Source organism: Diplotaxodon limnothrissa, linkage group LG10 (genome assembly GCF_057381915.1).
Source record: "Diplotaxodon limnothrissa isolate DT_005_m linkage group LG10, D_limnothrissa_male_GT1.1, whole genome shotgun sequence".
Taxonomy (NCBI): domain Eukaryota; kingdom Metazoa; phylum Chordata; class Actinopteri; order Cichliformes; family Cichlidae; genus Diplotaxodon; species Diplotaxodon limnothrissa.
Window position 1 is genome coordinate 21,806,684 of NC_140605.1, and position 238,217 is coordinate 22,044,900.

The 238,217-nt window shown below is 40.6% G+C and overlaps 10 protein-coding genes and 1 non-coding gene across 22 annotated transcripts; 8 read left to right on the forward strand and 3 right to left on the reverse strand.

The window, feature by feature from the left end:
• Positions 1 to 20,235: 20,235 nt before the first annotated feature.
• On the reverse strand, positions 20,236 to 29,166 carry adrb2b (adrenoceptor beta 2, surface b). 2 transcript variants are annotated; one of them, XM_085363923.1, is made up of 4 exons: positions 28,930 to 29,166; positions 25,797 to 25,870; positions 25,396 to 25,687; positions 20,236 to 23,177 (listed from the first exon to the last, which is right to left on the reverse strand). In XM_085363923.1, exons 2-4 carry the CDS (start codon positions 25,825 to 25,827, stop codon positions 22,142 to 22,144), a joined length of 1,359 nt encoding a protein of 452 aa, XP_085220049.1. In that variant the 5' UTR covers positions 25,828 to 25,870; positions 28,930 to 29,166; the 3' UTR covers positions 20,236 to 22,141. The 2 variants fall into 2 exon arrangements, with proteins under 2 accessions (XP_085220049.1, XP_085220048.1); XM_085363922.1 differs by having other exon boundaries at positions 25,797 to 25,953.
• A 17,547-nt stretch (positions 29,167 to 46,713) lies between these two features.
• LOC146624437 (actin-binding LIM protein 3-like) lies at positions 46,714 to 100,505 on the forward strand. 2 transcript variants are annotated; one of them, XM_085363925.1, is made up of 22 exons: positions 46,714 to 46,732; positions 52,625 to 52,789; positions 65,011 to 65,194; positions 66,645 to 66,757; positions 67,655 to 67,781; positions 68,116 to 68,209; positions 68,597 to 68,684; positions 75,224 to 75,282; positions 77,005 to 77,085; positions 77,899 to 77,928; positions 78,562 to 78,673; positions 78,901 to 79,002; positions 84,425 to 84,475; positions 89,446 to 89,583; positions 89,735 to 89,799; positions 90,104 to 90,245; positions 93,853 to 93,882; positions 96,937 to 96,995; positions 97,740 to 97,806; positions 97,938 to 97,945; positions 99,398 to 99,478; positions 100,392 to 100,505. In XM_085363925.1, the coding sequence occupies exons 1-22, from the start codon at positions 46,714 to 46,716 to the stop codon at positions 100,503 to 100,505; spliced, it is 1,929 nt and encodes a 642-aa protein (XP_085220051.1). The 2 variants fall into 2 exon arrangements, with proteins under 2 accessions (XP_085220051.1, XP_085220050.1); XM_085363924.1 differs by lacking the exons at positions 99,398 to 99,478; positions 100,392 to 100,505 and adding an exon at positions 77,621 to 77,782 and having other exon boundaries at positions 52,622 to 52,789; positions 97,938 to 97,963.
• A 4,057-nt stretch (positions 100,506 to 104,562) lies between these two features.
• LOC146624438 (actin filament-associated protein 1-like 1) lies at positions 104,563 to 121,192 on the forward strand. The gene is made up of 19 exons (XM_085363926.1): positions 104,563 to 104,702; positions 111,846 to 111,974; positions 113,535 to 113,615; positions 113,742 to 113,827; positions 113,912 to 114,023; positions 114,137 to 114,226; positions 114,346 to 114,557; positions 114,796 to 114,975; positions 115,072 to 115,164; positions 115,718 to 115,820; positions 117,326 to 117,481; positions 118,063 to 118,277; positions 118,485 to 118,630; positions 118,747 to 118,825; positions 119,259 to 119,367; positions 119,473 to 119,640; positions 119,728 to 119,894; positions 120,539 to 120,664; positions 120,741 to 121,192. The coding sequence occupies exons 1-19, from the start codon at positions 104,681 to 104,683 to the stop codon at positions 120,765 to 120,767; spliced, it is 2,301 nt and encodes a 766-aa protein (XP_085220052.1). The 5' UTR covers positions 104,563 to 104,680; the 3' UTR covers positions 120,768 to 121,192.
• A 4,386-nt stretch (positions 121,193 to 125,578) lies between these two features.
• Positions 125,579 to 132,438, reverse strand: fgf13b (fibroblast growth factor 13b). Its single transcript, XM_085363927.1, has 5 exons — positions 132,237 to 132,438; positions 131,599 to 131,709; positions 129,639 to 129,742; positions 128,122 to 128,320; positions 125,579 to 125,718 (listed from the first exon to the last, which is right to left on the reverse strand). The coding sequence occupies exons 1-5, from the start codon at positions 132,436 to 132,438 to the stop codon at positions 125,579 to 125,581; spliced, it is 756 nt and encodes a 251-aa protein (XP_085220053.1).
• Positions 132,439 to 148,703: 16,265 nt separating this feature from the next.
• Positions 148,704 to 154,396, forward strand: f9b (coagulation factor IXb). Its single transcript, XM_085363928.1, has 8 exons — positions 148,704 to 148,836; positions 149,674 to 149,840; positions 150,059 to 150,083; positions 150,175 to 150,288; positions 150,388 to 150,519; positions 151,925 to 152,286; positions 152,707 to 152,851; positions 153,117 to 154,396. Exons 1-8 carry the CDS (start codon positions 148,749 to 148,751, stop codon positions 153,674 to 153,676), a joined length of 1,593 nt encoding a protein of 530 aa, XP_085220054.1. The 5' UTR covers positions 148,704 to 148,748; the 3' UTR covers positions 153,677 to 154,396.
• A 2,257-nt stretch (positions 154,397 to 156,653) lies between these two features.
• Positions 156,654 to 173,135, reverse strand: mcf2b (MCF.2 cell line derived transforming sequence b). Its single transcript, XM_085363930.1, has 26 exons — positions 173,085 to 173,135; positions 171,295 to 171,429; positions 171,049 to 171,165; positions 170,167 to 170,316; positions 169,918 to 170,042; positions 169,673 to 169,787; positions 169,464 to 169,583; positions 167,741 to 167,932; positions 167,153 to 167,344; positions 166,893 to 167,073; positions 166,494 to 166,582; positions 166,083 to 166,183; positions 165,848 to 165,914; positions 165,276 to 165,391; positions 165,098 to 165,167; positions 164,921 to 165,013; positions 164,523 to 164,615; positions 162,961 to 163,086; positions 162,512 to 162,727; positions 162,336 to 162,428; positions 162,168 to 162,243; positions 161,892 to 161,934; positions 158,321 to 158,493; positions 157,625 to 157,743; positions 156,830 to 156,942; positions 156,654 to 156,735 (listed from the first exon to the last, which is right to left on the reverse strand). Exons 1-26 carry the CDS (start codon positions 173,133 to 173,135, stop codon positions 156,654 to 156,656), a joined length of 3,048 nt encoding a protein of 1,015 aa, XP_085220056.1.
• A 7,392-nt stretch (positions 173,136 to 180,527) lies between these two features.
• Positions 180,528 to 184,461, forward strand: arr3a (arrestin 3a, retinal (X-arrestin)). The gene is made up of 15 exons (XM_085363444.1): positions 180,528 to 180,533; positions 180,979 to 181,059; positions 181,165 to 181,225; positions 181,321 to 181,365; positions 181,468 to 181,658; positions 181,953 to 182,012; positions 182,100 to 182,176; positions 182,286 to 182,421; positions 182,508 to 182,592; positions 182,683 to 182,755; positions 182,858 to 182,995; positions 183,167 to 183,250; positions 183,345 to 183,368; positions 183,459 to 183,508; positions 184,454 to 184,461. Exons 1-15 carry the CDS (start codon positions 180,528 to 180,530, stop codon positions 184,459 to 184,461), a joined length of 1,119 nt encoding a protein of 372 aa, XP_085219570.1.
• A 2,636-nt stretch (positions 184,462 to 187,097) lies between these two features.
• Positions 187,098 to 192,412, forward strand: znrd2 (zinc ribbon domain containing 2). Its single transcript, XM_085363931.1, has 4 exons — positions 187,098 to 187,141; positions 187,576 to 187,727; positions 190,358 to 190,442; positions 190,969 to 192,412. Exons 1-4 carry the CDS (start codon positions 187,126 to 187,128, stop codon positions 191,403 to 191,405), a joined length of 690 nt encoding a protein of 229 aa, XP_085220057.1. The 5' UTR covers positions 187,098 to 187,125; the 3' UTR covers positions 191,406 to 192,412.
• Positions 192,413 to 196,362: 3,950 nt separating this feature from the next.
• ehbp1l1b (EH domain binding protein 1-like 1b) lies at positions 196,363 to 226,435 on the forward strand. 10 transcript variants are annotated; one of them, XM_085364606.1, is made up of 31 exons: positions 196,363 to 197,274; positions 201,055 to 201,112; positions 201,192 to 201,287; positions 203,103 to 203,156; positions 203,338 to 203,516; positions 203,725 to 203,843; positions 203,963 to 204,052; positions 206,140 to 206,892; positions 208,820 to 208,885; positions 208,980 to 209,117; positions 209,239 to 209,484; positions 209,625 to 209,829; positions 210,901 to 211,242; positions 211,388 to 212,938; positions 214,032 to 214,304; positions 214,462 to 214,980; positions 215,295 to 215,399; positions 216,694 to 217,869; positions 218,985 to 219,839; positions 220,651 to 220,858; positions 220,968 to 221,116; positions 221,241 to 221,289; positions 221,649 to 221,973; positions 222,927 to 222,997; positions 223,163 to 223,211; positions 223,318 to 223,370; positions 223,728 to 223,848; positions 224,799 to 224,898; positions 224,989 to 225,062; positions 225,199 to 225,313; positions 225,481 to 226,435. In XM_085364606.1, exons 1-31 carry the CDS (start codon positions 197,171 to 197,173, stop codon positions 225,566 to 225,568), a joined length of 8,331 nt encoding a protein of 2,776 aa, XP_085220732.1. In that variant the 5' UTR covers positions 196,363 to 197,170; the 3' UTR covers positions 225,569 to 226,435. The 10 variants fall into 10 exon arrangements, with proteins under 10 accessions (XP_085220732.1, XP_085220725.1, XP_085220723.1 ...); XM_085364599.1 differs by lacking the exon at positions 214,032 to 214,304 and having other exon boundaries at positions 216,694 to 217,544; positions 217,647 to 217,869; XM_085364597.1 differs by lacking the exon at positions 214,032 to 214,304.
• A 1,395-nt stretch (positions 226,436 to 227,830) lies between these two features.
• On the forward strand, positions 227,831 to 227,902 carry trnae-cuc (transfer RNA glutamic acid (anticodon CUC)). Its single transcript has one exon. It is a non-coding gene; the product is annotated as a tRNA-Glu (tRNA).
• Positions 227,903 to 228,317: 415 nt separating this feature from the next.
• Positions 228,318 to 231,534, forward strand: LOC146624446 (CAAX prenyl protease 2-like). The gene is made up of 8 exons (XM_085363932.1): positions 228,318 to 228,427; positions 228,500 to 228,602; positions 229,613 to 229,696; positions 230,262 to 230,340; positions 230,430 to 230,597; positions 230,934 to 231,005; positions 231,152 to 231,214; positions 231,314 to 231,534. Exons 1-8 carry the CDS (start codon positions 228,318 to 228,320, stop codon positions 231,532 to 231,534), a joined length of 900 nt encoding a protein of 299 aa, XP_085220058.1.
• The last annotated feature ends 6,683 nt before the right edge of the window (positions 231,535 to 238,217 follow it).

The window sequence follows — 238,217 nt, forward strand, 5'->3', positions numbered from 1 at the left end:
ATAAACACAGGGATAAGCTCTCTTGTGTGAGGGACCAAGCAGCCAAAGCAAAGAGGACACAGGCAAAAAAAATATCTTCAAAAAGGGTTTTCTTTATTTTAACCCTCAAAAAGTCCAAAATTAACAAAATTCAAAACCATACTTAGCAGGCCCATAAAACAGGTCAACTAAATATAACTCTACAAAAAGTAATTTCCAGAAACTTAAACAAAACAAAGTGAGACACAACTTAACTCACAAACTGACCTAATTAAAAAGACACATGAGGGTAGCTTTTATAATGATTTGGCCAAACCATTTGAACACAATAGGGGGGAAAACAAAAACACACACTAATATTAACTAAGCACAGAATAACCTAACTAAACCTAAAACACCCCTGCTCCTGGTAAGCCCATGGTTGGTCCTGCTGAGCAGGCATTTTGTCCCCAGAGTCCTCAGCCACACCTTTTGCCCAGACAGGAAACAGCCACCGCCCAAACCCAGGTAACTCAAAGAAAGAGAAACATAATTAATATAACAAAACATTTTAGAAAAACCATACAATGCTACTATGTGCGCGCCTCATAATACCAGTGTTAGGTTTAACCAAATGATTAATGAATTATATTAATGAAGAATACTGCAAAGCAAAATAATAGTGAAAAATGGACTAATTTACCCCTGTGTGGCTGCTGCCATCACACTTGATATACGCCTTAATGCTTTTTACATTGCAGTACATGTGTGTATATTTGAAGTTCAGCAGAAATATCGTTACATAACCTCTCTATTACAGTGTGTGATTTAGTATAGAGCATTTAAAGAACTCATCAGTAAATGACAAACTTAAGCTGCTATAAATTGCTATGCATTTTAACCCTTTTTTCCACAGCACTTGCTTCCACAGCCAAAGACTGATCATGCCGATCTGCCTAAAGAGCAAGACTGTTACTTTGACACGCCAATTATTTAAAAAAAAAAATTGAGGACCGTGAAGTAGATAAACTTGAGCATTTTTCCAAACAGCTGCAGATGCTAGTGTTAACAGCCCGAGAGGCAGCAGAGGCTAAAAGGCTGTAGAGGATCAATCTTGTTTTGCAGGGCTAGTTTGTCTATTCACAGTCATAAATAAATGCTTTCTTCAGTCATCTGTCTGTGTAAGGGCTCAGCATTTACAACCATTCATCCACATGACCAAGAGAGATGTTATCATGCTCAGCAGAGCTTCAGGCGCTAACAGCAAGGAAATGAAAAGAAGGCTTGTACACAGCACTGTGCACAAGTTTTACGCACGTGAAGAAATACGGTTTAGGTGAAGACAATTTTTAAAAAATTACAGGAAAGGATTTTTTTTTTTTTAGTGTTCTTTGTACAGAGTACAATAAACAGAAAGAACATGAGAAAACAAAGATACACTTGATTGCAGTCAAGGGCCACTGCTCTGCATGCTTGTTCTTGTTTTTTCATACGAGTTGCTTACATATAGACGCTTTCTGGTCAGACTCTACACAAGCGGCAGATTTGTGCATCAGGATCCGAAACCGGTTTCTGCCACAAAGTCTGACCAGCTGCTGGAAGATTTCCCGAAAGGGTGGTAAATCTGGTGTACTGTTCACCCTCTGCAGAAAGCTCTCACAGTCAACCATCAGACGTTTCTACAGCGCATCAGGAAGCACCTGCTTGTGTCTTCGAGAGAACGTAATGTCTTTTGTGTATTTTACCGATGATAATATGTTTTATCTGGAACTCTAATGCAATCAGACCAGTTGCAGGTTTCTTTGTAATAATACAAAATATAATATACAATTTGGACACTCTAAGTTCTTATTGTTTATACGTCGATGCACAATAGTGAATCCGCATGCAATATCCCGCCCAGTATAATATCCATCTTATAAGATTTGTGCAACAATTTATGAAACTGAAATTTTTCATTTAGCATATCTGGTATGTATTATATATGTATTTAATTACAAAACCTTACCAGATATACATCAGGGTCTCAGGTAGTGGGTGTGCTCTTGGGAAAGACACTGAATCTCATACTGCTAGGGCTGAATGAGGAAAACCACCGCATCATAACCAGTTAAAAAACAACAACTTCATAAAGATTTACATTCACATCATTTACAAAACTGATAATGATGTGAACAATTCTCTGAAAATTCTTTGCATTCTTTCAGTCCATTGTCATTGTAAAGAAAGCCTGTGGCTGGGCTCCTAGGCGTGGTATGTAAGGCCATGGGTAAAGTAAGAACAACTGACAATTATTCAGATTTGCTCTGGCTTCGATTAAATGAATAGTTCTGAAAAAAGTCTTACTTTAAATGACGTACAGCATCTTAGTTTAAAATCTGTGATATTTAAAACAAAACCATTTTTCTCTGCATTGTTCACACATTTGCAAAGTCAAGCAGCGGTCTGGATTAGCGGTTTGGTTCTGGCCCACAGCTTTATGTTTTCCACATAACTTTCAATTAGAATGTTCTTTTTAACTTCTTCAGTACACTACAACCTTTTCCTTTAACTTGTTTATTCTCATCTCCTCAAGCATCCTCTGTAATAATGGAAAACTCCAGCAGGCTTTGGCAGAGCTTAAAGGGCTAATTAGCAACAATGAAATAAACCAGCACAGTCTGGTGTTTGACAAGAGTGGGATTAAGAAGACATTTTCCCAGCTGGTAGCGCCGTACAAAAACTCATGCCCTTTCGGTCCAGTGACTATGATGCAACACATCACATCTCCCCTGTGCCTTTTTATATCTTTTTTTTTTTTTTGTTTTTTTTGGCCTGTCCCATTTGGCTCTTTTGCCCTCAGAATTGTTGTCTAAAGGCAAAGAAAGATGCCCAACGGATTTACTTTACCAAACTGACCATCCCAGCCTTGCCGTAATGGTCCATTTGATTCACCTTTTATTGTTTATTTTATTTTCACTTACTGAATACGGGACAGACTAGACTGGGGGAAAGAAGGGGAGAAAGAAAGAGGGAAAGAGAAACAGCTGAGAAGAGGGACGGGGGAGAAGGGCAAAAGACAAAAACCAACAGAACGGGCAGAGAAAAAAAAAAATGCATATATCAATCACCTGGATCACCTGCTGAGAAAGAAAAAAGAAAGCAAGCAGAAGAGAACAAGAGTAATAGAATAAACAACATCACAATGATATATGGGAATATGACAGTAAATACTAAATGTTAAACATTATTGTGCAGCACATAAGATCAACAGAACACAGTGTGCTTTGAGGTAGGAGCCAAAAAGGGTGTAGTTTGTGGGTGTGATCACCCGTGTGTACACCTGTGAGCATGGACGCGCTTGTTTTTTGTTTTTTAAAAGGTTCCTTCATGTAATAATCTGCTAGAGGGTGTGGGGGGGCCACAGCCCCGTCCTCCAGGGCACGAAGCAGGTGTGGAGGAGATCAAAACTCCAGACATCCAGAGGCCCCCAGAACACAAGAGACCAAGGAAGACCAACAGAGGGGCAGCTGCGCCACTGTCCCGGAAAGAGCTGAGGAGAGTCCCAGATGAGGGCTCACTCAGCAGCCGCGGAGCAGAAGCCAGGGGGAGTTGCAGTGACGCGCCCGTGAGCTCCGCCGGCAGCCAGCTGCGCCTGAGTGACCGAGCCCCAGGCCGAGAGGCCGGGGGCACCCCACCTCCGAAGTGGCCCGAGCGAGCCCCAGGCTCCAGGCCCCGATAAGCGGCCGCCAAGGAGTGAGCCGGTGTGTACCTGGACGCCCATCCCCGGACACAAAGAACCACCAACGCACCGATGTCTGAGGGGGTCCGCCACTGGCAGGGGAAGTGGTGGTAGGGGGAGATAGGCCTCCAAACCTTGGAGGGCCTGAGATGTCCCCAGAGAGGTGGCGCCTGACACCCAACCTGACATATAGACACAGACATACAGGCACACACAGATACAAACATCCATTCCCACCCTCATGCTCTCATATGCACTTACTCCACACTCAACCAACGTGGAGACAGACATAAAGAGACGTTGTACACACGATCACACTCCCCAAGCGTACTCTACAAACCGGGTCTAGGTGCCCCCGCCCCTGGAGGGGGGAACTGCACCCAGACCCAGGTGGTGTTTCCCTTTTCCCTGCGGTGGGGGGAGGCAGACCGCCCCGACTCCGCAGCAGCAGGAAGGCTCCACACTCCAGACCGCAGTCGGACGGCCAACTCCTCCTCCTAGCCCCCCTGCTCCAGCAGGTCGCAGAGAATGGGGGTGAGAGAAGACTCCAAACCTCCCTCCACCCGCTCATTGTAGTGTTGATGCATGTGTGTTTTAAGGTGCATTTAAAACCCAGGAGGGCATGGAGCTACCTGCCAGAGAGCAGCAGGTAAGCGCATGGTCCCTCCTGCTAGCCCTCAATGTCTATGTGTATTTAAAATTGAGAGGTGGGCAACGATGCCAGGGGTGGGGTGTACACCCTGATGGTACTTTGGACTCCGTGTATCGTGCCCACCCCCAAGATCCTATATGTATGTGTAATGAGAGTGTGAGTAATGTGAATGTCTAAGTTGTGGGATAAAATTGAGGCAGAGGCAGCCAGAAGGGGACAGAGGGGGGGGGGTAGCCTCCTCTGCACCCTGGTGACATACCCCTACTCCAAGGCCCTGCATGTGTGGGTGGTTGTGGTGGAGCGGGAAGAGGGAGGCAGCTGGAGATGGGGAGGGAAGGAAGGGAGGGGCAAGTGACCCCTCCCTGGGGCCAGCTCCCCCGCTGACCTCAGTAGGCACCCCCACACTCCGCGACCCGCCAGGGAAAGGGGGCCCAGGCCCATCCAGACCGGGGCCCAGTGCAGCAGCGCCGCCCGGCCCCACAGAGCCCGGGACAGTCCACCCAACCCCACCACAGAGAAAACTGCACCCACCCCACCATCCACTCATCTTCCAGACTACATCAGAATCAGAATTCAGAATCAGAATGGGGTTTATTGCCAAATGTTGAGCAGGTTTACAACATTAGGAAATTGCTGCGGTGCTTCAGTGCAAACATGCTGTCATAAATAGCACTTAAATAGACATGGAAAAAAATAAAAGTAGGGATAAGAATTAAAAGTGCTACGTGGAAAGATATGTGCATGAGATATACATGAGATATATACATGAGAATAAGAATTAAGAGTGCTACGTTGAAAGATATATACATGAGTGCAGGTGGTGATCAGTGCCAAACATAGAATGATGCAGTGACACAGCGTAGGGTCATGTGTTAGTGGCGGGTACAGTCATATGGTTATTGTTCATGTGTCCAACAGCAGAGGGGAAGAAACTGTTCTTATGGCGAGAGGTTCTGGTGCGAATGGACCGGAGCCTCCTGCCTGAGGGGAGCAGGTCAAACAGACTGTGTCCAGGGTGAGAAGGGTCAGCTGAGATCCGAGCTGCACGCCCCAGTGTCCTGGAGGTGTACAGGTCCTGCAAAGATGGGAGTCTGCAGCCAATCACCTTCTCAGCAGAGCGCACAACACGCTGCAGTCTCTGTTTGTCCCTGATAGTGGCTCCAGCGTACCACACGGTGATGGAGGAGGTGAGGATGGACTCGATGATTGCAGTGTAGAACTGCATCATCGTCCGTGTTGGCAGGTTGAATTTCTTCAGCTGCCTCAGGAAGTACATCCTCTGCTGGGCTTTCTTGATGACGGAGGTGATGGTGGGCTCCCACTTCAGGTCCTGGGTGATGGTGGTACCCAGGAAGCGGAATGAGTCCACAGAGGTGATGGGGGTGTCAGTCAGGATGATGGGGGGGAGTGGGGCTGTGTGCTTCCTGAAGTCCACAATAATCTCCACTGTCTTCTGGGCATTCAGCACCAGGTTGTTGTGGCTGCACCAGGACACCAGACGTTCAACCTCCCTCCTGTAGGCAGACTCGTCCCCGTCCGAGATGAGCCCAATAACGGTGGTGTCATCTGCAAACTTGATTAGCTTGACAGACTGGTGGGTGGAGGTGCAGCAGTTGGTGTACAGGGAGAAGAGCAGAGGAGAAAGAACACAGCCCTGAGGGGAGCCGGTGCTGATGGTCCGGGAGTCCGAGACATTCTTTCCCAGCCTCACATGCTGCTTCCTGTCCGTCAGGAAGTCAGTGATCCACCGGCAGATGGGATCAGGCACATTCATCTGGGAAAGCTTGTCTCGGAGATGGTCTGGTCATAAGACAATAAACACCCAGGCTGAGATCTTCCTCCACCTCTCCTGTATCTCCCCCTCCTGCAGAGGGAGCTCCTGAGGAGAGGAAAGCTCCTGCAAGATGTGACAATCTCCCCCACCAGTTGAAGAGCCCCCCAGGTGGCTCGATGCACCGGCGGCACCCTGCTCCAGGGCTGGGCCCCCATGCACCCACCCGCCCACAACCCCGGCAACACACCAACCAGGACCCAAGCCCCCGAGGCCCGGTCCGGGTCCCAGCCCAGAGACGGAGCGCCCCCAGAACCTCACGCCCATCCCGGACCCACCCAGGGGCAGCCAGGCTGCCAGGTCAGTAACCCACGTCCGTCAGCACAGACCCTCCCCTAGCCCCGCTGCACGCAGCCGCGAGGAAACAGTCACCTGAGAGCCAACAGAGCCCCTAACCGGACATGACCGCTACCCCCAAGGTTGAGCCCCCCAAGGAAGATGCCTCCGGGGAACCCCCCGACGCCCTAAGCCTGTCCCTACCCCCACACCAATCACAACAGTGAAGACGGGACCAAACTATGACCCCCCACCCCCACTAGGTGATGGAGCTGATCAAAGGAGCCCAGAGCAATTCTACATCTCTTCTTGTACATTGCCATAAAGTGTGTCACAGCTGGTTTGTCTCCAGGCAACATGGAAATGTGATCACAAAGTGAGCTGCAGACACCTTCGTGTCTTGTTTGCGTTATGCAATAGCAGTTCAAGTCAAATTAGGTTTTTGTGTCAGACTTTTCTCCTAATGTATCCTGACATGATTGGATAATAAAAGTCACAATGAAGCGAGAGGAGAGATGTCAGCTTCAAAAAGCTGTCCTGAATTAAAGTGGCTGCATCTGTTTTCTCTGTCAGCTTGGCTAAGAAGGTGTTGAGCTGAAAGTCTAATCCTAATCTAATTAAATCTAATAGGGCCTGATGTAATCCATTTATGTGCGCTGATTGGATTTCTTAGGATGGTGATTGGAGACCTTTGAGTTGTATGCACTAGTGGTTTGTATTTATGAAACACAAGTAGCAGTTTGATGGTTATTATTTAGATTGCTCTTATGACTGAGGAACTCTTATTTCTACATCAAAGAAAGCCTTCCTTCAGAACAGATTTCAGCGTGACATGAATTTGAAATGAGAGACGCACACTGGAACCAAAGCTTGCCAAACGGCCGACAGCGGGACAATAGGGAAATATTTAACTTCCCGTGCTGCTCTGGAACGTCACCATGGATGCACACAAATGTTCATTTAAGGTAGCGGGGTATAAATATGCACACACACAGAAAGACTGCACGCAAACATGAATGTGGAAAAATACATACATGGACTCACACGTACACAAATGCAGCCAATTGCCAAGACCAATCAGCTGGTGTGACACCATATGTTGCAGTGTTGGCAGCAAATATTCATTTGAAGGACTACAAACCAGTTAGAAGCTATAAACGCAGTCAGGAAATTCCTGCACTAAGGAAAGACACATGCAGTCACTGAAATCTGAGTTCGGTGCTCGAATGTAGGGTGGAGGGAATGAATGCACACACTGCACTTGTGCTCTTGTCTGTTCAAAAATGTACGACAAAAAATTTAAAAAGAAATCTTATGACAGTATTTTAATTTCATATATAATATTAAGCTAAAAAACTGGCACCAGACTTTAAATCTGGCTAGTCCTGAGCTGAGCTGGTGGAGCTGAAGGCTCGCCTCAGGAGCACATAGATCATGGGTCATGTAATGTAAATCTATACAGTGGGAATTTATGTTAAGCTGAAGACTGTGTGACTTTCAGCTCCCAGAATATCACCAGGGCCCCAAAGACCACCTGCAAGTTAAGTCAGGCTCCGCTAAGCTTGATGTTGTGTGTAGTAGAGGAGGATGGATCGATCCACCCGCCTCTATCGATATTACTCTAAGTTCAGTATGTACCCCACTATATCTGTTATTATGTTTTTTTTGTTTGTTTTTTTTTGGGGGGGGGCATGCATGCATTTCATTAATGGGCTACAGCACATTTAAGGTTGACCCAAAGTACTTTAGAGCGAGACACATTTAGATCCAGGTCTCCAAAAAAAACCCAGTTTCAAAATACATGAAGTGTGTTTTGGTGTTTTAGCTGATTATTATGGAAAGAAAAAAAAACAGTAGTCATTAAAATGTGAAGAAGTGGAGTCATGCTGGTGAAAGATGATCCTGGGGATCGAAACATCCCTGCTTATAACCAGTACTTGTGACAACAGCATGTGTTTGCTTTGTTTTTAAAATGGAGGTTTGTACGTGCAGAGATGCTGGTTTATTATCTTCTCATTCCCTGTTCTCTTTTCTGAGGAAAGACTCCACTTTATCGGCAGATGGTATCACTTAATATCGTTTTAGCTGTCCAGTTGATATTGGTCCACTTATGGTCACTAAACAATGAGGCTCTCCTGCCTTCTGGTGTAGTCTACATTATCTTGCTGGAAGCAGGGAAATAAACTATCCGGTTTGTTTCTCTGTCATAGCACCATCAGGGGCCCTGTTGTGTTTGGGCCACACAGTGTGCCCAAACACAGTCCTCAGAGGCAACAAAGTTTATTGTTATGGACCATCTGATAGTATGAGGATCGGCTGGCAATTGCAGTGGTTCATAGTTTGCTTTTTCACAACTCGAAGAGGTACCAGGTACTTGAAGATCAAGTAACATATACCCCCTTTTTCACAGATGGAGTGCCAGTATTGGTGTGTTGCCAGTTATGCTTCAGTCTTTTTAAGAACCAGCCACTAGGTGCTAGGTACTGAAAGATGGGGTAATTTCAGTGTGAAGTAATTCATGGCAGACAGAATCTTCCGGCTATGTCTGTGCGTCATTGGTGCACTGACATAACCGGAGGTGATTACCCCTCCCATAGCAACCAGCCGAGTGGTTTCAACATTAGGGCCAGCAGTCTTGTGGTTCGGTGCTGGTGCCAGCTTTTCAAGGAGCTAAAAAGACCAAACAAACAACCAAAGAAACAAACAGAAATGTGTGTGCCTGTCATCTTAAAGATACCCTGCAGTATTTACAGGGGGCCTGCTTCTGAAACCAGATGTAACATCTTCTTGACAGTCACAAAATTATGTTGGAGCAAAATAAAGAACTCCTTATTCACAAACCAAAGATGCCACGGTTATGTTTGGTTGTTTGTTAGTTTATTCTCATACATAAATAACACTTTCCATGAACCAGTTCCTCTGAGTCACAGGGCTCTTAAAAAAACAAAATACTAAAGTCATTCAGTGATGTTCAAAGGTCTTGAGCCATTCTTCATTTATTCAAATTTTGCCAGAGCCAGACTTTGTTGTAATTTTTTACACTGGTCCAGACTTTCTGAACGTCTTTTAAAGTCTTTGTTTTTGGTGATTGGCTGGTTCTTCACTCATTTTCATTCCAGTTTTTTTTTGTTTTTTTGTTTGGTATGCCCCTTAGCACGGACCAATTCAATTATCACCAAATCACACCTCAGGTGTTTTAGAATGTAAAGACCAGTGTTGGTCAAGCTACTTGAAAATAGTAATTAATTACTAATTACTGATTACTTCTCCAAGAAAGTAATCCTATTACTTTACTGATTACTTATTTTCAAAGGTAATTAGTTACTTTATTATTTAGTTACTTTAGAAAAACATGATACACAACCCGAATATGTTATAAATCTATAGACCTTTCAGCCCAAATCTCATTTTTTCTGCATAATTCATAAAAAAAAACTATCTACAGCAGATGAACAGCATCTGGCCCTTTAGTTCCATCCATTTGCTGTTCACTGTATCCCCATCAGAAATTATTTTGGGAAAACAGTTTCATCAGGGAAACAGAGAAAAGGCAAGAACCTTACAGAGAGATGAATCTAAATTTGAAATTCTTTGGTTCAAATCATGATCAGTGTGTATGTAGAACACTGGGATTTGTGATTGTGTCATAATTGATGGAACTATGAACACAGAAAAGATGTTGATTCACCATGCAATACCATATGGAAAGTGTTTGATTGGTAATTGCTTCATTTTTCAGCAATACAATGATTCCAAAGATGCTGCATGTGCATTAAAAGCATACACAGATAGGAAAAACAAAGTGGAACACTATCAGCCATGGACGGGCCTCCCCAGAGCACGGACTGCAACGTTACTGAAGCAGTGTGAGATCATCTTCACAGAAAAGTACTGCATATGTATACAGAATAGAGGCCAAGTTGTCTTAGAAAATATAACCATGTAAATTTAGTCTGTGTAAGATTTTCAGCATTTTAACCTATTTAGTTAACCAACCACTGAGTGTGTTGCCATGATACTGCATTGTATCTCTTGCCTTCCCTTTATTTCCTCAGTTCAGGGAGGACACTCGTGTCGAGTGACTCTCAGATGCCTCCACCCGAGGTCTGAAGGACAGGCAAACATTATGTAATGTCACTGTACAAACAGCACTCTACTGTAAAAGAGCATTTACCTGCATCACACATACACAGATACGCACGGATTACACAGATTCAGTCAGGCATCTATCCACATGTTCCTTTAAAAACAGTAAATAGGTGAAATGTCACCTAAAACCCTCAAATCTTGCTATACTTAGTTTCAGTAAATTTCCCCTGTAGTGCTCATCACATGAGCCCAAACTTTATATGACTGTGTCCCATTTCTGGCTCTCTCCCCTTATGACTACCCACCATTAAAAAAATACATTAAAAAAAGAAAAAATTTGATAGTCTTATGTTTCAGCTAAAGATATTTTGCAGGTTATAGATATTTAAGAGGATCAGTTCACCTTTGCACGTAGGCCTGCAGCACAGCCTTTGTGGATCAGACCAGATTTAAAGAATCGTGGGCGTTTGTACACGTGTGACACAAACAGACAGATAGACACACAGACAGCCCGTCTGTCTGTTCTCACAGTCCTGCTTTTTCTTTTTTTGGCAGGAGATGTTGGGTCGGTATCAGCTCAGGCAGCAAAACAAGCTCACCATCTATAAACTCTCTGTGATCATAAGATACACTTGGCACATCTCTCTGTGTAACACACACTCTCAGGACATTGTGTATCTGTGCATGCATACTCGGAATATTCTGCATAGCCAGGCTGTGCTAATGTGCAGTTGCATGTCTGTTTGTACATTACATGAGAGAGCCTGCGTGCAGGCATATGCATATGCCTGCATACTGGGGTTTCACTGTGTTAGTGCCCGTTTGTGCCTCATTTGCAAGCACTATCATTGCATCTGAGAGATACAGGGTGTTTGTGTGTGCAGGTAATTGCAAACCCGTACCTTAGCCTGTCAGCTATTAGGAAATGTCTGAGACACAGCCCAGGGTGGGCCTCTGGAGCAAGAATAAACTGCTTCTGTCCAACAACATGCGTACATCACTGTGTGTGCATCTGCTAGCCTAACCAAAGTAGTGCATCGTTTCTGTTTGTGGGTGAGTGATCACACAGGACACATGTGACTGCCTTTTTTTCAGTTGTGTTATAAAAGTTTAGATCTTGTAACAGGGGTAATACGCAGACACACCTAGACAAAGTTTTCACAAGGAAGTGAAAGCAGATATTCACATGTAGAGAAAGGAAGTGCACAGGATGTAAAACATTTAAATTATGTCTCCTACCACTGACTCTTTTCTCAGTTTCACAATTCAAAGAATTATATATGACACCAAAACCTTAAAAAAGGCCAAAGGTCAGCAGTCGTAAACAGAAGCACAGAGAGGAAGAGGTGGAGATAATAAAACAGTGTTTAATATGGAATTAGCTATATATATATATATATATATATATATATATATATATATATATATATATATATATATATATATATATATATATATATATATATTAGGGGTGCAACGATACACAAAATTCACGGTTCGGTTCGGTTCGATACTTTGGTGTCACGGTTCGATATTTTTTCGATACAAAAAAATGTTCATGCCTTTTTAATTTGTCATTTATTAAAATTATAAATATATATTTTAACTCAAAAGTACAGTTTTTAAATTTAACCCTAACCCTTGTGCGCGTTTTTTATTTTGACAGCGAATCCGCACCTGCGGACCACTTATGTGCACCCCTGGTTATTTAGCTCGTCATATTGCAGCCACAGAAATTCTTTTGTCCATGAAACCATAAAGCTGCACTTTCTTTTTGCCTTATAGTCTCATTTGTCATAACTTCTCCGTTTTGTGGTAAGCTTTTCTTTGGCTGTCACTTCTTCACCCCGACCTGTCTTATTTGGCTCAGCAGAACTAAAATATATATACTGCTACTTTTACACACGGACTCACATAAGCTCAGCGATTCTCTGCGCGATCAACCTCTCACATGTTTAAGCTTGCTGCGGGAGATTTCACTTGTCATGTTTGCATAGTAAGCTAACGATTAATAAGACGATGTCAGAGGAATTGGTGCACAAATTATCATCACTCACAGATCAGTGCTGTCATTGCAAAGTGAAAGCAAAAAAACAAGCGCAAATTCAAACGCGATTTCAATATGTCACATATTGACAGTGGCTCACCGATGCCAATGACATAATTACCCAGCTACATTTCTGAAAGAATGCAAAAGCATTGACATATATTTTTCCTACAATAGCCCGACGGGCAGGGTAGAGAGATTTTTGTAGCCCGACTGGAAAGATCGCTAGCTCCGGGACGTCGGGCTAGCGATTTTGCAAGCCCTGTATCTGATTGAGGAATCACTCATCTTTGGAAAAGAGAGTTTATTACAGAGAAATGTCTCTTTCCAAAATAAAAGCTATACTATCTGCTTCTTCTGGGCTATATTCTCAGCAGCATAAGGAGAATCATGTGCTAACAGCTGTCTAAATGACTCGGCTAAAGTTAGTAGCATGCTTGTTGTTTTTGTCTTTGCACTAGGATGATGTCGGCGTAAATGTGCAGTCATATTCGTTGTGTTCCCACTAGTGCTTTCAGGTTAATCTCGTTGAAATGACCTTAACGCCACAACACGGCTAATCTCCGTTAACGAGCTACCGCCGATCGCCCCGTGCATGGGGCTAGACGGCCAACACGTTAACGAGCTAACTGCGCTAACACACTAGTTAATTAAGCATTGCATGGCACATCCAACATACTGTTTTACTTTAGTCCATGACTCGCTTACCTTCAGGGTCATACGTCACATGAAAACCAAAATAATTCCAAACGCCAGATCTGAATGAGGGTGGGGGAGGTCCATCTTGCAAGGAGAGCTTAACTTCTGTCTTGCTAGCTTGCCCTGCGCTCTTCCTCCTGACTATGCTGTCTGTGTTGAGCGCTCAGTGGATCTGCGCTCGACAGTGCAGCCTAGGCGGAGTAGTCGAACGCAGATTCACTGAGCGCTCAACACAGACAGCATCTTCAGAAGGAAAGTTGATAAAATAAATTACAAATGTTGTATTGTTCGATACATATGCGAACCGAACCGAAAGCACTGTATCGAACGGTTCAATATCGATACGAATATCGTTGCACCCCTAATATATATATATTAGGGGTGCAACGATACATATGCGAACCGAACCGAAAGCACTGTATCGAACGGTTCAATATCGATACGAATATCGTTGCACCCCTAATATATATATATTAGGGGTGCAACGATATTCGTATCGATATTGAACCGTTCGATACAGTGCTTTCGGTTCGGTTCGCATATGTATCGAACAATACAACATTTGTAATTTATTTTATCAACTTTCCTTCTGACGATGCTGTCTGTGTTGAGCGCTCAGTGAATCTGCGTTCGACTACTCCGCCTAGGCTGCACTGTCGAGCGCAGATCCACTGAGCGCTCAACACAGACAGCATAGTCAGAAGGAAGAGCGCAGGGCAAGCTAGCAAGACAGAAGTTAAGCTCTCCTTGCAAGATGGACCTCCCCCACCCTCATTCAGATCTGGCGTTTGGAATTATTTTGGTTTTCATGTGACGTATGACCCTGAAGGTAAGCTCATGGACTAAAGTAAAACAGTATGTTGGATGTGCCATGCAATGCTCAATTACATGGGTGGGAGCTAGCGTGTTAGCGCAGTTAGCTCGTTAACGTGTTGGCCGTCTAGCCCCACGCACGGGGCGATCGGCGGTAGCTCGTTAACGGAGATTTGCCGTGTTGTGGCGTTAAGGTTATTTCAACGAGATTAACCTGAAAGCACTAGTGGGAACACAACGAATATGACTGCACATTTACGCCGACATCATCCTAGTGCAAAGACAAAAACAACAAGCATGCTACTAACTTTAGCCGAGTCATTTAGACAGCTGTTAGCACATGATTCTCCTTATGGGGACCTGATATGTTTAATATGCTGCTGAGAATATAGCCCAGAAGAAGCGGATAGTATAGCTTTTATTTTGGAAAGAGACATTTCTCTGTAATAAACTCTCTTTTCCAAAGATGAGTGATTCCTCAATCAGATACAGAGCTCGCAATATCGCTAGCCCGACGTCCTGGGGATAGCGATTTTTTTCAGTCGGGCTACCAAAATCTATCTCTTCCCTGCCCGTAGGGCTATTGTAGGAAGGAAAAATATATGTCAATGCTTTTGCATTCTTTCGGAAATGTAGCTGGGTAATTATGTCATTGGCATCGGTGAGCCACTGTCAATATGTGACATATTGAAATCGCGTTTGAATTTGCGCTTGTTTTTTTGCTTTCACTTTGCAATCGTGCGAACTGTGTATAGAGAGCGACAGTACTGATCTGTGAGTGATGATAATTTGTGCACCAATTCCTCTGACATCGTCTTATTAATCGTTAGCTTACTATGCAAACATGACAAGTGAAATCTCCCGCAGCAATCTTAAACATGTGAGAGGTTGATCGCGCAGAGAATCGCTGAGCTTATGTGAGTGCGTGTGTAAAAGCAGCAGGATTTATATTTTAGTTCTGCTGAGCCAAATAAGACAGGTCAGGGTGAAGAAGTGACAGCCAAAGAAAAGCTTACCACAAAACGGAGAAGTTATGACAAATCAGACTATAAGGCAAAAAGAAAGTGCAGCTTTATGGTTTCATGGACAAAAGAATTTCTGTGGCTGCAATATGACGAGCTAAATAACCAGGGCTGCACATAAGTCCGCAGGTGCGCATTCGCTGTCAAAATAAAAAACACGCACAAGGGTTAGGGTTAAATTTAAAAACTGTACTTTTGAGTTAAAATATATATTTATAATTTTAATAAATGACAAATTAAAAAGGCATGAACATTTTTTTGTATCGAAAAAACATCGAACCGTGACACCAAAGTATCGAACCGAACCGTGAATTTTGTATATCGTTGCACCCCTAATATATATATACACTATTCACAATGATCCGCTGTCCAAATCTGTCACATCAGTCCTGACGAAATCTAATTTCAACATTAGAACATCACCACTAAAATTCAGTTTTAAGTTAAATCAGTCTTCAAAGCAAATGTGCTTTACCACATTATTTTCTCAAAGATAAATCAGCGCAGTGTGATATGAGTTGATTTGTGTGGTTTTCCCCACCCAAAACCTTCCAATTGAATTTAAATCATTTCATAAACAGACGCAACAAGAAATTAGATGATTGTGGTGCATTAAACGCAGCTCTACTAAAAGTCTGAGCTATACGAATCAACACCGATTATTAATTTAATAATTTTGGTACATAAACTAAGTGTTAGGTATGGCTCAGCTGAATAAAAATTGTGTGTTTAGTCATAACTGTTATTAAGTGAATATTAAATACAGCTGGAGACAGTATGAAAATAGTCATTTCTACACCACCTGCCATATCAATGCAATTTATATATATAGTAGAAGCAATAAAAGTTTGATTACCAGGCGATTAAATCGGATGTTATTTCTGCTGAGATGTTTGACTACCTGCTAACCCCACAGCTAACCCAGATGATGCAGACAGCATGCAGCTCTAATATAGTCCAGTCTGAACAATCTTTATAAATCAAGAAGCATTTGAAGCAAGAAGCTGTCTTATTATAACACTCTTTTAAGAAAAGTAATCACCTTACCCTAACTCACTCTAAACATTCAGAATGAGCAGTGTGAAAGGAAGATAGCCTCAAAGATATTTACCATCAGCTGACAGTGACCAGTTTTGGGGGTATTTGCAAAATTTTCTTTAATAAAAGCAACAGTACAACACTATGACAATGCTCCACTACAATTTAAAATCCTGAACACAATTCATTAAAATGTGTGAGCATTATTTGGCTTTTTTATAAAGTAAAATATCAAAATTAAAAGTAACTATTCTACAGTAACTATTCTAATAGTGCACATGCATAACTGTGCTGCATTTTCAAGAGCAGGCGTGAGCCATGTCATGAAGACATTATGCTGAGAAAGAGCTCTAAAGAGGTGGAGAGCGTTGCTGGAGAAGTACAGAGAAGGTCAGGAGGAATGCACTGAGTCTTTGTGCCTTTAGAAAAAGTATATCATAGAGTGGCAAAAGAGGAACTGTGGTACTGCATGAGAAAGTCAGAAGTGGCAGAGAAGTATATGAGGGTGGTGCAGGACGGCAGTGAGACAATGTCGGGAGGCAGTGAGGGTAGAATCAAATCAGGGATTGGCTTCTTGTTTGCTAAAGATGTTTGATAGATATAAAGATGAAATCAGGTATCGGTCTCTATAACTATGATGTTTGCAGATGGCATTCTGATCTGTAGTGAGATCAGGGAGCAAGTGGAAGAGACCCTGAATAGGTGGAGTTATGACCTGGAGAGAAGACGAGTGAAGGTCAGTACAAGCGAGACAGAATAATGTGTGTCAATGAAAGACAGAGGTGTAGCAGTGGAGATACAAGGAGCAAGGCCAACCATCCAACCCAATGGTGCACAAGAGATGCGAAGAAGACAGTGGAGATGGGTGGAGTGTGTGAAGACTAGTGTCATGGGTGATATGTAACAGAAGGATAGCAGCAAGAATAAAAGGCAAGGTTCCCAAGATAGTAGTGGGAACTGCTATGAAGTTTGAAAACAGTGACACTGAGAAAAAGACAGGAGGCAGAGCTGATGTTAAAGATGGCAGAATTTAGCTCTGGACAAGATCAGAAGTGAGTACATCAGAGGGAGACAAATTTAGGGAGGAAAGGCTGAGATGGTTTGGACATATGCACAGGGGGGTTGTGGACAAGGGATGATGAATAGCAGGCAGAAGGAAAAGAAAGTGTTGCATTTTGCTGCTGTAGAACTCTTTTGAAATAATATATTAGATTTGTTCTCTTATGTGCTGATCTGGAAGTGCTCGATAGAGCTTTCACATCAAACCCACCATGGTAAGAGTTGATAGTCGTCCCTCATCTCTTTTCTGTGAAAGAAGGTGAGCGCTAAGCATTATTAAAAGTTACTTCACACAACACAATAACAACAATTACCTGTTGAGATAATAAAAGTTTAAGCGGAAGTTGGCTAAAAATAAGCAAAGGAATAGTTGACCTGGTTTTGCTAGCTGTTAGCATAGTTAGCTAACAGACATGCTTGTATTTATGCAGCTGGAGTTTGTAACTCCAGTCTCCTGCAGCAGGGTTTTATGTGAGCAGGCGCAATCTGTCAAGAGCTGCTCCTAGCATCTTGGAAATAAAACTTCAATGGTCTTTATCTGAATAATTATATTGGCTCGACCAATGCTACAAATACACAAATGACAGGTAGGAACAAAAGAAATTTCATTTTCCCTCTTAGACGTCAGTGTTCCATCAAAATTATTTTAAGTTTTTATTTTAAAAATAAAAATCATTTGAAACTGTTGCTTTACAGATTAACCTTATTTTATGAAATAGAAAGTACTTATATGTTGGTACCATACTGTATATACTATATGCTGTATATAAACAACTAACATGCTGTTTATTCCTCAAAGTAAAGTTAATGAATTGATGACTGGAATTTGGATTTTTTCCAGCAGTGGAAACTTGTCTGGTAGCCAAAATAAGTCTGTTGATGTTTCATTTGTGATGTCATGTACACAGTGCTTGAGACTTGGGTCTGGACTTGGAGGAGCTTGAAGATATAGTCCTCCATACTGGATGTTATACTGGTTGTAAGTAAACATGTACTCCCTGACTGCTTGGCAGTGGCTTGTGGAGGTTGCTAGCTGTCATTGGGTTAAATTTGTTGCACTGTCATGCCTCCAAAATGCCAGAAAAGCATTTTGGGGTTAGTGAGGCAAGCGTGGTGGCCTGTTAGTGACCAAAGAAAGCACAAGGAGGTTTTAGCTAAAGCACCATCTAGAGCAGCAACGTACACCAACCACTTGCCAACCAGTCTGGGAATGCACATTTTCCCCTTGCAACTGGTGACTGTATCACATCCAAGATGGCCGACAACTCTTGAAAAATATGCATATGCTGTCATGAGAGAAACCTCTGTTGGATATCGAGACTCCGACTTGCCTCGTTTTGTGAAATGCAGTTCTAGATAGATGGTGATGACAAAAAGCTTGGTGTAATACTTCACACTGGGACTTAACAAACAGATGGCTACACTCATGTTTTACGTGCCGACTGTGGTGGCTGTGTGCAAAAACATACATAAACATAAGGCACTCCTACCCACACATATAGAGCTCAGTTGCATAGTATCTAAGGTAATCATGACACCAACAGTATCGTTAACATTTTGGACACGCACCAAAAAAAGGATGCCTCCACACGCTAATCTTCCAATACCTAAATTGGAAATGGGTCAAACTTCACAAACACACTTGGACACATCCACAGTTTGTTTTCATGTGTGAGGGTAAAGAAGTGTGTATGAGTGCTTTGAGGCAGCAAAGCTGATTGTATTTCCTCTCCAGCAGCTGATACTGTAGCTGCTGTGACCAGCTGCAGCTGTCACTATGTGTCACATGCACCCACACACACATGCACTCACGCCAAACTCACAGCACACAACCCACCCCACCTGCACGTAACCTTTAACTTGAATGCATACGTGACAGCGGAGTCTTCATGAATAACCTGGATGACTGAATAAGCACAAAAAGCTCCTGTCTCAGGGGTTAGTTTAAAAGGATAAAGGTGCAGCACAGTGAAAATCACATTTCTTCAATGTCATTTTACTGGACAGCCTGAGAGGATTTGGAGGAAGCATTTTCCTTAAATATTCCACAGTTGTGGAAATTTCTTGTATAATATTTTAGACATGCTTGGTCAACAGCATGTAACTGAGTTGTATTTTCCACTGGCTACTTGAAAAGCATCATTGTTTCAGTGAGTGCTAAGGCTAAGACAAAGCTAGGAAGGACCGGATTAGCAGTGTTTTATTTATTTTATCTAAGGAATAAATACAGTGACATTAAAATACACCCAGATTTCCCCGTAACCTGTAACTGAGAAAATAACTGCATGCTAACGGCACATCATCATATATATATATATATATATATATATATATATATATATATATATATATATATATATATATATATTTTTTTTTTTTTTTTCTTTCTTTGTTTCTTTCTTACTTACTGTAGCCTCATGTTTTGGTGCTTTATTGTAGGGTCCATATGTATCAACTGGATAAAATTCATGATCTCCTCTTTCCCATGTCACTGACAAAAAAGTTCCTTTAAAAAACAGAAAATGAGGAGCAATTTTCAGTCAGTACGTTGTTTGTTTTTTTGTTTAAGTTTCTGTATGTGGTTAAAAAGTGCGATTTCAAAAGTACAGAGAAAACTTTTTATAAAATTTTACACTAAAACTCTTTTTTATGGTGTAATGTAAGATTTATCAAGTCCGTTTCAGTAAGTTCAGTTATCATCAAAAGGCACACTTCAGTTATTCTACCTGTTTTATTTCCCATAACTTAATGAACTTGAACCCCAATGCAAAAAACAACACCCACCTGAAAGGTAATCCAAATTTCAACAGTACATTAAGAAGATTCTGTGGATGTTTCGAGCTTTACATTGCAAAAAATACTCATTTTCACATACTGTAAACATACTGTACACTGAGACAGATACATGTAGGTGATATTTACAGTAACTGACATTGTTCAAGAGTATTTAAAAAAAAATCACATATCAAATAATTATTTGTGCACATAAAAGATGAACAAGAGAGATCATTTTCAGTCTGACTTGCTCTGCTTCGTATTTGGACAAATTTATTATCATCACTTTGAATTTAGGAAATGGCGAAAGAAAGACTAATCCAAACAAATTTTTTGTTTCTGCAAAGCTTCTGCTGAGAGCGATGTATAAAGTAAGCACTTAAAATATGTGTAACCTGATTGGTATGTTTTTACAGGGAGTGTAACAGACAATGTTATTGAACCAGATCCAACTACATAAAAAAAGATCTCCCAGCTCTTGTGACAGAGTGCACCGTTCGTACTTATAACAGAGCAAAAGCAGACAGGATAAAAGGAAAGCGTGGGTTCATGGTGTTGTTGGTGGAGGGACAAAGTGGGGGATATAGTTTAAGGGAATACGTGATGAAAGGAAGCCAACACATGGGGAGGACACTCATGACAGTCACAAGTTTGGGTCTCACATGTTTATCTGATACACAGTTATACACCACCAAATAACTACAGACCAATTGTGAGTTTTGTTAGAAGGAATGAAGAAAACAGGCAAACTGCGAGCCTTAAAATATACTCCCCGTTTCAAATAAAACCTTGGGCCACTGGGCAAACATGTAGTTTTTTTTATCTCAGTCCTGTTGGGTTCTGGTTCATGGAGAGTTTATCTTGATATTGTACATAAACTTTGGTTTCTGAGAAAAAAAAGTTTATTTTAACTGCAAATATTATTTAAATTTCACATTTAATCCTTTGTGGAACAATGTAAGAAACCACCGTTTTTGACTTAAAAGGCTCCATTACTGTGGCAGCTTTTCAAGACAGGTAGTCCTCATCTGGTATTTTGATGGTATTTTGCAAGAACACATTATGTTCTGTCAAAACACTTTTACTTATTCTAAAATTCATTTTTACCCTTCAGCTGTATAAACCTGATTGAGTATTATCGTAACCCTGGCAAGTGGGCGGGCAAGGTAGACACTCAAGTTTGTGATGGAGATAACTTGAGAACGAGGCGACGCAGGATATTCAAATTGATAAAAATCTCGAACGAGTCAGAATCTCAGAGACCTTGACCTCAAGGTCAGAAGTTTTCAGGAAATCTTGTGAATGAGATAACAAGGCAATGTAGGATTTTGACATTGATTCTAAAATAAATATTAGCTTTGGGAGGTGTAGAAGTACATCTACTGATGCGAATCTTATTCATCCCACCTGATAACTCAGGGGCTGTTAATGATCAACAGTAGTTGAAAGTCTTTAATGTTCTGACTCTGTCCTCTTTCTGCTCAACATTCTCAAATGTTACTGCACCTACAGAGCATTCAGTGCTCTCCAGTACATTCTAATGCTGCTGTGCTGCACTCTTATTATGAGGACAATGATCTTTTTGACAATGTGCAGTGATTTGAAGCAGCAACCTCGCCGACGGCTCACTCCTCTTCTGTTTTTAAGCAACAGGTAATCTCATGACTTTAGTTGAGGAGCATTTTGGAATGAAGTAGCATGCATGATATTTTAGTACTCTTAAAACATGTTTTATTTGGTACCAATATCATCCCTGTAGTAATTCCAATTTCAGGAAGTTGATAATGTTTGATGTCACTTTGTGAGTTTTTTTCAAGGCGCTGCTTTGCAAACTTTTCCTGTGTTTAAAGCTCGTGAACCAAAAAACTGCCCTTTTTTCGTTAAATAAGCTACAGCATGATGCCTTCATGATCGAGACAAACTTCATACCTGTTTGAAAGGAGACACTGCTGAATATAGTTTGCCCATGTAGCTAGCTGCCTTCTTGATTCACGCCATTATGAGGAAAAATCGGACCCTGGATCATAAATAAAAACGTTGACAACGTGGCCTTATAAAAGACCAAAAGGTTGAGTTACTCAACTCTCAAACACAAACATTATTAACTTCAACAAATCGGTGCTTACTGCACACACAATGGGAATCCTAATGCTCTAATTGGTCAAGCTATTGAACTCAGACTGTCCTTACAGCTCCAGGTGGCAGAACGGTTTGCCTGCCCGTTGGTCAAGGATCCTGGAGCTACATCTAAAACTTGCTCAGAGCAAGAAGATGGAGGAGCCAGATTCAGTGAGCTGCCTTGAATTGAACTCTCCACACTGCCCCTCCATCTAGAATGCTGAATGTCAAGCTCTGTAACATCAGTAAGAGCTGAGTTCCCATTCAGCCTTTGTGGGGGATAACCGCTGTTCTCGCTGCATAGTCCCAATAGTCTCCTTATGCTCCACTGTCTTCCCTTACTCCTCAAATGGAGTATCTCCTGGAAGGCGTGCCTGAAATCGGGGCTGCGACAGTAGATGAGAGGATTGAAGGCTGAGTTGGAATATCCAAGCCAATTGAGGAGTCTAAAGGGTACCTCAATGTTTTTCAGGCTGAGTATGTTTCTGAGGATGTTGAGGATGAAGAATGGTAGCCAACACAGTGTGAAAGTTCCCATGATGATACCCAGAGTTTTTACAGCTTTATGCTCTTTAAGAGAAAACCTAAGACGCTTTGTGGCCGAATGTTTTCCGTCCCCTTTGTCTGTCCTCAATCTGCTCTCTTTCCCCTTTTCTTCTTTACCAGTGTCCATACTTGGGTTCTGCATATTTAGACTATCGTCTCCTGCTTCTTCTCCCACCTCAGTTCCTGTCCTGCTTTGATTTAATGCAGGGCTATCATCAGGATAAGCAAACTGTGAAGCGCAATGCAAGTTATACATATGTCTTTCCCTTCCTCGGATCTTCTCCAGCTGTTTCTGAGCCTCCTGGAACACGCGGGTGTACAGGAAAATCATCACCACCAGTGGCAGGTAGAATGATACAATTGAAGAAGTCACTGCATATGCCGTGTTCGTGTTGAACTCACAGCAGTTTTCATCTTTCAAACATAAGAGAGCTATGTGATCATGTGACACCGACATCTTCAGATGTATGGGTAGGAAGGAGATGAGGGAGGCCACCACCCAAACTGCGAGCACCACTGCAACAGCTCGACCCCTGGTTATCAGCAGGAGACAAAAGAGTGTGCAGAGAAGTGAAGAATGTTGCAAACAGTAGACGTGAGTGACAACACAGAGATATTTTCTTAGTTAAATATTATGTTGGTTGTCCAAAAATGTAAAAGAGCTCTAAAAGCAACATAATAGCCATGACTACATTCTAAATTAACTACAGCTAAGCCCAGGATCTAGCTCAGGCAGGTAACATGAGCTGCACTGCGTCATGCAGAGATAACATGCCTCATTCTTCTCATTCTCCCCATGTCATATGCCAAATACACTCTTTTTCAGTTTGGTGGTCTACTTAAGCTTCCTTTTAAATTTTATATGTAACGTATTTGTGGGTAATTATGAGTTTGGGGTCTGGTTAATTATATTCTGCTAAATATGTCCTTCTGATTCATTCAGATTTAAAATGGCTAATCACTAAGATAATGGCTTTTCTTCTTTACTGTTACCTACATTATACATGTATTAATTTGATGAATTTGAGTCAGATATAATAATGGTAAAAAAAGAAAAAAGAAGTACAGCATCTATAATTTCTAAGGTTTTACATATCAGGATTTATTTTTTTAAACACTGTCTAGTCTTTATCATCATGTCTTATAACGAGGTAACTATAACTTGAGATGAACAACAACACATGACATGTTGCACTGTGTCATTATTTCTGCAATAAAAACAAAGCTAATATGTGGAAGCAGTGTGTAAAAAAAACATGAATTATTCGCTTGCACAACAACCTTGAGCAGCAATGACTTGAAATAGTCTTTCTCTGTGTGTCTTTATCAGTCTCTCACATCATTGTGGGGGAATTATGACTCATTCTTCTTTACAGAGGTGTTTCCGTTCATCAGTGTGAGCAGGTTTTCATTTACTCAAAGCTCTCTTAAGGTCACACAGAATTTCAATCAGCTGGAAGTCTGGACAGTAACTGGATCTGACTGAGTTAGAACATCTTTTCTTTTTGAGTCATTGAAGATTGCCTGCTGTGCTTGTGATCATTGTCGTGTTGCATGATCGAATTTGACCTAAAATACTTTTGGTACACAGAGTTCATGATCGACTCACTGACTCCAAGGCGCAAAAAGTGGGCTTGAGATTTTGCACGAGGTGCTTGTGTTAATATGCTGTGTTTGGCTTTCACCAAATGTGGCGCTGCACAATATAGCCAAAAATCTCCACTTTGGTTTCATGTGTCCAAAGGACTTTGTTCCAGAAGTCTTGTGGTTTGTTCAAAAGCAACTTTGCAAACCGAAGCTGTGCTGCTATGCTCTTTTTCAAGAGAAGAGGCTTTCTCCTGGCAACTCGGCCAAAACAAGCCATGCTTGTTAAGTCTTTTTTTAATTGTACCATCACGAACTTCAACATTTAACATGCTAACTGAGGCCTGCAGAGTCTGAGATGTAGCTCTTGGGTATTTTGCAGTTTCTTTGAGCACTGCACGGTCCAACAGGAGGAATTTGCTGAGAAGTCATTGGAAGATTAGCAGCTGTCTCGAATGTTTTTCACTCGTGAATCCTTTTTCTCAGTTTAGAATGATGGATTTCAAATTGTTTAAAAATGGCCTTATAACCCCGTCCATAAAATCACTGCTGATGTTTTTTCTTCTTCGCATTGTGTTAACACACACCTGAATGTTCCTGACCAGCAAACTGCCAAAACATCTGCTTTTATTGAGGCGATTACACATTTATTGAAGTGCATTTGATTAGCAGCACCTGGCTGCTACCTACCCTGTTAATCCCAACGGAAGCAGTAAGGAAGTATTCAGTTTTTCACACACTGCTTCTGCGATCAGGCATTAATTTTGTATAATAAACAGTCACACAGTGTAATATGTCCAATGTATTGTTGTTCATTGAAAGTTTTATTTAACTAATTTTAAGACCTGCTAACGATTATTTTAATGTTACTATATCCATATTTTACCACGACTGTATTTGAGAATCAGAATATCTTCATTGTCATTGTAACAAATACAATAAAATCAAGTCTCATATTTTCCAGTATGTTGCAACTCTGGTTGTACCGCAACACGTGTCAACAGTGTTTGCCTTTAACAGGAGACAGAAAGCACCTGATGTGACATCACTGGTTGGGTTTAACAAAGTGTGCAACATCTTTGAAAGTTTGAAAATGTAGCGATATTTGCAGTAGCAGCTTGATCTAACCTCATACTACATACTAGTCAAGCTCCATCTCTTTTGTACCTGGTGAGCAGTGTTGGGTAGCGGAGCGGCGAGGTGATGGCAAGGTAGCGGTCCAGTGCGATCACACAAAGCGTTTCGATGCTGGCAGTCACGCACAGCACATCGGTCGCTGTCCAGAAATCACACATGAAATTTCCGAACTGCCAGACTCCCCGCAGGATGGAGATAGAGCCAAAGGGGACCACAACCACACCCATGATGAGGTCAGCAACAGCCAGTGAGGCAATGAAAAGATTGGTGACAGTCTGGAGCCGCTTAAACCGCAGGATGGCGGTAATCACCAACACGTTTCCTGTGTAGAAGAAAGCAAACTGTGTTCGAAACTATGAACTGGATCAATTGTAAAAGCGCATTTCAAATAAAAGCCGTCATCTGATTGAACCGAAAGAGTCACAGCTTACCGAAAACTATAGCCAGGACCAGAATGGCCATAGCAACACCAAGCAGCACGAGTTCTGCATCACTGTACTCTGGTCTAGAAGAATTGAAGACCTGGGTGAAGTTACTGTGCTGTGAATGGTTAGTCTGTGCTAACACAGTACTCACACCTCCCATGATCTACAGTGAAAACACACAAAAACACAGCTTTGGTCACGAAAGATAAAGACACATAAACTGATTGTTTTGCATGCATGATCAATTTAGTAGGGAAGACGTTTAAAAGGTATACAAGAGATTGGACAGCTTGTATTTGTTCCTTGGTATGCCTCTGTGTTTGTCATGCTTTTAGCAGTTTGTGCAGCAGCTTATGGGATTTGTATGTTTTTTTTGGTGTAGCCTCAGTCCACAGGATCAGCATTTGGCTGCAACTAGTCCACACACACTTCCTAGTGGGGTGTTATCTGCTCGGGCTCCGATGCTTTTTGAATAAGATTACATGTGACCCTTTGATCTGTTTGGCCTTCTTTAACAAATAAGGGTATTCCTTTTTTTTTTACACCATTAATGCCATTAAAACAAAAAAGCAAATGCCAGTGCTGGTAAAAGCAAGAGGATGGCTCCTGCAACACATGTAAATGAAGACACTAAATGCCCTTGTTATATAATAGTGCTTACATAAGTAAATGCACAGACAGATGATTGTGCTCCTAAAGTGCCATTAACACACACAGGAGTATATTTAAGCTGTTTGTATTCCAACAGATCATTCTTTCTGCCAGGATGATCAAAGAATGAAAAGATATCAAACTTTGAGCAGTATTTGATGAAAAATAGCTTTCACAGAAGTCTGTGGATGAGAGCTAGCCTGCTTTTTATCTTATCGAAACATACATACTGTGTATATGTGTTCACAGAGGAAGTTATATGTTCCTCTATATTGTCATGATTTAAACATATCCTCCCCAGTGACAACATACGTCCTGTGATATAATGTCATGTATCAGCATCCAACATGTAGATTATTAGTTTTCTTTTTTTTTTTAAACTGATAATGAATACTGCAGTGACAGAAAACAGGAGAAAAGTGAGCAGCAAACTTTTACAGGAAGTAAATGTCCTTGTCCAAACCACTAGGCCATCAGGACTTCCTCTACACACTAATCTTAGTGCCATGGTACAGAGTGTACACTTTCGATTCAGGGTGTTACTAAGCACAAATAACTGATGCTGAGGAAGAGCAAGGCTTGTGAAATACTATATAGGCTCCAGGAGCCCGTATACTGGTGTTTGCAAAGGAGCAGTGCATGGCAGAGCAACAACAGGCAGCTTAAATAAATAATCCCCACATTGCTCTGATGGTGATATAGATATATTCCAGTGATACATTAAAAAATACATAACAGTACAGTTTTGGCATCAGTTGCATTTATTCCTCAATGTTATTTCTAGTCATGTTCCAGCATAAATAGTAATAATAAAAACAAGACTGAATATAAATGCTCTTCCACAGCAGGCATCTAACTGACAGCAGACATATGGCGATCCTTGTTTGCGCTTCTGATGTAGATCCCTGTCGGGGGATGGTCATCCTGTCTGGACAGTCCATGAGTAGTAGACAGATACTAAATGTCTGCTACTTATGGACTATTTGCCCTTCACAGGTGGCATTTGACTTATTTTTGCTTTTCTCCAATATGTGCAATTAAGAGAAGAACACATCTATGTCTTAATGCTAATCGTAAGGCTGTTTGGCCAACTGGATCTTCTGTGTGCATTTGCACTTAGATGCATGTGAATGTTGCCTTTATTCCAATGCAGTCCAAACACTCACAACATATGTTAATTGGCAGCAGTAAAGAGGTGCATTGATTCACGAGTGTTTACCCAGTTCTCCCAGGGTCAATGAGCAAAGTGTTGAATTTTGGGATGCTTTTTAAATGTCGGGCGATTGTTGTTTTTATGACAGTCATCCTGTAAGTGGCATAATCGTCTAAACATGAAAGTTAAACGGTGTCATTACTTTGCAAGTGCGAGGCACCGCACATTAATTTGGAGAGCAGGTATGCTGTCAATCATGCCGTCTGCGTCCACAGCAGCGTGTTTGTGCGAACATTCGTCATTGCTTGGAAAACGTCCCTAAGTCAGCACATTAACATTTTAGTAAATACGAACTAAAAGTGCAGAGAAAATGATGGATCTGCTGGAAAGGTAAGTGCAGACTCCTTTTAAAAATAGCATTTTCCTTAATTGTGCTTTGAAATGAGTTCTGTTAGACAATAATGTGTGTGATTGTGCACTACACACACAAAAATCAGACTTTCATGATTCATTTATGTTTACATGATGTGACAGTCGCTGTTGTTTTTCTCACAACACCAGTCACTTACCCTGTTACTCTTTGCCTTAATGACCCCTGCACTACCCCTGCAGAGGGGATCAGTACTGCAGGAGGTGGTTGCACACATTAATACCAAGTCAAACTTGGAAAACTGACTCCAATCGCCTCCCTAAGCAAAACTGTTTAAACAGCTGAGACCGAATCAATCACAAAAGATTTACTGAGATGTAAAAGTCCCAATATTTAGGCTGAGGGAGCATGGCGATAGTAAGTACACTGAGCACTTAACACACAAAAGCTCTTGCACAAATATAAGCATGAAGCTGCAAGTGTGTGGAAAATACACAGAGAGAGAGAACACCCAGCTTTTGCTGTCATCGGTAAAATAAAGAGATGGCGGTAGAGCAAACTGTGAAAATGACACATGCTTTACTAGGAAAAGATAAACAAGTTTCTGTCCTGATACCATAATAACAGGAAGAAAAGGAAGAAAATCAATGATATCTGTAGCTTTTGTCAGACAATTTAAACGATTATATGATAGGTAATCTTCAAATCTCCTGTGATGTCAGAGTTAGGTGCACATGTTTTAAACAATCTCATCGTCAAATAGTCTTGTAAAACTAGAAAAACTTGAAGATTCTTTATCTGCACTGATCCCTTAGCATTTACTTTAAATCTATATTAATTTCACTGCTTTGATAAGTCCAAATAAATCACAGAGAGTGGTGCTTCCACCCGTGACAAATAGGTTGCCTGCAAGATTGGCACTTTGTAAAACAGACTTTTATTTTCAGGTGTTCTTTAATTGTTACCTCCAGACTTTGTCCTCTTCTTCAGTCCAGTGATTTCATACTCCAGAAGCTTTTAAATCCACCACACAAAGATTCATAATAAAGTGTCTGCCAGCAGCTTCTTCTTCATTTTTTGCTGAGTTGTTAATTTCAGGAGTTAGTGTGCGACTGACATGCACAGACAAACACACACGCGCGTGCTCTGTCTCGCGCCCTGTTTCTGTTCCCACACATGTATAAACACTTTCAGGTCTCAAGCACACTTGCCCCTTTGAAGCAGCTGAGTCTGTCAGCCTTTTTATAAGCAAGCCACGATGACATCACAGCAGGATAGTAGCCTATCAGAGGACAAGGAATGGCTTTTGCTATATATCATATGTCTGCAGTGCACTGACAGCCGGACAGCACCCAGTGCTCTCTGGGAAACCTTAGGGTTTTAACATTTATTTATTCAGGGCAGCTTTTCTGAGCTTCTTTTCAGCACCACCCTCCTCACATTCTCACATAGGAGGTGCCAAACAAAACCACAGACTTCTGTATTTGGCTGCTGTTTAGCTGTACTTCTGCACCACAGCAGTGCAAAACATAACAGCAACACTATTCAAACTGAATATGGCATTATACTGTATTCCCATAACCTGCGCATTCAGTATCAGTATGAGGATATAATAAGAATCACTTTGCATGCTCAGACAGAAAGTCAAGGCTAAACATCCATTCACCAGTCTCTTGTTGCATTAAACCTTAAATTAGATTGTTTCTTTGTTCCAAACTGCAGGGCTGATTTTAATATTTATAATTTTATATTAAAATGTTTAATACAATGTGGACTACATGAAGTCTCATTAAGACAAACTTAGAGGCAGTGGATGAGGGAAACAAAGTGTTTTATTATGTAATTTTGAATTTTCTAAAAGACATCAATTCATGAGTTATTTCCTTGATTTCTCTACCACTACACAGTCCTGTGAAAAACTAAGTGCACATCTTGATTCAGTAGCTGGTAGAATGACTTTATCCATCTTTCACATGCTTGTGGGGGACTTTTGGCACACTCTTCATTGCAGTGTTGGTTCAGTTCATTGAGCTTTCGTTTACACCACAAGGTCCCCAGATGATGTGGCTGCAAAATATCATTATCTCTCCACCACCATTGTTCGAGGTGCAGAAATACTGGGTTTGGTTTTGCCAAATGGGGTGCTGTGAAATATAGCCAAAGATCTTCGCTTTGGTAGGAGCTAAGGACACTTTAACCATGCTGCTATGTTCTTTTTAGAGACAGGTGGCTTTCTCCTGGCTGCCCTTCCAATGAATCCAGGTTTGTTACATCTTTTTCTAATTGTGTTTTAACTTTTAACATGCTTCCTGAGGCCTGTGAGGTTTGGAATGTAGCGCTCGTTTTGTTGTTGTTGTTTTTATTTCCCTGAACATTGCATGGTCCCAGCCAATTCACCTTGAGGGGATGTACAGTATGTAGGGATGGCAGTTGTGTGTTACCACACACTGAACGCTCCAGACCATCAAACTGCCAAAATCTCAGTGTTTATAGAGGTGCTCACACTTGTTGATGATCAATGAATCAAAGAGATTTCATTAGCAGCACTTGGCTGCCACTTACCAACTTAATTCATAAGGAAGCACTGAGGGTGTACTTACTTTTTCACTGTGCTGCATGAACTGTATTCATAATGAAAATGACCCACAATAGAACATGAACTTTGCTGCTTCACATTTGTGCATCAGTGTTCCTCATTTCACTGATCCATCACAGCACAGACAAGTCACCACTGGTCACATATAAACAAAACACTGCGATTACTCTTTTGCCCAAAAAAAATTTTTTTTTTAAGCGTTCAAGGTAAGTCTCCATAAGTGTACAAAGCTGTTAATGTGATCTGTGATCTCTAGTAATCATAAATACAGTGTACATACAAAATAAAAAACCAACCCAGTGCTCAAGATCGTGAATGCCTCTGATGCAACCAGTGGTAGTGTCAGTAATCATACCCAACCAAATGTTAGGCCACTAAAATGTTTTGGAAAGAGGCTACCTCGTAGAGAGCCACCCAACTGAGTTATGACATTAAGTCAAATCCTGCACCTTCCATCATGCCACCTTGTGTGCTTACTACGTTAAGACTCTTAATGTGTTCCAGTTGAAGTTGGAAGTCAGAACTGATCATTCAAAATTTTCCTCTGCATGAATTGCTCTACCTTGCCGAGAAGCAATCAAAAACCAATTTTTTCTTGCTTATCTGACTTTACCACTGGAACACCCTCAACTTAGCAGTGACGTCACTGCCAAGTTCCGACATCTGACTTCCGAGGTAAACGGATCTGGTGGCATCTGGCATTAACCAAAATGGGTAGAATGAACTCCACTGAAGCTGCAAATGCAGGTCTTCTGTCTTCCCTGAACCTTATATCTCAAGGAGGTGATGCGTGCAACAGGAAGCACCTAAAGGTTCCCACACACCACAGAATGTACCCAGCAAGGCTTTCATGTAGAGAATTTCTCATACTTGATCACCACAAGCCGTCATTTTATATGCTCATGATGACCTACATGTCGTGAACAATAGACTCCCACATGCGCGGCGCATTGAAACCACTCAGATGTGAACCAGTTAGATAAAGATGCTTCAGCAGGCTGATTGAGCATCAGCGTCTCAAAATTGCAAAGTGGCTTATCTCTGTCTGATAATATATATACATATTGCTTCTCCAAAGCAATTATATCATCTAAAAATATACACCACTGATGGGTTATGTTTTGTTATGTTATTAGGGCAATACTTTTTTTGTCAGCCCATTCAGACTTTTAGCTGTATATGAAAAGCAAGAAACACGCTGCAGTGAGAGCATCACACGAGCACTCGCTTCTTCCCTTTTTTATGGCCTCTTTTGGAGCATGTCTGTCAGAGAGCCCAGAGCAACATCCTCTTGTCCAAACGTACTGGTAGAAGATAAAGCTGAACATTTGAGCAGCATGATTGAAATTCAGGATCTTAGTCAGTTATGCTCCGACCACCCTACGGTCTGTACTGCAGAAGACAACAATCATCCCGAGCGTGCAAATGAAAGCTCTCATAAAGCTGAGCCTGCACTCAGTTCACTGAGGAAACCACAGCTGGCACCAGTGTTCGTCTGACATACACATAAAAAGTCTAATATTTCTATTGTTATGTTTGTGTTTTCTGCTCTTTAATGTTTCCTCTTTTGGGAAAAGAGACATAGAACAGAGAGTATGGCCACTTCCTCTTGTCACATTCCTCTTGGCGCCTCTTCCATCTGCGTCCTATCTTTTCCTCTATCTCTTCACACGTTCTCTCCTCGTCACACTTTCAAAAAGTATCCATCCAGAGCTGCTCCCTCATTCACGTCACTCTTTTGTTGTTACTTTTTGTCAGTTTCTTCTTTCATCTGTCCTCAGCAATACATCATGTTTGGACACTTGAGCTCACCAGTTCTTTCAACCAAAGTCCCATTTAATGAAAGAACGTTAGGACACAGTACATTGACATTTTTAAAAGAAAGTCTTATGTTGCTGAGTGTTGCCAGTAAACTTGATTGTAAAATGTTTAAATTAATGCGGTAACCATGTGCCATCACTCTAATGATATTTTTAGCTGCAATGTTTTTATTTCTTGCCAAATACTTCCAGCAGTTCCTCATTGTGTTAATATAATATATGATACAGTGATGTCTGGTTATGTGTTTTTGCGTTACTTTCTGTTATCTGTGCAATTATCCGTTTGGTAATATATAGAGTGCGCATTGCCTTTCCAACATTTCACACTATTGAAAACACACGAGTCCTTTTGGAGGGGTTTCTAAAATGTCGCTGCACCAGTTGATTCTTTGTCTGCTTGTCAAAGTGACTGAAATTCTGTCCTCACAAGCACTTAAATTAGATTTTATTTGAACAAATTATAACAGCAATCGACTGATGAGGAGCAAATCTTTGTAAGGAAACTGGAGAAAATGTTTTTGTAGCGGTGGGCAGTGGGGTTAACGCTGCTTGTCGGTTTTAGAAGTAGCTTCTTGGTACAGTCTTTTTTTCTGTGGGGTTTGCTTGTTCTGCCTGTGGTTGCATGGGTTTCTTATCAAGGCTAATAGGTTAACCGTTAATGATAAATTGACTGCAGTTGTGAATTTGGGAGTATGCTGTTGTCTGTCTCTCTGTTCCCCCTGGCAACCTGTGCAGCTGTGATCTGTATGCTCGCCGGCTATCAGATGTTGGATAAACAGTTAAGAAAATGGATGACTTCTGTTGTGATTTGATAAATAAACATGTCTCTTTTATTGATTTTCTTCTTCTAATGTTTTCTATTACTTTCTGCCGAAACAAATATCCATCATCACTGAGAAGTTTCATCAGAAATTTACATGAAGTCAATCTGTACTGAGTTCACTCCCCAAGTTCTGGGAACAATTATATTGTCGCTGTCGCTGAATCTGACCTGCAGACGGTTGTTTTCTGAATTACAGCAAATATTTTCCAGAACCTCAGTGACCAGATACACGAGTTGTAGCTTGAACTACAGTTACTGCAGGAAAATATCTCACACATACTGTGCGCAAATATGCATGTGTTTCAGTCTATTACAAGAGTAATTAAGTGAAGTTGAAACACATTTTCAACCTCTTCTGGATTTCTGGTATGGCCCCTTTGTTTTTCTAAGAAATGCTTGCTCTGAACAGTATATCCTGTACATAATGTTCACTGGTATTACTGAAACCATGCTGCTACCACATCCTACCACATGTTCAATTTTTGACAATGTCATGCGCCGCGGCGCGCGTGCACAAAAGGATCCAAACGCAGACTCAAGCACTAGCAGAAAAGGACACTTTATTATAATAACAAAAAGCGACCCGGGAAAACCAAAGGAGCAAAACGAGGAACTAAAAAACCCGGGGAAACAATGATGCGAGGAAGCCGGAATCGGGACCGTGGGAGGCTTCAACAGAAAGGGGAGAAGATTACTAGGGAGCCGAGAAGCGGAGGAAACACATCAAAACTGAGTTAGACCAGTTGGCTTATGATTAGAGCGGGACCGTAGGAGCTGGAGAGGGACGTCTGTGAGAGGGAAATCCGTGGAGGTAGTGGTTGGGCCAGATGATGCACCGGGTGATCCAATTGAGCAGGAGGACAGGCAGGTGGCAAACGCTGAACGCCGGATCGAAACCTAGACACAAGTAGGCAGATTTAACACAGCTCCAACAAGATAGTAATGCAACGCTTTCGCGGGAGTCTAGTTACCACAGAGAGGTGATTAACGGACTGGCGTGGAGCATCCGTCAGCGCCGGGTTAAGTAGCTCTTCAGGTATTCACCCCGATGGAGAGCAGGTGTGCCGGTGATGGCCCAGCCTGGGGGTGTGGCTACCCGCGCATCACACACAGGACCACGGACCATGACAGACAATGTATTTTTGTCATGATCCTGGGTCCTTTTGACCCAGCGTTTTGTGTTTTCTCTTCGCGATTTTGGTTCTGTTCTTCCTCTGGTTAGTGTTTACTCTGTTCTGCCCGTGTGTTCCTGTATCTAGTCCGCGTTTCTTAGTTTGTGTCCTTCATGTGTAAGTTCCTGTTTTATTGTGAAGGTCTGTGTCTTATGTGAGTGTTTTCAGTTTGCCTCCCTAGTCTCGTCATGTTAATTACTCCCAGCTGTGTCCCCACCTGTATGTAATCCCCCTGTGTTCTCTGAGTGTATTTAAGTTGTGTCTTCTGTCATAGTAGTTGCTGGTTCGTCTGTGTTGTTTCCCCTCGGTCTCCCTGTATGTATTTCCCCGGACCTCCCTGCACCGTCATTCCTGGTTTGTGTTGTTAGTTTACCCAGTTTCGGTTTCATGTTCACACCCTGTTGCTGTTTGTACCCACTGCTGTAATAAACACTCACCTGCACCAGAGCTGCCGCCTTTTGGATCCTCACTACAAATCCACACGGCTTGCCCCGCAAACCGTGACAATTTTCCTGTATCAGTATTTGACATAAACTGCAATAATGGCAGTGGTTTCCTTTTTTCTTCATTAAAACTGGACAATAGATGATTTGAAAATGCTGAAGATTATTCTATTTCTGCTTCAGATGGTAGAGCCAGAATTTGATGTAAGCAACATGAAAGTATGGCCCCATCCTGCATTGTATCAACAGTTCAATCTGCTGCTGCTGGTGCAGTGGTGTGGGGGATTTTTTCTTGTCACACTTTGAGCCGCTTAGTATCAAATGAGCATCATTTAAATACCGCAGCCTGCCTGAGTACTGTTGCTGACTATGCCCAACCCTTCTTTGACTGCAGCGTGTCCATGTTCTAATGGCTACAGGATAGAGCATCGCAAAGTTTAGTTTATTTCAAACCTGTTTCATGAACCTGGTAAAAAGTTCACTGCACTCAAATGGCTTCAACAGCCACCAGATCTCAATCCAATAGCATGTGAGATTTGCATCAAGGAAGTGCAGCCAACAAATCTGCAGCAACTGTGTGACACTGTCATGTCAATATAGACATTGCTTAAAGTGACAGCTCATTGCTAAATTTCATTTTTGTATTTTTCCTCCGGCCTGTTGCTGCTCTTTATCCATCTAGATTTCCAATTACTTTCCCAGATTTTGAGATATTAGCTGTAGTGTACCCACCCTTTCTCACTACAGTGGAACAGGATAGCAGTCTGTTGCTCAACCACCAAAAATTACACCTGAAAAAGTCTGAAGCAATCTCTCTTTCCGGAAAAAGACCTGAGGCTTTTCTCATTTCTCTTTTTTATTCCTTCTTGTGTCCTCTCTCCTCCTGCTAGTGACCCAGAAATCTATCACAGTACCATGGCTTCAGTGTATTAAAGAGGGACGGCACACAATATGCAAAATAAAGTGTAAAGAGGACCTTCAAAGGACCTTTTATTCATTTGTTGCTTCAGTTGTTCAGTTACCCTTCATTGTTTGAGTACCTGTGTACATTTAAAAACAGTGATAGTCGCATTGTACTATGTTGTGAATTGAATGTAAAGTAGCCCTAATTATATAACATCTTCTGACCTCTATAATGCCTGAGATCTATGGCTGCAGTAGGGTTTAAAAAAAGGTGCAGCTGGCCAAAAGTCATGTTTTATTCACAATGCTTCAAAATGAGGCTCCAAAGTGAGAATTACTTGTTTTTTTTAATGACTCCTCCCTTCTCCTATCTCTTCCTCACCAACTCTGCAGTGGTGGAAGGAATTAGGATGTGAGGAGAGGAGTCAAGGACAGGAACTGCATGTGTGCAATCCAGGAAAAAGCGAAAGAGTGCCGGTGAATGGAAAAACCCACAGAGACTTGTTGTGAGAAATGTCATGAAAGCTCTATTTTCTTTTTTACAGAACTACACCCAGAAACCACAACACACAGAAGACTGAGCTGCTCTGACTGCCACATGGGACTTCAGTTAGACTACCTTTCAATACCTCAGCCGGGCTGATATGTGCATTGAAACACATAAAAACAAACATCCCCTCTACTTTGCTGGACCTGCTGTGCTGACAGATGATTGACGTAATCCCTGAAGCTAGGTTAGAGTTAAACAAGTTGGTAAGAAAAACACAGGGTCACAAACACAGAATGCATTTAAATGAGAAAATGGCCATCTCTTCATTTGCTTTTTGAGCTATCACACAAGTTTCATACATACACATATATGCAGGGGTCCATGTACAGTACCACCTGTATGTGTGTTCAAAAAAGGTGGCTCTTTCTGTGCTGACAGGTATCCAGAACAGGAACGAAGCACACGAGCAGAAAGAAAAACAGTCTTTCTGCCCGTCAGCACTTTTGTTTTCCTCCCCTCATCCATCCTCTCATCAGGTTGCTGTTGTTCTTTCTCTTCCTTTCTTTTTTCCATCACTCACCTTCTCTCATTTTGTCCGCTCTTTCACTCTTTCTGCCCGGCCTCATCACTCTCTCCACTTTCCCTAGCCTCATCTGCCTTTTCACTCATAACTCTTTAGCTTCTTCTTTTCTCCCCCGTGTGTGTCTCTGCCATTCATCTTTCATCTCTCCTCAATTTCACCCCCTCCGGGTACTTTCTTCCCACTTGTGTCATTTGTCTTCCATTTTCAAGCACCATTTGCAAACAGTTGTCAGCAGTTTAATCTCTTCGGGACGGCCGGATGCATCAAGTGTTTCCACATTTCAACAGATTTGTAAGGGACGACCTCACACGCGGTTTACTTGATACTGTGGACTTTTTTTTTTGTGAATTTAAAAAAACACCTTAACCTATAGACAGTGTAGCCATGCTTATATCCATTTCGTTTCCAAATCATTTATCATGTTCGTTTTCTGTGGAAAGTGCAAAAATAGGTGCAGCAATTTACCGAAACATGTGCAACAATTCTAATGAGACAGAAAGTCAATATTTGATATGACCACCTTTATTCCAACTCTCGTCTGCAACCTTTCTTGGCATTCCTGGCACTCTTCGGGAATTGTTCTCCGGGCTCCTTGAAGGACACTCAAAGCTCTTCTTTGGACGCTGGCTGCCTTTTGTTTTGTTCTCTGTCAAGATGATCTCTCACTGCTTCAATAGTGTTGAGATCTGGGCTCTGATTAGGCCAATCCATGAGTAATGGTGTTCCACTGTGCCGTTTTTTTTGTCCAGGTATGCTTTTACTTCACTGGCAGTATGTTTGGAATCATTGTCATGATGAAATATTGCCAGCCAGACACTTTCCAGATGGTATTCCATGTTGGATTAAAGTCTGATCATACTTTTCTATGTTAATAATTCCATGAATTTTGACAAGATCCCCAACAACACTGGCTGAAATGCATTGCCAGACCATAACAGAGCCTCCAGAATGTTTTACAAATGGCTGTAGACACTCACCGTTGTATCTCTATCCTAACCAGCCATCTTTCTTTTCCCTATTTCCTGAAGACATGAATTTCAGCTGCTGTAGATATCTACTTGTAGATAGCTTGTAGGCCTGCCACTTCTTTTATCTTTGCACATCATACGGAGATATGCAAAGGTTTTGGCTAATAGCTTTTTGAGAATCAACTTGTTGGTATATAAATCCTATTTTGTGTTATCTGTAACTGTTATCTTTGGCATTTTTCTTAACTGTTTTTCACCTAAAGAACTGGTCAGAAATGTTGTGTTTTTGTGACAGGCTAAATATAGAGACTAAATATACAATTTAAAATTGGTTCTTTGCCAAGTGTTATCTTATATATGACACAACAGAAAATGAGTTAAAAACAACCCTTAATGAAACATTTTGAAAGCCCTTCAGAAAACTTTTTTTTTTCTATTTCCAGAAAGTCTGGCTCTTTGGAAGCAAAAGGTGAAGAAATGATGGCTGACTCAAGACTTTTGCACATGCTTTAGTTAAGACTAAAATGCAAGCATGCAACAGTTTTTTTCTTTTCTAGTCAGACTACTTGTCATAGTGCATGTTAGCGTTTTACATGTCGTTTACAACAAATCATCACATTGGAGAAGCTGGGTGTGAGGAATGTTTGGTACTTTTGCTCGTCAGAGGAAATCTTCATCGGTTTTCATGTTTCAGCGTGATTTAAAACTGGTTGTATCTCTAAGCTCCACGGGTTCTGTGCGAATGAACACATTTTAACTGCTGTTTGTCACTTCCCGAGTTTCACCTTCCTCTTTGGCGCACAGCAGGCAAAGACACATTACTTGCTGCACTCGCCTGCTATGCCTCCGTAGACCAAAGGCTGAGAGAATTCCTATCTGTCCAAACACAGCTGCTAGAACGACTAAGGATAAAAACCAAAGCTGTGAAAAACTGGCTCGGCATCCAGGTTTGAACAATGTGTGAAAAGAAAGTGGCAGTCAGCCAAGGGCGATGGTTCTACTCCACTACCAGAGAAAATTTCAGTACCACAAGCTTTTCAAGAAGCTGTGAGAAATACAGCTGTTTCTGAGCCAAATTATTCACTGCATTTTAATCTGCACATTGTAGACTAGCATAACACAAACAAGCAGTTATGATGGAACTCATGAAAAAGACACTCATTGAAAGCCACGAGGTAAGACAAAAGACAGCTGCAGGGGATGTCTGCATGATATATAATTAGCATCACCTTTTGATTTTTCAGGCATATTTTAATCCCGTATATCTATAAATCTGAAGCTTTTAGGGCGTTTGTTGTAACTCTTGATCTCTGGATTATGATTTATGTAACAAATCCTTCAATAAAGAACAGAATCCTGACCCACAGAGTCCACTTACGACCCTTTAATGAAGGAAGCAGAGGCGGATCACTTATTATACTGAAACACACAATAGCCTTGACCTCACCTTCAACTTGTTTCATTTCCTGACTGATGAACTCACAAGTAAACACATATGTACCAAGGCCTTGTTCCTTGAAGTCAAGATCATAATTTTTGTCTTCATATGGGAAGAAAGTCTCCACAGTGTGACTTTATGTACAGACTTGTGTCTCCTTTCTGCTATAAATAGACACACAGAATACCCAGTCTTTGTGAAGACAACTTTATGGGTTAAAGGTAAAAGTAGTTGCAAAACCAAAAACTGCGGAAGAGTGCAAAGAGTGCACAGTCTCACTTTTCTGTGTGTGTTCCTGTAAATAAAGGTTTTGAAGCAATTGCACAGAATTATTCTCAAACAGTTTTAAGGGTTTTTTACACAGCAAAATGGACAGTGAAAAGAAAAACCTTGTTAAGGCTGCAAGTCTGCAATTCTGACTTCAAAGAGGCCTGTTGCTCAACCATCATCCACCCGTGTGTTCGCTTATCCATTACACGGGTGATTTGGCTGATTTTGTCTATGTCAGTGGGTTAAACGTTTTATTTCATCCTCACTGATCTCATCGGGAAGCTATTTTGAGCAAGAACGCTCGAAACACCCACTGTATGCTATACGTTGAACAGAAATAGCACAAGGTCACATCTAAACACAGCAAAGCATTCAGCAGATAAAGACCCTCACAATTCCTTCTGTTGGTAGAGACCAAAAACAGAGCAAAAAGAATTTACTGTCATAAATTATTTATAACTGACAGATGAGGTCATAAGCAATTTTACAATGAATACAATATCAATATTGTGTTTGCAGTTTGTTTCTATTTGTTTCTACTATTATTATTTAATGAAGTTACCATTATTATTTACTAATAGTATTATATTACTAATTGCCTTATCATGTTTAGAACTGTGCAAGTAAATGAAACAGTAGTAAGGGTAAATGTTACTGTTACTGCAGCTGTTTATAGGTAGGTGTTATGTCATATTTCCTTCAAAGCCAGTTACTTCCTGTCCAGGAGGATATGGTGACTTGTTGCTAAGGCACAACACGATCTTGGTACTTCTGTCTGTCTCTTATTTGCTCCATCCTGTAAGCTTCTATACTGTGCAGGGGAAGTGGTGGAACTGCTTGCAATAAAACAGCAGCGCCCTCTTTATGACACTGTCAATCCTGCTGATTTTCTGTTGTCTAACTGTGTGTAACACAAAATGTGGTGCAGAAACAACACGAATGATATCGCTCAGAGATTTGAATCTGAAAGCCCATTTCCAAAAAAGTGTCAAATGTAAATGAAAACAATGCAACAGAATCCAAATCTCATAGACCCACATTTATTCAGAGTAGAAAATAGAAAACATATCAAATGTTTAAGCCAAGAAAATGCACCAAAAAATAAGCACATGGTTGGATGGCACCGACACGTTAGGACATTGCCCTTGTTTACCACTGTGTAGCGTCCCCTCTTCTTTTAAAAACAGTCTGTAAACATCTGGGAACTGAAGAGACCAGCTGTTGGACTTGCGGGAGAGAAATTTCCCATTCTTGTCTGATATAAGTTGCAGTTGCTCAACAGTTCTGGATTTTCTTTGTTTTATTTTTAATTCCATGACGTCCTAACACGTTCTACTCTTCTACTATAAGCCCTGCTGCTGTATATGCAGTGTACTGTCTAGCATTGTCATGTTGAAATACAGAAGGCATTCACTGAAAAAGAGGTAAGCCTGTGATCCTTCTGTTGGTAGATGGGAGCATTTGTTGTACTAAAACCAACGGTGCCTTTCCAGATGCACAAATTGTCAATTTCATAGGCACTAATGCACCCCATACCATCAGAGATGCAATTTTTCAACTGAGCGCTGATAACAGCACTTGTCCATTTCTGCTTTAGTCCAGAGGATATAGTGAAATTTCAATTTATCTGACCACAGCCTGTCCGAGGTACCACAAGGAGAAAGGCGGGGTACACCCTGGACAGGTCTGCAGCCTGATGCAGGAAAAGACATAGAGACAAACTCACATTCACAATAATTGTATGTCTGTGGGAGGTATTGGAAAGCATGGCTGTGGGAGCACACGCAGAGAACTAAACAAACTCAGAAAGGCCTCTGACCAGAGGTGGAGTCGAACTCTGGACTTGCTTACTTTAAGACAACAGTGCCAACACCAGTACTAACATTTATGTAACGATCTATGTTTACACATATAATGGTCAGTATGCTGTTTCTTCCTTCTTGATATACAATATTCCTATGCATGTACATAAATCCTGTTGTTCAGATGATCTTACTGTTTTAGCTTCCTCTCAGCGTGTCTGCTCTGACCAAAAACAGTGTAATTTCATCTTTTACAAACAACAGATGCGTCCTCTTTTGGAACATAATACATCAGCTAACTGTAGAAAATCAATGAACTAGACAAACATGCACGGTGCACTTGCCTAACTGTGTACTTCAGTTCTTCCCAACTGCTTTTAAACGGACAGACTGACTTAACAATGGGTCATTAATCACATCTGAGAGTCGCCGGAGACACACAAACTGCATGCATGACATATTGTTTTTTTGACCTTGGCGGACTCACGATTGAAGGCATGAGCAGACACTCAAAGCTTTGACCTTTTGATTCTGAGTGCAGCCGCTGCAGACACGGCAGCGATCTCCCAGGAGGATTCAAACCTCTGCTGCTGCTAGGGTTGCCAACTTCCTGAAAAATAAATAAGGGACACCTCGTGGCCAGGGCCAGGCGACCCAGTTGTCTTCACCCTTCCCAGTGTGGTGAATTTTCTAGCTCTTTTTTTTAACCATTTGACTTGAAGTTGATTTAAGTAGATATGTTCTACTTAAATCCTATTCTATTCTTTGTGATATGAACACATGTGAAACAAATGATCATTTAGCCATTTTTTTGTAGCTCAAAATGACAACATTAACACAGTAAAACAGGTCTCTTTCTTAAACAGAAGCCTGTCATGCTTAACTTTTGAGAATATAAGTAAATCTTTCTTTAAAAGAACTCTGTCCTGCTTAACTTAAAATAATAGAAAACAATAGAAAGAAAAATATTCTTCTAACAGTGCACATTTAGTGCATTTAGTACAATTGGCTTCAGTTGAGGTATTATTTCAGCTTTTCTAATGCTAATCAGCTGCTCCTGTTTGTAAACCCGCCTGTTCCCATGATTACGCATCATAACTCATCATCATTATTCATCTATGTATTACTTTTATGTATTAGTCATCTATTTGTTGTAATCATCTATTCTTGCAGTTGTTTCTTACACAAAATAAGTTATATTATCACACTTCTGGCCACATAGCGCTGATATTCACTGCACATGCCCATATTAACTTTTTCCAGCCAGGTGTTTTCCTTTTCCCATTCTTCCCTTTCTCTGAGGGGAACAAACATTGCTGCTCTAATGCTGGGCTCACACTGTGCGGTTTTAGGCCCATTTTGAGACTATTTTTGAGTCGTGCGACCGTTTTGGTGATCGGACCGTTTTTTGGCCTTCGTCGTGCGTCGTGTAGTATACGTGGGGTAACGAGAAGCGATTAACACCTCGAGCAGCTCCCGATCATCAATCGCTCGTGAGCCGCTCACACTGCTCGCGCGCAAACACGTAAACGTCGGTGAAAAAGACGGAGCAGCACGGCTGTGCAGCGTGTGATCTGGACACAAGCGATGGAGGCACAACTTGTAGAACTTTGAAAAGCTCATCCGAGCCTTTTCGATGTGGCCTCACAAAATTATCACGACCACAACAACCGTGAAAATAGTTGGATTTACATCGCTGCTCAATCACAGCTGCCTGATCAATGTTTTTCATTAGCAATTTAGCAAAGTTGATGGTGGTGGTGCGTGTCTGTGTGAGTGAAAGACAGAGAGCGACAGATTTTCTGCTATAACCTTCATTTTATGGAGGCACAGTGTGCGCACTCAGGTCGCATCAGAGCATCGGGCCGTATAGTGTGAGACCTGCATCGTGACCTACCAACTTCTAACCCCTGCGAGTCAATCGTGCAGTTTGAGCAGGAGCTGAATAACGTGACTGAAAAAAAAAATCGCACACTGTTTGCCCAGCATAAAGCTGGGCAAACAGTGTGCGATAAGTGTGCTGTCAGCTCATTGGTCACAAAGCAGGAGAGGGGCTGGGAATTATGTTTTCAAACAAAGTGTTAATTCCATTAAAAGTTATAGACTACTTTTGAGTCTCACTGTATTACGGGACAAAGTGCGTCCCTTATTAGCTCAATACGGGACGTGTACTTTTGTTTCTAAATACGGGACAATTCCGTATTTTAAGGGACGGTTGGCAACCCTAGCTGCTGCTAATGTCTTAAAACTGATCAAAAACTAAACACACACCTCAGCCAGGTTTAATATACTGAGGATTGTTAGATTTTGAGCTTAGGCGTTCCCCGACTTTATTTTTACTTCATCTTTGCAGTAGAGGTTAGATGAGTTTCAGCATTTGCAGGAAATATCCTGTGCATTGTTTCTCAATTACAGGGAAGTGAGCCAGGACAGACTGAGAGTTAACACTATAAACATGTTTTGGTTGGAGGGCTGCTGCCTGCAGGAGAGAACAATCACATGCCAAAGTCTTCAAAAGAAATATATATATAGAACACCTGTTTGGCAATTCAAAGAGTAGTAGAATAAGATAAGATAAGATAAGATAAGATAAGATAACCTTTATTAGTCCCACACGTGGGAAATTTGTTTTGTCACAGCAGGAAGTGGACAGTGCAAAAGTTATGAGGCAAAAATTAGAATACAATAAGAATAAATACAGTACACAGCTGTACAGAATAGAATAAAATAATATACTATATACAGTAGAATAAAATAAAAATAAATATACAATAAGATAAAAATAGAATACAAATACAAATACTATATACAACTGAGTAAAAATACAACGATGACAGAAAGGATTATTGCACTTAGTATTATTGCATATGTATGGATGTGTGTGCTTGATCAGTTAAAGTCTTTATTATGGAGTCTGACAGCAGTGGGGAGGAAAGACCTGCGAAATCTCTCCGTCCCACACCGTGGGTGCCGCAGTCTCCCACTGAAGGAGCTGCTCAGTGCTGTCACAGTCTGCTGCATGGGGTGGGAGATGTTGTCCATCAGGGATGACAGCTTAGCCGCCGTTCTGCTGTCACTCACCACCTCCACTGGGTCCAGAGGGCATCCTAGAACAGAGCTGGCCCTTCGGATCACCCTGTTCAGTCTCTTCCTGTCCCCAGCAGAGATGCTGCCGCCCCAGCAGACCACGCCATAAAAGATAGCAGAAGCCACAACAGAGTCATAGAATTTCTTCAGGAGTGGGCCCTCCACTCCAAACGACCTGAGTCTCCGCAGCAGGTACAGCCTGCTCTGCCCTTTCCTGTAGAGGGCGTCTGAGTTATGAGTCCAGTCCAGTCTATTGTTCAGATGAACACCAAGGTACCTGTAGCTGTCCACAGCCTCAATGTCCATACCTTGGATGTTCAGTGGTTGCAGTGGAGAATGCTTGTGCCTGCGGAAGTCTACCACCAGTTCCTTGGTTTTACTGGCGTTGATCTGGAGGTAGTTCAGCTGGCACCAGTCCACAAAGTCTTGGGTCAGACCTCTGTACTCCTTGTCGTCCCCATCAGTGATGAGGCCGACTATTGCAGAGTCATCAGAGAACTTCTGCAGGAAGCACTGGGTGGAATTGTGGGAGAAGTCTGCAGTGTAGATGGTGAAGAGGAACGGAGCCAGAACCGTTCCCTGTGGGGCCCCCGTACTGCAGACGACCCTGTCCGACACACAGCCCTGAGTCCTCACATACTGTGGTCGGTCGGTGAGGTAGTCCAGGATCCATATACCAAATAAATCCAAATATTCCTGTGATTTTGTTCAGCGGCATCAAAAATATACCCAGTTCTTCTTCTATGGACAATAATAAATGCATTCCAGCTATGTTCACTTTTTCTTCTCTCTTTTTGTCACATCTTACTTTAATATTATCCAAACTTATAGACTTTACTAATAGTGCAGTGCTTTTTATCTAGACATACACTGCCACCTCTTGGTGTTTCTCTATATCTACAGATAATATTTTCTTTGGTCTGTCCTGTCAATTTTTTAGCTATTTATTTAGCTATACATTAATAGAATTATGTATTCATGGAATAATTCAATTCAATTTAATTCTGTTTTATTAATATTGCATCAATTTACAACAACAGTTGCCTCAAGGCACTTTATACTGCAAGGTAAAGACACTACAATATTATAAAAAATCTCCCAACAATCATACAGCCCGCCCAGCCCCTTTTAACACAGGAAGAAATATCTTGCAGAACCAGGCTCAGAACTGTACTTGAACACAAGTAAGAAAAATATAGGCAGCCCAGCCTCCTCATAGCTGTACTTATCAAATAGGTGCATCTGTGGTATAAATGTGAAAATCCTAGGTGATTTTCAGAAAAGTTGAACTCTGACCTTGACCTTGAGGTCAAGATTCCTCTCCTCTGGGATTTTTAGTAAATGCACGTATGGTGTACATTTCAAAATCCTACGTTGCCTCGTTCTCAGGTAATGGCACTCACAAACTTGGGTGTCCAAGTTTAGCTCATATACCCGACATAAGCGACTGTAAACCAGTAACGACAGCTACTTCACTACGTGTGGGAATTTACACTTAATAGTTGGAATCAAAGTCATAAACTATTAATAGTTCATATTTTTTTCGTTTTAATCCTTGGTACGCGGATCTTCAGAAATAATTTGTTCGTCAGAATCACTTATCCGCTACAAAATTAATCTAATTTAAATACGCATGACTAGAATTTCCACTCTTTACACCCCCTGTGGAGCTAAAAATGAGGTACAAATTTAAAATAAGTGTAAAAAAAAAGATGCACATTTGTTGACTGGAATATAAAAGAGCAAAGGCGAAGAAACACCGAAGCAAAGCTGATAGAAATTTTCACAAAAATATAGGCACGACTATTGACTATTTTTGACGCACTTTGGAATTCGGACGCTGTTCGGCGCTCTCTCATCGCGAGAAAAGCCCCGGCCTTGCCCGGCCAAAGATGCTCCGGCATCTCCAGAATCTGCGAACACCCCCAGAAACTCAGCATCCAGCATTTCAGCCCTGACGCCGGAGCGCACCGGTTTACAGGCGACCTCAGAGGCGCTGCTGTGACAGAACAGTTTGCAATGGACACGTCTGCACCGGAACCGAGGACCACTGAGGTTTGTGAGGTGGAGGAGGCAGAAGAAGCTGTAAGCTTGAGGAGAAGTAGTAAATCGTCAGTTTCCATTTAATTCCTGCCTTTACGCAGGGTGGAGAGGCAGCGCGATCCGCCGCCTGACAGTAATCCTCTGCCCGGGAGGAGCAGGGAAAGCCCTTTCAAGGCTGAGGCAGAGTGAGGGAGGGAGAGTTTTAAGTCGGACGGGGAACGAGAGAGTTGTCATATTCGGAGCTTTTGCCCTGCCACTCGAGGTTTAACGGGGCGACTCTCATTCAAGCTTCTGGGAATTAACTTCGCACCATGAGCGGACCGACGGACGGTAAGCAGTGTGCGCGAATCTGCCTGATTAATACCACAGTGTCCTGAGAGGGCTTAGCTTGAAGTAGACATAAACAGCCTCTCGCCAAGGTTATTGATCACTGGCTCACTTATTGACAGGCTGTTAACTAGCTTTTTTTTGGCTGTGGCATTTTGAAACAGAGCATGATATTGGTTATAGATCGGTGACGGGATTCATCAATGTTTTCCTCAATGTCATTGCGTGTTGCCAGATCTGAGGACTGTCAGCAGTATGAACTGACTCATGAGGGACTCCAACAGTAGAGAAATTTCCAAAGTCATATCACCCAGCAGGCTGTTTCCTTTTATTGACCCAATATTTAAAATCACTACTCGAACATTTACTTTTTGAGGCAGATTTTATTGTTATTATTCTTATTCTATTATTCTTTGTGTGTGTGTGTGTGTGTGTGTGTGTGTGTGTGTGTGTGTGTGTGTGTGTGTGAAAGAGAGAAATCATTTTTGTAGTCAATACAAGTAAGACGGTTAGAAGACTTTGTGATGGCTTGTCAGATGTATTGTCAGATGTATTTTGGAGAGAAGGAGCCTGCTGTTCTTTGATAGCTGGAAGACAAAAGAGCTCATCTGTAGTTGACACTGTGCTGGGTGCACATATTAAAATGCATCAGTGACTCAACATAGCACCAAATAAAAGCAGGTTTTTTTTATCAATGTGAAACCACCTAATCCCAGAATTGTATCTCTGAAGGAACATAGAACAAAGTGGATCTGCTGCTTCTATACAGTGCTTTCCAGTAAGAGCTACCAAGCAGCTGCCTTCTCCTCCTAGCAGCCATTCAATTTTATACCTCCCACCACAGGGAATAGTTAACCTTATAAGGGCTTTGGTGGTGCTACACTTGTACAAGTAGTACCATGTCAGTATAGTTGAGGCCACCCCCAGCTGAGTGACTGTAACCCCCACAAACTCTGCCACAGAAAAGAAGAGGATTATCTGTTTGCTGGCTGATTTGGTTCAGAGCTTTATTGGTATATTCATGCTTTTTACCAATGAAGTCACAGGTCAGAGTAAACATGAGATGCTTTCAAACAGAGCAGAATAACTGGGGTGACTTATGAAGTCACGAGATAAATCCGATGGATCCCCAGACTGTTAAATGATTCATGCTTTAGATGTTTTTTATATTTTTTGCATGCTTTGTGTGAATCACTGGATATCTCAACTCTACTGCAACTCAACTATTCAAATAATTTAACTTGGTCAATCAGTGGTTTCCAGTCGTTCGTTGGGACCCATCATGAAGTCTCAATTATACAAACGTAAAAATTTCAGTGGCTTTACTTATGAGTTACTGCATATTAGGCATCATTTGTGCCATTTCATTTTCAAGGGGTCACTAATGCACTCCTCAAAAATAATAAAGGGAACTCTTGATCATCACAATATAACATGAAATCAGATAAACTTCATAAATCTGACCAGTCAGAAAGCATTTCACCTGCTTTAGTGCAGCTGAACGCGACAACAGGTGCACTGTTGTGGTCTCTTTTTATCCTTCCTGACCTCCTTTCCGTACTTCGGCTTCTTGCTGGTGTCCTTGTCAATTCTTTTAGCACCAGATGATGTCTGCTGCTCATTGAGATTGCACATGTAGTCCAGCTCCAGCACGTATTCATACGTGGTTTTACGAGAAGGTTTGCTGTGTCTCTCAGCACAGTCTCCAGAGTGACTGGGCGAAATGAGGAGTACTGAACGCAGCTGTGGTTTGAATAAGAACAGGAGGCCTGGCATTGCCAGAGCCCTACTAAATGACCTCTAGCGAGCAATTCATGTGCATGTTTCTGACCTAACTATTACAAACAGACTCCATGAGCATTGCATGAGATGCTGATGTTCTCTAATGGGATCTGTGCTCACAATCAAGCACAATGCAGCTCAGTTGGCATTCACCAAGGATATCCAGATGTCTGTGAAGAGAACAGCACCTCTAGTGGACCTGCCAGTTCTGGTCTTCTCTGGCAAATGCCAAGTGAGAGAGAGATTGGAAATTCTAGTTACTTTTAATAATTTATCAGCATCATACATCCGTGATAACAATAACACTCACCAGCCATTACACAAAGTACACCTGCCTGTTACTGGGTTGCACCGCTTTTGCCTTCAGGATTGACTTACTTTTTCATGGTATAGATTCAACAAGGTGCACGAAACATCCCTCAGACATTTTGGTCCATGTGGATTTCATGGCATCACACAGTTGTTGCAGATTTTTTGGCTGCACATCCACGATGTAAATCTCCTGTTTTACTACATAAGTTACTCTGTTGGATTTTGATCTGGGACTTGCGGAGGCCATTTAGACTCATTGTGACATTCCAGAAACCAGTTTGAGATGATTTGAGTTTTGAAGATGAGCACACTGAGGTCACAAAAAACATCCACATGGTCAGCAGCAATATTCAGGTTGGCTGTGGCGTTTAAATGATGCTGAGGTGGTACTAAGGGGTCCGAGAAAAGGCCCCACACACACCATAACGCCACCACCACCTGAATTGTGATGTAAAGATGTTTACATCACATTCTGACCCTGCCATCCAAATGCTGCAGCAGAAATCGGGCTCATTACCAGGAAAACATTTTCCAGTTTTATTATTGTCAATTTTGGTGTGAACTGTAGCCTTAGTTTCCTTTTCTTAGCTTACAGGAGCTGCACCTGGTGTGGTCTTCTGCTGCTGTAGCCCATCAGCTTCAAGGTTTGAGGTGCTGTGCGTTTTAAGACTATCCTCTGCATACTTTAGCTGTAACGAAAGGTTATTTCATCTACTGTTGCCTTCCTATCAGCTTGAAGGAATGTGGCAATTCTCCTCTGACCTCTGACATCAATAAGGCATTTTCTCCCAGAGAGCTGCCACTCATGGATATTTTATCTTTAAAATGCCAGTAGATCAGCAGCTTGTGAAAAACTCAGACCAGACTGGCACAACAACCATGCTGAATTCAGAGTCACTTAAATCACCTTTTTTCTTCTTTCTGATGCTCAGTTTGAGCTTCAGCAGGTTGCATTAAGGGGTACACAGGGTACCTAATGAGGTGACTCTGACTGTATATATAAATGACACAGCGATTCTCTCATCTGTAACTGGAAAGAAAATGTATTTTTTTCACTGCACTCTGGTGTTAGTGTCAGTATTATCATTATTATTAAATAGTAATAATGTCATGTGATGTTAATTTCCTTTAACTAGCTCCTTCATTTCCTTTCCTCCAATGGGAGCCTCTTATTTTTCATCACAAATCTGCAAATTCCTGAACGTTTTAGTCAAGGTAATATGTTAGGAAGACCGCCCTTTTTGAATAAAAACAGATATTTTTGATTATTGTATTGGTCATGTATTGCTTAAAGAAGCAAATGTTATACAGAGCAGTTATTTGTTGTGTGGACAGAACTTTTCCTAGCTCCATTATCAAGAAAGCAGTACCCATGCTACACACACACACACACTGCATATACAGTACACGCACACAGCACGAGTTCAAATTCCAAAATTTAGATCACTTAAACCTGCTAATAACACACACACACACACACACACACACACACACACACACACACACGCACAGTAACACATTTAATTTCTCAGCCACACACAGGTGGCTCAAATCTTTCTATGTCTGTTGTTCCAGTTCTTGTGCTGCCATCTGGCTACAAAACCAATGCCAGCTTCTGTGATACACACACACACACACACACACACACACACACACACACACACACACACACACACACACACACACACACACACACAAATGTGTGTGTACTTGATGATACAATTTGTTAGGAAGCATTTTTGTCCCAGTTTTACCTTTTCTTTATCATGAAAACATTTTTAGATTCACAACCCTCTCTTTCCATGTCTCTCCTGCTGTCACCAGCTTAACCTGCCAGCGTGGTGTTTGCTGTGATTGCATAATACTCTGAGACACAGCAGCATTAACTGTAATGTAATTGAATTGAGCAGAATACAGTAGAATTGTTGCTCAGAGTGCTGTACGGTCTGTTGAGCGCAATTTACTTTTATGGCAAAACAAAATTTAATGAGTCAGGCAGTGAATTTTAATCCTTTCACTGCTCTTTTCCTGTGCTGTCCTTTCATCACACAGATGTGGTACATGGACATGTGTGTCTGGGAGAAGTTAAAGAAAGGCCTTTTTCATTAAAATGGATTTGACTAGTTTCATAAGGATGACAGAGGTGTAATCTCACAAAGACCCCAGAGTGCACTGTTCTCTCTCCAGCAGTGTGTGTATCTTTGCTATTCTGCATGTATGTTGAGATTTGACATCATTCAGAGCTTTATTGACATATGCAAAAAGATTAAGTCAGAAAATGCAATGCAATGGTTTGCTGCCATCCAGGATTAGAAATGGAAAAAGTAAATATATAGGAAAGGGAAGGTAGTCAGGACTGAGGGAGATTGCACTACCTGAAGGCAACATTGTAGACATAGAGGACAGAACTTGGAATCCCACAGGCAAATGGGAAACATGAAGAGCTCGCTAGAAAAGCTGCAACCACCAAATACCTGCAGAGACTAAGACAAATCCTGTGGAGTCAGTCGAATGGGAAGAACAACCATCAACACCTACGCCCTGCTGCCCGTTAGATATCCTGTTGGGATAATCAGCTGATCAAAGGAGGAGATTGAAACCACTGATCAAGGCAAGAAAGCTGCTTTCCATGCATGGAAGTCCAGCACCCTGAGACTGTATGCTAAGTGGAAGGAAGTAGTTGGAGGACTAGTGATTGTCAGAACCACTATTATCAGGAAGATGACCACGACTGACCACTTGCTTAGTCAATACCACAGGCAGCAGAAATCTGAGAAAGAAGAGGAACCATCATGGAAGGACAGGTCCTTGCATGGCATGGACCACCTTTACATAGAAGAAGTGGCTGATATTGGGAAATCCTACCAGTAGCTAGATTGAAAGACAGCACAGAGGCATTAATCATGGCAGCAGAGGAACAAGCTCTGAGCACAAGATCCATAGAGGCTGCGGTCTACTACACCAGTCAAGACTCCGGGTACAGGCTGTGTAAAGATGCCCCTGAGACAATCCAGCACATAACAGCGGGTGCAAGATGCTAGCAGGCAGGGCATACATGAAACGCCATAACCAAGTGGCCGGCATAGTATAGAGGAACATCTGTGCTGAGTATAACCTGGAAGTCCCGAGGTCAAAATGTGAGACCCCCCCTCCAGGATGATTGAGAATGACTGAGCTAAGATGCTGCGGGACTTCCAGATAAACTGGTGATGGCTAACCATTGATAATGGACATGGACATAGTAATGGTGGACAGACAGAAGAAGACAGATGATAGATGTTGTCTATGTGCCTTGCAATAATAATGGTTGTAAGTCAGGCTAATCTCCCTTGCAGACTAAGAGGCTTCTGAAGACATTGGGTACAAAGTCAATCTCTTCATGTTTTGTGAACATTCAATCAAGTGTGTACGCTGGTGTGTCTGTTCTATTACTGTAAATGTTTTTATTCATGTTTTCTGACTTACTGATCCAACAGGATTGGTTGCCATAGTGTTTGTGCACCATTTAACAAGAGTGTCATCTGAAGGCCACACTGACGTTTTTTTTTTTTGAGCGGTTGATGTTGGAAAGTAATTGTTGCCTTGTAGAACTGATTGCTTTCATCTTAACTCATGAGGCAAAACTGAGAAACTGTTTTCAAATTCATTAAGATTCATTGTTTTGCCATCCCTGTAACAACATGCTTGGCTGAAAAAGGCGTTTAAAACCTTGTCATTTTGAGGCTGTGGAGCAACTGGCTCAAAAAGATAACAAGTAACATGCTTTTTCATCCTTGCCTCTCTTCTTTTCTCTGCCAGCAGTTCAGTACCAGTCGAGCCTCTATGGAGGAAACAGCAGCAGCAGCTCTCCCGTCTCCAGCCGTGGAAATTCACCCATCGTGTGTGAGCGCTGTGGGGAGGTTTGTCGTGGGGAGGTGGTGCGTGTGAAGAACACACACTTTCACGTTAACTGCTTCACTTGCAAAGGTAAAAGAAAAAAAACTAATAAACCCACACACAAACATGCTTTATGTATGTATTTATTTTTTTGTTTTTTACATTACACACACATAAAAAAAACTCATTAAGTGTGCACCACAGTTATATCTGCTTCCGTACTCCACTCTTAGCCTTACATACAAAGGTTTAAATTCATTTGTTTTTCAGTCTTGGTCTAATGCATTTCATCCGCATCAATTTACATAGTTAAATATTAAATAATTACTCAGACAAGAAGGAACCAAGGCAGTTGAATAATTGCTAGCTTCTTCTTGCTCACTGAAATGGAGGCTGAACCACAACTTCACCGGGAACAGCCAGAAAAAATTAGAGACACCGATTTGGAAAATAGTTCTGTCTCCAGAGACAAAAATTATGTTGATGTAGGAAATATCATTTAGCACAGTGGAAAGATCGTTGGTCATTTAAACATATAAGGCATTGTACTTCTGTCCAGATTTTCCGGCCACATAACATGCATAATATCATATTTTAAATCACCCAGATGCACATGTAAAGAAAACCAGTATGCATAATTGTTCAAGGTCTGTTAAATAACTTTCCTCCTTTTTTCATGTTGTTCCAATTCTGGATACTCACGAAAAACCTGGTTAATTGGTCAGAAAATGAGACTGAAATATGTACAACTGTGTTTTTAGACAGACTGAGGTCCTGTGTAGAAAGTTATTTAAAAGACTGCAATGTTTTGAAGTCATTTAACATATATTTATAATAGAAAATGCCCCCAGTAAAAAAAAAAAAAAAAACAAACTAAAAGAAAACAATAGGTGACTTGATACTAAGAAATGCGTTTTTGTTTTTTATTTTATTGTCCTCTTATAGAATTTGATTCTTGCAAAATGTTTCAGAAAAAAATGGTCTAATGATAACGTCTACAAATGAACAAGGTTAATTAGTCACCTGACTGAGCATTCCTGAGAGTTCAGTCTCTCGGGGATGCTCGAAAAAGCACCAAAGTAAGAAAAAAAAGACAGAATGACTGATTGAATGACTGTGATCTTCAGGCCCTCAGGAGACACTTAAATAAACAGTTTGTAGCTGCAGCCATTAATGGAAAACTCCACCATGCAAAGAATCACATATCAACAAGTTCCAGAAGTGCCGATTTAAGGAGCGCTGCATCAATGCCATGCATAAAGTAAAATAAATAAAGGATTTCTAATTTACCCTAGCGGAAAATTAAATTATATCGATGTTAAGGAAGCGACTTTTTTGGAAAATATGCTTACCACACTTGCTTGCAGAGATAAAGCTTAGCTTTGCCTATTAGTTTCGCATAGCACAAAGACACAGTCTGGGTGAAACAGGTAGCATGGGTATGAATATTGCTGTTCTCCAAAAGAAAAACTGACCCTCTTGCAACTAAGGTTAGCAGTAAGGTAGTAACACATAGGCAAAAAATTGTATAAAGTGAGCAAATCTCCAAAAATAAATCCTAGCTGTAAGCAGTGGATGCAGGTGTAAAGAAGCAGAGGAAAGATTTAATCATTTAGATTTAGTGTGAGGCCCTGTTTTTAGAAACACAGCTATACGCTGTTTTAAAAACATGTTTATGCATGACAGTGTGCATTTGTGCATGTAGTTGTGCGTGCAAACCCGGAACTATATATGTCACTTGATGTCTCTGCATGGTTGAGCTCCACCAGCGAGCAGGTGGGACAGAAGGCACTAACACAGCTTTGCAGTCAGCAGCTAGCTTAGCAGTGCAGTCAGCAGGTTTTCAGCCCCTAGTCAGACTCCAACCAGCTAACCTCCTTTCACGGGCCGGGACCTACACAGTCCCAAAGCATACTGCAAGACAACACAGTTTTCTCTGTTTGATCTGACAGAAGCATCGCATCAATGCACTCAGTCACAAAGCACAGAAGAAGAGGATTTTCTATTTTTTTTTTCTTTTCTTTCATGGAACACCATGTTTTATCTCACGCACCATTACTTACAGATGCAGATCTTAAAATAGCCTGAGGTGAAATGACTCTTTTGGTTGTTTGGATGAATAATTGATTATCTGCTCGATTGAAGCACTCACTCCTCCTGACGGGACATAAGCCAGATGTACTGACAGAAGTGTCCCGTTTGATATTAAAGTTCATATTATTATGGACAATTGATCTTGCAGAGTAAGCTTAATGACTTTTAGCTAATGGCACAGTCCATTAGTACTTCATCAGCAGAGGAGACGTCAGCTGATGGAGCAGACAAGAATCAAAACGTCAGCTTTTAGTACACAGATGTCTGGTTTTTCCACTCTTCTGCTTGTTATCTTCTTCTTGCTTCTGCTCTCCCGTGCTGTCGCTCTCTCGTCCCACCTTCTTTGTTTTTTAGATGTGAATGTCAGTGAGTTACAATGCATCTTTGGTAAACAGCTTGCCTGTTAACGTGACTATTCAGGAAAGAACAGGGGTATTTTTAGGGAACAAAGACATTAGAGTGAGACGGATGAGGCAGCTACACTCTATTTTAGAGTGACTCCAATTGTTTTTTAATGTGTTGTGAAGTGACTAGTGGTGATGGTGGTATGCAATGAAATCAAGATCTTGGGCCTTTTTAATGACATATAAATTAAACGTATTGAAAACCTGGAACTATTTAATGACAGTTAATTATAAGTTTTCATTGAGTCAGAGAATAGAAATCTAGATCAGACTGGCAGTATAAGAAGTCTGTGATGTGATGCATGAAGAAAAGACCGTGCACGGTTTTTCTGACACTTTTAGTCGTGAAAATATTAACCAGTTTGTTTTATTGAAATGTCTCAACAAGTATTCAGTCAATTTTTGTGTAATTTGGTGACTTAGCAGCAATAACATCAAGGTATATTTTTTCTAGGACTTTATCAGTCTCTTACATGGTTGTGGAAGAATTTTGGACCACTTTTTCTACAAAGTTATTTTAGTTCATCGAGGCTTACAGGCATTCATTTATGTACAGCTCTCTTCAAGTCCCACCACAGGATATCATTTACCAACACCCAATTATTTTCTTTTTCTGTTGTAGATTTGCTACTGTGCTTGAGATCATTCTCATTTTGTATGGCCCAGTTTGGACCACGCTTTAGCTGTTGGACAGATGTCCTCATATTTGACTCTAGAATACTTTGGTACATGGTCGACTCAGTGACTGCAGGGTGTCCAGGTACGGTGGCTGTAAAACAAGCCCTACATCCTTATTCATCCACCGCCATGCTTAACAGTTAGTATGAGGTGTTTGTGCTGATATACTGTGTTCTCTGTGCATTATGGGCAAACATCTCCACGTTGGTCTCATTTGTCCAGTGGCCACTGGATGCAACTTAACCTAAGCTGTGCTGCCATGTTCTTTTTAGAGAGAAGAGGCTTCCTTCTGGTAACCCTTCCAAAAAAGACATAATTTCTCAGTTTTTTCTGATTGTACTATCATAAAATGTACCATTTGGTATGCTAACTGAGACCTGTAGAGTCTGTAGCTCTTGGGTTTTTTCAGTTTTTCTAGCCATTGCACGGTCTGATCTTGGCATAAATTTGATGGAAACTCCACTCCTGGGAACACCAGGGCACTGTGTTAACACACCTGAATGCTACAGAACAGCAAACATCTGCTGTTATAGAGAGAGTCGTACCTGCTATGATCAGTTAATGAAGTGCATTTCATTAGCCGCACCTTCTGCTACTTACCCCCTTAATTCCTATGGAAGCAGTAAAGATGTACTTTTTTAGAGGACTGGTCAGAGCGTTGTATGTAACACTCTGTCCAGTATTTAACCTATTTTTATAAAATTAAGCTCACTACCGTGCAGAAGTAACTTCATCCCATGTGCAATTTAGAGCTGAAAGTTGTACCAAAAAAATGGCCTTGTACACATTCTAATATACTTGTCATCAATGTGAATTTTCATAAAGCAGATAAAAAAATGTGGCTGCACATAATGATTTCTCTGAAAATCTCTCATACAGCATTTCATTTAAAATCTGACTGACAAATGTTGACTATTCACAACCTCAGCGTCAAACAATACTGCCAAAATCCATGCTGTAGCACATAATTCTGCCTTTGTACAGTTAGACCACAGACTGATTAGACTCGTGCTTTTCCCTTTTCCCCTCATCAGTTTCTCTTTGATCCTTCTGTCCCGATCACACACTCATGCAAATCCAGACGCGCTACAGAAAAGGAAATCCATCTTAAATTGATGATGCTAATAGATGAGGGAAGACAGTGACGGGATGGCAGATGTGTGCTGGATGGACAGATCAATAGCCTCATTGATACCTCCCTAGAGTCCCCCCCGCATCTTTCTCTACATCCTCATCCCTTCACTTTGCTGTCTGCTTTCCTTTCTCCTCACATATGATGCTCTTTCTCTATTCAGCTTCCTCTAATCTCTCCCTCGACTCCCATCTTGCCCTTCTTCGTCTTCCTCTGTCTTGTCTGAGCCTTGTGTCTGAAATAATCCTCTCTCCTCGACATCTCTGCTTTTTCAGGCAAGAAAACTTCCCCATCTACATCATCTAAAACCTTCCAGCATCTCTTTTCTGGTAAATCTATTCGAACACTGGCAATAAGGAAAAGTGCTCGGAATTTTCCTTTGTATTGAAACAAGACAAGACAAGGCTTGTAATGTCTTCCCTCAAAGGCGGTGAAATATCGGCACGCACTAATTTATTTTGATAGATCATCCAGCTGCAGGTGCTTTGCCTTCTCAAATGAATTTAAAACAGACTCCTATGATTCTAGTGAAGCTTGCTGCCAAGGCTGACCCACTTTAAGATAAAACAAGTTTGTGTTTCACAAGTGAAACATACCAGGAGCAAGAGTCTGTGTATTTTATCACCATTAGTGTGTGCTCAGCCATACACAGTCATGGATGGCCTGGCTCTTTCTTCAGAACAGACTTCAAGGGCAAACTGTAAAGCATTAATCGCTGTATCAGCTCTGCTTTGCAGCACTTTTTTGTGGTTTTGAATGAACATTTGCTGACGTCCATGTGTGTTTCCATACATGCTTGTATTCTGTGTTTGTACGTGTAACTGAAAGCCAAATCACAAAGATGAGACAGTCCACACCACACCTCCAGGAGTTCCTTTTGTTTTGCATCTTCATTATATCTGTTATTATTAAATCTTATTCATTTTTCTTCTTTGAATCTTTCCTTCATTCACTCAATGCTTTACTTCAGGCTTCAAATAAAGAAATCATTACTTGCAGTCTTTCTGCCAATATCGCGTGTTTGTGGATAAATGCATTCACACCTGAAGCACTTCAGTCTAATAGGCTTTAAATCACTATTAACAGCTGTAAAAAGAAAAAGTACTTGGATACTTGAGTGCCTCTGACAAAGTGCAGCTGAACCTGTCACTTAAAGGGAGAATAAATAGAAGGCTGGGGAACAATTAAATCGATGAAGCAGGGCGTGAAAAAAGGGAATACAGTTTACAAAGCAAATTTATTTAATGGTTGATATTTAATTTATTTATCTGTGCTTTGGGAATAGTTTTTATTGTTTTCTTGAATAGCCCAGTCTCACGGCAGTTTTTGAAACAATCATAAAAAATACATTTTTTCATGTTTATGGGCACAAAGCAGGTAGGTGTGACCACCGCAATCAGGAAAACAAGTTTTGAAAGACGTGTCGTATTTTAACCCAAGCCGTGAAACTTTTTAAGCCTAAACACTTTTAACTGACAGTACTTTTAATGCCTAACCTTAACCAAGATACATATTGATAATGAAAAAACTGTGATATGTATGTAAGGTTAAGATGACTTACACCTCCAGCACCCCTCCTCCAACCTCCAAATTTTTTTCCTCAACTTTCCATAAGTACATATTCAATTCAATTCAATTCAATTCAATTCAATTCAATTTTATTTATATAGCGCCAAATCACAACATAAGTCGCCTCAAGGCGCTTCATAGATACAGAGAAAAACCCAACAATCATATGACCCCCTGTGAGCAAGCACTTTGGCAACAGTGGGAAGGAAAAACTCCCTTTTAACAGGAAGTAACCTCCGGCAGAACCAGGCTCAGGGAGGGGCGGTCATCTGCCGCGACCGGTTGGGGTGAGAGAAGGAAGACAGGATAAAAGACATGCTGTGGAAGAGAGACAGAGGTTAATAACAGATATGATTCAATGCAGAGAGGTCTGTTAATACATAGTGAGTGAGAAAGGTGACTGGAAAGGAAAAACTCAATGCATCATGGGAATCCCCCGGCAGCCTATGTCTATTGCAGCATAACTAAGGGAGGATTCAGGGTCACCTGGTCCAGCCCTAACTATATGCTTTAGCAAAAAGGAAAGTTTTAAGCCTAATCTTGAAAGTAGAGATAGTTTCTGTCTCCTGAATCCAAACTGGAAGCTGGTTCGTACATATCAGAGTGGACTCATGGAAAATCATGTCCTGGGCCTTAGGAGTTGTGTTGAAGATAAATAGATTACTTCTTGATATTTATAGACTGTTCTGCAGGCCTTGTGATTACAGGACAATTTTATAACCTCAATAGTGCCTTAATTTCATTGCTTTGCAAATCACAAATTAGGGTTATTAGTGAGACTTTGTTAGAGAAATTAGATTTCTATTGATTGTTATTTATGTCAAGTGAGAAGTCGTGCAAGTTAAAGTGGTTTCAAAAACTGCTCTCTACACATGGATTGAACTGCAGATGAATGAGCTAATTAAACAGAATTTATTCAAACCCCTCTCACTTCACTTGCTTTTCTTATTAAGAAACCAAAGTAATTAGTTAATGTGAAATATATTCATCTGTACCCATTTAAGCTTCTTGTTATTAAACTACTTGATTTCCTGTTTAATTAAAGGAATAAAAGACAAATGTGAGGCAACTTTGAAAAAGCAGGCATGATGCAGACTGAGATCCCCAGTTTTGCACAAAATATAATATAAAAGCAACTTTTACACAGCTGAATAAACGTCAAGCAGATAACTGGTTATCAGAAATGTGAGATGCTGGAGAATATACTCCGGTGTCCTGTTATATTTTAGATAGCAAGGAGTTTATTAAACTTCACTGAAACAATCTGCAAATTTCATTTAAATTCAATAAACTATCATCTTGTCTTTATTTTCAGTTAGCGCATACCTTAAACACTTCAAGCTGTAAGCTAATGATAGTTATATAAGAGCAGATGCTGCTGGTGCAATAAGCTGTAAGTTTTACGTCCAATGGATGCACGATCTGATTAGTTGACTAATCGCAAAAATAATCGGTGACTAGTCGACTATCAAAATAATCGTTTGTGGCTTACACTGCATATAGGACTCTCTGATATGTCAGGTTTTATTTAGCTCCTGGAGGAACTGGTTAATGCTGATTCAACACACAGAGCAGTCTAAATATTAAAAAAACAAAACAAAACAAAAAAACCCTCCTTCAGTTTGGGACAGCAGGTGAGGGTCACGGAGTGTCAGGGGTAAGGTCACATTGTCCTAAGGTCTTGTTTGACAGGGTATGGATAGAAGTGCCTGACAAGTCTCTGACCTATATGAACATTAAGGCTCAGTCAGCAAGTTCAAGTAGCAGTGGGAAGATTTGCTCCAACTGTCCATGAAAGAGTAAAATGTCATGTGACAGAGGGAGAATAATGGATGGTAGCAGGCCGGCACATGCTCATTTATATTCTGGGAGTTCACTGCTGTGACATTTTCGTCTTCTATTATAATTACACTGTAAATGTGTCAAATGAATTTTTTAGTTCAATGGAATTATTTGTGGTCAGGCATGCCCTTGTATTTTAAAAGACTACATATAGGGATGGGCCTTTTGTGGCAGTATCTGCGTACATTTTAAAGAAATGACTGCAAAGGAAAAAAAAAGTTTTTATAAGATATGGTGAGCTACTGGATGATGTATCAGCCCTCCTTCCAGGTCTTGGGTCCTACTGTGTTCATTAAAGCCGTTGTCTTTTTAACGTGCTTTAATGCTTTGTATCTTCTTTTATGTGATGCAAACAAGCCCCTAAAAATAATCAGTGGTCAATGTCAGGCTCTCTGGCTTTTTATTAGCACTAGCATGCTAATAAAATGTGCAGCACTATGTGCAGCAGGTCTTTTAGCCCAGTTTTAAAAACTTTACAATGTAACTGTAGCCCAACGGCTCATGGTTCACCAGACTCAAAATATTTGAATGCTTCAGAAAACAATCATTTAAAGCTAACTAATATTTGAATGGGCACATGAAGCCTAGTCTGTTAAACTTTCCTAAAAGTCCTCTTCACATGGATTGGACCTGAAGTGGGTTTATATCAGTTTCACAAAAAAATAGCAAAGCATTGTGTAAAGATATGCCAGCAGCTGATATGTGCATAACATGCAAATATTAAACTGGATAAGCGTATTTACTATCTTAGTTTAGTTTGTTACTAAGCTAACAATTGCTAGTTATCACTGAACACAAAGCTGACACTATAACGATAAGTTTGTGTTTTAGTCATAAACCAAAGCAGTGGCTGAATGTGAGTATCATCAAAGGAGAATTGGTTAAATACCAGGTTCAAATAGTTCGACAATAAATACCTGTACAATACTCTACAATCACGCCTCGCCGGCTTAAAAGTCTGGATTTTGAGTTAAGGTTGTTGTTTTGTTGAGCTGGCAGCGGGAGAGATGCAGCTGTGCGTGTCCAGCAACCGTCATTAGTGAAATACAAATGATCAAAATGCCACTAGGTCTGTCGTGGATATTGTTGAAATGATATTTCAGTCTGGACCAGCAGTGGGATTACACCTACCTACTAACTGACTGCTTTTGCCATCCCAAGTAAGATAAAACTAATAAAAAGGTTTAAATATGTTTAAATTCACCAGTGAAAATTAAAATGACATAAATATTTGTTGAATGCTCTCTGGTGATCTTGATTATTTGAAAAATAAATATGAAAGGATATCAGCCTGTATAAAATTCATGCATTGATTTTTGTCAGCGAGAACAGCTTTTGGAAACTGGCCTACGATTTGAAATCCAAAAATAACAGAGAGGCCTCTGGAGAGGCCAAGTCTTAACAGCTCCCACTCTTCCCTGTTTCCTCTATATCTTAATAGCTTTCCATTGAGACAGTGATGAATGTGTGAACGTTATCTGCATGGTGAGAAATGATGGGATGTGTATTTGAGGCTGGTTGTGTGGCTGGCAGAGTTGGACCCAAACGCAGGACTGGGGAACACAAAGGAGAAAACTAAAAAGTGGCTTTATTAACTAAAACAAAGTACAAAACAACATGAGGAAAATCAAACTTTCAACTTAACTGGGAAAACGTGCTGCAGAAGACACAACCATGATGGATGATGTAAAAGAGAGCAAAGGGAGATTCAGACAATATAGATGCACCAGGTAATGAGGGAAATGGGAAACACCAGGGAACACAGCTGAACACAATCACAGTAACGAGACAAGGGGTGCCAAAACCAAACACAACACACAGGAGACGAGGGATCATTAAAATAAAAAAAGAAGTAATAAACACTAATGCCAGGACTAAGACGCCAACTTGACACAGTGACTGGAGATAAACAAACATGGCGACATGACTGACTGGGGAGACACAAAGGGAACATAAAAGATGATAACTAAAGATTACATAACCTAATGAGGAACAGAGACTGGAAACAAAAGGAAACCAACATAAAAAAAAATAAACCTCGAACCACAATAATCGATATTAAAACTCAGAGGCACCAGGAATATAGAACATGAACAAAGGACTCAAACACAAAACTCATTTTAACCTAGAATGAACCTAAAGACCTACAGAAGCGCAGAACTATAATACAAAAATGATCAAAAATGAGAAAAATCCCAAAACATCCTAAAATCTCAAAACCATGACAGGTTGACTTGCTTGGCTTGACAATATTTACCTTTTATATGTCACATAAAAATGGCCTTTTGTTTTGACATGCAGTATGTGAGTACAATGAGTTCGAGAATGAGTGCTTCAGTAACTGTAACTCTTCCTCTGTGAACTGCTTTAGTCTCAGCCCGACTGATAAAGGTCAGGCTGGCATTTCAAAGTTGTACAACAGCCGCTTTGCCAGAGGAGAAAAGAACCACCCACCCCCACCCAAAGAACGCTTAATACAGTATTGTTATCTTTTTTCCTACACTACAAAAGTTTACTTCAGAATCTTCAGGCTAAATAATAAGTAACGAAATACTTAGTACATAAGACAGACTGTTAGCCTTCACTGTGAAGAGTTACAAAAAAGTCTATCACAGTGTGAGCTTTGTGCTTTAATTCGGGTCAGAGAGAAATTAGAACCTTACTGTAAAAGTCATCAGTTTAAATGCAGCAGTCAGTGTGTTGTCTTTACTTTGGGATCCTATTTGTCAGACACTTCATTTAAAATATTGTCATTTATTTCTAAAGCACTGAATGAATAAGGATTGAATAAACTTCTCATAGTTCTCTGTAGTGTTTACTATTATTCCACTCTTTTTTATGGTCAGCAGTCCACAAATGATTATTGGCATTATTGTAATAAAATGTATATTGAACAGCAATACCATATAAATCTAACTTTTAAGGTGTTATAAGGTAATTGTAAAGCGAGTTGGATCCTTTTCAAAACCCTTTAAATATATTTAAATGAAAATTCCTGAGTTTGGCTGCAGGCTCATATTGTTACTTAATGTTGCTTTACCATATTTATGATGTCTTCAGCTTTCCTATACAGTTCTATACATCTCTCTCACTCCTTCTCTCTATCTGTCTGAGCCTCTTAACACACTGGCTCAGATTAGATCCACTCACTCTGTTGGGTTTAGAGCCATTAGCTTAATTAGAGACTAGACGTTCAATTCACTGTCCGATATCTTGATCCGTTGGCTGCCTTTCAGTCGTCTAACCTAAAGTACGTAAAGGTTTCATCATACTGCCTCTGTGGATAATGCAGCGTATCCTGGGCAAGTCCGTTACAAATTATCTGTCAGTGACAGACGTGCAGAGGTGAAAGCATAGCAGTAATTTGATTCTTTTTAGATACTTTCATGGGAAAATATCTTTACACTGGTTCCACTACGTAAGAATTTTTGGTTAATATAAGCCATTGGCTGACACATATTGTAATAAATACTATAAAGCACAACTGATGGCAGATGAGGGACTCAGCTCCCTCCAGCTGGAGCAAATAGCTGTTCAGTTCCTTTTAAAACACCTGATCAACCAGCTGAGCAGAGGCCGCCTAACCTTCACACACAGTCGGACTAGAAGCAGTCACTTGGCTGAAGGACTTTGTATTAGCTAAATGAAAGCCGTAGATCATACTGCCAGTATATCTCGCAAACACTGTGTCTATCTGTGTGCCCTTTTTTTTTTGCTGGATATGCACTTATCACACAGCTCTGCCTCCACATAAATGTATTTAAAGTTGTGATTTGTAATTGGACACATGCAGATAGAGACAAAATTCCATATATAGTATATAAAACACAACACGTGCAAGCTAAAAGCAATACAAATTAGGATCAGGGTTCTGTAGATGCTGTACCATCTGTTGCAGGACTTCTTGTTCTTCTTGTCCCTGAAGATAGTTCTGTGTGTTTCCTACTCAGTGTTTGGAGTCGCTGTTCTCCATGCACAATGTGAGGCCAGTCAGAAGCCTCCCTAATGGTATTACATAATCAGTGAGACTCCAAACATTTGAAGTGGCTGAAACTTTATTGCACCTTCATTTGGATGGACAAGCATAACATACTGTATGAGTTAAGACACGATGGTCGCTGGTCTAATCCCTAAAAGCAGATTAGAGTATTAACCCTTCTGAGCTCAGAAAGGACAACAGCTCGTACTGTACTAATCTACACCCACAAACAGTACACGCGCGCGCACACACACACACACACACACACACACACACACACACACACACACACACACACGCACGCACTCACACAGAATATTAATTGTGACTTTAAATCAGCCGGTGAAACCTTTATGTGGATAAGTGGATTAATACTGTTGATTGTGTCAAAGAAGGCTGTCAATTAAAGTTTCTTAATTACTTCAGCAGCTTGTGGAACATCATACATACTGATCACATACATATTTGACCAACTCGACACCCTGTTCTTTTATTGGTCATGACAGTTTGCCCTCAATAACATGACTACCATGAGCAACCTTGCCACATTGTAACTATACATCCTTTTTTTTGCTTCTGTTTATGAGAAATGAAGTTCTGTGTCTCTGTTTAGTGTGCGGCTGTGACTTGGTGCATGCGGGTTTCTTCCACCATTCTGGTGAGTACATCTGTACAAAGGACTACCAGCGGCTCTATGGGACCCAGTGTGACAGCTGTAACCAGTACATCACCGGAGAGGTGGTGTCTGCCCTGGGGAGAACGTACCACCCAGACTGCTTTGTCTGCAGCATCTGCAAGTAAAGAATGAGTGTTTCTTCATGTAGACCTAAATGTTGGCAGGCAGATAGTCAAACAGACAGACAGATTGAGTCAGGCAGTCAAAGTAATAAAAAGTTATTTGGACTCGCATTCATCTTGTAAATCTATACTTGGTAGTAGTCTGTCTGAGATCAGTAATAAATTCAGACGAAGGGATCAGACAAAAAAAAAAGAAAGAATAAAATCCAGTTTAATAATCACAGTGGGGATTGAAGACCGGTCAGGACAGGTTGTCTGATGACTTACTCGAGTGGCAAGGTTCAGTGTTCTGGTGCTCCTGGTGTCAGCAGATTTATGGATCATGACATAAAAGTATTATTTAACCAGGGGGATTATCTTACTCTAACCTTAAAGAAGTGCTGTGATTCCATAAGTACAACTTAAACATGACGATCAACAAGTAGATATTGTGAGCAAAATGAACTACGCAGAAAATTAACAGACTTACTCTGCGTGAATGTTTTCTGTCATAACACAGAGATGCAAACCTTTCAAAAAAAAAAAAAGATTGATTAAAAACATAATTGCAAGATGTTTGTGTTGAAATTCTGCTCCACATAAAAATGATCCCTGGCCTGAGTGTAGTGGTTTACATGTTTGCTTGCCAAGTGAAAAGATGCTGCTTCATTTCCAGCCGGAGGCACAGATCCCCTTTGGGGTTGTGTCATGAAGGGCATCTGGTGTAAAGCTCAGCCAAATTAAACCTGCAGAGCCGCCTGCTGTGGTGACCCCTTGTGGCAAGGCAGCATTTTTTTAAAAGTAAGACATCGTAGTTGTTTCTCACACGACTTTAGAAGAGGCCTGCTTAGATTACTGTGTACGAGTAAGCTGTGTGTTAAAATGTTCTTGGTTTCTTAAGAACAGCTCCTGTGTCTGCCTCACGGGCTCTGTGCTCGCCTCTGCTTTTACCCTGAAATATTATCCCATACCTCACTGGGTATGAAGCGTTATTCATTTTAACTGTTACGCACTGAGAATCTGACAAAGATTTCCAGAGCTGAGCGCAACATTTAATCCTCGCAACTTTGACATCAGCCTGGAGATCTCGTTTTATTCTTTGCTACATTCAAACTGCAGAAATACTCCTCTGACACTGCCGATGGTAGTTTTTGACAGTATTTATGTTATTAAAAATGTCCCAGTGTAAAAAAGAATTTGCTAAATGTTCGTTTTCAATGCTGGGAAAGTTTTCATGTATAATGTAAGGGTAGCAGAAATAATGGCAAATATTGTGTGAAACTTCTGCTAAAGAAACTTGGAATTACCTGCACCAATACTACTTACGTACATCGATACTGTTCAACTTGGGAGTACAAGCAAATTGGAATTTCGTGTGTTTTCTGATTGGGTAAACTGTGAATTATCTATCACCCTATCTGCATTCTGCATGGCATTACTGAAATGGTTTTTTTATGCGTGCTTTCCCAGAAGCCCATTTCCAATTGGAGACAGAGTGACCTTCTGTGGGAAAAAGTGTGTGTGTCAGCAGTGTTCACTTTCTCTGAACAGCGACAAGCCCGTCAAGGTCCACGGACCAAGCTGTAAGAAACAAACACGCACACACACACAAATGAAAATATACGCTCACTGATGTGTACAACACCATACACAGCAACAACATATCTCACATTTTCTTCACTAGACAAAGGATAAGCCAACACACATTATCCAGTTCTTCAAAAGCTGTGCAGGTATTACTTTGTAATAATTATTTTTCTATGAATATTTCAAGGAAATGCATGGTGTTTTAAATAGAATATACTCAACTCAAAGGTTCATTTACTAGCCTGTAGAATATGCAAAATGTCATGTTTGATACTCCAACAAATTAAAGAAATGGAAGAAATAAATATGTGTCCAGCTTTGAGTATTTAAGTTTGTGTGTGTAACTAAATCCCATCAAGTCCCATTCATCAAACCTAACACAAGCAGAAGAAGATTCAGAAGAAGAAGAAGATTTTTTAAAAAAGCTATTAGCTATGGTTTTTCCCTGCCTAATGATATTTAACTGACTCATATCTTTGTGATTCATCCAGCATGTAAGACTGTTTGTTCCCCTACAAATGAACACCTAGAGTTGCACAGTCCACCTGCTGAACGTTGCAAAAACACAGCATCTTTGTAGGTGTGTAGCTGCAGGGAGATACTTCCAAACACACCCACAAACACAGAAGGTGGCCTGCTGCTTCAGGTAGTCCTGGTAGCTCCATCTGGCAGAGACAGTGTGACTGTCACGACAGGAGAGAGGGATGAGGAAGAGAGGAGGAGGAGGTAGAGAAGTGATGAGAGGTTGGCAGAGCAGAAAGGCAAGGACATAAAAGGGGAGTGATAAATGCATAAATGCTCAAAGTGTTCCTGCCTGTTCCTATCGTACATGTGTGCGTTCTCATTACCGCGCTTCCTGCTTTTCCTCTCCCCTCTCCTCCCCTCCCCTCCAGACTGTGCCGGCTGTGGTGAGGAGATCAAACAGGGTCAGTCTCTGCTGGCTTTGGAGAGACAGTGGCACGTCAGTTGTTTTAAATGCCGAACATGCGGCTGCGCCCTCACTGGAGAGTACATCAGCAAGTAGGTGGCTTGATCCTTCCTATCTCAAGTCAGTCATAGGTGTGCTTGGGCAAATATCAAACGTTTCTTCAAGCAATCCACATCAAAAGCCACTGCACAGAATCTGCCTCCTGTATCCAGACTTTTAATTCTGAAACTACCGTACTAGAAAATTGCACGTTTAAAACATTTGTCATCAAGTTGTGGAAAGGTTGAGGTTTTTTACTCATTTTTCTACTATTTACTATCAAAATTAAATTGAAATGTTGCACTTGCTTTGTAAATCTTTACAGGATGAATAGTTGTGGAGTAAACTGTGAGCTTTTTGTCTTTCTCACTGTTTCTCACTGTTCAGAGATGGGATACCTTACTGTGAGACTGACTACCACAGTCAGTTTGGGATCAGGTGTGAGAGCTGTAACAGGTACATAAGTGGCAAAGTACTTGAGGTGAGTGCATTTTTCTGTTGTGTATGTGTGCTTTTGGGAATATGCGTGCATGCTTAAAGACAGCTGGGAACGACAGTGGGAATGTGCGTGTTCTGTGCTTGTCAGTGTGAGCTGGTCTATAAAAAGCTGCAAAAAAATGCAGCTGTCCCTCTTTAAATGAAGTGCTGACTGATGACGAAGCAGCTTTGGAAACCCGACAAAGCAACACTTCCCCATCTCCTTCACACTATTCATCTTTTTTTTCCCTGTTTCTTATCATGCCTCTCCTCCTTCTTCACTCTGCATTGTTTTTCTGTTTCTTATCACCACTCTGTTCCCGTTTTCTCATCTGTACCATTTGCTTTTGCCATTTTGTGTCTGATTTTCCTTTCCTTTCCTTTCCTGCAGGCTGGAGGAAAACATTACCACCCCAGCTGTGCGAGATGTGCCCGCTGTCACATGATGTTCCTAGAAGGAGAAGAAATGTACCTGACAGGTAATCAGGATATTGTGTGTTAACTAGCAAAATAAGTTTCCCTTGTATGAAGTGGAAGAAAATTCCACTATCAACCTGAACTTGGATAAAACAAAGCTTAACATTTAATAATAATTATAACTTCTGAATATAAAAGTCTGAATATATTTGTTAGGAAATCAATTTAGTCTGAATTTATGTCTCCATAGTCACAAATGTGCTTCTGCATTTGTACAGTTAACAGGCATAAAAATAGACTTCTAGCTTCAATTGAATTAGTACCCTGCAAGTATCCAGATGGCCTCTGTGTGATTCTGCATCTGTGGAAGTGTGTGTGTGTGTGTGTGTGTGTGTGTGTGTGTGTGTGTGTGTGTGTGTGTGTGTGTGTTGGTATTACTAATGTTGTGGGGACATTAACATGTTTACTCATATTTTGAGGACAAGCTTCCCTTATGGCAAATACTTATAATAATTTAATGACTTCTAGGTAAGTGTATATGTATGTGTATGTTTACACCTGTGGTGGACACAGACATAAGACTAAGATTTAGATCTTGGTACTTGGCTAAAATGTCCTCAGTTCCAACTAATGTACCATGCGTCATTTCCTGAAACCTCTGCAAAGGACTGCATGAGAAGGATTTGGGGGTTTATGTCTGAGTGTGTGTGTATGTGTATATATTAAAAAAAGACCAGGAATGTCAGTGAAAAATACCTTGACCTAATAAAAGATTGCGGTAACAGCCATTATATAGGTTATTGATCTCAAGTATAACACTTGTGGTAAATACACAGAAACCCACACATCCCCCTCCTCTGTCACACAGAGAGGTTGGAGTCAATTACCTGTCAGCCTTCACCTCCTCCACTGTTTCCATTACTCTCAGCTGTCACTGACAGAATTATCCTAAATGATGTTACCATCACCAGGTTTTAAATTGAATCATCCAGGAAATGTTGTTTTATAAATCAGATAACAATGACTAAAGTTAATGAGTTCAATCATGGAGATACATGAAGATAAAGAAAACTCTTGTTGTGTATATATATATGATGAATTTAGTTTGAGTCCCACATATTCAAAGAGCATGCAGCATTTATATCATACTGCTAAGTATGAATTAAAATTGGCAGATTTCTTATACCTGACAGGTGTGTTCATTTGTCATAGAACAAAGAGTTTTTATACAGTCTGACAGAGAACAGCAGGAAGATTTCCTGAAGCGTTATTTATGGTAATTGGGTTGAATCAGTCAGAGGGATAAGGAGCTCTGCTTCCTTAGTAGTGTGGAGTGGAGGGAGTTGTGATGGGTTGTCCATAATGGAGAGCATTTTGTTCAGTGACGTCCTGTCCCTCACTGACTCAAACGGCTCCAAACTCTGGCCAGTGATGGTTCCAGCCTTGTGAATCAATTTGTTAATCCTACTCGCATCTCTGGTGCTGATGCTGCCCTGCCTAGCAGACAACAGCAAAGAAGAAAAACAAATAACAAACAGGGAGTGAAACATTATAAAAAAAAAATCAAAAATACAGAAAATATGTACAAAAACTTAACAAATAACAAACTAAGTGTACTGAAAGGCATACTATGAAGAACATATGGGAAAAACATGGGTGCACTGCACACAGAAAGAACTGAGGTTAAACAGAGGCTAAATACACAAGTGGAACCTAATTGGTGAAAACAATTAGGAAAAAGCAGCAAATCACAGCAGTGAGTAAAGACAAGAAGCAAACCAACTGGACACATGAGAAAGGAGACTGCTGAATAAAACAGGAAGTGACCAAAGGAGCACACACAGACCCGGAGTGGGTGGCTGGAACACACACCAAGAAAATACAAGATGAAAACAGATATTATAAAATAGTGCAAGTGATAAAAAATTTAAAAAAAAAAGTAGGACAGGACAAGAAAAAAAATTGTGAACACTTGGCTTAATGGAGGGAAATTTAAATTTAATATTAAGTTGCTGTACCGTAACATGTGGCCGACAGGCACAGTGTCAGAGTTGCCACACAGGGTGGCACCTCCTGTTTCAGCTCATTGTCATTCTGCTGCTCTACCTCTCAAAGCCACCAGTAAAACTAAGCATTTGCATATAGTACTTGAAGACCACATATGTGAGCTTTTTAATCTATACCTGTAAGCGTGTACATTATATTCTTTATAGATGTGTTTGAGACTAATATGTGTGTCTGTGTGCTGAGCTCCTGTAAACTGCCCCAAGGTTACATTCACTCCTTTTGATTACTTTAGACATGTAGGAGGCCCGAGCAATCACCCACGTGAGGCACACTCAATTACGACACACACACGTACACCCACTCGTACATGCACACACAAACTCGAAATCCATCTCATGACACATGTCTAGAATAAGAAGTGGTTTGTGTGTGCAAGTGCATACAAAAACTGGTTTGTGTGGTGGTAGGGATTAGGAATGGGAATTAATGAGAATTTAGAGATTCCAATTCCATTATTTGATCCCTTATCGATTCTCTTATTGATTGTCATGAGGTTCTCATTGGCTCAGTTTCAAGAGTCACCATCATTGCTAAGCAGCAGTAAAGAAAATACATTCATGCAAATTAATTGCATGCTGTGGGTCAAATGTTTGCTGAGGTATTTGCCCTCTTTGCTTTGATCAGTGTTGGAGTCGTCACTCAAAAAAGTCATTATTACACATATTACACGGGACATTCTTCTTTCAAGTAATGTGGTACATTACTTGATTACTCCCAGGAAAAAGTAATTTGTGATCCTACTCGTTATATTAATTTCATAACAATATGTAAAAATATAAAAACCCCACACACACAAACACAAATTCCCAGTGAGAACACAGATCTCTAAGATCTTTCTCTTAGTAGAATCCAAAGCTAGCTGCAACAAAGCAAAGATGAAAACCAGCACAAAAAAGCAATCGCCTTCCGCTTTAGAAACGTGAACAGATAGAAACGGAGGCTGCAGCCTGTTTGCTCCTCTGCTTGTTACCTGTTGAAGTTCAGGGTCTGGCTGCTGAGGTCGGTATTGACTGAGCTTTCACTCTGGGTTCTTGGCTAGCTTAGCATTAGCATGCTCTCTCGGTGGATGCTTGCAAAGAACCAAAGTTATGTTAGCAGCATAAAGCAGTTGTTTCTGTCCAGGATTTTCCACTTTGCCATTTATCTCGTCCTTTTGTGCAATAAAAAGTTCATATCCACGCTCTAGACTGCGTCACTATTTTCCTCCTCTTACACGTGAACTGAAATCAGCTGATTGTAATTAGAGTTCAAGAACTGTTTTATGAACTAAAAATGGATGCTAGCATCTTCAAAACGGTTAAAGGATTGAATTGCTGTTATGGTTTTCCTTTCCCTTCATTCTCAACAACATTCTCAACAAAAACTTGGATTTAATGTTAGTTAATTTCCTTTCTTTAAAAATTAGCAGCAGACCATGGTGTTTTTGTTTTTTTGTGTTTCGTTTAAATGGCGAATTACATTTTCCCTTCAGGTTTGGGGCCGCTGCTTAAAAGACGTCTTTTAATTCATTTTATCATCATTACATAAATATAATGGTGGTAAAAGAAAGCACATCTTTTAGAAGCGGTACTGTAACCGGAAGGTCGCCGGTTCGATCCCCGAGCTCTCTGTCCTGGTCGTTGTGTCCTTGGACAAGACACTTTACCCTACCGCCTACTGGTGTTGGCCAGAGGGGCCGATGGCGCGCTATGGCAGCCTCGCTTCTGTCAGTCTGCCCCAGGGAAGCTGTGGCTACAACTGTAGCTTGCCTCCACCAGTGTGTGAATGTGAGAGTGAATGAATAGTGGTATTGTAAAGCGCTTTGGGTGCCTTGAAAAGCGCTGTATAAATCCAATCCATTATTATTATTACAGCCAATCAATGCTCAGTGATCACAGCTGAGTGATAAGCGATGCCAAAGAGAATCATTTTTGTTTGGCAGAATCAGTTTTTGTTTGAATGAAATGTTCCTTTCCAAGTAGAAACTGATGATTAACCACATATATTTACTCTTTACTCGGCGTAGTCTCAGTTTCAAAAGACATACAGTATGCACTTCATGTGCTCAGTGTGTACACACTTTGTATTGGCAGCATGGCTCAGCAATAAGGAAAATTTTCTGAATATTTAAATATCTTTTTATAGACTACACTTAGAATTTCAAATGGTACAAATATATAAATGTTATTACTACTTCCCTGGGTTTCACACTGGTTGCCTTCGCCTCATATTTTTGAATAGAGTTAAGATCAGATGGCCAGTTTGTTCCACTGATTACCCTTATTTTGCATAAAGTCTGTACAAAGACAGCAGAGCCTTCATTCCTACATCCCACATCTGCATGTAAGAAAACCCCCCCCCCCCAAATATCTCAGGTTACTTTATAATGGCACTATTGTTAAAAGAAAAAATAAATAGGCATGCAGCTAGTTTTCTCAGAGTTTATTTTGCACTGTGTTTGAGACTGAATTCTTTTTCACTGCACAATTTAAATTCTCCTCATCCTGTAGAAAAAGGATTTCAAGTCCAAGGCCACACATCTGTTCGACAGCAGAGTTAAAGACCGTGGGTGGGACGGGGGTGCACTGAATCACCACGCATGGTTCCTGTCTACACTATTGATTTTGTGTGGGTGTTTGTGTGAGAGCGGTGTGTGTACTTATTGGGCGTGCATAGCCTCCTGCTTTGTGTGTGCGTGTGTGTGTGCGTGTGTGTGTGTGTGTATGTGTGTTGCAGATTTATGGTGTTGATGGTGGTTGTATATTAGAGTCATGATCAACTAACTGAGTTCTTTTTGCTGGCCTGCACCGCCCCAGGGCTCAAGAAAAATGATACATAGGCAACGTGTGTGTGTACACATGCATTTATTTGTGTGTGTGTGTGTGTGTGTGTGTGCGCGCGCGTGCGTGCATGTGCGTGTGTGCACACGTGTGCTCAGGGTGGATATATTACTGTCATTATCAGATCTACATGGATATAACATCCTGACATTAGTGGTCGATTGTTATAAGAGCTACGAGATCTCATTCATTGCCTCTTTCCTCTCTTGCGCTGTAGTTCACCCTGCTCTTCTTTGTTTACTGTTGCTCATTCTTCTCTCTTTTCCCCTTAATTACTTCACTTCTTTTTCATTCACAAAATTCTTTTGCCATAACTGTTAAAGCACAATTATGCCAACACAGTCAAAAAAATATAAACAACAACACGATTATAATGTCGCATCCTGGAATATTTGATGTAATATTTTTGCGCTTTAACACTTGTTTTACTTTCTCTTTTCTGTTTAAAAAGGATGGTACAATCATGCCGGCTTCCTTAATGGAACAATTTTGAAACGTACTTAGTTTTTTTTTTTAGTCTACAATGTAATATAAGCAATGAGAAGTATTCACAGAAGCACAGCATGAAAACATGATAGCAAAACTAAAGAAAAAGTACTGAATGTATTTTTTATAATCAAGTACAGCGATAGAAGTTTCCGTATGGTTGATGATAAATCAGCTGGCTAAATCATTGCTATAGAATACAAGAAGACCCAAGTTTAAGCAAAGTAAGGCTTCTACTTCAATATTAATAACTTTGTGGACATTATTAGAAACATACAACATGCAGTTCAGCATTATTCACTTGTTCATTCGTTCCATTCTTGTTATTTGTGCAGTACTGTTTATTGTGTCTTATTTGCTAATATCTGTTGCATTTTAGGCAAAACCACAACAAGGAGGTAGAGAGGCAGGTTGCAAATAGTAACTTTATTGACCATAAAGTTGTTAACAAAACACAATGCAGAGCGTTAGCAGCAAATTCCAAGTCTAAGTCGTTTTATAAAAGCTGAAAGAAGACACAGGATAAAAGCTTGATAAAATGACAGACTGAGAAGTCATACATGCTAAAGACCCACCAGGTGGAAATGGCTAGTATAAGGTTCATATAGACTAAATTAGACAATAAGGATAGTGGGAAATGAGCAAAGGCAGGAAATAGAGCTACATGAGGGACAGGCCTTCAAAATAAAATAGGGAGTCACTAAAAGATGACATGGCAAAAACAACAAAATTTGGGGATCACGTGTCTTAAATTGTTTTCACACATTCAGAATGTCACTAAACATTAATGACAGGTGAAGATGATGACATGAATAAGAGTTGGCCAAACTAAAAAGATGAGTTACTGTGAGAAAAACATCTGTTTAATTATGGTTGGGATATTTCAGTTTAGACAAAGGAGTGGACAGAATTTTTATTTTTCCCTCTTGATATTTATCTGTGTAGGAAACTACAAGAGCTACATCCTCTCTTATCAGTTTAGATAAACTGCCTCCACACACACACACACACACACACACACACACACATACACACAGTGTCTCGTGTGTGTGTGTGTGTGTGTGTGTGTGTGTGTGTGTGTGTGTGTGTGTGTGTGTGCCTTTGATTGATGTTGATGCACTTGAGAAAAGCTGATCTGCTCTTCATAGGATCCCATAAAACTGTATGGCTGCTGCCCACACGCAATAAACAAAGTAAACTGAGATAAAATCGCATGTGTGTATGTGCAGGTTCAGAGGTTTGGCACCCCATGTGTAAAGAAGCAGCTCGGCTGGAGAGGAAACTGAGGGTGAGTGTTACTCAAAATACCTGGAAGCCCCTGCTCTTCCTCTCTGTTTCTGTTTTTGTCCTCTCAGTGGTTCTCTCTTTCATGCTGTGTCTGAAATGTCTCACTGTTGTTTTAAAAGCAGGTATGTCGCTCTTAGCATTGTAAGAAATGTGCTCAAATCTGCCCTCAGCGAATTTAGTTTTATATATAAAAATTTGGATAAATAGACTTTATTTTGCTGTTCATTTATAAAAGATTTCATTGTAATATATAGTTCGTCACCAGATTGTTCATACTATTGTTGTAGCTTTATTTAACAGAAATTGTCCAAACACAGCATAAAGTCTTATTGTATTTTTTCAAAGCATTTCATCGAAAGTAGAGCTGCAGACCTGCACTTTGACAGCTCTTGCCAGAGCCTGGTGTTATCATGAACATGCAAATAATAATCATCACACCGTGGCAGAAAAGGAAGTTGTAACTTTACAAAACACATACACACACCTACACACACCTACACACACACACACACACACACCTACACACACACACACACACACACACACACACACACACAGGGAATATGAATGTTAAAAGCAGGAAATTAACATTTGTTGTCAAATGATTGCTCAGCTCAACCGGGAAGTGAACACGTCAAGAAAAAAAGTGAGATTCAGCTATTCCAGCACATAGAGGAACATTTACAAGAACACTTACATGATTAAGAGTTGGCTTAATAATGCTGTCACAGTAAAAACATAACAGGTACAGAAGTGTTAGTTTGCAGCTATAATATTCAGTACAAAGTGGTTCTCTATCCTGAAAGATTAATACTGAAGAAAAAGTCAGGTATCCGCCTTTTTAAGTCTTTGTATGAAGTCAAACAGATTTGATATCTATAATATTACACAGTTCTGGCTGTGAGCAGAGAAGCTCCATCCACTTGCTTTATATTACAAACAAAAAAGCAGCATTAACAAAACACACTTTTTTAAGTGAGAGGCTAGATAAAGTATTTTAGTTTACTTATTTATTTTTAATTTGGTCTATATTGACATTTAATATCACACGGTTGATGCATGATTTTGCAGCTGCACCTGCATGCTGTGAATCTCCTGTTCTACCACATCTATTGGATGTTGATCTGGTGACTGTGGAGGCCATCTGGACTCATTGTAATGTTCCAGAAACCCTTTTTGGGGTGGTTTTAGCTTGGTGTGACTTGGTGCGTTAACTTACAGCTATTAGAAGATGAGCACACTGAGGCTTGATGCTGAGTAGTAAGGATGGAGTCCAGAGTGTGTCCCATAGACCATCATACCACCATCATTATACCACTTTAAGTGTTGATACAAGGCAGGATGGATCCAGGCTTTCATGTTGTTTACACCAAATTCTCACCCTGCCGTTCAAATGTTTGAGCAGAATTCAAGGCTTATTACCAGGTGACCGTTTTCCAATTGTCTGCCGCCCAGTTTTGGTGAGCCGATGTAAATTATAGCCTCAGTTTCCTGTGGTACTGGAGGTACTGGTGGTACTGGGTAACCAACTCAAGGTTTGAGGTGATGTGCTTTCAGAGATGATCTTCTGGATACCTTGGCTGTAACGAGTGATTATTTGAGTTACTGCTCCAGGTTCACTTTTTTGAGTAATGCATTAAATTAAAGTACTTTTCTGCGCTCACTGTTGTATTTAAGCTAACTTTATTCACCTTCTTGCTCTCACTGACATTTGTCCCACCAGCTGAGACGTACCTCCGAGACAGCATCCATTTCTCCTCCAGGCTCCTCTCCTCTCCTTGGCTCTCCTCACCGGCTCATCTGTGTGAGTAACCGTCACCATGGCTACGTCACATCTGTCACTCAAACATAACCAGCATAGACAGAAGCACAAAAGAGACCCTTAAAGCTCAGGCGGTCTGTGCTATCAGTCTCTCAGCAGACTTCTTGTCTGTCTGTTGCCGCTCCCTGCCTTACTGTATGCCTACTAAAAGCAAATTGCCAGACTACTAAAGCCTTAATATGCCTTTTATAATAAGCAGGCTTTTATCTTAAGCCCTTTAGTTTCCTATCCAGAGTTATTGTCTTACAGTGCACACTTTTTAGCTCTATCTTAGATCGTTTAATGTCATGTTTAAATTTTTACTGGCCCATCAAAGATTTCAGTTTAACCTGCTCACCTGAATGTTTACCATTGCCTCATTTCCCTTCCTGTATGCTACCATATGTGTGATTTTCTATGCAAGAATTTGGGTGCCTCTTCTGTTGGTGATCGAGATTGGCTGTTTACAGCCAGTCTTCTACTTATGGTTTGGTCTTCATTTAATGTGTATCCCTGTCTACCTGTCTCTCTCTAACAGGCTAAGGGTGATGGGGATGTTTTGGAATATAAGCAGGTGGCAGCACTTCCCAGGGTTAAAGCCATATATGACATTCAGCGGCCCGACATTATTCCTTATCAGGCCGACCATGCACAGACCCACCTCTCAGATGACACTTTGGAGAGATGCAACCGTAGGCAGGTAGTCACACACACACAAACTCACTATTTGAATTTCTTCCGGTAAAAATAAATTGACCATAAGGTATTAAGAATAATGAACAGTAACAAATATCTTTTATTTCTCCTCATATCCAGTCATTGGGCTCCTTATCACCATACTCTCATGTAAGTACTCCCCCACCTCTTTGTGTAATGGTTGAGAAGGTAATCCTTACTCTAAAGTATTAAATACAAAAAGAAAATAGATGTAACCGGTTTTAATTTTAGAACTCAAAACAGTACAGTTGAGTGATATCAAACACCGGCAACATTTGAATACAAAAAGACATAGTTTGATATTTTGGGACATAATTTTGTACCCTTGAGATATACCATCTTAATTAGTAAACTTTAGAAGTGCTGGTAGGTGGATTTTGTTCCCATCAGGCTGCATGCTTCCTCTGATTCCAGTCTACATGCTACGCTAACCTAACCACTTTCATATTTAATGCGCATCTATTTATATGCTAATATTATTGTTTCAGTCTTGGCATGAAGGAAAGTAACCATCCAAGTATTTCTTTAATTTGTGCCATCATTGTAACGGCACCGTGATAGTCTTCACTGTCTGTGTTTAGACTACATCTGCACATGTTTGTGCACTAGGACTGCTAGCAGCATACACACCATGTAGGTTAATAAACTGCTGTCAGCATGATTAAAACTGTGTTGTGGAAGTAACCTTGTGGTCTACTTTACTGCCTTTAGTAAATTAAAGCACATTACTCAGACAGCCTCTAAAGCAGCCTTTCCTTTCAGGATCTCTTGGATGGCATGGAGTTAAGAACAAGACGTTCCTCCAGCTCCCCCTATACCGACTCACCTGCACACAGTCGTCACGGAGGCTCCCCACTGCATTATTATGTCCCTGGTAATACTCCCACTCAAGCAAAGACACACACACACACACACGCACACACAGAGAAAAATAGCTGGATAGAAAGTCTTTGTGTGGGTGCAACTCACATTTGCATGCACATGTAATCCATCGGGTTATTTGTCAGTGTATCTTTCAATACCCTGTCTGTCTTACTGTTTGTGGATGTGGGTCATTGATGCTTTGGTTTCTCTCATTGTGATTGGCTGGGCTGAGTGCAGGCAGTGAAAGTGGCAGGAGTTCTCCTTATTATAGTCAGCCAGAGCCCAGGTGTGCTACACCCACCAACACCTTCCAAGGCCCCAAGCATTTCCATGTGCCAGGTAGGCCGTTACTGTGTATGTAGCCCTGACCCTAACCTGTTAACTAACCAAAACTTCACCACGTCAGACCAAAACTAATCCACAGTTCACTGATGGACCTCATTTGTTATTACTATATATCAGCTATAGCAGCTGTTCTCCTGCATTCATGCACACAGGTTTTAATTGGATTAAAATAATAATTTGATATTTTGTTGTCATTTTTGAAATAAAAAAATCCTTTATAGTCATGGCAAAAAAGTACACTGTCTCAAGTCTAAGGTTTTACATATGAGGACATAATAAAAAACAAGGTGGTCCTGAGCAGGTGTTAGAATGAGGTAAATACAACCTCAGATGGACAACAAGCAACTAACTAACAACAGCTGAGCCAAAATGTAGAAGCTGTGTGTGAAAGAGAAAATACGGTCCATGATTCAGTCGCTTGTAGAATCACCGTTAGTAAATTGAAGTAAACATTTTCTATACAACATTATTCATCTCTCACATCATTGTAGAGGAATTTCTGCTCACTCTGCTTGACAGCGTTGCCTCAGTTCATTGAAGTTTGTGGGCATTCGTTCATGGACAGCTCTTTGAAAGTCCCACCACAGCATTTTATTCAGGTTGAGGTCTGGACTTTGTCTTGGCCAAAGCAACCTAGATTCTTTTCTTTTTCAACCATCCTCTCATATATTTTCTGCTGTGCTCGTTTATTGTCCTGGTGCATGACCAAATTTCTCTCAAGCGTTAGCTGTCAGAGGAGTTCAAGGTTCCCAGGTCCAGTGGCTGCAAAACAAACCCAAATCATCACCCCTCTACCACTGTGCTTGACAGTTGGTATGCTGTATTTGATTTTTACCAAACATGGTGCATTATGTGCACTATAGCCAAATACCCACAGTTTAGTCTCATCTGTCCAAAAGCCATTGTTCCAAAGGTATTGAGGGTTTTCCAGATTCACCTTTGCAAACCTGAGCCATGGTATAATATTAATATTTAGAAATAATCAGCTTTTTCCTGGCACTTCTGTTATCTTTTTTGCCATTGTGTTAATACATCTGAATGCTCTAGACCGTGGGTGTCAAACATAAGGCCTGGGGCCAGAATCGGCCCAGGAAAGACTCCAATCCGGTCCACTGGACGGCTTTGAATCTCCTCCTTTGTGAAGGAGGGGATTGCTTTTGGACTTTTAACTGTATTTTCATAACTTTTAAAGTTTTTCCTCTCAATAAATATCTCCTACATTTCCATTAGTACTACAACAAGTAGTTAAGTAATTGATAATAAAACACAGAAAATGTACTGTTTTTTCCACTATCTACTATCAAAATTGAGCTACAAGACCTTTTCTGTAATTTTATATATTTATTGATTTGTGGTGACAGATTTCAGGGGATCCATGGGTGAGGGGGCGGGTGGGCGACATCGACGCCCAAGTTTGTGAATATGATAAGTGACATAGAAGTTTCAGATAGGTGTATAGCTGTATCTAGGAGGCTGAGGGGGTAGCACTATTTTTGTTTTTGTTAATGTTCTTTTTTTTTTTTTTTTTTGTTATAATGTCGTGATAGTAAAAACCTTAAAATTCAGGATTTACTTTCTTTTTACCATGACTGTAACTAAAGAGTAAATTTGAATATTGAGTAATTATTGTGATGGAAGAACAGTCTTCTTGCTGGTTCCAATTTATCTACCCCCCTAAAAAATGAGTCACAAAAAAGTAATTTGAGATATTAATTACTAATGAGCACGATCCATCCATCATCATCTAGAAAGAGGAACAAAAGTTTTTCTGTAATTCATTCATTTTCATCTTTTTTTATTTTCTTTTATCCTTTTGCCTTTGTCCTTATTTCATTGATGTTTTAACAACCATACAATGTATTAATCCTCCTCTCTCATTGACCAATGGGCACTCTTTGTCTATTTTGTCTTTCTCATTTGCAGCTTTTGTGTAACATACGAGTACTTTAGTACTGTCATCTTGCAACAAATATCGGTTAATTTTATTTTAAGAGCCCATCAACCCTCCACTTTAACAACTTAACGCCTCTCTCCTCTCTGAATGCTTCACTCTGTCTTTGCTCCCTTCACTATAAAAGGCCTCTTCTTCTCAATATGAGCTGCATATTTGATTTCCCTCCATCATTCCCTCTTCCTGCCCCCACTCCATTTCTCAATTTGTGTTTCCTCAAGCTTTTTTTCCTCTCGCCAGCCCTGAAACAGCATTTCCTGCTTACTTTCAACAGAGTACGAAATGTATCTGCTGGATGCTTTTATTCAAAGTGTCTCAGAGTGTCATGTGCATACACATTTAGTGCATACAAATAAGGTTGCAAACTTGGTTGCATTTGTGGCACACAGTGTGAATGGAAATGTTTTCTGTTTTTTTCATTATTTATTGTTGTATTAAAGGCTAAAAGGCATTTATAGTTTACTGTGGCATGTTGTTGTGGCGCTTTCCTGTTCTTGTCTCTTCTTAGTTTTTTCTTTTTAATTTGGATCAACTTTAATTGCTCTCCACCCTCATCTTTATTCTTGTGCCGCCTGCTTTTCTTTCCTGTATTAAGCCTGGGAAGCTGTATTAATCAACCTCGGCATGTTAGTCAGGTTGTCTGGATGCAAGGCAGCACCTCTGCAGTACCAGTTTATCACCTGTTCTGTCAGCTTCTGTCGTGCTTAAGACTGTAAATGTATACAACTAATTCGGTGGGGGAGGTTAAACAAGGAAAGCCAGAATATTTAACTCCTCCGCTCTCCTCTGTGCACTGCATACTGGGATTTTGTACGGGAAGGTGATTGGTATAGTTTTACCTTTATATACAGTTTGCATGATATCTTTAAAGAAATGTGAGGTTAATTTAATTAATTATCTCATTAATTGTTGGTGTAAAGCTATGCATTGAGGTACTGGTGTTCTCCCCAGAAATGGTGTCCCTCTCTGGGGAAAAGCAAGTGATGCTAACAACACAAATAGTGCAACTAATGAAAAAAAATTGAAGGAGGAAGTGTCGCTGTGGCAGGTGATGCAGCAGGTTCAGCTTCAGTTGTATGAGATTAAAGATGAAAAAATGGTGGATGATGGTTGACATAATGTGGAAATACATTTTTCCCCTCCCTGCATCTGAGCAAATTCTAGACTTCTGTAAAAAAAATTATTACTGATGACTATAGTTCTGATAATCAGCATTTCTGTCAAGGCAAACGTATCCGACCTACCTTCGTTTCACCTTTGTCAAGTGTGGTGAAGGAAAATGACCTCAGTGTTGTGAGAAGAAAATGTCATTGATTTGGAGGTCTAGTCAGTAGTTTTGAGCTTGGGTTTGTGTTATAAAAGCATATGTTTTAGGTTTACTTCCTGTATGTTCTCACCTGTACCTCGTTCCCCACCATCAGTGTTCACAACATAAGGTATATTCCTGTTCCCTTTCTTCCTGTGTGCACCTTCTTTGGTCTCCTGTTTTCCTTTGCTTACGTTTTTTATTTTGGATTTCTGTTAATGCCACATTATGGATTTTTAACATTTTGGACTTTGATTTTACCCTGAATAAAAATCTTGCTTTGTAATTCAAGTGTGCCATTCACAGCTCTGCACTCAATATTGCACATTAGGGCCATGATGTCACCCTAATGATTTTTCAGATCACCATACAGCTACAGAAGACACCTTCAGCACCAACTGTGGCAAATTAACATTCAGAAGCAGACCCCTCCTGTCAGTCTTTCTGAAGTCAGTGGAGATTAAGAAAAGATCACTAATATCATTATTTCAACATTGGGAGTTGGTAAGAAACACAACATCGTCATCAGTAATAAGAATTGCAAAAAGCTAGGAGACAGGAAAGAAATCTCACATGAAAGGCAACGAGGTTCTTGATTAGAATCTTTGCTAATGATATAGATCAGAGATGTCAGATTCATTTTACATCATGGGCCACATACAACCCATTTTAAGTGGGCAAGACTAGAAACTGTCACCAAGTGCTTGGTCAAAGCAAGCACTTGTTTGATTGTTGGGTTTTTTTCTGTATTATTGTAGACTCTTTACCTTACAATACAACGTGCCTTGAGGCGACTCTTCTTGTGATTTGGCACTATTTAAGTAAAATAGAACTGAATTGAATGGATGCCAGTCATGTAGATGGAGGGATTACCTACACTGAAGTTGAACTTTCCTTTGAGAAGACTTTTTTTACTACCATTCAGCAGCTCAGTTGTGACTCCCTGAAGAGCCCTATAGGCAACAAAAAAAAGGAGAGAGAGATGTTAGGGTTTGCTAAGAAATCAGAGACCAGCTTCACTTCACTGTACAAACTATAAAAATAGCTGAATCTTTTAAATACATTTAAGGATGGTCTGGAAGCCATTATTCATTATATTCAGACTTTCAATAACTCGCACTATTGGACAATTTAGGCCTTTGTGTCTAGAGGAAGAAAAAGCAGATCATCTTTGTTGCAGATGCTATTTCATGGGATAAGCTGTTGTATTCAAATACTGCTATATTGTTGAAAATAAGAGGACTTAGCAGCTACGTCACTGTACAAAGAGGCATTAGGCAGGGTTGGCCCCTATGTGGTCAGCCATATGCTGTTGCCTTTTAAATCAGCTTAGATGGGGTCTCACAGGTTTAACCTTTGCTGCAGTTTCACGTACATGAACTAATGTGCCTGCTTATGCTGATGATGCAGCTGTGTTGATTACTCGTCATAACAATTCTGCACATGATCGCATAAAACACCACTAAGATATGTGAGCACACCCTTTCCAAGAGTTAACTGGTTGAAGAAGGCTCGAGATGTAAATGGCAGCTGGCACTTCCATCTAGGATGCACTGGAGCAGAAAGGGATGAAAAAAAATTGTGTTTTTGGAAAAATTATATTCTGAAAAGAAACTGACAGGGTTCTGAGGAGAAAAATCATTGCCCAAACCATCTAGCAACAGTTTGACTATAGGATGAGGTATTTGGTTGTGAATTATTTTGTTGCCACTTGACTGTTGTTGAACCTTCAAGTACACTTTTAAAGGAAATACAAATAGGACTGGCTAACTTTTTCTTGGGAGGATATCACTGGCTCAGATGTGCATTTCTGTTGTCACCTCTGTGTGAAGGTGGGCAGAGTCCGGTGGTTGCTTTTCTCTGAATAGAGTTCATGTGGATGATTGTATCGATTTTGGAGTGATAGAAATGTCCTCTGCAGAGTAACTTGTGGATCACTTGATCTCACTTTCTGAACATATTTATGTGTTGTAGCCACACTATGTACAGGTTGGGGTTGTAAATATGTACAGTAGCTTTCCTTTGTGGGATCAATAAAGTATCTGTCTAATTGTACAAAGAAATTGGTTTATTAAAGAATTAGTTAAAGGTCAAAGTTCTCCTCTTCTCTGAATGTTTATTTTGCTTTTTCTCACCAACTGACTCTCTTTTGTTCTCAGCTTCTGAAGAAACTAACATCTATAGAAAACCACCCATCTACAAGAGACAAGGTTGGTTAATTGGTCAAATTTTTGTGATTTCAAAACCTTTTTTGGGGCTGTGTATCTGTCCAGTTAGTTGATTCTTGTGTTCATTGTAGCATAGTCTTAGTGTGATAGTTCTGTGTGTCTGATTTAAAGAACCAGTTACAGAAAAGATCTGAGTTAAAGCTGCAGTATAGATTTATGGACACACTTCTTTGTTGTCTGTAATCTGCTACCTCTGATTAGATTCAGTCTTCTTAGGATTTTCTCAACATGGAAACACTCAGAATAAATGAAAGAATTTCTTCTGGACCCTTACACAGCCTTAAAGTAGCTGCAGTTTGACCCATCCCGTTCAGTTAAAAAGTTTATGGTGTGAATTAACTCTAATTTTGTTCCCCAATTTTTCAGCTCTTGTCAGTTGTCCACTAGATAAGTTTCACCTTCTGAAACTAGAAAGGTTGATGGCCTTTGGGTACTGATCACTTGTCCCTGTTAAGTAGGCTTTGGTTGGAATGGGGTAAACGGTCTATGAAAAGCCTAAGAAATACATGTTTAAAATGCAATTTCATAGTGAAAAATGATAAAACTACAAGAAATGAACCCAACATAAAGCAAGATGGCAGACACAAAGCAAAGCACCTCTTGGGGTAAACCGACAAACTGACAAAGGGGACAATACGGGACCACGCACACACACACACACACACACACACACACACACAGAGGGGTGACTGGAGGTGAAGCACAGGTGGGAACAAGGCACAGGTGAAAGCAATAATTTGGCAGATAGTCACAGCAGAGAAAAAGACCATGAAATAAAATTAGAGGTGTGGTTGTGCAGTTAATGTTGCTTAGGAAGGTTTCTAACAAATAGAAGTGACCCGGAAGTATCTGTATGGCAGCCATAATAACAAATCAAATTCTCCACCTGCTAAGAAAAGACCCTTCCTTTATTACGTGCAACAAACCATCCAACTGTTCACCAAAACAATGACTGTGATTTAGGCCTAAACCAAACTGATGGTGATTTTGGTCACATAAATGTTAACACTAAGTGTGTGTTTCTCATTTTTGAGTCAATTCAATCACTAATTTCACTTATATGAACTATATCAAAGTGTGTTTAAGATATACATGAGTCATGTCTGTGGTTGTATTGCCACCCTTTAGATTGATCATCATCATATGATATATATTTTTACTCGGGGCTAGCTGGGAAAGGCTCCAGCCTAAGTTGTTGATGGAGGGAATTTTACTTCGGTCACAGAAAATTTCAACAGTAGGTAGGATAAGAGTTACTGCATCATTGGTTAGGCAGGAAAAAAATAATAAAATAAGATTCATTTAATTTTATAGAATTTCAGCCTTTTTTACTAGTTCTTCTTGTAATTTAGTAATTTAGTCCAGCTATGGGACATTGTAGTTTTAACATGGTACACCATTTACAAATATGTGCATTCAGATTCTCTGAGTAAAAAGCTTTCCTTTTCCTGTTTCCTTATAAGTTCTTCTGGACACCTTTCCTTGATGTTTTCCATCAAAATCAGGTAAAAGGAAGGAGGAGTCAATTTTAGGACTACTTGATTATTATCCATAAAAAGAGACATGAGAAACTAACCTTCACTTCATATCAAAAAGAAGTGACCAAGAGACAAATAATACAGAGTAAAGATTAAATATGATGCCAGAGGCAGAAGAACAGATGAGGCTGGAGAAACTAAAAATATTAAAAACAGTAAAAATAGCCAATCTGTTACACCACCACTGCAGCCATTGTCTGTGCTTCTCAGTTTTGCTGTCATGTATCTGTTGGAGGAGGACTCATATGGAGACTCTTAAGGCAGCAGCATAAATTGAAAACACACCTTTACTTAAATAGGTTGAAAAGTACAAACTATAAATATTAAGGACTATACAGGAATCCAACAATTTAGGCACAGAAGACACAATAACAGACACTGTACAAGGACTGACAGAAAGATGCCATTATATATACACAAGGGGGGGGGGGATTAGCTGAAGTGAACACAGCTGAGGGAAATGAGACACAGGTGAACATAATCTACAGTGGCTTGTAAAAGTATTCGGCCCCCTTGAACTTTTCCACATTTTGTCACATTGCAGCCACAAACATGAATCAATTTTATTGGAATTCCACGTGAAAGACCAACACAAAGCGGTGTACACGTGAGAAGTGGAACGAAAATCATACATGATTCCAAACATTTTTTACAAATAAATAACTGCAAATTGGGGTGTGCGTAATTATTCAGCCCCCTTTGGTCTGAGTGCAGTCAGTTGTCCATAGACATTGCCTGATGAGTGCTAATGACTAAATAGAGTGCACCTGTGTGTAATCTAATGTCAGTACAAATACAGCTGCTCTGTGACGCCTCAGAGGTTGTCTAAGAGAATATTGGGAGCAACAACACCATGAAGTCCAAAGAACACACCAGACAGGTCAGGGATAAAGTTAGTGAGAAATTCAAAGCAGGCTTAGGCTACAAAAAGATTTCCCAAGCCTTGAACATCCCACAGAGCACTGTTCAAGCGATCATTCAGAAATGGAAGGAGTATGGTATGGCAGTATGTATGTATGTATGTATGGAAATAATGCGTTACCGCCCATCTCTGCTAACAACTGGGGGACGGAGACGGAAACTTAAGAAGACTTAAGAAACTCAAGATATAAACAGACCTCAGATTATAAAAAGTAACCACAACTCAAGACTAAAAGCTCAAAAACTTAAAATATAAAATTCAGAGAGCCATAAACTTTATAAAATGCAAAACTATGCTTTTTCCATATTTCCTTTTGCGCTTCTTCATCTTCAAGATGAGTTCCAGCGTCACTCCCTTTCCCGAGCAGCTCAATTTTTCAAACAATCGACACTGGAGTTGAACATAACCGCATCAATTTTAAGATATGAGCTGTTGACTGTTTGGAGAACTGAATGCAAATGCCTCTCCGTAGCTTCTATGTAGGTTGATTTCTGCCAGCCCCTTTCTCTGTATGACCAAATATCTCATAAGTCAGAAGACCATTCAGTGAGTTCCCAGATTGACCTTAATATGACTGAATCTTGTATCACCCAGTCACACTGACTAGCCTGCTCAGTTTTTTAGCGTTCTAGCCAAATGCTACCTCATGAGACTTTTGGAAAAATGCACATACTAAATCACAGTCAGAGCTGATGGATTGGTGCATTCCTAATTATGACAGTAGCATTCCCCATACATCATGTTGATAAAGTTGCTTTAAGGTTACTTGGCTCAACTATAAAGGTATGCAAACTTGAGGTGGATGTAAAGTTTGATCGCAGTTTTGATACAGCCACATCAAACCTGTGATTACAGATTCCGCTGGTGGAACTGAGAGAAGCAGTGCCAAATAGTGTCTAGATGATCTATCTGTGCTCACATGGCAGGTCCAACAGAGTTACAGTTCTTCTGAAAGACCTCTGCATGATTTACATTGCGCCACAAAGTGCTGACAAGCCTCTCTCTCTCCTGTTGGGCAGTCTGCAAACTGGACTGTGTGGATGTGGATTTACATTTACACCATTAATCATGTATAGAGCAGATTTCATATTAAGGCAAAATACCATAATCAGGTGTATATACGATACATTGATACCATAATGTGTTATAGGCAGATGTGGCTGCACGTCTGCCTATAACACTATGCAATAACACTATTTCATCTATTTCCTCACATGTCATCTACCACATCTAGATATACCACAGAAGGAATCACAAATAAAATGTTTTAGCAGCTCCAGCTGTATCAAATGATCTAAGTCAGGCCAAAAATACATTGCATCTGTTTTGGTGCATCTGAAAGGTAGCATCAGTTTTAGATGTAAAATGATACTAAAAATGGGGGTGAGGTGGAGCCATATTGCACTTGATCAAATGCTTAAGTTAAATGAATACTCAAATTAAATAAAAAAAAAAACATCACAATACAAAAATGATAACAAATACGCACAAACAGATGGATTTTATTTGTCCTTCAAAGAAGAAAAATGCCATTCATGTATACACATGATTAGTTTACAGTGGCCCTGAAGGTACAAATGCACTGCGTCTTAAGAAAACACCAGCAAATAGAAAAATGCTCAAAAAGCACACAAAAGACAAGGGCCGTTTGGGGAAACAACAGTGTGATGGACCAGCTGCAGAAGTGACAAACTAGCAGTTAATAGCAAACATGAATCTACAGTGTTATATGAATCATCTGATTAAAAAAAAACACCATGCGTGTGTCTTTTTCACATCTTTTCTACAGTCATTTGTGGTTTAGTTTCTGTCACGTGTGCAGCTGTGCTGTCACATTACTGTCTTCCAAAAACACTCCATTGTGTTTTGTGATTTCCTGTTTCCATTGTGGTTTGTGTGCTTTTACAGTGTTTTTCTGTTTGCTGGCATTTTTCTTAATTACTTCTTGTGAGATTTCAGCCCTAACAGAAACTTTACACACTTGTATAATACCTTAAAGTGTTTCATTCTGTTCATATTTTTTATTCAGAGTCAGCATTATCGCCTGTTTGAAGTTTTGTATCACACCCCCTCCCATTGTCTCTGACCTCTTTTCGATTTTCCATTCCCCTGTTTTTGATGCGTCTCCCCTCTTCTCCTCCTTTCCTCTCACATACTGTGCTCTCTCCCCTCTCTGTAAATATATGCACTACTTCATCTGTCTTGTTTCTCTTGCACTCACACATCAGCAAACACGTTGGTCAGAAAATCATTTTAAAGCCAACAATGGGAGGGGGGGAAAAAAGACACTTTCATTAAACAAGAACATCTTTAAGGCTTTCTACCCATATAGACGTTTCACTTCTGGTTGTTTTGTTATTTCTAGCATGAAATTCAGCACAAGATCCTAGGACAAAAAGATTTTCTGTCACAAATCAAATGTTCAAAGTGTGTCTTTAACAATAAATTTAAAAAAATACCCTCAACAGCTTCTCTAATTATCTTCCTGTCAGAAATATCAGCCTCTCCAACAGCCAATAAGAGTAGGACCAATGACAATCTCACCAATTCAAATCGCCTTTCCACCTCAAACTGTAACAGCATTTATCACCCGAACTCCAACTACTACCCATATACTGGCTCTCCAAAAGGTAAAGCACCTTCTACTTAACAGCATGTTTTACTGCTATACACAAACTGAACCCAGAGAGCCAAGTGACAGTTTTTTCACTTTGATGTTCACTTTTTCAGTCTTCTCACTTGCTCCCTGTTACCTTTCATTTCCTCCATCTCCCTGTCTAGTCTCCAGGGTGAGGAGGTTTTCATCTGGAGGAGAGGAGGATGGACTGAATCATAATATAAACAGGGTAAAAATACATCTGTTGCTTCTTCCTGTTATATTTTAAGTGAGGGTTAATATTTAATGAGCCAGTTAATTAAATGCTTCTTTCCAGCCTCACTTGACATGATACAAAGTGATGCCCCTGTACTCCTCTCTTCTTCTGTCCTCACATCCTTTATCCTGCATTATTCCATCACCATCTGTCAACTCATGCACCCATCCCACTCAATCAACTCTTATTACTCCATCTATCTGTCCTTTTGTTCCACCTTGTTTTCCCATCTCTCTTTGTTCCTCCCCTCTGCTCTACTTTCCTTCACTCCATGCAGGGAATTGGCAGATTGATCCTGAAGGAGGAGATGAAGGCACGAGCAGGTTGTCACGACAATGACCAGTGGGGTAGCAGACACAGCTCCCGCTGTAGCAGCAAGGAGGCGCTGAGCAATCTGGGATACAGCTCCCTTAATGGCTGTAAGTGTGTGTGTGTGTGTACATGTGTTTATTTACATCTTGAATATGCCAGTAAGCTGATCAACTTTATTTACCATGCATTGTCACATGACAGTAGGTTAGGCTCGTAATCTTGTCTTTAGTATGATGAATTTGATGTGGGATTTTTTGCAGATATATTAGTAAAAGTCTATATTGTAATTCATTATAGAAAAAACAAACTAAGTCTGATGATTTTAAGAGGTGGTGCCATGGCTATAAGTTGATTAGCTGGAGTAAAGCAGAAATATTCAAGTGGATGTATTCTGCTTTTTTCTTATTTTATGGTGTATATATATAAATACTGTTACACTGGTGAATGCTCACATTAAACGTGGCTAAAGTTTGAAATAATGAGGTCAACACAGGCTTCAGATGGCTCTAAATGCACAGTTTTTTATACTCGTATTTTCATATGACATCACTGAGAGCAAATATCCCTTATATGGTCATCTCAGGCACACAGGACTGTGAGCAGCGCAGCCTAAGTCATCCGTTGTTCAAACGGTTTGTTTTTGCGGGACAGCTAATGAGAAGAAAGCTTACTTAAAAAGACAGGAAAAGGAGCCACAACAGACTGTTTTTATGGCAATGCTACAAACACCCCTTTTATCTGGTTAAGTAGCGAAAGTCTGTCTATTGGTTGTTCCCTCATTTGTTCCAAATATTGGAAAAATATCTCCCTGTCTACGGGATAAACCATCTCTCTAAAGTATCTCAGTATTTACTGGACTCCATTGTTTTATCTTCTGTTTCCCATATGATTTATATAGTAATAAAATATTAAACGTTTGCATGTTAGCATTATCAGTGTGACCATGTTAGCATGCTGGTGTTCATAAAGAATTTTAGCTTCAAATAGTAGCTAGCCTGGCTACGTCCTTTCTGTCTCTCTTCTGGTGAAAGGTTAATGATGTTAAGTTTGCATGGCTTATGGATATATTCCCAGTCCCTGAAGTATTTTATTTATTTATTTAATGTTTAAAAGGTTTGAGGCTTTAGTAGCTAAAACAACATTAGTTTTGGTTTGGGCTAATTCTGATTAGGATGCAGTGACTGAAGGTTAGATGTTAGGAAATAAATGTAGTTTCCTTTATAGCTGGAACAGTGTTGGGTGTTGTACTGTTTGCTGACCGAGCCTGAGCAGGTGGGGTTTTCCCGCTTCTGTGTTAACTCTTTAATTGATCCCATTCGTCATTGTGTTCAGCAGATAACGCGAGACAAAGATGGAGAGATTTGGAGAAAGGCAAAGAAAGCGTGCGTTGTGTTGTGTTGTGCTGGGGGTCCAGCAGGAATAAAAGGAAGCCTGTTAAAGCGGAACAAAGAGTGAACACTATAGAAAGTGTATAGATATAAGGGTGAGAGAGAGAATCAGAAGCTAAAGCAATTTGGAGCTGTTGAGAGAAGATGTACGACATGAAGCCTTAGAAGTAAATCAGGGTCAGAGAGCGGTGGAAAAAGAGGGAAATGAGCTCTGTCCACAGGGAGGTCACGGAGAGAGAGAGAGGTATGAATAATGTGGGTGCTCAGTGCTGTGTAATCACTATGGGTTTATGGTGCTTGCTGTTATTACACTGATTAGAAAATCCTGACAGGCGCACTCATCTGTTCTTCAGAGGAAGCTAATTCCAAAATGGGATGTTCACCATTTTTCAGAAATGGAATGTACTGCTACAAACTGACTGACATGCTTGGTGACTTCCTCTCACTGAATTGATTCGGACCATTTTTATCCACGCTAGCAGCGTGACCCTAAGGATGGCAGTATCTGTCCATCAGTTAGTTAGTCAATCACTTCGGTCTAATATATCTCAGCATGGTGGTATGGCCATGACAATTTCACATTTCATGTTCACCAGAGGATGACAGCTGGTAAACACATTTATATCATTCTCAGAGATGACCTTAAGTCATCAGGTCAAAGCTTAACAACTGAGCATTGCAGTTGTTTTGTTTTATTCTGATTCAGCCTTCAGAGTCATTGATTGTAGATTGTTAAGTGATTGCATAATCATTCAAATGTACTTAAGTGTGTACAGGATCAATAATTAATATTCAGCAGTGATGCAGCTGTCTTAAGTTTAGCACTAATACTAGAGAAGCAGCTGCATTTAAATTAGTAGAAAACTAGCCGTAAAAGCACAAGGTGCTTTTGATTTATTTTTATTTTTTATAATAAATCATTATTATCTTTGATTATTTGTTCAGTTAAAGACTTAAAGATGTTTTTACAAGATCCTCAGCTGTAGTTTTGCTTTGTAATTAGCAATTGCTAGCACGCGATCATGCGAAACTAAGAAAATCTCACTGTAATTATTTCACCATAGTGACAGAAACAGTCAGTAGCAAGCTTTGCTAGTAAGTCATTATAATAAAATGGAAAAAAGGGAAAGAACTTTTTCTTTTATTTGTTTGTTTGTTTATCTATGTTTGAGAAAAAATAACTGCAAAACTCTATTCGAAATAAGTGCAGTGGGTACGTGCCATAAGCATATAAATATCTAACGTGCTGCATGCCTATGCACATAGTGCTTCATATTTTAAATGATGTATAGGTCTTGGTAGTGATTAATCCTGCATGCAGATCTTCTTAGGGACATTTTCTCACACAGCTGATGTTTTATAGACATCTCCCAAAACAACTGGCTTTTTTAAATATGTATACCCTCGCCACTGAAAACTAATACTTTTACTATGTGGTAGATTTATTAACCCTACTTAACAGAGTGTGACATCTGTTCATGTTGTCCCAGCAACTGATATGCATGTTTATGCGCACACTAAACGAAAAGACCAACATGGTCCACAAAGGACAGCAGCATTGTTGCAGCTTTAGTCAGTTTAATGGATCAGGATGAAGAACATCTGCTGATTGCCAATGCTTTTTAAAGACGAGAATGAATATCCCAATATTAACTTCAGCTATGCCTTTGTTCTCACACACTGTGCATATAATGCATTTTTCATGGGTTTTATTTTTTAAAATGTTCAAATTCATTGCATTATGATTAACATGGAGTCCTCTTCATTTGGTAGATATCCTAATTACTATAACAATTTCAGTATTTTAAGATATATACAACAGAATGCCTGGATTCTTACGTGTGTTTAGTAGGATGTCATGTGCAGACGAGTAATAGTGCATATATTGGACAAAGGATTGAAAATGACGATGTGAGGCGGGAAGAAAAGAAAAGATTGTGCTAGGGAGATGGAGATAGATAATTTGATGCAGTGACCTCCTAAAGTTCTCTTTGTGTCCCATAACATACTATAACTTTCTCAATAGATTCCACAGATCACTGCACGATTTGTTCCTCAGTGTTTTAACTGAATCGGAGATGGATTCAAAATCCATCTTGCCGTTTTTCTTTAGCAGTATTTTATTCTGCTCTTTACTAGCATCTCTTTTCTGGGAAACAAGTCCCTCCACTAAAGTGTTTATTGAGCTAAAGTTCTTATTCTAAATCATTTTTAAAAAAACTGCATTTTTGGGGCTTGAGACAAAATTTTCACAGTATGAAACTGGTGAAATTACAATATTTTCATATGGCCCCTCTCCCCACTCCTTTGTTTGTCTGTCTTTCAGCTCCCAGGTCCCTCTGCAGCGCTGACAGCGGTGAGTGGTTCATCAATGTGTTTTGATCTGCTTGTTCATCCCAATGGGAGCCGCGGCACAGACAGACGGCTTTTCCCCTCATCTTCTTCATCCTGTTAGTTCTGCTGTGACAGCAGCAGAGCTTTAAGTAGGAGATTTTTATCAGTTCACACTGACACGTGCACAGACACCTCTATCTTTTGAGTTACGGGTAGGAAGATGAATGACAACAAGGCCTGTCTTTTTTTCTTTTTTTTTCAGAAGCTGCATCATCCACAGTGATCTGTTCTATAAGCTCTTGTTACATGTGACAATATTTTTAAAGATTTTGGGGAATTCCGATGCTGTTCTTCTGCTTTTAATAGTTGTTTATGTTTTAAATTCAAATTCAAATTTTATTTGTTACGTACACAGTCATACACAGTACGATATGCAGTGAAATGCTTAGACAACTGCTCGTGACCTAAAGAGAAAAAAAAAGGAAAAGGAAAAGGCTATGAATAAGATAGGAAATAACTATGAAAAATTAAAAAGGGTAAATTTAACTAGGAAGGAATAAAACATAAATTAAGGTTAAAAATGAAATAACTGTACAACACAAATTAGAATGAATTTTAAGGCATTAAAGTCCGAACTGGGCTTCCATATTTGTTTTTGAAAACTGTGCATTTGTGCCCAATAAAGTAATTTTGATGGTGCACTAAATACACCAAACGTTAGCTATAAAGATTCAAAGATTCAGTTATTATAGTGAAGGAACAACAAAACAAAAATTGTGATACATGAGATGCTTATGCTAGTAGTTTTCATGCTGGCAACAGAGCAGTACATATCTGAGATGAACACTGACTATATCTCATTTCTTGTTGAGAAAGAAAGTAGTAGATGACAAACTCATTATACTTCAGTATTTTACACATACTGTGCATTGCCATTACACAGCAGCCTGTATTCTGCTGCATCATGGTGTTTCGCCAGGGCTCTTTGACATTACAGGGTAATTTAATTCCTTTCAACACCAGAGTAAAAGAGAGAAGGAGGGAGGAAGGATGAACAGAGGAGTTAGAGGGAGGAGTGAAAAAAGGAGGGAAAATCTAGTGACAGGGGAAGAACAGGAACAGGAAACAGTGATAGTGAAGTAAAGGCAAGCCAAATGAATTGAGAGGAACAGTGGGATTACACTGCCCTCTGCTGCTTCCACTGCAGCAGTGCACACAACAAGTGCAAGGATGCCCAGGGCTGGACTGGGACAAAAAATCGGCCCGGGCATTTTGACTAGAGACCGGCCCACCAAAAATGTGACGTCATTCAGGGGTAAAACCGCAAAGGATTCTGGGAACTTGTGGCAAGAGGTACTAGCGCATGCAGGCTTTCAATTGAGCTCAGTTACACAGCGATAAAAAGAAACACAAAAAATGGCAAGAAGCTGTTGTATTGTTAACTGCAATAGCCGGTGTTGTGCCAAAAAGTGATTGTCTGCCAAAAACTGATTGCTGGTATTTAAATTGCTATGAGTAACTTGTTGGGCTATAATATGTGAAACATATGTCAAATGCATCCCTCATGGATGACATGAAGTCATCTCTCCATCTCTCTCTGCTGCTCTTCTGTCTCCTCTGTCACAGACTTCTCCACTTTAGATGATAAATCAGCCTGGTGCAACATGTAAGGATTGGCACAATTTGTTAAGATTTTGAGGAGTTTGAGAAACTAACCTGAAGCATAAAATAAAATTTACTATCAATAACTTCATAGCACCCGCCCAGCAGTATATAAACTCCATCATGCTAGCTAGTACGCAGTACCAGTTATTCTAAGCGCCTGTAAAAAGTCAGCACAACGAAAACAAACTACAACTAAACTTGGTTTATATCTGACACAGACAGCAGGTCATAACTTCTTGCCTGAAGTTCAGTTCCTCTGCCACTATGACCGGCGGCCGCCTCGGTCTCTCCTCCTCTTGCCTCCCCTTTCCCTTATCCACCTGCTGGCCTCCACCACTTGCTGATGTTGCTAAATCTGTGGAAGCTATGCCATAGCTACCGCCAAACAATTCAGTTATTTTTACACATTTGGCAGCGTCTGCCTGAAGGGCTCGTTTCTTTTTGGCCCTTCTTTCCTTTTTTTGTTCTCCATTTTCTTTAGTTCGTCTATAAGATTGCTAAACAAGGGGGAGGGTGCATCCGACCTCCTCGGCTGTAATTGGTCCAGCCCAGAGTCGATCATGACCAACTGGCCAATCCAACACCTTTCATTATTTATACCCTTCCAAAAAAAAAAAAAAATCGATCGGCCCATAAAAACAAAAAATCGCCAACTGCCCAATGGCCAGTCCAGCTATGAGGATGCCCAGAGATACTTGGTTGCCACCAGTGGTTATCACTGATTACAAGACAGGTGCTATGTTGGTATAAAGGAAGTAATGCAACTCTTTTCTGCAACTTAAAAGCCATCTCAGATCACAGCTTGGGTCTTTGAGACATTGTGTTGTAGCCTTGAGATTTCAAATATATGAAAAAAGGGCACTTCTGCTTTGAATTCTTATATGAAACGATAGAAAGTTGATCGGAGGCCTTTTTCCAAACTCCCAGCAACATGTCAGTAACTCGCTGTTTGAGCTATTGAGATGAGAGGTTTCAAGATCAGAGTTGGGTGAAAGATATTAGTTAGAAAAATGAGCATAAGACAGAAAAACCATTAGATTATCACTTTTCAGACATGAAAAAAAGTGGAAAGAAAACCTGATGAAACAGCAAAATATAGCTTCTGCTCATTGACAGAAAAAAAGCAAAATGTTTTTCCCCCATTTACCCACAGCTCAAAACCCATAGCTTTCTTAAAATCAGATACAGAAATGTATCTGTAGTTTATTTCTTGCTGTATTTGACAAAATCAAATTAAAAATTTTGAAGCTGTGAAGTAACACCCCCCCCCCCACCAAATAAATAATTAAATAAATAAACCAAAAGCACCACAGACAATAGAGGCAGTGTACTCTTGATTCTAATTTAAGTGTGTCGGTATCAGTTTTCATTCTTCATGTGCTTGTTTATGTGCTTTTGTTTGTTCTGCCAGACTCCTACATTGCCAAATCAGCCTCGTTGCCAGGCTACGGCAGAAATGCACTGAACAGGGTAAGGAATCAATGGGTTTTGGCTGTGTGTGTGTGTGTGTGTGTGTGTGTGTGTGTGTGTGTGTGTGTGTTCCGGTTCTTCCTATCTTGGTGGGGACCAAAATCTGAAATTTACTATACTGGTGGGGACCAACAGCCTTCGTGGGGACCAAAAACCAGGTCCCCACGGTGTTGAAGTCATTTTTCACACTCAAAATGTGGTTTTAGTGTCAGGGTTACAATTGGGATTAGGCATTTATTTTTGATGGTTAGGGTAAGCGGCTAGGGAAAGCATTACGTCAATAAGATGTCCCCACGAGGATAGCAACACCAGATGAGTGTGTGTGTGTGTGTGTGTGTGTGTGTGTGTGTGTGTGTGTGTGTGTGTGTGTGTGTGTGTGTGTGTGTGTGTGTGTGTGTGTGTGTGTGATGACTCGCCTTGTGTTTGGAGACAAAAACCAAGTTCCCATAATTGATGATTGCAGTCCACAGATAATGAATGTAGGTTTCCTCTCAAGAGTCAGAGAGAATAAGATACACATGGCCATTTGCTAAACTGTAATACATTGCAAAGTCCTTCATTTGCTACTGACCTGAAACCCATTTGTATCAGTTGCTTCTTAAGGCCAAGTGAGACAAATGGCATGATGCTGTCGATACATTAGTGTGATAAGCTGTTAGACTAAAAAACACTAAAATATTGTAAAATATTAAATGTGTATTTTTATTCCATGTTTTCCTAAAATGCACTTTCCTGTTGCGGCAGCCTGGGAGTGTTGGTGGAGATTATTACCAGTATGACAGCACTAATGCAGTTAATTGGCAGATAAGAGGTAAGCCTATTGCTCAGCTCAATCTGCTTACTTGAGTTTTTCTCTTGATCGATTGCCTACCTTAACACATGTTAGTCAGAACTGTTGGAACAGCAATTGTCAGTGACTCCTTTTTTTCTCCTTCTTTTCAGAATATAAGGTAAGATCCAGTTGCTAGTAAGAAGTAAGAAAGTAAGAAATCTGTTGCTGAGCAAAGAGTGACAGGTTTGTATCAGTGGATAAGAATGATGATGTTGCTTCTTTAATCTGAATAATGAATTAATCTCACTCAGTAGCACCCACTTCAGCCAGAGAAATTGTAACGGTGACAGACTCATTTTACTGACAGCAAAGTCAAACCCACAAATAGACGTTAACAAAAGCTAACAGTACCAGCCTTGTCTTTTTATGGCAAGATAAGTATATGTGTACTCATGAATATGAGTAAACACAGGCTGACAGTACTATGACAGTACTCTCTAAGATCAAGCTGCCTAATTGGAAAGTTAATAATAAATAATAGTCATGTATTGTGTATATACTAGTGCATGGCGATTCTCCAGTATTGTCTGGTCTGTAGTTTTTCTCCTTTTTAGGCAGTTGCTAGGCAACATGGTATCTCAACATAGCATGCATAATTCAAGTTTTGTGGTTAAAAAATTGCATGATATTGTCGTGAAATTTTAATCATATGACGCTTTTAAGGTGTTATAGGCACATAAACTACAAAGGCATCAGTTAACTTGGTAGGTGGTTGCTTGGCAACATGATGATATCACAACACCTGCTATAGATGAGAACCTTCAGGGAAAATTTTGGTTGCTCAAATCTTGTTTGCGTAGTTATTTTGTATATAATCACAATAAATATATATTTCTTCTTTTTAGTTTTATGTAACAATGTTACATGTTGGTGTCACATGCTGTATCCTGAAAAAGCTCCTATTTATTTTTGTACTTTTTGGCACTGAATTAAAAATACATGTAAAGTAAAACCGTTCAAGCTTTATTTTTGTTTGTATTTAGATGATTATAATTTATAGTTCAGGAAGATCAGAATTATGCTGAAACAGACATCAGTAGACTTGATTCTGCTGCGTAATTATTGTAAATAATTCTCACTTGTTCTTTAAAAGTCATCATTTTAGGATAAAAAAGAAAATCAACCGAGAACTTCATTAACACCAGAAAAAAACAGCATTTCTTAACATTTTCATTGGTGAAATCACAAATTTGAAAAAATAAACTTAATGTTCTTTTTTTTTCTTCATATACAGTTTTAGGGGTTGTTGGCATTGTAACTGCATTTGACCACTAGAGGGTAAAACAAATGCAAAATGATTCAGATTCTTCTGATGCAAACATGTTAAAATATATACTGAATTTCCAAAATTTTTACTGATGTTTTTGTTTTCATCCTCATTCAAATAATCATTTTCAGTAAAGAATTTAGAAAGAAGTCAGCATTTAAAGTCCTTTTAAGTCCTTTTAGCGTTTCATACTTGTTTCAGCTAAATCACCCATGGTGCATTTTGATGAGGAACCTTACAGGAATATTAATAATAAAACAACCCTTTGACAGGTATTAATAATATGTTTTCTTTCTTCATAAGATCTACCCATATGAAGCCCTTGTGGTGTCAGTCAGAGGGCAGCAGCGCCTCCCCAGTGATGTGGACCGAGCCAGACTAGAGGTGACCTGTTATAGGACCCAACTCTTTCACAAAGTCTACATCAAGCGTTGCTTTTGATCTTTCAGACTGTGATGAAAGCTCTCAACACTAAAGAACAAAAAACCCTGCAGTGTCCCTCATGTTGGACACAATGAGCACTGCAGATGTTTTACGAGTCATAGAGCAGCAAAGAAAGCAGAGTACAGAGCCTTCCTCTAAGCACTAAGTGGCAGATGTTGTTGCCCGTAGCCTCAAACAACCTGCAATGTAAAGCTGAATGGACAGACTGATCATTAGCGGAGAAAAACATTTAAAGCACAGTGTTCCCTGTGTGCTGCACTGTGCAAAAGTCCTGAGTCACCATTCATTTCTTTATATTTTGCTAACAAAATGGGAAATAGGTGCAGTGATTTACTGAAACACGTGCAAACGTAAATGGAAATAGAGTGCATAAAGCAAAAACAGAATTTTTACAGTTCCAAAGAGCTTGAACTTTCTAGGCCTCTTGAAGGACATTCAAAGATTTTGACTGCCTTTTGTTCAGTTGTTTGTCAAGATGATCCCGCACTGCTTCAGAAATGTTGAATTCCAGGCTCAGGTACAAGGAGTGGACTAAGAAAAAACTGCCAGTATCCTAAGAAAAAAATTGAAAGTGCTTCTGAAAGCCTGGATAGTTATTGCTCAAACCACTTTAAAATTACGAGAAAGCCAGGCTACTTAAAAGCAAACTTTACAGAAATGAGGGTGACTTGATACTTTTGTATAGTACTGTATGTCTTTTCATTTGGTACTATATCAGTAAAGGTCACTACTTGTGAATTTTAGAAACTCTGTGCAACTGGTCGTGTCACATTATTAATGTTTTTTCTCTATGGTTTATTAAATGTAAAAATTAGATTGTGTTTTAATCTTCTTTGTCTCTTCCTGCTAACAGCGTCATCTCTCCCCAGAGGAGTTTTATAGAGTCTTCAGCATGTCCATGTCTGCCTTTGACCGTCTTGCTCAGTGGAAACAAAATGAACTGAAGAAACAGGTCAGACTCTTCTGAGAAAAGTCAACAGATCCTTTCACTGAACCCAGCTTGAGTCCATGGCTCAGTGGAAGAAGAACTGAACAAAATAAGAAGGCAGAAGAGAGATGTTCTTGGCTTGTTGTAGCTGCTGTGTGTTTGGACTTCTTAAGCAATGTTTGTGAAGTCTGCCAAGTGGCCAAAATTGAGGAAAAATCCCCACCAAGAAGGGAAAACTGAGTGGTAGAAAACTAAAAGAGGAGCAGAGAGCTTCACTGGAGCTACAACGGGTTGCTTGTGCCTCTCCTACCAGCAGATGGCAGTGTGTTTACACGAGCGTTACAGTTTTTGTCTGAACTACTGATGTGCTTTTTAAGAAACTCCAGGTCTGCCAAAAAAACGTGTATTCTTATGAAGTATGTCAGCTGTTCTAGAATCTAGTTTTGGGGGGTGAGAGTTGCTGCAAAGTCTGATAAACTGGCAAGACAAGAAAATGAGCACTGTGTGATTCTCAACATTGGGGTTACTGAACATGGTGTATAAATAATGTGTTTTTATAATGTGCACATCTTGAAAACCAAAGGTTTTCGTCTACATTTTTCAAACAACATGTTTGATTTTTGATGTCAGTATTTCTGAAGCCATATTACACACTTCTTTTCTACATGTGCAAGCAGACTGGACAGTCCATTGACGTTTGCTTTGAAATGACATTTGACATAAATGAGCTGCGTCATGGCTCAGAGCTGGGAGGTGTTAGTTTAGAAGTGGGGGTTTAGTACTATACACTTTAAAATAAGATGTGTGCGTTTCACTTATATATGGAAATCCAAGCTTTTTGTTCGTATTTGCAGTTATTCTCAAGAAACAAGCCCGAAATTCAGATGCTGGACAACAGTTGAAACTTTTTTTCTGACATGTTGTGTATGTGTGAGGGTGTGAGTGTATGACAGACGATGGTAAACAGTTAATCAAGAATTATTTTTTTTATTAATATTTAAAAGCCATCTGAACAAAGTGAAGAACTCTGAATATAAGGAACGCCAAGAAAGGAAATATTGAAGGAAGAAATATGAAAATATGAAGTAAAGGTTTGTGTTTGTGATTAACAGATGCAATATGTAGTGACTGAGCTGAAAGTGGTCTAATTAAAACAAAAATCACTGGATAGCTGTTGCAAAGAATGACTCAAGTTTGTTTTAACTGGCTGTAAAAGGTGAAGTAATGCCGTTGAACCAAGTGGAGGGTTTTTGTGTTTACAGGCTGCAGCAATTAATCACATATACAACGTTTGCCTTTTTGTTTATTGGAGTTTTCATTTACAGCCTAATGTCTTTCACTGCTACTCTTAAATAAATGATGCACTGATTTATTTAGTGTGCGGTATTTTTTTTTCCAACCCTCGAATGCAACTCAATAGAAGTTATGATGTTATCTGTTCTATGGTTTGTATTTTTAGACTTCACTGACACAATCATTAATCAAGGGCTCATCTTTAAAGTGCTTTCACCTGGACCTCTCTTATCTCTCAGAGTGTTCAGTTTTACTGCAGATCTGGGGGTACGGAGAGCTGCTTCCTTATCTGGAAAATATATGAATTTTGATAAACGCTTTAGGAAAGTGGAGGACTATCAGTGAATATATCTCTTGGCAGATTTGTATTTTTGTGCACATAATAATAATAATTTATATGAGTTTACTATATGAACATTTTTTTAATTAAAGTAATGTGCATTTTAGAAATATAATACATAGTCTGAGAGGTTTAAATACAATTATTTATTTAACTGAGTGACATTTATTGCAGCTACACCACCTGAATTAGCACCCAACCGTTGCAATCTTTTTTATTCATAAACTTGTATTAGCTGTTATTTGGTATCATGAACATAGACGTTTATTTTTTTTTCTGGTTGTACTTTGGTTTTACCACCTGACATGGATGGTTTACCAGCTGAATTTACCCATTAGTATCCATATTTAAGAGAACACAGCCAGCCATGAAGACCTCACTGGGTTACTCTGTATGATGAAACATTATTTTCACTGTTATTATTATTTTATTTCATATTAATAGTCTCATATTCATGGTGGAGCCATCGTGACATATGACAAATTGCTGAACAAAATTCTAGTAATTATCTCAACAGCTTCAAAACTATCTGGATTTGATTTTTTTTTCTTGAAAAAGACAGTTTTCACCATTCTAAAGAACACCAACATTAATATTTGACTTTTTGTGTGAGAGAGACTGAACTCCTTCAGCCAAACTCTTCTTTAATAAGTCATCTTCAAGAAATAGTTTCCAGGCTTCTTGAAAGACCTCCACTGTGTTTTTAGGCGGCTTTAGAAACTCACTGTTTTACCTCCCTTTGTTCATATATGATTTAAACCAAAAATTGAATTTTCAGTCCAGTTCTTGTATAATCTAGCATACCTCATTATTTTCTCCCACTTACTTTTCCTTTCTGATGATGCTTCAGTGAACAGTAGATAATCAGCTGAAGAGCCAGATGCATCTCTCAGGTCCCGTGTCAGGTCTTTACTAGATATCTTGCTGTTTTGCAATGATGTGACGTTCAGATATTGTTCATCTGCTGTAGGTAGATTTTATTTAGTTATTTTTAGCCCTTCTACTTATTTTGTCCCCCACTTTTCCAATTTCCTTTAGATTTTTTAGGGACACACTGCACACCATAGTGGGACTTCCCAAGTTTAAGGATGAAAAAAAAAATACAATTTTATACCTGTCAAACCTTGATATCAGTGCCATTTTGTATTATAGATTTGACTAAAGAAATAGGAACAAATTATCTGTTTTTGCAAAACTGATTCTTTGCTAACTTATATATAGAAGCAAAACTGTTTCATTCCTTTAGTTAGGTTATTTTTTATGCTTGAGTGGTTCAGACTTCGGGTCCTAACAAACAACCAAACTGTCACGACCTGCGGGGTCGGCAAGGCACTGATCAGCAATCTCTCTCCCCCTCCCCTGTTTTGCCGGGGCGGAACTCATGGCGGGTTCACGCCCTCGGCCCATGCCCTCCCGGATCATGCACACCGGGGCCTCATCAGACCAGCTGGTATATCAGAAGGAGGAGATCAGCTGTTCAACGCTGGATTGTTGTGAAGACTCCTGTCAGTACACGTCGAGCCCTAGTTTCCCACACTTCCACCTCAGAAAGTAACACTTGTCTCTCTGTTCTAGATTCCCCGGACCCGTCCCCGTGTTTCCCCGTGTGGAGCGTGTAAGAGGTGGCTGGTCACTAGCGGAGAGAGGTTGGCGTGAGCGTGTGTGTGATCCCCTTGTTTTCCCTGGAGCCCTGGAACCCGTCCTCGCACATCTTGTATATAGCACTGTCCTAGCACTGCCTGTAAATACACTTGGTGAAGATTTTTGTGAATAAACTGTCTCTGTTACAACGCACTCCGGAGTCCTGCAACCCGTGACACAAACAAATAAAAATTCCTCTGAAAATGGTGAAGTCCAAGGAGCCAAAAGCAGTCAATGAATGACTTTCAAAGAAAATGGAAAAAAAGAGAAAGACCTTCAGAAATCCTGGAGAACTATTGCTCAAGACCACTTCAAAAAAACCAAAAAAAAAAACCAAAAAAAAAATTCCAAGAAAGTCTGGCTCCTGAAAATCAGGCATTGCTTAAACCTTTTCCAGAGCACTGTAGACTCAAACATGTGCATGATCCTTGAGTAAGGACCTTCTTAACGTTAAAAAATAATTCTGCCTTTAATAATTATGGTTTATGATCTCTTAAAGTAAGAAAGTGCATATTTCTGGCCCCAACAGTATGCATCCCGGCCTCCAACCAGATATATTTGCTAATAAAAACCTGTTGTCTGGTTAATACTGTAGGAATTACATGATCATGTGAGTATTATGCCTTCCGTACCAAACTACTACCCCGGTATTGCCATGTTACTACCAAGCTGTAATGCTATGATGACTATTGTCACTGTGGATCTGTAACAGAACACCACCAGCACTAGGACCCAGCGGGACTCTTGATGATGAACAAGCAGCCCCTACTCAAAAAGTGTAGCGGCCACTCTGACTCACTTGGCCGCACAGAGGCCGACAGACCTCCGCTGTGTATGCGGGTACAACTCTACTCACATAAGCAGAACTTGTAACCGAAGCAACTGAGGGATTATTACTGGAAACAAATCGGGCGGCACAGACTTCAGAACATCTGAAGACATGGACTCCAAACGACAGAGTGGTAAGTAAATATCCATGTATCGCACGGTAACTGTAAATACTTTATGATAAAGCCTCCATAGGTTGGGTGGGCACCAGTGTAAATGCAAGAGCTCCTCCACAGCGAGGCCACATTCATAAACCCAAACAGAAACAACTGGTTACATTAAAAAACATTATCCACCGTATCAGATACGATATACAGTTCTTTTCCAAACAAAAGCGATGTTATGGGTGGTTTTAATACATCTGGGTTCTCGTTAAACACACGTGAATGGAGAAGCAGCATCTGTCTCAAGTTTCTCTGAGTGAGCGAGCAGAGCGACTCGCGCCTCGCTGCCGGTTGACTCCTGGGGAGTGGGGAGTGATGTCATACAGCCACGCGCCGGGTGGTGCGCTGTGTGAGTGGATGGAGGAGGTATCCTCAGGTAGAGTGATGCAATCTGATACCAACAGAAAAGTGCCCTGTTGGAAGCAGCGCTGCTGGTGGGAAGCAGCAGCAGCTGAATGGCTGCTCTGTTTCAAAACCCTTCAGGCCACTGTGTTGCAAACAGGAAGCTTCTTTACGGGAGACCAGGTGATGAAGAAGGGGCTTAATTTGAAAGATAATAAGAAAGGGGGTTCGTTTGTCACAGAGGTAACTGGTTAAATAGGCAGTTTGCATTAAATGGATGTCAATGGCATAGCTCAATGCAGCTGCAGAATTAAATTCTAAGCATCTTATCTTGGAATTTGGGACTCTTATCTTATCTTATCTTATCTCATCTCATCTTAACATCCTATAACACATAACTTCCCCAGTTCACTGTATTTTTATTAAGTGTGCAGTTCATCTCTTTTTATTATAAGATTTGTGTGAATTTATTGATAATTCGTCTTTTGAAGCAGCTAAATGTAAATAAGCCAATCTTTTTTGTCTTATGGACAGGTGACAAATAAAAGGAAAGAAATAACATTGTTGGGCCACTACATGCCACAGTATGGCACTAAACTTAAATATCTCTGGATCTCTAATGGAGGTCTCTTTTCCAACTGATTCTCACTCATTTGGTGTTTTAGTGATGGTGGTGCTCACACTGTCTAACAAGCTGATCTAAAATCACAGATAGATGTTCTTCCATCTTGAGACCAGGTGATTGTGAAGGCTACAGCATACTATACACATCACTTTTTATAAATTATTAATTAAGAGATTCATTGGCCACCTGTGTCTTACGGATACGAATGTTGCTAACTAGTAAAGGCCATTCAAATCAGAAGTGATTCTTTATAGGATAAAGGCTATGTTATTCTTCCCTGTAAAAGCAGGGAACCTTTCTGTCTGTAAATTTGTCTGTTTGTCAGGAGGATGAAACAAAAACTATCAACCTGACTTTCATGAAAAGTTGCGCATGGACAAATTGAAGAACTGATTCAGTTTTGTTGTGCACCTGGATCACTTTCTTTTTCTTTCCTTAAAAACTGGAAAATGCTGCATTGGCTTTGGCAGACGTTGGGCTCACTGCCCTTTTAGTTATTTTATTTACACTTCTGCTTTTCCAATGTGAAAATGTGTTGGAGGGGAAAAACATGGAGCACTCAGACACAAGCGGCAAATCCACAGCCAAATGGTTGGAGCAGCTGTACACTGCAGGAGAAAATATTCTCACAGTAAATGTGTGAATACTTGATACTGGAGATTTGGCAAAATATTGCAAGAGCTTCAGTGGCTGGGAAAAATTGGTAGATTCTGAGCTGTGGATAAAGGAGAGATTAAAGAGCTGCAAAGTTTTCTCACAAGCCTATTTTAATTTTAAAAGGTAAACATACCCCTCACTGAATTTTACACTGTTTCTGCGTGCATTCTGCCTATAAGTGGTTTATTGCATTTGCACATATGATTTTCCTCAGTTTAATATGTGTCACAAGCCTTGACCTCTGCCACGTTTGCCTTAAAATCCCTTTTCCTCTACGATTCATTCCAGTGCACAACACACCCCCTCGCTCCATTTTCAGAAAGTGCACAACTCCCTCTTGATTGGATTTCAAGTTGTGTTTCACACAGAAATATAACCTTCACGAATGGAAGTGAGACTGCAGCTCGAAGCCAGAATTAGCTGCGCTTCAAATCAGCTGTGATTACATTTTCTGTAACAGAAACGCAACAGAGCAGCAGGTCTGTACATGTGTCCCATGTGTGTCTGGTGTAGGTGGAAGCTAAGCTGATGTGGTGATGATAGCAGCTTCCCCCTGCCACCAAAGTGGAAAAACAGAGAATCCTGATATTTTGTCCTCATCATCACCCTGTCACTCCCCGTAAAAGCAATAAAAAATAAAACCTTTGAGTGGGTGCGTGTGTCTGTGTGTGTACGTACGCCTCAGTGTTTGCATTTGTGAAAGACAGTGATGACAGGTAGTAACAGTAAAGTGTGGACTGGTCCAGTCATTTTAAATCGTGTGCACTTGATAGGATTATTGCAGACTTAGTTCAAGAAAAGAAACAAAACTAGCTAATTTCCAGATTTCATGCCTTCACAACTCATACTAACTGTGTTCTGGCTGCTGCGTTATCTTTACAAACCATTTTCATTCCACTCTGGGCAAATAAAGAATTTCAGTATTTATAAAAGTCGTTTGTGCCCCTCTGTTTCCTGTGTTTCCACACCATTTGCTATCTGCAGAAAATGATAAGATACTAAAAGAATGCGAAAAGAATTCGTCTACTGTTTCCCCCCAGCTGTTTCTTTTTAAGTATCTTGCTATCTTTGTTGTGGACTTTTTAAAGTGTCTGACTGAACGCTAACCCCAGGCAAGCACTGACACCATCTTTTGTTGTCACGAAAATATGAATTACTGGATGCTGTGTCTCTGAAGTAGACTTTTGTCTTAGTGGGAGATGCTGGGCCTGCCAAGCCTTGAACTTTGGCCTCTGTCTGAAGAGGATGGGTGTCTGGGGAAGGGACAGAGGGAGACAGGCGAGGGAGAGGAGTTGAAGGAAAAGGATCTCAGAGGAAGGGAAAGAAAGGAGTGGCAGAGAGAATGTGCAATCTGGAGGGACCTCAGTGCTGAGGAGTGTGGGGGAGGCAGGAAGAGGACAGTTTCATACGGTTTTTGCGTAGAGTATATGTCTTAAATTACCCTTGTTACACATATTAATGTCAATCAGGTAACAGAATCTATGGAAGCAAAAAGCAGTACAGTTCAGTGCATTCATATAGAGTACTTCTGAGTCATGAAGTGTTGGTAAAATTATAACATGGAGGGATATTTTGAATGGGAGAGGCAAGTGAGGATGGGTAGCCTTGGATTTATGTTAATTGGTGTGTTCGAATTATAATGGATGGGAACGAAGCCTCAGTTTAGGAGAGCCAAAGTGTCTTTCCTGTTTTGACCTGCTGCTTATAGGTATTATGCGGCGAGAAAAGCGGCAGCAGCAGCAGCAGTAAGTAGCAGTTGTTTTGTTCTGAGCTGCAACCAAACACACTAAATCAGTCCAAATGAGAGTCGCATGGCCCGAGTCTCATGACTGCTCTTCATCAGGAAGTCTGTCTGTGGAAACACACAGAAAAAGGAACGTGAAGACGCACAAACAAACACATTCCTCTTTGTACTCTTGTGACTGTATGTTTACTCAGACGAGGAAGCGAGAGACGAATTAACAGTGAGCGTTTGTGCTTCCTCTTAGTTAAGTGAATGATCGTGTCTATCAGTGGGGAAAAAAAGGATTTGAAGAGGAAATTTGTGCCGTGTGTGTGTGTGTGTGTGTGTATGTGCTTGCATGTGTGTGGTTCTGGGTGGAGTGGGGGTGCGTGGGGCAGTGGGGGATTACAAAGATCCCTCTGTGGGTGAGACAGACCACAATCCTGCAGAACAGCTGATTCTCAGCTTCTGAACCCTCAGGTCCCTTGAGAGAGAGAGAGGGAAATAGAAGGAGAGAGAAATAAAGATATAGACTCAGAGATGAGGGGGGAGAGAGAGAGCAGACTGATGTCCTTGACTGTGCGTGTCTTTGAGACCGGCAGAAAATAGATCAGAGCACTGGTCTGATTACTCGAGATCTTTGTTGATTGTTTTTTAATTGACGTTTCCTCAAGTAGAGCAAAATGCATCTGCAAATTGAGCACCCATCAGATAGGAATCTTTCTATTCAGTTGGTTTGGGAGAAATGTAGAGTATGGGCAAGAGATGGAGGGAGAGCATGCAGCGAGAGAAGATGTTGGGGCAGAAACAGAAACAGCAGGACACAAAATGGGAAAGTGGGAAGAAGTGAAGGAGAGTCAAGATCAGGAAGGAGGGGAGAGAAGCTCCTGTCGACAGCAAAGACAGGAAACCACAGCTGCACTCGCACGTACACTCACTCATACACACACGCACGCACACACACAGCTGCTGGAGATACAACCCTGCATGCCCGTGGATTGAGACCGTGCAGCTGCGTTGCACCACGCCCCTCTTACACTGTGTGTTAGTTCCTGTTTTGTTTTCTCCGGGAGTCTCTGACTCCGACAATACGATTGTTTGCTCTGGTCTTGCCGAGCATTGTGGCCATCTAATTTTGGCCCTTGCGGAGACAATAGAGTATTGTCCGAGTGAGAGGGGGAGGCGGAAGAGGCTTGTGAGAGAGTCAGGGCTTTTTCGCTCACTCTCTCTGTCTTCACGTTGTGTGTGAGGAAAACAGACTGTTTTGATCTTATTTTTATTTAACCCTTGTTCCATTTCTTTTCTGGGAATAGGCAATTCATTTATTTATGTTTTTTTTAGGTGTACTTATGCCATAATAAATTGTAAACATACTAAAGCTTATTGATCTGACTAATCATTGTGAAGCATGTTCTTCTTAACAAAGCCATAAAATTAAGTGGATCAGATTGTAAAAAGGGACACGAGGCGAAAGAGTCTGCTCTTTCAAATCATTGCTGAAAAATCCTGTTGCTTTTCCAGCTTTCCAGCTATGAACTTTCTGCTTTGTATTATGAATGAAACTGAACTGTAAATTTGACATTTTTAATGCCAAAAAATACAAAATTTAAATGTTTCCACAAACTATAATCTTTCCAGTGTGGATAAAGCCACATAAAAAGCACAGGCTATTAAAACCTCCCACTGGAAACCAAAGGGACATGAAACTATTTTAGACTTGGTTGCACTTGACCTGTTCAAGTGTATGAATAATACTTCATCAAATAACAGTGGATAATATCAGAGAAGCAGTTCTAATGTCTTCAGTGTTTAATTAAAAGTCAATATCAGAAGAAAAGCTGCTTGCTCCGGGTTCAGACTAATCCTAAGATACGCCTTTCAATCTTCTTATATTTAGAAGTAAACAAGTAAATGAACTAACTTGGGGCTTCAAGCAGTTTGGTAACCATCTCCTGTCCTCTGTGGTGAAGCTATACATTTTCCTCTTCACTTTGGCTCCATTTCCTTTAGGGAAGGAAGCTTCCTCCTCCTCACCTTCTTTTTTCTCCGGCTCCCCCTCCTGCTCCTCCTCCTCCTCTTTGTTGGCTGTGAGCAGGCAGGATGTGTGAGAGTGTGTCAGGGCATTTGAAACAATGTCAAGGTCAACAAAACACACACACGGACACACACGCTTGACCCACACAGGATGTAGGAGTGAAAAGAGTAAGTTTTTCAAAGAAAGCACAAAATATCAACGTGGAAAGTCGGATTTAACGCTTAGTAGTGACACACAGAAAACTCGCTGTGTTCCCAAAAAGGCTTGCTCCGAGCGGGACAAAATCACCAGGGTGACATTAGAGGATGTTAAAAATCTTTTCCCTGTCAGCTGTTGCAGCAGCTGACAGCTGAGTTCCAAACTGACTTCATGCCACTTGTGAACTGACAGTTTGGCCTTGTGATGATCTGATGGCCATGCTGAGCACTCAGGATTTTACTTTATTGCTTTTACCTTAAACATTCTTCCCTTAGACAATATTATAGCCTTAAAAACTGCATAAAGCATTATTACCATGCAGATTGTACGCAGTTATATTTATCTATAAAATGTGACTACAGCAGCTAAAGACATAAAGGCCTAAATGTCCTCCAGTTTTCTGCTTCTGAATTCAGACAAATCTGGTTATTGTACTGCTATCCTTAAAATCGTAGAAACATGCTGTCTAACCAGATACTTTCTATCTATTGCATTACTGTGGCCTTCAGTAACACTGTGAGGCATCCTTGAGTCATTTTTGTCCAGGACATATCCTTTAGCGCACACATTAGACAAATATGTAAGAATGCTTTCTTTCATGTGCTAAATTCAATGGGAAACACCCTTTCTTAGAGTGATGCTAAAAAAAACAGTTCATACTTTTTTACTTTGTGGCTGGACTCTTGTAATTCATTATTATCAGGCTGTTTTAAAAACTCCCTAAAAAGCTTTCAGTGTTTCAAAACACTGCAGTGAGAGTACTAACAATGAGATCATATTTCTCCCAGATTAGCTTCTCTTCATTGGCTCCCTGTTGAATTTAAACTTCGCCTCACACACAAGGTCTTGAATAATCAGGGCCGTCATATCTTAAAGACCTCACAGTACCATATGATCATAAACAGAACACTTCGCTCTGAGACTGCAGGCTTATTTGTGGTTATTAAAAGTTTCTAAAAGTAGAATGGGAGGCAGAGCTTTCAGCTGTTAGGCTGCTCTTCTGTGGACCCAGCTCCCAGTTTGTATTTAGTAGACAGACACCCTCTCTACTTTTAGGATTAGACTTAAAACTTTCCGTTTTGATAAGGCATACAGTTAGAACGATCCCTCCCTGACTTCCCATGATGCACTGAGCAGTTCTTCTCCACTTATCTCTTCTCATTCCCCATTCATTATATGGCTTTGTAAGGCATTGCACTTTGTGTTATCCCTCCCATAGTGTGTGTTTTGTCCTTGTTTCTCTGTTCCCTCCTTTTTTCTTTTTCCCCTCACCCCGTTTGTGGCTGCCTGTCCCTGAGCCTGGTTCAGCTGCAGGTTTCTTCCTGTCAAAAGAAAGTTTTCCCTTCCCGCTGTCTCCAAGTGCTTGCTCATAGGGGATCATCATATTGTTGGGGTTTTCTCTCTAATATTATGGGATCTTTACATTACAATATTTTGATGAATTGATATAAATAAAATTTAGTTGAAGTGAATAACCTGGTGGTTCTTGAAATCAGAAGAGTATTACATGATGTCTGTTTTTGTGGTTTCTAGTTGTGATGGAACGACTTGTAAATGAGTTAGGCTCTCTGCTGAAGATGTTGGACCACGAGACGGTCAGTCCTGCTACCGCTGAAAAAATGGCATCCATACGCAACATCCTGGACTCACTGCAGCTGTCAGGTACAGAATCTCCAATGTTAGGATGGCAATGTAAATAACTCAGGTTAATATTTCTTAACATGTACAGTTTCTTGTACAGCACAGGTTAATACATTTCACACAGCACATAAATAACTTACAGTTCTTTACTTAGTCAACTGCACTGAATGACCTTTCCCAATTGTTTAAATTTAGGACTTCGAAGAAGGTCCACTCGGTCCTGGCTGGTCCAGCCAGCCGTAGTCTAAGCAGTTTAAGGTCTGGCTGCAGATAGACTACATCAATAAAGTGAAAAACTCATTTGTCCAAACTTCCAATTGTTTTTAAGTCACTCACTATGATTTTGATGTTGCTGTTTGATTGATGGTTTTGTGATTTCCACTGACTGTGTAATATATTCTCCCTTGAAGATAATAAAGATCTGATCTTTCAGATAGAGCCCAGTAATAATAAAATTGCCCTTTTGTGTTACTTTTATTATTTATTTTATTTCCTGCTCTTCTGTCAGGTGCTACTGGCTTCTTATAGCATGCATAGTTCTACTGTAAGATTGGACATCTAGAGACTGAAGTTTCTGTCTTTTGGACATCTGCATTTTGGTTAGGTTTTGGTAAAACGATTTTAGGATGAAATATGACTTGCAGAAACATCAGGGCAGTATTTAAAATGGTGTTTCATTAGAAAAAAGTCATGCATTATAAACAGTTTGATTGCCAGACTTGTCTCACTAGTGCCAAGAAACACCTTCTGCACACCAGCAGGTCAGATAGAACAGCAGCATTTGATGTCCTGGCATTACAAAAATAGTAAAAGCAGCACTTTATTTCAATACAATGTAGAAATAAGAATATTCAATGTAGAAGTGTTTTTTTTATTTATTCAGGATGAATTCAGCTGAGTGTGATGGCAGCAGTTTAGCCAAAAAGAAAAAAAGAAAAAAAAAGTCAGAAGTGTCACATCAACAGTACTACAGCATGTCTTTCTTTTTTTGTCTGTTTGCAATGGTGTGACCCTACTGTGTTTAGCCAACCACACTGAAACTGCTCAACTTGAGAGAGTGCAGCAGTTGTTGTGCTACAAAATGCAGCCTCTGTGACATGAAATCTTGCTGAGGTCTTTACAGACAAATCCCTTTTTATCTGGAAGAATACAGGATGTCGGGGAGGATAAAAAGATCCGTGTAAGAGGATAATGAAATGCAAAGAGGATAATGAGAACAGCAAAACATCCCGATGGTCTCAGAAAACAAATATTAGACTGGACCCAGTCTGTCGTGTCCATACTCATCTTTTTTAAATAGTTGCTGTGTATTTCGCATCATTGTATCTGTTTTTTTCTGTCAAACCTTTCTGTGACCTTTCACACACATTTTCTTTGTTCTTGCTGTACAAAGATTTTCAATCTCAGTTCTGTACTCCCTGTACATAGGTCACCATAGATCTAATTTTTATTGCAGATGAAATACTATTTATACTTCATTATTCAGTCTCTATAGCCCTTCTTAATCCTGACCTAAAAGCTATAGGCTATGTAACCCTAACTCTGATCCTGGTTTTAATCCATAATTTGTCTTTTCCACAGTGAACGGCTCTGATGTCTACATGAACAGCTGTCTCTATGGCAATGGCACGAGCTTTGTAGAGTCTCTGTTTGAGGATTTTGGTTAGTAGTCCTTCAAAATACCTTCGGTTCGGTTCAGTTACAAAAAAATCCTTTGTGTATGTATTTACAATCATTATACCTCTGTTTATATAAAATTATAAAGTTAATCATGATTAATCCTATCAGGCTGTGATTTGCACATGCTCAGTGCATCTCCAGTGGAGCAGAAAGAGCACAAGGATGAAGAGGAGAAGACTCATCCCAATAAATCTGTAAGTCATTCACAGAAACTACTTACCTACACCAGCCTTCCTTTTACCCCCAGTTCTGGTTCAGCAGCTACCTTTGGTTTTCAGACCCCAACTGACACTCCTCCTCCTCCTCTGCCAACTACACCCCTTCCTGATGACTACTATGAAGAAGCTGTTCCTCTAGATCCGGGATCTACTCCTCAGTACTTTACCACCAGTATGAACACATGCATATACAAACGCACATGTGTGTGCGCATTCATGTATAATGGTAATCAGATCAGTACCTTTGGTTCTGCTTTCTCACATACTCTATCTATTCACCTGTAGCATCCAGGAACTCTGTGGAGGACGCCTATTATGAAGATGCTGACAATAACTACCCCACCACCAGAATGAATGGGCCTCCCAAAAGCTCCTGTGAGTCTTAATCTGACCCTTATTCGTGCTAGTTTATGTCTAGTAGTAGAGCTAGGATTTTGTGAATCACAATTTGTTTTGTGGATCTTCTGTAAAACAATAATTGCTTTGGTACTCAGACAATGACTCAGATGCTCTGAGTAGTTCCTACGAGTCTTACGAAGAAGAGGAAGAGGAAGCAAAGGGCCGAGACCAACCTCAGAGATGGACAGCCGAGGAAAGAACAGATGGACCGGTTCGAGACTGCCGCATCTGTGCCTTCCTACTGCGAAAGAAACGCTTTGGCCAGTGGGCTAAGCAGCTTGTTGTTGTCCGAGACAATAAACTGCAGGTAAATAGATGCTGCTGTTTATTAATGTTTATTTTATCATTCAAATCAAAGAATTGTCTTTTTCTGGTGTTATTCAAGGTAAATCCTTATTTATTTATGGTGAATCAGACAGTTGAACACACTTATTTGTAAGCCACAGTTTACACAGTTATTTTCCAGCTTATAACAGTAAGAGGCTAGGCTTACATAGATTATCTTTTACTCAAATAATGCATGTTCTTGACTTCTTCCTTCACAGTGTTTTAAAAGCATCAAAGAGAGCTCTCCCAACACAGAGCTCCCACTGAATCTTTGCAACGTCATCTATGTCCCTAAGGAAGGCCGGAAAAAGCGTCACGAGTTGCGCTTCTCATTACCTGGGGGCGAAGCGCTAGTCTTGGCAGTCCAGAGTAAAGAACAGGCCCAGCGATGGCTCAAGGTACCTTTTTTCACCTCATTAGAGGCACGGTGCTGAGACAGATGAGCAGACACAAGGCTGTGCCTGTAAATGAATGCTTTCTTTTTCTCTGTTCAGGTGGTCCACGATGTTGGCAGCCAGTGTAGCAACACTGAGGGGCTGGATGGATCAACTTCTCCAATTATACAGAGGAAGCTGGAGCTCGACAAGGTGAGTGTGCTTATCTGCGTATGTCCTTGAATGTCAGACTGTTTGTCCGCAGTGTTCTCTTTGTGGTCTTGCCACAAAGACCAAAATTTCCCATAAAACAGACTTAATGAGGAGCCCCAATGCCGGTCTAACGCTGTGCTCTTACTGTGTCTTACTATGACAAATGTAATTTGTGGCATACTGAATATATACCCCAGTTTTAACATTTCAGTGTCGCTGACATCACCCTCTTTCAGCCCACGCATGACACAACTATTCCTTTGGCTTCTAGTTTACAAGCAGTGAGTGAGGTGATTATTGCGGTTGCTGAGTTGCCTTGGTTTCAAAGAGCTTCAAGTCCTGAACAAACTGAATGCATGCTGACATGGCAGTTACACCCCACGTTGGCAGAAAGAAATAGTCATACTCCCAGAGGATACATTAATTTTTATTTATTTTTATTTTTAACATGAAAACGGAAAGACAAATGTGCCAATTTTTGCTATTCCTTGTCTCCTCTCTTCAAATGTTATAAAAGAGAGAAGTAAAAGTGTTTTGTTCCTTTTGTTGCCAGGTGCTACAGTCTGAGAGACAGGCTTCAGACTCAGACAGCGGGCCAACAGCAGACAGTCAGGCCACTGCACACGGGTCAGGACGAGACACTACTGACTCACTCAGTACGTGAACCTTCACCAGCAGTTTTTGAGATGTTTTTGTTGCAACCGACTCTTTTTTATTGTGGTTGCTTCATTGAAATAAGCTTCTTGTGTGTACACTCTCAGTAATTATAGCACAAGACATGTTATTGCAGGTTAAATCGGTGGTTATAGTGAGATTTAACGTTAGATTAGTGTCTGTGGGTAATTTCTCAGTGTTACCACAGATATATTGGGACAGTTCAACATGATTTACACTTTACATGCTCTTTAAAATCACAGCAAAGCATCTTTCTGGTCTCGTTGGCCTATTTCACAGTGAAAACAAACATTTAGATAGATGGTTGTTAAAGGGTATTTAGGCACAGTTCCGCAGATGCAGCACACTGTTGATCTGTGGGGAGAGGCATAACACCTTCCTCTCACGTGTTGTAAGATTAGGAGGTAAAGGATTCATTTCAGTATATTTGTAACACACATCATATACTGCATTGCTCTTCTAGCTTAATTTATGTTGCCATTTTTATGAAAAGAGAGGAACACTGTATGAGTAATACTATTCTGACTCATTCATTGATACTTTGTAGCAAATTTTAAAAAAGGTAAACTAATAACTGGCAGGGAGACGATTTTTTCCCTCCATTATTCTACATCTTTAACATAGAGAAACCAACATAGTTACAGTTTAAGAGAAATGTAAATGACTGTGATGCAACTTCTCTGTAGTAAATGATAACTGTATGTCTGTTACAAAGTTTAGTGGTTGTTGATGGGTTTTGTGTGAATAGTGTTTTACGTAGTCTAGCATCTTTTTAAACCATAAATATTTAAATAAGGGTTCTTCAAATGGTTCCTCAGTTTCTAAGAGTCCCCACTTTCAGGGTCTGGAACTCAGGTCCCCACAAGGCTACAAAAGCAAACACACACACAATATTTTTGTTTTTCTATCTACAAAATCAGGAAGGATAAACCAGGGAGATCCTTGGTGCTGGGTTAGAAAATAGGTCAAACACAGTGAAATTGGGAAACAGTTGTTTCAAATCTGTTTACGGACGAAGGAACTCTGATCCTAAAGAGACATGAGAGAGAGGGAGAGACAGGAAGTGAGGCTCGAGCAGATATGACATCCTTCCTGTCCTCTTCCTGCAATTGTCTCCCACTGACATCATCAGGAAGTAGTGTGAACAGTGCACTGCAGCACCTGGTACATTCAGAGTGAACTTGCAAACCGGCTGTCGGGGTCTGGTTGAATAAATACAAGCCATCTCTGAAATAACAAGATATTATTTCTTCAAAAGCTTCATGAGTCCTGTTTGGGTGCAGGGTCTTTTTCAAAAATGTATTTTTTCCAGAATTCAGACCTTTTACTTTATTCCAGTTTTCATCATGTTTTTGTTACATTGTAACTGATAAAATGTAAAACTTAAAAAAATAATAACAGCATGATATTTAAATGATGAGGCAACATTGTCTGTTTTACTGGCTGGATGTTATAAAGTTCAACTTCAGGATGTGTTTGACTTCAGACAGGGGGAAGCGTGGAGCATTTTCAGAGCTGACCGGGTCGATGAGCCGAGCAGCTGGGAGGAAAATCAATCGGATCATCACCTTTTCCAAGCGGAAACCTCCTTTACCAGGAGAGTCTCCTTTGTCTTCTGGCCAGCATGACAACCCCCGCTCTGGTGAGAAGACCTGATGAATACTTTGTTGAATGGCTGGTTAGTTAGAGAATCATCTAAGTGGCTGATTGATGTTTAGATTGTTTTCCATTAGCATTTGTAATTTGACATCAGTGTCAAAGAGTGTTAAAGGACAAATTAATGCTGATGATGCACAATTCAGAACAATAAAAATGCCTTTTAGGAAAAAAACTTATAACTGTAGAGATGTAAAAGTTATTGTACATATTCTTCCTATAATACACCAAATATTTGTCCACGAATTCCTCCTCCATGATCAGGAGCTAAACAATTATAATGTGCTGTAATGGGCACAAGTAGATATTAAGTCCCTGAAGTTTTTATTCCATATCTGTTGTTATGACATCATCAGTTTGCCTAGCCAACACCTAAGAACAAGCTAAAATGACTCATTTTTAGCATTCATGCCAATATAACAACTTATAAAAACATCATATCATTTTAATTTCATGATAATAACATCTAATTTAGATCCAGAAACCGAACGTCACATCAAACAGTGTTGGGTACATTATATGACAATGAATAAAATGTAAATACGTTCTTTTTAACACACTCATCAGGATATCTGAGCGTGTGTCTGAGCGGCTCTTGGAGGGAGCGGTGGTGCGTGCTCCGGGGTGGAAGTTTGTACCTGCAGAAGGACCCTGGGGACCAGCGACCCCCAATCATTGTGGTGCCACTCAAGGGGGCAGAGGTGATGCCAGGCGGGCTTGGACCTAAACATCCGTTCTCTTTCCGCATCCTACAGGGAGGCAACGAGCTGGCAGCTCTGGAGGTGAAGCAGGAGATCTTGAATCATTTTATCCAGCACAGGAGATTTAATGTATATACAGACTGATTTTATTTGTGCCACTTGGTTACATCACTGTTGATATAGCTGAGAGGTATCATCAGTGTGCGCACAGGCATGCCACACCTTACATTTTTCTGCTCATGGACTAACAAATGTGCGTGTGTCTGTTCGTGTTTGTGTGTCATTCAGGCCAGCTGCTCTGAGGATCTTGGCCGCTGGCTTGGAGTTTTATTTGCAGAAACCGGCAGCAGCACTCTCCCTGAAGAGTTGCACTATGATTACATCGATGTGGACACACTTACTGACATACGGCATGCTGCCAGACACTCCTTCTTGTGAGTCAACAGTATGCGTTTTTGTGCATATGTTTACCCAACAGTCTTTTATTACAGCTTTTATTTTGAAATACTCATTTTTATATTCATATATCTTCCTCTTCTTTTTCTCCCAGGTGGGCTACAACAGCTAACTCCTCCAGTAGTGCTTCAATAGACTCCAGAACTTACGATGAGGTCTATGAAAGTGTTGCGGTGAGAAAACTTTATTTTTCTTTAATTCTAAGCAAGTGATGAGATACAAAAACCTTTATATTGAACACAGCAGACACAGAGATGTTTAAATCTGCTTCTACTCTCTTTCTCTCCTCACTGATCCTCTCCTCTCTCTTACATTCATTCATTGAAATTTATTGCAAATTTACAGAATACAAACACCATTTTTTTGTAACTTAGGATTTTAATACCATTCTGTGTTGAGCTTCACTGGAGCCCTAGTGAAACTACTAATAAGATTTTGGATAATAGATTAACAAAATATGTTTTCTTTTTTCTTTTTTAATCCGATCTTTAAAAAGCTTACATTTATCAGTCATATAAACATATAGTATTTATAGTATTTTCCTTTTCCTTAAAGTTCCTCTATTACATTTTGTTAATTAGAATTCATTAAATTATTCTGTTGCAGGAAGTGGATGTGGAGAGCAGAGGAGGCCAGGTGAGACGTCACGCTTCGTTCTCTAGCAGGGACTCTGAGAAAACTGAACAACAAGCTGCCATTAAGAGACATGCCTCCAGTGAGTCTCGGTTAATTTCATAATTCATTAGACTGTCTCCATGAAAGTGATTTGGGTTCAAATGTGGCCAAATCTGTCTTCATTTCCTTCTTTTTCACATCATAGATGTGAATCAGTATGGGCGGTATGGGAAGACACGGGCAGAGGAGGATGCCAGGCGGTACCTGAGAGAGAAAGAGGAGTTGGAGAAGCAGAAGGAGGACCTCAGAAATGCACTGATTTCCCTGCGCAAGGAGAAAAGGCAGTTGAAGGAGGAGGGGAAGAGCGGCACAGGTCAGAGACGAATCACACACACAGCGCTTGTTCAGTCGTAGGCTTCATAGCGGTCCTAATTATGAGTGTGTGTGTGTGTGTGTTCAGGTAATAGTGTGGAAAAGCAGTTAGCTGAGCTGGAAACACTGTGCAAACAGAAGGAGGAGGAACGGGTGGAGCTGGAACTGAGACTGACAGAGGTCAAAGAAAACCTGAAGAAGTCACTGGCTAGAGGGGCACTGGGTCCACCTACTGATACCAAGATCAACGTCAAGGTAGGCAGCAAACACACACATCTGTTTACAGCTGGAACTGAAGCTCTCCTTAGAAAACTCTTAATGAATGTACTTTAAAATATATACAAACGCTCTTATAAGAGTTCTTTACATACATACATTTAAATGCAGTCGTGAGGTTTTTTGTTTAGGATGGAGGTAAAAAGATGATACTAAAAATACATCAATATCAACGACTGCTAAAAGTTCATATGAGCTTCAGTGAAGATTTACGGTTGATTTTTGTCCAGAACATGAGCTGAGGGATTTCTCATATGAACAGCTGGGACTGTATTAAGACAAATCCTTTAAATCAGTGTGCAGTGTCTGTTACCAGACAAGTCATTTATTTGACCATATGGCCCTTATTTATTTGACTTTTATTTCAGGCTTTATATGTTTGTTTGCTAACATATGTTTCTCATTTTAGACATTTATAATGAGTTTCTGTGTTTGCTTGTTTTGGTGTTTCTCTCTTCATTCTTTCTGTGTTCTTGTATGCTTGTTTTAGTAATCCATCTGCTTTTGACTGGAAGAACTTTTGGTCTTCTTGTGTTGTTTTTAAAGTAACATCACTGGGCTCAAATAAGTGAAATCAAACTTTTACTGTTTTTTGGGGGGGTTGCCTGTGTGTTCGTGCGTAGGCGCAGGGCAGTAAGGTTGAAAAGGTTTACATGGAGACTGTGCCTGTCAACGCGGCATCTGAGCTTCGAAAGCGGCCTCCGTCTCTTTACGCCTCCTCCAAGGGGAATGTGATGCAGAAGGCAAAGGTAGAGTGCGCGTGTGTTTGTGTGTGCGAGGACCAAAAACTGCTTGACTCACATGCTCCCGTTTTACTGTTTCCAGGAGTGGGAGTCAAAGAAGGGGACATAGAGTGATCATAAACAGATCGACAGATGGAGACGAGGACGTTTGAAAGGAAAACGCAAGAAGAGCAAGAAAACTGGCACTGAAGAGAGAAAGGATGGACTCGGAGGCATTGCGCTCTCATTTCATCTAAAGGAAAAGTACAGGCAGCGTGATGCTGCACCAGCTACTGTAAATACGACATGCTCAGCTGATACATCAGTACCGTGTTAATGTGGATCACTATGAACGTGATGTGTACGTGTTGGTGTGAGTTTGCATGCGTGTTTACATTTGCACAGGGCTGCAGAAAGTTAAAAAAAAAAAAAGGAAAGCGTAGCAAAGGGAGAGTGTAGTTCTTCAACACTGTGAGTTCAGCGTTACAGGCAAGACGTTTTAGCTACACCCACTGGTTTGTATTATTTTTATACTTGATACTTGGAAATGAAAAATGAAAAACCTGGTTAAAGAAATTTTTTTAGTTATAATCTTAAATTATCATTATTAGTAAGAGAAGTACAGAATCTCATATCTTAATTGTGTATTTATACGTTTAATAAAAAATATCGAGTAGACACTGTTCCTAAAAGCAATGAATAAATGTTTGTTGTTGCAATGTGAAACAATTGGTTTTAACCTTTATATGACTCTTATTTTTCACATTTGACTTTTGCACTTTATCTTGTTGTATTTTGTGATTGCATAAATGTGTCCTCGGCCCCTCTCAGCTGAATCATTTGAAGATAAATGCCTGTGTCTGCTTTACCTGCCCTTCACTGAGAAACGAACACACGCAAATGTTGGAGTAAATAATTTTATAAAGAATATTTGTGTTTGGGACTGTTTATTTTATGTCCCCCGTGTCTATTTTCCCTCATTTCTTTAGACTTTTAAGATTCTTTACCAGAGTTTCTTTTATTGCTGCCTCTCATCCACCCCCAAGATGAGTTACCAATAATAGCAACAGAGCTCTGAAATAGAAGCACCACCTAGTGGTCAAATAAAATGCCACTTTTGCTTTAATGTTCTTGTTTTGCTTCCAAAGGCAAGTTGAAGTTAATTATGCTAAGTTCAACATTAAAATAAGTCAATACTTAAGGTTTTTTCCTCTCTTATAAGAGCTCAAGGAGCTCCTTAATGTGAAGATAACTACAGTCAAAGCTACTATGTGAGAGGGCAGTGGTTCAATGCCAAGCTCCTCCAGCTTGCATGTTGTTGAGGTCTCCATGGACAGTTTACGGAGCCCAATACTGTAGCTTACCTCACTGATTGTGAGACAGTGAGAAAGTGTTTAAAGGCTTATGGGTTGGAGTTGAACGTTAGGTGAGTGTGAATAAAACAGCGTTATAATTCTTTCTCTTCGTCTGCTAGATAAGGCAATAAATGTCATTTCTGTTCATGGTACAACTCATAAAAAACGTTTTCATGCATGAAAAACACAAATTCACTTTATCCAGAATCCTGTTTGGATCCTACAGTGATTAACTTAAGTGTTTTATGCATATGTTCAGTGCAGCACCATGCGGTTTTCGATCATCATTCACGTGCTCTGTTAAACTCCAAATGTCTGAATAACAAGCATGGCTTCTTTGAGCCTTCAGATAAAGTGTTTTGCGTGTTTTTAATATCTGTATCAAACATACAGTCACGGTAAAAAGAGAGTGCACCCTCTGCCGATTCTTTGTTTTACATCATTTGATCAGGGCATAACTAAATATATTGATCTGGTCTTCACCAGTTCTTAAGATTAAGTTAATACAACCTCAGATGAAGAAAAGCAATGCATAATACATTATTTATTTAAGCACGCCCATGATTCTTAAGCTAGTAGAACCACTTTTATCAGCTATAATTTGAAGTACCTTGAAATAATCATTTGTATGACTTCATCAGTCTCTCACATCTTTGTGGGAGAATTTTTGCCCGCTTTTCTTTACAGCGTTGTTTCAGTTGTTTGAGGGTAGCAGTCGGGTTGAGGTCACTGTGCTTGGCAGTCAGTACGAGGAGTTTGTGCTGATATTCCGTGGTTGTTTTTTGTCCATATGCCCAAAGAACATCGTTCCAGACGTCTTGTGGTTTGTTCAGAAACAGCTTTGCAAACCTAAGACGTGCTACTATGTTGATTTTAAAGAGAAGAGGCTTTCTCCTAAAAACCCTTCCAGAAAAAGAATAAACTTATTCAGCCTTTTTCTAATTGTATTTATTTGCTGGGTAGTCCACTTCTGGGAACATCGGCCACTGTCTCAATTGTTTACACTTTGGAAGGGCAAATTGGAAAATCTGCCAAACTGATTGGCGGCAACAATTGCTTTTCTACAATCAGTGCTGATGTCGTTCCTCATTGGCGTCGTGTGAATGCTCCAGACCAGCAAACTGCCAAAACTTGCTTTTATAGTTGTTCTCACACTTGGTTGGTTATCAGTATCAATCAAGTGTTTTTGATTAGCAGCATCTACTTCTTACCATCTTAATCCCTGTGGAACCAGTAAAGGTGGTAGCTTTCACACATTGCTTTTGTTTTGGCTTAATCTTCGTTAAATAAATAATGACACACTCTTTTGTATATTTATAAGATCTGCCAAGGACCAGATGATTTTTATTATTTGATATGCAAAACATTAGAATTGAAAAGAGGCTGCACTTTTTTTTTTACCATGACTGTATTATCCATTGTAAATTACTACAAAGTTGAGACAATGTAAAATAAATATTTTACTTTATTAAGAGTCATTTCCCTTCATTCATATGTCAAAATTAAATATGCTGTGCTTCTTCTGTAAGCATTTAGCATTGCCACTCCTTTCTATAAATGAGTACACTCGATTTTACACCATTATTCATCATTTAGCATTTAACAGTGTTAATGAAGGAGCAGGTCACCACTTTATAATACCAAGCAAAAACATGAAGAGCCATGGTTAACTCATCATGACTGCAACATCTGGAATTAAACATAATAAACATGTGCAAATTTTGTTTTAGAGCCCACCCCGTAAACTGCAGACGACTATGAACATGATTAATATATCCTAATTCACGATGAATGACATACATGTGGCATTAATTAACGCCCCGCTTCATGCAAGAGCTGTTTTATTTATGTACTCCTGATAATTCATGAGGGTTTGCATAATTATTTAATAAGCTTTTACCACGATTAGTTGGTGAGGTTTTACATTAATTATTATTTTTCATGCCTGAAGTCTTACATTAATCCGCGAGGTTGTATTCACAGACCCCCGTTATGGAGTGCTAGCAAATCAGCACTGTTACACTCGGTAATCCACACAAGCCACTATCAACACGTTTTCATAGGGACTAATTCATCTTCCGCCTTTGGTGGTGGTAAAACCGTCGGCGCTGGGCATGAAACCAAAACTATCAGCAGCCCACTGGAGCAATAGAATAAAAATATGTCTTATGTAATAAGAAAAAGAAATGTGAGCGCTGCCTTGACTGTTGATAAAATTCAAATATTATAAGCCAGACTTCAAACATTTGAAACAGACATGACATCAGCCAGGTGCAAAATGCTTGAATAAATACACAAGGGAGACAGTTCACTTCCTTAGAAAGAGTTTATTTAGTGCATTTCTAGTTTGTCCACAGCAGGAACCAAAATATTAAGTTAATCTGTGCTGTTCACCAAAGTTCTGGTCCAACACCATTGGTCCGCCCGTGTTCTGGTGCAATACTATTGGTCCAGTAGTGTTCTAACACCCTCACATTAGTTCACTAGTGTTCTGGTATCACACTATTGGCTCACTAGTGTTCTCTTATGGTCAGGAACACGTAAGACCAGGAGAGAGGGGGGAAAAGAAAAAGGACCTTCAGCATGCTGCTACTGAGCAGAGGTCCACAAGCTTCCATGCAACAACAAACAAACAAACGGCAAGGGACAACAACGACGAACGGAAAGAGAAACGACAGCATTGCTTGTAAGAAGTAAGCATGGAAGCATATACAGTAAACCTTACAGTAACCTGCTCAAGCCCTCGGGGGGTTTGTCCAATATACAACAGATCTTAAAAAGGTAAAATCCCAACCCCCACCCTCAAGACACACACACACACACACACACACACACACACACACACACACACACACACACACACACACACACACTTTCTCTCCCACACAAACACACACACACAGCACGCCTATCGCAAGCACAGCATGTACTCAATCTCTCGCTCTCGCTCTCTCTCACACATGCACAGGCACACCTGCATGCAAACAAATGATAAGTCCTTATAAGTGTACAAGGAATATGTTTGTCAGTTTTAAAAATATGACTTAAACCCATGAGCTCTGTGTAAACATAGCGTACGGTAGATTAGATAAAGACTTCCTTCCATTGTAACTCTGTAACTTTCCAGCCGCGTGCCATTTCGTAGTAATGACCTAGTGGGTTAATACTTGTACTCTTTGGTTCTCTGTAACAGTCTGTTTATCTGACTGCGTGACTGACTGTCTGACTTCCTCTGTCCCCTCTTCTCTATCGCTCCCTCGCTTGATCCAACTGTTCACAATACAGCAGGAGGACCCGTCCGAGGGAAGAGAATCGCAGGTCCCGTCCCTCTGCACACCAGGGGCAGCAGAGCCAGATGGATTGATTGTCCTTGATTTATTTACATCACAGTCAGTCACAGTGGGCTCCGTTTAGTGGAAGAACACGTCCCCGTCCTCCTTCTTTTTCTCCCACCCCTCACCAGTCTGATGTGTGGGCATGTCGGCCTGAGATCTGTGTGTGTATGTGTGCGTCTGCATGGGAGTGTGTCTGAGTGTGCATGTGTATGTGCATGTGTATGTGTGGTACGGTGTGAGGGGTCGGGGGGCTAGGATAAGTCGTTGTTGCTGGGTGTCTTCCCGCCGCCATTAAGTAGGGCCGAAGCGCTGCGGCTCTTGGTCGGTGTGCCGCTGCCTGAACGGGAGAGTTCTGTCAAGTCATGGAGGGAGGGCTCCCTGTACATGGCCACTACACCCCCCCACACACACACATGCAGACAGACACACAAGACAAGACAAGACAAGAATCATTAATTCAGTTATTGCCACTGGTCTTTGTCACATGGGTGTAGTCTGCACAGCTTTGTTCAGTCAGTTCCTCTGCACCTGGGAGATTCAGTTTCCACAGACTAATTAATTCTGATTTTAAGACGCTATTTTATCATCAGAGAGAAATTTAAAGACTGTAACACTCCATAAATGGGTAAATTCTAATCTTAATTTCAATAACTGGCAAAAAAAAATAAACAGTTAACTAAGAGTTCAGGGTTTTTTTTTTTCCTTTTTCCTCACTTTCATATAATGCCTGATGGCTTCTGGTCACTGACATATTAGCCTTTAGGCTGGAAGCCTGTTACCAAACAGTTGCCACACACTGAACACATCCATTAGCTGCATTAGCAGCGTTATATGGAGTCGTGTTCATGTCCGTTTGATGAATGTAACTCCAATATTCATTCCCTTTTCAGCTTTGTTTTGCCCTCCGCTAAGTCTCCGGGGAAATATGTGTCTCTTCAGCTAACTTTTTGTATCTGCTGTTCGCTGCCGGTCAGATGGTGTACAGTGCATTTTACTGCTCTTTCAGCTATCTAATGCATCCAGAAGTGGTGATACTAAATGGTCAGAAATGCTGCAGCAGAGTCAGATAACCAATCTCTGTGGATCCATTATCACCTTGCTATGCAGAAATATTGATTATTCCCTCTTTTCCTATTTTCCTGGTATTTTCTTGTTTTTCTGGATGACCGGCACTGGTAAATCAAACCCGAGAATTGGGTCGCCTAACACTATCATATCTGGTGGCCAGGAATGTAATTATTGATGTTTTCCCCCTCCTCGAGAGTATTTGGGCATAAACTTTCCTTTTATGCCATTTAAGACTCAATTATTGTTTTTATTCATGAGTACCCAATCTGCATTTACATTTCAATGTTTATCTTCTGGCGCTGGCATTCTTTTCAGTGTGCTTTCACTCTAGCCTGTAAATCTGTAAAGCTTCTATATATTACCATCTACAATGACCTTCCTTGTATAGAATCCAGTTAAATCTTTTATAAACTAACAAGACACAAAATCAGTTTTAAAGACGATAAGACCTTCAAGCAAAGAGTGCAAATAGCAGATGGGTTCTAAGTTAGTCCAGGAAGGCAGATATTTTCCATAGGTCAGGGGTCCTCTGAATTTTTGGAATCCTAAATCTTCTATAGGGGAGAAAGCTTTCCAAGAGCGGCCCCAAGCTCTTAATCAATGAAGCCTTAGTACAGTTTGCTCTCTTAGATGCTATCACAACTTCATTTGTTTAACCTAACATATACTTGTGACGTAATACATCACAGCCATAGTTTCTAGAGCCCTGAAATTGCGAGGGTCAGGGGTAACGGACACACCGTGTTTGCTTTGCTGGTGTAAATGGTACCTGCACAGTTTTATACTTCATCATTTATGAGCATGACTCACTTTAATAGCGAGTGCTATAGGTTCGCTGAGATTCTGCTTTTGTTTTCACTAAGCTGCCAAACTCACCCCGAGGTGCTCAAAACCATTTTCACAATTAGATGTCTATTTTGTTCTACATGAACACACGGGGGTTATAAGCTCATCTATAGCTTTTTCCCAGTGTTAACACCGATCGCTGCATATTTAGTCATTAATATTTAAACAGCCCCTCTGGACATGTTTTAAACTTAAAAAAAATTGCTACTCTATTTTTTTTCTTAAAACGATTTTCTTTTTCAACACGTATCTTAATTTAACTTCTTTCCTCCCTCACTGACAAACTCAGAATATATGAATATGTAAATACTGCAAGTTTCATTGGAAAGCAGGCCTACTCTGCTCATTTCCAGACTCATGTTTTTCATTCTTGGACTCTACTTGAGTACCTCTGCATGATTTACAGTTCAAAGACATTCTTGTTTATCTTATGATAGGCCTTTCTGCATCCACTATCTGAAACAAACCACCCCTCACCCAGGAAGACCACCCTCCCTTTAAGCCAGCTTTCTTCTGATTGGCTGCGTCTCTTAAACACAGCTTTTCTCTTCTCAGTTTGAAACCTACAGTAAGCCTTGAACTCGTACTTGTGCACATGCTGAGCTTCTTATTTAAAGTTTTGACTATAAAAAGATGTGTAGGGTCTGACTTTCGAGCTGAGAGAAATGCGAAGGTTAAATATAAGACATCCTTTTAATGATGCAAAATGATGACGAAAATCCAAGTGAAGCAACAACAAGCAAACAGTCTTTGATGTTTTCTTGGGTTTTTTTAAACATGCGACAGGAATTTCAGAATAAACGCTTCATTTTACATTTAAACTTTTACGTGTTCTGAGTTATTAAGTTGGTATTTAAATCAGTAAGGCTATCAGTCCTACCTTTGAGTGGCTTCGGTATGAAGTGTGCAGCAGGCTTGTTCTTCTTGACATGATTCCCCTTCATGATTCCACCCTCCTTGTTAAGCCCCAGGTACCAAGCCCGGCCCGATGCCTGCTGCCGGTAGAGCATGGAGGAGTAGGTGACATAGTAGTTCTCGAAGACCGACTCCTTGAATTTACACTCCGGGGTAAAATGCTCCTGTGAGAAAAATGTGATAGAAATGAGAACAAATCCTACACGAAAGAAGACGAGAAGGTGATAAAGCAAACGTGGCGAGAGTGGAGTGTTAGCTGCTGGCGGCGACTCCATTAAAAAGCGTTCAGTCATTCCACCATATAGTCATCAGTGTATTCATCCATCAGCTGGTCTGCTCTTTGAATCATTATCTCGGCCAGGCTGTATCCTCCGAGAACAAACTGCACCAACTTAGGACAGCTGACATTTGCATTTCCTTATTCCTGCATCTCCATAGCAACCGGCTACTCCCTTGAATACCAACCAGCCCACTGAGAGAACGGTGGTGCCCAGAGAGAAAGCTGTTTCTCTTCGATATCCATTAATCTTAAGTAAATTTTGATGAAGTTTCAGCATGCATGATCTTGAAATAGATTAAGCAGGAAAACATAAAGAAATATGACCCGGGCACAGAAATATTGCGCGGCTGTATTCTGCATTTAATATTAGGTGAGAAGATGGAACGAGCGATATCAGTGCTGTGACTGAAGCCCTCACAATAACAACATGATGGACCAGATATTGTGGCGGTATACGTGTCTGCACAGGCGTAGCAGCGTGGCTCTTATTACATCGGGGTCTGTGCCATTCTTCTATTTCCTCTTTGTTAGTTTTCTATCTGCTGGTCTCACAGTTTTGTTCAGATTGCTGTTATTTTTGTTGATTCTGTTGTTGTTATTGCTTCCACACCACCCACCATCAGAGCTGTGCAGCTAAAGTGAGGCACTTAATGCACTGCACTGCAGCCAGCACTACCTTCTGACCTGTCTGAGAAAATGTAGGCACAGTAGCGTTGGAGAGGAGGAGGGGGGGGGTGTACGTGTGTTTTGAGTGGGAAAAGACATGAAAACAAATTTTGGGAGCTGTGTGTGTAAACAGACACAAAGTAATCTTCCTATCACAGAATCACTGAAGGGAGATAAACAAAAGGAGGCTGGGGGATGATCTGAAATCAATCCTGAGAAGCCACAATATCAGGAGACAGATAAGGGAGGCTCAGACACTGGATTATAACACCCCGTGGCAGCTGACTCACAAAGCAACACTGTAGTTAAAGTATTGATGTGATGATGTGATGACAATGAGTCTGCTCACGGTGAAAGCTTCTGCTTCATTACTCAACCTGACCCAAAGAGCAGGTTTGAGTCTGTAGCATTAATGACGCTGGTTGTGATGGTGTGTGTGTGTGTGTGTGTGTGTGTGTGTGTGTGTGTGTGTGTGTGTGTGTGTGTGTGTGTGTGTGTGTGTGTGTGTGTGTGTGTGTGTGTGTGTGGTGACCTACAGAGGTGTAGAGAAAGCCTTCGTTGTTCATTGCCAGGTAGAGTTTGGTCTGGACACCCTGGATGGCCACCACACGAAGCCCCACTGGGATCAGGTTGAACACAGCTGCAAATGCACACGCAAAGCCACGCGCACAACACAAAGCAATCAAACAAGCATTCACACAGCGAACACAGAGGGAAACAGAGGAAAGTACTCATCAATATCAATGGCATGATGACACCTTCATTTTGCCACAGAGAAGCTATTTTAGAAGGTTGGGCGCTGAGGAGGCTGAACTACGCTTACAATTTAGCTCCTGGTATTAAGCGTGGGATAAAATTATCAAAAGGCGAGCAGCAGAGCAAGTTTTGGTAAACATTTGATAGTGCAAGGACATGCTTCAACAGAAAAGCCAGAGAGCCAGTAATCAGCGCAATTTCATCTGTCATACAAATGAAAAATGTTCCTGCTAGAGCTGCACTTAATGATCACTTTCAGCTATTTTTTCTACTCAATCACTCATTTAGTCTATAAAATGTCAGATGGTAGTTAAAAGTACCCATTACAGTTTTCCCCACACAGAAGGCGATGCCTTCAAATTTCTGTTTGATTAACACTCCAAAAGCCCTCGAAATATATTCACTTTACACCGATGTGAATCGGAAGAAAAGCGGCAAATCTTGCGGTTAAGAAGCTGCAATCAGGAAATGTTTGACGATTTGCTGGAGAAGTGGTCCTCCGTCGCCGAATGTTTTGAGCATGCAGAGTAAACAGTGCATTCCCGAGCTTCTTTAACGCCACAAATTCAATGAGCTCTGTCTGTTTGTGAATTTTTACAGCATGATTTATAAGCATAAGCTACCCGAGTAAAACTAAGCTGTCTGGGCTCTTCGACACATTACAGCGAATGTGACATTAAATCGCAGACTGTCAGATTTCATTTGAATGCATTTCCAGCCAAACTGGATGAGCACTTAAAGGCTCCACGCTGGTAACAACATATCAGCGTAAAGATTAGACCGAACCATAGCTCTGTGAGTCAGGACCCTTGTTTAATCATCATCATTTTTAGTCAATACTGTTCTTTACAATAACTGTGCATAATATATGAAGACGTGGTTTACGGGGATTATGTATTCAAACGCATTTACGGGTGACTGATTTAATGTGGGTAGGCGTTTACATGATGTATACACCATGTAATCATCTCATTAAAGAGTGTGATTCCTCTGTAGTCGTTCTGCATGCAGACAACAGTTGGTGGCCTGAGAAGTAGCAGAGATTAATGTGAGATGCTGGCAACACCAACTGTGCATAAGGAGAGTGATTGCAGTCTGAACCACAACAACAGAATTGAATTAGCCGTATCAATCAAACATTGCACTGTGTGTGTGTGTGTGTGTGTGTGTGTGTGTGTGTGTGTGTGTGTGTGTGTGTGTGTGTGTGTGTGCGCGCGCGCATGTGTGATGGAGAGAATGAAATGGAGTGGGTAAAAATGAATCTGTTGTCTGATTTGGTGTAGTAGCTTTCTGAATGCTAAGGATTTGAACGTGCACTGTATGTTGTGCAGACATTTGATCAATGATTTTAACCAGGAAGCATTTCATATAGAAAGACTGCAGTGTCACCACTTGACATTTGCTAATTATTGACTTGTTGTTGAGTGACTGACTGAATTAAAGTCACTGCAGTAAACAGATTTCCACAAGATGAAACTCAACAATAGGGATGTGGTAATTAAATTAAATCGACCCTTAAAGCAGTAACATGTTGCAACATTCTGTTGTAGCGAGAAGTAATATAGATCTGCACTGAAGAAAGTCAGTTTCAGCCTGTGCTTTGCTTTTATTTATAAATCATGTTAAAGTATAAATAATCTAAATAACCTAGTTCTAGGTTACCTAGTTAACCTAGGTCAAAATGATTGAGTTGGGTAAAATACACACACACACAACAAATCTAGTTAAAGCCAGCCTCACCATAGGTGCTGTCTTCATCCTTGGTTCCATCAATGGTGCCATCAGGCTGCATCTGCAGCTGGAAGCCCTGGCGACTGGAAAGCCTGGTCACAATGCCCTTTAACTGGGGCTCTAAGAGGAAAACAGAAACATTAAGTGCATTCTTTTCTTACTGCTGTCATGTGATCACATGCATCAAATCCAGCAGCCTCCAGGAAGCCAGAAGTGTCAGAGGCCCTGATGCTTGAGGGCCCTGACCACCAGTATCGATCCGTGGCAGTTCCACTAAACATTGTGGAACTCATAAAAAAAGATGGCTTTTTAAAAATAAATAAATAAATAAATCAGCTAATAATTGACACATGTATCATGAGTAGGATCACTTAGGGTTGTGCTTTTCAACACTTTGCTGTGGGACAATATAAAGTTACTCATGTGAGACGTTTGTGGGTTCATGCAACAGGATTGTGACACTGTCCTCAGAGTGAGGAGTGATGAAGTGATGAAGAACCTGCCTTAGTGATGAGAAAAAAAAAAATAATGCTGAATGGTGGCAGAGATGAGGATGGCGATGATGCTGAAGGTGATGGTGAAGATGGACGAGGTGGTGATGCTACCCGCCGGCTATCCGACTGTCCCCACCCCCCCTCCTCACAGACCTGGTGGTCGCCTTCTCTTCCGTTTCTTCCTCGAGCCAAACAACTTGACACGCGAAAACACGTTCAGTTTGCTCGGTTTCTCGTTTGCGCCTTTGCTGTTGCTCGGGCTGCCGCTTCCGCGGCATGCGTTTGCCTTCTCCCGCTCCCTCGCCTGTCGCTTCTGGCGGATCAGGGAGCTGGCGATAGCCGCTGCCCGGGACATGTTTCCCCGGTGGAGTGAAACAAGGCTGCGCGTCCTGGGTTGGAGAGGGCGATCGCGGACGAGGCGGTCGGGGTGTGTGGAGCGCGGGGAGAGGGGTTGAGGGGTGGGGGTCTACACCACCCACGGCTCAGTTCGCATCACACACCGACCGATGCAGTCTCCGTGATTTTAAAAAGCGTCCAGAATCCTCCATCGGTGCGTCCCGGCGCTTCATGGAAGTCGTTAGATCCAGCACCGTGCCAGTGACTGAGCGCTAACGACGCCGCCTCACATCCCCGCAAGGGGTCTGAGTGGCAAAGAGCGCTCTGATTCCCCCCTCTGGTGATTCCTCCGAGTGTCCCGAGAGAGAGAGAGAGCGTGGACGGAGAACGACGGCGCGTGAGATTCTCCAGGTCCGAGTGGCAAATCAACAGAGTGTAAGCTGGCGTGAACGACACCGGGGGTTGTTGACGATCGCTGCAGCTGCTACTGCCTCCTCTTCTCCTTCTTCTTCTTCTGCTGCTGCTGCCGCTCTGCACCGTTCCCCCGGCGATGCTCCTCTTCTTGACGCTGTCCGTGACAGAAATGCAGCAACTGGGATGTTTGTCAATGAAACAGCTCGGGGCTGGCTCAGTGGGAAAGGGATCATGGTGCAGCCGTGTCGTTCATAAAACTGCTGCAGCCCTGCCCGCCGCGAGGAAGAAGAGTGAGGAAGGGGAGGTGGAGCGGGTGTGTGTGTATGCGTGTCCGTGCAGTGTGTGTGTGTGTGAGGAGAGGGGGTGTCAGATGAGACTGGTGGGGGCTGGACGGTGTGTGTGTGTGTGTGTGTGTGGGGGGGGGGGGGGGGGGGGGGGGGGGGTTGGGCAGTGCTTTCTCATAGGGCACCTGTAGCCCCTGTACCCCCACGTGGCATGATATTTACATGATACACTAAATATGCTGATGTGTGATAGGCGGACTGAGAGAGACAGAAGGAGAGGATAAAATGGGAGGTGGGAGAATAAACAATGAAACAAGAGAGGAGACAGACAGGTGAATGAATGAGAGGAGGAATAATGAAAGAGGGGGTGGGCGGAAGAGAGAAAATGAGATACTGAGTGTGTTGGAGAGAGAAAGAGAGAGCGATGCAGAGAGAGAGGGAGACGCTTGTAGAAAATAACCTGCAAATGGATTGGAAAAGAGAATGATGAATGAAAAAGGAGGGGAAAATAAATCCAGTAGAAGACAGGAGAAGAAAGTGCAAGACTATTCCACACATCAGGAAAAATGACGTATATGAGGGGGAACTACATGATAATGAAATAAGAGAAATGAAGTGAAGGGACAATGAAGGAAGAGGGTGGGAGAGAGAGTGAGAGAAAGACCCAGCAAGTGTGCATGAGGGGAAGAAATCAGAAGGGGGTTAGAGAAAGGAGGGGCTCTAATATTTTGGTGCAGAGGTTCACCACTGCTGAAAAGGCTGCAGCATGCAAGAAGGAGGTGAAAAAGACGGCGGCACTTGTGTCTCTGCGAGCTGTGTCGTTCTCTAGATGTTCCCTTTTTGCATTTGCACCAGAGCAGAGGTGCACACACACACACACACACTAGGCAGCAGCAATCAGCCACTCGGTGCATGTCGGCTGGCCACAGGCAGCCCCCACAGGAAAACAGATGCACAGTTGTCAGAGACAAAAACAGCTGCAGTGGCGGATGGTGACTGCTAATTCCAACTGGTACTGAGGAAGAGGAGGCGGTGGACACACAGCCGGCAGACGAAGGTCGACCTGCATGTGGCAACAGCCGCTGAACAGCGGGCAGAGTCGATGCATGCTGTTCTCCAGCGGGAGAGATCGATGGCTGGGGGAGTAAGAGGATGTGGTGAGCAGTAAACTACACGAATGAAGAGGATCCAAACCCAGTGAGCTGTAACCCACTGTGAGGATAAGACAGCTGGAGAACGTGATGGACCGTGGACAGACACTGAGGTCTCCACACTGCTAAAGTGGAGCATTTACCCTGCTGCTGACCGAGGAAGTTGAAGTACCGATGGCCTTCTGGTTAGGTAAGGACTCTTGTAAACATGCACAGATAAATATAGTTTTACTTTGCAGTTCAACCCACGCTCTTTGAGACAACACTCAAAAATCTTTCATAACTAACCGGTAAAGTCAACTAAAACATCAATCACATGAAGGAAAACAGCTGGAGCAAAGAAGTGACTGAAAGCTAAATCTAGTTATTCATGTTTCTTTTATGAGCTCACTGCTTTAAACCCAACCACAGGCCTCTAAAAGCTTGAGCCACACAAAATAAGAGCCACGTAAAAAACATCAGATATAAAGTGATCCTGAGGAACATTAACACAGCCTTCAGCCATCACGATAACTCATTTCATCTTTACAGAGAACAAGCAAATCAATAAAATCAACCAACAGAAAAGCAATGAAAAAAGAGACAAGGTACAAAGATTTAAAAATAAATAAATGGCTATCCATAATTAACATCTATTTGAGGTGTAGCTAGAAATGACACAGTGATGTCTGAAATGGAGACAAACAGTCTGAAGAATGTGAGTATTATGTACTCTATGATAAGGAAGTGAAGGTCTTTAAGCTTTGCTTGGAGTTCATTAGCGCCACCAATTGGCAGTTTAAGAACTGAATACATTAAAAAAAAAGTTGGAAAAAAGAAAAATACTTAAAACAAAAACAGCAGCCTAAACTTTAAAAAGATTTTTTTTAAAACTGTGAGAAACTCAGTCTAACCACACAAGAGCCGGAAATAGTGAAATCAGCCACGCACAACAACATTCACAGCTTGTGGTACAAAATTCAACACTTTAAATTCTTTGCGACTGGCCGCCACGACATTACGAGGCCAAAAGCTTCAGTGAAATGCTCAGACCCGGAATTTGTTTGCGCATTTAATCCATCAATGCGTTGTTTGAGTCGCGCTTGGAATATTTTATTTAACGTAAAACTTTGGATGCAAAGTGGTTTTAGTGGAGGAGACCGTGTAAGAAACTGCACTGCAGGCCGATTCTACACTAAAGGGATTATCCGAGTCTTCGCTGTGCCTTAACGGACTGGTTGCAAACTTATAATAGAATTCATTAACTAAACTCCCAAAACTCACTCAGAATGTTTCTCTGTTGAGTTTCATGTTGTGTTTTTTCTTTTCTTTAAGTTAAGCCCGTGAAATAAACTCAGAGCCGAGGCGATTCATTGTGAATGTGTTTTAAGGAGCCAGCGCGTTGCTAAGGTGTGCTGAAGTCCAGCTGTCCTCCCAACAGAAGGGCGCGCCCTGCCTTGTTTTCAGCACCACGGACAGCGCTTCATCTTTAAACCCATTTTATTTAAAAACAAAACAAACAAACAAAAAAACACGTTAAACTTTTTAAATAGAAAATTATCAACATTAAGTTAAGCATTTTAAATATTCTAAGGTCCACAATTCACATTCGTAATTCAGAAGCCACTTCAAACACGTCCGGCGCCTGAGTTGCGCTGTTTGAACTTAGTTTAGCGCGTCTCGTTTGCACATCTTATTACCAGAACATATTGGTGACATTTAGGCACAGATGTGGCTCCTTTTTCTAGCTAACTTTGTCCTTTCTCATCTTACCTGAAGTGGATCGGCGGAGAGGGAAAGTCATGCTGCGCCCGCGGAGCTCTGGAGCCTTTTGCTCCTGGCTTTTTGCACTTCCTGTTGTGCGCCGCTCGTCGAAAACAGGGCGAATTATGGAAGTTCAAACCAGACAATTCTCCACGGCATTGGATCCATTAAGGCCGCGTACATGGCGTTGACGGGAGATCATTACAGAACATTAGAGGCCATTAAGCCGTTGGAACCGGTCATTAATGATTCATCTCGAGGCCCCGCTGATCTGGCACAATAAGAGAGGGAGAGAGCCAGCAGGCCCTTCCCAAATCCAAGGTATCGAGGAAACGCTGTCTGTGTTTGTTTTTCCTTGTAATGTGGCTGAGACACATTCATCCAAATCTATGTTACTGCAGCCGACATATAAATACTCTCCGATGACCTCTTTCAACACTTAAACACAGTTATTCTCTGTCCAAAAACATGACAGCTATATTTACAAGGGCCTCCTGTGACTATTCTGGTCAGTATCCAAGCTTGTTTTTTGTTACTTAAACAATTCATTTACCAGCAAAACATATGGTTATTTAAACAATTGCTAAAAAAAAATGTAAACAAACAAAAAGAAATAATCAGGTTTTAATCCCCAAAATCATGCAATCAGATTCATGTTTTCCATTCCCTCAAAAAGCAGTAAAGATTACAACAGAGACTCTGGTGCTTACTGCCCAAACTGGGGCGTGAGTCATTAAACACAAACCTTTTTAAAATGCCATGTCAAATCCAGCTAAACAGTTTTAACAAAGAGAAGCAGGAAATTTCTCAGCTGCACTTGTTGAAATAAATCAGATTAATAGGAAACAAGGTCTACATCAAATATTGCTCTTTTCAATATTTGTCACAGCTTAAACTGCACCAATCCATAATTGTAGTCATCGACCTTAAACAAGCTCCAGGCGAAATTCTTATTTATATTTGCTTCTAATTAAACCCTGATTACAAATTCAACCAGTGGAGCCAACATGCTTCGTGATTCAAATTTTAGGTCTCATATAGAAAACTGATTACACTGTTTCACTGTTGGAGCCTTTCAGGCAGACACACACACACACACACACACACACACACACACACACACACACACACACACAATTCTGTTAAGATAAACAACTAGAAGTGAAACTACTAAAAACTTTAATTCAGAGGCAAACTCACATAGTGTGCACACAAATACACAAGCAAACGCACCATTAGTGGCTCTCTCACAGTGGGCTTTCCACATCATAGCACATTAAATAGCAGCCTCACTCAGAGACATGCCCATGAACCATATAGAGACTCTACACAATTATCCACAACTGTGTATTATAAGCCCATTACACTGCTGTGCTCTAAGAGCTCTTCCTGTGAAGCTGCCTGGTAAAAGACAGCAGCATCCATATTACTGACATGATACGCAAAGAATAACAGACAGCAGCAACTGCTGCTGCATGCACTGCAGTACAGAACATCCCTAGTAGGACAAGTAATTTAAAACAAAACCTCTTTGAAGTAACTCTGTAGATTCTGATTTTACATAATCAACATTTCCAGAGAACCGATATTATTGTTTTTTTGTCTTTCTTTCTTTCTTTCTTTCTTTCTTTCTTTCTTTCTTTCTTTCTTTGTGTACCAAAATTCTTTCTTTTCCCCAAAATAACTTTGTAACCTTGGCTTTGAATAGCGAATTACAAAGATGGCAGCTGGCATGTTTTGGCTCAGACTTCAAAGACAGTTTCCTGGGCAGGTAGCCAGTATTTAATAACCTCAATCTATTAAAAAAAAGAGAACGAGAAAAAGAAAGAAAGAAAACAGAAAAACATCTGCAAATGTATTTCCCTTTGGATTTTTCAAACTATGTAACGTCACCAGTTTTGTAAGCGATCAGCCACTGGATGGCACCATCAGATAACATAATGCTGGAAAACAGGAAGCTGAAGGGAAAAGCTATGGGAAAGGCTGAGCAGTACTCTGAGCTCGGAGACAACGACATGTGAATGTGCAGGGAAGGCGGATGCACCTGCACGGCATCCGCGATCATGCCCCGCCGGCTTAAGTATTGCACTGGGTCCTGTGATAGTCATTGTTGGTATGTTGAGCTGGCAGCGGGAGAGCTGCAGCTCTGTGTTTTGTAACAGCAACCGTGTTTGGAATAAACTATGCTGCAAAGCATGTTCATGCCATCGGGTCTGCCGTGGTCATTCACAGTGTGGGTGTACCATGTTTACATCTCTTCGTGGGGACCAGAAATTGAAATATTACTATACTTGTGGGGACCAAAAGTCGTTATGTGGACAAATTCCTGTCCGCATGACTTTGAAGGCATTTTTGAGACTCAAAATGTGGTTTTGGTGTCAGGGTTGTCCTTTGGACAGGATTCGGTTTAGACTAAAGGTTAGGGTTAAGCATTCATTTCTGATGGTTAGGGTAAGCGGCTAGGGAAAACATCTCAATTGATGTCCCCACTAAAATATGAAAACACGACTGTGCATGTGTGTGTCTAATTTATGTTGTGTTCATGAACAAGCCACAATAAGTTGATGCATTTACTAACTGTGACCTCAGTCTGTGCTATGGAGGCATGGCTCTTTATTTTATATACAGTGGGTAAAATAAGCATCGGACGCATCATCAATTGTCTAATTAAATATATTTCTAAAGGTGCTATTGAAATAAAATTCTCAGCAGATGTCAGTAACGACTCATCCACACATGCAGACAAATCAAACCACAGAATTAAGTTATGTGTGATAATGAGAGCTGAAACAGGGAAAAAATGTTGAACAACCTTAGTGATTTTTTCTCATTTATTGAAGACACCTCCTGTACGGAAAAGCAAGTTGCATGGATTGCTCAGGTGTGATTTTGGTTCATTCTTCCATGGTGTTTATTATGGCATCCAAAGAGTTCGATTTTGGTCTCATTTGACCCGACGATATTCTCCCATTATTTCACAGGCTTGTCCAAATGTTGCACATTTAGAGCAACATTTAGACAAGATATTTTAAACATATTTCATCATGCTTTCCTTCATCAGTGATGAAAAGCAAACATCATCTTGTGTGATGATGCATACAACTGTGGTGGCTGAGTACATTACTTGTTTTCACAGAAACAACTGTACCTGCCAATTCCAGGTCTTTCTGTAGCTCTCCACAAGCGCTGCTTGGCTCTTAAGACAACTCTTCTGATAATTCTTCTCACTCCTTTGCCTAAAATCTTGTGGGGAGCATCTGGTTATGTTAAATTATGTTCTTTCCACTTTCCAGTTTTGAAATTCTTCTGTAACCAACATGTTTTGCAACAATAAGGTTGTGACGGTATTGCACCAGCTCTTTGGTTTTACCCATCATGCGATGGTTCTTGTGTAGCACCTTGGTAATGAGGCACATTTTTATAGGCCATCTGTTGGGACTGAACCAGCTGACAGTAATTTGCCCTGAGTGGCAGGATTGCTTTCTAATTGCTGATAGATTTCAGCTGGTGTCATGTCTTTTTGCACCATCCTTTCTTCATGTGTTCAGTACTTTTTTCCTGTGTCATTTCTCATTATTACACGAAACTTAATTTATGGACGTCTATGGTTGGATGTCTCTGTATGTTGCATTTTTTCTATTGCACTGTTGTCTCTGCACTGTCTTGTGTCTGTATCATTCTGTTCTGTCTTTGTTTTGGTTTTTTGCCATTTTTGCACACTTGCACTTTATTTAGTCCTGTGTTGATTGTCTGTTATATGTTATATGTAGCACCATGGTCTTGGAGGAATGTTGTCTCGCTTCCCTGTGTACTGTACCACTGCACATGGTTGAAATGACAATAAAGCCACTTGACTTGAAGTGTGGATTGGGTGAGTCGTTACCGATATCTGCTGAGAAGTTCACGTTATAGCACTTTTAGAGATATAAATTGTTGATGTGTTCAATACTTATTTTGCCCAATGTATTTATATATTTGTTATATCATTCAAACTAAATTCAAAGCCTGGTGTTTTAGGTAATACTGCATAGGGCAGGGATAGCTCAGTAGGTAGAGTGGTGGCCCCATGATCGGAAGGTCGGGGGTTCGATTCCCCTGAACAGCTACCCTGAGGTACCCCTGAGCAAGGTACCGTCCCTACACACTGCTCCCCGGGCACCCAATGGCTGCCCACTGCTTCACTGAGTGAATGGGTTAAATGCAGAGAGGGATTTTCCCCATGGGGACCAATAAAGTACACTTTTAACTTCAAATACTCTGTTTATAAAAAAACACAAAAAATAAGCGTTCTTTCAAAAGCAATATTTCAAGGTGCTTTTATTGTATCCATTGCAATGTATAAGGGTTTCGCCCTACTCTGGTAAAACACTTGGTTTTATTGGGTTTTCTGTGTACTGATGTGTTTGCTTTGTTCCCCATAGGTGAGTAAAGGTTAACATTAACCTGGTTTATTACAGCACTGTCACTAGCTGTTGGGCAATATGGTACAAAGAAGCTGAAGTTTAATTGGATCTACTATGCACATTTCTAGCTCAATATTGTTATTCTTGTACTCTTCAAAGGTAGACAAAGGTAAATGCATAGTCTACATTAAACAAAATACATCTGTTTTTTAACTTTTGCTGAGCCTTAGCAAATACCTGGACCTTACAAAGTTTTCACAAAGGTCCAGCTCTTACAGCAGTACATGCTATTTTAAAAGGATTTGCTGCATCTGGGAGGCGCAGCAAATCCCAGACTCAAGAGCATGGAGGAGATTCCAGGAGACCAGCAGTTACTGTAGGAAAGCTGGACAAGGCTGTAGAAGGTCTTTGACCCATCAGCAGGACCAGAATAACAGAACTGATGCTCCGTGCTTTTCACGGATGTGTGCAGGTTCACCGTAAGCACATGTGACAGTCCTGAAAGGGTCTGGAGCAGCTGCCTGTAACATCGTTCAGCATGACCAGTTTGGTGGTTTGTGATTGATGGTCTAGGACACACAGACTTACAGGTCAGGCAACAGCACCTTGACTGCTTTTAAGTATTGCTATGAAATCCTTGGACCCATTGTCAGAGAGTTTCCAGAGACGACGAGTCTCTCTGGCCACAGCTTATTTGAATTAAGTAGCCTAGATTTCAACTTTATTCAATTAAGAAGCAGCAAATATTAAACTCTGAGCTTTTGAGTGCAAAGCGATGTTTATGCAAAAAGGAAATAAATCAGCTGAACTAATGAGAAGAAATACTTGAAACTTAAGACGATTTCTCATTAAAGATTAGTTAGAAATGCTCAGAATATCTATATTTAATATATCAGCTGCCTGTCAACTAAACAACCAATCATAGCCACAAATGCTAGGTTACAACAGTGTCGTTCACTAATAATGATAATAATACATAAAAAACTAAATAAAATTGCCAATGTGCTCTGGCTAACTGTCCCATCCACCTCCCCTTAAGCAGGGCTACAGCATTTGAGTAAATGTGTTGTTAATTCATAATTCCAACAACAGCTTTCTGGCTCAATGCTTGTTTTTTATTTTTGCTCTCCACATGTTTTTAGAACAGATAGCGTTAGCCTCTTTCCCCAGCATTAAGCACAAATGTGACTTATTTGTGTTATAGACCCACATTTACCTTTTAGATCTCCAGTCTCTTTTAATATTTTGTTTAAACTGCAATCTTTGGATTTTTGTTATATTAAACTCTTCCTGTATCTGCTAAATTTGTCTTTCTTAAGTTATAAAAATTGGTATTTTTATGTTGGCCAAATTCTTAGTGCTAAATAAAGCAAATAAAATGCATGCAAGATACAGTCATGAATGACACGGGTTTCACGTACAGCTTATTATTCATGATAGAGCACAGCTTGCAGGCAACTCCCTTTTTTTGTCTCCATGGCAATCATAGTTTCCCAGTTTCCTTTGCGGTGTACTCCACGTCGATTTTACTGCTGTCCAGGGGGGAGGAATGAATGAATTTGTGCACGGGGGGCACACACCACATTTTAACGATTTTTTAGCTCGTAACGCAAGAAATTCAATCTTAAACAAAAGCAATAAATTCACAGGTTTGTGTTTCTCCTTACATATTTAAAATACCTCAAAGCTGTCAAATACAAAACCAATAGAGAGAAAACATCCACGAAATAATAATAAAAAAAACCCACGTGTTTCATTTGCATTATACCTAAACACACGTTTCCAAATGGTTTAAGTGTGTATGTTGAAGCTTCCACACAATGCCCTGTATGCCCTGTATTGTGGGAACAATAGGATTAAGTGGCCATGGAGCGGGCTGGACTCAGCATCATCGCACACCTTTTGGCTACCACATCTTTCTTCTTTTTTTCCTTCCCTCTATAAACAATAAATAAATACATAAAATGTCTCCCTCCTGACTCGGGTTCACCGTTACTCACCTTTGGAAGCATGATCTTTATCCTCTTTGCTTTTCGTTATCACGTTCATGGAGCTCAGTCGCTTCTACCGGTCGCTGAATCAAACTTCAGGTGAAACGTTCACTTTTTTCATCCTCCTCTAATGTGTCCGGTCCCTTTGCGCACGGTCCAGCTCTTTCCCCTCTTTCCTTGTCCCCCTGTCTCTTGCTCCTCTGATGCTGCTCTCTGCACAGCTCCACTCTGTCTGTGCACCTACATGTCACCATGTACCAGCAGGAGCGCTTCCCCTCCGATCCTGCACGCGCGAAAACTGCACTCGCACGCGCACAGTGACAAACTGATGATGGCGCGCGGGGGGGGGGCACGAGCCAAAGACAGCTCATTGTATTCTGACTGAATGAGGAATTAAAAGTAGCCTATCATTTTCCATCAGCTCTGCAGAGATGCAGTCACTGGATTCATCTGTAACTGTGTTGCAGGGATTTGAAAACATTACACGGGCTTAACTGGCGTTTGTTCATGTTCTACTATATTTTTAAGTACCGTAAGTGGCTTATTTTTGCTGCTGGCTGTTGAACCACTGACCTCAATGCCTTTTGCGGAGTCCGAAAGAAATGACAAAACACACAGCCATGTATTCATTGGTGACCAACACCCATGATTAGAAATGAGTACATCAGAGGGACGGTGTTGAGACAAAGTTAGAGAGACAAGGTTGAGATGGTTTGAACATGGGCAGGGAAGGTTCAGTGGATATTATCTGAAAAAAGGGGAAATAAGACTGGGGAAAACTAAAACTGAACACTAAGCACACAAGACAAAGACTACAGAAATAAGATAGGAAGAGACTAAACAGAGGAACATCACAGATGGAGACAATACATGGGTAACACTGGGAAGGCAGGTTCAACTAAAAAAAAGGGAGATCTGATGACCTGCTGATGAGCACCTATTTTAGAAACACACAGCTCTTCCTTTTTATCTTTTTTTTCTCCAAAACCCAAAACTCTGGGTCAACAACCCAGGTGCCATGGCAAAAAGATGAAGAAGATAATGAAGAATTGGTGATTTATAGGAAACCTGCAGTCCTTCATGTTTAAATAAATACGTCATTAATAAAGTGTTTTGCAAGCTCGCTATTTCTAAACGTTAAACTGATATATTTTTAAAAACTGCAGATATCCTGCAGCTCTTTCTCCGAGTAGTCAGGGGATCTTTGAAACAAATTTAACAGCTATAAATACAACAAAGACAAAACAAGTGAGAAGGACTTTCCACCAGCTGACAAAGCAAACAGTTCTCCTTATAACGCCTCTACTGCATCAAACATTAAAAGACTGAGCAATAATGAAGACATTGGTTACAGCAGACATACAGAAACTGAAAGATGCACATTTTTGCTCTTACTGAAGAAAAGAAGATCAGTGTAATCACAAGGTTGTCTTCTTTCCAAGAAATGCAAATCCACTACTGCACTCAGCACTCTAGCACTATGCAAATGAATCCATTTATTGATCACTTAATCAATTTTTGCTGAAAAGTAGTTTTTTCTTTTTTGTGTGTGTTTTTTTCTGTGGTCAACACTTGTTTTGGATCCCATTTAAACTTCATACTTAGTATTGGTTTTGGGTAATGTGTTTTTCTTTTCCATATTATAATATTCCAGCACTTTTCTGCCCTAAAGGCCTGTTTTTGATTCATTTCTTGTTGACTGAATGAAAAGTGGCTTCACGTGCTAAAGGCTTCAGTTTGTTAGTGTGATGGTTGTTCGTAGTAAAGAAGTCGGGTCAGAGATAAATTTAGTTTCTTCTGTTAACCTACATCAGGGGTGTCAAACTCAAATACACAGTGGGCCAAAATTCAAAACTGGAACAAAGTCGCGGGCTAACATTAATATTTATTGAAAAACAAAATCTTCCTCCAGATATAAGAATGAATCTTTTCTTATGGACTCAAACAAGTTTTGCTGAAAAACTGAATATGGAACAAGCAAAGCTTAATACTAAATGATATATATATTAGCTGTATAATACCAGTAGGCCAGCTCTAATAGTAATTTGGTATGGCTTTGCGGGCCAAATGTAATTAGGCTGCGGGCCAAATTTGACACCTAGGACCTACATCAAGCTTTTATATGGCACAACAGGAGTGTGATGCTGGAAGTAGCTTTGATTTTTCTTGTTTCTGTGGCAGATTGTCAAGAATTCATTATAAAGGACTTTTTAAACTGTGAAATGACCCAGGCAGAGGGTAATAGCAAGTGAGAATAAAGAGCTGAGCTCAAGGCAACCTATGTGTCTCCTGATTTTCACTAACAGGTTGCAAATGCGTGACTTCATTGGCTAAAATGAATCACACGTTTAACCAGTTTGATCTTGTGTTGTCACAGTGGCAGTTCCTCTTCCACCCCCTTCATGTCTTCAGTTGTAATCTAAAGAGGCAAAACAAAAGGGCTGACAAGAAGCCCAGCAATTATGATGGTCGAAACTATTTTATTGCCTCTCTGTAAACTTGACCTGAAAAATAACTGGTTCACATTGAAAACAGCAGTAAGAACAATCACAACAACACTCTACAAGTGTATACAAGATACATTCATTTGAGAACAAGAAGCACTCAGAGAGCGCAACAAGCATTAAGACACATATTTTTAAATAGCTCTATATAGCATTATTATCACTTGGACCTTCAAATCAATCTAAAGACCTTTAAGATAGTTCAAAGGTCAAATGGGACATGATATGGTGCATTCGATATGCTGACAAAACAGACCACACTTGTAAGAATCATAGTTTCTTATAAGTGTTGTTATAAGAGTTTTTGTCAATTTTCAACCAAGTTGACATTGAAGACCTTGGTAGATGTATGTAAAATTTTAATGGATGGTTAAGACGATCCCAGGCCACACCCCTAGTTTTATCAGAATTCTTTCGAGCTACCCTGTTTACAGACAGAATGACACATATGCATGCAAGCATGAACCTTCTTGGGAAGTTAATAAAGGAAAACAATACCTAAACCTTAAAGAAGGGGTACAATGGAATAAAAACATGAAAATTAAATATTAGAGATTTGAAAAAAGGCACAATGGCACAGTGATTAGCACTTTCACTTGATAGGAGAAAAGTCCTTGGTTTGAATCCAGTCTGGGAGTTTCTGTGTGGAGTTTGTGTTGGTCTCCTTGTGTCTGCATGGGTTCTCTCAGTGCACTCTGGCTTCCTCAGGTCTTTGGATTGTGACTCTAAATTGGCTATAGGTGTGAATATGAGCACGGTTGTCTGTGTTAGTCTTGCGACTGATTGGCGACTCATCCAGGAAGGACTGTGTCTCTTGCCCTGGGATAGGCTGAAGCTCTCCTGTGCCCTTAAATCGGATAAGCAAAAGAAAATGAATGGATTAAAAGAAAAAAGAAAAGCCTGTGAAAAAAGAAAATATGCATCCTCAGGCCACACTGATTCAAGCCTGTATATTCAAGGAGTGTCTCTTTGGAGCGGCTTCTTCCCAAACCTTCACCTCACCGCATTCACTGAATATCATGAATAGAATTATTTGCTTCAGTGAAATTTCCTGCACCACGAGAAATGATGTTACTGCGTTTTGTTAAAGATTTTTGTCCTTGCATGACCCTTCAAAATGCTGCTACTACATCTCTTGTATGACGACTTTGTATAATGGAGCTGTGACATCGTCATAGTGGCTTTTTGACTCTAAGCCAACAGACCAAAGCACAGCTGTCCCTCTGTAAGATCCCCCTTCTGGAGGATTACTGATCTGGGACCAGCTGCTCTATTAGAACAAAAAGTGGTACATAAGTCTGCTCCTTTTCCCAGGAGTCAAACCCACTCTCATTTCCGGGGGGGAGTCAAACCCACTCTGCCCAGAAATATAGATCTCACACACAGAGAAAGGTAACACGTGCATGTGTGTTTGAATGCAGCGCAAGTTAAACACAGAAACCATTACAGGGGAGTTTGCTTGTCTTGTTTGTGAGTGTTGCCATATTAGGGCAAAGACATGGAAATGAGAAATGAATTATACTCTTTACTCTACAGGGGGATTAGATTAACCATCTCTGATCATGTTCATGTCATTAGTTTCAGCATGTTTTCAAGTGGGACAAACACCTGGCCACAGTGGAAACACTGTACCCAGGGGCAGGTGTATTAGTCAAAATATTCTCATTCAGCCAGTCATAATTCCTCCGCACTGTGTGAGTGTCTGAGATCAGCTGCACACCACTCAGTGTTGTTGAGGGAACAGCAATGACCTCATGACTCACTAATGGCAACCGAGCTGAATGATTTTAATGGGAATGAGAGGGGGCACTTCTGTACTGACTGGAGAAAATGGGGACATGAATAGAGGAGGTAATTGACTCGATGTCATGCCTAGATCTGGAGCATCGAGTCCTACAAATCAAACCAAGATTTCAGCAGCTCTGTTAACAGCAAACATTGATATCAAATAGATAAAAGTCCATCAAAAACACTGGTGGTAATAGGATTTTCCTGCTTTTAACCCACTTTTTTACTTTTTCTTTTTTTTACTTCTCTCTGTCATCTGTAAAGCTTGAAACCAGTACCACCCTCCTCATCTTCAGAGCTATCAAATCTGTTCCCAGGACACCAATCAGCAGGCAGCGATCTAATCATAATTGCTACAAACCTGCTAATTGTGAAATCCCCCTTCCCATTTTACGCTCTAATATCTAATTTGCGAGTGAGATGAATTTAAAGGCTTACATAAGTTGCCATAAAAAGAGGGCTGCAACCCCCTGCTCGCTCCATCTATGCCATCGTCAGCCAATAAATGACCACACGGGCGCTGTTGCTAAGGAGCTGCTGGCTCAAGGTCAGCTGACCTAGCTGTCAGTCACAGTGATTTATCACCAGTCAAACCCTGCGTAGCTCACGTTCTAATAAAACAGCCTTCAACACTTAGTACAGATCTGACATTATTTACTTCAGTGTGCGAGTTTCAGCATCAACTGATGAGTTTCTGTGAGCATTTCAGTGAGCATTTTTATAAATCGAGGACATTTACTCTTCAGATTTAAAGTGAACTCTGAACAGGAGCCCCAGTCACCGCAAATTTATGGACTAATGGATTAAAACATTAGAGAGCAGAAATAGAAATAAATCCAATATTCAGAAAACCTGATTTGGTGGCGTCAGTTGTACAAGAATATCTTATACAACAAAGTTGGTGACTTTATCCACCCTCAACTACTGGATCCTCCAGACAGACAAACATTTTAAGCATGAGTTTTGTTTTTTGTTTTTTATTTCCTAATATATTCAACTTTTTTGGTAATTTTGTAATTTTGGTGGTTTAATTAATACTTTTTTTCCCCTAAGGTGGAAATCTTTAATGACTTTAAGAAACAAGAATTGGATCCACAAGTTTGAATTCATTTTGGATTTTCTGTAATCTAAACATAAAATCATTTTTCAATAGTTTAATAACTGGTGCTGAAGGTTCTACAGTGTCTTTTAACCTGAGACAGCCTTTTAACTTCGCCAAGGTCTAAAAGAACTTTCATCTTTGGATGAGATGAAATTCTGTTGAAAAGTTTTAGACAAAGATTGATCTGCTCACAATGACAAGAGGTATGTTTGGAGGCATAAATGTGAGGCTTTCAAACCTAAGAACACTGTACTAACTGTCTAGCATGGTGGCATCAGTTCTAAAAATGCTTTACAGTAAGTCTCAAATTCCTGTTTATGTGCCAGAGGTGGCAGAGCTGATATGCAAGGTTCTTACTTGCCTTTGGGATCAACTTTGGGTTCGGTCACTTGATCAAGGACACTAGCTCAATGACCTGAGCCGTCATTACAAACTTACCCAGAAATGGAGAAGTACAAACTTGTGGGTGTGTGTTTTCGTAAATGTGCCTGTGTGAGTGCACTCAACTCATCTGAAACCTCACGTAAGCCTTGCAAAAGCTGCTTATCGGAAAAGACTCATCATGATAAACAACAGCTGGTAATGTTCACACACACGCGTGCACACACACACACGTACACACGCTAATGTCCAAACTGTCCCATCAGCAGTCAATATCTGATGTTGCTCAATTTCAGCCTGACGTGTAGAAAAAAAGCACCTTCTTTTATTCTTTTATGGGACACCTCTCTTTTCTTCCATGCACACATGAAGTTTTTCTCCACATCCTTCCCTTAAACATACTTCGCACGCACACACACACACAAATCTGAAAAAACAAACACCCACAGTTACACACACATGCACTGCAGACATACCGGTGAGCAAACACTGTGTTGCTGTACTTTGGAGCGCTGGATAAGGCTTTGAGTTTAGTGTCAAAGTCAGACAGACAACTGACAACGACAAGATGGCCAGAGTGTGTGCACTGGTTTGCTTTGCTGGTTTTTTGCTGGACATGTATGGAGTGGGTGCTGAGATCACAGAAGAAAACACAGGTAAAAAGCAGCAGAGCAGGTATTGACCCAGGTGGCAGGAAAATGAGTTCAGCAAAGTTTAGAGCTGCACAAAATATAGGAAAAGGCTGGTGGCTAAGCAGGTGATCACTGAATAACCTCGATTCTTAAAGTTCTTATTCACTTGGATCTGTAAAGATTCCTAAGTGCTTAGGCTGTCGGTGTAAATATTTGTAACTATTTATGAGGATGTTAAGTTGATATAATTTAGACAATTTGGTGCTTGTTTGGTGGCTGTTTGCAAGACGTCTTGTGCTGGAAAGACAGGGATGATAGCTGGACCACTGAGTTAGGTACATGTAGCAGCCAGTCTGGATTATCCTAAGCGGATGTAAAACTGTAGCAAGTATCAGCTCTTTGTTTGGCTCAATTAAATGATTAAGGTAAAGCATCATGTGTCAAAGGGATCACCAGATATATGAAGAGTCTCTACACAAGTGAGAACACCAATAATATGATTACTGCAGAGGAATATCATAGACTGTACATAGAAGATGGCCATTGGACAGCAAAGTTGTACATTTTTAGCCTCAAGCTGAGCTTTTTGGTCACCATAAAGGTGTTTTGATGAGTGCATTGTCGATCTGAATGAAAAAGTACAGAATTTCAGCCTGCTTCCAACAAACCCTGCTGCCAGATTTAAGACACTTCCGCGCTGGTTTCACTTTCAGTCCTGGTACCTGTCCATCTTTGATGTACTTTTATATTATGCATATAGGTTTTATATACATATATATCCCTGAAAGCAGCCTTTATCAATAGTTCTGAATAATTATGCTAAACTTAGTGAGGACTCTTTGTCTTTTGTTACCCTTTCAGGAGCTGTGTTCGTGTCTCAGCAGACGGCACACACCGTGCTGCATCGTAAGCGCAGATATAACACTGCTTTTGAAGAACTTAAACAAGGTAACCTGGAGCGGGAATGTGTGGAAGAAATTTGCAGCATGGAGGAGGCCAGAGAGGTGTTTGAGGATGATGAGAAAACTGTAGGTCTCTCTCTCTCTCTCTCTCACACACACACACACACACACACACACACACACACACACACACACACACACACACACACACAATCCTATGCCTTTACCAGTATTAAGATCTTGACTGTTTATATCTCCAAAAGTGGGCAGTTACAGTGGTCTAGTGATCAGAGCTTGATGGATGGTTGGTGAACTTCCCATTTAATTTGATCTTCCTTTTGCAGATGGAGTTCTGGGCAGGCTATATCGGTAAGACGAACAAAGTACAAGTTCTCATGTTTGCTGAGAATTTATAGCACACAGTCTTCTCTAAACCTGTGGTGTGATCTGTCGTGTGTAGATGGCGACCAGTGTAAGCCACCCCCCTGTCAGAATGGAGGTGTGTGTAAAGATGGGATCAACAGTTATCTTTGCTTGTGCCAACCAAACTTCAGTGGCAAGAACTGTGAGATCGGTGAGTGTGGATCTGAATAACTCGGCTGAAACAACGTTTGAGCTAAGACCATAAAGTTTTGTCAACGAAAGCTAATTCTGTTTTCCTGACTTTTTCCAGAAGTGAACAAGCAGTGTGTGGTGAACAATGGCGAATGTTCTCATTTCTGTGTAATGAAGGCTAATCAAGCTGTGTGCAGGTGCGCAACTGGTTACATACTTGGGCCAAACAAGAAGAGCTGTGAGCCAATAGGTAAAACCACACACAGCATTTAGTGCAGTGGTAAGAGCGTTTTGTTTTGTTTTTTTCTGAACGAGTCTGACTTCATTCTGACTTCAACTACAATACAGTTTCTAAGGTTTTACATATGAAGACATAATAAAAAAAAAAACCTTATCTTTATCAGGTTTTAATATTTGCTAAATACAGTTAGAAAAAAAAAAGACTGAACAACTATGGCTTGTTTAGAAGCCTCTAAAGAGCATGGCAGTAAAGCATGGCATTGGCTATGATTTGGGCTTGTTTTGAAGCAGATCATCTGAGTCCCTTGTAGTCACTGGGTCAACCATGAACTCCTCTGTATACCAAAGTGTTTAAAGCCAAGTGTGAGGCCATATGTGTCCAGAAGAATGATCCTGAGCAGAGCAGCAAATCTACAACAGAATGGCTGAAAAAGAAAAGAATCAGGGCATCGCTATGGCCCAGTCAAAGTCCAGAACTCAACCTGATTAAAATGCTGTGGTGTGACAGTAAGAGAGCTGTGCATAAACAAATGCCTGCAAACCTCAATGAAATGAAGCAACGTTGTAAAGAAGAGTACTGAGATACTGATAAAGCCACAAAGAAAAACCATTAATTTAAGATATTGCTGCTAATGGTGGTCTGGAAGCTACTGAATCACGGTATATAGTTTATTTTATATTGCGTCTGCATTTCGGCTTAGTTTTTGTTACATACGTAATGACTTGGAATAATATTTCATTTGTTGTTGTTTATCCATGGTTGTATTTACCTCATTTAAAAACCAAGTACAGATTAGTTAGCTTTTTACAATGTCCTGATGCATGAAACCTTAGAAAGGACGAACCGTGTAGTTTCCTTTTTACCATGAATACATGTAAATTTTATATTCCACAGAGAGGCAACAATCATAAAGGAAATAAACTTTCATGTAAATATTCATGATGATTGTTCAAAATGCAATTGTTCCTCCTCATACTTCTCCTGAAGTTGTCTTCCTAACACGTCTCCAGTGGAAGTGGTGGGGTGCAAAATTTATAGTTCTCATTTTTACGCTCGTTCATGCTTCTGCAGCCGGACTAAGTAAATCATATGAACGGGAAAAAATTCTTCTTTTCTTTTATCACAAAAAACATTCAGGGAACTTAACAGTAATCACATTCATCTATGATACACTGCTTAAACATAATATAACTGGACTTTGCTAAAGATGAAGTGTTCAAAGGGAACAGAAAGGAAAGAGGTTTTTTTCTTTTCTTTTTTTTCTTTCTATTTTTGGGTCAGCAATCTGCACATGTGAGAAAAAATCTGAAGAACTATACTTCCAACCCCATAAAAGATGACAATGTAAAATTTAAACAAATCTAGGAAGCAGAAATGTAATATTTCCCCTATTATTTCACTTTTATTTCTCCAGAGCCATTCAGCTGTGGTCGTGTGAATCTGTCCTCCAGCTCTCTCACCAGGTCCATTCTCGAACCAAGATCGTCAAACTTCTCCTACAACGATACCCGAAACGATTACTTCTATGATGAAGATATATCAGAGTATGATTATCTGAACCATCCCATGACCGACTCAAACCCAAGCAATGACTCTCTGGACTCTGAGGCTGTGATTGGCCGTCGACATGTGAGAAGTGTCACCGATACACCAAAAACAAAGACAGAGATGTCGTCCTGGGGGTATGCCACACTCCCCAATGTCACAGCTCAAGAGAAAACTGACCAAAGAATTGTGGGAGGAGATACGGCCATTCCTGGAGAGATACCTTGGCAGGTACTGTGATATAGGCTGGAGAGGGAAGAGCTGGGGATGCAGTGAAGGCCAATATGTGAAGAACTGGAACCAAAAATCCCAGCAGGGCAAGAACATTTGCACGAGTTTTAGATGTAGCTGTAAAGTAAGACGTAAGCTGTAATCCTCGAATAGTCAGCAACTTTTAAATCTGTGCAATAGTTTAAATAGAAAGACTTTTGAATAGACTTTGACATTTAAACTTGCACTTGAGCGCCAGGTTTAATAAAGATGTATTAGAGGTGTAAGTCTAGTGTTTGAAGCCTGTCCCATGCAGAGAGAACGTGCTGCTTTTGAGTGTTTTTTGTTTTCAGTTGCTCAAAAAATGTGCAAGAAATGGTAGGTTCTTTAAAACTGCTCTTCTGTTGCAAGTTTTCTTTGCCTTTCTTTCTGTGTTTGAAGGTGGCCCTGATGTCCCGCCCAGACAGCGTGCAGAGAGCGCGGCCCTTCTGTGGAGGATCCCTGCTCGCTGACTTATGGGTCATCACTGCTGCCCATTGTCTGTGGCACAACGATGGCACAGAACGTAAATTCTTCATCAGAGTTGGTAAGAAGAACAAAGGCTACTTGCATTCTTTAACATTAAATCTTTCACTTGAACTAAAGTACAGATAATACTGTTTTGTCCTAAAGTATTAGGGATCAGGCAAATCCTTTTTCGTTTCAGCTTCATGGCTTTTTAACAAATTATGTTTCAATTATGTTTCTTTAATGTTTTTTTTTTCACAAGTTGTCCAGTACTTTAGACTTTGCTTCCTTGTGCAGAAATTTACATTGTCTTAGAAAATCTTTATCTTAATCTATGCTTCCAGGTGAACATGATGTGAACAAAGATGAGGGTCCAGAGCGAGACCATGAGGTGGCCGAAAGGCATCCCCACCACAAGTATGATTTCAAGACCTCACCATATAACCATGACATTGCGCTCCTAAAGCTTGGCAGTCCAGTGGACTTGTCCAACAAGCGGCGTCCCATTTGCCTGGGCCCCAAAGAATTCATACAGAACATTGTGAGAGAATCCACGGTCTCCCTTGTGAGTGGATGGGGCCGGATAAGGTTTCAAGGCCCCGAGGCCACCAAGCTCCAGAAGCTGGAAGTCCCCTATGTGGACCGCACCAAATGTAAACAGAGCAGCCGAGACCATATCACCCGATTTATGTTCTGTGCAGGCTTTGAAAGTGAACAGAAGGACTCGTGCCAGGGGGACAGCGGTGGGCCGCATGCCACCAATTACAAAGGAACTTGGTTCCTGACAGGCATCATCAGCTGGGGAGAGGAGTGTGCCAAAGACGGGAAGTATGGCATCTATACCCGGGTCTCACACTACTACAAATGGATCAGTAACGTAACACAGATCAATATAAATGATTAACAGGATTCATGAATCAGCTGTAAAAATAAACAAGTAGCATGTGTTGAGTTTAGCCCCCGAGGAAGTGAATGAAGTGAGAAATCCCCCGTGTTCTTTTTTAGTACCTCAATAAAACATATCAACTTATCTGAGTGTTTGAGTATCATATGATGATGACAAACATGATTTAAGCAAATTTGCATCAACAGGAAGCTCTATATGAATACCCCATTTTATCAATGAAATGAAGTGGTAGTGAATTTTTCTTGGCCATTATCCTGCTCTAAGACGCACCATAAAACTAACAAGAGGACTATGGACGTATCGTTCAAGCAAAGGCTATACAAAAGGGACAAATCACATCAGTCAAGCTGAAACAAGTCCAGTGTTTATATTTTCAGAAAATAATTCTATACATAATTAGTATTATTTAAAAAAATACAGTGCAAATAAGCAAAAGCAGCAAACACCAAGTTAAAGCACTGCCACGAAAAACGCTAAAGCCTAACTGAACTAATCCATTAATAACTTCTGATGTTACAGTGCAGCCAGCGCTGGGTGGATTTCAAATCAATTTAAAGTGATGAAATGTTATTTAGTATTGCGTATCAGTGAACATGCTTCATTTGGATGGTCAAGCGCTCACTGTCAAACGATTCAATGCTCCCACTGTGGGTGCTGAATACCGTGAAAATTAATCTTTACTTAGTGTACAAGCTAATGTTGGATTTACTGCTACTACAAGGATTTGATTCAAATATTCTTGCAATAAATTCATTTCTTCACTTGATAGCAGAGTATGAGCGTCTATCTGTCCAAAGCAGTACCACCATTCAGACTAAAACACTGACTAAAATGGTGTTTAACGTCTACAGTTTCTATTTTTAATGTTTATATGGTCACAGTCTGCTGCAGATGTCTAAATAAGCTGCCAGCAACTCAGATAATTACACTACATCAGTCAGAGATGAGCTCTCAGCTCATTTCCAGTTGAGTGGCAGTGTTTTTGTGAGCACTCTGCACACTTCACACACTTTTCTGGGCAGCTGTAAAACAAGGCAGTTCAAAATGCATTTCCATATTCTCAATGAACCCCCTCAAATTTCATATTCACAAATATGCTCAGGTGACAACTCCACATTATTCTTTTTAAAGGCAGTACCACTGAGCATCGTTTCTCATTGCAGGTGGAAATAAAGCTGCAGTCATATGTAGGGTGTAAGATACCCGTGCACAGCAGCAAGCAATCAATCAATATGGTAAAGCTTGACAGTGATAAGGGTTTTAGCTCTAAAAGACTAGATGATGGAAAAGCTACTGAATCAAATGAATAAAAAAAGCATAGCAGAGAATATAACTTTCATTAAAAACTATATTATTACCATAAATAACAGCAACCTAGTCCTAGTGTATAGACTCTTCATAAAAGAGTGAATCACACTGCAACTGAAACTTTCACCAATGCTTTTTTTCAATAAAATACAGGAAATATTTAAACTTGTCATACCAGGAGAGGATCTGTTCGTATCAGTGTTCCTGGACTCCAAAGCACACAGTAGCAAGGATGTAGGATTTAGACCTAATTTAATCTGGTTGTTCAAAGTGCACTGACAGAGGTTTCTTGTTCTTTTAATTGTGATCAGAGATTACAGGAGAAGGACTTTGAGGTCGAGGCCTTTGGTGTCCTGTTATGACCCGGGGCAACATTTTGTGTATTGCATTTGGTCTTCCACAGTTTGGGGTGTCACCACAAGATGATGAATTGATTCACTTTGTCATATACTGTGTCAATAATAACGACTACAAATGTTCTAGTTTTCTAAATTTTTGGCAGATTGTTTATAAAAACTTCAAACTCCCAAACTAACTTTCAACAATGTTTTTATGCCTCTGCCTTTCCTGCTATGACACGTCACTAAAGGGACCGATTATTCTCATTTCCAGCTCCATATGTTTTATTCTTGGAATCTACTTAAGCAGCTTGGTATGATTCAAAGTTCAGAATAATCATTTATCTCATACTAATTACACTAATAGTGCAGTTTCCTGTCCCATCCCTTTAAGCTAGCTCGTTTCTCATTTGCACATCATAAACATCATACCCATTCTCACTGATGTCATTAAGAGCTGAGAGTAAAAGGAGCTGTATGAAACCAAGCATTTGGAGCTATTTGAAGCCTTATCTTTTAGCTTACAGGGATTACTCTGGCCATGCTTAATATGAGTAGCACTGCTGTAACAGGTAATTATTTAAGGAGAGAGAAAAGTAAAGCATAATCGGTCCCTTTTAATTAAGCTAAGTGTAAACAAGGGTATGCAGTAATTTTTTCCCACACTATGAGCACTGAGTGTCAAATTGTCTAGAGCTAGTATGAAAGCTGTAACCTGGAAAACTAAAATGCCATATTTTCATTTTTTTTCTTATTTTGTTTTCTTTTTTTATCACATAAACAAAACTGACAGACATTCAGTGTTCACTTTGGCTGCTAAGAGGCGGCGACGACGTAACCAGGGCATTTCTGCATGACAGTTAGCTTAGCTGTTTGGCACAAGAACAGTAATGATATGTTGGTAGACATGATGTTTCATAAGAAAATAGAAATTATACAGCTTGACGTCTAGAACAAAAGTCCACTCTGAACATATAAATAAAAGCCCCTGTTTAAAGTCTTCAGTCCAAAATAATCTGATGTACTGCTGCCGGAGAAGGCAGAGCAAAGGATGGCTTGTATGTGCTTTCCACTGTTAAAGTCTTCTGAGGTTCTTTCTGGAGGTCACAGTCTTCAGAGGTGAAACTCTCACAGCAGTTTGAGGAGTAAAGTCTGTGGCTGATGTTGTGCTTCATTCTGATTGACAAGCAGATTCAGATGCCCATTTTTTCAGGAAGTTGATGGAATATATAAGTCTGTGTGTGTCTGTACACATGGAAGGATATTCAGGCAAAGTATGAGGAACAAACAGGCACACTTCTTCATTCATCCTCTGTCCTGATTGGCTCTCAGCACGTCTCTCCCAGAATCCTATGCAAGTCCTCGGGTAGGACGTGGCCTTCTTCGCCACGACTTATATTCTTCACTATCCTGCAGTTACACACATCGCAGGAAATCTTTTTAAACATCTCAACATTTGAAAATGGTTGAATGCAAGATTTCTGAAGAATGTCGCCTGTCTTACCACATTCCTGATGAATCCTCATGCAGCAGCTGGATGACATCACCACAGTTAAAGATGATGTCATCAGAGCTAGCCATGGTGCTCTCTACCATCACTCTGTACCTGCCCGCCACCTGGAACAGAGTAAAAACAATTAAAACTGAGGGAACAGTGTATAAAACCCTTTGCCACGTGAATGAATAGACAAGACAAATACATATTTACTCATTTAGGAACTCATAAACCACCACAGGCGCAAAGAGCATCATCGCACAAAGTATCAGTGTACAATAGATGATACGTCAGTCACAGTGTCCTTCATAGTCATATTGGATGGGGGAAAAATATCAAGAAGGCAGGTCTTATCTAATATCAGTCTCCAGTAGGAGGTAATGAAAAGAGGAAGATGAGGAAGACGAGGAAGGAACTGCCAGAAAAGAAAGCTGGAGGATCTTTTTAAAAAACAAAGACATAAGACTTATAGCTCTTATGCTAATGATATTTTGAATTCTGGTGTAAGAAAATGTCAGGCTGGATGCCACCACTCATTTGAGGGAGGTCTACTAGGTTCAGGTAGGACCTTCCACCTGCTGTAGCTGCACAGCTTAATGTTCATAGTTTTCCCTTAAAGAGGCGGTAGGCTTCATGCAAACACAAAGAAACAAACAAAAAATAACAGCTAGAATTTTAAAAGCTTTAGTAAGTCCCTCCCATCAGGCAAGCATATTTAGACTGCTTCAATGTTCTCTGCATAACCACATCTCAGTTTCTGTGTGAACTCTGTGCATATCTCATGTGACAGTAACAAAATCTCACCAGTGGGGCAGGCTGATCCTCATCCTCCTCCTCTGAGTCTGATAAAGTGGAGAGGTCTGTAGCACCCCAGTCCTCCAGGCCCTCACAGATTGCCACTGAGTGAGCATTCACAGGCCAACCTACAGATGAAAGACAGCTAAAAGAAGTGAAGTGAAACTGCAGAATTTTTCTGTTTCTTTGTTTTGTAAATGAGAAAATTGAACAGTTAAGTGTTAGTAATGAAATACTCATGGTAAAAAAGAAAGGTCAGTAAGGTCATTTCCAATCTGAAGTCCATCATTCTACACTAAGAAAGGTCATCCACAAGTGGAAAACATGCAATACAGATGCTAAACTTCCCAGTGGACATCCTAGAAAATGTTCACTAAAGTGAGACCATGCAATGCTGAGAGAAGCTGCAGAATACCCATGTTAAATGTTAAAGTTCATGACAGAGCAATTAGAAAAAGGGGAAAACCTCTTATCTCTAAAAAGATGGTAGGGCATGATAAAAAAATCAAATACAGCATATCAGCACAAACACCTCAAATTGCAGTTTCAGGGTTAAGGTTACAATTAGGTTATGGTTAGGTTTAGGGTTAAATATTCATTTCTTATGGTTCAGGTAAGTGGCTAGGGACAGCTCCTGTCGATTTGATGTCCTCGCTAAGGTGTAAAAACAAGTGTGTGTGTTTGTATTCCATTTGTCCAACTCACTGCGTCGAGGTGAATGAACCACAGGATCAGAATGGGCGGGGCTAGTGTGTAGCGACTCCTCCCCTCTGGGAATGTGGGAGTGGCTTGTTGTAGAGGAGCTGTGAGGAACAGGGAGACACGCTGAGCAGCCTCCCACCGGCACGCTGCCCCACGACACACACATCTCTGATGCACTAAACCACATCACAATGGGAACAAGACCAACGAGCACAACAAACAAAACAACAACGACATCCACGGTGTCACAAAACGAGCTGTTACCTCAAACACAGTCTGTAAATTAACACAACATTCCACTCAGGTTACAGTCACATATATTTCAGCGCCTGATTTCAAAGGATGTTCGAGGTTATCACATGAAAATCATTTATATCATAGATCGCTGCAATATATGGAAATATTATTTCTACAATATTCTACGCAAACACGCATAACAGGCCCTGATTAAAGGGCATTTGCAAATAATTTCCACGTGTGCTTCAACCTGCTTTATGTAGTAGACGGGTGAAGCTTGTCCCATTTAATACAATAACTAGAAAGAACATTAACGCAGTACAATAATAATTGTCCGAATGTTTTAAGCCTTCCCATCTACTAAATAAAGCAAACACTGCAATTACTTACAAATACTGTGAGGCCTACACAATTGTGAGATCCACATATCATTCAAAGAGTGGCAATCCTTACAGTATTTCATCATCCATACTGTATATTAGTAAGAATCCAAAAGTGCTTCAAGACAATGTCTGATCGGGGTTTTACCATGCTCAAATTCTTAAAAGAAATCGCTGGTATCATTTAATGTATGTCAACAACTCCCATGATAAGACCAACACTAACAATGGGTCGTGGGCCTCTTTGAGTTTTGTGTTAAAACATTTTAGTCTGAATTTCTGTTTGGGTTTTTTTTTTTATCATTCTAGTGCTTAAAGTTTGTTGTACTTTTTAAAACTCTTTAATCCTCATTCCTGTGGTACGATGACTTTTAGTTTTTTGAATTTACAGAATATTCTGCGTACGACTTTTCACCCTCAGTCTGGATCCAGGTAAGGAAATCCTGGATGCAATCACAGAACTGTAGCTAGGGTCCCTTCCTCAGTTCAGAGATGATTTTTCCCTTTTCAGGTAAATGTCCTGCTTGACTGCCGGATCAAACCAGCGTTCCTCCCTGTCCAGGACGTGTACATTCTTATCACTAAAACAAGGGCCAAAGAGATCTGTAGGTGTAAATAGAGTTTTTTCCAGAGGATGCAGCTCTTCTGCTTAATCAGTTTTCCCCGATGTATAACTGAGAGCGATCCTCCTGGCACTTAACAGTGTACACTATATTACTCTGTTTTTACCGGGGGATAGGATCCTTGGTGTGAACCAATTTTGGGTGTAAAGTCTTCTGAGCTTGAAAGCCACAGAGACGTGTTTTGGAAAAAATGCATCAACTGAGACCAAAGAAATCACTCTGATGTGTTATGAAGTGCTTCTCTGACTGAAAACGCAGCAGTACTCACTTTTGTCATTCATGTTGTTCAGTCAAACTCTTCCTCTCTCTGTGTTTAGCATTTGTCTTTTGGGTACTTCCCCGTGGTGATGCTGAGCTTGCTTCATAAGGACCCGGTTTGCTTTATGGTTCTTCCTGTTTTTCTCTGGTACCTTTTGTTTCTCTTTTCAACTTGTGAATTTTGAAATCAGCCATTAAAGCTTGTGTGTAAATTAGTTTTGCATCCTACATTTTGGCCCTCAAATCTACCATCTCATCTGTCTCTGTCAATACCTTCTAACACCCTTTAAAATCTCCTGGTTCCCTATTAAAGATTTCTATAAATGCTCACAAATATGGATTTTAATTTTACATCAAATGTTTAATAATTCTTTATAGCTGTGCAAGTTATTTATTTATTTTTTTTTTGAATTATAAATAATGCAACTGTTGTAACCTAGTGCCAGTGATTACAGCACTGCAACAGTATGTGTCATTGATATGTTTAAAAATGTTTCATGAACAGTGGAGGTCCAAGCAAAACCCGGCTGAGACTACAAATAACAACATTAGTTTTGATCTCTTTGTAGAAGCTGCTGACAAAGAGAAAATATACCAGTGTTGATAAATTTCCCATAAACTGAATCTCCATGATCTTGCATATTGTGACACACACAAGGCTCAGCCATTACTTGACCTTACAACATGCTAGCATGCCACCTGTAAACATAAAACTGTTACCTCCAGAACAACTCCACAAACACACACCCACAAACTCCAACACACTGCAAAGCTCCATCACTGACAATACGTTGAATAGCTTGCGATCATCAAAGCAACAAGTGCAAGATATTAAAAAGAAAACCGCTCTAAAAGTAGTCTAACTTACAGTTACCTCCTATCCTATCACTTTAATGGTCACCACGGGATCAAGAATGTATCTGACAGAGTCACTTAAAAGAATGTGTTTAAAAGAACGTAATGCACAGCCTCCCTGTTACAGTCAGTAGGACTTTAAAGCATCTAATCAGGGACTGTTGCAGTGAGGTGAATATGCATGAATATGAAGAGGAATCAAAGCCCGGCAGCACAGAAAGAAACTGTAGCAGGCCTAAATTAAGTGAATGGCACTGTCCATGGTGCTGAAAACCAGCAGTTTTAAATATCAGAGCTGAAGACAATGTTGTGCCATCTGCAGGATTTGGCAGTTAAAATCTCAAGGGTAATGACAAAGATGCTGATACATTCACATATGGAGCTACTGCGCACATGCACACTGACTCAGTAACATCAATAAACTGTAAAAAGATTATTATGAGAATTATGATTGTGGCGATGGCGGATATCCTGACTTGTAGGCGGGTGTTATGTGATCGGGAAGTCATTCCAGAAATTGGATTTAAGGGTCAAAACACAATCTTTTTCTTCACAGAATTTATCAAGCTTTAAAAGAATAGAATCGAGTCATCAGACTTGGGCTGACCTGTTCTCACCACACATGAAACATCATAACAAGCTTCTCTGATGCTATATGGGGATGAGGGAATTTTGACATTCTATCCACTGAGTTACTCATACAACCCAGATTCAAAAAAAGTTGGGACACCGTGTAAAATGTACACAATGATTTTCAAATCTTTGTCTCCTGAGCACACAGAGCTTTCTCCAGATTTTGAATCATTTGATGATATAATGTCCTGTAGAGGATGAGATATTCAGTCTTCACAATTCACAAAGGTTGAGGAACATTATTGTGAAATTTGTTTCACAATTTGCAGACAGAGTTTTATGCAGATTGGTGAACCTCTGCCCATCTTTACACGTGAGAAACTCTACCTCTCTAAAGTCCAGCTTTATAGAGACGAGTTGCCATCATGAATGTTAAAATGAGCAAATATTTTTCATGGACCAGTAAAATGCCTCAGCTTGTACCTTTGATATGTTTGCATTTTACACAGCGTCCCAACTTTTGAAAAAAGCTATTGAAAAAAACTGAATCTTTTTGGTTTGTGTGACCTGAATAAAAACATTTCATGATTCTTATGTAAATGTTTTTGCACATCCCTACATCATGTGAGGTCATGCAGAGAGAATCACCTGTCAGAGAGAGGGTTGTCTGAAAGCAGAAGAGAAGCTTCATCTAAGAAGATGAGATGACATAGAGGAATGAGTTAGATGTAGAAGGAATAAAAATCCATAAACAACAGATTAAAGGAAATTACACTGCTAGGAAGGAGCCTAAGGTTTCAACAAAAACCACAAAGCACTAAAAAAAAAAAAAACCATGACTGAACACGAGTCATATAAATGAAATCAGGCTTTTAAAAAAGGAAAAAGAAAAGGTCACAAAGCAACATCAACATTAATTGAAACCTTGTAGTTTTTGCTGGTTGTTGAGAATTTTTCGAATCTCCATCAGCCAGGCAACTTTGACCTCCACCGTGGGAGCCTAATAGAGACACAGAGTGAAAATAACACACTACTAAGACACTGAAAAGTCTTTTCAGTTACACTTAAAATAGAAAAAAGAGCATCACATACCTGAACTATGTACACCACTTCTCTGCTGCTATACCAGATTTCAAATTTTTTCACATCTCCTTTCACATTTTCCGTGATTCCCACTGCACTCATCTACAGACAGAGAGAAAAACCGTAAATTGGAAACAAAGTGTTTGAGTCGCCTGATAATGTGAGAGAGTTTTTCGTGTTATTACTCTGAGGCACGATTTGAAGCTGTAGAAGGGCGTCCTGTCGTGGTTGTCCTCGTCTCTGCGCTTGCAGAAGAGCAGGGCGTGCTCATAGAGGAAGAGGTGCCTCTGCATGGGTTTGAATCTGGCCAGCTCTTTCATTCGCACCGCTGCCCTTTTATGGCTGATCCACACGCTAAAGCTGCCTTGCATCACGACACGACCCAGATGGCTGAGATCACCCTGTGTCATGGAGACAGACAGATGGATACACTCAAGACTCAAATCTGCAGCTTGCCAGCAAAGTAATATACTGAAGGTTTTTCCACACGCACAATCTATTCTCATCACAACCAGTAAGAAAGATTTTGTGCTTTGCTCTAATAAGATTAAGTGTGATGAAAGGTCATAAATCTGCGAACCAGTAATGTGATTGTGTGTCTGCTGTTTTATTTGTTGATTTGACTGGCTGGTACCTGATATCCGGTGATGGCTATTTGATGCATGGAGTCATTGACAGACTTCAACAGCTCTAGCATGGAGTCCAGAGCCTCCTGGAGTTCACAGCGGTATCGCTCCTCTGTGCAGTGCTTTAAAAGCTCCTGAACAAGGACAGGCACACAGCATGACATGTCAGTGGATCTTACTTTATCTAATCTGGTCTGCCTTGATGTCTGTCCACTTAAATGGCTTTATGCACATGTAAATCATTGTCAGCCTGTCTGTGACTCTGCAAATTGAATAAATGGATCCAACCTGTTGCTGTCGATTAGTCTCTGTGCCTTTTAAAATTGTGCGTGTCCACAAAAGTCATTTTTATTTGTCTGCATCTCTGTTTCTGTTGAAATAACCTTGTCTCTCTGTGCCAGCGTCATTTTGTCCATGCGTCAATTCAGACAAAAGCAATTACTGTATGGACGGCTCGTCCACATGAGATATTACTGCTATTAAAAAAAAAGCACAGCAAAAATAATAATTACCGCTAATAGAAAGAAAAAAAAACAGAGGTCAGGACAAGAACCGCAGGCTCACAGAGCTCAGTCTTCTATCAATACTCCCTCTTGCAGCTCAAAGTTCAACGCACAGACATTTTCAATTATGAAACATGTTTGTTTTCCTGACCTACTTTGCTGTAGCCAATAACATTAGAAGCACTTTTTTTCTGGTGATGAGTTGATACACTTTGCGCTGTATGAGGGTGCTGTTAAATTTTATGGCCTGGATGATGAATGTCTGAGAAGATTTTGGTACATGACTTACCAAGTAATACACAATAACATAGTGGATGAAAGCAAATATTAACATTTTCACCACCAGAGTATTTATTTGAGCTTCTGAGGGACTCATGAATCAGTAATCATTCAAGATCTCCCTGAATATTTTTGTTCTATGAATACAGATGCACACTGTAAATCATGAGAAAGTTAGGATTTTTTTAACACAATTGCATGTTGTAAAAACATTGATTGCTGTAATATTTTGTGACTGGCAGGGGTCGTGCTAAGTTGACGGTAAAAACCCCCAGAAAATAGTGAAAATAGTGAAAGATCATGTATTGCATGTACTGTTCATTTGTAATACAATATCTGATTTTAAGCTTTAGTAGCTATGTTAGTAGCATACTGATCTTTATTAGGTATATGAAAGTTTTTTGTTATCAGCAGTTGTAATTAGAGCTGACCTATACAGAGACCGATATTTGATGAACATCAGTATTATAAAAATCTGCTATTATGATATTTCTCCAGACACACGACACACAAAGTGCGAACAGATTTCTCTGATATTTGTCATATGTATTGATTTACTCATAACACGGTATAAGTGTGTTCCGGTGTCTCGTTTTTATAAATGTCAATAGCAATAAATCAGCAAATAGCTAATATCGAAAATATCGGATACGTCAGTCGGGCTATTAATGAAATTATAAGTCAAAATTTACATTTCTTTATTATACATTGAAAACAGACTAAGAATTATTCATTTCAGTGAGTGACCTGCATTACTAATAAATTTTTATAGCTCAAATGTAGAAAACCTTGAGCAGCAGCTGGTACTTGGTGAGGCGTTGGACTGGTTTCAAGAGGTAAGAGTCCAGACCTAACTTGTGATCAAGCTTCTTCTGGCACTCCTGCAGAAAGAAAGAACAGGACACAGAGACAGAGAGATCAAAATTAGTGCTGTCAGCGTTAATCTCGTTAAAATGACGTTAACTCCATAACCGCATTAACGCGGATCACCCCGTGCGAGGGGCTGCACAGTGCTAGCGCGTTAACGAGCTAACCGCGCTGACGCTATGCAGCCCTCGCACGGGGCTAGCCGCGTTAACGTCATTTTAATGAGATTAACGCTACAGCACAAAATCCATTCTGAACAAAAACGGTGCCATAACTACAAAGTGAAAGTGAGTGCATCGTGTTAAACGTGTGCAACTACCTGAAAGAACAGCGAATCAGCACACTGTCTCCAGAGCAACTCGGAGCGAGGCTTGTTTTGGCAGTAACGCTCGTACACCTGGAACTTTTCCTTCTGCTCACACACAAATGTACATTTAAACATATTATGTTATATCACACGTAAAGTCCTCGTGTTTTTCATCACATCTTCCCTCACCCTTTTCAGAAAGCAAGCCCCCACGCTCTCTGGTGTCTCCAGGCAACTCTGCAGATCTTGGAGGAAGATCCTGCAAGGAGAAACCAAGAGGAACATAAAAGGAAATTGGATCAGCATGAAAAGACAGAAAGGGACAGGAACAGCTTGTGAGCTCTGTGTGTTTGTGTGTGCGGCTTGCCTGCTGTGGAACTGGTAAATCTCTGGCATGTTGCCGAACAGAACGTCCTTCTGGCTGCGCAAAGCTACAGGAAGAAGATTAGCCACAGAGGGGTCCTCCATTTCTGCCCTGTAACCCTGATAATTGCAGGGGCGAGAGGTAGTCAAGGGAGAGGAGAGATGGTAATGCAAGCCAAAGAAAAGGAGAAAGTTTTAATTAAAAAAGTCAAGAAATACAAAATGACAAAACAAGTCTGGAAACCCTGTCATCTGATGACCACTCCGTGGATACTCTAGCTAAGACTTGTTCTTCTGTGCCCTGGTTAATGTTGACGTTGATGAAGACAAACTAGAAAAGCTAACAAACAACTAAATCATAACCAGGTAATAGCCAGTGGTTTCAAGATTGCCCAAGATTTCAAGATATTCCCTCCTCATGCTGTCAGTGTTACCCAGACTAAAAATTAAATCTAGAAAGCCCCTGTACCTAAAATACTCCCCATTACTATTCTGTATACAGATATGTATATCTATAAAAATTATGAAATATCCAACAAACCAAACAATACCATCAAATGATCTAAACTAACTCACCAGAAGGACGGAGAGCAGTTCATCCACATAGATCCTCTCTGTAGCTATCAGTTCCTTCATAATATGGCTAAAAAGAGTGAACGTAAACATAAACAGACAAAAAAAACAATGTAAAACTACTGTGTAAGCTCTGACACTCGCACAGGAAGAAGCTGAAAGGCTCCTAAACGGATCACACACATACACCTAAAACAACTAGCAACATTAGAGTCACAATTAACATTTAAGACTGTACCGTGTGACCTGCTCTGGGTTGTCCTCTGCCTCTGAATCAGTTTCAGGGTTGGGTCCATATAGACAGCTGCGGTTGCCTTGGTAATCATGCATCACCTCGATCTGACGAAACACATACATATCACGTCAGCTTAAACTTTCCGTGGGAAAGTGAGTAAAAATACGCGTTTTAAACACGTGATAAACAGAGAGTCTGCAGATCTGTTGCCAAAGTTGCCCTTTCTCATAGAGCACACAGCAGTGAGACACACTCCTTCTACTGGAAATATTATTCTGGTGCATGCTGGGAGATTAAAAATTGTTTAATGTCGCATGCCCATTGGGTAATGTCTACTAAGTTCAAGTTTTCTCCTGTAGTGAAAGAGAAAACACACACACACACGTATATGTGTACATATATATAGACACACACCTTGGGTTGGCTGTTGTTCCTTCTTGCAGCCCTCTTGCCGGGAAGCAGATCAAAGGAGAACTTGGAGTTCAAAACATTAAAGTCTACACCTGTGGAGGATATCGCACATATAAGAAAGAACAAAAAGGAAATGCTGGCAAAAGAGCAACAGCTCAAGACCTTTAGAGCGCAGTCAAGAACAAAGCTTGGTTAAACTGTTGAATGCAAGAGGGACATGGAGGTAGGATAGGGAGATAACTGTGCCCAAGAACATCCTACTCAACAACAGACATGAACCTCTTCAATGCTCAAAATATCTCCTGTGCTTTATCATACTTTCTACTGCAAAACAGGAAGAAACCCCATTAGGATTGAATTGTTGAGTATGTGTTAAGAAGAATGCAATGGAAGATGTTATACCATGTTTGGGGGAGAAAAGGGGTGACTTGCAACGCTGGAAAGTCTGGTCCGGTTCTGGCCGAGGGGCCACCAGCTGTATGGGTCGGACCTGCACGTCCGCCAGCTTCCTCAGACACTGCTCCCTGTTTCTGATCATGCACTGCATTGAGTTCAGCTTCTCTGTCACCATGGAAATCTGGGACTAGACAGACACAGAGCTACTATAGTAAACAACAGTGGTGTCAAATATATGTGTGTTTGTGTCAGCGGTTTCAGGTTACCTGTAGCTGCGGGGTGAGTATGGCTTGAAATTCAAAGCTGAGAGTATCCTGGCTGTTTTTCATGGCTGATGGCGCCCTCTCCTGGTGGCAGCTGAGGTACTGCAATGCTTCCTGAGCTCCTTCTCTGGTTTGGAACTTGTCCACCATCTGGCTGGCCAGTAGATAGGCGCCCTCGTCGCACCAGCGAAGGGCCTGCTCACAAAAGACTGCTAAATACAAGACCGATTCCATGGCAACACTTTGTGCTACAAGAAAGGTGAACGATTGCTAACAGAGCAAATATTTGCTTCAGTCAACAACTGACTTGCAGATGAGAGACTTTTCTTTGTCAAATGTTTCTCTAGGACAGAAGAGCCTAGAGATTTATAGATTTATAGACAACTATAAATAGAGGCATATTTGTGATTTGGGGCTGTATAAATAAAAATGACCTGATTTTCATTAATGGCAAGAGGAAGATTCACAAGTAGATCATTCAATCAAAAATGCACAATCATCAGTGCATTCATTTTGCTGTTTTCATTTAAGTTTGTATGCACACATCTTTGCATTTCTGCACATGTGAGAGTGGCCTGTGAACATTTTTACCTCCTCAAGGCAGCCCAGCAGGTCTCGTGTTCGAGTGAGCGAGGCCCTCTTGGTGCGTATGGCGATGGTGATGACATCACAGTAATGTCGCAGCTCATTGCAGCGCTGGATGATGAGCGCCAGGGCGTAGTGGTGGTTTGCAGCCAACTGGTGACCGTGTAGAATCAACACCTGGGCACGAGCCATCTCCTCCTGATTCAAGCAGAGACAGAGGTTTGAGGTTTTAATGACGAAAAGGTCAGACAAGAACGAACCTGAACAACATGCAAAATCCATCAGTACAAATTATAAGAAAAGCCTGCCAAAAGCCATAAATGTGTTATGTTGGCTTTGTTATGTTTTGGTGAGTTTTGTTGTGCATCTAGTTTCTCCTTCCTCCTGTGTTCCCCTGTCTTTGTCAGACTTGGTGTTAGTTTTCATGTCTTAATGTTAATTATTTAGTTTTTAGCTTATTCCTGTTTAACTCTAAAGCAGCGGTCCCCAACCCCCGGGCCTTGGACCGGTACCGGTCCGTGAGTCGTTTGGTACCGGGCCGCGAGAGTTGAGGTTCAGGTGTGAAATGTATAGTTTTCAGGGTTTTTATCGGTTTTCAGCGTTATTTTGTTATCGTTTTTATCGTTTACTCGGTTTTCCTTGGTCTTTTCACGTGTGTTTTGAATAAATTTTCTTTTTTTCGGTACCGGTACTAGTTTTATTTTGTTGTATTTATCCGCGACACCTTAAAGGCCGGTCGATGAAAATATTGTCGGGCATAAACCGGTCCGTGGAGCAAAAAAGGTTGGGGACCGCTGCTCTAAAGGTTATCTCCATCATATAATCGTCTCCCCAACCCTCATAGTTTCTAATTGCTGTGGACTGTTTCCACCTGTGTCTCATCATTCTCACCTATATATAGTTATGCTTTTCCCTCCTGTCCTTTTCAAACCATCTATGGCACTCCTGTCTTTCTAAATCTCATTTTTTCATGGTGGACTTTGTCTAGTTTTGAACAGAAATATAAAAGGATTGCATTTTCTTGATTTGTTTGTCTCTGGGTCCTGCATACGGGTCCTCTCTACACCACGCTATGTGTGGAAGAGTAATTAAAATCCCGCTTTGACCCGCTCTGTGTGCGGAGGTCTCTTGCTACTAGTTTTCTGCTAGCAGAATGCCTTTGCAAGTGCTTGGAGAGATATGACGTCATATTTGCTGGAGTTCATAGCTGTTTTTTGGCCAGAACACAAATTGCACTTTACCAACACAACATTGAGAGTTCTCATGATGGTTTGAAGAAAGTGCATATAGCTGAAGTTTAGAAGAATCTGTGGGATGCTAGGTTGTGCACCAAAGCGAATTGGTTTTGATAGCCAGTGGCCAGAATAGACTTCATGGGTATATAACCCAGTTACAGATATCACTGAAATGACTCGGCCTGCTGATCTCCCTGCCTCAGGCTTCCTATGTGTCCACATGGAAGGGAAGGTAGATTTGTCTGGTATTGTGTGTTTGCTTGTGTGGGTGATTGCTGCTGCTCTCGCTGCCTGCAGGCATTCAATACATGAGCATTGAAGGGCAGGAGGAATGCTCTCTTTGCCTTTGGGCTTTCCACATATTCTCCTTCAGCAGATTACTGCTGAAGGAGAATAAATCCTATTTTGGATAAACAGATATACATTTTGGCCCACTTGCTAAATTTCTTCAAGTCACATGTGAGATGTTAATTGTGTGTGTGCATGTGTGTCACCTGAGCACGTTTGTCCAGTGTATCCAGGTCTTTAAGTAACTGTTCTGTCTGAACCACTGTGTTCCCCAAAGAGGCAATCTCCTTCTCCTGGGCAGAGAGCCGCTCCAGGACCTCCTCCATCTACACACACGATACCAAATACAAAACAGTGTGACTCTGATCATGAACTACTACGACTTGTGAAAAGACATCGGCACCACTTATCACACCTGCTGGAAACTACTTTCATAGTGTAGCAGCTGGAGGTACTGCTGCAGCTTCAGGTGGTGTTTCTCAAAGAAGCCATCGAATGCCTCCTCCATGTCTCCGAGCTGTGCCAGGAGCCTAAAACACACAGGCCGCATGACACAACTGTCTACTAAAAGAACGATTTAATAACATTAGAAAAGGGTATTAAACTGAGAGTGTGTCTTTCATACTCAAGCCGAGCTTCACTTATCCTCTGATGGTTTACCTCTTAACAGTGTCCATGTCTGCTTGTATTTCCCTCTCCTCCTCTGCATCTCTTTTAGAAGCTTTGACAGTTTCCAGGTTTGACAGCAGGAGGCGTCCTTCTTTCAGCACATTCCTGATATCATTCTAGATCAGTACAAAATTGATGCAAAAAAAAAAAAAGAGAGAGAGAATGATTAAGTACAGAAAGTGACAGATACAGTGTGGGTGAGCAGAGAGAGGCAGGAAATGATTGGGAGCAAAACACCACCTTCATCTGTCGGTATCGGTGTGTGTGGGAGTGCAGCAAGAATTCGATGGCGTTAGCCTCATCAGGAAGTTCGGTGTCTGACAGCTCTGATCCGAAGCTCTGGAGCAGCTGGGCAATCTCTTTAACTGTCACTGCAAACGTCTCGATGGACTGCAGGATTACACATTTTCACCCAAACCAAAAAAAAGAAGAAAAAAAACACAGAAATAAATTATTTGTATTTCAGTTTTTTGATGGTTCTCAAAATTAGGCATATAAATATGTGGAAAAACTAAGTACACCTAATGATTCAGGAGCTTGTTGAACAACCTTTAGCAGCAATAACTTGAAGTTTTTTATACGACTTTATCAACTCCCACATTTTGGTCCACTCTTTGAGGTTTGCAGGAATTTGTTTTTGCACAGCTCTCTTAAGGTTTCTCTGAGCATTGCAATGTCCGATCTTGGGGTGAATTTGCTAAGACTCATCTCCTTGGAAGAGTGTAGCATAGTGTTTACAACCACTTACATGCTCCTTTTATAAGAGTTGGTTACACTTGCCAATTATCAATTAATCAAGTGCATTTGTTTAGTGGTACGGGAATTGTAGTTAACCTTTTAACTCCAAAGGAAGCACTAAACGTGTACTTAGTTTGTAACATGACTGTATATGAAAACTTTCTGTTTCACATGAGTATATAATACAAAAGAATTAAACATAAAGTAAAAGATCAAAAATGAAGGCTTAGAATATTTATAAAGACACATTTTTACATTCCCAGAACAAGCTATCATGGCCTGTTAAATTTAGCAGCATAGACAGTTGTCCTGGATACTAACAGAATTAGCATGACAGAAAACATGCCTAGATAAAGTGGATTATCTAGTATCTGAAGTGCGTACTGTTCGGAGGACGACCCAGTCGCTTTGGCAGAACTGCACTTTTGCAGTGAAGTCTGTTGTCAAGTGATTTTCATCAATGTAGCGCAGCAGGTCGCCAACAGAACGCAGCATCACCACCTAGAAAACACAAACGCGAGGCAACCGGCTGTTACCTGACCAGTGTTGCACTGCAGTTGGCATTTTAAAAGGTGACAAAATTAAATATACATGCACAGGAGTGCTCTAGTTTTTAACCCCTTCTCTCACCGGCATCTTTAACAGAAAGTCATCCTGACTGAAGCGAAAGCCCAGGTCGGTGCTCGATGATGGACTCGGCGCAGAGCTTAACAAACTGCTGGGGTTGAGCACCAGGATCAAATGTAGATTGCCTGGAAATGAGGTCTGAAAGAAGAAACGATATCATTCCCTCAATTTATCAGTCATTCAAAGAAATGATTGGTATGTTAAATGTTTGTGAAATAAAGGTAAGCATTATTTAGCACAAGCGATATTTTTCCCATGTTGTTCATGCTGCTGTGGTTATGTGTCCTGCTAAGGGGGCTCACCCCACAGATTGACAACACCAGAATTAAAGAAAAAACTTGCTGCAACATGTCCAAATGCAATATCTAATATGCGAAAAGGCCCTCTTCATGTACAAGCACAGCAGTCAATTTCTGGTAGCTACTTGAGTTGGGCCAATGTAATTAATTACTACTAGGTGGACTAATTGGTTTCTAATGAAGTCTAAAACAGTCTTATTCAGAAATGTGAACAAACTCTAATTCATGGGACAGAAAAAACAACAGCCTAACAATGTGGTAACTGTGGACTGCAGTGTGAGAGGGTTGAAAAAAGTCAGACGAGTCATTCAGAGTCACTGACAGCTGGGTGTTGTTTGTCATGGAGTCTAGCAAAGCTCAACACAGCCTCAGCATCCCTCTGTGTCAATCTGGGGAGTCTTTCAGCCTCTGCAGCACTTCAGAAGGTCTGACGGTCAGCTTCTCTGGCTCACTCTGCTCTATGGTCACTCTTCTCTCTTTTTCACATCACCTGTCCACATCTCTCCTCTCACACCACAGACTGTAAACAGTATCCGCTTTACAAACTCAAAGAATGCCACACCTTCTGTTGCCACTGAAGTATTACTTTTTCCACATGCTGCAAGGTTAGTCATCAAGCATGTTTACTCTTTCTTCATAAGCCTGCCAGTGTTTCCATTTATCCAGTTTCCCTCTCCTGTGTGCAGGCTCAGATAACATGAGGCTGAGGAGTTAATAAAAATGGAGAAGACTTCTATATATAATGTAAGTCTCTTTCAAATCTGAGAAACCTGGAGGGAAGCTTATCTGTGTCTCATGATGCATTATTTTCACTTGCTCATCTACTGATGTGTGCAGTGTAATCTAATACACAAGCAGAACCTCAAGGATGCCTCATTAGGTGTTTTTTTTTTTTTTAAAGCGCATTAAAAGCCATCAAGTCTGTTATCAACTATAGCTGTGGAGCTTTTTTTGGACACCAAATACCCAGACTGATACTCTGCGCACACTACAAATGTCCCAGGTAAATAATCACCCAACTGCACACAGTCCCTCTTGATATTTACTAAAACAGCAGCCATGATGGAGGTAACTTGATAGCTGCAGACTTGTAGGCACATCTGCACCAAACAACTGCACAGAGATTTGTGTGAGTACTTTAAATACACAGGTTTCAAAATGTGTTACATAAAGCTGCACAACTTGATCCCTCTGTGTGTGCAGACTGCAGAGCCAGAGCTGATACAGCCTCTTGTTGTTCTGCACCTGCAACTACAGCCCAAACATTTGTCATTGGCCTGTCCTGGTCCCCGACACAGGCTCTTTAACACTGAACTGCCGTCCAACCGCGACCCCTTTTCTTAGGCGTGTTAAATATGTAATGCGGTGCGAACACATCCCAGCCTCTGTGTCGCAGCACCTAGCAGCCTTAAGAAAAGCTCGTCTATATCTCCGCTGCAGCATCCTCATTCTCGCCACCCCGTTTAAAGCCTCCCACCTCCCGGCGGATCTTACCGCGGCCCGGCGCAGACGGGGGAACCCCCGTAGCGGGTTGGACTCGGCCATGGCTTTTTAGCGCTTCCTTGTTCTGCCCTGTCCTCACTGGTACCCGGAAAGTCCGCAGCGGGACGTGGTGTCGGGGACGAGCAGCCGCAGAGATGGCACGGTAACCTCCACTGCAGTGTCCGGATAGGCAGAGCGGCGCGCACCTCAGCAGATGCACTTCTGCTCTGGACCAGGATGGTGGGGTGTGCTTCACCTGACGTCAAAGCAAAAGGAAGTTGGCCGCTTTACACTTACACAAGTCTACATTATCATCATTATTCCTGTGACCAGACGAAATTAGAATTAAATCACTCGACTTACTGTTCGGAGACTGACAAACTCTGCACAATAATATTATATTTGTATTATAATTTATTAACTTTAAATCTCACATCGCTAACACTGATCGTAAGTCATAAGATACCGGAAGATTATCTATGAAACAGGTGTACAAAAAATAAATAAAAAAATAAATAACATTGAAAGCTGTATGGAAATATGCCACTGGTCTCGCTAGATGGCGCTTGAAACTCAGGATACGATGAGTCACCTGCGGACCACCTTTTGGCATCAGAAGCACGTGAACATGAGGAAGCAGAGGCATTAGTGAAATCTAGGGGCAGCACAGCTGAAGATAGAGGTGTCACTTTAAGAGGCGTATAACACTGAATTAATGAATGCATGTATGATATTTATTTATTGACATGGTATGAGGGAGGAAAGATTAATTTAATGACAAGTAAAGATGGAAAAATATCGATAGTATTGTTACAAACACTGGCATCAGTATCTTTGTTTCTATCTTCAAAGTCCAGTATTTATCCTACTGTCCAGTAGGATATATATATATATATATATATATATATATATATATATATATATATATATATATATATATATATATATATATATATATATATATATATATATATATATGTGTGTGTGTGTGTGTGTGTGTGTGTGTGTGTATATATATATATATATATATATACACACACACACACACACATATATATATATATATATACATATATATATATATATATATATATATATATATGTATATATATATGTGTGTGTGTGTGTGTATATATATATATATATATATATATATATATATATATATATATATATATATATATATATATATATATAATGTCTTAAAAAAATGTTATCTGACTAGTCTTTCTCATGCCACAGCCAACAGGTTAGTCAGTACTTTGGTATTTTTTTTATTTACCTATTTATTTAGATATTTGTTTATATATTATTGTATTTGCAGCAAAGGTGTCCGTAAATAAAATCAGCAGAAATCATTTGGCATACAATGAAACTGGCCTTGTGGGGTCCCCGAGGGTGCCGAGCCCCTGGGCAGTTGTTGCTTTGCTTCACAGGTAATTCAACTTTTTAAAAAAGCGTCTTCATCACATAACTCATAATTAATGGAAAAGCTCCTAAACAGATAAATATATATGTTTTAAATTAGTTTCATTTGCCTAATGTTTTATCTGAGCTCATGTAATGTTGTCTTGTTATGTTTGTTTATACTTCATATCGTGTGCCTTACCTCGTGTCATTTCATTCTGTCCTAGCCCATAAATAATTGATTAAGCTGGATTTGGCCTTTGGCTGATTCCCCCCATCAGACACTCCTCATAATTACTAGTCTGTTTAGTCTGGAGTGTGTGCCTTAAAAAGATTCAGCCACCTCCGTCAGTGCCTTCAGTCAGCTGGTCCCAAAATAAAGCCTCTCAGGAGCACGAGAGGCACCGACTCGGTCTTTATCGATCAGGTGCTGAAACAAGTACACTTGTTTTAGCACCTGTTACACCACACATACTTCTATTTTCAGGCATGTTATTTATGCCTATTCACCTGTGGAACTGTTTCCCAAAATAGGATACATAAGCTTGTATTAGCAGAACAAATGTTCACATAAATAAAATGAATGTAGGCCACTGGAACACTCACGGCATGATTTAAGAGCAGTAATTATACTGCATCCAAATGTGTCCCCAGGACTCAAGAAGCTGTCTGAACATAATCAACAATTGCAGGTACAGCGATGCCATTTAATTAGCATCTATTATATGAAGTTTTACAATACATTAAGTAGGTAGGGGATGTATTTCTGTTTTTCTCTCTTTAACCCACTTCTTTGTCTCATTTTCTCCTTTGATTCCAGTTTCCAACCAATCAAAAACTACTCAGACTAAATCTGTTTCAAAGATAAAATCTGTGTACTATACTAACATTTTGTTTCTTCTGAGTATTTATGTGCATATTGTGTCTAAGCAACTGCTGTTGATCAAACTGCTGCCTAATAAGGCCAAGTCACTTCTGCAGATTAGATTTTAAATCTCTACGGCCCCACTTTCTTGCTTAAATTAAAGTTAAATACTATTAAAAACATATTTTCAGTTTGTCTAATGCCAGACATACACTATTAGTAGATATTCAAAAGTCAAAGATACTTTTTTTCACCATTTCTTTGGATACAGATGAGTGTGTTTGTCCTACAGGGCGATCCTCCTTAGAGGCAATCGCTCTGTCACATTGTGTTTAGGTTGATGGTTTAAAGGGCGCAAGCCAGAGACACAGTTTCCAAGAAACATCAGCAAGTGACAGAAAAACCTGTACCTACTATTTCTGTTTTATTTCATCCCACCCAGATCAAGAATACGTGTGGTTAAAGTCCAACGTGGAAAAGGCATTAAGTAACATCTCCCTCTTGGCGTCAGATCTTCCCATTGCGTCAAACGAATAAAGAAAACAAAAGCTGGAAAATGCTAAAGCTCATAAAGGCTGTGCAGAACACCTCACCGGGATTATGATTGTCATTAAGGACTACGTGCAATACGTTTGGTACAACACAGTAACCCCTGACTTGTGGGGTGTCCAGGTGGCCTAATCTCTGTTAACCTCGGCTTAACTCCAGCAAAGGTCTTGTCATCCTTTGGATGCAATAAAAACACTACATTTACATTTACTACATTTTTAAAGCTTTCTGTCTCATAATCAAGAATCTTTTTTAACTAAAAAATATTCCCTAGTATCCCCATCAATCCTAAAATGTTTTACTTTACGTTCCTGTGTTCTTCATTCTTTTAACATAAGCTAGTTATAACGGACCTGTTGGAGGATTAGGAGCTTTTCAAGGGTCAAAGGGGATTCTGGTGATTCTCCTTAATCTTTGGCACGTTACTTAGAGATTGTTGAATAAGAAAGCTTATTCTGACCTCACCGTTGATACTCCCGTCATCTGTACCATATTGGGAGAGGGAACTGTTAATCTGCTGAGAGCAGACAGACTGGAGTACTAGGAATCTATACACGGCTGCACACTGGCTTAAAATAAGAAAACATTTAAAACCTTTATCATATAGGTTAGTTTATTATTTCATCTCCCTATCAAGCATATAGCAATACTCTTGAATCTGATATATTTTTTAAAATGTTTGTGTTTTTATGATTGTAAAAGAAAATAAAAAAGAACAAATAACACATAGATACCCAGCTAACCCATATTTACAGATAAAGGTGCTGCTCACAGATGCAGTTTTTAATGCAAGCTATAAAGATGTTCAACACAATTTTTTTGATGGGGAAAAAAATCCATCAGAGAAAGAAAACGTTGATTTTAAATGGCCTGTTTTGTTGTGCTTTCTGAATCAAAGGAGATTTGAGTGATTTGTGGAGGTGCAGAGGGGGATTATCGGCCTACTACAGCCGCATGGCGACTGTGAGGTTGTATTTATGTCCCTGTGATTTAGATGGCTGCACCTTTTGTTGTCCGAAAAAAGCTGCTCTCTGATTGCTTAACAGGATTATGAAGCAGGTAAAAACAGCAATAGTGAACTGGCTAAGCCTGAAGGATGCACAGAGGGAGGCAGGTATAAAAAGGGAGCTCAGCTGTAGACTGCACTCTCAACTTATCCTGACATCCTTCACCACGGTCCCAGACTACTAAGAAGAGGTAAGAATTCTTCATATTCACAGATGAATGAATGAAAGGATGGATGTGTAGTGGTGAAACTAATTATGAAGTACAGTTTTATGCCTGATGGCCCCCTGCAACCTTGAATTGGATAAGTAGCTATGAAAATGAATAGAGGTCAAAGGTCAAATGGTGCAATGGTGAAAATCATTCAGTTATGCTCCACTGTGGGGTTGAATAAGGATGATGGAAGTCATTACAGTATATACGTATTGCATTGTTTTAATAGGCCATTAAAGTTAACCGACAGGTTCTCTCTGAGGCCATATCTACAATCAGTGAACATATGTAAGAATGCTTGTGTATGGAGGCCAGGTAAAAAAAGAGCCAAAATAGTGCAAAATGAGAAGAAAATGAGAATGCAAGTTCAATTCAATTCAATTTTCAATTCAATTTTAGCTATACAGCGGCAAATCACAGCAACAGTCGCCTCAAGGCGCTTTATATTGTAAGGTAGATGCTACAATAATACATACGTAACAAAAACATCTGCTTTCTGTGGCTTTCAGTATGTCTACTAAATTATCTGCAGACAAGAATGCTATTTAATCACTGTAAAATAGAGTAATCGACCAATAAATATTAGAGATGGACCGATCCGATATTACGTATCGGTATCGGTCCGATACTGACCTAAATTACTGGATCGGATATCGGAGAAAAATAAAAAATGTAATCCGATCCATTAAATATCACGAAAGCACCTAACAAAACTTGCAACACGCCATAACTCACCTCAGAACGTTAGCACGTCGGAGCAGTATGCATCACGTGATAGAGCGGCTGTGGCATGCGGGACCTGTCGGTGGTCTGGATAGCATTTGGAGCTTCGCTAGCAACCCGGCATTTCATCTCCGACAAAGTTATCCCCGAGAGAAGTAAAGCAAGTGTGTAAGTCCATCTCTGAATGTTTGTAAAGCATTCCTGCTTTAAGCTTAACAAGCGACTGCCTCTTCTTGCTGCTACTTCAATCATGAAACTGCTTAACGATCAGCTGATCGGCTTTTCTGTCGCAAGTCCGTGTCTCTTGTTTGCTTTTGGCCCACTTTGCACCAGAAAGAGGAAACCAGCGGCTGAACAACAGCAGCACGTTTAAGCTTGATAAGCTGTTGTTAGAATTTATTTAATATTACTTTCTACTCCAGGATCCTTTTCTATGTAGCTGACGGCTGGTAACTGTGCAGGGGCGCATCTAGCAAAGTTTAGCCAGGGGGGCCGATAGGGCATTAACAGGGAAAAGGGGGCACAAAGACATACTTTTCTTTCTTATTCTCATTTAAAATGTCTAGCTTTTAATAAATAATTATCCAAATCTTACACCCAAAGTTTTAATTTGATGTAAAATGAATAGAAGTCAATTACTGTATATAGTAACTATTAAGTCTAATATATATACCCTAGTAAGCTATAGTACTTTTTCCTTTGGGAAGGTACCATCTGTGCAGTCTGCAATTTTGTTGAAGAAAGATGTTGAATCTATTTAATATTTCTTGAAAAATAATTGATTTCTGTGCATTTTTTTTCACACTGCATCAAATTAAGGTTGATTACGTCGATTAAGCATCATGAGGTGGAGCGTGAGGGGTGGTTCCCCAATTTTTATTTATTTATTTTTGTTGTTGCTGGGAGTTGGAACCCTATTAGTTAGGTTGCTTAATATTTACGCTAAGTACTCTTTAAAATACCAGAATAGGGAGGATGATGTAGGTTTAAGTTTATTAGATTGATCAGTATTGCTGAACTATGAAATATTTTTTTTTGCATACAGGTATAACAGAATAGCTTTAGTGTAGTTGTTGTTTTACACTTGAGTATGAACTTATACAAAATGCAGCAAGCTATTTGAAAAAAACAGTTTTGTTGATTAAAAAACACTATATCGGATTCATATCGGTATCGGCAGATATCCAAATTTATGATATCGGTATCGGTATCGGACATAAAAAAGTGGTATCGTGCCATCTCTAATAAATATTAAATATAGTGCTCTGTGGTTTGAGCAAGAATCTAACAAAGGCATAGTTCAGTATTTTTGAAGAGGTGTGCAACAATCACATATGCTGAAATTGCACAGCAATTAGCCAATCAGAAGAGAGGCAGGAAGCTGCTGTACCTGCTCCTGGCACTGAAATAAGTAACTGTAGCCCAAAGCAACTTTAGACTGAAGGCATCTGGGTAATTAACCAAGACTTTATTCTCATTCTTTGCATTTATCCATAATCTTTGTATTGGAGATTGGAGTTGACACAGAAGGTGCCAATAGAAAAAAAACCCAACAAATTTCTAAAGAGAAATATGATCTGATGTTTAAAAATATATAAGACCAAACAACCTGAAGACTGGAGATTATTTTGGAAGATGATGAGCAGATATGTTTGAAAATACGTATTTAATTAAATGCTTGTAGTGCTCTTAACCCTTCAGGACTAATCTTTATCTAGGAGTTATAGAGAGCTAAAGTCCTGGAATGCTATCAAAGGTGATGCATGGGTTTTATCCATTTAGTGTTCCTTAAATAGTCCAAAGACTTTGGCACTTTTAGGAGAAACATACTGTGACATAACCACGTGTGCAATGTAAATCTTTGGTTGTTTGTTGTGAGGTCACGGGGGTCAGTTAGCAGCCAGAGAAACACCAGTTTGGTGGAAGAGTCCTAACACCAGTGGCGTAATCTTATTGCAGAGGATTAACCCTCTGTACCCTCAAATAAAAGCATCACTCCAGCTGCCAGAGAGCTCTCAGTTATAGATCTGTGACCTCCTGATCACTTTTTGATCATTTGTTTTTTTCACCTTTCTTCCAACAGAATACTTCCAAAAACCTTCTAGAGATGGCAAAGTAAGTACTGGATACATTTTGTTTTTATCTTTATGTCCCAGAGGAACTGCTGATTCTAATCAAACTATTTAAAGATCTCTCTCTCTCATACTCAAAAAATATAACAATCCAAAGCTATTGTTAGTGGAAAGATGTTTCCCTTTTACCTAAAGAAAATCTGACAGGGGCCAAAAGGTTGATAAAAATCATGATCTCTTTGAAATTTGTGGAGTTGTAGACAGGATGGTCAGCCAACTCCTAAAAGGGACAATTATTAGAAAGTATTTATTTAGGTCTGTAATAGGCTTAGTCTCTCAACATGCTCTTTCAAATATGGTAACACAGCTCTGAGCTTTATTTGATGACAGTGGTAATTGGTTATTTGGGGAACCCTCTTACAGCATTTGTAGCTCCCTCACCTGAGCCAGCCTCTCAATCCTGGCTTGATGAGGTAAAGCAGCTCCACGCTTAGCTATTACTAACTGGATAACGAGGACTAAAGGATTACCAGCCCTTCTGTCATTTGCCAAGAAACCAAATTTACCCACAGGGTCCAAATTGAATCACTATTTTATCTTGTTAAGCCTGACAGTAACTCCATGGATGTAAGTGATGTACTCTTCTTTTAAAAACATGGGTTCTCCAGCTTTATTCAACATTTCACACACTTATTTCTGCCCTGGTTGCCAGGATAAGGAGGTTAATATTTTAACTGTAATCTATACAAAAAGGTTAGTATTTAGTATTTAGTATTTATTTATTTATTGTCATTGTCAAGAACAATGAAATTGCGTTTGGGGCTTCCATACAACCCAAAAAAAAAGAAGAAAATAATAAATACCCCTTAAAACCCAAGTGTACATATTTAACCCAGTGTGACTCCAATGCAATAAGACAATCCTTAGCAATAATGTTCGTAGAAATTCAGACAAAGACCTGAGAAACATGACAAAATACAACAATGCAACCCATTCAATATTATTGTACTGTGAGATATGATATCAGATATGATAGTTATCTATTTAAGAAAGAGGGGGGGGGGGGGGGCAGGAGGGGGAAGATTTAAAGGTTGAGTGGTGTTTCTCCTTTTCGCTTCACAGGGTTTTCAAGAAGACCAGTGGAAATGGAGGGGTATGTTCTCTTTTATTCTGTTAAAACATTTTTTTAATAGACTGAAAAAGGGGTAAAACTTAAAAGGTTCTGAAACACTATGCTTTCCCTTCTTCAATGTGACAGCTGACCCTCTACCTGGGGAAGAGAGACTATGTGGATCATGTGGACAAAGTGGACAGAGTTGGTACGTTCCTATTACAGAGTGTTTTTTCTGTATTTGTGTTTGCCTGCGGTCATTATGAAGACAATAACTGTGCCTGTAATCCTGCTCCCTTGCAGACGGCGTCGTAAAGCTGAACCCAGCAGATTTCAGAGACAGAAAAGGTAGCGTCACATAAAGCGCCGTTTTAAATTGGGTTCAGTTCTATAAATAGAAGCTTTTGCCAATCACTGTGAAGTAGCTGATGTAATTACACCTGTCTGCAGTGTTCGTGCAGCTGGCATGTGCCTTCCGTTATGGTAGTGAAGACCTGGATGTGATGGGCCTGTGCTTCAGGAAGGACATCTGGATGCAGCAAACCCAACTCTATCCTAATGGCGAGAAGCCTGCCTTGAGTGCCATGCACGACACCCTGCTGAAGAAGGCAGGAGACAACGCACACCCTTTCTCTTTTGAGGTGTGTGACTCAGGACCACAAAATTAAGCACGACAAGCAGTTTATGACCTCAGCCATGTGAGAAAGAGTTGTTTTTGCTTTTTTAGAAATTGTGCATGTAACATTCAATGACACATGATGTTACTCCACTTTAATACTGAGTATTTAATAGACATTTATATATTTTTTCTTAACGAGGAAAAGCTCAAATTAACAATTTCTTTCTTCCTGAATATCTAAAATTAGGCTTTATTTTGTAATTTCATGGAAGTAGCTCTTGCGTTTTCTTATAAATCTTAGTCTTTGTCTCCATAGATTCCAAACAACCTACCCTGCTCAGTCTCTCTGCAGCCTGGACCTGATGACAAGGGAAAGGTGAGGCATCCCTTTACCTTAGAGTATATAGGCAAGGATGTCACTTGTTTAAATATCAGCTGTTCACAACTGCACTGTACTTTGCAGGCTTGTGGCGTTGACTTTGAGATCAAAACTTATCTTGCCAAGGAAAAGAACAACCCCGATGAAAAGATTGAAAAGAAGTGAGTTCACTTCCACTAATGTCTTTGCCTTGCTATCTCGCCTCTCTTTGTTCCATTTCATTTTTCCTCACCTCATCTCTTCTTCCTTCCCTCTCCTTGGCCCTGACAGGGACACCGCCCGTCTCGTCATTCGTAAAATCCAGTACGCCCCGTCTCAGGTGGGCTCCGGGCCCAAGGCTGATATCTGCAAAAGCTTCATGATGTCTGACAAGCCCGTTCATCTAGAAGCTTCAACGGAGAAAGATGTACGGCAGCAAAATTTTAGCTTCACCCTGTTGAAATGGGAGCTGTGCAGTGAACCAATTAAAATCTCTCTCCTGTTTTGCCGCAGCTCTACTTTCATGGTGAAGCGATCCCAATCAATATCAAAATCAAAAACGAGAGCAACAAAACAGTCAAGAAAATTAAAATCAGTGGTGGGTACCTCTATTCACTGAAATACTGAAATAAATCCTGAAAATGTTATAAAGAAATAACATTTTTCTATATCTTCCTCCCTGCAACAGTGGACCAAACCACAGACATCGTCCTCTACTCGGCAGACAAATACACCAAGTGTGTTCTTAACCAAGAGTTCGGGTATGTGGGCAGAAAACTGAAAGCACAGCAAATGTCACAGAAGCAAAATGAAAATATAAAATTGGGTCAATCTGCTCATGTGTTTCTTTTCACTCTCTGCAGAGAGACGGTGGACTCTAACGGCAGCTTCGACAACACTCTGACCATCACACCTCTGCTCGCTGATAACAAGGAGAAAAGAGGTTTGGCGCTGGACGGTCGACTGAAGGACGAGGACACCAACTTGGCCTCCACCACCATGTAAGTGCACACTGGTGTAAAGTTTGGGCGAAACACTCCTCTCTGTCGGTTCTTTGTTGCTTCACATTTCCATCCGCTTTCTTGTTCAGTGTCCACAATGTCTTACAGTAGTACACTCAGCTAATTTAAACCCCTCTAATCCTTCAAATCCCTGCACTTCGTCCTCCACAGGCTGCGGCAGCGAGTAGAAAAAGAGGTGCTGGGTATCCTGGTTTCCTACAAGATTAAAATTAACCTCATGGTGGCTGGAGGAGGGTAAGTATTTTTTGACACAAGTAAATCCCGTTCAAGATTAAACAGAACGAAACGGCAAAGGCCGGCTTACGTTTTCCCTCTTTTCTCCATGTAGTCTGCTGGGTGGCCTCACTTCCAGGTGAGTAATATTTAGTGACAATATTATCACAATCCATACAGAAATGATGATTGCATGCATTCACATTATTTGGCTCATTTTTCTCTGCAGTGATGTCACATTGGAGCTCCCACTGAATCTCATGCACCCCAAGCCTGAAGGTATTTTTTTTACCTTGTAGAGCCTAAAAGACTCCTAAAATTTTATAGAAATGCCTTTAAAATGATTTTAACTCTCATGCCTAATTACGTTCTCGCCTTTGTGCTAATCTCTTTTCTACACGGAGCAGAATAAGGAGTATACACTGGTGTAAGTTGTGTTTAATACTTTATTATTTACATGTTGTTTTGGGTGCTATCACCTAGACATTTCATTATTAGGACTTGACTTAGAAGCTAACAAATGAAAGCTGAATTTTAAGAAAATGCTTTAAAAATTGCATACAGTGTAAAATATAATACAATGAAAAACGTACATAAGCATATAAAATGTTAAAACAATTTGTATTTGAAATCAGCAGCGTGTTTAAAAAGCTAGAATAGGTTTTTTATACAACTTAGGTGGGAAGAGGTTAACCCCCTCGATATGACATTGTTTGGTCAAATAGTTCAAAATGTTCAGCATGAAGTTAAGAATAATTTAGGAACGATCCTTTTTTTTAATCCTAAGAGTAAAGATGTGGGAAACCCAGAGAAAATCATGCACAGGGGGAAAAAACATTATAAAATATGTCTGAAGATCACGCTCTTGGGAACAATATATCTGAACAAAATATAAAAGTTTAGAAGTACTTAGTTACTTTGAAGGTCTTTCCACATGTTACACGTATGAAAGGAGGATATCTGTGTAGTAAAAAAAAAGTCTAAACTAGTCTGCCAACAGACTGTCAGTTTCAATATTGAGCATGTTGTCTTTGTCCTAATTATATAGTCTTTAAACTCATTAACAATGATTTCATTCTTCTTTATTTAAATTACACAGAGTTCTACCTTTTTTAAAAATGGACCATATGTGTGATTTGTTTTTATGTTTCTTTTTCTTATTATTTCATTAATAAATTGAGCTATTGTTATTAATTTATCTGTATCCTTTTCCTGTTTTTACAGTGTCTTAAATGAAAACACCCCCATAGTCAAGGTGAGATTCAGCTATTACTATGTAACCTGCCATCTGCTATATTTATGAATTTTTGTAAGATGAAAATTAAAGTCATTAAATGTGTTGACAGGATATGCACTGTTTTATATAGAACTTCCTCCAGGACATTGAGTTGATAACTGCTTTGCTTTTAATATTGTAAATTACAATTACAAATACATGAAAGCAATAGATTATGAGGAATGATTATGACACCTTATACTCTTAAAGAGGAAATTCTGATGCTAAAAAGTGAAGTATATTATATAATGACATCACAGATTCCAACATCTCTTTCTGTTTACTTCTCAAGAGAGGATGTTACCCTGGACACTGAAAAGAAACCCACAGGAACAAAACAAAAGGAAGTGACAAAAACAAAGAAGAAAGAACACGACTGGTGTCCTCACACCAAGTCGTTACAGAGCAACTGAGGACATCTACCTTTCAGACACACCAAGGATATGCGTACAGATGTAACATCAGTCCTCTTGCAGATTTCGTGGTCATGATGAATAAATGTAATTTTAGCCGTAGAGAGAATGCTTGGATTGCATGTTAGTATCCAACATTTAAACACCCCAGACTTCTGTAGCAGCATGTTCTGATTATCCTTTGCATGTTTGCAGGATGTGATTGGAAGGCAATGAACAGAAAATCAGAGAGAAACCCTCAAAAGCTGATGTGCTTTTGATTATTGTGGTGTGTTCATTCATTATTTTGAATGATGTACTTCTCCATGTGAAATGTGGTGGATTATGGTTTAGACTGGACACATGAAACATCCCAAAATACAATAAAATTGCCTGAAAGACAGCTTTAAATGTTTTCTTTCTTTCTTAATTTCGTTGTCTTGTTTTCATTCATTGTTCACATCATAAGAGTAGATACTGGAGGGCACTTTACTTATGGCCAGAGGACTACTTTAGAAAATACGAATGCCAAAGATAGACTTTCAAGAAAACACTATCAAAACACTACTATATTCTGTATTGGAACTGAAGGACTGGATTCTAAACAAATGCTCCCAAAGACAACTGTTCTATAAATTTATGGGATGTAGGTGCTGCCTATAGATAATAGTTTAGATGTGTAATTTCAATTAAAGTTGAATATATTTAGGCCGTAGCAGATATCTTCTCGACATAAAAACATCATGTCTGGGGTACACCTACATATTTACATATCCACGAACTTCCTGTGTTGTCTTCCTCTATTCCTGCCTGCTAGCTCCATGGTCAACCTCCTTCGTCCAATATATTTACATTGCCTCTTCTACACATGTCCAAACCATCACAGCTTTGCTCTTCTAACCCTACTTGTCCCTTTGATCTAATTCTAATCTTCTCCTTTATCGTCACTCTCAGTGGAAATCTTAAAATCTTTATCCATCTTAAACCCGACTCTTACCACCCACCTCGCCACTGTCTCACTGTCCTTACACATGTCCTGCTCCAACCATTACTCCTTTTGATCTTCTCTGTACTTCAACACTCTCAAAGCAAACATCACACATGTAGTGCGCTTTCTCAGCTTGAAGCCATACTGCTGTTCACTAAAAGTCACCTCTCTTCGTAATTTAGCTTCCTCAAGTCTTTCCCACAGTTTTCAGTTTTCAGTTTTATTTGTCATATGCAAGTTAGCACAGGGTCAACATTGCAATGAAATGTGTTTGACGAGCAGCAGTCACTCAGCAGCATGGTACAGTAGAAGAAAATATAATAAAATATAATAAAATGGAAAAAAAATAGAAAAACAGTTAAGAGCAAAATATTAGAGACGTGGTAAAAGAGAAAAGATGACTAAATATATATGTATCTATAAATATAAATATATGTACACTAGTGATTAAATAAGAAAATCTTGAAAAGAAATATGAGGGGGGGGGGGGGGGTGTTGGCAGATGGGATATTGCACAGAAATGAGCAGCAGAAAATTACAGTATTGCACTTTTTAAATATAAACATCAATAACAATAAAGTGGAATGACCAGTGCAGATTAAACAGAGTACTTGTGAAGCTGCAAGGTAGCTTCTGAGTGTGTCCTGTGGAGTGTGTGTGTGTGTGTTTAAGTGTTGTGGTTGAGGTGTCGTATGGCTTGGTGGTAAAAACTGTTTTTAAGTCTTGTAGTCCGAGCAGACAGACTCGTGTAACGTCTGCCAGATGGTAACAAGGAGAACAGCTGATGTGCTGGGTGGCTTCATGGTGTAGCCATCAGCTTTATCCCTCTCTAGTGCACTTCCATTTCTCAGGCACCCTTCCAATTTTCAAAATTGTGCTAAAAAGCACACTGCTCCTACTCTCTTAATAATTTATTACAATAATAATAATAAGAAGAAGAAGAGGAAGCGGAAGAAGAAAAAGAAGAAGAAATCATCCACTTAATCCTCATATGAGAAGTTTAGCTGAAACGATTTAATTGTTTAAGTTAATTAACTAATCAGCATACGGTGGCGCTATTGCTACCATTTTTGACTATAACAGCGAGGAGTGGGAACGCTGCCCACCAAATTTCACTCTTGTGGTATTTACCACTAATTAACACTAGGGGCAGGCGGCTGTGCTCAAATATTTGCCGAACGAGGAGGAAGAAGGAGCGTTGCATTGCGTCATCACGTCCAACGTGTAGCACAGAAGAAACATGGCTTTGAATGGAGGTTTGTGAACTTGTGTTGTAAAAACAAGCTGACTTTGACATTTCTGCTGCTTTCCTGCATTGTGATTTAAAAAAAGAAATTCTTTTTATTGAGGCTGTTCCTCTGGGTTACTTTATTTTTGCTTTTAAATTCGTCGCTGCCAGCGTAAACATGTTGTTAGCCAAACGGTAGCCCGGCTGGTTTGCTAGCTAGCTTGTCATTTCCTAGCAGAGCAGTTCACCTGTGATAGTCACACTTCAAAACAGTGCCAAAAGGGTTTTTGTTTTAATCCCGGTGAAACTGTAAAGTAGAAGCAGACATATAATAGTATCCACAAGTTACAGCAGCGCTTAAGACTGTTTATAATCCTAAAGTTTTGAGAATACGAAAGAAGGATAGTTGTGGTCTGAAATCTGAAAATAAAATGAAACGTTTCGGCTGTTACTGACCTGCAGATGAAGAGGATTTTAAGTGGGAGCCTCCAACAGAAGCAGAAATGAAGGTGATCCAGGCTCGTAGGGAGCGGCAAGACAAAATCAGCAAGCTGATGGGAGACTACCTGCTGAAAGGGTACAAGATGCTTGGAGAAGCCTGCGAAGTGTGTGGGGTGAGTGAAGCAGGACGCTGTGCTGTGTTTGTCAGGTTGGGTGAGTTAGCCTCTGATATGTTATCATGATATTTTATTAAATATGCAATAATTATATTTCTAAGTATATAGAAAAATATCAACGTCCTGATGATTGCAGCTCCCAGCCAGCAGCAAACAAAATGAAGACTGCCTAATTTGAAGTATGGATCTATTGTCAGAAGATGCCAGCAGGGTTATAGTGCAATAGTAGTGACACTGCATGATAAACAGTGAGAGAGCAAAGGCCAAATGTAAGCCCAGAAATGGCTTAAATAATGTAATCCCTGGAAATTTTAAGTAAGAGCTTAAAAAAAGGTTAAAACAATAGCAGTTTCGCAACAACTATTCCAACTAAAGGAACTTAACCTGCACCTAATAAAATTGAATAATATTTTCTACCTGGGATGTCATCTTAGTTGAGCTTTTTAACCACCTGTTTAACAGAAGGAGGTCGTTTTGACCCTCTTGGCATTTTAAAAGTTATGTGACTTTGTTAAATTAAAACCCCCTCATCATCATCATCATCATCATCATCATCATCATCATCTCGTATTTCATCAAATACTGAATTTTGAGTGTGGGATCAAAAGGGGAAAAAAAATATGAGTGCTTTTATCTAGAACCACGGAGGACATCATTTTGACCCCATAGAAACTGATGTGAAACCACTGCTGTAGCAGAATCAGAAAGGGTTTTATTGCCAAATGTTGAGCAGGTTTACAACATTAGGAAATTGCTGCGGTGCTTCAATGCAAACACAGGGTTGCCCAGCAATACCATGTTTACACTTGAGCCAGAACTTGCCAGATATGATTTATTTAAAAACTCTATGTAGGGGGACTGTAGTTAGATCCAAAGTAAATAATTATTGCAAAGCTGAGGATGGGATTTCAAGCCGAAGTGGAGTGGTAGAGAAGCACTGTGTGACTGAATGTGTGAGGAACCAGGAAGGTTGATGGCTGTGCGGAGCAGCAGAGGAGCCGTAGCTGAAATGAATGGAGAGCTAATCCGAGCAAATAAAGAGTGAAATCCAGAGCACAGCAACCAAATCAGTTTTAGTCTTGAGCAGGAGAGGTGAAGAGCTGCAGGCAGAGGAGTGAGCACACAGATTGGGTGATCAAAATCACCCCTCCTGAGGGTTCTAGTGTTTATCGTCTATAAACGTTACAGTTCTGTTAGGATGTCCCAAAAGGGGAAATCTGATAAGTATTACAAACGCATAAATATTGAAAAAAAAAAAACTAAATAAATAGGGTAAAGTGTGAATTTTATAGGTTAGTTTTAATGTAAAGATGGCACAGATAGTTCTTTCAAACTATATGAGATTTGTACATTTATATTTTCCTCATTTTTTTTTCTTTTCTTCATCTGCCTCATTCACCACTTCTCCCTTATGCCCACCTCATCCTCTTCCTGCTCACCTGTAGTCTCATCTTGTGAACTGAATTACATGCTTTAACATAAGAAAATGTCCATTAAAAATACTTTAGTCCAGATTTCACCTGGTTGTCAGCAGATTAGACACTCCTGTCTCCAGACAGCTGGCAACATACCAACTATAACACCACCTGGTTATACGCTAACATTGTGCCAGCTAAATAAAAATCCCTCCCATAAACAGTTTGATTACACTCTCACATCGTCTGAGATTTTATTCATAGAGGCTGACAACGTTAGATCCACTTAAAAGAAAGCTTCTGACACAAGCTCACATCAGGGGAAAAAAGAAAAAGCAGTGGTTACTGACAGAAGTTCAGGATATCCTCAACAACTCACCTCAGTATCACTGTCATCAGGAAGGAGTGACTTTCTCTGACTCATCACCAACTTTTACAGCCTCCTTCAGAAGCTGTAAAACACCCCCACTCTAAATGCATGTGGGGGATTCTCACCCAGCTTGTTGACAGCTGAGGTAAACGGTGATCCGAGAGTCTTCACTTACCACACATGAATGCCAGACAAAGTGACTGGGATGAAAACGTAAATTATCGCCTAATGTTTAATTGAAATGTGTGCCCCCCCCCCCCCAATTTGTTGTTAGGTGTAATTGTTGTTCAGATATTTTAAAATATAGTGTGTATACAAATAGTAGTAGAAACGTGCATTTAAGGGGATGTTTAGAGCAACTGTTATGGGGTGTAGAGGGTTAAAACCCTCCTTTACCACCATGTTAACTGCATCAGTAATTTCAATCCACTGTACGCTCTTCCTGTCATGTGGAGTGCCCCAGTGATGCTCAGTGGAGTCATGTTTACATTCGGTTTCACATCACCAGCTGCAGATTTTTATTTATTTTTTTGTTTGGCTTCATCGCCTGGTTGTATTTTTGCCTCAAGCAGTGAAACAACTTTTTTTTTTTTTTTTTTTTTCTCTTCCTTTTGTTAAGTAGCTCCTTTGGGTCCTAAATCATCATCTCTTGTTAAACATGCCTGGGCTTGTGTCATCATCTGTGCTAGGAAATATAAAAACATGGTTTTGCTGTGTCATTGATGGCGCAAAGTGGCACTTTTTTTTAATTTTTTATTATTATTATTATGTAAAAATGTATGCAGGTGTTATCATGAACAGAAGGTGAGGAGTGGCATCATTTATGTATTTGTGTTTTTCAGACTATTCTTCTCCAGGACAAACAGCAGAAAAACTACTGCGTCTCATGCCAGGAGCTGGACTCTGATATTGACAAAGACAACCCTGGTATGCATTAAAAAAATGTATTTAAAATGTATTTATACAGGTAAACCTCATTGAGACATGGGGTCATATCTTCAAGATTGACCCATTTAAATATCTATACAGAATTAAATTTTAAAACATTAGAATTCATATAAACAATTAACTGGAAAAAATAAAACTAATTTAAAAAACACAAAAAAGAGTAGCATTAACACATTAAGAGTAGGAGCAGCCGTCCAATGATGCTTTCTCCAGTGTCCTTAGAATTTGTTTAAAACCCTTCAGCTCAACCAGACAAATTTACATTTAAAGTTACAAATGTCAAGTTGTTTAGAAGATTTGGAAACTGTCATTTACACTGCAAAACATAAATTGCTACTCGACCACCCTTTCACAAACGGTCTGCACAATAGATATTTAAACCTTTAAATCACATAGTCTTATGTTTTCCATGTAAATAATTATAAATATCTTTTCAAAAAACATACATATGTTAGCCCACTTTGTGTTCTTGTTACATTGTCTGCCCTTTCTTTCTTCCTCCCAGCCCTGAATGCTCAGGCTGCATTGTCCCAGGTGAGGGAAAGGCAGCTCGCAGCCCAGTCCCCCACACCGTCCCAGACTCCTGAGCTCAATGACAGCCCCAGCAGCAGTCAGGGAAATATGTCCATTCCCCAGCCTAGACCAGAGCACTGTGAGGGGGCTGCCGCAGGTGGAAGAACTCCTCTGCCTCCACCCGCTGTCCCTCCTCCTTCAACTCCAGCCTCCACTGCAGCCCTGGCACCAGCTCGTCCCTCAGTTACTCCACAGAGCTCTGCCCAGCGACTTGTGTTGCAGGAAGCCGAGGAAGCTGTCCTCACCAAACTTCGCTGGGCCACTAACCAGTTACAAAGCTCAGCCTCACTGGAAGCGAGCATCCAGCTCTGCAGCCTCATCAACAGCTGTGCCAACTCGCTGCGCAGCCTCAAGGAGCTCACCCAGTAGCTGCCACAGACTGGCTGAAACCCTGGAACACTGTTTCTGCTTGCCTCTGTCTTGGAGTAATGACTCTGGTTCAGCTTCTCTCTTGCTTAGAGATGATTTCAAAATTGGTCAAAGTATTATGAAAATAGGAATATAACATCAAAAGTGCTCCGGTTACTCTTGGATTAATGTAGTTGTATAGCTGGCAGAAATGTTACAAATTTGACTGTTTTTTCACTCTTTTGGAAGTTAGAGCTGATATTAATCTAAAAACATAATTAATTTAACCCATTCTGTGATTAAATTCTTCTAATATGGTTTAATCTATAGAGCAAAGAGATAAATCCAGTTAACACATGTTTCTATGCATTTCCATTGAGAAAAAGCCAGCTTTTTTGATACAGCACCACAAATGCTGGACCCTGAGTTGAAACCACTGATGTCAGTGTCTGAGGGGCTATCACCAGATATTCACCAGTGATTTGCTGAAGCAGCCAACAGAGTCTGTCCTGCGTTGTTATCTCCCCTTAGAAATGACCCTTTCTTCCTCTCTTTACCACTCGATTGTCAAACCTGTGGAAATTTGGGATGGTCCTCCTTGGGCAGAACTGGCTTCACACTAGTCACATGTCGGTGGAAAAGAGTTATAAGGGATCTTTTACTACATTCAGATTTATAGTCAGTATTTTTGCCAAAACGCGTCATTCCTCTAATGTGGCCCTGTATTGTCTCACAAAGCCTGCTGCTCATTCTGGCTGTTTCTGTTGTCTCTGCCATTGTGGCAGTGCAAAGATGGTCATTGTAGAAAGTTTTTGTTGTATATGTGTTTGATGCCTAATGGTGACGGTCAGGTGGCTCGCCGATGTGTCTATGAGAGCGCGCAGAGTTCGGGAGTCAGACATAATACTTTGAAAAAAGCTGAGAGCAAATATACTCTGAATTGTATGTTGATAGAGGAAAAGCCAGCTTCAGTGTTGATCAAGGTAGTAAAAGATTTCTAATAATGTATCACAATAAAGCACTTCTTGTTCAGGAGCTCTGCAGCTTGTTTCTTTTCATAAGAGGGCTTCATAAAAGCTGGATCCATACACAACACCATCCACACACAAAGGGGGGTTTAAAGTCATTTACAGGGGCACAGAAACACATCAAAATAGTTTTAATTTGAGAATGATGTGTTGAAGCAAGTTCAAAATAAATGTTTATGGCTTTTGCATCATCTCCATGCAAGTTTTGATTTATTGCGTGGCAGGCTGGATTTAACTGGAGTTAGAGAAGTGCTTCAGTTAAAGAAAACACTGTTGTGCACTTTATCCGAAAATCGGGACAATCATGGTGCTGTTGCAGTCGGGTGAAGCAGGGATGCTGTCTGAAAGCTTGACTTCACATTTGTTACTCCCACATTACATCTAGTCTGCTTTGCACTTGGAAAGTGTGGTTCGATGGGGCAGCTATTTTCTGTGAGAATAAAACAGAAATAAGGACTGTTTCCACTTAAGGTTTGTTTTCCATGTTTTATCTGTGCCATTGCGTCTCCCGATGATGTGATGGAAGAGTTTGTGCCACGGAGCTGACTGTCCACTGGGTGGTGTCTTTTCATCACTGAAGCTGCTGCTGCCCAAGGGCTTGCAACATCCTGACCTCCAGCAGGGGATGCTGCTGGGGCTCGGAGAAATTGCACATCAGGTGAGGAAGCATCCAGTCCAAAAGTGATCATCTTCCAGATTTTTTTTTTTTTTTTTTTTTTTTTTTATATATTGGTAAACATTATAGATAACAGGATTTACACAGGAGGTTTTATAGAAAATAAAATAAAAATGACCTGTTTTGCAAGCCACATTCATCTTTTCACACAAATATTTATACAGCAGTTTATTCTATGCACTTCGGAGCTTCTTTTACCTTGCATCCACACCTATACCCAATTTAAACTACTACGCCCTGTCAAAAACACTGTCATTCTAATGACTCCATAACAGCGTCTCAAAATGAAACTTGAGCTGTAGTTGTTTATTTTATTTTTTTCAAGTGGCAAGCACAGATGTTTTACTTTGGCGCTTCTCTGTTCTGTTCAATCCCTCTTTGAATGCTGATAATGGATTCTCTAAGGAAGTGGAGAAAGATAAGAAGCACACAAGAGTTCTCTCTTCTTCCTTGTCTCTTGCGATTTCTGAGGCTGGTGACGTGGATGAATTTATCCTCAGCAGCAGAGGTGACTCTTGGTCTTCATTTCCTGGGCCGGTCATCATGTGTGCTAGTTTCATCGTAGCACTTGATGGTTTTTGCAACTAAACTTGGGGACACATTCCAAGTTTTTCCATTTTCTGGACTGACTGACCTTCAGTTTTTAAAGTAATGATGGGCTGTCATTTCTCTTTACTTAGCTGGTTGGTTTTTGCCATAATATGAATTCTAACAGTTGTCAAAGAAAGCTGTCAGCTGTGTACCAGCTGTGACTTCTGCACAACACAACTGATGGTCCCAACCCCATCAAGAAGGCAAGAAATTTCACAAATAAACCCTGACCTGTGAAGCGAAAACCATTTCAGCTGACTACATCATGAAGCTCATTGATAGAAGGCAAAGGCTGTCAACAAAGCAAAGGGTGGCTACTTTCAGGAATCTAAAATATAAAACATATATATTTATTTTTTTGCTACATGACTCCATATATCTTGCTTCATGCATTTGATGTTTTCAGTATGTGTCTACAATGTAGAAAGTAGTAAAAATAAAGAAAAACCATTAAATGAGAAGCTGTGTCCAAACTTTTGACTGGTGTGTGTATATCCATGACAGCTTTATTTGCCATTCTCCTGATGTGATTGGTAATGTCAGAGGGGAAGTTTGAAACAGTTTATAACAACTTATGTGGCCGTTTCTTCCTCTTATAAACCTCAGGTTGAAATTTAACCTTAGATTAGTTGAATTTATCTGAAAACATGAAGTTGTAAAGTCCGTTTTCTCTCGTCGTGCTGCATGCTTGATATGAGAATTGTGTAAAGGTTCCCTAATCTATGTGGGATCCAGAACTTTGCAACTTGGTAAAAATTTACACTCATTCAAAAGTTGTATGCTACTCCAAGCAAAAATACACTAACTTGCACTCGCTGTCCTGCAGGAGCACTTACAGCCACTGCTGGAGAAGAAAATCAAGAGAGACGAGTAAGATCAGATGTTAGCACTGTGCAGGCATATTTTGTGCCATCTACATGCTCCAACGTGCTTGTTGTTTGATTCTGAAAATGCATGCCTGCATTCACAGAGATGTGAATGCAGGCATGCAGTTTGTGGTTTCATGAGGATTTTGTCATTTTTCTCTGTCCATGTTTAATACAAAGAAACTTACTTGTTTTTTTTATGTCAAACAGGATGCTTTCATGTTCCTAATCAGCTGTTTGCCACTGTGTGTGATACAGTGGGAGGTTTTAGAGACTCTGAGTTGCAATCCTAGAGTTTCATCCTTCACACAGTAGTATCAGGGAGGTTTGTGATTTCTTCAAGATTTTCTTACTTCACTTCAATGTGTTAAATGACCATAGGTTTTCAACAGCAGTGTATGGGGGAAAACAACCTGTTTTTTAAAATTATGCATACAAGACAAACCATTTTGCTTCCTCTTGAGACTCCAGCGATAACAAAATCGACCTTCAGATTATCAGAAATGATTCCTGAGTAAATCCTGATGGAATCCTGTTCAGAGGTCATGAATGCAGATATATTAAGGTGTCATTAAACGTTTGAAAGTCAGTGTCTGTGTTTAACAAGTGACTTTGCACATCATGGTTTTTCTTTCTACTTTGCATTGAAGTCTTGGAATATAACTTCAGCGTGTGCCACAGATATGAACAGTATTCCTGCATTCGGTTAAAGACAACCAGGGGGTGGTATTGCCAAATATGACCAACAGGGGACATGCTGCCTTCAGCCAAGAGAGAGCTCCTGCAGTCCTCCACCTTCTCCTCCTCCTTCTCTGAGGTCATCCTACATGGCTGCAGCATGGGGAAAACCATTTGCTTTGGAGAGATGTCTGAGAAGAACGTCTCACGCTGTTCTCTATTTATAATCAACACATGTTGTGGATATTGTTAGAATATGCCTCTCTGTCACTCTAAATGAGAGTTGGGCTGAATTTCTGTGTGTGTGCGTGTGTGTGTCTGTGTTCATGCTCTCTATCTCATCCATCACCAGAATGTTTTTGTGGTTTGGCCTTTTAGGCTCAATGCAAATGTAAATTTTCACACTGCTCACTGCTCGTCTCATAGAAGCCTTTTTTATCACTATTGGTATCGTATGACTCAGTTACTGTAAATTCAACAGTCAGTGATTAGTAAAACAAATAGACATCAGAAGGGGTGGTGACAGCAGGCAAAGCTGGAAAGGGGAATAATACTACCAGAGCTACAATACACTGACTTGTGAGGTCAGTACCTACAGCTGGGAAATAACCCAGATAGGCAAAGAGAAACAAAAGTGATATGAAAATAAAAGAGACAACACAAAAATGACATGTTTGTGCTACAGTAGAAGAGGCCAGACAGCAGCAAGTGTTTACAGTAGACAGAAATTCGTTTTACTGACTGCAGAGAGCACCAATTAACAAAAGAGGGGATGAGATGACACCGCAGGCTGTTATGTGTGTGTCTGTGTACATGTTTAGAGTAGGATTGGGCAGAGGTACTGAGAGGTATAATGCTGTGTTGAATACCGAACCAAAGAGTAACATTAGCCCAACTCTGAGTCATGAGAGAGTTACCCCCCTGCTGCTGCTGCCCCACACTCCTCTACTCCAGCTGCCTCTGTCCATCCATCAATCCCTGTTCTCCATCCTATAAATACACTCCTGCTCTCACTGAGGAAAATCCCTGTGCCTTGACCTATCTTACACACACGCATACACACACAAACACACACTGGTCTGTAGTCTATTGGCTCTCCTCAGTGGAAACTATTCCTCTAACTACATGATCCACACTTTCCTGAGTGAGCGTTGGATGACGCAGCCGAAACTCAGAAAGTGATTTCAGTTATATACCCAATTTGAAAAACGCAATTTCAAGACACAGTGTGCTTTCAGCTTGCTGGAGATGAGATTATGAACGGCTGATTAAGTTAAATGTCAGATAAGGCTGTTCAAGATAGCTAGGATCAAAGTCTGCAGGTATAACTGAGGACTGTCACCTCAGTGCCTCCACACAAGCAGCAAGATAAAGGAGTTTGCATACCACTGCATCAGTCTTTGCATATCCTGTCTGACTCTGCCTGTCTCTCTGTTGCTGGCTGCTTTCACCCATGAAAAAAGGGAGGGTTAACTAACTCTAAAGGAAGCAGACCTATATTACAACAACCCCACGCTTGAGTCAGCTGCGCCGTCTCCACGTGTGGATTACTGGCAGAAAGAGTCAGTGAGAGCTCCTGCAGTGGTCTGACTGAAACTTCGGGCTGCTGTCGTATTAATTTGAAGCTTGTGTTAATGACAGAGCGGAATCGGTTCCTCTTTACTGACTCTTCAGCTGCCTGTTCACGGTGTTCGGCTCTTGCTTCTCGGTACATGGCGACATTTCTGTCCTTTTTGTTGTGTGTCAGTGTGTGATTCAACTCGGTGCCAATGAGCGCAAGTCACAGCTTGTGTGAAGTTCATTATAAGCAACAGGAGCAGCAGCAGCAGAGAAGGAAGAAGAAAGCCTTATAAGGAGCACAAGCAGCGGACAAAGTTGGATTATTGTCAGGCGGAGGGCTTCTTCAGTTTTCCTCTTTCTTAGGTTTTATTTTAACCGCTGGAAGTTATGACTTCGGTGTGGAAAAGACTGCAGCGAGTTGGTAAAAAGGCTTCAAAGTTTCAGTTCATCGCTTCTTACCAGGAACTCGTTTTGGAGTGTACTAAAAAATGGTGAGTAAATGCGCTTTTCTGCATCTATTTGCTCACGATTTTTATTGTTGGAGATGTGAGTAGCCTCCTGATACCGTGTGAAGCCTGTTATTAGCTATAATAAGCCTTCTAGGACTTCTATGTTTATCTCATATCGTGGGTGTTTTCCGCTACATTGAGGACGATGAGGGCGTCCCCCATGTGCTGAGCTGACAGTGCGGGTTCGATTCCCCACCCCGCCTGCGTGGACGTGATATGTCCACTGCTGTGACCATGCGCATGTAGGACCCTCTATAGTGTCCAGTCATGCTCATCGTTGTTAGTTCATGTCTGGGATTTAAATAAACTATTTTATGAGGCTAAAGCTCGTTAGGTTACACAAAACTTTTGGAAGCTGAAACGTTATATGACTCAAACTGATATACGGAAAGCAAAATAAGTCAAAAGTGTCAGCTTCAGGGGTCAAGGGCAAGGTTTTTAGACTATAGCTAACTAAGCCAGCTACTTAAAAAAAGAGAGATAATAAAAGAGTTGATGCAAATAAAACAAAAACTTAGAAAAGACACTACAATGCGATTAAAAAAAATACAAAAAGAAATGTTAATTTGTCAGCAAAAGTGTGAGGCACTGGCATTAAAAAAAGGAAAGTAAAACTATTGCCATGCAGTCATGTGAAACAGAAAGTTTTCACAGGACTCTGTGCAGTCCTGCCAAGCACGGTGGTGGAGGTGTGATGATTTGGGCTTGTTTTGAAGCGACAGGACCTGGAGACCTTGAAGACATGGGATCAGCCATGAACTCCTGCATATGAGGCTATCTGTCCTTGTCACACCTGTCATGTCCTTGCATGACCCAAACTGGGTCATGCAAGAGAACAATGATCCCATGCACAGCAGCAAATCTATCAAGAGTGGCTGAAAAGGAAAAGAATCGATGTGTTGCAACGGCCCATTCAAAGTCAACCTGATTGAATTTACTGCAGGACCTTAAGAGAGCTGCGTATAAACAAATGCCAAAAAACCTCAATGAACTGAAGCAACACTGTAAAGAAAGGTGAGCTAAAAATCCCCCATAATGATGTACGAGACCAATAAAGATACAGAGAAAAGCTCAGTTTAAGTCATTGATGCTAAACGTTTTTCTACAAGCTACTGAATCATTGTGTGTACTTAGCGTTTCACATAACTGCACGAGGACTGTGAAAACTTTCTTTTTCACGTGACTGGAAGTGGTATTACACATTATCATAATCTTAAAATCCCAAGTGCAATCTCCTCTGTTAACAGCTTCAGCAACATCTTTAAACTTTCACCCAGTTGTCAGTTTGGACCACACTGCACCTTCTTATCTGTTCAGATTACATTAAATGATGTATTAATTGGGTTTCCAGCACAGACCTCAATAAAGAACAGAGTGGCTCAAAAAGGTTTAAAGAGTTTGATCAACAGCAGAAAGACACAGGTATACATCTGTGGTGTAAAACCTATAAAGGCAACTGAGTGATTTACTTCCTACATTCAGAGTGATGAAATCAGAGTCTTTAACTTCCACTGTCATAACCACAGACAGAGAAGGAAAGGGAGGAGTAAAGAGGAAGTGAGGACACCACCAGAGATTCATCCAAAGTTTCAGTCATGTGTGCTCAATGTATGTGTTGGTGATCAACACATGTTTGAACGTGATTAAACTCTGAGGTTACTGACAGGAAGTGAACTCTTTGGCCACATGTGGGTCCCTCTACAAATATTCTGTGCGCATGTGTCTGTGTTTGAGGGGGTGTTAGCCTATTATTTAAGATCATCGACTTTCTGTACTGAGACACATGTTCAATAGTAACAAAGGTGGAAATTTTAAGTAAAAGAAAGGTTAGGGTCAATCAGGTTGGATAAAAGAAGCAAAAATACAGGGGGGGATTTAAAAAGGACCCGGAGACAACATTTAGAAAATGAACTAATGTTGACAGAGGCGGTGAAGTGACACAGGCATAATAAAAGACTTAGCAACAAGACTATTTTTATGTCTTAGAAACGCTTCATGTGACCAAACCATGAGAGATGTTGGTGAGTAAGTGAGCAGGTTTGCTGAAGAGACAGCTACGCTTATATCTAACACTTAGCGCTGCATGCGGACATTTCAACACAGAGGCGAGTCATGTTTACCACTCATCTAAGCAGTCGTGGGATAAGAAAACTATTGTCTGTTGAGCTGTGGTGTGCAGTAATCACATGTTACTGAGCTGTATTGCACCACCATTGTTTGCTTCTTTAAAACCAGTGTCAACTCTCCACCGCTGCCCATTGTAACTGTGCCCAATAGATCTTTTCACATCTTCGTATTATAGATTATATTTCCTTTCAGCAAATGTTAATGTCTCTGATTTTTATTTAATGTATTCTTTCCGTCTCCTCTGCATCTCTGTGGCTACCAGGCTATTTCTGATGGCACTCCCTGACCCCCTGACACACATACCGCACAAACACATGTGCTCACAAAGCCTTCTCAGCCATACTTGAACACTGATGCACTGAAACGTGAGACCACATGGACCATCTAAAAACTATTGCTGTCGTTTTTGTATGTATTGGAATACTTCATGTATAAATGTAATGTAGTAGGGCTTAGCAATGAGATTTAAAGAGTATTATGAGTTATTCCTCCATAGCGGTGAGAGCGGTGCTCTTTGACTCATAGAGAGCACTTGGCTCTCAGACTGCGGGATTTTTAAAAGTAGAATGGGAGGCAGAGCCTTAAGCTTTCAGGCTCCTCTTCTGTGGAACCAGCTCCCAGTTTGGATTCTGGAGACAGACGCCCTGTCTAGTTTTAAGATTAGGCTTAAAACTTTCCTTTTTGATAAACCTTATAGTTATGACTGGATCAAATAACTCTGCACCCTCCCTTACTTACACTTACAATAGACCTAAGTTGCTCAGGGCTTCCCATGATGCACTATAATTCTGGTTTTGCCAGAGATTTCTTCCTATTAAAAGGGAGCTTTTCCTTCCCACTGACACCAAGTGCTTGCTCATAGGGTGTCATCTGATTGTTAGGGTTTTCTCTGTATTATTACAATATTTTTGTTGTCCACTTTTTAAAAATGTTCAAAAATAGTGCGGTAAAGTGCTGCAAGACAACATACAGAATTATTATTTCCCCTGGCCCAGACAAAGGAATAAATATGAATAATATATAACATTGTTATAACACTATTATTGACATTTATTACTACTATTAGTAGTAGTATTAGTGGCGGCCCAAAGGGGTATTATGTGGATCGGTGCCTGCATTTGTTAGTATCTTGTGTCCTGTTATGGGGGCTCCTCTCTTCCTGTCATAGGCACGCCTTATAGTCATACAAATTTAGGTCATATGACTGTGCAGCTTCCTGTCTCACTTCCTGTGCCACAGAGGGCTGAGAAATACAATAGAAACACAGAAACAGATGTTATAAAACACACATTTACAAAAAGACAGGTACACACTTGTAACATGTTTCATGTGGTAACTTGTTGTACTCTAACACTTTAACACGTAAATGCACAGCATCACATCTTCACAGACCTGCATAGATTTGCTGACAACCATCTTCACAAATAAACACACATCATGTTCTTTCATTGGCACAGAGGAATTATTATTCAGCAGTCACAAGATCTCTTACTTGTGTTATCTAGTTTGGATCGTGTCTACTTTGTTCTGAGAACTCGCTTGCTTATGAGCAAAGAGTGTATTAGGTATGACTGACGTACAATGGCCTGAGGGAAAATGGCACTTCTGTTTTGATGTGTGTTCGTGTTTCTTTAGGCAACCAGACAAGCTGAGGGTGGTGTGGACCAGGAGGAACAGACGAATGTGTTCCAAGGTGAAGTCACCAAAACACCGCACACATAAACACATACACACCTCCTCACAGCTCTGTTAATGCGTTATTTCTTCTGCAGCTCCACAGTTGGCAACCTGGAATCAAGAACCCCTACAGAGGCATGGTAGTGTGGCCTGTCCCGGAAAACATCGACATCTCTGTTACTCTCTTCAAGGTACCAACACCCAGTGTACAGAGTGTACTATTTACAATGTAATAACAAAGTAAATGAAAAACCTGAATAAATGAGGGAAACATATAACAAAGGTCAGGGCACAAGTTGTTTCTGGGTGGCTTGAACAAGTTAATCCTTGTGTGAATGGTTTACTGTGGCCCTAAATGTTACGAAAAGTCCCTTTTAGAAAGATCATTTTTTAATCCTTCAGTAGTTTAGAATACTTTATTAAGCCAAAGTTTAAACTTAGGCTTTCCTTAGAGTCAAGTTAACACCATGGTTAGTTAGTGGTTAGTCGCATTATCTCATAGCAAGAAGGTTCTGGCTTCAAATGTTCTAACTGGTCTGCTGTGTGACTCTGGACCCTGTTCCTGTGTGGGGGGTTTTGCAGGTACTCCTCCCACTGTCTAGTCATGCCTAGTCATTTTAGGGTGTTTGGTGATTCCGAATCGATTTAAGGTGTGGAAGTAATATAGATAAAGAGTTTAATTGCTCAGAATAAAAGAGATGTAGAATATATATGCGGGAAAAGCGGTCGGTAAGTGTGGAAAAGTATATATAAGGATGAATATAGACACTATGACATTAAACATGGGTTAACAAAGTCCTGTTGTAAAACTTCGAACTGAGCATTTTGACAATTTGGCATTCTGAAGCCAAACATGATGGATATACCTTTCATTATCATCCTTTGTATCTCCAAAAGGGACTATAATTTAAATGTGTTTTAGTAAATAAGACTCAAGACCAGCATCTAAGACCATAAACTCAGCAGGAAAGTGTTGACTGAGGTCACAGACAAGGGAACAGAGGCTTATTATTCCATAGACTTCCAAACAACCAGTCTTCTTTTTGCTAAAGGGGCTGCTCTCTGCTGGCCTTTAAAAAGAATGCATGTTTAAGTGCTGGCTGGACTGGAATTGCTTTTAAGTCCATCTTTTAAATAAATTCAATATACAGTCATGTGAAAAAGGTCATTTCCACAGGACTCAAATCAGTCCTAAGTACAGTCCATGAATCATCAGCTTATAATCCATCTTTAACAGAAATAACTTGAAGTAATTGTTTTCTGTGTAACATTATCAGTGTTTCACATCGCTGTGGAGGAATTTGGGCTACTCTTTTTTTGCTAGAAGTTTCCATTTGTTTATCCACAACGCTCTTAAGGTCCTGCCACTGCATTTAAATCAAGATGAGATCTGAATTCTGACTTTTTTTCAGTCATTCTGTTGGAGATTTGTTGCTGTGCTTGATAAACTGCATAATTCTAGCCAGACTGTAGCTGTCAGACAGAAGTTTCAGTCAAACTCGGTGCTGTGCAATATGGCTAAACATCTCTATTCTGGTATCATCTCATTGTTCCAGAAGTCTTGTAGTTTTTTAAGATACAGCATTGCAAAGCTAAGCCATGCTGCCACATTCAATATGCAGAGTTACCTACTTTGGTGACTCCCTGTGAATAAGGGAAAAAACTGAAAGTAGCTTTCTGAGCGTTGCAAAGTCCAGTCTTTCAGACCAGGAAACTGCCCAAACTCCAGCTTCTATTGAGGTGCTCACATGTGTTAGTGATTATTTAATCAAGTGAATTTGATAAGTATCACTTGGCTGCTACTTACCGTCTCCTAGAATTAAAACCAGATAATTCCTTCCCTCCTGGACACAGTAACAGTGTACTGCATGTACTCCTGTTTTTCACAGGACTTTATAGAGTTTATGTAGTACACCTGAAGACTCTGGCATATGTGTGGATATGTGGATACAATTTTAGGAGGATGTCCCACTAAACAGTCTGTATTTTTATGATAATCCCCTCAGGATGCCAATGCTGATGAATTTGAAGACAAAGAATGGACCTTTGTCATTGAGGGTGTAAGTATCTCTCTATGCCTGACTAAAACTGTTTATAAGTAGAAAAATAAACAAAAGGTTTGCCAATAAAATAGCCAAACCTAAATAGCTCAGACATCCAGTTATAAAATTCAGACTCAGCTTAATCACCAAGTAGAAATCAAAGAATATGGTGTATAATACTTGTTTATGTTATTTACAGGAAAATAAAGGTCACCGTAAGGTGCTGGCATCCGCTGACATCAACCTGAAGCGGTTTGCTAGCCCCACGCTAACCCAGACTGACCTGACGCTGAAGCTGAAGCCACTGTCTGTCAAAGTTGTGGAGGCCACGCTCAAGCTGTCCCTCTCATGTGTCTTTATTCGAGAGGGAAAAGCCACGTGAGTAGTTTAAGTTACCACTACTTACTTACTCTTACTGCTGTTCTACATCAGGGAGGTGTGACAATAGCACTTTTAACCTGAGTTTAATAAATGAGTCATAGCTTAAAGAGTAAAAGCATTTGAAAACACTTTTTTTTCATAAAGAGTGCTTCCTATTGGTGGGGTTGGTAATGAGGTTGTGGTGCGTGTTTTTCTTGTTCTTCAGTGATGAAGACATGCAAAGTCTTGCCAGCTTGATGAGCGTCAAACCCACAGATATCGGCAACCTGGACGACTTCAATGAGAGCGATGAAGAGGAAGATAAGAAGTCTGTGACTGCCACAGGTAGGCAGGATTACACCAACACAGTTTTTTGACCTCTTGACATTTCCTTTTCCTCTGCTTTCCTTTTCTGTTCTTATTTCCGTATGTTTTTCCACTCTGCCCTTTTTCTGCTGCTCCAGTTGTCCCACACACTCTTACCCGTCCAAATCGCCCTGCTCCCCCTCCACCTGACAAGCGACACTCCACGGCATCCACTTTGCCATCCTCAGGTAGCGCTTTCTCCCCCCTTGCTACTCTCACTTACTGTTTGCATCTCTGCCTGTCTCTCACTGGCTAGCTAAGTTTATATATATTGCAGTATTTCACATACTTCTGTCATTTATTCTGTGGTCCTTACTGCATGAATGGACAGTCCTTTGGACACCACATATTTCTCGTCCACATACTAAACACGATTAGGAATCATGTGATGGTAAAATACTGCCACCAATATACTGAAGTTTACGCGGAGACAGCATTGAACACGCTGAGGTTTTTGTGTCCAAACAGACATTAGCGTTGCTTCATACGGTTTTCTTTTTTATTTGCTGCAACTACGTTGTATTTGAATTTGGAGAGACATTCAGACGCAGAGGAGTTCTTCCAATTAAATATTTCAACAAGTGGTGCTGAAGGCTCTACAGTATCTTTTAGCTTGACAGTGCCTATTAGCTTTTCTTTAGTGATCATGATTTACTACAACTTGCAGTTTCTCTTTGCAGCATAGCTGTAGGTTGTAGAGTTATACAAGCTGTGAACAGCTTCTAAACAACAATTCCAAGATCATCAGTTCAAATAATTGTATAAAAGCACATTTTGCCAAGGTGTTAAAGAAAATCCAAACTGTCACTGTCAGATGAGAGGAATGTGGTTGAGGTGTTCAGGAACAACCAGGAACCATCAAGGCTCAGGCCTGCTATGAACCAGGAAGTGCTGGAACACCAGCGTCACTGTCCATAGTTAAGTGAGTTTTACATCACCATGAACTGAGAGGGTGCAGAGCAAGAAAGAAGCCTCTGCTCCAAAGTTGATTTGCAGCTCCTCACATGGAGAAGCCAAATATCTTCTGAAAAAAAGTTTTTGATCAGACTATTTCGCCAAAATGACAAGAGGTATGTTTGGAGTACTAAAGGCGAGGCTTTCAAACCTATGAACAATGCAACATTATGCACTCCACACTGTATATAAATGCCACTTGTTTTGCACATATTCAACTCTGTATATTTTATATATTTTATTATTATTATTATTATTATTATTTTATTTTATTTTTTTACTATTTAATTTGTAAAAATGTGTATACACACACACACACACACACACACACACACACACACACACACACACACACACGTAGGAAAATATTTAGTATACACATCCAGAAATGCATACACTATTATATATTGTACATATATTTATTAGTTTCAGGTTGGCCATTCTTGTATTTTGCTCGTTTGTGTTGTTGTGTTTGCACATCTCTGTTGCTTGTGGGGCTCGCACACAAGAATTTCACTCGCATGTGCTGTGCCAGTGTGCCTGCACATGTGATGTGACAATAAAAAGTGATTTGATTTGATTTGATTTGATTTGCACCAGCTGTCAAGCATGGTGGTGTTGGTAGCGTCATGCTCTGGGGCTGTTTTGCTGCCAGTGTTACTGGTAGATTACACAACGTTTATGAAATAATGAAGAAGGAGGACGACCTCTAAATTCTTTCACTTTACCACAAGGTTTGGGAACTACACTTAAAAGTCAGGTCTGTGCCAGGAAACCAACCAATTTAAATGAACTCTGCCAATTCTGCTAAGAAGACTGCTGAAAACTTCCAGCCAGAATTATGCCAGAAGCTTGTTGATGGCTACCAAAATCATCAGGTCAAGAGGAGCATTTAACCAAATAATTGTGGGGGTGTATTTGAGCCTGAATGTATTCTTTTGACCCTGTGTTAATTAGAGAAAACCCTAAATAAAGTCGTTATAGATGTTTACTGCACAATTATTCCACCCTGGAAAAAGAACAATTCAAAGAAATCACTAAACCCCCAAAATTATCATGACGTTCATGCCAATGATGGTCAGATATTAACTTGTGACCACAACTGTCCAAATGAAGATTTATAAATGGACTTTGGGTTATTTCTTCTTGTATCACACCTAAGAAGGAATACCCATAGGCTTATCTCAAGAGTAACCTAGTTTGCCATTCCATTGCATCATATTCATATGCACATTTCATTCACTTTTCTTTCTTACTCTTTCTTTTCTAATCTACTTTCATTAATCTATCCTTCTATCCATCCTTCCATGTATTAATGCAGCCAGTGGAAGTGATGGTGGTCCTTCCAGTCTCGCTGTGCACTCTCGGCCTCCTTTACCAATTGCCCCCCGCCCTTCTCCACGCCGCTCGCGACGTCCCTTGTCCACTACTCCTGTCCAGTCAGAGATCCAGCCATCCCCTGGCCCCTCCCCTCAGCCATCACCCAGGTCCAAGCATAAGAAATCTGCCAATCCTGTTCTTCCTGAAGCTTCTTCTCTGACTGACTCTAAAGCTCCAAGCTCCCAGATCACAGCAGATGCTCCTTCAATCCAGAGTATGCCTTCTGTCCTTCCTCTGCCTGATGTGCCCGCCCACACTCCATCTCCTAAATCCTCTGAATCTGTGTCTCCTTTACCTCCTGCCTCACTGGTGTCAGTTCCTGTGAATTCTTCATCCAGTTGCAGTGAAGGTGCTGCAGACTCAAACACACTCTCTTCTCTGTCCTCAAAGGCTGCCTGTGTACCTCCCACGAGCATTTCTTCTGTACCTCCCAAACTTCCCTCCACTTCACCGTCATCACCTGAGCCCATTGTAACATCATCTTCCATCACTTTACAGAAGTCTTCACTAACCGTATCTACTTCTCTCCCGCATAAACCCAAATCCACTGGCTCCCAGCCCCTTTCTATCAAATCTTCCTTCCCAACAAAATCTACCCTGTCCTCTGAACCTCCATCATCTCACCCTCCACTCACCTGGACCATCTCTCAGCCTCCCTCTCTGCCAAAAATCTTCCAGTCAGGCTCTGCAAAAGGTAATGAGAGGCTGGCTGGTAGGCATGCTGCATGCTTCAGACAAACTGATGAATGATGTGTGACCGTCTGATTTCGTTTCCACTTATGTATGATTTAGCTTCATGCCCATGGAAACAGATAGAGTGAAACAGAGAATGGACTGTTGTGTTGTGTTGGGAGGAAGCTATATGCATGTTCAGCTTGTGATGATTTCAGAATTTTGAGTGAAACATCTGAATGTTGTGTGACTGTCTCAGAGCAAGATAAATTAGTTGTTTATGCTCATTCTTATATTCATTTTTTAAATAGTTTGCCTCTTTTCATTTAACATCTGTCAACATTCAAAGTCTGCTCTGTCTGTCGAATATTAGCTGTTTGCTTAATCCTTCATGTAACTGAATCCATGTGGCTCGTGTACAGGCGTTAGTTACATCTATATATTTAAATGAGCCACCCATCTGTCATTTATGTACAGTGTTGGGAAGGTTACTTTTAAAATGTATTCCATTACAGAATACAGAATACATGCCCCAAAATGTATTCTGTAACGTATTCTGTTACGTTACTCAATGACAGTAACGTATTCTGAATACTTTGGATTACTTAATATATTATCGTGCTTTTTACAACAACGTGAATGTACTATTGCTGTGTGATTTATTACTATTACTGAAGGTCCGCGACTCCGAACTGTAGTAAAGGGACCTCTGACTAATACGGCGGGGTCCCTGTCGGCTCGTAGCCGAAAAATAGCTTTACTTTGTTGTGTGGGTCAATTTTTCTTGCGAAAGACAGAGAGAGGCGTTGAAAGGCTGCTCCAACGGAACTTATTGTTTTCGGAGGAAAACACGAACACGGTGTACAGTCGAGTCTTAATAGCTTACTTACAACTGGGCTCGTAAGGCACTCTTCTTGGCTGAAGTGGTTATTATTATATTTACATGCTTCCAGCTCCCGTTTTTCCTCGATGACAACTCGTACCTTCCTACTCCCCTTTTTCTCCCTCCTCGCGCTCACAGACCCATAACGGGTATGGCAGTCCATTCTCCCTGCAACACGGACTACACTGCCCATGATGCTACATTCTTTAGAGCTATGCTTGTAGCATTCTGCCTGTTAGCTTAGCACAACAACAACAACAACAACGAAAAGGCGCTCTCTCACCCAGGAAACACACAGTCGCAGAGAGAGAGCGCGTCGCCCTGTAACCATGGCAACCGTAACGCTGCCGCCTGGAACAACAGAACGTAGCTGTCAAACAAAACCCAAACAGTCCTGACCCGCGACAAAATGAAACGGGAAAGTACCGCAGTGTAATCCATTTATTTCAACAAAGTAACTGTATTCTGAATACCACCTTTTTAAACGGTAACTGTAACGGAATACAGTTACTCATATTTTGTATTTTAAATACGTAACGGCGGTACATGTATTCCGTTACTCCCCAACACTGTTTATGTACTATTACAAATATATACTTGACTGACTCTGACAGTAGCTCTTCATATAGACAACAATTTGAAGAGATAAGAATGAAGAAAAGATGTGTTTTTGCGACAGGCAGCCAGCAACAAAGTGCCTAAAGATTTAAAGATACCATTTATTTACTAGGTTTGTTCTGTTTAAACACAACACTGGTCCATCCCTTGAGTTAGGTGCCCTTTTTATCCTTCAGTGATTCATAGGTCATTTTTAAGTGGCTTAATAAATTAAAAGAATTAAAAAAGCTTTTGGCCCTGTAAAACTACATGCAAAAACACATACAGATACAGACCTGAGAAGGCATTTTTAAGGATTTCATTGTTATAAAGTGAATAAAATAAAATATTGTACATAACTCTTTTCTATATGTCTTTAAACTGGAATAATGTTGTTAGCTCACTCTTTCCTTATACCAACTTTAGTCTTTCTTTCTTCCTCTTGTGTTCACACTTCTCTTCTCCTCAGCTCCTGTTTCATACCAGTGGCGCCCCCCAGAGGTTCAAACTGCAGATGATTCTGCTTCAGCCTCTGGTCTGTCTCTGTGTTTACAGTCTTAACAAAAGCAATGCTTATCCTCTCTGTTCTCTGTTTAATAACTTAAACATTTTGTGTTATCCTCTGGCAGGACATTCTCACATTTTCAGACCTCAAATTGTCAAGTCAGTCGCCCGCCCAACTTCTCCCTCTCCTTTTTCTTCTGATGCCCCTCTTCTTTCATCCGTACCCCCTCTTCCAAAATCTCCCACCTCTAGCTCAGAGTCAGGTAATTGAAGGCAGCTTTTCCTATTTCTGATCTTTCATAGGTTCTGTAGTTATTTCTCAGTGTTTCTCCTCTGTCTTCATCCTGGAAATCATCCTTCCTGTCATTCCTTCTCATTTTCCAGGTGCTCACGGAGCAAAGTTGAAATCTGACTCTGTTAGAGCTGATGGGGACATCGCCCCTGTTCCTCTGTTAACTAGTCCTGATCTTGATGCCCTCTGTGACCCAGTGGCTCCAGTCTGTCCTGCTTCTATCCTCTGCACTTCACCCACTCAATCCTCTTCTCTACCAAAGCCTGCCTTTTTCTCCTCACCTCTCACTGTATCTCGTCCTTCTGCTCCTCCAGCACATACCAGCTCCAGTCGGTCAGGTACACTGGCCTGCAAATCATCCTCATTTCAAAGACATTTTCCTCATTCTTCTATCTGAAAATATCCAGTTTAAAGCAAAAACAGTCTTTCCTCCTTTTGTGCAAAGTATGTTCTGATCTTTCCTTCTCATTCTGTATAGGCTTAACATTCCCCCTCGCTCAGGTGGATGAGGAAACGACCTCAGCAGTGAAAGAAGCATCCGCAAGCCCTCTGCACCAATCCAAGGATTCCCCCAAAAACAAAGGGACAGCTTTACACAGCAAGATGTCCAATCAGCCAGTCAGAGCAGCCCAGGATTCAAAGGTGACCATCGCAGAAAACAAAGTCGGACCAGTGCGGATCAGGTGAGGTCATGGGACGATATCACATGAAGGGATAAATTTAGATTGCAAGGTTTGGTGCCCTGAAGATATGTTTGGCCTGAAACTGCTGTGTGAGTGGAAATTCTGTCAGACCGCAAAGGTTACGCTGTGTCTTGTGGACTGGGAGCAGATCTAACTGAGTGCAGGAGAAACAGCAAAGATGACAACACTTGTTCATATTGAAACAAAGACAAAAAGTTAGAAGGCTCACTTCCTTTTTTTTCGTCTTCCTGTAATCTTTTTGATTTGTTTTTAAAGGCAGTCTTAGATGTGCTGTATGTTTGAATTTGCGATACTGTTTTAAGGAATAAGGAAATCTTTTTTTGGCAGATTTAAACATAAAAATTCAATTGATGACCTCAAGTATTAATCAAATGACCTCAAGCTGTTATGCTCACATAAAAACTGGAAGCAGGGGAAACAGTTTACCTGGATTGGCAACAAAAACAAGATATGAGCTCCTAATAAGCGAGTTTTAGAAGAGCTCATCGACTCAGTCTGATGTGTCAGTCTGGACTTTGATGCTGTACAAAGGTAACCGTCTGCTGGTGGAGGCTTCATGTTTAGTGGAAATCTGTGAACGCTGCAAGACAACAAATAAGCATATTTCCCTAAACAGCCATCTAAGACACCCAGATTTAACTATTCAATACCACTGATAACATAGCTGCTGGACAGCAACGCTCCTACAATTGTTTGGTCCTATTTTCAAACAAAAATGGAACAAACTATAAAAACCTAATAAGGAGCATTGATCATTGGCTTATCAGCTCTAACGATCATCCAAATTATCCCCAAATTAGTGCTTCAGTCTGCTGTTCATGTTACTAGATGAAGGACTACAATAATTGTCAGTGTGCACTTCCCCAGCGCATCACAGTTGCTTCTTGTTTGTGATTGTGCTTCCATGATGCTAACATATGCCAACAGTTGCAAAGCGCTTTGATTTCTGCCTCCTGTTGCCTTGATATCCTGGTCTGGTCTGCACTCTCAGCTTTCTGTAATCTCAGCTGCTTATCTGTTGAGCCTGACCTCCAATATTTCTGTCCCTAGTCCTCCCCAGACCCGCTCAGAGCTGATCATAGCGCCACCCCCTCCTTGGCCCTTTGCTTCCTGCGAGCGCGCCACTCCCCAGCAGCCCTCCACCACTGTCGTGGCAGCATTTATAACTCCTAAACAGCCCAATGTTCCAGAGCAAATTGATGTTAAAAAGCCTTCCAGTGAGAGTATTAGTAGCTCCATTAACACAGAAAAGCCGCCCTTGGCAAAGCCAGAGCCAGAGTCTGACTTTGATGATGTTATCTTTGAGTCGCCTAACCAGAGACAAGAATCAAGGGGTTTGTTTCTGGAAGAGGATGACTCTAAGCACGATACTATCAAAAGGTGTCCCCCAGGGTGAGTATTTATATTCAAGGATGCAATCAGGAATAATTATTTTCGAAAACAAATGCTAAGGTTGCAGAATGTGAAGTGATGATGAAGGTGATACACGCAGACAGAGAAATAAAGCCTTAAGGTATATTGTGTATCTGTTCTGCAGTCTTGAACAAAAAACCAATGAAAAGAAGTACGGAGAAAAGCAATTAGAGGGAGCAGCAATCGCAAAGGAGCAGGAGAAGCAGAGGGAGGCAGAAATTCAAAAGAAACAAGAGGAGGAAAGGAGGCGAAAAGAGGAAGAGCAAAAGGCCATGTTCTTAAAGCAAGAAGAGAGGAGAAAACATGAGGAAGAGAAGAAGAGACTGTTGGAAGAGGAGAAGAAGAGACTCTTACAGGAGGAGGAAGAGATCAAGAAGGAGAAAGAAAGGATGAAACGTGAGGAGGAGAGACTCCTGAAGGAGAAGAAAGAGAAACAGGAGAAATTGAGGGTAGAAGAGGAGATGAGGAAGCGAGATGAGGAGGAGAGGAGAAAAAGAGAGGAAGAGATGAGACTCCTGGAGCTGGAGGAGGAAAAGGAAAAACTCCAGAGGGAGGAGGAGCGAAGACTTGAAAGAGAAAGATTCATCAAAAAGATGAAGGAAGAGGAGGAGAAAAAGATAGAGGAGCGGAGAGCAGTTGAGGAGCAAAGAAAAAGAAGGGAGGAAGAGAAAAAGAGGCTCGCAGAGGAAGAGGAAAAAAGAAAGGTGGAGGAGAAACGCTTGAAAGAGGCCAAAGAGAAGGAGCAGCAGAAAATAATAGAGGAGGAAGAGAGAAGAAAAAGGGAGGAGGAGGAGAAAAAACTCAAAGAGTCAGAGGAGAGAAAGAAGAGAGAAGCGGAAGAAAAGGAGAGACGACTCAAAGAGGAGAGAGAGAAGGAGATAGAAAGGATGGAGAGGAAGAAAAAGGAAGAGGAAGAGAAAAGATGTGAAGAGGAGGCGAGGAGAGAGAGGCTCTTAAAGGAGCAGAAAGAGAAGGAGAGGATACAAAGGGAGGAAATGGATAGAATTAATAGGGAAGAAGAAGAAAAGAAGAGGCAACTACAAGAGGAGATGAGAAGGCAGGAGGAGAGGAGAGAGAGGCTCGTAAAGGAGCAGAAAGAAAAGGAGAGGATACAAAGGGAGGAAATGGAGAGAATCAAAAGGGAAAAAGAAGAAAAGAAAAGGCGACTTCAAGAGGAGCTGAGAATACAGGAGGCAGAGAAGAAGAAAAAGGAGGGGGAGGAGAGAAAAAAGAAGGAAGATGAGGTGAAGAGGCAGAGAGAGGAGAAAGAGAAAGCTGAAATGAAAGTGAAAGAGGAAGAAGACAGGAAAAAGAATGAAGAAAAACAAAAGCAGAAGCTGCAGGAGGAGGAGATGGAGAGAAGAAAGAAGAAGGAGGCTCGAGCAGCATCGGTCTGCAGTCTGGAGGCCAACAAGTCAGATGAAGACAAAGAAAAGATGAAAACAGTTCCCTCCTTGTCCATTTCTGAGTTAAACACACACATGACCCCTGCTGGTACCAAACACGCCAACGCGGCTCTTAAAAATGTGACACAAACAAAACTTCCTGCTCCTCACTTCCCTCCGCTGGTCAAAAGCAGCACTGCATCCAAGCGGCTTCCCTCACAAATTCCCAACCAATCACAAGACAGAGAGTATGCCCCTCCATCAGTTCGGAAACCAAACTCCAGCGAGCGGTGAGTTATAGTTCTGAAATAAGTGGTGATTTCACTCTGTGCGTGCTGATTGCGCTTTGTGTGGTCTGTAAACACAGATGGCTTCTTCTTTAATCAGCAAATGAAATCAGAGAGACTCAAAACTTGAAACTGAGTTCATGATCTTAAAAATCACTTATTTCCGACTTAAAGCTGCGTGAAGCTGAATCCGTCTGATTACTTTGTGGTGATTTTTTCAGGATTCTCTGCTCTCTCGCCTAATACTTCTGCCAAGGAGGTCATGTTTTTGTAGCTTTCCCATGTGTGTTATTCTGTACTTAAACACAAAGATGAATTATTGGTTGAAAGTCAACAAAAGGCTTAAAATTTATAATGTATGATTCTTACAAGTGTATTATGTGTTGTCAACATAGTACTGTATAAACATTTAAAATATCATCTCACTTTCAAGTTCAAAATATTGATCTGATGGCCAAATTTATAATAATGCTATATAGATCTATTTAAAACTATGTTTCTTACTGCCACTGCTTGTACTGACAACATATATCCATATATGGAATGATCAATGGCGATTCTAAGTATAAGGTTACTTTAGACCTCTGACCTCTTGTGAAAGGTCAAATAAGCTGCCTTTGTTTGTATTGGCAACGTTCAGGAAATGATACTGGGGATTATAAATAACACTTAAATTATAGTTTGCATCCAAATATCAGGTCACATTTGACGTCTGACCTCACTTTTACATTTCACATCTGCTTTTTATTTAAGTTAATCCCAAAATGTGTTACATCTTTGAAGACAAATATAATTTATGTAATATATATATAATATATATAGTATAATGCTTTATAATAAGCTGAAGGTATTCAGCTTAATAAAGTGAATATATACAAAACACAGTACTGTTCCCTTAGAAGTACATACTGCCCAGAGAGTGAGCAGCTTTGGTGGAGGTTTGCATCCTGCTGTAATAACTGGTACTGATATCGGTGGTCTTGCCCCTGGTATATCTCAGCTGTCCGTCATCGCTCACCCCTACTTCTGTTTGTTTTTTATAATTAATAATAGCTGTCCTCTGCTCCTTTTCTTCCTGTTTTTCCTTTCTCTCCAGTCTTGGGCAACTGTCTCTCATAAGGGAGGGTTCACTGTCAAACATTGTTGTGCCAGAAAAGAAAGTCTCTGCCACATGTACTCTGCCTGGCCCTGCTGTTCAGCCAACAGCCCAGAATAAAGCAGTTATATTAGAGGTCTCGATGGTGGTGCCACCTCAACAGAGGCTGTCTGATGCAGAGATTCCTCTATGGAAAGTGCTAGAAGGGAGAAGTGGGAAAGTTACACCTGAAAAAATCTCTGCCGAGGAGGGTACAAAACCTTTGTGCAGAGGGTAAGAACAGACTAGGGGGCACATCTTTGTCTGCTTCTCTGCTTAATCCTCTTGTTTGTGCTTCGCATGCCTCGCTAATTGTTTGGTTTCCTAACCATGTTTGTACGAAATGCCAATTAGTGGATATATCCTTCATGTGGTTTTCCCTCTCTTCTAGCTCACACGGAGAGGATGCTGCTGAGGTGCACACGCCTGTTAGGCAAGAGAGCCAACCAGTTAAAGCAAAAGATGGAGATGAACATCATATTGCCGCACCCTCTTCTCAGCCCAGCGCACCGGCAGTTAAAAAGGAGCCTAAAGAGCCAGAGGGACCCAGCGTGGAATCAGCACCCTCAGTCGAGGTTCCCCCCCAAGAAGCTGGAGAGCATGTGACTCTGGCGCTGGAGCCACTTCAGCCCTCGAAACCAAAACCAGAACTGCGGCCGGAACAAGTTCTTCATCCATCAGGAAAACCACAACAGGAGGGAGCAGATGAGGAGAAACCAGCCGATGCCGTGCCTGGTGGTCACGAGCATTTCATCAACAATAAGGACCCAGTGTGCGAGGCAGAAAAACAGCTGTGGGCAGCTGTGGAGGAGACCACCACCGAGATAGGAGTGGAAAAAGGGATGGAAAGTAGTGAAAGCAAGGAAGCAAAGGAGGAGAAGCTGAAAGAGGAGGAAGGTGTAATAGGGGGGTGAGTCAGCGATGGTTGCTTGCAGTGTTTGCTGCATGGCATGACACCACATGCGCATTTTAATGGCTAACGTTCCTCTGGGTGCTGCAGCCTATCAAGTGCTTACTCAGCAACTGCAACTAACCTCACCTGAAGCTGTTTTCTTTATATTGACCTCTGTCAGTGCTGCAGTGGTATTTCAAATGGAGCGGTTTGATGAGAGCTTTACACAAGTATATAATGGACCTGTGTGTGTGTGTGTGTGTGTGTGTGTGTGTGTGTGTGTGTGTGTGTGTGTGTGTGTGTGTGTGTGTGTGTGTGTGTGTGTCTGGTAGTGCTGAGAAATGTGCGCACACAGAGGCAGATGTGTGTGTTGCAGAGCAGCAGAGGGAGGCGCCTGCTGGTTTCATGTCAGCAGTAGTTGGGGTGTTATACAGAGGGTGAGTCTCTCTGTGTGTGTCCGTGTGTGTGTGCTACTGTGTGGACTTCTACTGTGTGTTTTTCTATCCAGATATGCTTTTATTGCAACGGGTTGCTATTAACAAAGCCCCTAAAGATACCATTTAAAATTGGTTCTTGTTGTCTAATTCAATTCAATTTTATTTATACAGCGCCAAATCACAACAACTGTTCCCTCAAGGCGCTTTATATTGTAAGGTAGACTCTACAATAATACATACAGAGAAAAACCCAACAATCATATGACCCCCTATATGAGCAAGCACTTTGGCAACAGAGGAAAGGAAAAACTCCCTTTTAACAGAAAGAAACCTCTGGCAGTACCAGGCTCGGGGAGGGACGACCATCTGCCATGACTGGCTGGGATGAGTGAGGGAAGACAGGACAAAAGACATGCTGTGGAAGACAGCCAGAGATTAATAACAAGTATAATTCAGTGCAGAGAGGTAGACACTAACACTGGTTCATCCCTCGAGTTAGGATCCTTATTTATGCTGCAGTGATTCATTGGTCAGTGTTGTGATATGTTAAAAAACGAACTATTAACTATTGCTCATCATGATTTTAAAAATTACACACACCAAAAAAAATAAAATTCTAGCTCCTTGGAAGCAAAATGTAAAGAAATGAAGGGTGGTAGTGTAACAGACCGAAGAAATATTAGACGAGGTAAAACATTTAATACATTAACCTCATTATGTAAGAGCCTACACGTTAATGCATTATTACCTCATCTCTAAAAAAGTTGCTGCGTGGCAACTTTCAGTGAAGTACTGAAACATTTTGATGTTTATTAACTGCTTTCGTGGCATTTAAACTGGCTGCATATAAAAGCATCCATCGCTGGAGAATGCACCATCCAGTGGATCTTTGTGATTGTTTTGATTATGTGGTGGGCTGGCTTTGCCAATGTGGTTTTTAAGTATTGAGTGGCTCTTTGAGGATTCATCTTGCATATGTAGCTGCTGGCTTATCTGTGGGCCGATCTGAGCTCTCAGCTCTGTGCCACCAGAAAGTATTTCACTTGTTCCTAATCCCGTCAAAGAGAAAAATCGGTATGCTGTGCAGAGTTGCTCTCGCTGTAGCAAACAGTGTTTCTTTTGGGTGCTTTTGCACCGCATTTTGGAAAAGCACCAAAACAAAGTCTGGGAAGGAACTATTTTTAATCAAACATGTTGTCTCACCCTCTGTCACAGTGTTCAGAGCTCATGAAGCAGGTCGTTTTCGGGTGAGCTCTGTCTCACAGTTTTCCTGTTGTTCGTATCTGCCCTTTAGCTACGAGACAGTGGCCTCCATCCTGAACACATCAGGATCGACTCTTGCAGGTCAACCGCAACCCTCTATCAAACAGCCATGCCACCTTATAAATAATGAACTCCAGCCATGTTTACATGAAGTAGATCCGGAGATCTTGTGTTCCTCTGAGGCGGATAATGATCCACCGATTCCCATTGATGTGGACATTTTGCCACCCACAGACTTCTCTGACACAGCAGAGAGTCAGGCGACTGCAGAAGAAAAAGTTTCTGAGACTCAGAAAAAAGAGTGCTCATCTTTAAACGAGGCACACAATCTGGTGGCAATTCTGAGAAGAGCTGCTAGTGAACAGGAGAAAGAAAGAGAAGGGAACAGGGAGAGAGAGGAGAGAGAAAAGGTGGAAAACATCAAGAGGGCAGAGAAGCAAGTGAGAGACAGGAAGGAGAGGGAAGAGGAAGCAAAGAAAGAGAAACACAGGTTGGAGAGGGAAAAAGAAGAGGCAAGAAAAAGGTTGGAAAAAGGGAGAAAGGAGATGAGGATGAGTGAGAGAGAAGGGATAAAAGAGGGAAAGGAAGAAAGGAATGGAGTGGACGAAACAAGGCAAGGGAATGAGCATAAGGAGAAAAGGGAAACAGAGCCCGAAACAAAGCAACAGAGAAAGGATGTCAATGAGGAAGTAAAGAAAAAAGAGAAGAAAGGAAAAGGAAAGGAGGACAACCATGGAGAAACCCCACAGTGGAGGACAGAGGCCCTTCCTGTTCTTGCTTTAGAAAAAGTCAACCAGAAAGTGGATAGCAGCCAACAAAACAACTGTCCGCCACTGAGGGAGGTAGAATTAGAGGATATTGCATATGATGAGAGGTCACAAGGTAATAATGAGGAATCAGGATTCAGTTCTGATCCTAAACTAGCAAACACTGTAATATCTAATGCTGAAGTATTGACCAGCCCGGCTGATTCTGCCCCTGCAGCCAAAACTAAAACCAGCAAAGCTGAGGACTATGTTTGTATTGTTAAGAAAACCATGGATGATCCTGGCTTCAAATCACTTAAAAAAGGCAAATCCTATCTTAAACATGGAGCCATCCCAGAGTGGCTGAGAGAGGATGATGTTGAGGAAATATCATATGAGAGGGGACAGGAAGATCTTGGATCCATCTGGCTGGCTGAGCTGTACATGGAAGGGGAAGCAGGGTGAGTAAGGGGTATGGGAGAGATAAATAGCCACAGGGAGAGAGGTGAGTAAAGAGAGAGTTATGCTCGTTGCTTCTAATGGATCTCTGGACTGTGTTTTCTTTAACTCCGGGGGAAATCACGTTAGTTAAACCCCACTGAGCGTTTGGCCTGGCCGTGCATGTCCTTCTTATGAAAGAGTCATGTATTTGCTTGTGAATCATACATGCAACCTTCCAAAGAACATCATTAGACCATTATTGTTGTTCTGGATTAATTATTATTATATGTCCCATCTTCTCCTCAGCTTCCTAATTCGCTGTGACCTAAACTCCATGCTTATTGGAGTCGACTGGTACTTACATAGCACGCTTCTACTCAGTTGAACAGTTCTTTATTTCCATTTACTGTAAACTGAGGAGGGTAATAATCAAAGTTAAGATTATGTTATCTTTCAGTGTTTCAGTGTCAGTGTAGCCCATTGATAGTCTCCTGTAAATCTATGGAAAAATTGCAAATATGAACTTTTAGTAGTTAACCATAGGCTTTCAGTTGTTGTTTAGACAAATGTGTAGCAGTAAATCTTGCAAGCATGAAAATAAAAAAGCATGCAATGGATGTATGTGCATCTACTGCATGAGTTATTTTTGCTGTCTACATGAATATGACACGTCTACTTACATAGTTCTGTAATCAGTGCAGCTTCACAGAATGTCAAGTGGCGTGGATGCATTGATTGTTTTGATGTTCAGATGCTGTGATGCATTCGAGGCTAGAGAAAGTCAAAACTAGTATAATCTCATTGCTAGGCCTTGGTTCTACTAATGCTCCGGGACTCTCTGTGAAAATCTTTTCCTAACAAGATGTCCAAGGAATGACATAAAAATAGCTGAGTGTGGGAAAAGCACAGTGAGCTTTAACATCCACCATGCACTACCCTTAGTTCATCAAAATGTTTGTCCTTGAATCTTTAGACGTTTGTGATCTTGAAAGGGTAAATATGTGGTTGCTTGAGATGAATGAAGGTGTGTTTGCAAAGAAAGGGAATGGGGCATGAAAAGGATGCTGGCTAGGTTTATGGTTCTTGAGTTTTGTGAAAAACACACGAGATCTGAAATTTGATTTTCTGTCTTCAGACCAGGCCACCCTTCCCCAGCTGTAAACCAGAAGTCCTCTTCAATTGTTTTCAGCCAACAAACACTTTACCAGAGCCCTGCTCCCAGTCAGCCAAATAAACCAGAAGTTCTTGAGTCATTAACCAGTCTAACAGACAGTCCACATCCTAACCCTCTGTCTGTGTCTCAGCAGGGGATATCAGTCAATCAGACAGTGAGGAATAAACCCGTTCCCCAACTTAATGAATCACAGAAACAGCTGCTAAAAGGACAGAGAAAAGCTGTTGCTACAAATACTAGCCATAGCCTTGAGGTAGCAGCTGATGAGGAGGGAGAACTTGTTCAGTCGTCAGTGGTTCCTTGGCCTCTCCCTCCAAGCACTTCCAACATACAGTCTGATACAAAACATACTAAGACATACACAGACATGAGCGTCACTAAAGTAGATAGTGAAATAAATACAGTCACACAATCACACACAAGTCTTGAAATGAAGGTTAAGGAAGATGTGAACAACTCCAAGACTTTCAGTTTAAACAAGAGTGACAGTGACAGCCAAAAGAGTGACAGTGCACAAATGAACAACCTTTGCACGAGTCACTCCAAAGACCAACAACTCCAAGAAGAGGAAAAGTTCCTATTGGCTAAAATTCGCCTGATGTCAGGTGACTCATCCCCGGTGTCCAGCATTCACAATATGAAACGACTCATCCCGGCCCCGGGGGATATTGACTGTGACACTGAGCAGCCAAAAAAACAACTGGACATCGCCACAGATCTCACTGTTGTCAATCAACACTTAGTTTTTCCCAGCTTTGATGCCCTGCAGGAAATATCACTAACTGAAACAGAAGAGCCACAGGCAGAGGAAAATGCGTAAGTCAGGATAGGCTGTTATCTTGTCCTGTTTTATTAGACCAACTCGTTTGAGACTTGGCTTATAAAGCACAATGTTTTAGTACAGCTTTGTGTGCTGAGATCTAATGTTGTCTTTTCTTGGCTGAACTTGGCTGAACCCCAAAAAACAAGCTCTGGTGTAGTCTGTGTATCTGTACACATGAGTGCATGTGGCTGTTCTAGAGGTCACTTTTTTCAACTTTATGTTCAAAGAGTATTTTACACCGAAACGCTGAAAAGAGGCCCTAGGTGCAGATCCCGGATGAGACCCCATTTTGTTACAAATCGCTAAAACTTGCAACAAAAAGAAGGGAGTGTGTTCAAGGCCATCATAATCAGCAAGATTATTTAAACTAAAAAAATGTGTCAGGTGTTTGATGTATGCTTGGCTGAGTGACAGTGAGGAAAGAGGCTTGCAAGATCTGTCAAAATCAGGCTCTGATGACAACCAGCTGGCTTAAGGCTTTTGCTTAGGTCACACATGGGTGATGTGACCCAAAAAGGCAAACTGAGATGCTTAAAAATGAGTGTATGCCCATAAAATGCCAAAAGCGTAGGCCTGCATTGAGGCAACCATGCTGCAAATCCTGATGCAAATCACACGACTGCTGTATGTTTTCCATCACGCTCTTTTAACATCGTGAGTTTGTTCAGTTCATCATCATCATCATGGCAAGCTTGCATGTCAAATCTGAAAAATTGCACATGGCAATGATGAAACGGCATCGATAACCTCCTTCATTTCTTCTAAGTTAAGCTTTTTTCACATCATATATCTTTTTTTTCCTAGGCCAAAACACCAGCTGGCTGACCTCCCTGATGACGTAGTTAAGAAACCACCATTCCAACTAGACGACTCGCCCAGCACAGTCCATCACTGTGAGATCACATCATCTCGTCTTCCTACTTTACCAGAAGAAGAGACCTCTGACCCCAGGACCCTGGATCCTGTTACAGTGGTCCGGGAGGAGGCTGATGGGAAGGACGACACAGCTGAGGTAAATTTAATGAATACTCATCTTTATACTTTTCTTTACTCATCATACGTATTTGGCTTTTCATTTGCGTAGATGCACAGAAACAACATTTCTTTCCCTCTTTCTCCAGGATCTGGTGAACTCCAGCCAATCGCTGCTCGAGTGGTGTCAGAGCATCACTAGTGGGTACCAGGGGGTAAAGGTCACAAACTTCAGCACTTCCTGGAGAAATGGGCTGGCCTTCTGTGCCATCCTACACCACTTCCATCCAGACAAAATGTACGACATTTTACACAAAAGTTACTAGTTTTGAGTAGATTCTCTTTAGAAATTATAAATATTAACTAAACTGTTCATCTTAATGTTGTAAGCTACTTTTCTGTTCCTGCTTTTGTGCCATTAGAGATTTTGACCAGTTGGACCCTCATGATATCAAACTCAACAATAAAAAGGTGAGCATGATTTAATGTTTTTAGTTTAGTGCACTGTGCCATCAGTTTGTTTTTGCAGCCACATGAAAGGATGATGACATAGTTCTGGTAACTTTTAGATCAATATTTTTCATGCAATATAGTCAGAGATGTTTGACGATTAACACCCAGAGCAATAAGTATAATTCTTAGCCCACCCCTTATTTCTTTATATTTTGCTTACAAGCAGCCAGACGTTCTTGTATTTTTTAAAGTGGTCCTGAATGATAGTTTTCCAGGCTTTGCTCCAGAGCACATATTCTGCTGTTCTATTAAAAGAGTGTTGCTAGGGCAATTGTTGCCATCTCCCATTGTAATCCTGTGTTTCCTAACAACATCAGGCGTTTGATGGCTTCGAGGTGCTGGGAATCTCTCGCCTGCTGGAGCCGTCAGACATGGTCCTTCTGTCCGTGCCTGACAGGCTCATAGTCATGACCTACCTCAGCCAGATCCGCTCACACTTCACCAACCAGGAGCTGAGCGTGCTGCAGATAGAGCACAACAGCAGTAAGTCCAGTTACGGCGTCGCTCTCACCGGCCCGACTCCCACGAATGTGGACGCTGCTGCTTTCTGCATGGCCAGACTAAATGAAGGAGTGAGTCTAGAAGAGGGAGGAAGCAGCACGCTGGTGGTCCCGCCGCCAAGAGCTAAACGACAGCTTAAAGGTACTAGTATTATTCCCTCTGTATGATTATTTTATTATATATTCACCAAATAAGGTTAATTTTGCCCACTTTGGCTTTTTGGAACTTTTACAGTTTCTGTTGTCTTACCATAACAAACTGTGCAGACATAGTTAAAAACTTTTTATTATGCAAGCCCTTTCACACCATAAACCTGGGTTAAAAAAAAGAGCAAAAACAGCGAGGAGAGCAGAAAGGAAAGGAGCAAAGGTGGAAACACTAGTGTTTCCCAGGGTAACTTAGGAATGTGAAGTAGCAAAGTTAGAGCTAAGGCAACAAGAGGCACAGAAAACAGATCAATAAATCAAGTTCACAATGCCTCACTTAAGATTTTTGTTGGTTCCCAGAGATACCAGATGTGCCTTTTTAGTGCAAATGTGTTTAATATTCATTTTGGCTATAAATATTAGTCCCAGTAGAACAGCTGTGAAATTTATTATTCTTATTTAAAACTCCTGAATGTCCCTGGAGACACGTTATCTCAAATAGATTCATGAGCGATGAGGTCTGGCATGAACTCTGCGTGTTCTGTCAAAGTTGGAAAAGTTCTGATGAGTTCATATGTGAGAAAACCATCTCAGCCTTTTTCCTTCCTGTGCTGTTATCAATGGTTTGGCCTGGTCGGCATCCAGTTAGGACATCCAGTAAGTGATGTCATGTACATCTGTGCTTCAATCACGATGTAGTAATATTTAATATGTCATGACCATTAGGGCATTATTTTCTGCTGTGGCTCCTGGTAATCACAGACATCCACAAAGTGTCAATGGAGCAGATTCAGATACATGTTTTACTTTCACTTTGATAGTTCTTTCTTTGGCTTTTCATTTTACTGGATTAAGTACATATGGATAAATACTCTGTACCAAGTTTTCTGAGGCCTTAAAACAATTAAAGAAATATAACATGTAATCATTTGTCTGTCCTGCTTTTAGTGGAGGAGTCCATAACTCCAGTCCCGCCCCCACGGTCTCTTACAAAGGTAGTCAAGCCTGGGCCGGCTCAGGTAACACTTTGTCTTTCTTCCTTTATTATTTCCATCAGCAAACAAACTTTTCAGGCCAAAAAATACGTGAAACACTCTCAATTTTTACTTTGCATTTTCACCTCTGTTTAACTTTATACATCTGCTTTACTGTAGCTATATGAAAGTTTTATATTTCTTCTCCAGGATGAAAATACAATGTCTAACTCTGCAACAGAAAACACGAGTAATACAGGTATGAGCCTGCAGAGTAAGCCTTTTCTAACATTTGAAGCATTTGTTTTAGCACTCTTTCCCTCACTTTTTTCCCTACTCTGATTTGTGTATTTCAATTCTTGCAGAGTTTCAGCGTGCAGATGAGCCCCAGCCTCCAAAACAAGACGAGGAAACAATGGTCAGTCATGTGTTCTTCCCCTTTTCTGTTCTTTATTTCATTTCTATATCATTTTGATTCTCACATCATCATTAATTGATGGCTCCAAAAAGTACTGAATAACAGCTGTCCAGTTCATCATTCACATCTTATATTCTCCATCCTTTGACCTCTCTAATCTTTTTGACCCTCTTCTTCTGCTTCTCTTCGTATGTCCCCCTCCCCTTTCTGCTGTCCGACCCCCTCTTTCTGTTGATCTCTTTTCTTCCTCTGTTTGTGGCTTTCTGTCGTCATTCTGTATGTTCGTGTGTGGTTGTGTGTGTTTGCCTCTATTCGTCTGCGTGTCTTTGTACGTGTATGATGGTGGCTTGTGGTCAGTCTCTGCAGGACACCAGCCAGTATGTGTTGAGTGAGCTGGCAGCATTGGAGACAGAACAGAAGCACATCGACAGCAGAGCTGCAGTGGTGGAGAGACGACTGCGAAGTCTCATGGAAACAGGTGAGTCACTTAATTAAACCTCTGATAAGCAAGAAGTGAACGGTGCAGAATTCACTAAGCAGATTTAATCCAATGGACTTTTGCATTGATTAAGTGGTTGCAGTTATGTGTCATCACTGGATTACTCCTGTTTTCTCTTCCCTATCCCCTGGTCATAGCAGGTGGCTGCCCCTCCCTGAACATTGTTCTGTTAATAATAATAATAAAATAATAATAATAATATATTGTATTAATAGGCACCTTTCAGGGCACTCAAGGACATCTTACAATCAATGAAATAACAAAATCGAGTATATGGCGATTAAAAACACATCAGAGAATGAAAAAGTTTCAAAGACGAGCTGACAATCGTCTGAAAGCTCTAACTGGGGTCTAACAGAGGATGGTGGAGGTGGAGGATCCCAGAGTGGAGTAGAGCAAGCTGTGACAATGTGCAGAAGATCGGTGAGATACAGAGGTGCAGGGTTATGGAGAGACTTGAAAGTAAGAAGATGAATCTTAGAATTAATGCAGTATTTTGCAGGAAGTAGTAGAAGGACAGGATTTATATATTTTACTGAAGGAGTTCAGGAGCAGGCCTGTGTTAGAGGTCTCTTCTTGTCAAAAGGGAGTTCTTCCTCTCCAACATCACCGAGTGCTTGTAAGAGGGGAAGGTGGCACTATAAGACGCCAAAAAATATACATGTAAATGCATAAAAAGATGAACTAAATTGAACCGAACCTTAAATCTCCTGACCTGCATGCAGATGAATACCCTCCTCAGCCATGATGCTAACCTGCCTTCTACTTGTGATTATAATGAAGTAAATTCCAGATCCAGCTCTGTCTAGTTTACACTTTTTTTTGTTGTTAAATAGTATCTTGCATGTGGATCTTTATGTTTAATGATCTTTATCTTTATCTGTATTCAAATATTCACAAGCTTTCATGTCTTTTCTCTGCTGTTGCAGGAAGTGACCGTGATGAAGAGGAGAGACTGATCCAGGAGTGGTTCACTCTGGTAAACAAGAAGAACGCTCTGATCCGCAGACAAGACAACCTGGAACTGCTGTAAGACCTCCCACATATCAGTATACACATACTCATATACGTATATTTTACATTTGTTTTAAACCGACTTGTTCTTAACTGCATCTATAGACAAGAGGAGCAGGATCTGGAGAGGAGATTTGACCTTCTGACCAGAGAACTGCGCGTAATCATGGCTATTGAAGGTCATTAAAGTAGTGGAAACAAGTAATCTGTACAATATCAGTCAAAATGATTTACAGATAATAATACAAATCTAAATGGTAAAAAAAAATTAAAACACAATGAATTTGATCTTTTTGAGTGCTGCTTTTTGTGCAGACTGGCAGAAGTCACCCGCTCAGCAGCAGAGGGAGCAGCTGCTCCTCCAGGAGCTGGTGTCTTTGGTCAACCAAAGGGACGAGATCATCAGGGATATCGACACCAAGGAGAGACGGTCAGTATATGTAGGGTTATGTGAAAGAGACAAAGTGGGTTACAGGAAGATTATACATCCAAAAAACAAAAGAGATTAGTTTGTTATTTGGATCTTTATGCCTATCTATGATAGAGGGGTGCAGATATCCATGAGCTCAGCACCGTACCGTGCTTTTGTGTTTGCAGGGCCTTGGAGGAGGATGAGCGTCTGGAGCGTGGTCTCGAAATGAGGAGGAGAAAATACAGCAACAAAGAAAAATGTGTGTTACAGTGAGACGAGTGAGGACAAGCACAAACGGCTTTTACTCCAAAGCCCCAAAAGAGTACTTTTTTTAAAAATAGAAAGCTGTTTTTTAAGGATGCTGGGGCTCTGTATTTTCTTGTATTTAAAGTGCCTTGAGGACTGCTCTGAGTTTGACACTGCAAAACATATGTCATCTTCTCTGATAAAAAAAAAAAAAGAAATTCAAGTGTTCATTATTTTAAGTGTGTCTTAATATATAAGTATTGCTTGATTCTTTTCACCTATTTTTATTTATTTAAATTATGTATCTGACTGTTTTACATCTATTGCACATTTGCTTTTTGTGTGTTTCTGTTTCTAATCTGTGACTTTCAGTATTCAAACACTGGCTTATCCTCCATTGTGAAAAACGAGGCCAAAATATTTGCAGCCTTGAGGGGAAGTTTAGTTTACAGTTGTTTGTAATCTGCAGGTTTCTAGTAATGTCACCCTACTTGTCACTTCCCCGAGGAAAAAGTCCATAAACACGCCCGAGCATTTTGGATATCAAAATAGTATGTGGTAAGTCATGAGCTGGACTCGAATGCCCAATGTTGTTAGCGGAGGATACGTGTTTTCAGATTCAGGATGACCCCCTGCAGCCTCATGGAGCTCAAAGATGTTTCCAGCCTAAAGTTACACCTTGGTAACTTGCAGTCTTTGTGGATGTGATTGCTCACGTCTGCAATATTCACAGAAATCAAAGTGCTTTCCATTTCTGTGTCGACTACTGCATGCATGCTTATGGAGGTGTGCTAATAAAGTGGCACTGTGCTCCACAGCACCACTATGTATTCATACTGTAGCTGCGTATAATGAATCGAGGATGTTTGTGATGATGAAAATAAAAACATATCGGCTGGTTGCTCATCTGTCATGACTGTTTTCATCACTTAGTCTTCATCACACTTCATAGATTATGTAACCCAGGGCAGTAACTGTAATATGATCCTAATGTATAATCGTAACATGCTAAAATCACCCTGTGCACATAATAGCATAAAGGCATTGGACGCTACAAAAATATCCCCTAATGTGATGCTGCAGTGATCACAAAACAGACATTGCTGGATAGTGATCAATACAGCTGAAATCTAAATTTAACAACACTTCAGGGTAAATATCTGTTTTTACCTTGCTTGGTGTGTCTCAAATGAGGTTTGGTAATGCATCTCCAACTGGCAATCCAGCTGTGAGGAAATTACTTAAATTGTTAAGCCAAAGACGTCAAACTCATTTTACATCATGGGCCACATACAGCCCACTAGGGTTAAGTTGGTTGGACCAGTGTAGAGAAGCTTAACTACACATGTGATCTCTGAGATATCTTAACATAAGAAGGGGGGAAAGTGTAATTTTAACAGTTTTAACAGTGTACAGTTATTTCCCAGACTGCCCTGTAATTATAAAACAGAAAGCTATTGTTTATGCATAAAAAACAACCTTTTTCTTTTAGTTAAAAGCCCAAAATGTATGCTCTTCTTTAAAGTTTCCAAAGTTGTCCAGTGGGCCAGCTTTGACCGTCTGCCAATAAGTGATTTCCAGTATTTATGATTGGCGGTATTTAAACGGTTGTAAATGACTTGTTGGCCTTTAATATGTAAAACATATGTCAAATATATCTCTTGTGAATGGGATCGAGCCACTTTAAGCCAGAAAGATCATTTCTGCCACAGAGTAGAAGCTGCAATCAGTTTCTGGCAATTATTTATGCTTTATTTATGAATATGATACTCTCATTAACATGAAAAAATGTCTTTCTCAGAAGAGATCTGGCAAAGAGGGAAGCAACAACCATAACATAACAGTTGTATAAATATATTTTAAGTGCCAAAAACGATTGGATTGATTATAATGTAGAACACAGAAGTACAATAACGCAGAGTCATAAAGATTCTTACAAAACATGTAATTTCTTTATTTTATTTATAAGACCTTCGTAAATCCTGCTGACTGCAGACTATCAATATAACCAAAGATATTGATGAATTAAAATGTGAATATATACACTTAACTATATATTTTTGGCATTGTATAATCTATTTGACGTGTAGACTGATACTGATAAATCAGCTAACAAAAATCAGTTTAATAAAAGAAATTATAAGTCAGAGCCACTGTTTAGTATTACTGCACGAACACAGCAAAGAGCAAATGTAAACTGATGCAGCCCCAAAAGATCTTAATAGAGGCATGAAAATCGTTTTCTGTATGCGATTGGATGTAAGGTGCAGAATAACGATCTCCAGCATGTCCCTGGTGGTCTAGTGGTTAGGATTCGGCGCTCTCACCGCCGCGGCCCGGGTTCGATTCCCGGTCAGGGAACTAGCTTTTTCGTGTTCTATGATGGCTACATGTTTGTTTTCCAATTACACAACTACTTCTACTGGCACGGAGAGGCTAAGCTTCACCTGTTTTTTTTTTTGTTTTTTTATCTCTGACCCTAGTATAAAAATATTGAGTCATAACCAAAACTGAATATTTACTGTTATGTATTATGTTTGTTTGCACGTAGTCTTGTTTACACTCGTACCGTTTACCTGAATGAGCTTGTTTTTTGCGTGCAGTTACTGGACTTCATAGAGCATTAGAGCTAATCAGCTAATCACCAGGACTCACTAATCTGAAATAACTGACAGGATCGAGCCGATCCAAAGCGGGGTGAACCTGCACTCCTTTGTTAGCCGCCGCTTAGCTGGAGAACCAGCTGAAGTTGTGATTGCAAACCCTCACGTTTGTCATGCAGGTAGAGAACACCCACCCGAGGTGTTTCCTGGGTTTGCTGAGCTGCCTATTCTTGGCTGGTCTCTACGTTGGCAGTTTGTACGTCTGGAGAAGCAGCTCACCAAGGTATACAGCTCACCAACAGGCATGAGAGAAGTGCTGTTAGGCCAGACAACTAAACTTAAACTGTGCGTGCAGGGATCATCCCAGTGTGATAAAGCGTCGCTGTGCTAGTGTGCTGCTGGTCTCTGTAGTGTCACCTGCAGTTGTGAAGACATGGATACACTGGGCTGATGTCAAGGTGAGTATACTGTAGATAGTAACATTTCCCCTGGAGGATTTACCTTGTGACCCGACAAGTTTCAGCACTATGAGTTTAACTCAACTCTGTGACAATTTAAACTCCACCTATCGTTCAATTCTGTATCTGTTTGTTTATTTGTCCCGATTGTTACCTTTGTAAAGGATCTTTTCCATCAGTAATCTATACCAATCAAATCAAATCTGTGATTACTGCTCATCTAAAATTAAATGTTATGAACAATATTCCCAAAAGTATTTGCTTTTTTTTCTTCAAACTCAACTTGAACTTGAAATATCCGTAAGGTTTAATGTGATGTTGCTATGATGTAGCTATAACAGCTTCAACTTTTCTGGGAAGGCTTTCCACAGAAGAAGTGTTTATGGGAATTTTTGACCATTCTTCCATCCCAAAGGTGTTCCATCAGTTTGAGGTCAGGACTCTGTGTAAGCCAGTTAAGTTTTTCCCCACCAAGCTTGCTCATCCATGTCATTATGGACTTTGCTTTGTGCACTGGTGCGCAGTCCTGTTGGAGCAGGAAGGAGTCACCCTCGTCCCCAAACTCTTCCTATAAAGTTGGGAGCATGAAAATGTCTTGATATGCTGAAGCATTAAGAGTTCCTTTCACTGGAACTAAGGGGCTCAGCCCAACTGAAAAACAACCCCAGACTATAATCCCCCCTTCACCAAACTTTACACTTGGCGCAATGCAGTCAGACAACCACCAAACCCAGACCCATCGGATTGTCCATCATCCACAGAGCACGTCGCTATTGCTCTGGAGTCCAGTGGCGGAGTGCTTAACACCACTGTATATGACACTTTGCATTATTCTTGGTGATGTGAGGCTTGGATGCAGCTGCTCGGCCATGGAAACCCATTCAATGAAACTCTCTCCACACTGTTCTTGAGCTAATCTGAAGGCCACATGAAGTTCGGTGACTCGTTTCACTTCAGTGACTCGTTTAAACGTCATTCTCACGGTTTCTAAAACACATTTTGCCCTTCAGGCGGACGTGTCTGTGTGGGAGTTGATGGGACTTCGCATGGACGGTTTGGTTGCTGCATCCATATTACCTTTATTACTTACTATGGTAAGTCAGGGGATCCCATATCTGATTAACTTGATTCTGCATTCAAAATATTAATATAAATTTTGTTTAGCATACATTTGTAACATTTTGCTTCATTAGAGATGGAAAAGAATAGTACTGATTTCAAATTGCTTAACTGAGGGCACAAATATCTCTGAAGTTTTATATGTAGCGCACATTAAATACTTACAGATGAAAACCCAGGATTTATTTACATTTACATCATTAACATAAGATTTGTCAGAAATGAAGAAAACCATAGTCAATGAGTTTTTCAGTAGCTTCAAACAGTAATCTGTAGATCCCGTTTCTCTCATACAGCAATATATTTATGCTTAGCTGAGGCATGCTTGACATTTCAGAGATTTATTTCCATTCCTGCTAAGCGTGGCCTCAGCTTAGCTTTGCAACTTCCATTAAATGTCTACGTTCTGCAGTAATATCCCCATGGGCGAGTTTAAACCACACACTGACAAATGTACCCTGTAGTTTCCAGTTTAATCTTTTTTTTTTAATTTACATCCTCTAGATTTTATAAACAACTGGTTTTACTCTCCCACGTCAGGTTTTTTATCTCGGCCCACTGGTTCACTCCGCTATAGACAACCCCAAAGGCTTCACCGGGGAAATGCAGTGTGCACTGGGTACGTTTGTCTCTATAATAACTGAATGTTATGTTGGGTTAACTGGAATCAGAGAGCTGCACATGTGTGCTTTCATGCACTTCTCCCAGATGTTCAGTCATGGAGGCGGTGTGCGGGGGACGCAGTGTGGCTCAGAAACCAGGTGGTGGCACCAGTGACAGAGGAGCTGGTGTTCAGAGGGGCCATGCTTCCTATGTTGGTGCCCTGCACGGGACCCACAGGCGCTATCGTCACCGCTCCACTGTTCTTTGGAGTTGGTATGTGAAAAAGTTTTCAAACAGAAAAAAAAACCATATTTGCATATATTTGAACTATTTCAGATTAAATTTTAACACCAAGTTCGAGAGACTTCTTCTTCTCCCAGCAGTTCCTACATCCATGAACGCTCTCTGTGATCTTCCTCTTTTCCTCCTGCCTGGCAGCTCCATATTCACCCTCTTTTGTCCAATCCAGTCGCCACCCTTCCTCTGCACCAAGGAGGAGAGAATAATAAATGTTGCATTTTGTGCCTCATTTTTTCTTCCAAATCTATGTTTGCAAGTGTTACATTACATTTGGTTTGACTGCCTTTAATGTCAACTGCCTCATTTTAGCTCATTTCCACCATGTCATAGAGGAGCGACGCCTTGGGAAAGAGAGCATGAGTGTCATCCTTCTGGTGGCAGGTCAGTTAGCTGAAAAGGCAAACCATGTTGTCATGATCAGAGCAAGGTGACTCATTTCTTTTAGCTTGATTTTGATCATCTTTATGTGACATGGACTGATAAAACTAAAACTGAGCACTTTGATCGCATCTTTTTTTCTCTCACAGGGATGCAGTTCTTGTACACAACTGTTTTTGGTGCTTTTACTGCCTTTATATTCATGAGAACTGGTAAGATATGTGATCTATACGATAATTTGGTCACTCATTAGCCTACGATAATCAACCCATTTCATCTGAAATCTTTGTTTTGTTTTGGTTTTTTTTAAGGGCATGTTGTCGGTCCAGTTTTGTGCCATTCATTTTGCAACAGTCAGGGCCTGCCTGACATCAGCTCTGCCCTGCAACACCCTCACAGTTCAGCTCTGCTCTTCTCATATCTGATGGGAGGCCTGCTGTTTCTGGTGCTGCTCTTCCTGCTGACAGACCAGTACTTTTATGGTCCCATTCCCATCTGCAGCCTGGCTCCCCCTCCAGGGTTGGTTTGCTGAATGAAATCGAATTAAGTTAAATGCGCTCCAGCTCTCCTTCTTTTACTCTGGATTTCATTTTGTGATGTAAAAAGTTGCTGTTTTTTTTTCTTTTTAACAAAACTAAAAATCTATGCGTGTATATATGTCTATGCGTGGGTGGGTCAGCATGAGAGCAGAATGATTAGAGCAGTTTAGACATTTCCTGCATGGTTAAAAATATTTCCTACTGTATTGAAACTCAATGCCAGTACAACTTTCCCCGGTTAAAAGGGAGAAAAAGAGGTGTGTGTGTGTGTGTGTGTGTGTGTGTGTGTGTGTGTGTGTGTGTGTGTGTGTGTGTGTGTGTGTGTGTGTGTGTGTGTGTGTGCGTGGCTGAGAAAAACAGATGAACTGTGAAAGGGAAGGCAGTAGAAAAAAACACATGCAGACAGAGCGATGGAGACAGACACAAACACAGACGATGTTGCCAGAAAATACACAAAGGGAACCAAAGTGAGAGGCACAACTAAAACGTGTGCTATTAGGACAAATAAGGCTATGACAGTCAGGCTGTAGCAGTAAATACAGAAAGAAGTGAGGGAAAATGGTTGGAGTGGGCAGAGAAAAGGAAAGAGGAGAAATGTAAAGGAAAAGTGGAGCGGGAAGAAGCTTAAAGTATTTCCCCAGGGAAACTGAAAATGTGAAGTAGCAGAGATGAGGGAGAGGAGGTCATTCAGGGTCTGTGGAAATGGTTAAAGGTTGCATTGGACAATTAAGATTTATGAGTCAGACAGATGTTTACAAATTAAAACAGTGGGGGTAAAGTCACGCATGTTTCTGCACATGTACTACATGCATATCTTAGCTGTTCTTCAGTCAGTAAACTCTGGTCTTGACTAAAGTTTTTTTTGAATCCCATTTCAACTGGTAAGGTTTTCTTTAAGCCTTTATTAGATGGAAAAGGAGAAAAGTGGGGGAAATGACACGCAGGAGATGGTCTGTGGCAGATATGAACACAAACAGCCTTTGGCATACGGGCTGCCTGTTTAACCACATGTACAGACGCTCCTGCAGCAAAAAAAGATCAGATTTTTGTAGTGTTCCTCTGCACACCACCACAGTGGATTTTAAATCAAACAATCAACATGTGATTGAAGCACAGACTTTCAGCTTTAACTCAAAGGCTTTAACAAACATATTATACTGGCTGTTTAGGAATTACAGTCATTTTTTATGTACAGTTCCCCATTTTCAGAAGCTCAAAATGAATTGGACAGTTGACTCATAAGCAGGTTCGTGCCACACTGAGGCCTGTTTTCATGATAAATGTAGCACACGTAACACTGGAAGTTGTTTCAAACTGTTTAATTTGTAACTTTTGAAGTGGCCAAATCAAAAGTCTGTTACATTTCTAAAAAGAATGAATGCACTGGTTCTCTCAGCAACACCAACAGACCTGAAAGACCACAGAAGATGAAAGTGGATGATGACAGAATTATTTCCATGGTTAAGGAAAACAACTTTACAATATCTAATAATGTAAGAAGATTCTCTGGGAGGTAGAGGTGAAGTCTCTAAAAGAGCCTGCACAGTTCAGAAAAAAAAATATTAGACAGATGAAACAAAGTATAACTTCTACCAGAACGATGGCAAGAGAAATGTTAGTAGAAGGAGAGAAACAGTGTGTCAGGCATGAGGAGGTAATGTTATGATATGATAATATATGGCTTTCAGTGAAACCAGGTAACTAGTGGAGGGTTTTTTTTGATGAAGTGACTCCTGGTAGAAATAGCAGGATTAATACTGAAGCGTTCAAGGCTGTACACTCTGCTCAGATTCATCCAAATGCTGCAAAAACTGATTCGACAGCGCTTCATGGTGAAATAGATACTGGCTCAAAGCAACCCAAGAGTTTTTTAAAGAAAAGAAATGGGATATTTTTCAATGGTAACCCAATTACTTTTCAACCCTCTTAAATGGGGGGACGGTAAATGCAATACATTTGTTAAACCCCTTGAATGAAAGCTTTAAAAAATAAAATAAATAAAAATCTGACTTCAATCACATCTATATTGTTTGATTTAAAATCACCTGTGGTGGTGTATAGAGGCAAAACTCCAAAAAAAAATGCATCTCTATCCAAAAACATACTGACTTAAGTATTAAGGCCACGTTTAACTACACTGAGCATTCAAAATGCTTTTGCATCCAAATTCATTCTCAAATTGGCATTAAATCGTGCACATAAGGCAACAGTATACTGCACCTACAATATTAACAGATTTGAACCCTGACTAACGTTTCAGCTGGGCAAGTAACACTGGTTTCAAAGTGCTGCTGGCTAAGATGGGGACTAGGGATCATCTTCAAAATGAAACACAGAAAAGAGATAGAACAAAAATACGCCCTACCTTCACTCTTACACATTTTTCCAAACCAAAATCACTTCATAAGTCAATCTCATCCTGTCGCCGATACCACAGCATTGCAGCTTCACCTTTAGTGTTTGGCGCTGGGCAGTTTTGTAGCTTTATCCGACTGCAGCTGTCTGCACCTGAAAATGACACACGGCTCATGATGTATGATATACAAGCATCTCCTTTTCACGTTGTAGCGTCAGCCGCGGGTGTCACGCTTGGATGGATTGAATATTTCAGATTTAAAAGGATTAAAAAAGCTTTTTTTTCCCCAGATCTTTATTTATTCAGGGATAGACTGCTCATTTGTCAGCATGCTCCTTCCCTGCTTCGCTTTCCTACATTTCAACTCAGTGATCCTTGGCATCTTTCCAGCTCAACAAGGTCTACTAAATTTGTGGGACATTGCTGCACTGACTCAAACTTGGCAGCAGGTTTTTGTAAGAAGCTTCTGAAAGAAAAAGGTGGAACCTGCTTCATTGCTGGGAGTATTAAACAAAGACAGCAGAGGGAAAAGGCATATTTTTGCATTGTTTTAGGGAGTGATTTACTTTGTTTAGACTTCTTTTTTTCTTATTTACTGTAGAAAAGCTGTTTTTTGGGAGAAAAAGAGTAGGAAAATGAGCCCGGATCAAATGAGGGACGTGGATGTGTGCAAAATGTGAAGTTTCCAGGATATTAAACGGTGCAGAAATGAGTCAGACACATGACCGTTCTACACATCAGACGCCCGTCTGTCTCTTTGTTTCTCCTTTTGTGTCCTCTCCTTTCTTTTCGCAGTTGATGGTTTTGCCATTACAAACACACACACGCGCGCACACACGAATGCTCCCTCCCTGGAGAAATATTACTGTATCGTGAAATGCAGAGCAGAGAAGTGTCGTCCATGTGTGCATGCGTGTGTCTATGGAAAAGCTGAGCCTGTCATCTGGTAAAGAAATAATCTTTCAGGAATTATCCTCTCCCAGTTTTCTGTCCTCCCATTCTGCCTCTCAGCAGTTTTTAAACCTTGACTCGCTGTTTGTCTGAGGTTTGTTTATACATGTGTGATTCTGTACATGCAGCTGACTCCTATTGCAGTTAATAATACATAAATCATTGCCTCCTTATCCTTTGCTACTCATGTTCCTTTTTATTTCGCTATGCTAAGCTTCTTTTTTTTACCTGCAGAGTTTGGTGGAGAATGTTTTATCTTGTTTTTCATGTAAGCAAGTAATGAAGGAACTTTTTAGCATTTTCAGCTTGTAGTTGAGGCGATGTTTGCACTGTGTGATGATTTAACTATTAATACGTAAAGGTTAAAAATCAAATGAGACACCTTCACTGCTTTGACATAGCTTCAATGCTTATTTACTGACTTGCAGCTGTCAAAACCGTCCATACATTTTTAGCCGATGCATCCAGTAATTGAAGACTATAACCAACGGGAATTGATCTCCTCTCGATTTAACAACTGGAGAGCAACCCAGGTCGGTTCAGACGTTTGTGGTATAGATTTGTTGACAGTGTGGGTGTGGATGGAGGGCATCTGTGTCTGCTGTGAAAGATGAAGCATGTGGACGTTGTAGAAGAAGTGGATAAAAGTATCCTCTTTTTCCTCCACTGAAATTACCAGGAATGCCTACAGTCTATTATTTAACCACAAGGCCACTGCTAATTGTTTCAGTGTGTGTGTGTGTGTGTGTGTGTGTGTGTGTGTGTGTGTGTGTGTGTGTGTGTTAAAACACCAGCGGTTGGGAAAAATGAACAACGTGACGTGTCCTGCTCTACTTGATATGGCACAGATGCTGCAACAGGCCTGAGTGGTGCGATTCTGTACTCCCGTGACCCAAGACCATGAGGAAATAACTAAACAGTTTCACTGGCATCAGACGAGCTCAGGAACAGAGGCATAACTAATTTGTTTAGTCCCAAAAAGCCTCTATTAGCATTTAAAGCCTTGCGTTTTTATATATTTCAATTATGTCACAACATAAGAATTAAACGTTTCTATATACAGCACTCTATGTTCCATTTACTGACAGATTCTTGTGCAAAAGCAACCAGTCCTTAAATGTAAAAATCCATGTGGGTGAAGGCATTTCCAGCAGAGCTCTCTTCTGCCAGGAATGCCTTGCTCTCACACTCACACCTGAAAGTTCCTCAGTATAACTGCAGGGTGATCTGTTTGACACTGAGCAGCTCCGCTAAAGCATCTGGGGCTCTTTCAATGTATCTGCCCAGATTTATCCTACTGACTCACTGATCCATCCAACAGCCTTCTGGGAGAACAGACACAGTTTAGTCCAGCGAGTTCAAAATAACACTTTTTGGGCTCGTCCTTTCATCTGAGAGAATATTTCACATTTAAAAAAAGGGGATCCTAGTGAAGGTGAAGTAACTGTTTAATTGTTTTTAAGTGTTTCAAGCCAAACAACTACTGGATTCCATTCCATGATTTAGTGTCCATATATTTATGGTCCCCAGAAGTCTTGGCTTATCCCTGGAAGGTCAAAGTTCACAGGTTCAACCGCATGAACTGTGCTGACTTTGGCAATCCCTTTGTTTGTCGTGAGCTTCACATCTGTGATTTTTAAGTGAAACAAACTCAGACTGGAATGGAATTTGGTGCAGACACTCATGTTCACAAAAGTAAGATTTCTGTCTTTCTTTCATTGTGCTCGTGTGCAAGCATCAACACTGGCACTGCATTTAGCTTCAGCTGGCATTTGCATTTGTTTATTAGGAATTTGGTGAAAATTTTACCTGCTGAGGGGAGATGTGAGCTTCTTGCAGTCTATTAAAATTCATGTCACGTGTTCTTTTCCGTATGGAAAAAAGAGCCCAAAGTGTGTAATACATATAAGACATATAAGGTTTAGTGGCCACAGAAGAACATCAGATCAAGAACATCTACCGGGCTGTTAAAAAATGAATTAGTGGTTAAAATGAAATGGAGAGGTTTTGGAGCTGGAAGGTACAGTTCAGCTGCTTGGAATCCAGAATCTGAGAATGTATCAGAGCCAGTAATGATATGTGGCAAGCGGCTCGGAGTCAAGGAGGTAGAAAGTAAGCTGTGACCTAGGGGGCGGCACATATTAAATCAAGAGCTCTGTATGTTCCATTAGACGTCTTGGACACACTGTGTTTAGATTAATGTGAAGAGGGGGGATTGGGAGTGCAGGGCTATGGAAAGGAGAGGTTTTGTCTGTTCTGTCAATTACAATTCTGGAATCTGTCTATGGGGCGGGGCTATAAGGCCAGGGGGCGGGGCTAATCAGGCTCCATGATTGAATAAACAGAAGTTTGGGGTGAAAACTGGGGTTCTGGAGAAAAGATTGCTGATCTGGTTGCTCAAATAGCTAAACCTGAGGAGAAGAAGGAGAGGGGGGAAAGCAAAAGAATTCAAAGAAAAATAAAGGAGAGACACGGGGGAATGAAAGAATAATAAGGAAAGGGAGAAACAGCTGAGTGTTGGGGTAGTCCAAGAAAAGCAGGAGAAGTGGGGAGACAGGAGCAGGATGAGGGATGTTGAAAAGGAGGAAAGGGAGGTGGGGAACAAGATCGAAAGGCTCTTTAGGTTCTCCAGGATCCTGAGGTTTTATGTTTGTTCTCCCCCAAGTTCCAGTGGTTGTTACATAACTGGAAAAGACTGCTGAATAGTAAGATTGTGTATGGTCTGCCTGCCAACACAATCACAGCACAGCCAGCCGACTCATCTGCTGTACACTGGGAAAACACGAGCTTGGATGTGTGGCTTGGATTAGCCACACAATGTGTAGCTAATAAGTTCAACTTTGAATGCAGTGTGACTTTTCCATCCCATCATCCTTTGTTAAGATGCTACAGAGGTGAAATCATGCTTTCATGTTTAAATTTGTATCAAAAAGCCTTTTTACGCCAGACCAAGAGGAAAGTTGGAGAGTGAAGCAATGACATAAAGCTGCTTGTAATTGACATGTGGCAGGTCAAGCTTCCCACAAAGAAACACGATGAGCATCCATACAGTGTTTTAGCTTTCAGCAGTTCAACAGTCTTGTGCATGGTGGACTTTCAGCTGATAGCTGTTTGTGCCCATCAGCAGCCTTCCCTTCAGTACCTGAATCTTCAAATTGCAGCTGTCGGCTTCATTTAGTGTTCTTTGGCTTTGCTCTTTACATAAACTCATGGAAAAATAGAAAGATCATATTTTTCTTTGGAAAAATTCCATCTCAGTGTTTGACTTTGCTTCCAGACATGCCACTCATCACGTCCAGATCATGTGACGGGAGGTACCCCCTCAAGTCACTCCTGCTCCCCAGTTACTGAGAGGTCAAGCTGATGCAC

Excerpts from the sequence above, each read along its gene's own strand:
- adrb2b (XM_085363922.1), bottom strand. The coding sequence starts at position 25,950 with ATGGGAGGTGTGAGTACTGTGTTAGCACAGACTAACCATTCACAGCAC. Across the intron at positions 25,688-25,796 it reads GGTCCTGGCTATAGTTTTCG|GAAACGTGTTGGTGATTACC; the intron begins GTAAGCTGTGAC and ends TCTTCTACACAG. Across the intron at positions 23,178-25,395 it reads TACCCAACACTGCTCACCAG|GGGTCGAGCTGTTGCAGTGG; the intron begins GTACAAAAGAGA and ends GCTGATAACCAG.
- mcf2b (XM_085363930.1), bottom strand. The coding sequence starts at position 173,135 with ATGGCCGAGTCCAACCCGCTACGGGGGTTCCCCCGTCTGCGCCGGGCC. Across the intron at positions 165,392-165,847 it reads AACTGCTCTCCGTCCTTCTG|GGTTACAGGGCAGAAATGGA; the intron begins GTGAGTTAGTTT and ends TGCAATTATCAG. Across the intron at positions 165,014-165,097 it reads GGGCTTGCTTTCTGAAAAGG|AAGGAAAAGTTCCAGGTGTA; the intron begins GTGAGGGAAGAT and ends GTGTGTGAGCAG.
- ehbp1l1b (XM_085364606.1), top strand. The coding sequence starts at position 197,171 with ATGACTTCGGTGTGGAAAAGACTGCAGCGAGTTGGTAAAAAGGCTTCA. Across the intron at positions 203,157-203,337 it reads GGACCTTTGTCATTGAGGGT|GAAAATAAAGGTCACCGTAA; the intron begins GTAAGTATCTCT and ends TGTTATTTACAG. Across the intron at positions 212,939-214,031 it reads AAACCAAACTCCAGCGAGCG|TCTTGGGCAACTGTCTCTCA; the intron begins GTGAGTTATAGT and ends CTTTCTCTCCAG.
- LOC146624437 (XM_085363925.1), top strand. Across the intron at positions 77,929-78,561 it reads CCTTATCACCATACTCTCAT|GATCTCTTGGATGGCATGGA; the intron begins GTAAGTACTCCC and ends CTTTCCTTTCAG. Across the intron at positions 89,800-90,103 it reads TGAATCATAATATAAACAGG|GGAATTGGCAGATTGATCCT; the intron begins GTAAAAATACAT and ends CACTCCATGCAG.
- znrd2 (XM_085363931.1), top strand. Across the intron at positions 187,728-190,357 it reads AAGCCTGCGAAGTGTGTGGG|ACTATTCTTCTCCAGGACAA; the intron begins GTGAGTGAAGCA and ends TGTGTTTTTCAG. Across the intron at positions 190,443-190,968 it reads TATTGACAAAGACAACCCTG|CCCTGAATGCTCAGGCTGCA; the intron begins GTATGCATTAAA and ends TCTTCCTCCCAG.
- f9b (XM_085363928.1), top strand. The coding sequence starts at position 148,749 with ATGGCCAGAGTGTGTGCACTGGTTTGCTTTGCTGGTTTTTTGCTGGAC. Across the intron at positions 148,837-149,673 it reads GATCACAGAAGAAAACACAG|GAGCTGTGTTCGTGTCTCAG; the intron begins GTAAAAAGCAGC and ends TTACCCTTTCAG. Across the intron at positions 152,852-153,116 it reads TAAATTCTTCATCAGAGTTG|GTGAACATGATGTGAACAAA; the intron begins GTAAGAAGAACA and ends CTATGCTTCCAG.
- fgf13b (XM_085363927.1), bottom strand. The coding sequence starts at position 132,438 with ATGTCCCGGGCAGCGGCTATCGCCAGCTCCCTGATCCGCCAGAAGCGA. Across the intron at positions 131,710-132,236 it reads GAAGAGAAGGCGACCACCAG|AGCCCCAGTTAAAGGGCATT; the intron begins GTCTGTGAGGAG and ends TTTTCCTCTTAG. Across the intron at positions 128,321-129,638 it reads AAGGCTTTCTCTACACCTCT|GAGCATTTTACCCCGGAGTG; the intron begins GTAGGTCACCAC and ends TTTTTCTCACAG.
- LOC146624446 (XM_085363932.1), top strand. The coding sequence starts at position 228,318 with ATGCAGGTAGAGAACACCCACCCGAGGTGTTTCCTGGGTTTGCTGAGC. Across the intron at positions 228,428-228,499 it reads TGGAGAAGCAGCTCACCAAG|GGATCATCCCAGTGTGATAA; the intron begins GTATACAGCTCA and ends CTGTGCGTGCAG. Across the intron at positions 229,697-230,261 it reads TACCTTTATTACTTACTATG|GTTTTTTATCTCGGCCCACT; the intron begins GTAAGTCAGGGG and ends CTCCCACGTCAG.
- arr3a (XM_085363444.1), top strand. Across the intron at positions 182,593-182,682 it reads CAAGAAAATTAAAATCAGTG|TGGACCAAACCACAGACATC; the intron begins GTGGGTACCTCT and ends TCCCTGCAACAG. Across the intron at positions 182,996-183,166 it reads AACTTGGCCTCCACCACCAT|GCTGCGGCAGCGAGTAGAAA; the intron begins GTAAGTGCACAC and ends CGTCCTCCACAG.
- LOC146624438 (XM_085363926.1), top strand. The coding sequence starts at position 104,681 with ATGGACTCCAAACGACAGAGTG. Across the intron at positions 114,976-115,071 it reads AGGCCCAGCGATGGCTCAAG|GTGGTCCACGATGTTGGCAG; the intron begins GTACCTTTTTTC and ends TTCTCTGTTCAG. Across the intron at positions 115,165-115,717 it reads GGAAGCTGGAGCTCGACAAG|GTGCTACAGTCTGAGAGACA; the intron begins GTGAGTGTGCTT and ends TTTTGTTGCCAG.